The 251,173-nt window shown below is 37.7% G+C and overlaps 2 protein-coding genes, 3 long non-coding RNA genes and 1 other non-coding gene across 30 annotated transcripts; 3 read left to right on the top strand and 3 right to left on the bottom strand.

The window, feature by feature from the left end:
* Positions 1 to 4,029: 4,029 nt before the first annotated feature.
* Positions 4,030 to 11,135, top strand: LOC121954921 (uncharacterized). Its single transcript, XR_015778545.1, has 4 exons — positions 4,030 to 4,190; positions 6,058 to 6,167; positions 10,799 to 10,883; positions 11,014 to 11,135. It is a non-coding gene; the product is annotated as an uncharacterized LOC121954921 (long non-coding RNA).
* Positions 8,784 to 15,350, bottom strand: vip (vasoactive intestinal peptide). The gene is made up of 6 exons (XM_042502667.2): positions 15,221 to 15,350; positions 14,058 to 14,162; positions 13,688 to 13,792; positions 12,108 to 12,233; positions 11,129 to 11,240; positions 8,784 to 10,635 (listed from the first exon to the last, which is right to left on the bottom strand). Coding segments are annotated over exons 1-6 (459 nt in total). The 5' UTR covers positions 15,223 to 15,350; the 3' UTR covers positions 8,784 to 10,626.
* Positions 15,351 to 25,961: 10,611 nt separating this feature from the next.
* On the bottom strand, positions 25,962 to 26,034 carry trnar-ccg (transfer RNA arginine (anticodon CCG)). Its single transcript has one exon. It is a non-coding gene; the product is annotated as a tRNA-Arg (tRNA).
* Positions 26,035 to 28,071: 2,037 nt separating this feature from the next.
* On the top strand, positions 28,072 to 84,754 carry anapc1 (anaphase promoting complex subunit 1). 2 transcript variants are annotated; one of them, XM_042502205.2, is made up of 53 exons: positions 28,072 to 28,245; positions 30,169 to 30,408; positions 30,673 to 30,837; positions 31,159 to 31,201; positions 31,329 to 31,426; positions 33,087 to 33,169; positions 33,381 to 33,454; positions 33,565 to 33,710; positions 33,786 to 33,943; positions 34,260 to 34,391; positions 35,071 to 35,289; positions 36,320 to 36,415; positions 36,594 to 36,684; positions 37,319 to 37,384; positions 37,525 to 37,662; positions 38,051 to 38,194; positions 40,214 to 40,274; positions 43,148 to 43,203; positions 43,632 to 43,763; positions 43,841 to 43,915; positions 44,783 to 44,884; positions 45,628 to 45,797; positions 47,777 to 47,868; positions 48,490 to 48,638; positions 52,062 to 52,140; positions 52,801 to 52,837; positions 53,919 to 53,992; positions 54,420 to 54,598; positions 55,579 to 55,665; positions 55,813 to 55,952; positions 56,553 to 56,671; positions 57,271 to 57,401; positions 57,947 to 58,087; positions 61,318 to 61,470; positions 61,710 to 61,791; positions 62,393 to 62,484; positions 63,461 to 63,595; positions 64,186 to 64,268; positions 65,099 to 65,177; positions 65,310 to 65,384; positions 66,469 to 66,521; positions 66,689 to 66,836; positions 67,007 to 67,200; positions 70,343 to 70,429; positions 71,008 to 71,125; positions 75,050 to 75,127; positions 75,330 to 75,397; positions 76,122 to 76,260; positions 76,891 to 76,977; positions 79,739 to 79,834; positions 80,599 to 80,788; positions 82,207 to 82,338; positions 83,796 to 84,754. In XM_042502205.2, the coding sequence occupies exons 2-53, from the start codon at positions 30,193 to 30,195 to the stop codon at positions 83,936 to 83,938; spliced, it is 5,925 nt and encodes a 1,974-aa protein (XP_042358139.1). In that variant the 5' UTR covers positions 28,072 to 28,245; positions 30,169 to 30,192; the 3' UTR covers positions 83,939 to 84,754. The 2 variants fall into 2 exon arrangements, with proteins under 2 accessions (XP_042358139.1, XP_042358138.1); XM_042502204.2 differs by having other exon boundaries at positions 67,004 to 67,200.
* Positions 84,755 to 93,779: 9,025 nt separating this feature from the next.
* Positions 93,780 to 184,229, top strand: LOC148187662 (uncharacterized). Of its 24 annotated transcripts, XR_015778472.1 has the most exons (8): positions 93,910 to 94,182; positions 107,685 to 107,745; positions 119,246 to 119,295; positions 142,799 to 142,885; positions 143,167 to 143,261; positions 160,707 to 160,813; positions 173,311 to 173,423; positions 174,316 to 174,421. It is a non-coding gene; the product is annotated as an uncharacterized LOC148187662 (long non-coding RNA). The 24 variants fall into 24 exon arrangements; XR_015778483.1 differs by lacking the exons at positions 93,910 to 94,182; positions 142,799 to 142,885 and adding an exon at positions 93,780 to 93,870; XR_015778474.1 differs by lacking the exon at positions 142,799 to 142,885 and having other exon boundaries at positions 93,911 to 94,182.
* Positions 174,758 to 245,657, bottom strand: LOC121954394 (uncharacterized). Its single transcript, XR_006106574.2, has 5 exons — positions 245,574 to 245,657; positions 245,171 to 245,220; positions 243,934 to 244,888; positions 213,256 to 213,312; positions 174,758 to 177,539 (listed from the first exon to the last, which is right to left on the bottom strand). It is a non-coding gene; the product is annotated as an uncharacterized LOC121954394 (long non-coding RNA).
* Between the last annotated feature and the right edge of the window lie 5,516 nt (positions 245,658 to 251,173).

Raw genomic sequence — 251,173 nt, 5'->3', positions numbered from 1 at the left:
GGCTTCTACAATGAGAGACCTTTTAACATCATAAAAAGACTTTTTCATCTGTGAGAATCTGACCTAGAGCTCTGAGGAAGCACCCCTTTTAAACAAACACTCATCTCTTTAAAAAAAATACCTTCCAGGATAAAAATATCTTCCTCCAGTTTTCCCTCAAAAAGAAGTTTGCTTGAATCAGTCATCACTGATGAAACTGCGAAGAGCATCTCTGACATTAGATAGTTACCTTTGACATTTGCTTGATGACCCATTTGTCCCCCTCTCTCTCATAGCTGCTGTGTGTGTGTGTGTGTGTTGTGATGACGCATATAAACATCAGTCACCTTTCATTCATGTGTCAGCTCCTGCAGCAGAAATTATCTCTGTTCAGCCGGACATCCTGTTGAAAAACCTGCTTGTTCTCAGAAAGCTGACAAACTGCAGCAGTTGTTGCAAAATGTATCACTCCGACTGTGGGTTTAGCCCGTCATGAAATGCTGCATCACCAAATGCTAAATTATACAGGTTAAGGTTGGTACTGTCACATGGTTCCAGTTGAGTTTAGTTTCTTTCACTTGCAAATGTTGGTGAAAATCATATCTCTGTCATAAGTTTCCCCTGCTTTTTTGCCTGCTTATCTTCAGGAATTTTTTGTTGTAACTTTGACTAATTTCTTGCTTTTTTGGGGGGGTAATTTCTTGAAAAGTTGCTCATTGCCTCTTTCTTCAGAAATCAGATAAGTTTGCTCAGGTCTTATAGAAATAATGTCATGTCACTGTAGCATTGTTTACCAAGTTCAGTTTCCAGATGTAAAATGTCCAGCATATTGTGGTCAGGCTTCTTTAACAACCAAATAAGAGAGACCTTAAAGAAAAAAATTCCATGTGAAAAATCTCTCTAAATTCACAAATATCAGTATCAACTGCAAAAATCCACCCATGCCGTATTTTCAATGTGTGCCAGATGACTACAAATGTTGACATGTGAAACCACAGATCTTGTGCATGAAGAGGAGACTCGTGCTTTGCTTTGATGAAAAGAAAAAAGAGCAGCAGCTGTACAAATGTAAGAAAATGCCATGATGATGGAACACAATGGACTATTTATTGTTAAGTGTCCGAGCTGCTGATGTCACTGTGGTCAGCGGCGGCTGATTAATCCGTGCTGTGGCCTTTCACTTCCTCAGAGACTCAGGATCATTTATCTGGCAGATTTATTGATCGGCTGTTGCATCGAGACACATCCCAAACACAATCCGACTTGCTGCTAATTATAAATGTCATTAGAGCTGGCTGCCACACGTGTGTGTGTGTGTGTGTGTGTGTGTGTGTGTGTGTTAAAGTAAAAGCTATTTCATCCATGACTTAATCTTGTAAATGACAGTGACATCTAAAAACTATTGATAAATAAATCATAAATAGGCTCCAAAATTGTCTTGTGCAGTTTTGTGCAGTGTTTCTACAGCTTGTTTATCAGTGTGATGGCAGCTGGAACAAAGCTGCTTTTATAGCACATGGTTTAAAAACCTCTTTCCGCAGTGGAGAAGCTGAAAGTTATGTTTCTTTCAAAAACATGGGAAAAAAGCAATGAGCAATTTGGTTTCACAGACAGTGAGCAGTTATTATTTAGAAAATAATATTTTTTTAAAAAGAAAAACATAATTAGAATTACATTACAAAATTGCTATATTTTTTCCCAGCCCATTTCTGCATTTTATTCTTATTCTTATTTTCAGTGATTTTTTTGTATTAAAAAAACATTTTTCATTTCTTTTCTTGCTAATTTTGGGGGCATGTATTCTTTCCTTGCCAATTGCCTTTGTTCCATGTTTTTGAAAGAAGCAAATCTGCCCAGCTTCAAAGGGTTAATTATGTTTTCCTGACACTAGGGCAAATCTTTTTTTTTCCCCCCATCAACCCTCCTTCTCTCTTCTTCTTTGGTACTATTCTTAGTGTTTTATCAGCTCTTGCTTTGAAGTTCACTCTTTCTCTGCCTTTTTCCCCATAAACGGCTAATTTCAGCCCGAGGACAGAGGAGGGTTGTTGCTGTATGACAGGGCAACATCCAGACTATGTCAGCTATGTGTGTGCATGTGTGCATTTTTCAGGTTGATGATCTTGATGTGCAGTGACTTCCCCATTTCAATCGGCTGTATGCCATCAAAGTTGAACTGTAAAAGCCCTGAAACTAAGCTGTCACTGTGGCGCCTGCAGTGAAAACAAAGCAGGAAGTGAATCAAGGCCTCAGACTGAGGCTGAGGAGGAAAATGAAGCCTGGCTCTTGACTTTATGCTTTTAATGTAAAAAAAAAACCTCACACAGATCAAACATGCCAGAAAAACGCTTGTAAGTAGAATGGAGACAAAAAAAAAACACCAAGGAGCACTGCCAAACAGTAGATGCAGGTGATTGAGACCAGGTGTGCCTCGTTGCCAACTCAGGAGAGTGTCGGCCACGCCTCCTGCCACACACTGCAGGTAGAGCAACAGCACAGGGGAAGGAAGGGAAAGAAAACAGCAAACACAAAAAACCCAACAAAAAAACCCAAACCACAACAGTTTGAAGGAATATTACATCTATCTATCTATCTATCTATCTATGTCTGTTTATTTTTAAGCATATCAATTGAAAAAATGACGCAGGTCCCCTGTCTACACTGGGTAAAAATGCAGGAGTGGAATACAAATTTGTAATTAATCAAAATATTACCAACTAATTGCTACTCAATGAAGCTGGGGCCTTTGGCACCTCTGAGGGTCTGGGGACCCTGGGCTACTTGCCCTTTGCTTGGTTGGTAATCTAGTCTGGTCTACTGCACACAATTTGCCTGTTCATTGAGGGATTACTGATAATTTTTGTACACTTCATTTAAAATTTACTTCCAAACAGAACTACTTTAGATCATTTGACTGATTTTAGCAATGTTGCAATGTTCCCAGATTGCAGAAATGTCTTTGGTGACTGTAACATTATAATAATTAATACATACGATGGCCAAAACTACTAAAATAACACTTACATTGTAAAAAGTAAGAATGACATTTGGCTGATTTTTAAAGAAAAATAGGTGGTCAGAATTTTAGTGTATGATGGAAAACAGGAATGAAAATGATTGTCCTCTAAAAGCACTGATTCATAATGCATGGTGTCATTTGTTACCACCAAGACATCCATAAACTTGATGGTTTACTTTGTGCACATGGTGCTTTGTGCAAATATGTTGAATATTAACAGTCTATGAAGGTAAGTGATGCAAGAATATAAGAATAAGTTGTTAAGAGCTGACAAGATTTATAAAGCACTTGATTTATGAGTCATATCTGTAGATGTATGGATGTCTGCAGCAGAGGTGTTTCACTCTTTCAACATAGAAGGAAGAGCTCTCATACACACACACATGCACAGTGCTTGGTGGTGTTAAAAGGCTGCAGCCCTCTGTCTCTGTCTATTTTTACTCTGTTCGGTCCATTAAGATCAGCAGTGATGAGAGTTAATGAGTGAAGCCTCTCCACAAAGCAGGCAGTAATCACAAATGTCCAGGAGAGCGGACACACACACGAAGACCTGTATGGACAGCCACAATACTAACACAAAAACACACATTTTGAGCAGGGTTTTGTTATGACCACAAGCCTGCCTCACTCTTGCAATCACGAGGACATGCAAACACACACACACACACACACACACACACACACACAAACATGCAGAAAATATCAGCTCAAGAACATAGCCACAAACTGTTTGTGTTTAAAAAAATGCAAACATACAAAATTTAATGTATGTAGCAAAAATAACTTTTTTAAAGGAATTTATTTGGCAATGCTTATTTTTACGAGTCTGTAATTTTCAAATAATTTCCCAATAATTTCCAAAAAATTTCCTGGAAAAAAAACATGGTACAAATTATCAGGAAACAAAGCTCCACTTCAACTAAAAAGAATATTTAATCACTTGTTATTGGAAACAGGCTCGGACTGGCTGACCCACCTTGTGGGCTGCAGGGTAAAAAAAAAAAACTGAAAGAAAAATCTGCTGGCAGCAGCACACTTGATGCTTGGACGACCCAACTAATTTAGGGGGTACAGCTCCTAAAATTTAAGTAGTCCGACTATGTAAGGCAGATACAGTGATACCGGCTGTTGTCACCCCACAGCTGCAAGTGGATCGGTCCATCTTGTAATGGCAGCAGTCAAGTGGGAGCAAGCGGTAAGTAAATAAAACCTTGGCAGATAGAGTTGAATAATTGGAATTTGTTTATTTTGTTTTCTAAGGTGCTATGTAAATCCAAAGTATTATTATTATTATTACCCCATAACTGTGTATTCCATATAATTAGTACCAAATTACATTGTTATGTCCAGAAAAATGATGGTCAAACTAAGACCCATAAAATAAAGAATTCCACTTGTATATATTGTCATGCCTCATCATGTTGGTCCTGCTCTTCCTGCTCCTGTCTCTCTCTCCTGTGTGATTACCTGCTCAACCCTTATGTGTTGCACCTGTGTCCAATTGTCTCCCTCCCCCTTTAGTATATAGTCTCCGTGCTCCCTTCCTTTTGCACTCTGCCCTTTGCCTGATGATTTTATACGCCTACCTGAGCTTCTGTGTACCGACCTATTTTTGGATATTAAAGGACTGATGATTTTTCCCACACTGTGTCTGTATCTGCATTTGGATCCAAGCCTGTGGTGTAGTGTTTGTGATATATATATATATATATATATATATAATATGATGGCTAATTTCTCAAATTTATGCAATAAGTTATTGCCTTCTTCTATGATAGCGTGTTGAACATTAATAATCAATTCAATAGTTATATTTTCATCCATCCATCATATATACATGTGCATGCAAGCAAGTATGTGGCTAATCATGCCACCATAGAGTTTACATTTGTGGTTGTTGGTAAAATGTCTCTACAACTATTTTTAATGGATTTTCATAAAAGTAGGTTAAGACATTCCTGCCCCCTTCAGGATGGATTATAATAATCCCCTGAATTTTTCATCTAGCGCCACCAACAGGTCAATTTTTTTCTACTTATATAGTTATATACTATATTATATGCTCAAATGCCTGCAAAACTAATGACATTCCCATGAGCCTCGGCTGTACTTTGTGTTTTTGTGCTAATTAGCAAATGTTAAGATGGTGGATACGGTAACAAACTTTATTCCTGCTAATCATCATTTCTGCAAGCACTGCTGTGGTTAAGTAAAGCCCCACAGAGCTGTTACAATCACAGCTATAGTTTCTCACCACACATGAGATCAAGTCGTCTTATTGCAATCTGTAAAATCGATGTGAACCAACCCTGAATCAGCAAAGTCTGCCGTCCACACAGAGCGATACCCCAGTTTCCATTTAAAAGATCATCTGATGTGGATCCAGCCCTGCAGAACATTGCTTATGACATTTATGAGTCAAATATCCGCTGCCATTTTGACACTTGTAAACAAAGTGAGTCACAACACACAGAGAGCGAGCAATTATGTTTTAACTTTACACCAGAATTTAGTCATTTGGAGGAGGAAACCCTGGTCGCATGAAAATGTCTGGGAATAGTTGGCTACTGGTCAAAAAAGAGTGTTACTCAATTGAGGAGCAGTATACAGGATTAAAATCACATCTAATGATTTTAGAAATATGAAAAAGAGGGAAAAAGAAAACAAAATTCTACTTGGAGTATTGGCTGACCAAGGTGTTTGATGCCAAATATCTAAACCACAATTACTGTTGAGTTTGAATCTTTGCCTGCAGGTGGTGTTAATGTTAAAATGGCCACAGCTGGTGGCAAACCCTCATTTCATCCAACTGGAACGTGGCTGGATGCGCACATGTAAAGACCAGACCTTTTTTTGTACCAGGCTGTAAACATATTTATTTCTGCTGTAAAGTTGGGCATTTTAACATAGAGGTCTGTGAGGACTGACTCGCTTTTGGAGCCAACCCCAAGTGGCCATTTGAGGAACTGCAGTTTTTGTTACTGGCGTTGGCCTCGGCCCTATAGGTGGCTTCTTGGTCTACATCTGCAAATCTAAACTGCTGCTACTTCTCCTTCCTATAGATGGCAGTGGTTGTCATGCATGGAGCAGATCTCTCAATGACCAAACTGCTCCATCTTGAAGAAATTCTGCAACCTGCTGAACAAGAAATGTTTGTGACGCAACCCACAAGGTGCGTCACATCTAAAAATCTTTCTTTACTGCAGGAAAAAGCTCCAAACAGACATAAATGCGAAGGCTCTCTTGAACTTCATATGAATCTGTGTCATTGCGGTTAAGATAAAAAGCAGCCAAACAGACATTTACAGAAATGTCATAGATTATGACCTAAACTTTGCATGTACGCATGTGGGATCCCTTAAGGTTAAATCATTTTGGGATGACGTGATGCTTTCTGGCTTTGTAGCACAACCAGAAAGCTATTAGAGACAGAAGTCAGGAAACATTTTCTAATGCCACTAAACTGTGAAGAGCAGGCTAGAAATGAAGAGTCCATTTGCACTTGAACTTGTTTCGTCACCTTTCTCTAGTAAACATTTCCTCCTACAGTGGGAGCCATTACAGAGCAGAACTGTGGAAACCTACAGACTGAAGTCTGCTAATGGTGTGAAACATAACTTTCAGAAATCACACAACTCACATGTAGTCCATTAGCAGTGTCCACTGTGGCCTACTTCCACTAAAACTGTGAAGGCTGACTGAATAGGAAGTAAAGGTGTAATTTTACATTGACTTTTAAGGCTCAGTATTTACATAACTAAAATGCACATATTTTGATTCATGTTGCTAAACACAGAGGCACTACAGAGAATGATTTTCATTGACTTCTTATGTGTGCAATTAACTCATTACAGTATACTGATGGTTTCAGTCGTTTTGTAACAAATCGTGTACTAGAGCAATGACTGGGTTTACTGCTGACAACTGTTTCAGGTTAAGGCCGGTAATATTCATTACTTTTGTTATTGTCAACACATCCCAAGATAGAAATCTGTCTCTGTCCTTTTCCCTGCCATGTCTGTGGCACTCACTGTTAAGCCCAGTGGTTCCTAACATGCCAGATTATTATTGCAAGACTCAATAATTCCCCCAAACAACTTACTTCTGTTCTTTTTAGTAAATGTTACTAAATAAGAGAAAACATTGCATTTGTTGGGACCTATTTTCAGTTGCGGATAAATACACATCTTGTGCACTATTGAGAACTTTCTAAAGCAAAAAGTATTAGGTGTGATGAGTAAACAACAAAACTCTTATTAATGGCAATAAGGAAGCATGTTATCCAGATTTTTTTATCTTTCTTATCACAGGATTTGTTATACAATTATAGAAAAGCCCAGACTTATCCTTTATTTGGAACAACTCAGATTCAGTAGTAATGTTTTTTTTTTTCAACTCAAATTCAGAGTTGACATAACCATTTTGTTCATTTGACAATTTATAACCATAAATAAAACTATATTGTGTGATTGTGCAAAATGAAAGGCAGCTTTTTGTTTTGCAGTTTTAATGCAAGCACCTTCCTCCCCACTCCCCAGGTGAGCTTCTCTTTAAAGGCAGCAGGTCTGACAGTAGCTGTGTCATCTCTGGACCTGCCTGAGCTGAAATATAGCACCTATTTTCTCACTGGTCCGGTTTCTGAAAGTCTTTCAGAGTGGGTTTTGGACTTCTAAGAAGTTGACTGAAGAAGACATTTAAGAAATGAACCTCCTAAATTAATAACTGATATAAAGCAAGAAAGCATTTTGGGGGGAAAAGGTAAAAAAACTGTGAGCAAACAAGGTCAATATGTCACTGCTGGCTGAGTGTCGCTGTCCATGGTGCTGAAGTTCTTGAGCTGTTCATTCAGATTCATGAAATCCCTTCGCTGTGTTTTTTACTCCAGATTTCTTCTCTCATTCACATTTTCTTCCAAGAGCCTATCACAAGGAAAATGTTTACTCAAATCGTTGTTGTTTCTAAATTGGGAAAAGCATTTAATGTGGCGCAAGGAGAAATGAGGTGAAATGAGAAGACTGACATAAAAGAGATTAAGCATTTTTCAGAAGTACATTTTTGTTTCTGTGAGATCAAACAGGATACTCTGAAAAAGAATTGATGTTTTTTTTTTGTCAGCCATGGCTGTCATAGTTTACTATTTATGAATGTGACCGGATGCTCAGACAAAGCTTCCCAGGATATTTAAAACCTGCTTTACTGGAACAGCTGGCAAGATGACACCACTTAAATTGGTTTATAGCTAAAAAGGACAGAAGAAGGCATTTTAAGAGAAGAGAAACACACTCAGTATGACAATCAGCTGACACCCATTCGGGGGAAGTGAAGGTTTTTTTTTCTCATATATGTCAACACGTCTTTCTATAAGATTACATCCATGCCTTTTTCTTTTAGTAACTCTGATTAGCTGACTTGGGGCAGCAATGTTTATTTAAAATCATTAACAAATACTGAATTAATATAAAATTAAAATAAATATACATTGCAGTTGATGGGTTTGTATAATATTTGAAGACATGGTCTCCTTAAATGGCTACCGAAAACTCAAAAATACATTTTTAGTGGAGAGGTTTAGTATCTCCTGACAGTTTAAATGCTGTTTTTCAGCAGAAAATGAGAGATTTTTTAAGGGAAACATTTAATCCTGTAGGATGTTTGGAAGCTTTTAAGAGGAAAACTGCCAAAAGCACAAAACCATCAGCTGCTTAAATTCTCTTTGTGTTGTCTTTCTGAAATACAAACTCTAAAACCACAGTGTTCAAACAATCAGCCAGACAAAAAGACTCAGCTCTGAAAAATAAACCAATATCTTTTATTTGGTGAGTGGTGTACATTACACTATATGCACTAAAGGCAGGTCTATGCTCAGTTATAATGTCTTTGCTCTACATATTGAATAGTATAAAGTGATTATATGCATCTGTGTCCATTCAGAGTGTGTTCCTCTTCTTCTCCTTCTCATCATCAAATGACAAGGTTTGGATTCTCTGAAATAATTCAGTCAGCACTTAGATCATGATTGCACCATTGGAAATTAATGGGACAACTGTTAATTTTAAATTAACACAACAGATGGTGAAACTTGTCCCAGTTTATTATCACATGTGTAATAGAACAATAAATCTATGGAAAATTATCCTTCTAATGAGACAAAATCAATCACGTTTCATTGTGCATTTACGCATCTATTGTTCTTTTAAGGTAAATGGGGAGATATAATTTATAAAGCGGCGGAACCTGAAAGCCAATGGTGCTAGAGTTCTCTATTGAAAGTTGATGAAAGCTAATGGTGTTCCACTAAAGATAATTGGTACAAGTGCTCCATTGAAAGATAATGGAAATAACTGTTAGAGAAAATTCATCAGAATTCAACCAGAGAGATGTTCCACTTCAAGTTAATTAGACAATGTTTCACTTTAAACGAATAGGATAATAGATACACTGAAAATAAAACAAATGATGTTCCATTGGTGTTCAGCTGGAGAAATTAATTGGATACATTTAATGGAAGTTGTTCCAAATAATAATGGAACAGATGTTCCAATAAACAATAAATAAAGTGAAAAAGGAATAAAGTGAATAGAACAACAGCTATCTTAAAATTTGAAATGTATATAAAGCAAGTATTTCACTGAAAGCTAATGGTGTTAATGTTCCATTCAAGGTTAGTCTTACAAGTGCTTAACTGAAAGTTAATATTGGAAATACTGGTATGCAAAAATGAGTCAGAATTCAATTACACAAATTTTCCACTCAAAGTTAATTTAACAAATTTTGATCACAATAGATCCACTAAAATTCAATGGAAATGTTACTCTATTGAAATTAAATGCGGTTCCATTGACATTCAAAGGGTGAAATGTTTAAATGAAAGTTGATGGGACACATTTCATTCAAATATTATATAGGGTAGAGGTCTCATTAAAATATTATTGGGCAAAAATGGTCTCATTGAAAGTTTGACATTGAAAAACACTGTGACAAATTAATGTTGAATTCCATTTTATACAAGAATTTTCTTATGAAAAGCAAATACAGTCGTGCTTCAATTAAAGTTAATGGTACAGTCTGCTTCACTTACATTTCTGCAAGTCAGTGACTTCACTGAAAGTCAATGGTGCTACTGTTTTAATGAAGATTAGTTGAAAGCTTTCTACTTTGAAAGTCAATGTATCCTTTAACGAGTGAAACAAAAGGCATACTATTAAAATATGCTGTTCCATTGACATTCAGTGGCTCAAATGTGTAACTGAAAGTTAATGGGACAAATTTTACTCGGAGAGAAACGGTTTCATTGAAAGTCAATGGAACAACAGTGAACTTAGAAAGGAAGTAAATGTGATACTTCTGTTTGTTTCCAGTTTCTGTTTCCAAAAGCTGATTGATCAAACTGCACGTGGACACACATGTTGCTCAGTGCAGCCCGAAGAGTCTATATAGTGTCGTATATGTACTGTATATATACAGTGTAAACATGTACTGTGTGGATGAATAGATAGATAACCACATTAGAGAACACATCATCATTGGCTGATTTGACCATCAAATGTCCTTTGGATTAATACTGTGTTGTTTTTGGAATGGGTGGCTTCATGAGGATGACTTGAGGTATTCACTCGAGCACGGGTCCCTCCTCAAAGTGGCTGCAAAAATACAGAAGAGAGAAGATGGTTATTGAACTAAAAACTGACACTCCTGTAGTAAAGCAATGGCATGGTTTTTACTACGATGATTCTGCTTTGGTTTCGGTTTTGTTGTATGGTTTTATATGTACCCCCTCCCCTTTCTGTTTTCTTTCTCCTGCAGGGCATGTGGTGGCAGGAGGTGTGGCTGGCTCCTCCAGCAGCAGACGAGGCACACCCATCTCCACTCAGCTCATCAACCTACATATGTAAGCCTTGTCTTCACGCCACTACTCTGCAAGCTAATTCTACATAAATTTAGTTTGGTAGCACTCTTAGTTCTTTCAAGTGTTCCTTTCGGTGATTTTTAAAAAAGTTTCTTTTTTTCTGTGTGCACAGGTACTCCTGTGTGAGGTTTTGGGGTTTAGGAGTGCAATATGTTAATGAGGGCCACACATACAACAGTACAAACGTGTGTGTGTGTGTATGTGTGTGTGTGTGTGTGTGCGCCTACCAGATGAAAGTTGTTTAGGAGGTGATCTACGTTGATGTCATCGTAGCTCTCCTGGAAGGTGTTGGGGTCATCCCTTGTCTCCTCTGGGTCGCTGGTTCCAGGATCTTCTAGGCTGTGTGTGGAAAGTCAGAACAAATTCATTGTTTTATTCCATAACATTTTATTAATGCAAAAATAAAAAATTCTAAGACACACTTATTTTTGTGCTTTTGGAAATGCCTTGAGGATCTTTAACTTTGAAGACCATTTTGGGGTTAGTTCACTTGAACTTGCTGGGTTCTCAGACTATAAAATGAACTTTAAACAAATAGTGACAGCTTTCCATGCTGAGTTCACTTCACTTAATATTATTATCCATAAATATTGCTTTATCAAAACATTTTAGGGGGAGAAGTAGTATGCAGTTGTTAAATCATACTTTATGTTAGATCTGCAATGTTTAAAATCCATGTACAAGGCTCATTTTATCATTGAAATTGTTCCATATTTGTTGGTTAGTCTAGCTGATTCTCAGTAAGTACCAACTAAACACTAAAACTGATTGGTAAAATCACTGTGAATGTGTTTTTCTTAATGGCCACTTCTGTACAGACTGACTCAAACAAATAATCATCTGTATTACGATTGAATTTAGATTCAAATTAGAAGGTTTATTTCATTTGACCAAATATTGTGACACCAGAGAATGCCGTGGCAGTGAGTGGGAAATCCAAACCGAAACTTCAAATCATCCGTTTAAAAAACTGGTGATGCCTCTTTACATCTTTATTTGGCTATAGAAAGTGGTTTTCAAGTGTATATTTTTCACAGAGTAACATCATAACAAAAACTGAGCTTAAGAGACTCAAACTGAAATAAAAAGGTTTGGTGTGGTCAGAATGATAGCTGAGTTATTTTCAGGAGCTTTCAGAGAGTCATGCTGTTATTTATGTTACAGTCAGAGACTGAAACAGAGAATGTAGTGATGACGGATGTCTACCTTCTCTTTCCTGTTAAGACTGAGTTCAGGTACTTCTTGACGGCCATCTGTTTGCGGAAGCGGCTGTAGTTGTCTGTAAAGATGGCGTCTGAGTGGCGCTTCACTGGCTCCTCCATCAGCTCGTCACTGGACAGAGAAGACAAAGAGAAGAATGAAGGTGTCAGAGCGTCACGAAGGTTCAGAGGGCAGCAGATTTCAATGCAAAGTCAGTCCAATGATTCATGGTGTCTTTCTTCTCCTTGTTTGTGTGTGAATCCCTGCCGGCTGTATAACAAACATGTAATGAAGCAGTATGGCATAAATTAACCTTTAAAACGTTTAGTCATTACAAAATGCATCATCAAGCAGGTTGGGTCTTTTCATTGCAAATGTCAACATAAAAAAGGGAAAAAAACAGGAAGAAAAAACAGAAATCACCTCTTACATAAAATAGCCTAGTGAAATAAAATGTATTTTTACTTTTTTTGCAAATAGTTTCCCCAGATGTAAAAGTTAGAAAATGTGGTTTTGGCATGAGATGTCAAAAGGTATCATGCAACTTTTTCTGTCCTTTTCTCTTATTCAGCTCAATTCTAGAATTAAAGGATCTTATGGATGCCATTCGTGGAATTTGTAAAGTAAACTAAACTTTTTGTATGTGCTATTAAGAAGTTAAATTTATAGAACAATTACAAGTATATTTATAAACTGTGTTTTGATAAGAAATAAGCAGACTACAATGTAATCCTTCAAACAAAATAGTATGCAAAGTAAAGTATTTTCTGTCATAACTAAACAACACATTTACCTTCATAACTAAACCATACATTGACACATTTACTTTGTGATGTTATTTTATTTTATTTATTTATTTGTCTGTTTGTGCGTTCACTTCTGTGTCAGACTGTCAGAGAAGCCCTGATACGGTCAGTTTGATACCGTCTACTCCGAGGTGACATTTCTATGACTATATTTTAGGATGATATGCTGATTTCATTCACTCATATTTTCTCCTTTTTTACTGTCAACATTTTAACTGACCATTACAAGAATTCACATTGGCTTTACATTACTTTACTTTAATGCAGCCCACACCCATGATATTACCATATCCACAGTTTCAGACGATATCTATTCTCATATCATGATATCGATATATAATATCAACGTATTGCCCATCTTTCCCTTATAGTTCCTAATTTAATAATTGTAGATCAGGTTTCATCGTTTTCCCTCCTATTTTTTTTACTGTTTACAAAAATACAATTAATGTTCCTTTTTTTTTTTTTTTTTTACATTTGATGTCTACTTTCCAAAGCGTTAAGATCTGACAGGCCACAACTGTTATTAAATCTACTGGTAGTGACTATGGTCTCCACAGAGAAAAAGCTGTCAGGTGAAAATGCGTTTGAAATGGGCTTTAGGCTCTTTCTATAAATTTTGATGACATTTCATTTAACAATTCCAATGTCTGAGTGTGGAAAAAAACAGCCAATAAATAACTAGAACTAAATAACCAGAACCCCCGTATTCCCTTCTCTCTCTGTTAACAAAAATAAATTGAGTTTGTGTCTGCCAGCTCAGACAAGGAGGTCACCTACCTGACCCGCTTTCCGATCAGAGACTCCAGGTACCTCCTCGCTGATAGTTGTCCGAGGAGTTTGCTGTATCCGCTGGTGAACAGACCGTCTGCGTGTCTCGATGGTCTGCACAGCAAGACATGACAGCCACATTAAAATATGGTTACACTGGATGCAATAAAACAGCAAAACAGCCTATATCAAATAGACGCGCATCAGCTCCAATTGGTTAAAAGCATCTCAATGAAGGTGTTAAGTGGGCAGGGCGTTTAATGTTACTATGACTGAACATGTGAAGCGAGTCCGGAAGCAAGTCCCATCATACATCCACAGGTCTCAGCACACAGCGGTGGATATTTTTTTTTCAGCAGTCTGACTTGGTTTCTCTTACCTCATGGATGTGTATGGTAGACTCAGAGTCCGGGAGTATAACACACTGCACAGGGCTATTAGGAAAAGCAGCTGGGGGCCGGTCCTTTGTAACATCGCTTTACACCTGAGGATGGAAACAGTAATGGGTTATTCTCCATCCAACCTGAACACAATGTGGATACTGGGGCTTTTCTGATTAGTTTAACGACGGAAAAAAAGATCGATAACCGTCTTCTACTCATTACCCCGTAAGTTTCATTCATTATCTTCACTTACGCGCAACAGATAAGTCTTAAATAAATGATTAATTCCTCGATGGCAAGGTAAGAAATAGAAGAATAGTTTAGCTATTAAGATCCGTTTGTACATGTATCTTTAATAAATAAAAGACAAAAACTCATGTGGCCCTAATTCTGAATTCTGTTAGACAAGAGTGCAAAAGAAAACAGCTGACTTTAATGCGTAATTGTGCACGGCTGGCGAGGACAAAAGCTCTTTTTGCACCCCGGGGACGCTCCTCACAGAGCTATAGTTAAAATGTTTTAAGCTTTTACCCACACACACTTCCCATTCCTCAAGAATTTACTGCCAAAATGCTTCCAGTTTCGTCCAAAAAAGTCCTGAGAAAATAACTGTGCAAATGATAAAAAAATAAATAAATGAAAAAAAAACAAAGAGCATTTTATGCCCACAAGAGATTGCTTACCGTTTTAGATATTTGTTTTGAACTGATTCCACTACTCAAAACACTACTTATCAACAGAGAGAGAATACTAATATATTAGCCACAAAGAACTGCTAGAATACTGACTTTTGACAAATCTCTCAGTTAATGGTGAATTTTTGCCGCGGAAGAGAAAAATAACTCCGTTGAATCCAATGCGTAATTACGCACAACGCAGACACCAGCGAGCACTAAGCATCTTATCACACCGCTACAACTCTGCTGACACCAGTATTTAATGTGTCAAGCTGCTTCTTACGGTCACAACGGACATTTTATTCAACGTAAAATTCAATATCTGAGTCTATATGTTACTGAGGAGTCATATCCAAAACCTGAATGGAGAGCGCAAAAAGAACAAAAACACAAGTTCACAATGACCAAATGCAGAGACCATCGAGAGCACACCAGCTGACAGAAATCCTAAAATATTTTCTATGCAAATAAAGAAATCTTACATTTGCTGTGGAGAAAGTTGTCTGCTTTTTGTTCAGTCCGCTGCTGCGTTGTCCAAAGTCCTGATCTGGAGCCGCTGCTGTATCTCCACTCTGGTTGGTTCCTGACTCTCTTTCTGTTCGCCTTCAGCTCTGCTCCCGTTTTATACACCTGGATGTTTCTCATGGGGCGCGAGGGGACATCAGATTCGATCAGGGCCTGAGACGTCAGTGGGTCGCTGCTTCCGTCATTGGTCTTGCTCACGGTCGGAGCCAAACAGGCCCATGGTGAAATTAGTGGGAAGTTTTTTCTTTTTCTTCTAATTAATCGGAGGAATAACTAACTTATATGCCAGAGTTGATGGTGTTGAGTCATCTGATCATTTTCCCTTGGCTCCTCTGCCATCAGAGTGCGGGTCAGCTGCTGCAGGACGACAGTCAGGAGCGGAAAAAGACCAGAAGTTAAACTCAAGAGTCTGAAAGGGCCACTTATGGATTTGATACTGCACCCAGAACTGGTAAAATATGATAAACTGAATAGGTAAAAACCTCGACATGGTTACAATATATGTGGACTTTAAAAAAAAGTTGGTACGTAGTTGCTTATTATGTTGATTTTTTCACTTTCAGAGATACATTTGCTGATAATTGTGCTGTGGATACATCATAAATCTGGAAGGTTCTCTCGCTTTGTTACCAACAGTCATGATTTCTAAATGTCACTTTGTTCATTTTTTAGTACCTGGGATGTCAAATCGTTAATGCACAATGTCTGAGACCTACTGTCTGCTCAAGTGATGTCTTACACTGTCATGCTAACAAAATAATTCACTTGTCAGAGAAATTTCCTTTGTGAAAATCCATAAATTTTGAAAATCCTCAACAGGAAGATAATCTTCTTCAAATCATTTCACTGCCGTCAAAATGCTTCCCACTTCCACAAAGTAATCAAAGTAAATTTAACAGTGAAAATGAGACAATCACCATGGTGCCTTGTTTCAGTTTTCACTCTCAAACCAAATCAGACGACTACTAAAACATCAGTACTCCATTAGAAACATATTTAACTCTAAATATCAATCAAACAGTCAATTCTATATAATAAAAATCACCTCATTAAAAACTAACATCTCTCTGTACACGTCCGACAATTAGTGCTTTTCATTGCTCTCAGATATATAAGACATATATGGTTGAAAGCCATTTTCTTTAAAACATGCACAACTAGACTTTCTGCCTTGTGGTTGCATGCTTCCACAAATCAGTCAAGTTGCAGTTACAGTTTACATTCTGTGACCTTTGACCTTTTACCACCAAATTCTAATCTCTTCATCCTTGAGTCTAAGTGAACATTTGGCCCAAATTTGAAGAAATCCCCTCAATATGTTTTAGGAGAAATCAAAAAACCCCAAAAAACATAATGCCTCTGGCTGCAGCTGATGCCAGCGCAGAGACACAAAAACTCTAAAATAACACAAGTTTTTTTCTCATTTTTTCTCTCCAGCTTCATAAGGTAGCTGGAGGCCAACATGAGTGTGTGGACCCTATTCTGAACAGCCCTGATTCTTGTCATTAAAATACATTTTTGTGAAATTTCTGGACTGAATGAGTTGTATCTCCAAGCGTCATAACTGGCACCATAAAGATTTCCTGTTTTACCTCGTGTATTGTCCTGTCATGGCAAAAATACTTAATTCCACAACAATGTTATCAAAATCCTCCTGCAGCCATTTAGATCCATTTGTTTATACCCGCAGAAGTAAGCGCTGAGCAACACAGACAGTGCTGAATAATCTTGCAGATAACCACTTTAGGTAAATGCAGTCACATTTTTAGAGGCTGTTACTGACACTGTTTTCTATTTCAGGTTGTACTTTTACAAAAGAACAGCACACAGGACTGAAGTGTTTCTGAATCCACCCACAGTGTCCCTGATGAGTCCGATTTACTCTGCTGGAATGGTACGGTGAATTAACCGTGACGTAGACCGGTGCCTCATACATCCCTCCACCCATCCATCCATCTGTCTGTTTATCTATCCGTCCATTTATCTAGAATGAGTATGAAGAGACTGCAGAGTGTCTGTAGGTGACAGAGCAGAGACATAACTTTAGTGTTAAATCAAACAGATAAAGGGATAAACAGTTATCAACTTTACAGACACATTACATTAAAGGAGCCTTAAAAAATGTAAGCAAACATAAAATAGTTGTAATATTTCTATATAAAATATTACTTCCATTGTATTTATCATATTGGGTTTCAACTTATATGACTTTTGCTGTTATATATAAACACTGATGGATAAGATTTTGTTCATAGTATCTTAATTGTAGTAAATATGGATGTATAAAGAAAACTTGATAGAGCATTTGTAGTGCTGCTCATTCCTATGCAAGTTGCTCGGCATAGCATGAAGGCAAAAAAGTTACATTGCCTTGTATGAAAACATGCAGATGATCAGCACTGATTCTGCACACTAGAGACTTCCCCTGGCCAAACTTTCAGATTAGCGCTCCACTAACTTGAGTGGGGGTAAAATTATTTAATTGTTCAGCCCTTCTAGACTTTCCAAATGTTATTGGACTGGCTCAAATGCATATAGTGAAATGCGTCATTTCAGGGTTTGTGTCTCTCTTACAGACATTTCTTTTGCCATATAAGTCAATAGAAAAAGTCTTTGTGGGCTGCAGTGCATCAAGGTGTAATTACACTGTTTGGCCACCGTGAACATTGGCTAAGCGCACTTTCTAGGGGACTAAAACGTGCCTGTTTAAATCACCTTTGCCTGTATTTAACATGAGCACGTGCATGCTCATTGCACTACTCGGCCATGCATAAGTTTGTGCTGAATATATTGCAATGTTTCAGCAAAAATGCATGTGTGTGGTAAGTAATGAGCATACAGCTGGGTAAATAAGATTTGGATTACTGAATGAGCTGTATGAGAGTTTGTTAACAGATGTTTTGAAATAGTTTTGCTATTATGGACTTCAAGGACTTCAGTTTATGAAGAATGTTTGCCTTTTTTTAGATTCTTCCTTCACCGGAGCCATGTGAGAAAAACAAAGTTTTCTTCATGGATTCAGTGTAACACACAATGAGTAGAGAACTGGAATTCAAAGAACCGTTTTGTGGGTTATTATTAAATAATCATTTAGCATCTCTTCTATTTTTTCCCTTCATGTGAATGATCCCAACTGATCAAAAAAGTCAATGAATATCATCGTTATGGTTATATTTATTGTCCATGTGAGGTCCATTTATTATTGACCAGATGTAGCTTTTGCTGGAGACACTTAATGAGTAAAATGCGGAATGTTTTTAATCATATGGATACAAATAAGCAATAATATGGTTTTACACACTGCAGGTCATTAACTTTAAAGGATCAGGTCACTCAGATCACAAAAAAAAATAAAGCAGATTTTCTATTTAAGAATTCAGTTGAGATTAATTGAATTTTGTTCTCTCAGCAATAAAATAATACTTGAAATTTCAAAAGTAATGTGAGATATATAAAGAGATATCTATTTTAAAAAAGGGAGTCAACATTTTCGAGAAAAAAACGTTCCATTTTGTCTTTATGGCTGCAGACCTGATGATGATCATACGTTTAATTCACCACTACGTCATGACAGATGACCTCCCCCCTCTCCTCCCCCTCCCCCTCCTCCTCCTCCTCCTCCTCCTCCTCCTTAACCTTGATGGCACCATCTGAACCTTAATGTGATCAGTCCAGAGAGAAAGTAGATTACGCAGAAGTCCATGGGAGAAGGAGCAGGTCTAATTGACAGCAGTGATTGGACACAGATCCCTGCAGGAAGAGGAAGCTGATGGAGGAAACATCAGCGTTATTATGTTGATGGAATGTGCGGAAGAAAACGTTCCTATAGACGAGTAACAGGCTGCCTCAACTCTGGACGCAGGACGACACAGAGGACAACTAAATGTACTGCCTTCTGTTTTCTTGTAGTTCTATTACTTTACTGAACAATACCAATACTTCTATAACTAGCTCATGGTGGCTGGATTAGGGGTCACTGAGCGACTTGGTCAGCACATTGCATTATGTATTAATGCACTCACCTGTAAGCAGTGGTGGAATTTAACTAAGTACATTTACTCAAGTACTTAAAATCTGAATCTGAGGCACTTTACTTTACTTGACTATTTTTATCTTCCACTACATCTCAGTGGCAGATATTGCACTTTTTACTCAAATACATTTGGCCGACAGCTTTACATTTCAAATGACAGCTTTTCATTCCTGTATGTTTATTTTGAATGTTTGTGAAAAACTGAAGGATGAGGCGTCTCTTTATGTGTTGAGAAAATTCTCCTACTACAACGGAGTTAAAATTAGCACAACCAAACAGCAGCAAAATACAGCATAAATACTGATGCTGCAGTAATATTTATCCATAAACAGGGGACATTTTACTGCACAATGAGTACTTTAAATAAATTTAGCTGACACAATTTTCATATTACTTGTAGTGAAGTATTTTCATCATTTCATGGAGTATTGTCATCATACTTTTACTTTAGTAAAGGATCTCAATACTTTTCCCACCACTGACTGCATGTGCTAACCCATTACAAAATATATTGATTAAAGGAAGAAAAATGAGCAGAGTAAAAAGATGATATCTCTTTATCTCTGATATCTCTGATATCTGTTGTGCTGCATCGATTCTGTTCCTTTTTTAAACTGTCTATCTTGAGTCTGACTAGTTGATAAAGCAAGTGGAGTATTATTTAAAGAACAGCTGATATTGTAAAAAAATAAAAACCAGTTTGCATTTAGTCAAACAATCAATGGACATACAGTGAACTGAAGGGCCCACTGAGATCTGAAGCCCACAATGGCAATCCAGCCTTACTGCTTCTACTACCAGGCCGGCAATGGATACTACTAATTATACCTCAACTAAAACAACTACTACTATTGCAATTACTTTTACTACTATTATCGATTTATCTTAAGGTCATCAAGCACTTTTTAAAGACAAAACTGTTTGTATTTTTTTATTTTCAGTGTAGTGGAATCTACCTTTACGTCCAAATGATGGCGTCTTCATAATGAGACACTTTGCATCACGGCTCTCTCACCAGTCAGTGTGATGAGGGGAATCCCCTGGCTTGCTGAGTGCCTCCTCCGCACCACATTATCCAATTAGCAAACTGACTCTGATGGCAGATTACTGCTGGCAGCCTGACGGGACTCACTGGGGTCTCTCTCCCTCCCTCATGTATGTATGAATGTGTGTCTATGTATGTGACATGTTTAGGAGATACTGAGATAAGATATATGATGATAGAATGACTGTGAAAGACGGACTATAAAAGACAGAAACCAAGGCAGAGATAAAAAGACAGAAGTTTAAATCAGGATCTCAGAGATTGATATTAAATAAATAAAGAAAGATTTTTTAGGTGATTTAAATTGAAGCTATCATTTTTCAGGCTGAGCTTAAAAAAGGCTAGAGCCGCCAAGCATACACTAATGCACACAAAGAGCAGAAAATCAGTAAAATAGGACTCTGGTGTGGTATAAGTGTTTCAGTGATTTGTTTTGTAGAAGGACAGTCAGACTACGAAATATTAAAACAGACCAAGTCAGCAGCTGCTGGCCATCAGACAAAACAAACTTTAACATTCACAATAAAATGATTTTTTTCAACCAGTGTTAGTTAAAGTCATACCATAATTATCTTTGCAGGTGTTTCAAAGTTATGTTGAAAAGTAAAGGTACTGCCATGCTCACCTGCTGCATGTTTACAAAGAGTTAAAAAAGCATATTCTCTCCAGTATGTGGAGATACACATTCTCCAACTTCCATGGTTTAACATTGTTTTGTTTGCCTGGTATAAATTTCCTCAAGGTACTTTTGCACAAGTGTGTGAAAAACTGTAACTATTGTATATTGTGGACCTGAAATATACATATTTGAAGTCATGCACTTTGAGTCTCTTAAACAGAGCTGCTACCAATCCTCTGAACTGCCTTCATAATGCATACAGAGCCATGAAAATGTAAATTACAGTTAAAGGGAAAGTTAAAAAATGGACAAAGGCTTCAAATAAATGTCATTGAGGCACTACTAATAAAGCGTCACGATACTCTTAATCAGTGGTTCCAAACTAGTCTGGCAACAGGATCCAGATTACTTTGTAGTCATCAGTTCAAGGTCCACACATAAGATAAATTATCACATATTCAGTTTTATTTCACAATGTAAACAACATTTGGCCTTAGAGCACAATGAAATAAAAGATATTGCAAGAATAAAGTGCAATTAAATAAAACTTAGTAAATAACACAGTATAATATAGAACAAGTGAATATTATTGCTTGAAGATCAATGACAAAAAAAAACAAAACAGCAAAGGCATGCTCATATAGGCAAATTAATACCCAGAACAGGGCATTTCTACAGGAAAAAAAGAGCGCTGAAAATAGCACTTCAAAGTAAAACCTCTGTATTGGACATTCACTTTACTTTAGAATAAAGTGTGTTTTTTACAAACTTAACATGTTCACGAAGCACTTGGGGCCCATTCAGAGTGGAGCTGCAAACCAATTTTGGTCTGCGACCCACCAGTTGGGAACCACTGCTCTAAATGTATTAAATTTACAGAAAAAAATGGAAATCTTTAACATGGATCAAGATGTGTATTAATATACACAGTGATGGGCAACCACTGGTGAACTTCATGCCAAAAAACAAAGTGAATACAACATGATTAAAAACATCACCATGATAAAAATCTATGACAACCTGAGAAATACAAGACTGACAGAAGATGTGTGAATGCTTTCAACTATATGTGCATATTTAACACATTGTGTAATGGCTAGTGCATGTAGTGGGAACAGTGGGAACAATGAACACATCTGGAAAAGTTAACTGAAATTTTCAGGGTTTATGGGTAAGTGATGGAGATTCATTCATTTCAGAAAGAGAGGTAAGAGACAAATATAGAATATACATAACTGTGTGTTAGCCTATGAGTACTGTCTGAAAGTGACCAACAGTGTTTGCTCAGAGATGACGGTATCAAGACGCCCTTCGACAGAACAAATGACAGGCCTTTACACTCATCCTAAATGTGGTCATAGGTGCCGGTGTCAAACAGGTTTCTGTCTCCCCTGTGGGAAGGCGCTTCTGCTCCTGGCTCAGCGTGGACCCAGTTGGGTTTGGTGATGGATTGCCGTCCACAACCAGAGGAGATTACTCTGATAAATTACAGCTAAACTCCCCTGATGGCCAAATCTGGTTTACTGCAGCAGGAGACAGGCAGCATTCAGAGCTGAAAATGGAGACAATGGGTCAACACAGCCGGATGAAATCTGGGAAATGAGCTGCATTAATGCTGTAATGCAAATGACATGTTTATGACACAAATCATGTGTGTGCATAACTTTCTCCCAGAGGAACCGCATAACAGCATTTTCTGGATATACATGCAATTTTCACCCTTTTGTCTATCAAACATGTTTGGCCACAACTGTGGTTAAGTTTATTGTTGTATTTGTTATCTTAGAAAAAACACAAAAACTATTCAAAAGAATAGAAAAATTTGGGGAAATATGCATATATATTTTTTAAAACTGGGAATATCAGTCTTGTGTAATGTTGAGCATAGAGCTGGAGTTACACAGAAGAAGTACAGATAAACAGCATCTTGTAATATCTACTGAATCTAGCTCCTGATGTTTCCATTTTATGTTTATGTATGGAAGCATTTTGTTAATCTGTAAACTTTAGAGGTGCTGATAAGTGTATATGTGTACATTTTAACTTTAGAGAGAATGGCTGTTTCTCCATGTGCTCCTGACCAAGTCCCGAGCTCTGTACACGAGTCTAGTGTTCATCTTCTAATGTAGTGTTCAGCGAGAAAGCAGATATGTGTATTTTTTCTCTCTCACACACACACATAGACACACACACACCCCACGTACTCATCAGAGCCCGGCTCCCTGGAGGTTCCTTTAATGGAGGCCTTGTTTTTGGTGTACAGGCTGCTGTACAGATCAATTAGACCACCAGAGCTCTTCATTGCATCCTAAATTAACTAAATACATAAATACATTTGGCCTGGATTCAGCCCCACAGCAGACATTACGTACAGCAATGCCATCTAGAGACTTTAATTAGTGCAACAGACACTCATACACACGCACACACGCACACAGTCACATTTCCATCATTAGCTCTCATTAACCAGCAAAACCCTACCCACAATGCACTCGGGTCTGGTTCTCACAGGGACCAATCAGATTATGTTGGTTTCCATGTTCGGGAATATGACGTAATCTATCTATCTATCTATCTATCTATCTATTTGTCCGTCCATCCATCCGTCCGTCCATCTGTCCATGACTGATTTAAAGTTTACTTCTTACTTCATACCGTAAATGTCTTTGATCGTCATGTGTGATGTGTCATCTGTTAGCTCTTAAAATGGAATAAAATGTATTACCGTCACACTGGAGTAAAAATTTCATGCATACACACACACACACACACACTTTTCTTGCTGCAGACATTTCGACTCATCAGACAGGTGCAAGTAATTCAACAATAATGGCTGCATTCCATTTCTGTGACGCCCTGCTATTGTGCATGCTGGGTCACCAGCACACCTGAAAGTAACAGAGTCATCATCATTAATAACATTAGCTGCAGCTGTGCCTTTATGCTCTGACATGTCAGAATGTCTCGAGAGTCTTTTCCTTTGGAATTGCAGAATTTTTGAGGATGCACAAACTATAGATGTTACAAAAATCCTTTTTTTTCTCCCAGGGACCAAAGATAATTTTCATGAATTTAAAAAAAAGTGCCTCTTTTAACTTTGTGAAGCTGATGTTTTGTTTGAAATCTACATTTGTGTCATGGACTTGGAGAAGACATATGGCCATGTCCCCTGGGGAGTCCTGTGATGGGGGTACAGCAGGAATCCGGGGTACCAGAGTCAACGCTACCTGCCATCCAGTCCGTGTGTAACTAATGTGAGAGTTGTATCCGCATACTCAAAAAGTCAAACATGTTTCCAGTGGGTGTTGTGGGTTATCTCTAGTCGCCAATTCTCTTTATGATATTCATGGACTGGATCTCAAGGTGCAGCTGGTGAGAGGAAAGTGTCTGGTTAGGTGACCTTAGAATTTCATCTCTGCTCTTTGCAGATCATGTGGTAGTGTTGGCTTTATCACGCCGTGACCTCCAGCACACACTGGCGCCGAGTGGTTGAGATGAGTCAGCACCACCAGGTCTGAGGCCAGTGTTGTTTACTGGAAAACGGTGAATTTCCCCCTCTGGGTTGGGACAGAGCTACTGCTCCAAGCGAAAGAGTTAAAGTATCTGAGATCAAGAGTGTGTGAAAAATGAAGTGGAAGATGGATAGGTGGTTTGGTGTGGCGTCAGCAGTGATGCGTTGGACCATTGTGGTGAAGAGAGAGATGAGTCAGAAGGAAAAGCTCTTGATTTGCTAATCGATCTATGTCCCAACTCTCACCTATGCTAATGAGCTCTGTGTAGTAGCCAAATGAATGACATTGCGTATTGCTTGTTGTGGCTGTATAGTAATTAGTGGATGCATCGCCTCTCCTCTCACTCATATCTGCATTATACAGTATGTTATAAATCTTCCACACATTGCACTGGAAACACAGAGTGTGCATCTGCGATTTTCATGTTGCACCATTATGTCTGTTTTTCACATGATGACAACTTTTGCGCTCTTTGGACTAGAACTTTACAGTAGTATTGCACACACTATGCGTGCATAACACATCTGAATATTTCCTTTTAGAAATATAGTTTTTGTCCTTGTTACTTTTACAGAGGTGTTAGCTACAGCTGCATTTAATTTTTGACAGTAATCCCGTGTTGTGTAATGAGGTAGAGATAGATAGAGATAGAGTGATAGAGACAACAGTAGCATTCAATAACTATAAATCTGAACCTTGAACATGAGTAGACATGATTTGATAAAATATCAGAAGCAGCTTTCAACACGGTATAACACAACAACTAAATTTGTGGCCTCAAACGGCCATTTAACCATGACCTCTCGGATTAAGCAAATTTATGATCTTCATACAGTGTTATAGGATTTAAATCACATTAGATTGTGCAGGTGTATCTGAAGCATTTATGAACTGCATTTCCATTTAGTGCCTGTGTGATCCATGATGGACCTCAAAAATTGCAAGCAATTAAAGTCACAATGTGAGCATCGTCTCTTTGCAGGTTCTTTTTCACTGGTTACTTGAAGAAATGATGCCATTTATCTGAGAGTATGAATGCTACCACCAGAGTGCGACTCTCTCACTTTGCCTCCCCAGTCGGCTGCAGTGCGTCACCACATTGCTCATGGATGCTTTAGCAGCCCTGCAGTAATGAAATCTGAGTGACTGATATGGCAGGATGACCTCACCTCCAACAGCCAACCTGCCGCAGCTGAATTAAAATAATGGGGCGTCTGTCCTGGTTGTCTGGGTGTTAGTTGAGTAAGAGTACTATAAAGTTTATTTTCTTGTTTTTATGGAAAGGCAGCATGAAAAAGGCCAATTTTATCCAACATAGGAACCAGTCCAACAATTATGGGAAGATGCACTGCATCCAGATTTTCTGATGGTATCAGTACATCTACAATAGCTGCAGATCACATTTTCTAACATACCAATTCACTGCAGTATGACTTCATTTAATTAATGCTGTTTTAGCAATTTATGGCCAAAGAAGATTAGTAATGATCAACCCAGGTGGGACTTGAACCCACAATCCCCAGCTCCGGAGGCTGATGCCTTATCCATTAGGCCACTGGGTCAGTCATCATCATAAAAACACCCAGAGGATTTAACTTTAATCAAAATCTCTGTTAATCAATTTGATATTCTTGACATAAGATGGTTTTTCTAGAAAATTGCCTCAACAAAACATGTTAACGACTGAGTGATCGTGACAAAACAAGCAATCAAAACACAGAAAAACCTTTACCTGACCCAGAAATTGTGTTTTAAATGCACCTTTTTAACATCAATTTGATTTATAATAAAATATATTTTGGTTTGAAATCCAGATGTTTTACTGCTGCACTTTAACCCTAAAACTGTCATCTTCAATCAACAAATTCATTTTGAAATACAGAGGTTCAAGAAAAGGGAGCAAGCGTGAGTCAGAAAGTGCATTATGAATGCAACTGCGAAGGAAAATAATAACATTAATGATTTGTTTTATCAATCTGAGTCAGACCCGTGAAATCACACTTTCCCTTTTTGGGTTTTCTGTCATCTCTTTTTACATTTCCCTTTAAACCTAAGCAGTCTCACCTTCTCTCTATTTATTTCTCTATAACACACACACACACACACACACACACACACACACACACACACACACACACACACACACACACACACACACAACACCCAGGGAGCTCCACTGATATTGTCTGGGCTAGATAACTCAGTCAGATTATACTCTGTTGTTGTGCATCATCCATCACACCCATCAGCACCCGTAATGCACAGACTCCTCATTTTCCACTCAGGTGTAATTTTTCATGAGTACCTTTTGCTGAATTTGATTTCTTAGATGCAGAAGGAGTTACAAATATAGTACAGTGTTTAGTCTGTCCATTTGTCAATAACATGAAACTAGATTCTACACTGGATGTTACTGGACCTGAAATATTTTGAAGGTTGTTGTGCATAGGATAAATATTAAGATTACATTACATTAATTAATGTTTGATTTGTTCATTCTGGGCTACTGTAGAAACATGGTGGTGCAACTGTACGTAGAAATAAACAGCTTATTCTAAGGTATGAGAACACAAGAATTCTTATTTTCAAATGATTATACACTGAAAAAAACATACTTATCATAATATATGTCATTTTTTGCCAATATATACTCCTAATGTCCACACAAAAAATCTAACAAATTAAGAAATATTCAATATAAAAGACATCATTCATTAGCAAAAATAATGTTTTATAGTTAAATAATTGTTGTCTTCAGTCTGAATCTTAGTGTGACTTCAAACAGGCGCTGGCAATTACCCAGCACTTCCCCTTATAAATATCAGCTTATTTATACTTAATTGGGGTGACAGTGATCCTCTCTGCAACATTCATTAATATCCTCCACATTTAACCCTTAAAAACCAGGAGTGACATCACTTCCCATTTTCTGCATTCAGATGCCTTTCACAATGTTTAACCTTTCGAAGCTTGAACAAATTGATGCAATTTCTTTTAAAATATGGGAAATGAGCAACTTGGTAAGAAATGTTTCACAGATTGTAAGAAATTAGTTGATTTAGAAAATTAATTTTTTAAAAAAGCTGGGGAAATGTCCAGGGAAAAAAAGAAAAAAAAGCTAAAAAGTATATCTATATTTAAAAATATTTAACAGAATAATAATTATTTTCTTTTTTCTTGCTAATGTTTTTGGGAAGTTGCTCATTGCCTTCTTACAGTGTTTCTGAAAGTAATCAGGCCATTTAGCTTAAGTTTCAAAGGGTGAACCATGCTATCAAGTCTGCAAGTCATGTAAACCTCACTGCTTGAAACTGTTTTGCATCCAGGCCTCTTGTCAAGAGTGACATCATTTGATATTATATCATAACACAATAAATATAATATATAAAAATCAATATTATGATTTAATTCAGGCGTTTCACGAGCAGTTCATTAAACGAGTGTGGGAAAAGAAGTTCATAAAAAAAAAAAGATGTAAGAAAAAGACGAGGGAGGATGTTTTCTGGATGGAGCTGCCCTAAATGAAGACAGCCAATCAGCTTCGCGCTCCTTCTTCCTGAGCGCTGATTGGCTGGCTCGTGGAGGAAGAGGATGTCGGGACAGCAAAGATGTCCGCGCTCATTTGAAAACCTGCGGTAGCCAAATCCACAGTTTGGCACCTGTTTCGAGTTGTTTTTATGTTGGCACCGGTGACGACGTTGTGCCCAAGCGAGACTCAAACTAAGGAAAGACAGGGACTCCGCGACAAGAGCCAGATTATTCCGTACTATCAGGTTAGCGGCTTAATGTTTCCCTGCAAACTCAAAGCTAGCTGAAGCTAACATTAGCTAGCGTGCTAATAGAGCCAGTGAAAACAACTGTACGCTTATGGTTTTTAGCGTTAGCATGCTAATAGCTAGCATCACAGCTAACTGTCAGTCTCAACATGTTTATTTATATAACTTACACCATCATACTGGCTGTCAGCCTCTGAGTTTTATTTTTATTTTGGGTAATGTTAACTATTATTGTTTTATTTGAAAACGTCAAACTAGCCGCTAGCATAGCGTCTGTCAGAGTGAACAGTATTGACAATTGCTATTGTTTGCCTCATTATATTGGGGTTTTCTAACAATATAACAAAACGTGACGGATAATATCACAGTTAAGAGTTTACCAAAATAATCCAGTGATATGTTAATAGAGTAATGACGCCACAAACTGTTATTCAGACAACACTAATCGCTGCATGTGTAATCTGCTTTTTCGGTGTGATGAAAATGTTCAGTTTTAGCGTTAAATGAAGGTAAAATGACTAGTTTTTTATTTGAACGGGGTGACCACCTTAACAGCATCAAGTACAACTGTAATACAAAGAATCATAATTTGACACCCACTGTCATAACAGTTGCGCAACTTTTAGCTTTTTATTTTCTCCACATTTATCTATTTTTATTATGGCAGCAATTAATAAATAATCCTTTCTGAAGTTGGTCTTTATTACTGGATAACACAAACCAACACAAAACAACAATTACAAGCACACATACAGTAAATGGTTCTCCTTAACCCACCCACTCATCTAGGGCACATCCACCCACTCCACTGCACCCACACAGAATGAGTAAGCATTAGATACTGCAGGGCATATGACCTGAAACTACTATAAATAATAATAATGGTAACAATGATAATAGTAATAATAGCATTCTGTTCAGAAAATATGTTCCACGCCCAGAGCCGCCCAAACGAACATCCACTCAATCACATACAGTCCATGCAAAGACCTGTACCCAAACGCACATACATTTGCGTGTATGCATACATATAAGTACACTTAATTTAACACATAAATGATGTCACATGAGCCATTGTGTGTATGTGATAATAGCAGCAACAAAGACAATAGTGTTTTCTTCAATAGTGTTTCCATTTTACTTTAGCAAAGTACCTTTCTAACTCCATTAGAAACCATGCTGTCACTTATTAGTGAAAGAATTGATACAGCATTGTATTACGATATCTTTGCTTGACAACATGGTATCAATACACACACGCCAAGTATACATTTTTTTAATTCTATAAATTATGAATATTACAAATACAAATTTTTTGATAGCCCACTAGAAAGTAATATAAATTGCTTTTACAGTCCACTAGAGACATTTTGATGCAGTAACAATGATTAAAGTCAGATGAGCTGACTGAAAAAAACAGATGCTGACAAAGTTTTCCTTTCGGGACATAATTTGCAGTTGAAAAAGGTAATAAATCACAATATCACAACATATTTAAATTTGTAACAATATTGTCTTGAGACTTAATTGTTATGATTATATTGTATGATGAGAACTCTGGTAATTTCCACCCCTATCACTCATGTTTTTGACTGAGGGTGGTGGGTTTGTCCACTCCAAATTAAAATTTTGCATCACTGCCAAGACATTGCAGTGATTGGGTGGAAAAAATCCACAAAAACAGGCGTCTAGGCTTCCATGGCTTTAGATTTTTTTTTAATGGCATATTAGTCTTACCCTTGTTTCAATTCCCCTGCTGCTTTCTAAATGTTCTTATTAACATGCACAACAGTGGAAGAGTCTGATAGAATATGTTAAATCCACTAGGTTGTGGTACGGCCAGTAAATGAAAAAAAAAAGTTGAGTTACTTGTTTATTTGTAAACATTTTTCTGTCTTCTTCTTTCTCTTTGCTTTTCAGAAATAATGCTGATATCTGGAACTCATGTCGGAAGTCGTGTATGAAGAGACAGCCACGATGATCGCAGCAGGGGAATTGCAGTCGTTTGTCCCGTTTGGCCGCGAGCACTGCAGGAACCATCCAAACGCCTTCAACCTGCAGCTCAGAGAGCTCCAGCCCGCCTCCGAGCTCTGGTCGTCAGATGGTGCTGCCGGCCTGGTGGGGTCGCTGCAGGAAGTCAGTCTGCAGGAGAGAGAGAGGGTGAGCTTGCATGGCATTACATGACTTTTACACTATGGTACTTACATTACACCTGTACAAGAACTTCTGTATGTAAAACATTGAAGAAGATAAAAGCCATAGCAGTGTACAAGTTGAAAAATAGGAAGAAAAAACACCAAGAGAAAGTAATTACATTTAAATTTTTAAAATATGTTTCTTGCATGGCACTGAATTTTTTTTGTCTTTGCATCAAAAAGTAACATCGTAGTGTTACTATCCTAATGGGTGTGTTTCGATGGGCAGGAGTGCTGGCAGCTTAGGAAGGGCTGCATGGGAGTCAGAGAGGAGGATGTGGAGTTTGAAGAGGAGCTCTACGCAGCAGGAACTGTTGTCGTCTGGAGCCAGGGCAGTCGGACCCAAGCTTCCAACGTATATAAGGCCTTCACTGTCGACAGCCCAGTGCAGCAGGTCAGTTACTGAATGCTATTTTAGACAAGAAGCTATTGAGATACCATTGTTGATTTAGATGGTAATTAAGGTGTAGGTGTCAGTTACAGTTGATGACTTTTATTAGGTAAGACAAAATACTTTAAAACAACTTAAGTTTGTGAATAAGATGAAAATAATCATTTCTTTGTTCCATGGTAGCTTTTTGTAAGCATCCGCTATATATTTAAAGACAAATTTGTAAGCACAGTGGAAATTCACCGATTGTCAACATTCATCTTTTTTTTGTTAGCTTGCAAAACGAATATCTCGAGGAGTTGACACTTTTTATTCTTTCTTCAGGCCTTGTGGTGCAACTTTGCTGTTCCAGCGAACAAGAAAGACGGTACTGAATCATTAAAAACCTTTTGTTTTGAAGGAGAAATTCTTGTTTTAAGTTATCCATTAATTTACATGGCAATTCTGTTGACGTTCATAAAGAAAGATACATTACATTTAATGTTTTTTTACAGAGGAGGAGGTAGAGCAGACAGTGTGTATCATCCAGAGTAGCTGCGTCAACGTTCACACTGTAACTGGGAAGGATTTCATCTCACCGCTACCTTTCCAGGTGAGAGGGAAGGAGAAACTGGAAGTAACTGGTTTCTTTCAGTGTAACTCACTACAGACACGATGGAGGCGTGAGCAAGTTAAAAACCTAGTGATACTCAAAGCCTTCAAACTTTGATATCCAGAAACAAGTTTGGGCAACTATTTAGAGCCACCGCAGAGCAAAGTTGCTTCATGTGGCATCGACAGCTAGTATATTTAATACATATTGAGGATTGAATTCTAAAATCTTTGTTTAACCTTTTTGGAACGGTTTATTTGACAGTCATGCTCTCTCACTGACTTTATATTCCCCTAAAGTAAAATGTCCCTAGCTTTTTTTTCTACATAAATCCTGAATGCTTTCTGTGCTTGAGTGTGCATCTGTGCATGTGTGCTTGCAAGCAAGTGTTTGATTTAGTGATATTCCCCAGGGCTGATCCATTGTCTGGCTAACTAGTAATAATGGAAACCTTGGATCACTGACAATCAAATGAACCCCATCAATATCAGATGCCTGTGAGTGTGTGAGAAACAACCATGCTTGTTTGTCTTCACTCGCTAAACTAGAATGAGTTTGTTTGGCCACATGCAGGTATGTTCTCGACAGTGCAAATGTGTTTGAGTGTATGTGAGTGTGCACTCTGTTATTTTAGGGTTGTGTGTGTGTGTTCTCATTAGTCTGTTGCACAGCAACAAGAGGTAATTTAATTCAGGGATGTGTTTTTACCTGGAAGTTGCAGAAACATTGTTTGTTGGCAACTCAGAGGAAATCCTGTTTCCTCTCTGCTTTGTGTTTTTTTGCTGACGGCCTTTGAAGGTGGTGAGAAAGTTTGTCACCCACTCTCATTAAATAATTGAAATTATTTAAGAGGTAAGGAGACAAGATTTTGGTGTTTTGAGCAGACCAAGAAAATCCTTGTAAGAGCCTCTTTGACAGAAAGCATCCCCACTACCGGGGCGGTCCTTGACACTGAAGCCCTTCAGGGTACTTCTCTCTTGTAAACCATTAAACTCTCTCTGGAAGTGGCAAAGAAGATTGCTTTCTTATTAGGTTCAATCAAAAGTCATATTTTGCAATATTACAAATTGGGTTGCAAGTGACATTCATCACATGATCAAATCTGTAGAATATTTTCTCAATTAATGGACTTCTCATTATATCTTAAATGTCAGAGGATCATGCAAAAATGTCCATCACGGCTTCCCTGCTCCCTGAGTGATTCCTCCAAAGTGCTTATTTTGTCTGGCTAATTCTCCAAAATCTAGTGCAGTAACAATAATGCAGCAATATTAATCTGACATCACTTCATTTGATAAGCTTTAGGTTATGATTGTTAGCCAAAATTGAGCTGGGGCATTTCTATGACCTTCCCCTACATTTGTTGTTCTATAGTGATGATGTGTTGCTTTAAAAGGAAAGTGCATTTCTGTTTTAAAAGATGATGATATCTTGATGTTGTTTCTGCTGTCCCCACATGGCAAAAAAAATCAGCTATTGCAGATTTAAAAAGTTTCCTTTAGGTCAACTAGAAGTTTTTTAGTCAAGTTGTAGAAATTGCATTTGCTTCTGTATTCAATTGAGTAAAAGTGAAACATTAATTGTTGTCATTAATAAACAACAACATGACAATATGTTAAAAAAAAATCTCCCCTGTCTTCCCCCTCTTTTTCTCCTCCAGGTCTCAAATGGCTGGGCGACAAAGTTTGGACTTTTGTTAGAACGAAAAAACACAGCGACCGACGCACAACTCAGCCCTCCCGGGTACACACTAACACCGCACACTTACATACATGTTTTTAGATTCAAACACCCGTGTAAGGAGATGCAGCCGCACACATCAAAGCTCAACACCTGAATAAATGTGTTTGCATTAAGGACAACCTCTGAGTCACACACTCTTGCACACACACAAGCTCACTTAAACCATGTCATTTGGAGGCTAACTGAGGCACTGAGCTCTTTTTCTCTACAGGGAACCTCTGCCCACAGTGTTCAGCATGCTGCATCCTCTAGACGAGATTGCACCAGTAGTCTGTAAACCTGCAGGTACGACAAACACTAAATCACACACATTATCTCTCTCTCTCTCTCCCCTCTGTCCTCTCTCTTTATGAGTCATCAACATATTTTGAGCTGATTCTGTGTGTTTTTTCCAGGTCAGTTTGAAGGCTCCCGTGTGCAGTATGCCTCTGACGCCACCATGAAGATAGTTTTCAGCTGTTGTCAGCCCTCTATAGTTGTCTTCTATGACACTGTACAGGGAATACACTCTGTCTGGGCCCTGCGCAAAGTCACACAGGACGTAAGTGATTACACAGACAGACAGACAAACACACTGGATACCTGTTCCTAACCCTGAGCCTCCAATCTCCATCAGGAGCGCTCTACAGTTCTGCGGTGTACAGCAGATCCATGTGGCACTCCGTTGGGTCTGATGGCATCAGGCTTCCTGACTTCTCACCTCCGTAACATCTCCCGCCTGGACTCCCCTGGTGGCAGTGGGTTAACTGGGCTCGGTCCCGTAACTGGACCGAGGTAAATGTGAATTCAAAGTGTGTTCATCACACCAGTTAAAATGTGGGATGTTTGGCTTTCATGTGTAAATGCATCATGATGTCCACTATTGTTATTTAACGTTTATGCTAGGAATGTCCAACAGAGACAAAACCTGGCAGGATAATCAAATGCATAAAAGACAGTAGATGTGTAGCCAGAAAGAGAAATGACACGTCAACTATATGAATGCATCATTTTTATTTTTTAGAATAGCAAACATTTCTGCTGGTGACCTTTAAAAGCGTCTCTGGTCCCATGCTCCTGTCTGATCCTGTCTCTGATCCTCTTCTTTTAGTTGTGCCGTCAGCACCAGCTCTCCTCTCCACTACAGCGCTCTGCACAGCCATCAGGGCAGGACCATGACGTCTTCACCAGGATTACATTCCCGTGTTCACTCCCCGAGTATATCCAACATGGCTGCTCTCAGGTGAGTTTGACTACAAATTGAAGAGGCTCATAATGTTTTTTAGATAGATTGATACTTTTTTTGTCCCCGTGGGGAAAATTGGTTTGCTGCAACAATCACACTTCCATATATCAACATAACAAAAAGATCACATCAGTAGATAAACCACACACTTACATTGAAAACTGAGTGGAATTTAAAGAGGCAGGACAGAGGAGATGTTTTAAACAAACAGTTCAGACAATGTTTACATTTCTTGCCACAGGTAAAGACTTAGGGAAATAAGCTTTTGGCACGCAGACCAAGCTCCTAATTAAAATTTACCACCTATTTTAGTGTTATTAGTACAACTGATAAATATTTTGAGCCAGTATGGACAAAGGATTATCTAGTTCAATGCTTAAACTTAGACTCTTGACCAGTAAATTCGGGACGCAACAGGATGCAGAGCAATTATTTTTGTATAAATACTTTATCACTTTATTCTGTCTATTGCAGACTGCACACATTGCTTCACACACATTTCTGAATTTGTTAGAAATGTACTTTTATTACTGTCCTTGTGCACGTGTTTTTGCCACAACACAGGATACAGAAAAAAGTACGTGCTCGGTGAAACGTTGCTCCACAACACCACCAGTGGTCCTAAACATCACTGAGTGCTATCTCCCTTTTCTCTTCTTGTGTCCTTCTATCCCAGCCGCGCCCACTCTCCAGGCATGGCGGCTCCGTCCCTTTCAGGTGCGGCTCGTTTCAACACGTCCTTCCACAGCCCGTCCCCCAGGGGGCACCATGGCTTGATACCCTCTCCCAACAGCACAGTGAACGAGACGATGCTGGTGCCGGAGATGGAGCCCATCGTACCCGACCTCTGCATGGAGCAGCTGTGGAGTGAGACGATCACAGCTGGCTGTCACAGGTAATAACCAGAACTGAACTCTACAGAAAACAGATGCAGAGTTTGTGCAGGAACATTATTAATTTGTATCAGTGACAGACAGTTATTGTGAATGAATCATCGATAGCTTCATTTTAATGTGATTTCAACTTTGTCCTCTAAGTGATGGCCTTTATCCTTGTGAGCTCAGCAATGCGGCTGCATAGCTTTCTAGTCTATTTTAGCACCCGAACTTTTAGGCATACATAGGTATATGTAGCCACAAAAGATTTAGGATTTACTGTAAAATACCAGCAAAATGCTTCATAATCAGAAACCCAGATGTGTATTCCCTTGTTTTGTTCTGTCAGAAACATTTTTATGTTTTAGAAAAACAGTTTTCTGAATATTTCTTTGTGCAATAATTTGGTTTCATTTTGTAATGAGGTATTGCTTAATACCTCCTTTATACCTTTATATATTTTTTATCACACCTTTAGGAAGCTCAGAAGCGCCCAGGTAGAGAGAGAAGTGAAGCATTTCATCATGACACTTTCACCAAATAGTTGAAACGTTGCTGTGATTTATGTTGACCTATCAGTGACGGTATCCGAAAGAGAGAGCATATCGGGAAGCATCCTCACTTATCACAAATTTTTTTACCAATTCTAGCTCAAGCAACTGTAGTAACTACTGTTATTTCACATGAGTGTTGCAACTAAGGATTATTTTCTGTACTGATTAATCTGACATTTATTTTCTCAAATGAGTCATTGGTCCATAAAATATCAGAAAACAGTGAAAAATGTCTATTTAATTTTCACAGAGCCTAAAATGATGCCTCTAAAAGTCTCAAATTCAAACATATTAACTTTTATGTCACACAGATTAAAGAAAAGCAGCAAATCCTAACACTGAAGAAGCGGCAACAAATTTTTCTTTTTTTTTTTTTCTTTTTTTACTTACAAAAAATGACAATCAACTGATTATCAAAATAGTTGTGAAATACTTTGCTGTTAGTCAACTAATTGCTGTCCTGCCTCACCTGAGTCTTCTCCTTTTGTGTTTGCAGGGAGATGAGCAGCCAGGCATCTAAAATATTCCTGACCTCTGACCTCTGTGAGAACCGCTACCTCTGTTTCCTGGTGGAGTCTCACCAACAGCTCAGGTCAACAAACACACACAGTGTAGCCAATCACAATAAATATTATTAATATTAAATGAATAATTAATAAACATTTGATTCAGACATCACTGACATGCACATTCTTAATATTATGGAATCTACTTTTCTTCCTCTTCATCATCTCTTTCTGCAGGTAACATCTTTTTCATTGTTTCCACAGATGTGTGAAGTTTATTGAGAGCAACGATTCCTCTCAGCTCATTTTTGCCTCTGTCACGACCATCCCAGCCAAAGATGCAGAGCCTCTGCAGGTAGATAACAGTATTTAGGCTATGAGATTTACGAAGTGTAGGCGACAGTTACATATTTAAATCAACAAAGTATTGATCATAAACTGATAAAAACACAAACAAGCATGAATAATATGGTTTGTTGTGTGTGCATGTCTAAATTACCCATGACACCTAATAACATCTGTAATTTAAGCACCTTAAGAGTAATCACAGATATTAAACTGAATGCAAATATGTATAAAAAAAGCTACTCTAATTCTACTTTAACAAACAGATTGGAGAGCAACATTAAACACATAACAGTCTTGCTCAATTTTGTAATACAGACTGCATTATTTGTTGACTTGCTCACCTTTTCTTCCATTGAGTGATGTAAATTATGTGTGAATTTTACACCAGTAAACAAATAGTTGAATTGCAAAAAAGGAATTGCCAACAATTCTGATGATCAACTTGCATTTTTAAGCATGAACGCTCAAACTTTATTGGTTAAGTTTTTCAAATGTTAATATTTGCTGTTTTTTAAATCCTTCTAGGAGCTGAAAAATTAACTTTGGGAATTAAAAGAAAGAATAATAGTTAATGAAAATATTTTTTAGCTGCATCCTGAGTGACTTGAGATTTTTTCTGACAATAAAACTTTGGTCCTCAGAATATCGATGCCATGCTGGTTCTGGAGGCCTGCGGCAGTCTGGTTCTCTACACAGGAATCACCAGGGTAAGGATTTATCAAACCACCAAGACTTAAGTCAGATTAGTGCATCACAGCAGTACATGGACAATTATTTGACATTTCTGCAATTAAAGTGATTTCCTGTGTGCTAAAGACACGAGAGTCCTGATATGCTGTCCCTTTAGGTCAGTAAGGTGTTTGTCCCCGGCCTCCTGTCGCCCACCTTCAACCTGAGCAACCACCTCTCACGCTTCAGCACGCCGACAGAGAACGTTAGCACACCCGCTAATGCTGGCAATAAGCACCTCCAAAGACTGGATGAGGTACCGGCGTGTGTTGTAAACACATTTTGCTCTGTTCATAGATAGATTAAATCATTTGATTTTGTTATTGCTATTATTTTTTTGTAATAATGCATCTTTTAGATTGTACCTGTGGTACTTTACTCAACTGCCATCCAATCTCGTAGCGTCAAAGAAACAATTTCCACAGAGAAAGACAATCTGTCACAGTCAGCATGGAGGCGTGATTCAGTTTCCTGTTTTATAATTATTCCATTTTGCTGCTTGAAATAATCAGAAAATGATCTCTGAAAAACATTACACCTTACAAATTGTATTACCCACATTTTTTTATTTATTTTTTTAAAATTTATGACCAACTGAAGATACCTTCTGTCACCTCATCTTGCCTCCTTTTCCTCTCTTCCAGGCCGTGATGCCTTCACCAGTGTCCGAGGTGAGGAGTCCAAACATTAAACACCATGAAGGTTCATTTTTGGAAGATTACACTTTCCAACATGCCACGCCCTATATCCATGCCTTGCGAGACCCCGTCTGCAACCGGGTCACTCTGGTAAGTTTGTGTGTGATTTGTTCACCATTTTATTTTCCTCCCTGATACCATTTCTCAGCCAATGAAATCTTCTGTGATTAAACCTTCACTGGAAAATTTTAAAAACAGTGTTTTTTCTAATTCTTGAAAAATACCAATTTTGGAGATAGGAGGTTTGCGCCTGACAGCATCGATATACTGAAGGCGGATGAGACTAAGTAGTAACAAGTGTCACTGTAAATTTTAAAGACAAACTGGCTTTACATTGTAACATACAAAGAGATCTTGTCTGCTGTTTATGTTTGCATTGAAGAGAGCTGCAGGCTGCAGTTATGATCATTCAAAGAAAACAGCTCTGCAAGAGTCTTCCTTATGGGTGTAGTTTCTAGTCAGTGATGTGTGTGTGATTTAGGCCCATTAATATTTTTGAATGGGAGCCACAAAGAAGTCAGTATTTGTGTGTGTGTTCCTGCCTCCTGGGTCAGTCCTGTCAGACTTTGTATAGACGGCCTCTTCAGCCGCGGGACACTACAGAATACACACAACAACACTGTTTCTTTCTCACACACACACACACACACACACACACACACACACACACACACACACACACACACACACACACACACACACACACATCCTCACTAAAACTCTTGCTGTCACGTTGCTGCTCTTTTGACATATTGCCTCTGTTCATTGATTTTCTCTTTCACCTCTTGATGTGCCAATCTGAAGACTAATTGTTTGCTAATGTCGCTTGTTTAAGTGCCTCTCTGTATGTTGTCAGGTCTACAGTTTATTTCTTTATCTTAGTTACTTTTTAATCACCGATGACAAGAAACGGGTCCAACACTGCAAGAGGAAATGTAGCAAGATGTTGTGATGTATTATTCCTCTAAAATAATTGAAATAAGCTATTGTGATTGTGTATACATTAGGAATTATCCTAAAAAAGGAAATCAGAGCTCCACATTCACAGCTAAAAATATTACTTAGTTATTTTTCCAGCTCATTGATAATTGCTGTGATTATTTAAAGGAGCACAAGAGATGTTTGTAATGAATATTGGAAATATTCACACTACAGTAAATACTATAGTTTTTAAACACTTTAAATGATGAAGGCTCCTCAAAATGAATGTAATACAAAATGTAAAACGCACTTTTGTGTTTTTAATTTAACCTATAACCTGCAGTCCTTGTTTTACACAGTGTGATTACATTTAGATTGTTACACCAGTGTTTTTTTTACTATATTAGTGCTGCCTTTTTAGAGAAATGAAATGAAAAGAATACAAAGAATATTCAGCTAGTGGGTTGTAAATTGTGATTGATAATCCGGGTTTTAGATGTGGACACATTGTGTAAAATCCTGTTTCATCTTCATTTCAATATTAAGTATGACAGCTTGATTTTTCCCAATATGACACACACAAAAAAATACATAAAGGAAACACAACTCCTAAAACAAGTGGTTATAGATCACCTTATTGTTGCAGTCAACGTAAACCAGACTGCGTCTAGAGACTCCAGTCAGTAAACACCTGATGTGACATTACTAATTGGGATGCTGCACGAACATTTAATCAGATACAGAGAGAAGCTGCAGCAGTTTTCAGCCATGTGTTGGTGTCTGGTGTCGCTGGAGACGATGAATCATTGCACACACCAATTTATTTTTCTATTAAGGAGTTTTGCTCTTCTGTTGAGATATTTCCTTGCCTTGTGGAAGTCAATTTTTTCATAGCAGACATCTTAACTTGCCACAAGAGGAAAAACAGGTGCAAATAGATTAATGATAAACAAATTCCATTTAGCTGCTCACTTTCAGGCTCTTGGTAGTTGTTCATTCTGCTGTCTCACTTTCATGACTTAATGGGACGCTTAAACAGAACAGAGCCATAGATAATGTTATTAGAAACACCTGTTGTTTTTCTGCAGTGACACGTCAAAATATGTTGGAATAGATTTAGAGTTAAGAATTGAATTTAGTTTAAGAAAGTGGTTCAGCTGAGTTTTTGTACAATTTCTCTCTCTTTAGGAATTAAGCAGTGGCACAATGCTGAGGATCTCCATCCCAGAGATTGCTACCTCAGAGCTCGGTGAGACATACACACACACACACACACACACACACATATCTGTAAGATGGATGCATTAAACAAAAACATACTGTGTGCGCACATACAGTACATTTAATACTAGGTATCATGGCCCTTGATGTTGATAAGTATGCTTTCTGTCATTAAAATGTTGACCACACATGGGCGCACACACAGACGCACAGGCACACACACACACACACAGCTGAGCTGAGTCAGGGCAGTTAGGTCCTGGAAATTAGGTTTGAAAGAGGCCCTACGTTGTTTCACAGTGACGTATAAACTTGATGCATTGAGGATGCCATTACAAGGCAGACACGCACACGCACACACACACACACACACACAGTGTCACACTGATAATAATAAAGCCACTGCATCATCTCATCCATGTGCAGCTCTGAGAGAAAAATTGGATGCACAGGAAAAAAATCTATTTTTGTTCTTTATAATTTGTGCCACATGCATATGATTTTTCGTGAACTCAGATCTTTATTATCTGACTTGGGAGCTTCAGGTATTACATAGCAATGTTTAAATTAGCCCTTAAAGACATATTAATAATTATCTGGGGGATTAGAGTGGAAGGCTTATGTGCGTGGATGAACCAAGAGACATATTCACGTGAGAAATGTATTGTGTGTGAACCACACTTAATTAGCGTAGTAACAGTCTGTTTTCCAAGGGTCAGTAAATTCCCACCTTCTCTTTAAACAGTTGTTCATATTAACTGATGCGATTATAAGGATCAAAAAAAGGAAAAATAAATATAGATTCCATTTACCATTTTTATAGCATGTTTTACATTAAGTTAAAGCTTTCTTTTAACATTTTGTTTCCATGTGTGTATATGTTGTGTAAAACACATCTGCCAGTCATTTCTCTTTTGATCAGACTACAGCTCTGTTAAATTTTGTTTTCTCATACATAACATCATTAATAATAGATTAATAGATCATTGCCTGTGATTTTATATCGTAAAAAAAATCCATTCAGAAGTTCAGCTTCTGGCAAAGGACTTGTGACTGCAGACTTTGAGTAGTAGTTTTATTTTAAATCTGATTGTATGTCTTCCTCATGAAAACTTGCTGATGACCAGGTATTTAGGAATAATCAATACGTATTACAATTTGTGGTGTCATGATATACTGGTATTGTTGATAACCATAATATTTAAAATGAAAATATGGATATCTCGCTAATAATAAACAAATAATAATATAGTGTATATAATTCAGTGCCTCTTAAATAATTTGAATTTCTTTCTGTTTTCACTTTGTCTCCCTCTCCTCCTCCCTGCACTCGTATTTTGAGTGTAATTTAATGTAAAGCACAAGAGACAAAGTTACAGATAAATCTGACTGGTAGCATTATTATGTTTTAAAATTTTCTATAGATGTCACGATACAATTTTAGTGAATTCTTTTGGACACAGTTATTGTGTAGTGAAAACCTGATATCGTGCCAGCCCTCATTACAATGACAATGTAGTGTTTTATTTCGAGCTTATTAAAGCAGAGGTCTGCTGGTTTATCTTTTTTGTTTTGCACTAATGGGTCCCTTGCGCTGTTCAGATCTCTGCCCCCACCATGAACCTTCAAGTTTCTTAATCTCCTCAAGCTATTGTTTAAAGCTCGCCTTTTTTCTTCAAAGCCTCAACATCACTAAGGTGTGTGTGTGTCTGTCTGTCTGTCTCTTTGTCTCCCTTGTGTGCGTCCCCCTCTGTGTCTTTGCCGTGCGTTGCTCCCCATTATTTAGTAATCAATCCTACAGACGAGGCTTTCTCCCTCTAATGAAATGGCATTTATCCACCTCTTCCCTGACCTTTCCCACTCTGGATGTCCAATTAAGATATCCTGGTGATGTTGATTAGGAATCTGATTGGTCAGAGTTGTTAGGAGACACACAGTAACACTAATTACTGTTGTATTGGTGGTTCTTTTTTAATTTCCTTCTTTTGTTTTCTGGTGTTAATGAGAGGAGGCTAGATAAAAAGAATTCTGTTAAATAAGGAGAAAATGTGATTTTTAAAGTTCTGTTCATCCGAGGCTGAAAGTGGAAACACAAAAAAAGTTATGAGAATTGTGCTCTTTTCTCTCAGTGTTAATGTGGATTTTATGCATTTATTGGAAATAATTTTTCTTTCTTAAACTAGTTTTATGAGCTTTCTCTGCTGGCCCAAGGACTCAAACAAGCACTGAATCATGAAGTCTTTAAATATCAACTCTGTGATGAATAATATCACCCTCACTGCCCTCCTCTTCCTAAGTATCAATTTGAGGAGATCTGGGGCATAAAATCTGACCTACCATGGTTTTCTTTCATTTTATGATTATAAATTACAACTCTAAAGTTAATCTCTAAACTCTACAAACCACATTAGAAGGCAAGACGAGACAAGTTTATTCATACAGCACATTTTAGCAGCAGCAAAGTGCATACAAACTGCAAAAGAAACACATTATGAAAGGACATTTAAAATAGTTATGAAAGAGCCAAGAGAATAGAAAATAGAAAGTTGCTAGAATAAAATAAAACGTGTAGAATGAAAGAATAAAAGTTTCAGTGCAGTATAAGAAATCATTTTGTGATTTGATAAAAGGCAGTAGCAAACAGAAGTCTTCAGGCTTCTGTTTTCAAAGAACTGAGTTGCAACTCAGTTTTTGTTCATTTTTTCCAGATAAAATCTGAATGTTGCTTCTTCATTTTTAATTTTGTGTCTGGGGACAGAAAGCAGACCTGTCCCAGATGACCTGGTCTGGATGGTTTAAAACGTAGCATACGATCATGAATGTGGTATTTTGAGATCTGTTCTTTGCCAGACTGGATTGTTATTGGTTTGTTTATCTCTTTTCTCCTTTGATTCATTTCAGTCAGGAAATGCCTTCAGGCGATTCGTTTCATTTTGCCCAAGGATGCTGCCATGAAGGTTTGTAGAACTGATGGTTCACTCTGTTAAAATAATCGAAAAATGAAACAGCATCAGGCCAACTGGGTACTTTTTTTAGATGCCTGTGGACAAATCTATGATGGGATGGCATTTTTCATTAATCAATGAATCTTGAAAACTTTACATATGGAATATTAAACAGTGCACAGACTCTTCACTCAGATTATCAATTCAACCAGTTGTTCTGTCTGACACACAATTTGCCATCATTTAAAACCTATGTCACTATTTTGGTTGCTGAATGCATTATGATTGTTTTATTTAAAATTTAAAATGACATAAATCTAAATCGATATACACCTTTTGTAGTAATAAAATGGTTCTGTGATGATGGAGAAACTTTTATTTCACTTCAACTTGGTTAATTTAATAAATGCTGTAAAAGTGGACCTCGTGTTGTGATGCAGGTTTTGGTAAAGTGGTATAACATCTACAACGCCCCCGGTGGTCCCAGTGCACATGCAGAGTGGAACCTGTTTGTCACCTGTTTCATGACACTGATGGGCTACAACACGGAGCGCCTGGCATGGACACGGAACGTGAGTCATTAGTAGAAGTGTTTTCTACTCTGTTCTTATTGCATGCATTGACCTTGCCCTTTGTCCTTTTTCCACAGCTGCATTTTGAAGTGCCTCTCTCTCCGGTGATTGCAGCTAAGAAGGCTCGTCCCTCTGATGGAGGCTCCGAAGAGGTGCGTGACAGATTGTATGATCGGTTGGGATGTTTGTGGCAACTGGCACCATCTGCGTATAGACTTATAATCTCTGAAGGATATTACATGTTTGCGGGAAAGAGTGGACTTTACAGCATTTAGAGCAGACACAATAAAAATAAAACAATATCAAACAAGAAAAATACTAAGAATTCACGTGAAAATTTAAGTTTGTCGAAAAAGGAGAGATTTTAATACTGATTTGCAGAGCAGAACATTTGAGAAATCTTGATGCTATTAGTACATGCATATTATGCAATACTATTTTTTTAATAATATTTGAAGGTTCTCCAGACCTTTACTAATGATAGAAAATGTACTTTAAATTTGTTTTTAGGACATCTGGATTTTTTGTTTAAATTAGGATTCAAGCTAGTTAAATGTATGTTTCTAGGTTTTATATTAATATTAATGCCAGTGACACATTTCACATAAAATGTGTACAGAGACTGAAAGACGTGGCAGTTCTTTCTTTGACACATGGAAAGCGAGTCAAAAAATTATTTTAGCTCTCAGCTTTCTGAACAGTTTTGGACAAAGGGAAAGCCCAGCACTGTAAACAAACCCTGTAATCGAGGGGACCGTTTTACTGTGTGTCTGAAATAAACGTGTAACATAATGGAGAAAATAATAATAAATAAATGGTGTGTTTGAGGGAACTGCATGAGCCTGATTCAGCTGAAGAATGCTGTTGACTCCTTGACTGCCTAGATGTGGCGATGGTTTTGCAGCCATCATTAATACACAAAATATTCCGTTGATTCATTGCAGTATATATATTTTGATATTCAAAACTGGTTAGAGGACCTTTGCACGGGCTTTTATCTCTGTCTTTTCTCTGTTAAGGACTTAGAGTACTTGTTGGGGTCTCATTACCACCGTCAGATGAATTCCCAACCTGTCTGCTCCAACAATGCTCTCACTACAGAAACTGTGGACCTGTCCTCTGTAAGTAACTCTCTCTTCAACAATGCCAGGATTGCTATGTCTTCTATGAAAACTTTTCAGATAGAACTTTAAATGTGATGAAATGTGATGGGTGGTGCTGGTGAAGGGGTCATAGAGCCGACGGGTGTGTGTGTGAGATCAGTGTTGGGCTGTTGGTGAGCGTCTGCCACCCTAGTCTTTATGGTGTGGAAGGAAGTAAACAAACACCTTAAGGCGAGAAGGAGTGAGATCAAAAGAAACTTATATTAGAAAGATTATTTTGCTGTAGACCATGAGCTCTTAAGCAGAAACGCTTCCTGATGGTTTGTGCTTTTATTCACTGGCACATGGTAAATGTCCTTTATTCTTTTAACACTGGATTGTGTTGTTAATGTGCTAACTGGCTAACTAGGGTCCTGACAGAACATATGTGCTATTTGGCTAGTTAGTTGTACTCTTTGCAGTGTGTTCACGTGCGTTTTTGGCCAACACACAGGTGACATGAAGCGAAGCAACAGTAGTCTCATGTTGCCATAAATTTTTGGATGTCGGTTTGGTGTGCCTTAGCCTCAGAGATGAGCATATCTTAGTTAAAATAACTACTTTTACTATTATTTTCATTTTATTGTGTGTTCTCACAGTCAGTTTGGTACAAATTTACAATAACAGCATCTCCCCTGTTACATCTCATGTACATCGTTCTTTGCTTTTTACCCTCACCTTTTTTACTTTTCTTTTTCCTTCTCCATCTTCCTTTGTCCTAGGCGTCCCCTCACTCCAGTCCATCTCTGAAGTTGGACAGTTCAGCTCCTCTCTTTCCTCACATTCCCTCTCTTTTCTACGTTCTCCATCTGCTCTATCAGGAGCTGCAGCTGGACGAGCTGCAGAGAGCAAGAGCCTCATCACTGGTCTGTCTGCTGCAACAGCTAGCCAGGTAACCACGACCTCTGTGTGTGTGTGTGTGTGTGTGTGTGTGTGTGTGTGTGTGTGTGTGTGTGTGTGTGCGTGTGCGTGTGCGTGTGCGTGCGTGCGTGTGTGTGTGTGTGTGTGTGGGGTGTTGTGGTGTTAATGTCTGTATTAGCTCCTACAAAGGACAGTAAATTGCATGTGGCTTGTGCAGATTGGTCAGGTGAGTAGATTGCTTATATCGTATATATGCAAATGATTTTTAGGAGTAAAATAATCGTAGAACTGAATGAGTGTGAAACTGTTGCTTTAATACATAAAGGTTACAAAACAGAGAAACATGTGCCTTTTATCCCAAAAAAACAAAACCTGGTCTGCTTTTCATCCAACTACATTTAACTCCTGCCACGAGGAGAAACACTTTATTGTTTTCATTGAAAGCGTGCGTGTAATGAAGGCTCTTTGGTGATGTGTACTGAGAAATAAGCTCCAACAGGTTGTCAAGTGACTGGTGACAATGACAATAACAGAATAGGTGGAGTGGGAGAGTGAAGTGCTCTTCAGACTAATTGGCCTTTGTTGGTTCGTATGTGGGCTGCTATGAATTATGGTGCAAATTTTTATACTTTTACTGCTTCATGAGGGTAACTGGTTAAGGCTAAAATGATGATGCCAATTGTTTAAATAGGAGTTTTTTTGCTGGAGTGATTTGATTTTCTTTTAAGGGCAGGTACATTTGTGTTATTTTCCAGGCTTTTCAAATGAAAACACCCACTCAGCTGTTAGCAAAAAGCCGTGACGTAGGTTAGAGTGCTGAAAATAATAATAACTGAAAGGGTTAGTTCAGATTGTTTGAAGTGGATTATTATGAGGAACTTATCCATAGTCAGGGTAATATCTTTACTGCTTTACCTTTTCTTTAGACAGGCCTTTGTGAAGGGGAACTGATGCCATTAAATCGCTCTCTTCAAAGCCACAAAACTCCATTGATAAAAGCAGTAATTTTACCTTGTGGATTGCAAGAGTTGCTGGTCTACTGCGTCCTCGTTTGCGTATGTTATGTGACCCTTGAATCTGTTCTAATGTGGTGTCTACAGCAGTATATTTCTTAGCCTCCATGCCAGTAATGGGAAATATAGTTAATTTAAAAGTTTGTTTTCACACAGTTCACAGCTTGGCTCAGTCAGGGAGAAGCAACTTAGGACGGAAAATTGTATTTGTACTGTATTTTCTTTGTTGTTATGATTTTGCTTTTTCCCGGAATAGGAAATGGCAACAATATGAATTGTTGTTGTGGAAATGTAATTTGTTGATGACCTTTAATTGGTGGTTATACTTTTATATTCAGTTCAATGCTGCTTAAATTATTCCTGTAATCCCTGGTGATTGTGTGCATTAACAGATACACACACACACACACACACACACACACACACACACACACACACACACACGATAGTAAAGAAAGAAGGTTCACAAGGTGATGATGACACACAAAAGTTAAAGGCAGGTGTTAAAAATACGTATTGAGAGGACAGTAAACTGAAGGGATGAAGGACTTACTTTAAAGATTCGTTTTACAGGCAAACACACTTCTTACATACATTCACAAAATATTCCCAGTGTGTAACACACACACGTACACACCCACACAGGCACAGCTGAAAATTGTGTGGGAGGCAGAGCTCGGTACTGCGATTAAAAACTATTGATTATCTGATGTAAAGCAGAATGGTCACGACTCACAGCTGTTAATTACTCAGAGCGTGCGTTTAATTTTTGCTCAAAAACAAGTTAAATGCCACAGAAGCTCTGTGAGAATGAAGAGCTAGTTTTAGATTTTAATCAGTGTCCTGCAGGAATTTACTGTGAAGGACACAGACAAAGCACAGTTAATAAACCTCTGATAAAAGACTCGAAACTTCGCGAGGAGTGATGTGTTCATACATATGGAGTTACTGATTAACAGGAATTTAAAAATATATCATAGGTTTATTTCGTTTGCAGAGACCTCCAGTTGGAAGAGTATGTGGATCTGTACTGGAGAGACTACCCCTCATTAATTAGTGGCTTCACTGAGAGCTGCATCATCGACCAGGGTAAGACCCATTTGATCCTCTAATAATGGTATCAGGTCAGGAAATAGACAAGACATGTTGTAGTGAAATAGAGAGGGCAGGGTGACCTACTGCTGATACTCAACAATAATACTTTAGATGTCTGTGGTTTCCTGTAGCACACATCTTCAGTAGTGAATATACACAAGGTTTGGACAAAATAACAAGAAGAACAAGGTACTTTACTGTAATATCTTAGTAAAAGCCTTTTATTCACTATGGGTGAAGTTGCACTTGTAACCAGTCTTTATTGGTAGTTTTTGGGCGCCTGTCAACAAAAACCACTAAATGCGTTTATGTTATTTTGTCCACATTTACAGGTATTACATTTGTACTGCTGCCTTTGTAATACTGGTGTAAAGGGAAGGGATGAAATGACATGAAATAGAAAATAATCCAGAAGTAAATGCACATATGCTGACTTCACTTAAATTGTCCTTAAAATAAAGAAGAAAAGTCTAGTTTTTTTAACTGACACCTTTTGATTGTCTTTTGAAGATCACAAGGCCTACAAAAAGGTTGTGTTTACTAAAAGGGCTCTAGCTTTTCTGTTCCAACTCTCATTTGCTCCATTTATTAATTCCTTCTCTTCCTCCTCTGCAGCTCTCATTGGTCAGATGCAGCGTCCGTCCTACCTGAGGCCAGAGCCACCCTGTGTGCTCAGCTGGCTCAGCAGCTGTCTGAGAGGGGAGGAGATCCTGCCCTTCCCCTACCTGCCCGGCATCTGTCAGAGGACCAGGCTGCTGGTTCTGGTACGACCAAAGCTTTATTTATCACTTTGAGCAATCGTAATCTTTTAAATGTGTGATGACGTGCATCATGTCACCGAAACCAAATTCATATCATTCACCACCAATACAGATTACATAGTCAATCCTTTCCTGGCTTTTGAGAGAAAAAAAACTTAAAGGCAAAATTTGCAACCATTATCTATACACTATCTATATTTTAGGATTTTGTCCAGCCATTTCATGGAAAATTAGCTCTCTTAGATCGTCATGACTTATACAGCACAAAAGAAAATGTGACTTACTTTACACTTCAGCCAAATCACACAGCTTACACAATCAGGCTGTTTTCATATTTTGTTAAATGTCACAGGGAGTGAGGAATCGCAGCTGCAATAAGAAGGTTGGTTCAGATTTTAACAATAGTGCAATTTGACTTGCAAAAAAGATTTGATTTATTAAAAATGATGCAGTATTAAGACAACCATAGAGATGTATGACTGTGTTTGTATTTTGACGAGGTTCTGTTGGCCTTTTTATACATTTTATCACCCCATTGTTGATTGTGTGTGTGTGTGTGTGTGTGTGTGTGTGTGTGTGTGTGCGTGTGTGTGTGTGTGAGTGAGAGAGAGAGAGAGAGAGAGAGGGGGTAAAGAGTTCAGCTTTGATTGACACACAGTCAGATAATTTATTGTGTAGCATGTCTGTGATTCTTTTTCTGAACATAAAGAGCATTTACTCCTGGAGATGTGCACACACACATGTGTGTGTGATGCTGCCTGATTCAACCTTCACTTACAAAGAAAGGAAATGCACTTAGAAACGTGCCTTGTTTCCAGCTGCCTGCTGCCATTGTTTCTCTATAGGATGACGAAGGTGATGACGACTGTTGTGAAACAGACTGAGGGACAAATTAGAGAAACATATAGATAGATATTTACAATACGTGCATATAGATGGATCAGATCATAATGTAAAAAAAGATCCTAAAAAAACTAATGCATCATATCATCCTAAAGGTGAGCATTAAAAGTTCTTGTGAACAGTTAAATGTAACATTTCCTGTGTCAAATGGAAATTTCTATAGTGACAAATCTGTTCAGTCATGTAGTCGACGTCCTCACGGGACTGCAATTGTTGTCTCGCCTATTAGCTGCTCAGTGTTTTTAATTATCGACCGTCTTGAATAGGATACATTTTTTAGGAATTATGCTTAAATTAGACTGTTTCAAACTTAAAAAACATGTCAGACCAAAAAACTGTGTCAAATTGCTCAGCTCCTTTCACTGCAGTAGAAAATGTTTGTTGTCTAAAAGAATTCAGCAGTTACACGTAAATTTTATTGAGCTTCGACCTCATTTTGGATTCTAGTGTCCTGAAGGTAGAAGCTCTTCTTGAGACTCTCATACCACTTTTCCTCCAAATTAGCACTAGTTTTTGAAGCTGTGGTTTCGTTTATGATTCTCCGAACCTTGGTGCTATTTAGCAAACCAGCCTGTGTTTTCACCAGTTTTGCGCTGAACCATTGTAATCAAGGATGTGTTATCAAGAAAGGGTGTTGCACAAAGCACAATGGAAGTAAACAGTAGTCTCAAAATTGTAACATTGATTATCTGCAAGCTTTTGTTCTTTTATTACATATTTACATATTTGTTTTAACCCAAAAAACATGCACCAACTAACTCTTAATGAGACATTGATGCTCTTTTGTTTCCAATAATTTTTCATTTTTTTCCATTCTTGCATTCTCCATCCTTTCTTTCCAACCTGACACACCGTTCAGGTAAAGAAAAAACTGGCATTTATCAGTTCCAGCTAAAATCCAACTTTTTGGGCTCAGAACCAATTTATTTTTGGTTGAAATGCTCAGGAACAGTTCAAAATTAGGTGCAGGAACTCCAGTGAAGCCTGTTCCATGTTGGTGGAAAAATGATATCAGTGCTGGCCTGGTGTGTCTCGTGCTATCTTCAAACGTCTACAGGGAAAGAAAAGCTGTTTGCAGATTAATTGGGATCCTTAATTATTCTGTGAGCCTTATTCAAGCAGCACCTTGTGTACATTATGATTCCAGTAACATCTAAAATTTGACTAAATATATATAATACCAAAGATAGGATTTAGTTTGTGTAGGCGATGCACATGAGCATCTCTGCGTTTGCTGCTGCTCCTTTTTTTGCCCGTGGGTGGCGCAGGTTTCTCTAGTCTGCAGGTCTGACCTTCTTGCCTCTATCTTGCCTAATATTGGCTGGATTACTTGAACCTATATTTAACTGCTTCATATCAGCCACACTGTGTTCTTGAAGATAAAGTACTAGACAGACTGGCGTGGATACAAACAGACGGTTATTAAATCTTGTGTACTCACTTCTGTGTGTACATGTACAGTATGTGAACATGTGCTGTATGCAGAGGCTTTGGTTGTGAGCTCTAGCTTTTGTTTCGACCTTTGTACGATTTCTCCTAACACAATGCTGCTTCATATTGTGATGAATGTAATGTCTGCCAGGATCTGCAGTAGGAAGAGTAATGCTATTATGATAGAAATGGTTAATGAGCCAGCCCTCTGGTTCACCTCCCCATGACTCTAAATAGCCTCCTGACTTTTTTTTTTTCTGAGTCCCTCAAGCTTCAGTCCAACTCTTTCTGTCAGATATTTAGTTTTTGCTTATTAGTTGAAATGTCAAAATCAGGTTACTTACTTTATTTTGAATGTGATGATTAGTTCAGATGTTTTTCACCTGCTTTTTATGAAGTTACTCGTCATTTCAACAGTTAAAAATGACCATAATGTAAATACAGACCAAGGTGGTTACAATACCAGAATTTCAAACTTGGATTCAGTAGTTGTATAAAAAAAAAGAAGTTATTCTTCTGATACCACGGCAAGAAGAAAAAACAAAAAAGGGTATTTTAAGATTTTTTACAGTCTGCACACACTGCTGGTACAAAAAAAACTGTTGTTCCTTCTTGTTTCATCTGTGCAGCAATGGATTGAAAATCTGATTATAGATGTATTATTTTAGTTTGTTTTTTGTAGTTTAGTGTTTGTTTTTATAGCAGTGGTACTTACACCACTTTTGAGTCAATCATTGATGGATATTGCATTGTTTCAAACTTGTAGTATTGAAAAGTGTCAAAGTATTGATACTTTTGGCAACCTTTATATAAACTGAAAAATACAAATAAACACCCTTTTCATGTACAAGCTGTGTGCTACCCTGGACATTGAAAAAGTGTGTAAACTGCTTTTGATAATAAAAAAATTATAACCTCAGGTCATCTAAGTCCACACTAAGACCTCAAATGTGATTATACATAGTTCTGAAATTATCTTTATTTCTTTAAAAAACATCAATAACCGGGGATTTTACTTTACTTTCAAAAGATCTAAAATATTTTTTTCTTTCATCTTTGTATTTCGCTTTCTTTGTGATTTTCTCTTCTCAGAGTTATGCTCTCTACATTACTGGAGATGAAAATGCTACTTCGACAGATGTATCAAAGTACCTGGCCAAGCTCTCTGCAGGTGTGTGTGTGCTTCATTTTTCTCTTAAAGACCATTTTACTTGTCTCTGTCTTGTCTTTGATTCTGTTTGTGTGTGTTTGTGCATGTGAACATTTATTGACAACCAGCTCTTATTACCTGCCAGTCCCATAGTTTCTTGCTTCAGGGTCCAGTTAACACAGAAAGAAAAGCAGACTGCAGTGACGCATGCATGTGTGTCACCTGATTTTGTCTATTTGTTTTACTTCGAAAACAAAAAAACCACATACAGTGGGGAGCTGACAGCAGTCACTGCAGGTATTTGATCACCCACTTTTCTACTAACAAAGAATTGGTCATTGACTTTGTGGGTGCTGTGAGAGATTAAGAGTGACTTTTTTTCCCACCTCTATGTTGACATTTTTCAGCGACAAAACAAAACCACACTGATGTCATTCCACATGAATGCAGCCCTCCACTCGCCACAAACCAAATGTCAACTTCATTTAATCCGTAATTTAACTGCCTGTCCTTTTTAGTGACAGATTTTAGCAACCAATCAGTGAAGGTTTAAAATAGCTTTGATACAATTGAGAGTTTGCAGTTTCCTTTAAGAGGTTCAGTGAGCATGACTTGACATCTCACAGATAGGAGAACAAATGAATGAACCTGTTGACCTGTTTCTCCTGCTGTCTCTCTCAGGCCAGAAGTCCTGCGCCAGTGAACCGCAATACAGAAGGTAATTCACACAGTAATTCACTGCAATGAGAGGAGGAGCTTGGTGATCTTTTAGAGCAGCTATAATAGGAGGATTTGTCATGCATGATAACAAATCATGGGCGTTGAGTTTATACGTGTCTACATATCGTATAAAATGTGCTATTATAACTTTAAAAGTCATGCAAATGTTAATCTAGACAAATCCTAAAGGTGCCATGTGGAGTTTTCTTAGAAACAAAGTTTTGTTTACTTTCAGTGTTACTCAACAGAATATATTGTGTGTCCCCTTGAGGCCTTAAAACAAAGGCCTACTTATTTTTAAAGGGGACCTAGAGAAAGTTCTCAGGCTTCAGAGCGTTCTAAATATTCCGAATTTGTTGTTGTTTTGAACTTTTTAGACAAGTTGACATCAGCTTGTGACTAATTTCTTTCTATGGGCCTCTTCTACAGTCACGCTTCTGCAAGTGTTTACATTACACACACTGCTACATGTAGCTACATGCTAACAACAGGGAAACATTTAATCTTGGTTGATTTTTCCCCAATTTTTGGATCAAATTCCTGCTGGAACATGTCCAGTTGAAAAGATTTTGGTTTATAAACTTTAATTGGTGATTTTCCACAACAGAAAATGCTGTTATACTCTGTTAAAGTTGATGCACGGCTGCAGTGATGGTGCAGAGATGCACTGGGTTTTCGGGAGGAGAATTAAGTCCACAGTATGAGGAAAATTAATTGTTTTTTGAACATTAAAGCATGCAATCATGTTGTAGTCGAAACCCAAGATACAAGTATAGATCTGGAAATGAGTATACAAGGTCCTCTTTAAAATTTTGAAACCTGTATGTTTACTCCCTTTGGAGCTGGAGGTGTTCTTCTTCATTGCCTTCACTGGTTTTAGTGGTGCTTTACGGAGTTTCTTAGTGCTTTGCCGCCACCTGTAGACCGGTTGAAAAGTGTGAAAATGTAGAAAATGTTCATTTTGATAACTAATGTTTTATCTTATTATATATAATACTAATTTCATTATTGATTGCTTCATTAGACTTAGATAGTCAGTAGACATTGTTGTTACTAATATTTATATGTCTTTATTCTAGACAGAGCAGTGTGAAGGTCAAGTTCTCCAGTGAGAGTTTGGCCGAGCAGCTGGTGGTCTGGCTCACTTCAGAAGGTAAGACTAACAGGACTTTTTAAAGATTTTATCTCTACAGAGGAAGTTGTGCTGAAGCCATATCCTCTTTTCAACACTGCACTGCAATTTACACATTCACACCTGTCCAGTAAAACCACAATCCTTTTTAAAAAGGTGTTAAAAAAAAAAATCCATTTAAAATTGAAGTACACATTTAGATAACATGGGTTCACATGTGCTGATTGGCCACATGTCCAGGCTACCAACAATAAAAAATAGTGGAGTTTAAAGCCTGAATGCACCATTAAACCACATTTGACCAACAGAGGGAAAATATTTTTATTTGGAGGAGCTTTTGAAACAGAAGTAACTCTTCTTCCTTTTATGACACAAGTTCAGAGAGAATTAGGACAACGCTTCTTGTTTAACCAGAGATAATAGATGCCCTCTCCTTTCACTTGTTTAGGTTTCACCCTGAAGGACCTGGAGTCCGTCCCCTTCGGTGTGGCTCTGCCAATCAGAGAGGCCATCTACCGCTGCCGGGAGCAGCCGTGTTCTGATTGGTCGGAGGAGGTTTGTCTGCTGATTGGGCGACAGGATCTGACCAAACAAGCCCACAAGATGACCCTGGCCAAGAGCAAAGCTGTGAGTGTGAAATGCGTTAAACATCTGGAGCTTTTTATCAAGCTTTAGATCACAGTATGTGGACTGTGGACTGAGTCAGATTTCTCAACCCTAGTGAAGAGTTTCAGTCCAAACCAGGTATTTGTGAGCACAGACAATGTACGCAAAGTCCATTATATCCTGCGATATTTTTGAGCCCTCACAGCTAGGCCCAGTCCCTGCAATACCCCAAAAAGTGCCAAATTGCTTGCAGAAGTTTCCAATCTCTTCCTTTTTTTGTGCATAAAATAGTATTTAAAGTTTGGTTTAAAGCATTCCTCACGTAAAGGCTCAGTGAAATTAAAAACACAATTTCCAGTTTTAATCATGTATCCCGTTGGTAATTCTTTATTAACCTATTGTTATATACCAAATATACTGTTTATCAAAAAATCAGTATCTGAGTATTTTTACATCCAAATCCCTGTCCCTGTGTGCTGAACACCTTGCTTCTTTATGCAAGCACACTGCCTTTTGAAAAATAGGATTTATCTACATGCCGCTGCAGATTTGGGACCATCCATGACACATCCACCACCCACAAGAAAATTTACCTCAGAAACTTGTTGCACCTCATTTCGAAAAATGTTGTTCAACCCAGAAACAGTAGCAAACAGTGCACATCTTTTTCAAAATGAATGTGGCCAAAGGGAACTGGATGTGTGTGTAGCAAACGGTCCCTCAGCAGTGTACTCCACTGTAGCTCTATTTCCCATAATGTAGCCCAAAAATGCTTTGCCTTCATGCCAGCAACATTTTTGTAGGATAGGCTGCAATTTTTTAATGGGCACACGTCTTTGGAATAAATTTTAGAACCATTAAAGTTGTTGAGATAAAATACATGTCTTTGAAGACTGTTCAGACTATCATTGTGACTGTATGTGTATATGTGAAAAATGTGTGTGTGTGTGTGTGTGTGTGTGTGTGTGTGTGTGTGTGTGTGTGTGTGTGTGTGTCTCTAGACTGAAGTTTTAGGTTTGTCCTTGGAGCCTCCTGCGACCACCGAGGCAGATGAGGAGGAAGATGGGATGTCTGACATAATACAAGAGGTAACACACACATTATGTCTTCACTCTAGAACTATTTTTTTCACATTTATTTGTTATCTCAAGAAGGCTTGATTTTTTTTATACTGAAGTGTTAGAATTTATAAATGAAGGCGTTCTGTGTGAACATTTGATGTGTTCCCTCTCCAGGTCACAGGACTGATCTGGAGTCAGGATCTGAGGGTCCAGGAGGTGAGGAGGCTCCTGCAGAGCTCCAGGCCGGTCAGGGTCAGTGTGGTCCAGTTACCAGAGGTTTCTGATCACGAGTACATAGAGGAGAAAGAGAACAAGTGAGAATAATATTGATTGATTAACCCTGTCTTTTTAGGCTGGCTTTTATGTAGTGTCTTATTATTACAATTATATGGTTTATACTTATTCTATTTTTTAATATCCATTTTTACTTATTTCTTCTGTTGTTCTTGTTTTTGTTTCTTCAATCAAAGTGTAAAGCACTTTGATTTGCATTTGATTTGTTTGAAAAGTGCTGTATAAATACAATTTGATTGATTAATTGAATGTTTGCATGTCTCCTGATTGCACGTTATTGGAATTTAGATGATCTCAAACAGCAACACAATAGTGCATTATTCTGGGTCCAAGAACACAGTGTGGTTTCTGTCCTTTCTTCTTAGTCCTTAGTCCTTAGTCCTTTCATTTTTGTCACTCTGTTATGCCAGTCTAGATCTGTCTGTCTTTCTCAAAAACGTTCTTTCTGTTACTTTTCTTTTTCACTGTGTGCATCTTTTGTTTGTCGCTGAAACTCTGTCCTCTCCGTGTCTCTGTCTTGCGGTTTTACATAGAAAAATATTGGGATGCCCGCTGAATTCCAGAGTAACCCACTCTCTTGTCAGTTGTATATTTTTTTCTGGCTTTGTATTTTCCCCCAGACTCCTGCAGTTGTGTCAGAGGACGATGGCTCTTCCAGTTGGCAGAGGCCTCTTCACTCTGTTCTCCTATCACCCTGTGCCCACTGAACCTTTACCTGTCCCAAAACTCAACCTGACAGGTAATGTGACCATGTTGACTTATGCATATAGGCCTCTGTCTATGCATTTACATTAATAAGTCATTAACATTAACAAGTCATTAGCAGTATGGGGTATTTTGACATATTCAAAAGTGTGTTGCAGACAGGAAATTTGATAAATACTCTGGGCTCCTGAGGTTAAAAACTGTCTTACCAGTGCAATGCAAAAATGTGGTTTAGGGCAATACGGAAAATCTGCATATGCGTTTTCCACATGGCAACTATGCACATTGGGTCTGGTGCAAATGAGCCGTGTTGTGAAAATGAATTCCTGGTGTGAAATGGCTTTAAATCAGGAAAATTGATAACTTTATAGAAATACAGCAGGATGTATTTTTTACCCATGAACAGCATTGATAGCTCTTCTCCGAGGAGATTAGACTGCAAAAGCATTTACAAACTGGGAAGGGAAAGCTGTTGCTGCTTTGTGTTACAGCAGGACAGTCACCCATGCATTATTTATGTATAAATTATGTACACCTTGTTTCAACAGAAAAATATAAAGAAGAGAAATTTTACTTTTTTAGCTCTGTTTTTATTTCTAGATTTTATTGCGTGTTTCTGTTTTTCTACCCTAGGCCGCGCCTCTCCTAGGAACACTATGGTAGATCTAAACAGCGGGAACATTGATGTTCCTCCCAACATGACCAGCTGGCCCAGCTTCCACAACGGAGTCGCTGCTGGACTCAAAATCGCCCCTGCTTCACGGGTCAGTCTGAAAACAGGTCTCAATCGGGCCTTCATTTTTATGTACCTGCAGCTGATTCCTCACTTTGATTTTTAGAAAGTCATGGCTATTCAAAGCTATGTTTTAGCTATGAAATCGTTCCCTTCATCCTTTGTGGATAGCCTTCCATGTAAAGTAACATAATGGCACATTTATTTTCTGAAGATGTCAACATACATAGCTTTTAAGTTCTGTCTCTCCTTCCATGTGTGTAAGCTAGCTGAAATCATGTTTGAATAGGGTTAAATGTGATTTGTTTGAAAAACAGCAGGCAAGTTTTGAAGTTTTGCATATGAAAATGTTATGGAACCCGGATAAAATGAAAATTAATTGACATGAAACGTATTTAAGACATTTGTGATGCCTTAAAAGCCTTGAAACTTCTTATATGTGGAATTACTCAGACACTCATAGAAAGTCTAGCACCAGTTGTTTAAGTTTACTTTGGTAACTTGTTTGCTCTCTGCAGTAAACAAACCTTCCTTATGCTTGTACAAATAAACGTGACTTTCTTTTTCTTTGTTAAGGTGGACTCAGCCTGGATAGCCTACAACAAGCCAAAGAGCCCTGAGCTGGCTAATGAGTATGCAGGCTTTCTCATGGCCCTGGGCCTCAATGGACACCTCACCAAGCTCGCCACGCTCAACATACATGACTACCTCACCAAGGTACACGCATGCACTCAAAGACACTATTTGTATTTGTTTCTCACCTTGAGTTTCACGTACAAAGCAAATATACAAATTTAATTTAAAGGGACAGTGCAGCCTAAATCAAAAATACATGTTTTTCCTCTTATCTGTAGTGCTGTTTATCAATCTAGATTATTTTGGTGTGAGTTGCTGAGTGTTGAAGATATTGGCCATAGAGATGTTTTCTCATAAATATAATTGAGCTGGTGCTCAAAGCCCTGAAATATACATCTAAAAAACCCAACAGCAATGTCTCTCTCCAGAAATCATGACTACTCAGGATAATTCACAGACCTTGTTGTGAGCAGTTTCATGTAGGAACGATTTTTTTCCCCTCTGAACTATACCTGTAAACCATATTTCGGTGCAGAGGAAATCGTGCATACTGCCAACTCGCCCAGCACCACTGATCTAGATAACAGTGAAGCTTAACTGAGGAGGACGCTAATAACGTTTACATCTTGTGATGTCACAAGCAAGAGCCTTTTGTCCACGAGTAGATCCACGCTTCATTCGGCGCAGTGATATGGTTTTTGGGTGTAGTTTGGAAGAAAGAAAATAGTTCCAACATGAAACTGCTCACAACAAGGTCTGTGGATTATCTTGAGTAACTTGGTCTTGATTTCTGGAAAGAGACATTGTTGTTGGGTTTTTCAAATTTATTTTTTGGAGCTTTGAGCACCACAAGCAGAATGCCATTTAGTTCCATTATACTGGAGAGACGGCAGAAATCTCTACGGCCGATATCTCCAGCAATCGACAACTCAAACCAAAACAGTGCAGACTGATAAATAGTGCTACTGGTAGGAGGAAGAATATGTTTCTTTCATTTTGGGTTGAACTGTACATTTAAAACCCTACCAATGGACATTTGTAGACATATTTTGGGTATGATGAGTACTTTCCACCTTAATGCTGAGTTTACTGTAAACTGAGGTCTAAATTACTGTTTCTTACTGCGGTACAAACACACAGTAAACACATCAAACTCACAAAGAAATGCAAGAAAGTAAAACAAATATGAAGTTAAATACAGTTTTACAAAGGTGCACCCATTTACTCTCATTAACTTATGTACACAACTACACACACGTACACACACACACCTACACACCTACACACACGCATACACATTTCTCTAGATGACTGTAAATGAGAGATGTAAACTCGCCTCACTCAGCCAGGCAGCCAGTCAGACCGAAACTCTGCCCTCTGAGAACTTTGAAACAAGATGAGCCTTTCCCACTTTCAAGTGAGAAAAACAACAGGATGCTGCAAGTTAAATCTTATTTTTGCTTTATTAGTAAAGTCTGTGTAAAGACACGGTTAAAGATGAAGAGGAACCACTGCACCAAATCCACACGGAGAGGACCCACGATGAGTTCCAGATTGATATATTTTCAGTTCCCATGTTGATTATGGATGTGAACTGAAGGTGCAGTTCATGACGATAAAAGAGCTTTCCCTCAACACGTTTTTGATGTGTTTTGAGCGCTCACAATTTCGAGAAAGTCCACATCCTGAAATGACTGAATTAACATATTCAGAATTTGATATTTAGAGTCAGTCAGAAAGCTGAAAGCTCAGAACTATCTGGTTCCCTAAATGCTCCCTGTTCCAGTCTCAGATGTTTTTTGTTGCCCGTTGAGGCTGTTTGTTTAAGGTTATTTTGCCCATTTGATAATATTTTTGTTAGTCAAAATCCCCTTTTGCAGAAGTTGGGAACTTAATGCCATGGTGTATTGAGTGATGCATCAAAACCAGTGATTAACTAACCTCATCTTGCCGTAATAAGAATGCACAGAAAATGATTTCTGGACGAAGATCTTGATAACTCAGGGTAACACACACTGATTTATAGTCTAAATGAAACAACAGGAAACGTGTTGGAGCTGCACAGTAAAATATGGCAGACAGGTGTGTGTCACTGATAGTAACTCTGAATGAAAGCCTTAAACGTGGCTGACGATGGAGCCTGTTTGTAGCTGGTGGTTTTCTGTGAGCGTAATTTCTCTTAAACAGCGAGAATAGAAACTGACACACATTGGATCAGTTCATTAGAACTGTGTATGGTTGTGGTTTCAGAGAGAAGGTGGAGGTCTGTGTGTGCGTGTGTGTCCCTCGTGTTTTAGGCATCCCAGTGTGTTCGCACTGTTGCTGCAGCCTTTTGCAAAGACAAACTGAGACAATGATATTTTCTTTTTTGGTACATTATTGCCTTAAAATCTCTTTGTCATGCTGTTTGTTTTTTTTTTTGTTGTTGTTTAATTCATTAAGTATCTTTAATGCTCAGTTTTCTATTAAAAAAAAAACAAAACAAAAAACATTTTAGTCTTTTCCTGTTCCTATAACTTTCCTAGATATTATTCAAAATTTTATCATTATTTGTTAATATATATAGAAACATATTTTACATTGATTGAGGCATTCCTTTGGTTGCTTAATGTTTGATTGTTTAGTTGATTGACTAATGACTAGTTTGTCATGTCAATTAAATCTCGGTCATTTTGTGAAATGAAGCGATAAATACTATTGTTTACAAAATTAATAGTCATAAATAGTCGTAGCAAACTGGCAACTGAAGAACAATCAGAGGAATAGTTTATTAGCAGTAATTAACAGCATATTTGTCAATAACACTAATGAATTTAGTGGTGCGGCAGCCGTCGGTGACGTGATCTTTGAATTTCAGTATACCACAAAAATGTCCAGTACCTCCCATCACACTCACGATTTTAATTTATAGATTACTTAATTCAGAGTGTTGGAGTTATAACATATAGGCGGAACATTGTATGCTTTTGTAATTATTAAGCAAACACACACAGGTGATCAGCAGGGGTCTAATGAAAACTGTCAGTCACGCTGAGCTGGTGTGGACGCAGGTTGGACTCCTCTGATACTGCAGTCACAGTTAGAGCTGATTGCATTTGAATAAATTTGTTCCACTGCAGCGTGTTTGTTTGCACACAGGGACAGACATCACACTGCGTGGTCTGATGGAATTTGCTGTATACATTTTATTACAATAGACCATTCTTTGAAGAAATCTGTTTATTTGTAGAAAAAAAACCTTCAGATTTCAGCTTTTGAAGTGTTCACTCAGCATCTTGTGTATTAAAATTGTGCAAGAAAAATATGGTTACTCTTATTAACGTTTATGTTCTGAAGTTGTCCTCTGTTTTTTTTCTCTGTTGCTTCTTCAGGGCCATGAGATGACCAGTATTGGGCTCCTTCTGGGCGTGTCATCAGCCAAACTGGGCACCATGGACATGTCAATTACTCGCCTGCTGAGTATACACATCCCTGCCCTTCTCCCGCCCACCTCCACTGAGCTGGACGTACCACACAACGTTCAGGTAAGAGTATGTGTGCATACTGATACGAGAATGCATCAGTGTATCTGTGCAATAAGGAAAAAATAGTAATTGAGAACTGTGAAACTGTGTTTATTGTAAGTAATAATCTATGCGCGAGAGAGTATATGAGTGATTACACGGCTGTAAGTGTGTTTATAAAGATCTGCAAACTGTCACAAATATCTGAAAAAATCTTCAAAAATTAAATGAAAAGCATTCAATTTTCTCCCTGTCCATAGGTTGCTGCTGTAATTGGCATCGGGCTGGTGTACCAGGGAACAGGACACAGACACAATGCTGAGGTCTTGCTGTCTGAGATAGGTGTGTGTGTTTGTGTGTGCGTGTGCGCGTGTGCGCGCGCGTGCAAAAAACAGACGAATGACACAACCGCAGTGAAATTTAAAATCAGTTGACAAAGGCTGACAGGGGATAACGTCTTAATTAAAGGTCCACATATTCATTTTAAAATACATAAATACATAATACATACATAATGCTGTCAAAATACACACACATAAACAGAGAACAATTAGTTGATTAATCAGTTTGTCGATTAACAGGAAATTTATCTGCAGACATCCTAATCTGTTAAACATTTTAGTAACTTTTCAAGCAAAAATGCCAAACTGGTTCCTCATATAAGAGTAAACTTTAAAGATAAGATCAGACAAAAACAAGACAATTGAAAATATCTCATTGGTGGGAAATAAACTGTATAAAAATATTTTTAAAACTTTTAGAGACCAGTTAACTGTATGATTGAGAAACGAATTCTAAAGAAAATAATTATTGATTGCAGCTCTAAATATAAACAAAAGTGAGAAAAAAAGTATTCTCTTCACTCTATATTTTTGAGATAGATTCTTGCATTTTGTTGTTGTAAACAGTTGTTGCTGTTTTTGGGCCTCTGTGTGTCCTTCAGGTCGACCTCCCGGTCCAGAGATGGAGTACTGTACAGACAGAGAGTCCTATTCACTAGCAGCTGGACTGGCTCTGGGCATGGTCTGTCTGGGGGTAAGTCACGCACGTAAAAACAATCTGATGATCTATAAAATAGTAGCAGAGATATTTTAATGTTGTTTTAACCTTTTGGGAGTTCCAGCCAGGCTGAGTTTGATCAGATGATTTTAGGGGAGCTGTCGGTCATGGAAAGTCAGTCGTTTTGTGTTATGATTATATATTTTAGTCAGTGTTATTACCCTCTGGCATTGTATATGTGCTTATCATTGATGCCAAAAGGCAACCCCAGAAAGATGTTACTGCTTTCTCACAAAACTAAACGTTTATCATTGATATTTTTGAATACAGAAACTTTTTTATGCTAGTAAACATCACTGTGGTTGTTCTTTGGTTTGATTCTTTTTTTGGCATTTCATCAGACTTCCACAGAAAGAAGAAGACTGATCCACCAAACTTTCCCCTGAAGTGATCAGTAGTTGTTTCTTTTTAATAGTGCAGAAGTAAGGTTGAATTGTCCTGGGAGGGGAAGATTGAGGGATGTAAAACTAAAGTCAACAGCAAGCTCCTGTGAAAAAACAAAAGTTTTTAAGGTTGTCTGTTGTCATGCACTTCGTCAAACTTTGTGTTCATGCCCAGTGTGAAAGATAAAGAACAGAAGTTCAGTTCAGCCATCACCTCTGTGTTTTTATTTTTCTGTCTTTCTCCTTCCTCTGATATTGTTTTTATAACTTTCGGCTGCTGTGTGACATTATCCTTTACTGTCTATTTATTGTCTTTTCATTAACAACTATTTTACTTTATCTGTCTTTGTCCCATCTCTCATGACTCGCTTCATCTCCAAACACTTTTACCTTCAATTCCTCTTCTCCACCTCTCCTTTATTTCATCACCGTCTTGTTTCCTCTTCCCACTCTTGCCTCATAATTTTCTCTCTTCCCATCCTGTCCCCATTTGTCCTCCCTGTCTCCCTTTTTGCCACCATCCTCTCTCCTTCCCTTGCCAATCTTTCCTCCTGTCTCTCTCCTTGCAGCATGGCAGCAACCTGATTGGGATGATAGACCTGAACGTCCCTGAGCAGTTGTATCAGTACATGGTTGGGGGCCACCGCAGAGCTCAGGCCGGGGCCAACAGAGAGAGACACAAGTCCCCCAGCTACCAGATCAAGGTAGGTGGACAAATCCTTTTCTATCTCTATTAGAAGATGGAACAGTTATTTCAGTATACTGTAAAAACATTTCGATAATGCACTATTAGTGTAAAACTGTTTGATGTATCTTCATGAATTCAAGGAAACTATTTTTAACACCGTCATTATGGCATTTTACTTTGTAATCACTTAGCTATATATAAAAGCCTTGTATAGTGTGATTATACTGCAGTTTTTCAGATGTATTATATTGACGTATACATCTGTTTATTAGTAACAAGAAATTTCAGTATTGAAATGTGAAATTTTTGTTACAAAGTCAGTCCCGAGAGTTTCATTATTTAAACCACCACACTCATTTTCCAGTCATAACTTCATAATGATTGTTTGTTAGTCATATCATATTGTTATCAGTTTTCATTGTTTAGTTATGACAACGATATGCAAGTGGTTCACACGTTTCTTCAAATACAGTTGACTGCAACACTTATAGTTACATTTTACCAGTGAATGAATTAGATATGTTAACAAATAGAAAGAGATTTTAAGTGGTTTTCAAGCTAACCAAATATTTTGTTTTCTCCAAACACCATCAATGGTTGCTTTAGGAGGGTGACACCATAAATGTAGACGTGACGTGTCCAGGGGCCACGCTGGCCCTCGCCATGATCTACCTCAAGACCAACAACAGGTGAGGACGGTCATGGAAAATCAGAAAAAGTCATGGAATTTAACAATCACATTTTCAGGCCTGGAAAAGTCATGGAATATTCCAAAATCATTGAAGGTTTTGGAAAAGTTATAGAATTTGGGCAAGTGGGGCAAAAAAAACCCAAAAACCTTTGTTATGGTCATGGAAAAGTATGGAAATTTTGTCCATGAAAATGTGTGGGAACCCTGTAAGTAGCATTATGTTAAAGTATGTTGTTCAGTTATCCTCTTATGCATTTGGTTATTAATTAATTAATTTCTTTTCACTCACAATAAGCATATATATCTATGCATACAGATTTATATTCTTACTATATCCCCTGCTTTTAGATGTTGACACAATAATGTATGTATTATTAATATGACTGACGTGAATCAAAAGGGTTTTGATGTATCACTCAACCGCTTTCCATTTTAACTTACAATGCAAAACAGTAAGAAAATGTATGTTAAAAAATACATAATTAAAATTATTCAAATTAGTAAAGGAAAGTGTATGACAGGCACTAAATCATCTATCATTAGTGTGTTAAAACTAAGGCTGAATTTGTGTGATGCTTTCTGCTTTTCACCATTTGTTGACCATGTGAACGTCAAGGAGAACATCCTAACCTGCCCGATGAATACTCAGTGAGTCCAGCTGTCACATTATGCCACACAAGAACGAAAATCCTCCATTTAGCTCTCTGTTATTGGTCAAGACGTTCCTGTCTCCTTCGAGGCTTCTCTGATGCCGACTGTCTATTGGTTGTGAGGGTGTTAAAGGAGAGTATTAACACCTCCTTGTCTCTTCCTGGTTCTGTCCACTAGGTCGATCGCTGATTGGCTGAAACCTCCAGACACTTGGTTCTTGCTGGATTTCATCAAGCCAGAGTTTCTGCTGCTGAGGGTTAGTGTGGCAATAGATTTGTGTCTGTGGCGGAGTGTGTGTGTGAGATCATTTTTCCCACCTTTCCATAATCTGGTATATATGTCTCTCTTTTCTTCTCTCTTCCTCTTTCTCACCTCTCTACCCTCTCAGACTCTTGCTCGGTGTATTATCATGTGGGATGAAATTCTCCCTAATACTGAGTGGGTCAAGAGTAACATACCCCAGGTGAGAAAATACACACACACACACACACACACACACACACACACACACACACACACACATGAAGGGAGCATTATTGAGCTGATATATCTGGAGCTGTGATGCTGCAGACCTGGCAACAAGTCACTCTGCCTTAAATTTCCCCGCAGTGAGTAAGGGCAGATTTAACTTTTTCAGTTTCATCCAGTTCATCAAAGCTTTTTCAGAAGGCTGACTTTGCACTCACTCACTGTCTGTTAGCTTTATCCTGGTGCACACAAAGCAAAACTGGATGAGCAGAAAAAGAGGCTGACCAAAATAGAACACCAGCTACTTAATAAGCAGAAAATCCATTGAAGGATGTTTTTTAGGTTATTTGAACAAAGTGCAGTGCAGAAAAACCTTAGAAAATATCTTGGAGGAGTGAACCTCCAACTGCTCCACTTGAAATAAAGATAGATGTGTTTTATTAGTCTGCTGCCAGGAAAAGGCAGTGGTTAAATATAAAAATGGCGAGCAGTATAAACATCTCTGTTGATAAAGTAACATAAATAGATGTGCTGGATGTATTTTGGGGGTCAGTCTCTTTGAAAATTTACATATTATTAAAGGGTAATGGCCACTAGTTATTCATGGGTCAACTAATAGTCTTTTGAATTTTTTTTTCCCAACCTGGTTTGTATGTTAAATGGATAAATGAATACTTTTAATCAGAGTTTTAGCACATTCAGAACACTTTGTCATTGCAATCAGGTCAAAACTCTGCACCGTAGTTACGCTGTTGATCCAAAATAGGTCTGTAATCCATAAAAATATATATAATTGCTGAACAGCTTCTATACAGCTCAATTTCTTGCCTTATCCTTATTTCATTCTAGGAGATTGGATGTATTTGCGGCAAGGACTTGTTGTCCTTTTTGTGCAGAGTGTTGTACTTTCAGTATCTTTCTGGTAAATTACATTTGTTTGCAATATAGCAAATCACTGTTTTTATTCATGACAGAGTTTGGAGAATTTTATGCCCATTTCAATGTTAGAAATGCTCAGATGGCAGAAAGTTGCATAATACTGTGTTTAGAAAATAACAGTTTTCTAAATTTGTTTTCAGATCATGAGGGGGACTTTTGACCCTTCAGAGGACATTAACATGGAGACGATGGCGTGAGTATTCAACCTCAAAACTGACATTTCGTTTTTATCATCTAAATTCTTGGATAAACCTTGAATATTGAACTTCCTCTGAGAAATTTAGCAGAATTTATGATTCTTAATGCTATGACTGATGCTATGCTGTGACTGATCGTGATTGTGTTATTTGTTCGTCTCAGCCAAGCCCAAGACTACATCACCGCCGGGGCCTGTATGGCGTTGGGCTTACGCTTTGCCGGCTCTGCCAACTCCGATGCCTTCGACTGCCTCTACGAGTTTGCAAGGACTTTCATGAAGATCATGTCTTTTGCTGGTACAGCTGCTGTTGTAAGTGTTTGTATAAGTTTATATATCTATATGTGTACTTTGTTTTGTTAAAAGAATGGCTTTACAACACTGTTACAGACATGAAAAGTGCTGTGTTGCCTCACATGCTTAGATAATAATTGCTTATATTTTTCCTTTGCTCGCTCTCTGTCTGTTGGTTACTTTAGCAGACGGGTTATTACAACCTGCAGACCGGTCTGTCGATGATTCTGCTGGCTATGTCCATGGTGATGTCCGGCACCGGGAACCTGAAGGTCCTGCAACTCTGCCGCTTCTTTCACAAGCGAACAGGCGGCGAGATGAACTACGGCTTCCACATGGCTCATCACATGGCACTGGGCCTGCTCTTCCTGGGAGGTGGCAGGTGAGACACCAACACACATGCATTTTACAGATTCTCCGCAGTGTAGAGGAGACTTGTGTACACATCAAAAAACTTGGCAAGCACATATACATGGGCAAGAGTAGGTTAGAGTTTGATTGTGATAAAAAAAACTTGCAAACATTGTTGAAATCGGTAAAAATTAGAATAGGGGAGCAAAAACACTTTGGATTTTAAATCATGATTTTTTTGATGAAGACAGAGGTTGATTATAAGCAGGGTTCCCACGATTATTAAAATCCAGGAAAAGTCTTGGAAAATTCACAGTCTCATTTTTGAGGCATGGAAAAGTCATGGAATTCGTAAAAAGCATTGAACATTTTGAAAAGGTCATGGAATTGTTTTTGTGTGTAATGAACTTGTAACAGTTATCTTTCCATGCATAACCCCTCACCTAATGTAACCTGCTGGAAAATTTATATTCTGTAGCTGTCGACGTCACATAACTCTAACATGAGTCGATGTGTGACAACGTTTTGTAGACAGTCACGTATGTTTCTTCATTGTCTCTCGATTTAAAAAACACCAGGCAAGTTTTGTTAGAATTTCTTTTAATTACGGGTCCCTTAAAAGTCATGGAAAAGTTTTGAAATTTTGCCCATGAAAATATGCAGGAACCCTGTATAAGGCACCTAAATTACTGCACAAAGAGGTCCAAATTACGCACATGTACACACACAAACACTCACCAACTTTAGGCTAATTGTTTCTGGGAAGGACCAGGTACGCCACGTACACACACGGTGTGTCGGTCAGCCATACAAATACACAAAAGCCTGTTTGGAGTGCCGCCTCTAAGCATAAAGAATGACATTTGTGTGTGTACACACACACACACACACACACACACACACACACACACACACACACACACACACACACACACACACACACACACACAAACCAGGTTCCTCCAACCACTGACCTTGGCCTGTGTATTTTCAAGAGAAACAACGGCTCCCACTCTTTCATTACATGTCGTAAATGTTTCCCCACCTACAGCCGTAATCAGATGAACCTTTTGGTTTCATTCTGATCGTGTTTTATTTTGGAGCTGCCAGCTGAAAACCTATGCAGCTGCAGGGAGTCAGTTTGAATGTCATGCATCGTAGCGCGTATTATCGTGAGTGTGTTTCTGTGGGTCGGCAAAGGTTAAAGTTCATGCTGGTGGCCAGACTGATGCCATGTCATTGTTTTATTTTCCTTCATCCGTTCTCTCGCTCTGCTCGTTTGTCATTCAGTCTCTCACCTGTTTGCATTGAAATATTTTCTATTCACATTTGCTTTTTAGGCATTTCATTGTTGTCACTGCATCGCTGTCATTCATTTTTTTTCATTCATTGTGTCATCTTTGTTTTCTGTCATGTGGGTTTCTGTTTGTTTTTTCTTTTATCTCACCCTCCCCTCCTTTTCTCTGGCTTTCTGTTTGCTCAGTTAGTTTCTCTTCCCATTTATTCTGTTTTTTTAGCAGGAAACTGAAGTGAAAGTTTTTCCACACAAAGTAACACATGGCATTTAGACACATAATAGCAACAGAATATACGTATACGAAAGCTTGACGGGGGGTTTTGCCTCTCCTTCCCATGTTTGCACCAGTTTCCTGTGAGCAGTTTGATTTCCTCCAAACCAAACACTAACATGAGGTATTATAAATACTTCTGCCACTGCCCTTGACCAAAAAGTGGAGTTGTTCCCTGGATGCTGCCCACTGCTGCTAAAATAGGTAGGGTGGGTCAAATTTGGAGGACAAACTTCCCCACTCGGACTAATAAAGAATAACTTCACACATCTTTATGGGCTGTAAAAGTAAAACGGCTACACACTTTTTTGCACATACTGGAAGTTCATACATCAGAAGTTAAAAATGTCGAGGACCGCATATAAAGAAAGTTAGGAGGAACCGAGTGTTCGTCAGAAATTTTCCTTTTAACGGCACCGTCGTCCTGTTATTGTAGCAGCATTGAACCTAACCGTCAAACCAGGAAGTTTCTGTTTCCAACGAATCTGTTAGTCAGTTTGAAAGTTATGAAGTTGCAGATTTCTTTTAATGACTCAGGAAAATCTGAGATGTTATTGGTTCAAAATACAAGACTGTTTATTCCTCACAGTTTGAACTGACCACCTGAACTCACTGTCTCAATAACAATGAGACAACTGACCAGTTATTTGCTTTACTGTAAATCAGAATTTAAAACTCATTTCATATCAGACATTTAGTCAGTTGTTCTCCACGGACTTAAACAGATTTGAAACAACTGATGAAAAATTTCACCTGCTGTTGGATACTTAAATAGTGCCAGTTCAAAAGCGGTAGCAGCGTCTGTTTTTTCCTTAATTGTTCACTCCTCTAACCATCAAAATTGTCAGTTTAACATTGCTCATTCATTAGTCTCCGTTCCTCAGTGATGCGATCCTCAGTGATGGTCAATTTGGACCAGATTTGCTCTAAAAAATGTCTGTTTCTCTTCACCTTTAACACAATGTGACTGAGTCTCTATTTTAGGTTGTTTGAATTACGCACTTGTAGGAGAAAAATATCCATTAGGCTCTTAGACGTGTTAACATGCCCAAAGCAGTCACTTAAATGAAGAGCAGCATCCTTTACATTAGTTCACTGTTATTAAGTGCTCTCACAGGTAACCTTCAATGTACATACTGCTTTTAGTGTCTGACCCAACTTTATTATAATGACTCCATTAGTCAAAGTGCACACTTAACTGCCACCTATTATGTTTAAGAGGCTCCGTCATGGCATGTGATGACGTTAACTAGATTATAACACACACCTGGTTTCACTAACAGAGAGAGTTTATAAAGAAATGTGTTTTATTTGGAGCTTTGCGTCTTTCAAAACCTAACAATACTGGCTGCGCTTTGTTTTATGTTGAAAGTGCAGGACAAAGGAATTCCTGCATTTATTGTGATCATGATCACTATAATTTTGTTAATTTTATTCTTCTGTCTCAACTTTACATACCTGCCACTGTGTGCATGTGCGTGTGTTGGTTGTCGACTCTTGCAACAAGTGGGCAATTTAAGTGCACAATTTTCTGTTGTTTGTGGCGATTGGTGAAAATTTAAGAATGCATTTTCAGTATTTGTCATGTTTGATTCTTTCTGGTAGGTACACCCTGAGCACCTCCAATTCAGCCATCGCTGCTCTGCTGTGCGCTCTGTACCCACACTTCCCTGCTCACAGCACTGACAACCGGTGAGAGACACACTCGCACAGTACACATGCTTTATCCGAAAAGGTGAACATAATAATAATAATAATAATAACTTTATTTATATAGCGCCTTTAGAAACAAGTGTTTGCAAAGGGCTTTGACAGACAAAGCTAAGGCAGGAACTCACGGAATAATAAAATAAACATCAACAAACAGAGAAAGGTCAAGAACAGTCAAACAAATGCGTATTCAAAAGGTCAACAAGAATAGCAAAAAAAGGGATAAAACAGGCAGATCCCAAAAGGTGGTTAAAGTGCTAAAGTTTTATAAAATATATGAATAAATGCATTATTTTTTTCTTTATTTAACACAAATATAATATGAAGTCAAAACAATGAATAACATACATTATAAATAAAACCATTCATAAATTAATCAGGATTTCCAATCAGTTTTTTATGTTGGTTTGGTTAAAGACAAGCCTCCATCATACAGGAGAATAACATAACTGTTATCTGTATGTTTGACCCGGTCTATCCGTATTTTATTAAAAGACAAAATCTTTAATTTGTCCACTGTAATCAAAAGCTATGTGTTGATGTTGCTCTCGTTGCTGCAGCTACCACCTGCAGGCCCTGCGTCACCTGGCCGTGCTGGCTGCAGAGCCACGTCTGCTGGTCCCCGTGGACGTGGACTCACTGAAGCCCTGCTACGCCCTCCTAGAGGTCACCTACAAGGTAAGAACATATCCAGGCCAGTCAGACTGAGAAAGGTAGCCCCAAACCTGTGAGTGAAGGAGAAGCTCCCATTGCTCATGAGCTGCCCCTCCCTTGAGCAAGGCACTTGTCCCAACACTGCTTTAGTGTTGAGGCTGATTTTGTTGTTTTACCTTCAAAATGGTGTGAGTTAGAAACAGAAAATTTGCCTTGCTGTTTGGTGCATACAATAAACAAACATTAAACATATTAAAAGTAAATAAAAACAAAGGCAAAGTGCTTTTTAAAGTCAAGAACATTAATATAGAACAAAAAAAGACAATAATAAACAATACCATTAAAAATGCTATCACAAATATGTTCATTGTAACTGTTAGAATAAGAGAGCTGCACAGGTTTGTACAGGATGTGCAGAAAGATTGTTCAGGAAATATTCAAAGGTTCATAGTATAGAAAGGTCTTTTTAAGGGAAGTAAACTAGTAAGATGTGAAAGACTAATATTTGAAAAAAATAAATATAGTGGAAAAAAATGTATCATATCTTCACTGAAGCTGAACATCAAGCATCCAAAATCACAAGCTGGTGCTAAAATTAAGGCCTGTGTTTTCCTTTTACTGTTTAATCCATTTAATGAAGCATTTCCTGAACTCAAAGTACAATTCGTACAGATTGCTGTATGATGGCATGCACTTCCTCTGTCTCTCTGTCTCGCTCTCTGTCTGTCTCTCGCTCTCTCTCTCACACACTTACTGTTATCCTCTTGACAAGCATCAACACACTAGCACAAGCTGTAACGTACACTCTGTGCTGGTTTCAGGTCAGCACAGGAAAACACGCCTGTCCACCAAACTGTACCTGTGGTTTTCTTTTTGTCAGTATTACTGCTTTCAGCTGGACAGCTTCCTCAAAATAAAATTTCACACCGTCCAGGCGACTTTGCTGACACCATTCAAAAAAACAAAAGCTTATATTAGTGGCATCTCATTCACATTTATGCCTTACTGTTGGGCATTGTGACAGCAGCCGTTTAATGTGTTTTAGTATCAATTTCTAACTGGCTGAAAAGTTTGTTAATTGTTTATAGGATTCTCATTTGCTTGATCTCAAATTACAGTTTAAAAAGAGAACACACTGGTGCATGCAAGGTTCCCGAGGATCCTTAAAAAGTCTTGAAAAGCATTAAAGTCATTGATCTAAAAATAAGACTTTGATTGGTATTAAAATGACTTAAATCAGTCTTTCAAAAGTCTTAGAAATGCTAAGACACATGAAGTATCATTTTATAAATTGCCTTTGTCTGTTTTTTTATATGATTTACAAAATTTCTTTTGCATTAATTGTACTAAAAAGTCATGTTTAATGTCATGTTTATATATTTAGGCAAAAATGTCCCAAACCTAACTATCCCTAAGCTGTAGAAACCCTGCACATGACCCAGAAAGAGATGAGAATAATTTCACATTTGAGGAAGCTCTTTATCTAACTGTGTTTTTGCAATAAAGTAAACTTGGGATTGCTAAAAAAAAATGTTAGTTTTCATGTTTGGTGACACACACAAGGAGTCCTGGGTCCTCTTTGCCAGTTCTGGAGAGGAGCCGCTGTGCTGCACTCCACAGCGGTTCAGACTTTCGGGTTTTGTGTGACCGAATATTTCACAAGACTGCGGTGTGCCCATTCATTTTGGCCACAGTTATGTCATTTGGAACATGTGCGCTCTGTCACGACCATTTCCATGTAAAGCAGGAGGCAGACATACACTGGCACCTGGTCCTGATGCCCCACAAATGGAAAGTTAAAAGAAAATAAAGATCCACCATAAGGTTTACCAGAAAATGACATGCTTAGATGAGAATAACTAGTTTTTCCAGTGTGCCACATTTATGCAGCTATTATTTTGCTCCTGTGTATCTGGAGTGCCGCAGATTTTCGAAAGATGTATATTTAACAGCCATTGTTGCAATACTGTAATTGTGTCCTTAGAGATGCAGTAAATAGCTCCTGAATTACAGGAGCAGTAATTTCTAAATAGCCCTCAGTGAGGCTTTGTTGCTGCTCTGTATAGATGTGGCTGTTTCAGAAGTCTCTTTTTTCCGCAGCACTGAGAGGCCCTGCTGCTGTCGCATTGTTCATAGCTTTGTTTTTTCATTTAGTATAATGATTTTGAGCTTTACTGATTTTGCAAGGAGCCCTTTGAAAGAGAAATTATGTGTTTCTAAATTCTTCTTTAAAGCCTTCAGTAAACAGTAGGCTATTATTGTGGCTGTGTGCTAAGGCAGAATGTCGGGCCTTTTATAGAAATTGGGAAACACTGAGAGCAGACGAGGATTGCACACCCAAATTGATGTGAACGAGTTTTACATAGGAAAGATGGCTTGTGACTGTAAGTTAGCACATTTAAATGCCTCATCACTTGGAAAAATCTTGTAGAGGAATTTTTTTTATCACATTTACTCTCTTTATCGGCATGTTTCAGCTACTGTACTTTGACTACTACTTCTGCAAGTATGGCACATCAGGTGTGGGAAACAGCATTAATTAATGCAGCACTCCATAATGCAGCTTATATATGTTGCACTTTACTGCAAGCTTCCACAAACACAGAGGATTTTGGGGGTATTTTTGCATCTTTTATTATAAATAGAAATCAGGGCGAGAGATATGCAAGAAAAGTCCCAGGATAACCGAGGACCACACACAGTGGATTTGAGCTTCAGTATTTCCACATATGAAGGATGATAGAAGGTTAAAGATGAAGGTTGTTGTCCACAGTGGGGACAACCTCTCACAGTTTTCCTCATTTCATTATAATTCACAGCAGAAAGCTTAGCCTGACACTGTGAACATCATCAGTAATTATGTCGCTTTCTGTGTGAGAGAAATGCAAACACAATATGTGTCATATGCTATATTGGAGCACATTAAACAAATTATATTTTTTTTTTTTTATTTAAATGCCCGTAAAAGCCAACAAAGAGTCCATCTCAAAATGAACTTGAATTAATGATGTCTAATAATAAATAATAATAGATTTTTTTTTTTAGTGCGCTTTTCAAGAAACTCAGACACTTTACAAAAGTCAAAAAAGATCATAAAATAGAATACCTTAAAATACATAATAAAATATACAGAACATTAAAATTCACATGACATATGCAGCTCTCAGGAGTCAGTTTTGGGCATTTTGTGTCCCTTAATTTCAGACCAGACTGGGAGCAAGTCCAAAGTGCACAGCTTCAAATCCCCTCTATCTGAACACTGGACCACATTCAGACAGAATTACATCAAAATCATACAATTCAGAGGCAGCAAAAAGTGATTTTTAATAATCACTAACGCCCCAGGTCTGGCTGTAGTCTGTATTTTGGTATATTGCCATTTGACTATAATTTTGACTTGAGCATTTACTTTTCATCAACAGGTGCCTTTTCAGTGTTTTTCCTCCAAAAAAAATTATCATTCATGTCACTTATTACTATAGTGTAGCCTATACGAGTAACATGGATATATATTTTATATAAACATGTGAATATACAGCCATCAGTAACTGCAGTATTTTTGACACTGGCTTACTAATTATACGCATAAAGTGCATTATATGTGTAGGCTATTTTAAAACTTAGGCCATCTCTGACATCACAAGCTCTAAACAGCCATTACTTGTCGGGAAATAGTAAAGTTTGCGGGCCTTTAGGGGGCCGTAGTATTCTGTACTTCTGCTTCTTTGTAACATTATGTGTAATTAAAGTAAGCTGTATCGCTACGAGGAATAATCTGGGTATTGGTACTCATGTAGCAATACAGTATGTAGCAATACCGAGTATTAGTACACTTTGATGCAGCTGCAATGTGTTTAAGGATCTTACAGATAAACTTTAAGCTGTGAGGGTGTGATCCTTCATTGTTGTGTATGTTGTAATGATGCCTTTTTTGTGTGTTTGTTTCAGGAGACCAAGTGGTACGATGAGACGACGGTAGAGTTGATGGCTCCCACCATGCTTCCTGAGCTGCACCTTCTCAAACGGGTAAGAACATTTCACATCTTCTTGACTTTGTATTCCAGCAGAAATAAAAAGTTCATAATAATGCGCTCTTTGTTGAGGTAGGTGCAGAGTATTAATGGATGTACAAAATATTAACAATTACATCCTTATGCCTCTTACATTATTTAAGGTAAGCACTCCATGATAACTTATTTTCTCTTTTGTATTTATTTATTGATTGCAGGTAAAGGTGAAGGGGCCACGATACTGGGAACTATCTGTAGACCTCAGTAAAGAAACACATCATCTAAAGTAAGTATGAGAACAATTACAGTACATGTAACATACGTCTGTTTAAAAACTACATGCACAGTGTGACGGCCGTTTTACACAGGCTGGTCAAGGTGGATATGTTACACTGTTATTTTTCGCCACGCCATACTTTATAAAAGGTACAAACACAGCATGAGGGGACTGAGTTTTCCACCTTTAAGCCGGCAGTGGAGCCAGTAACAGAGCTGAATTGATGATTGTGTAAAAAGTGCAAGTTGGCGGGACAGGACAGGTGTTTTTATGTTTTTATGACGTATTTTGTGTGCAGCCCACTATTGGGAGACTTTAAAAGCAGCTAGCAGGAGTTAGCAGCTAACTCGAGGAAGAACATCAACTGAAAGTGTCTGTAAATTGGGGAGACAATGAGATCCGAAAGCTTCTTACCCTCAAAGCAGAGGACAACGTCAGACGCCATATAACAGGGAATGATTGATACTGCTATCTTAGTGCTCCCCGGAGCATACGTTAAATTTTACATGAGAGGTCCACCCTGCTGTTACACGTCACGCCTCTCACACCACTTTTGCTTCAGGAATGCCAGCATGCTGTCTTAAATCACGCACAGGGATAGCATGATGCCAGCACTGTTGGCTTCTGAGTAACAAAGCAAAAGGACTTTTGTTGCTGCAGTATTGCAAGACTTCTGTAAGCAATAAATCATTCTTTTTGTGATTAAAAGGACAATCTCTCACACGTCTCTCAGGTCCATCCTGTCCAGAGATGGAGTGTTGTATGTTAAACTGCGAGCTGGCCAGCTGCCCTACAAAGACGATCCTCAGGGCTGGAAGAGCCTGCTGGCCTCCACTGTCAACCACAGCAGCCCTGGAGTCAGAGCCTTCAAGGTGAACACATGGAGACATGGATCACACATAACACCAATATCCATCATTAGAAGTCTATTTAGTGTCTGTAGAGTAATCTGGTTGTGATCTGGATGGGAAATCTAGTTTATGAACATCTATGCATTCTCAGTTCTTTATTATTAACACTCACTGCTGGAAATGTTGACAAAATAGACCCAAAATTGCAGTTTTTATGATGTTTGTCTTTGTAAACATTTTCTTTAATATCTGGGTGAAAAGAACCCGTTTTAAGAAATACGTCTGCACCAATAACCAGCTATAAATAGAAGTGAGAGAAATTGAATTGACCTCCTCCCTGGTGGCTGGTTGTACTCAGTCTTGGCAGGTTGTCACCACAGGTTAAGCAGGCAGCTGTGTGTTTGACAGACTGTTACTGGTTTCCTGACGGCCTCAGTGTACGCTGTCAATACACCCGCAGGGCCAGAGGAGCGCAAAACAAAACGCATTATTCATTCCACCGTCCTCACTGTCCCGGTTCTTGTTCCATGTTGTATTCTTTCCGTCCTTCTCTTGACTGCATCTCCTTGTGTCCTTGTATTCTTCCTTGTTTCCCCATGATTCCTTGATGTCTTGGTTAATGTAAATAATTTGACTTTTGTGTTTCTGCAGCCTGAAGCCATCTCTACATTCACCTCAGAACCTGCCTTGGTCTCCTTTGCTGAGTTCTTCTGCAAAACATCTGAGGAAATCAAACACGTGAGTTTATCACAGACATAGATGGAACTCTGAAGACACTTTTGCATCTTAATTGCATATTATTGCAGCCATTTTAGTGTCCTGACAGAGCCTGTAGCTGCTCTGACCAATTTTATCAGTCTAAAACAATGTATGATAGCTCCTCTTCCTCATCATTGCAGCATTTAATTTTTTTAAGAAAGCATAAACAACAGATACACAAAAAAACTCAATTGGAACTGGGTTGTATTGGACGTTTGTAAATTTATCTTTATGTTATTGTCTAAAACATCCAGACAAAACTTGCAAATACAACAATTTAAGGGGAACAGTCAACGTTTTAAACTTAACTGTCAGTCCTTGGCGATTGTACCTCCCACTTTGATTCATGTATACATACAAAGCTGGAAAAATTTGAGATAGTTTGGTCATTTATATATTTAAAGCTGGCATTAACTTTGTTTGTTGATTTGGTTACAACTGGCATTCAGTTGAAGTCGACATTTTCTGTGTAAGAACAAGTTTGACTGGTGAAAACTGTTTTTATGTAGTGATGCATGAAACTCGCATTTTAACTCGGCTTAGAACTAATGAACACCTGGCTTCAACTTTTTCTGTGATTTTGGGGGATTTTTTCTGGGGAGTTTGGTAAAAATTCTCATTAATACTGAGAGTATCAGGACACTGTACGAAGCAGAAACTGTATTTTATGGCCCAATTCACACATTCATTGTATTATAAGGCTGGCTTCAGTCCTACTAAATTTTTCTCCCTTCTAGAAAAACATTAACAAACCAGGAAAGAGTCGAGTTTTGGCTCCTGGAGGTTCTCTGACTTCAATTATGGAAAGTCCCGAAAAGTTCATTGGATGTTTTATCAAAGCCAAGATGGAAACCAAACTCTAATTCACACTTTGCTCACCATTAGTTTTGAGTTAGTGTGTGGTTGGTCTGGTGATTTCAACAGAAACTCTTCGCTCTGTTAAAATTTGGCTCCAGACACTTTCCTCCCAGCCAGCGAGGGAAAACACCCAGACATGTTTGTTGTTTTTGTCAAAAACAAAATGAATGTATTCCCATTCACCCTGCATCCCTTCTAATATTGTGTATCCTGAATCTGCTTTTCTTCAGGATGTCATGTGCAGAAGCATCTGCATATCCAGACACAAATTTGTGAAAAGAAAAAAAATAGAAAAAACTGTAAACGATAAAAATGAAAATAAGTTGTGGCTAAAATCATCAAAAGCAACAGGAATAATATTCAAGCATTCAAAAGTCCGCACAATGTATGGTCCCAATTTTAATAACTGTCGTGACTGTTGTCAGGTTTCAGCTTTTAATAAAGTATACCTTCAACATTCCTGAAAGGCATTAATATATTGGTATGCATGCAAACACACTGAATATATCTATAATAAACAAGATCAGTTTACAGCATAATTAAGACTTAACATCACGCCAAGAAGGATTCTACAAACAACCACGTCATCTTTCAGTAGAGACTTCAGTCAAAGCAAATAACAAGTGATAACCAGACTTTCTGTCTGTGCTTTTTAAAATATATTTTTGTTATAGATTGTATTAAATGAACCGACACCTAAAACATGTGTTTCGATTAGGTAACAAGTTTCCAATGTTTAACAATGCCTGTGGTCCTGATAGAGATCTGGGAAATAATGTGAGGAAGACGTTCAAGCATGACTTTGACTAAAAAAATGCCAAAAAAACAGATTTGTAAACAAGATTAATGGAGAAAAAAAATGTGTAACTGCCTTAAATCCCCTGGAAATGTGGTTTGAAATAACAAATACACACATTCCCCATGTGAAATACCCAAAACTGTTTCAGCTTTTGTGTCCATGTAGGATCTTTGTGCTCATAGAAGAAAGCTACAGATGGAAATAAGGTTTCAGGGCCTTTAAATGAAGCACACTGAGGGCCATATGCAGGGAGGCAGATTTTCTCAGCTTTAAACACAAGGCAGCTTTATAAAGCACGTCATACACATGATAATTTAAAGAGCAGAAATAGATTGTATAGGTTGTCATGTCCAACGCTCAATCTGCTTATTAAACTCTTGACTCCTGTTTTGTGATCAAAGAGGCTGCTTCGGGTTAATTAGTTGGATTGCAGAGAGGTCACTGCTTTTAGCTTGAACAGTGAAATGGAAGAAAATTAGTCATTTTGTAGCAAAATGTTCTGTAATTGAATTTAATGACATAGCAATTTTAAGTCCTTCAATTTCATTCACAAATTCTTCTTCAGTCATTTGAAAATCATTCTTTTTTATATATAAAAACCCTGTTTTCAAAAAGCCCTAACTTAAATGCACTTGCTGGTATATAAGGAGTCTTTCTGCAAATGTGCCAAAAACTAGATGATAAAGGAACTCTCGCACACAAATGCAGAAAAGATTACATCACGATGCTCACATGTAAATTTATCATAATGTCATTTGACTTACACGGTGATACTGCATGTGCTCAAATGCAAAATGTTTCAAAATTTCACCACCATCATTATGAGATTGATAAATATAGAATCTGAAAAAGCAAAATAAGCAGCAAAAAAGAGGATAGTTGTTGAATAAATCTCTAACATAACTAAAAACTGTAGATGCTAAACAAACCTATCATAAGCCTGTCATAAACACATCTACATACCAAGGATTTGACACATATGTCAAAATGTTATAGTTAGTAAATAATAATAATTACTAAAAAATAGTTGGTATAATTATGCATGTGCCAAACTCACTCACTCTGTCTGTGTTGTGTTTGCAGAGGGATGATACTCTAGTGTTGTTCTCGGCCATGCTGTATGAATGTGTGACACAAGAATGTCCAGAGATGCTGCCCACATATATTGCTATTGAGCAGGTAATGCACGTGTGCACACACACACACACACACACACACACACACACACACACACACACACACACACACACAGTTGAAATGGTCCTATTTCTTGCTTGTTATTGTTTCAGCATTAAGGCAGGGTTCACTCTGCTAGCTATCTCATGTTAAGTTAGTTTTATGTCTCCAAATTCGATTTTCATGCTTCAGTAAAATGAGCTGAAATCAATTAAAAACTAAGATGCTTTTTGGGAACAATTGGAAAATCTGTGAACCATGTACGACTTATGAATAACACAATATAATTGTACCCCTGTGTGTGTTAGTTTAAAATAAAGCAGGAAAGTCTGACGGCTACCGTTGTATTTTAGTGTCACCTGTTGCTATGCCAGCTAAACTTTTATCTATAGCTGTCATGAGCCCAAATATACATGGGCAATGTATAGCTGTCTTGTATACATAGATATGTATTAAACTGTACTGCTGAGTACTAAGTTTCTCCACTTAGCACTCTGCATTACAGAACCGATTATACTTGCACACAGCAAGACTCAAATACATATACTGCATGACTAAAGCTATAATTCTGCTGCTGAGGAAATGCATGTAATTGTCTTTTTGAAACTACTTAAAAAAGGGTGTTATGGGTAATTGTAAAGGCTCGCTAATATTTTAAATATCCATCGACAGAGACACTAACAGATTGAAGCCTGAAGTCACTGTCAGAGATAAGAATCCATTCTGCTCATGGTATGTTAACTTGTGTCGTCGCCTGCGTCTCTCAGGTGGTGGGTGCTCTGCGACGGGGTGACTTGCTGCAGACCTTCCCCCTGTGGCAGATGCGTCTGGTGGTGGAGTTGTGGGACAGCAGGGTGCTGCAGGGTCCATCTAACCGTCACGACGCTTTGCTCACCTCCGAGTTTCTGCCCGTCATGAAGAACATGGTGGATGTAGCGCTGGACAGCTGGCTCAAAGGTGAGGAGGGGCGAGTCGGATGATGGATGAATAAACGAGTGCGTGAGTGGGTAAAGGCAGATTAACACACTGAAGACAACATAAATCATTCTGAATACAAGTTTCAGCGATCTCCCCCTTATTTTTATTATTATTATTATTATTATTATTGTTAATAATAATAATACTAATATTCAATATCTATCAAAATCAGGCAAGGGAATACCGATGAAAAGTGACAAGAAAATGACCATAAATGTAGTTTTAAAAAAGGGAAGGGGATTATTAAAGAAATATCAAAAAAAGGTAAAATGTTCAGAAAACTATGTTTAAAATTATTTTAATAAATTTTTCAAATCATGTTACTGAAAAAAAAAGACTTTTTTCCAGCACTTTTTCAGGTCATTTTCCTGCTTCTTTTTGTATTTTTACTTTTCATTTTTTTGCTTATTTTCAGGTCATTTTCTTGTAATTTTTACCAATTTCTTGCACATTTTTCGGCCATGTCTCATTAAGCTCATTGCCTTCTCCGCCTTCTCTATTTTGGAAAAGAATCAGAGGTTTCAGAGGGTTAAAGATGAGCAAAGAGTCAGCAGTGGGAGTGTAAAGCAGAGCAGTCAATAAAACAGGTTTTAAAAAATTGTAAATAATCACATAGACTAGAGGTATCTGGCCCTTCTGTCAAAAATGTACGCCAGGAGTGTGTGAGACTCCCATGAGCACCTCTGGGCAGAGAAAATGGTTACAAACTTGATGAGCAGATAGCTCATGTCGGAGCAAATGACACCCAACAGTTTTACCTCGACTACATGTGACAAAACTTTTTTCAACAGGCTGGATGTGTTTGAGCTTGAATGCGCCAACAGGGTGGAGAACAATAATGTCACACAGACTGTGTACACTGAAGCTAACACACATTCCATTAGTTAGCTGCACACACACACACACACACACACACACACTGCAGTAATACATGCTCACTGAGAGGCGTGGGAAACAGGTGAAGTTGTTGGACGACACTGCGACCGTGTAAACCGTACAAACATGCCTTCGCTTTCATGTTTCGTGAAGCCTCTTGGCTCTGGCAGAGGTTTCAAAGTCAAATCAAACTAACTTGACCTCAATCGTCAGGAATGTTTCTGTTCGCTGCAGCTCACCCATGAATGAAAAATGTGTCTAGATTTATCCTTGTTTTTTTTAGGATTCTTGTTTCCTCTCCTCTTCTCTCAGTGCCATTTGTCTTTCTCTTCATGAAATACTTAAACTGTATTATCAAGGATGTGTTTTAATTCATTTTGGTCTCAAGTTTTCACTCTAAATTTCACATTTTGATTTGTATTTGTTGCCTGTTAAAGTAGATACAGTTACCCCTGACACACCAAGACAAAACAGTTACAGAATACCTGAATGCTTTGTGTGTGTGTTTTTTTACTTCCTAGACAACAGCTCAGTGTTGAGATCCTACATGAGGGGCGAGGCCCTCCCCAAGGACGCCCAGTCTATCGTGTTGGCCTGCTTTTTGGTGTACCGATCCATCCCCTGCCTCAGGAACACACACACACAGCTGGAGGGTGAGACAAACACATCTCACTAACCTGACAGGAATTACTCATCTGTGGAGAGTAACTAAGTACATTTCTTCAAGTGCTGTACTTGTATGTGCAGTTTAAATGCACTTTTATGTTACTTATTAATTCTTCGATGCATTTTAAAGGGAAATACTGTTGTTTTATTGCTGTAGTTACTAGTAGCTTTTAAGATCAAGACTGTATATTACACAACACATGTTATGATTTAAAATCTAATGTGTTATTTTACATTAAACCAGTTGTTCCTAACTTTTTATATTTTAACAAACATAAAGTATTGCTTAGTTAGGGGTCCCTGTCACAGTTTTCATATGAGTTGTTAAGAGTTAAACAAGGAGACATTTGTTCTCTAAACCTCATGGATGGTTTCACATGAATAAATGAGGCTTAGTGAGATTTAAACAAAACAAAACAATATTTAATATAAAAGTAAAGGTTAGAGGTTAAAGGTTTAGTCCCAAAAATAATCTTTATTTTTCTTCTTTCCTGTGGTTTTATTCATATCATGAATCCCCTGATTTAACTCGTGGCTGCTGACTACCTTACTTTATAAGCAGTTGAAACTAGCTCCTCCTTTTGCTGCTACAACAGTAAAAAGCTTTTTCTACATTGTTGCATTTGTATTATTAGCAATCGTATGATGTCATATCCGTTACAGGGACATCTTTCAACAAAATGAGTGCTTTTATGTTTGATACTTTAAGTACTTTTTTATTGAGAATACAACTGTATTTTCACTGAAGGATTTTGAATGCATGATTTTTAATGGTGGAGTATTTTTACATTTGTTGTACTAGTAGTTTTACTTTTTAATAGTTTTGCCATTGCTGGGCTTACTTTTATCAGATTGCTTAATTAAGTCTCATTACAACCAGGGGTCAACTGATACTGATACCGATTATTAGTTCTTAATAAGACCGATAACCGGTGTTTGGAACTGATATGCATTTACAATAACGATGAAAACATTTTCGTCAAAATTTAGAATATGTAATATAAAAAACGTCAACACAAAACTTTGTTTAAATGCCTTTAGAAAATGTTAAATCAAAACTGAAACTTTCAACATCAGACACAGCAACTTTTTTTTGATAAAGTTAACAAAAAAATAAATAAAAATAGCTCCCCAAGGTTTTACAAAGTAAAAGTTCCTCCTATGCTGATATTCTTTACATGTATTGCTGTCTTCCCTGGTGTTCGCTGAGTACAATACGCACATGTTTTCATTTATTAATTTTATCAGCGGTCATTAAAATAAAATGCCAGCACAGATGATTGGCAAAATGCCAAATATCTGCTCGGATAATCGGCCGGGCCGATAATCTGTCGGCCCTTAATTCCAACATCTTGTGTGTGCCGAACAACTGTACCTGCAAAAAAAATGACTCTTGCGACAGTGATGCTGAAGTCGTCCAAAGCTCTGTCCTCTGTCCCTGCAGGCTGCAGCTCACTCGGGGATTTATTGTCGCGTAGCAGCCAGTTGCGCATCCCTCTCAGAGACCTGCTGAGGCTGGTTCCCGTCCTGCTGGGCTCTGCGTCCGGAGCACAGACTCTGCTGGGCTTCCCTCTGCAAGCGTTTTGATCCTGATGCTCAGTACTGGTCAGCTGGCTAGTAACGTCTCAGAGATGCAGTTCAAAGCCTTACGATCCCACTGCGAGCACAGGTAGGACAGAAAACTGATTTCTGCCTGGAACTCCTGCAGGTGTGTGCAGCAAGGGGGACAAAATGTGACCATAACAGCTCTTCTGTCTCACTGCATCACTGCCTCTGAGAAGAACTGTTTGGAAAATACAGACTTTGTTTCCTTCTCAGCCACTAATAAGTAATATTAGAATTTTGTAATATAATATTTCTATGTAGGATTTCTTTTTTACAGCATAAATAAAGTTTAGGCTGCAGTCGTGATGCAGTTCACGTGCCATTTCTGTAGCACAACAAATCCAACATGGGGACTTTTTTGATGGTTAACTTTTGCTCAAAAGTCCGGTCCACGAGAAGACTGAAACAAGACAATAAAGCAGAAAAGTACCTGCACACGTCATGAATACTGTGGTTTATTCAGTGTCTTGATATTTCCACACAGGGCTCAGTCAGCCAGTCGTTTTCTCTCTCTCTTTCTTTATTCTCTCATTAGCTGAAACTTCTTACATCGTTATCGATCATGTCTTGTGTAACACAGATGTTGTTGTGGTGGCAGTGTTACATCCTTATGGCCAAGATAAAGATCGTTTGAAGTGAGCCTAGGATCAAAAAGCGCTGCGGGTTTGTTCGCGGTGCTTCCCATCATAAGTGGAGTTCCCCTAATCCTCCAAAACAACTTAACTCTGCACTTAATGGGAAAAAGTTGGCTTTGCGAATGTCTCTTTCACTTACTGAATTAAATTATCCAAACTATGACTCTTAAATAGCTTTGTGAAAATTTGTCTGAAACTGTGATCTGTGATGGCCTGCGATCAAAATTGCTGCCTCTTATGTTCAGTTTTATTCAGGCTTTTTGCAAAGTGATACAACAAGAGACCGTATGAAGAATTAAGTCAACACAGCAGACGAGCGCTGAAGCGCTAATCTGTGACCGGTTTGCCGAAAATGATGGATGCCGCTTTCGCAACTCGCCACAAGACAAATCTGTCATATTGTTTTTGTTGTTGTTTTGTTTTCCAGAAATACAGTTTGGTCTTTACCGTGTTAAAAGCAGTGAATGTTTTTCAGTTCTTAATATTAACGACCACAAAAATACTTATTTTACTTACTTACTTACTTAATAATCTGACATTATGGCCTTTAGACATCTGAAAGTCTGAATCAAGGTTTGTATTTTCAATACATTGTATACATTTGATCTGTTTTTTGTTTTTGTTTTTTTTTTGGTTTTACATCGCAATTATGTGGGCGCACCGAAAGCTATACACATCATGTCCTGTAATCATCACCTATGTGAGCTGCTTCTCCCAATACTGGACAGTGATTGGTCAATAGACAGACTGGCCCGTCCTTTTGTGTCTCCTCTCTGTCATACTCTCGGAAAATCACTGAAAAGTGTCTGAGATTTTGTGAGTTTTTTAAACTGAGCCTTAATAAATTTGTCCTCTCCTCTCTGCATGTGCCACAACAGCTGATTTTGTTGTGTTTGTGGACAAACTGAAACCCGCACTTGACTGTTAACTGTTAACATCTCCTCTGCTTTAATTGCCAACACCAGTCCATTAAATTAAAACAAAAAACAAAAGTCCAGACCAAACGAGGCAGATGTGACAGGACAGGCACATTTAACATTTAAGAACCACAACACACAACTAGTGATGAGAAATGAGGGTGAGGGTGTTTTCATGAATTCATTTGCAGTCGTGTGATGTTATTAGATTTTCTCATACAGCTAAATACCAGCGGTGTTTAGGCAACAACTTTGAAACCCAAAACTGTGGGACTTTCCTACACGTGCATGAACACCTAAAATGTTGATGCGGGCAGTTGCTAGGATTTTGACTGAGGGGGTCCGACAGAGTTTGAAAACCTACAGCTTTAAGCATTTTAAAGTTGTTAAAAAGCATTGAATTTTGAGGCGCAGCTGAGTGTGGAAACTCTAATGTCATGCAGTTAGTGTGTGGGAGGATGTGCAATGTGTGTTCGGCTCAGAGTCTTAGATCGTTCCCAACCAACAGCTCTGAGGACATTCCAAAGCAAATGGAAAACATCCGAACAAACAAGTGGTTCACACCCTCCTCACAGAGCTGCAACACACAGAGCGGCTCCTCACACTCACATCAAACTCCGCAGATGCTAAGATGTGTGTTTATTTTGGAAAGTGAGATTAGATTATTGTATAAGGGTTAATTAAAGTACCTCACAGCCAAAGTGAACATTTCATCATTTACTGCCTACAAATAGCAACACATTTACATGACTGCCTGACAGAAACTTTAATCTACAGTGATAGTCATTAGATGCACAAAACGTATGTAATAATGACGTCTTTTCTATCTGTTGAAAGTCTGCTCTTCCTCATACCGAGTCTAATTCCCCTGGTCTGGGCGGACGAGGGCGCAGGGTTTGACACATCTGTTAATCTCTGGAGTTTAAACGTGGGCGGACCAACAAATTCATTGTGCTTTCCGCTGAACAAAGTATTTAACAAACCTCTTAAGGGTTTTCTCAGAATTTAAACCTTGAAAAGGCACCAAAATAGCAACCAGACATGACTCAGTTACTTTGTATGGTTTAAAGGGATCTTTTAGACCCATCGCTGTGTGGACTTTGAGTTTTATTTTGCCACAAAAGGACATTTAGTGGTTATATCTGTGATGTCTTTCTAACATACTTCCTGGCCTTTATTAGCACTCCCAGTTGCATGGGTGGATACTTGACCTACACACTATTGCTTCATTTCCCATCACTGTAATGCTGTTTATTCTTTACATACTGTATCAGTTGTATGTGGTAACTGAGATGTGTTCATCCTTTTTCTCATTAGAGCAAATAAGACCTACATTTTAAGAGCTGGTGCTGACGGCAGATGGTAAAAGGAGTGATGGGTTGATAGGGGAAAATCACATCTGTTTCTGTAAAGAAAAAATAACTAACAAAAAATGGTTTCCTCTTCATAACAGCAGTCAGTGCAGTACAGACAATAAAACAGAACATATAGTCCTGTTACTGCTGCAAGACAAAGCAGCCAGCAATCATCCTGGTCTCTCTTTCGTAGTGTAATCATTGTCAAAGTACTGCAATTTGTTTGATACTTAAAGCTGCACTTATCAATATTACTTATCAATACAATGTGCTTATCAATTGTGAAAAAACACTCCCTGTAGAAATAAACCTGCTGATGTTTTGAACATCCATCAGTCGCATAACGTCGCTCAGTGGAAACGCAGTAATCTTGCAATTGTCTTTTATTGACATTTTGAAAATATTGCCTAATTTTGGCGCAAACCTGTAATTAAAACCTGCCTTATGTAAAGATGAAAAGAGACAATATTTTAAAGATATGTTTTTTGGGCTTTTCAATGCCTTTATTTGATGGGACAGATATAGCGTGAAAGGGGGAAAGAGAGAAGGTATAACATGCAGCAAAGGGCCGAAGCCGGACTCAAACCCGCGGCTGCTGCGGCGAGGACACAGCCCCTGTACGCTGTGCACCCGCTCTACTAACTGAGCCACTGGGTGGCCCAATAACAGGCAATGTTGTGGTTTTCCTAAGCTTGATCCTGAGTGCGTGTAGCTTTAATGCTTCAAAATATGATACCGTTAAATATTGACACACATTTTCATGCATAAATTAGGCATATACGTTAGAGAAAATCAAACAGGGAGGCTTTACTTTCACTGTCTGCATTAAACTTGTAAGAATACCTGGAGATTTCATTAAATCTTATCATTAGGGTCCCTGCAAACTTTATTGACCTCTTTTCTCACCATGCCAACATGCCACCAATGTACAGCATGTATCATGTTCGACGGGCTTTCCAGCATCACACAGTGTAATTGGCGAGATAACTAAGCCCTCGGCGTCCTGCTGTGTTTGACTTGCTGATAATGACTGTGTGGTTTCCTGGAAACACGTGTCGCTTTCAGTCAACATGTCTTAAAAAACATTCCAGGGAAATGTCACATGACAAGTAAACTGAGCGTTTGGGGCCAACAGGAACTGGAACTGCCTGCGGGTCTCGATGCGTCTTTAAAGTGGAGATTCCAGGACTTTCAAAACCACCAGACTTTTGATCATCTTAAAGGACTCTTCCTCTTTTACTCATTTTGTATGAGTTCCTTGTAACTGTACTTTTGTGATGCCCCAGGGCCTCAGGGTGTTCTAAATAAAAAGCTAAATACTGGGAATGCAGGAAAAGAGAAATCACATATTTTACTAGCTAAGTAATACCCCGTGCTGACAAGGAGACACTCAGTCTAACACTGTGTCCTTACTGGGAGTAATTTAGTTACTGCACCTCATTGCAAGATGCAGGTTGTTCGTGGTGCACACACACAAAAAGACACGTGGCATCTGCCTGTTTTGACAACTAGGGAAAGAAATTAAAAACAGGAATCAAAGAGGGAACAGGATAATTAAAGAGAATGAAAGTGAAACTAAAACTTATCTGGTCTTTATTTTATTGTGGTTGATTTCTAGATTAATACCAGCAGATAACACTCAGCAATACTCAGATAGAAAACACGTTTGACACAGATTGTGTGACTCGTTGAAGACGTGGCTGCGGCAGTCAGGAACATAGAGGCTGACTTACTCACAAAGTCGGAGGAGACGATGCCTTATCAAATATGTCTTCAAGTCACTGAGATCCTGACTCGAACCACCCCTGAATATACATAAAACCAGTCATCTTATGTATATAATATCCTGAATTCTGGACCACTAATTAAAGTTAGACTGAGTTTTAGACACTCTAGCAGCAGCGCTTAAGAGATTGCAATGATGGGCCATTAATAGTTTTAGTCATTTCTACTACAGCTATTTGGTGTTTTGGTGATTTGCCGCATCTTCAAGTGACATTCATGGTTCTTAATGTTGAAATAAATACTTTTTTATTAATTTAACTTTAAATTAAATGGCAAAGTAATGGCTTTGAAATGACACCATCTGCATTTAGATTGGTTCCCTATAAGCCTCGCTTTCACTTTGCTATTTTGTCTGCCGCTGGTGCAATTATTCGGGAAAACGAATGTTCCGTTCACACCATTGTGCGACCAAAACAGGAAAAGGTTAGCGCTTTTGTCTTTCTTGGTAACTATCCCCAGTTACCAAAGAAAATCCATGTTCTTTGCAGTTACTATCCCCCGGTGTGGAAATGGTGGAACAATGATTTGAATGATCTTCTGACCTCTCCTCTAGCAGCACTAGCAGATCAAAATTTCCACTTGGCGTGTTTACTTTGGTTTTCCCGGCCTACTTTTGCTCATCTCCTCAGATCACTGTTCTTAATATAGATTTGCCAAGTTCAGACTTATGTTTGTGTGAGTGTTATTTTTGGAGGTTGAACTTTGAAATCCAATCTTGAAAGAATAGGTGGATACAGTACACACGATTTACAATAGGACAACACTTTTCTTGCCAACAGCTACACATTAATGTGCCCCTGTTCGTTTTCATTTATGAATATGTATAGTGCCATCGTTATTAAGGGCATGCCCAGATGAGACTGTTCTGACTGGGGACGACGAGGCCGGCCTGCAAGCTAATGCTGGCCCTCCTGTTAGTGGGCCCTTGGATCTCCAAAACTTTATAGCAAACCTTTAAAAGAGGATTCAATCTTCTGTACATTTAATATTTAAGTTATTCATTTCTTTTTCCTTAAAGAAAAAGATCTGAAAATTAAATTTGGTGACGCAATAACAGTTCCAGTATGAAAGTTATAATTCTTTTGTCCTTTTTTCATTGTTGCGCCTGCTTGTATGTTGATAAAATGAATGCTGAGATATTTATACGCCTCAAAATCGAAGCAGGAGCTGATGCATCACCAGTATAATGTTTTGGCTAAATGTAGACTTTGAATTAGTTCTTGGGCTGAGAACAAAGGCTCAGACAATATCGCTACCATTTTCTCACTTTCCTTCTTACTCATACATGATGTCAACAAATTCCCAAATTTATTTACAATTAGTGCGCAAACAACCATCTCCAGTTTATTTACCACCAAATTAATTAAATAAAGAATAATTATATGTTGACAGGTCAAATTATTCTGTAGTTTTAGACACTTTTTTTGGTCATAGTATAGCAGACTTCCTGTCACCGAGTTGTTAAAGGAAGTAACTATGCAGGTTTTTTTTCCCAACAGATAATCACAATACTGAATGGAGAGTAGAGGTGGTGAGGAGAAACCTTTCTGTTGTTGTATTCATAACTTGATCAGGTTGAAATGCTCAACAGAATGTAAGATTGTGTAACAATGTGGGAGCTGTGTTTTGTCCCAGACTACACCGAGGCGTGTGTTGGGAAACAGACAGTCTGAGTGTCTGTAATGACTGTGAGTCTGTGCCGAGTCTGTGGGAAAAAGAGCGCAGCCTCCAGGAAATAATCCTGTTGTGTTTGTTTCCACAATAAGCCAATTTAAGTGTGTCACGGCGAACACGCCCTCCAATTCTGCAGCTTTTCTCAGGTCTTAACTCCACACGTAGAAGCACAAACTATTGATGTGCATATATTTTTTAACCCTTACATAAACAGTCTAACAAAGGACACTTTCATAGAGTCTGATATGACAGCAGATTCCTCATAAAACCACAGCGCGACTGTGGACCACCAAGACCACAGAACTGTGTTTAATATAGAGGAAGAGGATTTAAAGACAGGGCTTTTTTGAAGTTATCCTTTTTTGTATCCTCTGAAATCTTTTCAGTTCGCTGTAGCAGCTGAAACAGGCTCATCATTTACCTTTTTTTAAGTTCCACACATTAAGTCAACCGGTTGAATTCCTGTTTGAGTAACTGATGCTAGTTTAATTTTGAAATGTGACCACAACGTGAAAGAGGAAATGAAAGAGAAAGAGAAATCACCAATTAACATGTCATACCTTGTTTAACCCTTTGAAACCTGGCACAACATTAGTTTTCTTGTGCTGCCCTCAGACGCCTTTAACTTGCATTCAAACCTTTGAAACCAAATGTGTTTGATTCCTCTTAAAACACAGCTTAGAAGGCAGCAAGTGACTCGGCAAGAGATGTCCCACAAACCTGAGAGGAGAGAGACACGGAGAAATTGTTAGAGGATTGTAATGTTGTGGATCAGCAAGCGTCTGTTGTCTGAGTCTTTTTTTAAATAACTGACACAACATTTAGCCTGCACAAAACTGATGTTACACAACAGACAAACATTAGATACCAGCATAGGCAATGGTAGTCAATACGGCAAATATTGGCCATGCTAATATTTGGCCTAGCGGTCTCCACTGTTTTCAGGCTTTAAGCTAAGTTAAGATAATCACCTGCTGGCTCTTGCTTCATATTTAGATAGATATGAGAGTGGAATTGACTTTGTAATGTTAACTCTTGGTAGAAAAAGTATTTTCCAAATGTCAAACTAAGCAATGTCTACTTCTTGTAGTTACATGTTCAACCAGAGTATCAACATGGTGAAGAAAAATCCAGCAAAACACTAAAATATTGGAAAGATTAAAGAAAATAACCCGTAAATTTGCTTAAAAATATGCTTTTTCTGCTGTCTTATGCTGACAATTATGTCATGATCCATCAGATTTATATTGGGACTTCATGTTAATACTGATTTGTTTAATATGGACTTTTATCACACCCTCACTCACGCAGTTTGCCAAATTTCAGTTTAACGTACAGAAATGATCTTTCTGCTCCTCAGAATTATCTTCTCATAAAATGATACTCGGGTCATTTAAGGGACAAAATTATTGAGACATCTTTACTGGGAGGAGTTCATTATCCAAACATGACACAATGTCTTAACTTCCTTTTCCTCTAACGTCTACTTTTCTTCATCAGGCCAACGTTTCGAGCAGCAGCATTTCCACACACATTATGTAAATCTCTACAGGAAATTTCTCACTCAGCATTTATGCAGACACAGACGGGGGTTCATCTTAGTCTAATGCATTTCATACATGAGTGTGTGTGTGTGTGTGTAGAAGTAATCCCACTGAGGCCGGGGCGGGAACAATTACTGACAGAGGTGGTCACTTCCAAAATTGCAGAGAAGTGACAACGACACCATTTCCTGTCTTTTAATAAACCCTATCTACTTTTGAGCAAGGCATCAAGAGCTAAACGAAACAAGCTGCAGGGAAGTCACCCCAGCTTTTGCCACAACTTCTGCTTTTACTTCCTCTGTGTGTGTGTGTGTGTGTGTGTGTGTGTGTGTGTGTGTGTGTGTGTGTTCATGAAAATGCTCTGAATGTCCCTGCCTTTTTTAAAGCATGACACCTTTTCATAGTTCACAATGTCATGTATGATCAGCACATGAAGCACGGGAGAAATGACGAGGAAGGATGACGGACATCGTCTGCATGTAGTCGATGAAGACTGACTCACTTCTGGAGCCAGCCTCAAGTGGCCATTCAAGAAATTGCACTTTTGGGCCCTTGGGCTTCATTTTTCGGCCTCTGATGTTGCCGTGTGATGAGTACATCTTCATCAGGAAAAACTGGATCAACATAACGTTCGCTCATTCGCATCACATCCAGTTTGGAATCGCTGATAGCCCTAAAAACTACAATGATCCATCAATGTTTCCTCTAACGCCATCACCTGGTCAAAGTTTTAAATGCCCAGTACTTCTTTTTATGACCAAACACCTTCAAACGAACACCGTTCCCATCCGCAGATATTAGTATGCTAATATTAGCATTTAACTCAAAGAGCAGTCTCACAGAGCGATTAGCATGACTGTAGACTGTCAGTCTTAATTTAGTCTCATCCAAAATAAATAAATAAATAAATAAATAAATAAATACAAAGAAGTGTCAGTCTTGTTTGGATGAATAAATTAAAGTTTGTAAACAGGCCTAGACATCACACACCAGAGAGAGACGTTAGTCTCAGACTTCCTTTTGTTATTACTGATATTCTCATAGTTGTGTGTTAGTAATGCCAAATAAACGAAATGCATAATTACTTTATTTTTTAAATAATTAGGTTTGAATTACACTGCCAGGACTCAGCTTGAGTTTGGTAAGTTCTCATCCAGAAATATTAACCCATAGAAAACTGACTTTTTCTTTTTTTTAAAAAACACATTTTTACTTCATTTCTTACTCTTACAACTCATGTTTTTTTGGTTTGATTAGATTAGATTTATTTCTAACATGTAAAAAAGAAAATAGAGAAATTATGATGCCAACAAGGAGACAGACAAAAAAGCAATATTTACAGACAATGAAAAACATAAAGGAAAAGAAATGGTCAAACACATGATGACTTGGTTTACATATTGGAAAAGGACTGAGAAGAAGTCCAAATTTATTTAATCCCACCCCTTCTCTGTAAATCTTAATTTTAATCAACCTGCTTCCCTAATTTAAACCTATTCTCTAATTAACCTCACAAATGTGCATACACCTACGTACCAAAATAAAATATCTACATCTTCCATATTATTTACATAAAAAAGAGGAAGATAAAATAGCTAAAGATAAACATTAAGTTACCAAATAAACAAACAGTAACTCTTGTAAACACCTGGTGATTGTCAAACCCCCTCTTCATCCGTGCACAGCGTGAAAATCATGTTTTTACACAACAATTTAAACTGGTTTATGTTTGGACATTGTTTAAGCTCTACATGTAAACTGCTGAATAGTTTGGCCCAAGCTTTTGGCTCATGATGAGTGAACTTTAAACGCTCCTACTTCACTCCATTGTTCACAGAGGTCGGTCATGGGCGTGTTTGTACCTTCAACCATTGTTCAAATGAAAGAGTGCGACTGTGCATTACAGTATGGAAGAAGGATCCAGTTCAGCACAGATGACAGTCGGAGCTCCTTTCATTCTCAGGCTTCCCCCTGGTGCAGCCGGGAGGGGAGGACTGACAGGAGGTGGGTGTGTCCACAAATACGAAAATGCATTACACTGCAAGTCTGCAGTTAGTACTGTATGAATGGTAGAGCTGCACAGGACAACACTCCTGCAGCAGTGGAGAAAGTTAGAGAGGACAGACACTGAAACAGAGAGGCAGAGCGCGCACATGTTTTGCTGTGTGTTCAGGATGACTTTTATTCCGCAGTGCAAAAGTTTGAGAGTGAAAGAAAACTTGCAAAGTCAAACACTGGGTGCAGATTCGCGCCTCGCAAATGTTGGCTGAGTTTAAAAAGAAAAAGAAAAGACGCCTGAATCGCTAGTGATGTGGGGTAAGTCTGTCAGTTCATTTTTTTAATGAATTAAACTCATGAACGTCAGATAAGTTAACTTCACAGCTCTTCAAAACCCAAACGAGGAAGCAGATTGTGACTTTGATAAAACTTTGCATTCACTCAGGGTAGATTTGTGCAACTTCTCAGTGACATTTCAACACTTTTTGCTCAGAAATAGAAACTGACGACTTGTTCTAAGAAGTTAAGAGGTTTGAGGGCCGTGCAGTGCATGTGTAATAGGCGGTTTGTGCAAAGATAAAAGGAAGTATGCGGCGTCAGACAGAGATAGTAACCCGGTCTTCCTCTTCCTTTTGTATTTTTTTTAAAAAAGTCATTGAATGACTTGACCTGGAACAGTTTTCTTTGACTTGGTTGCACCGTGCCTGCATTTTTGTGCGTGATGTGTCCGGGAATGCGTCACATGCGTCAGGAGCAGCCACACGTTTATCCTCGTGACTTGTTTGAAGTTCACTGATCTTTTTATAGTCTGATTCTTATCACTATGTTAAGTTTGTTTGGTGAGCGTCACCTCCTGGTAAGAGTCTTACCAGAATCCAGTGGGCGTCACTTAAATACTTGAACTGCAGAGAGGGGAGTCACTGGAGATGCTGCATTCAGGTGCTGTCGGAAACAAGTATGGCTACTTTTTTTGTGCTCAGGCCTCAGAATTAAGACTTCCATAACAGATTATGCTTTTGTTTAAATAAAAAAAAAAAAACTCAAGCCACAGAAGAGGACCATGTGGCGTGGTTGAAAGTTCAGAGAAAACTTAAGAAACTGACCTTGAATTGAGATCTCAGTGATGACTGTTTTCTCACAGCAATACAATTTCAACTCTGATTTTAGTCATTTGTTGGCTGATATTTCAACATAAACTTCTCTGTTACTCTTTACAGTGACAGTGTCTTAATATTTCCAACTGTATTTGAAGTCATCACCACACTGGAGAGAATAGTTTCCTTCATTTTTCTTCTTTTTTTTCTTTAATAATGAGACTACCAGCTGTAAATGCACAACTTGTATCCTTTTCTTCTAGTTCTGTTTCCACTCATGTAGAACTTAGAAATAGCCTGAGATGACGTCACTCATCTTTCTATTAACTTTTTTTTTGCTCATCTTCATGTCTTCCACCGTTTGGACTCACTGAAAGCAAAGATGTAGTTGAAATCTGCATGGTGATGTATGTACTCTGTATGTGTGTGTGAGAGTTTCATAATGAGTGACATGGGGTTTCCCTGCCCCTGTTTCCTCCATTCATGTGGCTGGAGACAGAGAAGTATAGAGCTGTCAACCCAGATATGAGCTGAATATTGAGTGAGTGTGTTTGAGGGAGAGAGAGGAAGAGCGACTGTACATGTGTGGGAGTGAGCAGGAGTGTGTGTGACAAAGGAGGAAACAAAGTGTGTGTGGGAAAGAGAGACAATAGGGGGTGTGTTTGCATGTTTTATTTATACAACCTTTATTTCAAGAGACTTGTTCTTTGAGATCACGCATTGTATTGTGCTGCTTGTGTGATGTAGAGACGGCAGCTAAGTCATTTCCTCACTGTGCTTCCTACTGCCCTCTGCAGAATAAGCTTCCTCTTGCACCATTTTGCATCCCCGGCAGCTAAAAATGACACTTAGCAGGAAGAAGCAAAACACACGTTCACATGTTAAGTTCCTCTGATTATCCAGATATCTTTGGCACTGACTCAAAATGACAGATGACATGTAAAATACTTTGCTGCATTATGCCCAGCTGTGATTTCATTGTAGATATTCCAGCGACAGCACAAAGCAAGTTAAAGGACATTCGTTAATCTGCGACTTTTATCGACTTCCTTACTTTAGTCTGTACTTCACAAAAGTATCTGAAGATGTGTTTTATAATGATCAAATCCTGTGTTAGAAATAATATTTCCAGTCAGTTACAACATCATCTTCTTTCGCTGAGGTTGTGAAATGCCACTAGGGCGTGTTGTTACTCCCAAAACATTGTGCGGCCTACAATAAGTTTTGAAATCCAAAAATCTGAGCAGCTGGCAACGTAATCACAGAGTATAGTCTATAGTGTATAGTCAGTATACCCACACAGGTTTTGTAACTTATTTGCCAAACTTAAACCCTGTGGAATAGCCAAAATTTGTGAATGTCTGCGTGTATGTTCAGGACCTTTAATCAACAGTCAAGATGTTAGAAATCCTGTTGCTGAGTTTTAATAATGAAACACGTTGATTTTGCGTCATTATTTGTGTCACTTGTTGCTCTTGTACAGAGTTTAATCCTTTTCTGAGCCAAAACATCGATGTTTTCTGGTTCCATTTGCTAAGAACTGCTGCTTTGGTCCATTACAAATAACTGTAACTTAAAAAATAACTTAATATATTTGGATTTTGGACTATTAGTGACACATGACCTTTGTGTAGATGTCATGTATGGCTCTGGGAAATTTTTTTTAATAGACAAAACTATTCCATTTTTTGTAGTCAATTCATGCATCATGGAAATAATTGTTATTTACAGCCCTACTGGCACGACTTATTAAATTGAACCACTAGTGTTTTGGTTAAACTTGCTCTTTTAGCTGCAATCAGAGAGGTCAATATAGAGTCCGTGTTTGTTATATGTAGTATAGCAAAAACACCATTTAAAACATCTTCCATCTTATTTTTCCCCTAAATTAAAATACACATTTCACTTAATGATTTCTGCAGTACAAAGTCATAAGGAAGGGAATTAATTTGTGAAGCCACATCTTAATCATAGTAAAGAATGCCCTCTCCAGCATGCTGTAGGTGGGATATTCAGGTTTCGTGTTGTGTGGGTGAGCATGGAAATAAATTCAAAGCAGGAACTGCCTGATTATAGGTTGCTATGTGTGCTGCGCCTCTGTATAGACAAATTAGAGGAAATGGTACACGAGAGATGTTGCTATGGAGATGCAGGCAAAAACAGATAAAGGTGAGAGCCAAAGGTGCGAGGTTCATTTGAAGTTCGCCTCCATCTGTCAAAGCAAGGCGAGATTCAGGTTCAAGTGTCTTTTAGCTCAATTTGTTGTTAGTGTGTGCTTTAAAGAATTTGATTGAGAGTGAAAGATACAGGAAAGAGATTAGATCAAAATCTTCAACTATCAGTCACAGCAGAGAGTGAAATCATGCTGAAAGCCCAACCAAAGCATTTTAATATACAGTTATCGTTGCATGGCCAGACTCCTCTTCTGTCATGCTCAGTGAGCTCAAAGACTGAGGAATCTAACACAGTTGATCAAAGTAGGAAAGGAGCTAAGAAAAGGGCAGATATAGTGTTTGGACAAGTAGTTCCAGAGACAGCCGCTTTGGTTTATTTCTAATGACAGCCAATCAAATGGCTGCCAAAAGACCTTTTAAAGATGTTTGTATTATGCATGATAATATCGACACGTCATCGGTATCAGCAGATATTGGCTTTAAAATAAAATGTCGAAATCGGCTAATGTGCTAATTTCTGCTGGTATGACAAACCCATATTTTTTTGAATTTCATAGACAAAGTAAACATGTACTAAAACATCAACCCTACGTTGAAGTATTTTTCTTATGTTGCACTATAAATGAATATTACATACACTGAAAAATATTGCATTTCATGTCTCAATCTGCTGGTGGGCCTTCATGATAAGAGTATTCACAAAATTATGTTAATTCCACTACACAAGAGACTTGATGATCGCTGAAATTCGGTGAGAGACAAATAGTATTTATCGATAGATCAGTTATTAACCAAATAAGTTACATATTGGAATATTGGATATCGGCAAAAAGAGAATCCAATATCGTCCATACCTAGTTTTTATGTGTTTTTTTTGGTGACAAAATAAAGTCTAGTAACGAGATTAACCTGCGTTAATTGATCATTTGGCCACTTGGGGGCAGCAGAAACAAGCTATAAACACAGTTACATACAATGACCTTTTTAAGCTGATTCGTCTCCACCAACTCCTGAAGAAAATATCTGGCTCCTGAGTTGCTAAATGCACCACTTTGTTCACCAGCTAGTCGCTAACTTTGTCTGTCTGCTGTTTGGTGTTGGGCGTGTAGTGTACAGTTACTATAAAGAGCCTCTTGAAAATAGCTGAAAATAGCTACCTTTTGTGGCTGGAAATGGTAAGAGTAAGCCAAAACAGTGAAATTGCGGACTGTAAAAAAACAAAACAGTGAGCTGAAAGATGCTAAATCACTGTGTAGAGCTGAGGAGAACTGCAGAGTCAGGTGATCATTCTTAGTAGGTGAGTGACCCCTTTCACATATGTGTAGTAATTTGATCCATTGATAATTTAAGTTAGCCAGCACCACCAGCCTCTAATCGTCTTAGCATACAAGTAAAGAAGACCAAGTTACTCCCAAGTAGAGGTCTTAGTGTGCAGCAGCCGCCCAGTCAATTACAGAAGTCGTTTCAGCAGTTACATCCTTGACCTGCACCACATCAGTGGGCTTGCTTCACTTGCTTGAGCATGCAGTCAGCAGATGTCTTTGGACGCTACTTCTGCTCTTCATGTTGCAGAGAGAGATGCAAACCATACAAACCTCATTCAAATGAAAGTAAACCCTGCGTCTATTTGTGCAGCGAGAAATACAAATGTGTAGGCAGTTTTTACATCACACATACACACACACATACACTTAAATTTGCTCAGGTCATATTACTGTCACAGTTCAAGTCCTAATGGGCTCAAATTCAGCCTCAATCATGCATCTCATGGGTCAGATTAGAAATGAATTAGAGCTGCCACTACGCAGGGATGATACTGACTTGTGGCTTCACTAATAAGGCATAGATGTGATTGATGAGATATTTAGTTGTTTGAAATATAAAACGTGTTGTCTATGGAGGCTCTTATCCTGAAAGGATTTTATTTTTTAGTAAATCAGCACCGAGAAAGCAGCTGCAGCTCCATTTTCATGTTCTCACTTCAGTTGAAGGAGTACTTCGTTCCTCTGTGTGTTCCTCCTGTTTTACCACCGTTGGTCTTATGAAACCTTTTTCTGAGCCACAGTGGATAAAGTCACAGATGCAGAGTGGTTTGTCTTGACACTTTTTAGTACAGTATTTTCCCTCAGCAGCCGCTATGTTTCACTTCCAGCAGTAGTAGTTTCAGTGGAGAGTTTTAGGGTCTCGTTATGGTCCTTAAAGAAATAGTTTGACATTTTGGGAAGTTACTGAACATCAATGTCCTCAGTGCTTCATCTTTTGCTGCTTGGGCAGACGCCCTGACACTAAAATGAGGCACTAAATGAGGCAGCCCAGGGCAGCATTTCCTTTGTGCTTTTATGCAGGAGGGTTTGGCAGTTAGGTTTAGGCAACAAAATGGTTAAGATTGAAAACTGCGTGGTTATAACAAGGAAAAGATTGCAAATGTTGCAGCAAAACAAAACAAACAAAAACCCAGCTTTCATTCACACAAAGGCGGCCAGAAAGGCAGCATTGTGCTGCTTAAAAACATCTGGTTTGTTGTTGGTCTTGAACAACACTGTCATGGGTAAAAGTCCGGTGTTTATTGGACCCATACATCTCCACTTTGACGCTCCTTAAACCATTAAGCATGAATTTATATAAATATTAGAATTTAGAGTGGCGGAAACAGCTATAAGTCTATTTCTATCAAGTGTAAGTTACCATGAGGTTTGCCAGGCAATTAGCAGAGACTCCAGGAAGTCACTGCACTCAGATGCTGTTTATCAGGAAATTATTACACAACATAACTGCCCTCAAACCATATTTGTAACATTTTTGTGTGTGTAAGAACAACAAGCTTCAATATGTTATGAGCTTTTGAGGTGCTTGTAGGTGTATTTTCAAACTTTGTTGCAAGCCAGATGAGCTGTTTACCTGTTTCAAGTCTTTAATGCTAAACTAAGATAATATAATCTCAGTTCTAGCCAAACCACAACCTCTGGGGCCGAAAAATGTAGCCAGCAAAAAGTGCATTTTTTTGAATGGCCACCTCAGGCTGGCTCCAGGAGCCACTCAATCTCCATTGACCCCCCTAGTAAAATGACCCTGTTTACACCTTATACAAAAAAAATGCTTTGGGTCTCTATAGCTAATTTCGCCCATGACAACAATGTGGGGGAGATTTTTTTTCATAACTCACGTGTTTACATTTTATTAAGGCTTACAGTCACGCATCATTTAGGGCAGGTTGCTTTGAGGCTGTCTGTCGATAATGTCCTCGGCTTCTCAGTCAGATCCACTTAAATACACCCGTCGTTCCTCCACAGCGACAGCCTCTCCCCCAAATATGGTAACTTAGGGTTCCAAAACACCAAAACAGCAATAGCAGAAGGTCCAAAGTTGCGGTTTCAAAATGAGAATACACAAACCAATGGGTGAGATCGTGACAGCGACGTCCACTATTTTTAAAGTCTGTGGTTCTAGCTTCATCTACAGCATCACGTGCAACACAAGCAGGCCTACCTGCACGCTGGAGTCAAGCTCACTTTGAATTCATGAGCAAAGTTCTGAATTATCACCAGTCAAACTGTTGCAATTAAAAATAAAGGCAGCATTAAATTGGCAGATTTACTTGTAAATTATAAGCGCTAACAGCTCATCTTTGGACCCTCAAGAGTCTGCAGAGTCATGGGTATGGCCACAGTGATGAGATGTTGATTGACAGGCTCCTTGAGTCTGAATTTGAATCAGCTTTCAAGAGAGAGTACAGTAAGAATGCAGTGTGCATGACCGCAGTGCATGTTCACTAACATGCGTCACTCGTAACACAGGGACACTAACACTTCCTCTTCTGTCACCGTGCAGCCTCGATTTTGACATAATATCGCTGTCAGGCGTAAAAAAAAAAAAAAAACCCAACAACTTCTCATCTCCAACATCTAAACTTTTCAGGAACTAATGACAGCAGCCTTGCTTGTAACCCAACGGGCGTTGTGTTGCATATTTCAGATGAGCCAATAGAGTTTGAGTGCTGTTTGAAAGCCTGAGGGTTTGTGAGAAACAAGTTCCGTCGACTGAGGTTAAAATAAGAAAACCACAAAACTTGTTTCATGCATTTTTGACATGACAAGAGCATTTGTTTGGAGGGGGCATTGCATAAGTTTGTGAAGGAGTGTAGAAGAATGACCTGTGTATGGAAGTGTTTAGGCTCATTTGTGTGAATTTTATGAGGTTGTTTGTGCACACTGTGAGTGAGTGGGTGCAGTGTGTGTGCATACCTGTCGCTCTTGTGGACAGACGTAACCTTTTATCTTTTTATTTTGTAGGTAAAGTGAAAGTACATTGGGTTTAGAGGCAAGCTGATCAACCTAATCTGTCAGCAGCATTCTTATCTTATCACACTGTGTTTTTTACTTTATATGTTCTAAAATCTTATCAGCTGATAACTAGGGTGAAGTTTAATTCACGTGGGTGGCCTTCTTATCACTTTGTGGTACTGTAGCGCCGTCAAGGAGGGTAAAAAGGGGTGTTTTCATTCCTGTCTATTTCTGAAAAAGATGTTACAGGAAGAGAATTTGGCTGCACAGAAAACAAGAAAGCTCATGTGATTTTGTTGGTGATCCATTCCAGATGCTAAATTTGCTTATTGGAGGTTTAGAAGGAATGTGGGCCTGCACTAAGATCACAGATGTTAATTCTAACAGTGCCAGCAGAAGTGGACTGTTTTTGAGATAAACAGTCATAAAACATGCAAGAACATGCATTTTTTGGTTAACAACACTCCACATGTTCTTTATGGACTTTAAAGGAACAGTATTTAGGATTTAGTGGCATCTAGCTGGGATGATTGCAAATTGCAACCAGCTGAAACCTCTTCCATGTACCAAGAATGAACTCCTGGTCAGAATTTCTTCAGTGCTCTATGTTCAAGAGGTTTTTACTGGGAGCTGAATTATCCACAGACCTCTTTCTCTCCAAAACAAACAGAGCAGGTGATTAAAACATATAAAAAATACTGAATAATGGAGGTTTAAGCTACAAATCAGAGTTTCTCTGATGCTGTTGTGCTCGTTGCTAGGCTTCCAGCCCATCACCTTCCAATGTGTGCTTCCCCTTTTTTGCTTATAACTTAAGATCCAGACATTCAGGAGGTTTGCACTGGAAGCCGAGTTATCAACAGATGTCCCCTCCCCGAAACAAACACAGCAGGTAATTTAAACTGGTAAAAGTACTTAATAAAGCAGTTTCATGTTCAGTGTTTTTATGATGCCTCTTGCAGAGGGGCTGCTAACTACAGAGGAGGACACAAAACCACAAATGGCCCTCTCTAGAGCCTGTGTTAAGTTTGTCTATTCTTGACTACAGTAGAAACATGACGGTGCAACATGGCAATCCCGCAACTAGAACCCGCTCCCTATTTATTCATATTTAGTGATAAATGGCTCATTCTAAGGTAACAAAAGCACAGTAGTTCTTATTTTCAGGTGGAAATAAGAATTGAAAGACCTGCAGAGGGACTAGAGGGAAGCTGAATGCATTGTATATTTTGATATTTACATATTAAAGCTGTTTTTTTTTTCATCACAAGAGGGAGGACTTGTGATAGATGTAAACAGTTCTATGGCTGCAGGTTTGCATGCTGCAGAGTTGTTCTTATCCATTGTGGCTTGGATTCTGCAGAGGGAATTGCACAGCAGTTGGACAGTGAAACCATCAGAAACTGGTCTTTTTTTCATTTTCAGTTCAGTCAGAAACTACAGTGACTTGAGCAGCATTCAAGTTCATACCTTAAACAGTCACAGGCAACAGTCAGCATTTGAACTTTGAAACAAATCCTCTTCCTGAGCTGATAGAGAACTGCAGCAATAACAGTTAACCGAAACCTATAATACATTAAGGTTATGTTGGTCGACCGTTCTGGTTGACAGTTAAAGCTACTGGTTTCCAGTAAGATGCTGCGATAGGGTGCACATGGGTGGATGGACGATGTGTGACAGTTCTTGAGTTGACACCACTGAGGGGTTAACTGTCTTGCATTGTTCAGTTTTTCACTAACTTAACGGTTGCCACAAGTGCACAATATACCAGTACAGTGAGGTTTTTAGTCAGAGCTACTGGTTTCCAGTAAAGACCTGCACCCAGTGGCTTTACAGCAGAGGAAGTGGTGGAGGAGCCTGAAACTCTGTTCAGAAAAAAAGTGTTCACGTGTTGATTGCTTATCTTTTCATGCAAAGTGATTTTTGCCTCACGTGCATTTACAAATCTGCTCATATTTAATTGATCTGATGCTATATTAACTTCCTGTGATCACATAGTGAAAGAAAAAAGGTCAAAGGTCAGAGCACACTACAATGAACACACCAAACATACCTGTTTTATGCATCTTGAGGTATGGATCACCTGATCACAATAATTCATTCTTAATAATAGAGCTAACATAATACTTTTGTCACAAGTGACCAAAGAAGAATCTGACCTGAGTGTTCAGAGTTTCTGACTCGGAATCAGTTTTAAGGTTTTAAAACACCTAAAAGTGAAAAAAAAAACACATCATAATGCAGTCTCCCTTTCTGATTGTGTATGGTACAGAGTTTGCCACATTGCACTTTGGGAATAGATGTAGAGGCAGTGTCATCATCTTATGCACTGCGCAGGCTTATATTGCCACTTAGTGGAAAAGCAAAGAAACTACATTTATCCACATCTGCTTAATATCCATCTGCACACAAAGCAAAGCAAAGACACAGCAGGTTAATATGTCAAAATCAAACTACATTTGTATAGAATTTAAGATCATATTTTCCAACATGCTATTTAAAGCCTTAAAACACATGTAAATAAACATATGATGGGCATTTTTTTTTCACTATTTCCTGAAATCCCATAAACTAAATGATTAATGAACTAATCAAAAATATAATCAAGACATTAATTAATGATTAAAACAGTCATTTGTTGCAGCCCTTACACTCCACCACCCAGGGTTTCTCAGTGAGCTGATTCAACCAACTTCCCGGTTCGAAACCTACAAGACGGCTCTGCCTCCACCTGCTGTTTGAGCCCATCAACTGCTGAATTTGAAACCTTTCAACGTTCCTTAAACCTTATCTTTAAAAAGTCTTCTGTTAATGTAATCGATAATTTTTTGAATAAAAATTTAAATAGAATTTGATATATTTTTTTCTAATTGTAGTTACATCTTTGAGGTTTTGGAAGTTTTGTCTTGATAAATGTTTACTAAAATTAACTACAGTTTTTATAAAATTTAAAAAATAATTTTATTATAATTTTTCTAATTTTATTTCGCAGATTTTAGTTACATCTTTAAAGTTTTGTAAGTTTTGTCTTGTTTAAATCTTGATTTGGCTAGAGGTCCTTTAGACCTTGAGACAAGAAAGGAAAGTGTTTATTTATTCATTTATTCATTTCACAGGGATCATACTGATAAACATTGACAGCTGTGATGTTTACAGGGCGTCTATTATTTTAGGGGCTACCAGCGTTTATTTTAATGCACGAGGCGCTGCCAATAACACAGAGCGATAGATACAGCAGGATTTGACCAATCACAGAGCAGTTTGCTCCAGATGACGTATGGCTTACGTAACCGGATACAAAGCGTCAGCTCGTGTTCCGATTGGTGGTCAGACCAAATCAAACCTCTGACCTCTCCAGAGGAATCATGGGAAACCAATATGGCGTTTAGCATCGATGCTAATACACTTTTATCATTAAAATATGGATAAAATATGGACGAAAGACAACCAATGTCGGATCTATCAGTATGTATTTATTGAACAACGTCCCGTAAAAACACCCGAATTCCCAGGCTGGATACTGAGGCCTCTAAAAGAGCTACGATGCACCGGAGACAACTTTCACTGGCGAAAAATGTAAGTCGGTCCGACAAACGGTCTCAAAATTATTACTTTTCTAAATGATAAACATTTCAGAGGGTTAAGAATAGACTATATTTAGTCTATATAGTCTATAATCGATGTTTAGGAGTTTTGAATCGATTCTGAATCGTAGAAGAAGATCCAGATTTACAATTAATCAGTATAGAGATAAGATGTGAAAGGTCAAATTAATAGCTAAATGAGTTAAAAATTTAAGATAAAAATCACTTTTAACAATAGCAAAAGTGCAGACAATAGATGATAAAATCAAGTTTAAAATAAGTTTGCAGACATAAGTGGGTGGCTTAGGCAGACTGTGTAGCTACATATGAGTATGCATATACGTAATATAACACTGCATACAAATCAACAGACAAGTGTAGTTTTGTTTTTGAGTGTGACTTTATGTGCATGTTATGTAGGCATAAAAATAAATCTTTAAGAATCCTCGAGCAAGAGGCTGAATAACTACGTTTCCGGGACTCAGTTGCAGTCAGATTCATTTTAATAATGTTCAATAAACTCCTCCTGCTACCCATTACTCATGTTCCTTGGGAAAAAATATATAAATCAGCTCAGGCAGAATGCCACATTAACAGCATGGAAAATAAACTAAGAAAGTTATTTAAGAAAGTGTATATTTAACACACAGGAGATTTGCTATATGGCATCCCAAAACTACACAAAACATACTCTTTAAAACACCTAAGATAATAGTTTGATTTATTTATCCACAAAAAGTTATTGCTTCATACAGTTTTTTAGGTAAATGTCCACTAGTAGTACCCAGTAACATCTCACTGACTGCCAAAAACTTTAATCCCCTGAAACCTGAGCAAACTGATTTGATTTCTCTTCAACATGAAGAAAAGGCCATAAGCACCATAACTAGAATTTGTCCCAAAATAAGCAAGCAATTAATAAAAAGTAACAAGAAAGTTACTTGAAAATAAGCAAAAAAGTACACATAAAATAAAATAAAATAAAATAAAAAAATTGCTGAAAATAAAACATACATGTTTATATTTATACATCTTTCCATAACATGACTTTAATTCTAAAATTATAATAATTATAAATAAAGTGGACATTTTTTTCCCTAGCTTTTTTGAAAAAATTCCAATAATGCTCCCTTAAAAAACGAATTTTTAAATCATTTTCTTGTCACCTTTTACTGATTTCTTGTGATTTGTGGGACATTTCTTGTCAAGTTGCTTATGGACTGTTTTCCCTATATTTTCAAAAGAAATCACATCCGTTTGCTCAGGTATTAAAGGGTGCTTTAATACAAACGGTAGTGTTGTTTGTGATAGTTTCCAGCAGAGAGCAGTGTTTTCCACATCATCCATCAGCTGCTCCGTCATCAGCGTTAGTGCTGGAATCAGTGTTATTTTGCCCTCCAGCAAACCATCAGCGGATTCTATCAACCTCTGTCATTTCCAGAGGGTGAATGTTTGAAACCCCGCCCCCGAGGAATGGGTGGTATTGATTGGTTGTCGGGTGTCAGCTGGCGGTATTGATTGGCGTGCTTAAAGGCAACAATGGGAGAAAGCAGTGAGAAGCAGTTAGGTCTTGGTTCACACAGTTCAGTGAAGACAGAGACAGCTGGGGCATTGCATTAGGTTAATTCTCTCTCTCTCTCTGTGTGTGTGTGTCTGTGTGTGTGTGTGTGTGTGTGTGTTTGTGTGTGCGTTTGCATCCCATTATTGTATTGATTGAGCTGTAATTGAAGTTTTCCACTGTTGGTGGGACAGAAGGGCAGCTGCACTGTTTCAGGCCGCTACACAGGATGTTAATGCTCATACCTTTGAAAAATATTCCACTGAAAACGTACAGTATCAAACACACTTTTTGTCGCTTGTTCATTCAGATGAAGGAAGGCAGATGCTGTTGTTGTCTACTTTCAGTTCATGTTTGTTACAAATGGATTTCAACACAGTCACAATCACAGTTACAATAGTAACATGCAGGTCTTTAGTGGGTGTAACGGTCACAGTGTTCATGAGCTTAGGTTAGTGTATTAGCATGCTTATTTGCAAAATAAATTAGTCATTATTAGTTTTTTTTTTGGACATAGACGAAAATTAAATAAGTAATCTTATTTTTATTTTTATTTTTATTTTTTTGTCCGTAGGAATCACTAAAATTATTCCAGTTTATCTGAAGGGAATCATAAATGTCTAAACTTATTTTATGACAATTCATCCAACATTTGCTAAGATATTTAAATAAAATCCACAAATGTGAACCTCAAGAGAAAAAATCAAAATGTACCAGATTTCATGGCAAACATACTAATAGTTGTTGAGACACTCCAGTCCGGAGAAAATCAGTGGACTGACAGCACTGCTGTCTGTAAAACCATGCAACTCCTGTGGCTAAAAAGTATAAGAACATAGTCATATTTTGGTGAATATACAATGTTTGGAGCACACTAAGCATACAGATTACCCTGCATGAGTTATTTGAGATGTTTTTGTGGACTTTTTGACACTTTTTTGCTGTGAAATTTTGTCCTCATTGTAGCTGACATGAATTAATCAGATGACAGCTGCTGCTAGAACACTAATTGTTCACAAACACCTTTCAAGCTTGCAGATGCTGAGCACAGATCTGAGAAAAAGAAACATTTTTGGGTAGACTGCTTTTATGACACTGATTTACCCCCAAATCCTTATGTTTCCCCTTAGATCCACATTTGAACTTCGAGCTGGAGTGAAGGACTTTTGTCTCCCCCCTCTGGCATTGAGAGTAAGTACACAAGCACTTTTGATGTGTTTCTCCTGGCGTGTGTTGCTGTATCACCCACAACCCCAAGAGCGCACTCATGAAGTCTATTTTTGACTTAACCCTTTGAAACCTGGAGCGACATCACTGTTTGGTGCAGCTTTCAGAGACCTTTCACAAGTATTTAGACCTTTAAACCTGATTTTTTTTCAAAACCACAGGGAGAAGGTGATGAGCAACTAAAGAAAAAATGAACAAAAAATTAGTAAGAAATTAGTAAAAACTAAAAGAAAATGACCTCAAAATTTGAAAAAAAAAAAAAAAAAAAAGGAAATTGCCTGAAAAGGTGCTCAAAAATTGATAATTTAAATTAATTAATTTAAAAATATGATAATTAGCAATAAATACAGTTGTACCCCAGCTTTTTTTCCCTAAACGGTTTGTTTAAAAAAAAAAAAAAAAATTTTTCTAAATCTACTAATTTATTACAATTTGTGTAACATTTCTTACCAACTTGCTTATTGCCTTTTCACCATGTTTTTGAAAAAAATCGCACCAAGTTGCTCAGGTTTCAAAGGGTTACATCCTTCCTCTGAACGCTGAGCTTCTTTTTTGTATGGAGGAGCCACTCAAAAAACTATACTTGGACGGACGCTTCTCTGGATTTTTCACAATAGCTTTCATTATACTAGCTGCTGTCCCTCCTTTCCTGTCCTCTTTCATCGTGGCTGACTCAAAAGGCATCACTTCTGATGCATTAGCACAGTAAGTCACCACAGACACTTGATACCAGCACTGACAGCCAGCATTAGGCACAGTCAGCACTGTGCAAACTCATGAAGACCCTCCATTTATATGTTAAAGTCCTGCGCTCTAGTTTTCAGTTCTAGCAGTGACCTGAGAGGAAGTGCAAGGATTTGGAGGGATAATTTGGCACTACATAAAACAAAATCCGCTTCTACATCTTTAAATGTTACCAGATTTTGTTCTTAAATGTTCTCTGGCTCAGGATGCCAGTTATTTGCTTCCCAATGTTGTGCAGACACAGCGAATCAGAGCAATTTCAGAATAATATCTACCCCCTTTTCCTGCGCTATTTCACATCACTGTCGATATTTTGAAGTAAATGCATGAAGTGTTCATTACTTCCAGTAAGAAATTATGTTTTTTTTTTTAATACGCAGTTTCAATTTTCATTAGATTTTCCACACAAACAGCAGACAGAAGAGTCTGTATTTGGTTTGACTGGTTTTTGACACACACTGCCTGTCTGAAAGTTTTATTTTGGAGAGCAAAATGGTGTCAGACACCACAGAGTGACCTGGAAACTTTGGCTTTCATTTGTTTCCAATCAGAAAGTGGAAATCAGACGCCTCCGCCAGTCCTGTCTGGCGTCGTGTTCATTAATATTAATGTTGAACAGACAGCTTTCAGCCTTTCTGTCTGTTGTTTGAGTTGAATGCAGATGGAAGTTTGCAGAATGCAGCTCAGGGCTGGAAAAAGCAAACAGAGAAAAAGGAGCTGAATCACAGTGGAATTACAAAATGGTCTTTTTAGCAAATAGGGGTGCAGTGATCCTACTTTAGTCTCTCCTATTGTGATTTATGTACTAAAAGACTTATACTTTGTTGATCTTGAAGGTATATCGAATTGTGTATTTACATTGAGGCTGCACATTTATTATCAATTAATCTACAAAGGAAATAGAATAAAAAACAATGACTGTCCATTTTACATAGTGTAGAAGTCCTTGGTATAGGTTGGAAATCTGAATTGGAGGCACTCTAATTGTTATTAGAAATTCTTTATTAATACGTGGATAGACCAGCAGAAATTTGACTTAATTGGTCTTCATCAGGGTAAATTTTTTTTTTAATCTACTAACCAACACCTTGTGTTTTGACACAGTGCAGAGGTCCCTGTTTTTTCCAATCTGCAGGTTATTTTCTTGATTAATAATTTCATTTATAAAACATCAATAAAACTGATTAAATCATCATCATCATCATCATCATTGTCATCAAATGCTGTCTTTTGTTCGACCAACTGTCCAAAAAAATTAATTAATTCATTTGAAATTTCTCTTCAAACCATTAAATATTTTGCATTTATGCTTGAAAAACAACTTAAATGATTAATTGCTTATCAAAATAGTTGCTGATTCATTTTCAGCTAATCAATTAATTGACCAATTGTTGCAGCTCTAACTGACACTTTTGCAACAGCAGTGACTTAGGAAAGAGCATGACGTGTTTCAGTCACGTCTGCCTGATTCCCAGTTTAATGAGGATGGGGAATGACACTGATAGTTTGTTACTGTTATCAAAGTTCCAATGAGTCACTATTAGACCCTCAGCAGAGACAAATATGTCTCACCTGCAGCAGCAGCCCTGGTGGTCTCACTCAGGCATTAATCATTGTGGAAACACATACACATTTTCTCTCTTTCTGTCACACACACTCACCCCACAGGACCACACACAAAAATCTGGGAGTGCACACAAATACCTCCCACACTGATGGACAAACTCATAAGATGCAGACATTGGCAGCCCCACACCGACACACGATAACCCAGTTTTCTGTGGGGGGGTAAGTCCCTCACTCATCTCCCCCGCTGTGTCTGTCCATGTGTCTCGGTCAGCTAATCAGAAACACAATAGCGTCTCAGTGTGCCACCTGGAAACTAATAGTGTTTAGACTCAAGGAGTGGTGAGTCAGGTCCTTTGCTCCCTCTGAGTCATGACCGAGACCCAGACCGGGCTGTGGGAGACGGAGGGAATGTGGGAAAAAAGGATGAGGGAGGTAGGGTGGGGAATTAAGTTTTCAGGGGCAGTAAAAATAGAATAAACAGTAATGTATGCTTGAGGCAATGAGAAGTCATTGTTGAGACTGTTTTGATAGTCATTCTGAAGGCTGGCAGCTCAATTGTGTTGCTAAGTAAATATCCTGTTAAATATCATTTCATCAGTGTTGCTGGGTGACCAAAGTTCCTCTTTGATGATGCAGTTTTCCAAATGAAAAATGTATTTTTTTATTTATTTATTTTTTTATTTATTCTATTTATTTGCAGATTGCAACTGATGCAACAGCCCGCGAGGCAGCAGTTGTCGGTAAACTCATCTACAAAAACAATGACGTTAGATTTCTACCAGAGGTGACGCATACTGCCCATTCAACTTGATATGACTCACTTGTGTAGGTGCTGTAACTGTAACAGTGATTTACAGTAGCTGATGCTGTAGATGCATCAGTAACAAATGCTGCAACATTTTTTTTATTGTGGCACAGACCAGTGGCCTCAGAATTAAACTCATGAGTGCCATTGCAAGTGCATCATACAAACTCGGTTGTTTCAAACATATTCTGACCTCAAGCAACCCAGTCTCCATAAAAATGTTGGCGTTTCAAAACACAAAAACCTTCAAAACTACAAATCTTTTGGTGCCTAAAATGCAGCTGTAAGCACAATAAGGGGTTGTCCAAAAAAGCACCTTGAAAAACTACGATGAGTTACTACAAACGCCAATGTTTGGTGCCTAAAAAGCCGCTAGAAAAACAGCAACAGATTGCTACAAAAGTCACTGGAACAGCAATGGGTAGCTACAAAACATCCATGTTTGGTGTGGAAAAATCCTGGTGGAAACACAGAAAAGACTCGCTAAATCACGACAGGTTATGTTTATTGTTCTCCAAAAGTTGTCTGCAGCGTGGCAGGCATAGTGCCAAAGTGCCACGCTATCCATCTACTCCATTTGCAGATGACAAAGTCAGCTTGTATACTACATCACTTTAGAAATTTTAATTATGACATGACATTTTTGTGGTTTGCAGAAATGCACAATGCCACCATTTGCTTCTTGCAATTTACTGCCTAAAGAGTGAGCTCAGACAGATGGATAGGCGAGTCTGGCTTTTATGCAGCAGACTCGATGTGTTTCTGCAATAATATTTGTTTATTAACAATAACCATGTTCGCTCCCTGTTGTCTAACTCTAACCATACTTTGCTATGTACAGATACTGTAGAAAGCAAGAATTTAAAAAATATTGCTATTTACTGCAGGGTTATTGGATGTTTCCAAGTTAACAGAAACACAGTAGATAGAGTAAATAGGTGCAGTGTGGGTGCCAATCCATTCCCACTGGTTTTCTGAGTCCTCCTGCCCAACAGTGTTTCCATAAAACATCACCAGACAAATTGTTCCACTTTACGTCACCATAGCAACAGCAGCAACCAGTAATTGTAGATTTATAGTTAGGAGGACAGAGGTGGAGGTGCTGTTTTGACGAGGTGTAAAGATGGAAAGCTTCTGTTTAAATAACGTGTCATTTTCACCTACAATAATCAACACATTGTGGCCTTCAGAAGCCAACTCAAACTGCTGTTTAAGATTAGCTTGATGTGTGAGGTGATATTGTGTTTGTCACTTAAGTTATAATACCATTTCATTATCATTCTGAGCAAGAAGTTAAAGTCAGCAGCTTTATATGTTTTTATTTGATGTAATATGTAAAGTATATATAATCACTTTCATTGGCGTTATGAATTTAGACTCACATTCAGAAAATTGACTAAAATACTGACGACACAAGACGGGCTCATGTTTTCTGTTTTATCCCAGAGGGTATAACATAATGGCCTATAATATAATCATGATTTTATATGATATGCTGTAGTTCTGGACTGAGGTCTGTGCTTTCATTTCTAACAGTTTAACGCTGTATATGCTAACTTTGCCAACTTTCAACCAGCTCTATGTCATTGCAGTGTGCGCAGATAAAAGCTGACAGGCTTCCTTCCACATTGTGAGTGCTCGTAATTCCCTGCTTATTTGCTGGCAGATCTTGATGGCACATTTCGCATCAGCCAGCAGGCTTTTGCTGGCAGATTTGCAGGAGCTCTGAGTGCTTGCAGCACGGGGGAAGCCCAACACTGTTTATCTGCACACACTATGATGACACAGAGCTGCTTGAAAATCAGCAAAGTTTCCTTTTACGTAACTTAGTACATCTTTCACATCAAAACACACTACAAAAACAATATTTAGCTATCTTTTTTACGTGGGACCTTGGCTGTTACTTGCCTAACAACATGATATTAATATGTTTATGTACTATGTGGAGAAATCTTTTGAACATTGTAAATTCTTGTTAAATGAAATTTTTAGGGTGGGAAACGGGGCACCAAAGGAAATGACACAGCTTCCTCCTGTTGACTCTTCCCATTAGCAAGTACCCACGAGTGAGGTCTACAGTTGGACCCCTCTCACCTGCTGAGTCAGCAGGACGCCCTGCAGAGTGAAGAGGTGGCAGAAATTTCTCTTTTACTGTTGGTTACTCAACACAGTCACATAGGAGTGCCCAAATGACTCAATGCTAATGTGGGAGTATACACTGATGCAACTCCAATCTGTAAGTGAGGAAGAAATTATGATATGCCATCTTGGATTTTACATGGGTTGAATTGACTGTTTGCTTGTCCAGTCATAACTTAAGCCGTGTCGGGGTTTTTCCTGGCTTAGAAGTGTCCTTTGGGGGGGGGGGTGACTATTCATGACAGCATCGTCGGGGGGGTGGAGTAGGACCAGACATTTTTCAGAGTTGCCCTTGCATACATGTCGCACATAACAGGAAATTGTTGTGTCAGACGTGCTCTCATCTACTGGAAATACTTTGTTTGGTTCAGACGAGGAGTGCAGGAGACAGGACATGATGAAAAAAGTATGCTTCTGTTGTAATTCAGCATTTTTAAGATAAAATATGGTGTATGATAAGTATGGTGCTGGTGCCAGGTGCCGTAGGTTAAGCATAACACTGTCTACACTAAAATAATACAGTAATGCAGGCAGAGGACCAGGTCTCTGCAGACACAGAGGCCAACAGTCTACTAACCATAAGTAATGACTTTGAAGGAAAAGTAATTATAGGGTATTTAAGGAGGAAAATCCCGCTCAGTCCCTTGAAAGACTCGGTGTTTCTATAAAGAGAGCTGTTGTATTCTTGTCCATTTAAAATGTCATTTTTTTTTAGATCATCAGAGGATACTTAACTGTTGGCAGAAGCCAGACATGCTTTTATGCATTTAGCAGCTGTTTTATATTCAGTGGTGGATCTGAAGTATATTATTGCCTTTAGTTGGAGAAGTAGTTCACCAATGACAAAAAATGTGCAAAAACAAATCTGTTGCATGCTTTGCAGATTATTTTTCTGTAACTTTGGCTTTTTAGAAACCTCCACCGTACTTCTGAATTTTAGGTTTTTTAATTAATTAGTTAACGCAATCCAACTGTGTAGTACATTTATTCATACATGTCTGGACACACACATGCATGTATGTTGTATCTGGCACCTAACAGGTAATAAAACGGACATGTTTACTATAAGCTACAGTTTAAACAATGCCAATTTATTAAAGCACAAGACCTTTTTTTTCTCCCACTGCATCTTAGTTATACTTATTTTGAAGAAGTACTACCGGTATGTCTTCAAAGGACAGTTGTACATTATTTAGGCACGGGCACAAAACCCCATGGCAAAGTCTGTGCGACAGTTTGATTCCCACACGGATACTAAAGATAGACCCTGTGCCACTCGTTCTTATATGACGTGTGATGGTTCCCTGTGACTCATCTGTAGACTCAATCTCCCACAGTCGTCCCACAATGAGTACTTCTGCTGAACAAGCATTTCTCAAAATACCTACTTTCACTTCTTCTCATTATGCCTGGAGTTTAGCTGCAAGTCATTGAAGTAAATACCTAACTCTATAGTGGGTTTTACAATGATCAGCTGAGTGGTCATTTATATACTGTACAGAAAAGGTCATGGTTATATGCTGGATGCTGTAACTAGGTATTTACTGGTTACCAGTGGCTAATGTGTTGAAAGAAGCTGAGTTTTTTTTCTTTTTCAAAGTAATATTCAATAATTTCTATACAAACCATGTATGTACTTTATATATTTTTTAAAAATGTTAGCTGCATGATTCTATGAATACCAATGTCTGTCTATCCATCCCAATTTGTTCTCATTCCCAGGTTGTCAAATAGCCACACTTTGCCACGCCCCCTCACCGGCTCGTAACAACACACAAGGCATCATTTAGTGCCTGTTTGTGACGCACAGCTGAAAGACAGTTTAAGCCATGGTTAACGTTGTCAAGCGGTTGCAATTAGGTTTAGGCAACAAAAATAGTTAGTTAGCTTTAGGGGAAAACATAACATACATAATACATAACATGTCATAAATGAGTCAAGTGAATAAGTACATTATGTACAATAAAACAGCAGTGACTTTTGTTATCACACGGGACACAAACAGCGTTCTCTGGGGTTAAAGTCCATGTTTGTTTGACCCTTCCACCTCCTCGATCTCAGGGCCTATGCAGAGTTTCCTGCTCTTTATAGCATCAAATATTGCTGTGCATGCACATTAAAGTCAGTTGAAAGCCTTGTGCATCTTGTAGAGACACCAAAGGGTTCCTTTAGTCTCAGTATCACATGCCGAGGCTGTGCAACAAAGTTTCTCTATATGATAACATGGGAATGAAAACGGGCCAGTACATCTTGGTGGTCAAGACTGAAATATCTCAAAAACTACTGAATGGATTGTCAGGAAATTCATGGTCCTTCGAGGATGGACTGACTTTGGTGGTCTCATGTTTTTTCATCAAGCTCCACTTAAAATGTGTTACTTTACTTCAATTTATGACCAAATGCCAGGAAATCTCATTATTTTTCCACTGGCCTCAACTTCACTTAGCAAAAATCAGCATGTTAACATGTGGAGGTTAGCATTTAGCTCAAAGCACCATAGTGAGCACAGCTTAAAGAGTGGGTTGGTTGTAGACTCTTAGTTTTGTTTCTGTTTGCCATTTGCATATCAAGAACCTGCCAGTGTAATGAAAACCTGCACGAAGCTAATCATTTGCAGTAGCAGTTCCAGTTTTAGTGTCAGCTCTGACTGAGCTGCAGAACCGCTCCTCTGTTGACATGGGCGCCACACAATAACCTAAATATTATCCCTTTTTTGAAGACATTATTTACAGCATTATATATTTTTAAGGATGGTGTAGCTGAAAGGCGAAGTGGCTATATACAGTGAAAATGCAGGGGAGCTTCCTGTTGGATGGTCTTGAAGCAGAAACTGGTACATAAAGTCTGCAGTGCAGCAGATACACTGCAGAACTGTCATATCCTGTTCATCATCATTATACTGTATGTGTAACACACCAGGCTGAACTATAGAAGCTTCCGGAGCAATGCTCTTTGTCCCATTTCTGCCACTGCCAGTATGACTGCACATTGTATGAATCAGACATCATGTCCAAGTCTGTTCTTGCTTGAGTGTCTGTGTGCATAATGAGGGTTTGCGTATACTGTATGTGTGTGTTGTGAAAAGCGTGGGAACTGCAGAGGAGGATGTGTGTATTTATGAAGTTGGCTCTGAGTTTCCATGATTTCCTCCGGATAGGACACTCAGCTGGTCGGGGACAGGGATGAATTTGTAACACAATAACCCCAGAGGCAGGCTTATTTATACTGTGCATGTAGACAACCGAATAGTTTCCAAATCCAGGATTTACAATTTTTGGGTGTTTTGGATGATTTCAAGTCATTTGCCTCTCTGCAGGGCTAAATCTTTTACTGAAACATTGCAAAATGTATCAGTGAGTGGCTGCAAGGATACATCTGACTGTACAAGAGTTTTGAATATCACATGAGTAGACAAATAACAGCACTGTTCATTTTCAGGATGATGAAGTAATTTTGTTTTCACGTTATCTTTCTCTTTACTGGTGTGCCAATACGTATCAAAGACAAGACAACTCATGAAATGTCACAGACAGTCCTGGACAGGTCGAGGGGGGAATTGTTTGATGTGCGCGGATTAAAAAAAAAATAGACATGACATCAAATGAAACCATCTCTAGTTTAGCCCAAGTGAATTAAAAAAAATGACAGCCCACAGTGGCCTGAAGCTGTGTAGTTAGGCTCAACCTCGTCAGGTTCAGACTAAGAATCACAGGCGATGATTCACAGGTCATCATAAGTCACCAAACTTGAACTCTGTGCCCCAAGATTGTGAAAACCTGTGCTTTCAGTATTAGCCTTAATTCCGGTTTTGATCTCGGCTCTACTGACCAAGCTTCGCTTTTGCCGTCACATATGGCTTCGACACTGCTGCTGCATTATGATAAGGACTTTTTAAAAATGTGTGCTTTGCAGGATTACCAAAGAAGTGATATAGAGCCAAAGTGTTTCTCAAAAATCACTGAACTTTTAGCTCATGTGTCTTACTGCACCCACATATGCGGTAATAAGGCCTTGGTTTGTCAAGGAAGTTTTTGGGAGATATACTTGTTTGCTTTCTTTTGGAGAGTTAAATAAAACAGTTGAAACTAACCTCCTGTTTGTGCGAATCAGGAAGTGGTTGGCATAGTTTGGCAAAAAAAAATTGACAGGGGGGAAACAGCTGGTCTGCTTTCATCTAAAGTTTGTCTAAAAACTCACTAATTAACATTTTGTACTTGCTGGTTAACAGTACATAAAAAAATCGTGGTTTCAGGGGCACATGTGGTAGAACTAGGCTATTTCTCAGCAAATAACAGCTGGATGAAGTTACCATGCACAGTGAAAGTGCCTTTACAGAGGCCAAAACTGAAACTAAAATCTGCACCGTCCAGAGATGGTAGATAATCAGGTATCGGTTGAGACGTAGTTCCAGTGCATAACTCTCCCTAAAAAGACAACTTACTGGTAAGAAAGCCCACAAAAGGTGGGCAGCAGGGCAGTTGAAATGGTCAAACTAACTCTGAACTTTAACCCAGGAGCCAGCTGTATTGTTTTCCAGGTGAAACAAAAAGTCAGTCAAGTTGTTTTGCTAGTATGTGTAGCATAATAGCCTTTGGTGTATTAGGTTCAGGTTAATGTTACTTTAGTTGTCCCTGTGAGTAGATTTGTTTTGCAGTAAAAAGAAGAGGCATGCATCCAGACATAATTCAAATTACAACACACACTTTTGAAAGACAGAACACAATAAACCATGACAAAATGTCACATGACGTTACACTACATTAGTAACAACTGTACTTATTTTAAGCCAAGCCGTCATGCGTACTATTGTTGCCAAAGCTTTGGTAGTCAACGTAAAAATTAAGATTTTTTTTCAGGTTACATTCGATGTTTATTTTGAAAAAGACAGAATGAATTTATGTAGCATAAACAAACGTGCAAACGCTAATGTATTTTGAAAGGACACAATGCATGTTACAAGGGTAAATTGACATATTTCCAAAACTGATGCAGGAGGGTATTAAGTGTGTCATACACTGGTATTTGACATGTTGAGATAAGAATGTGTTGCAAATTAAACAAACAAGACGATATATATTCATAATAACGAGCTTTAGGGCTGTTGATATTATTTTTTTCCACAGAGCCAGGCTAGCTGTTTGCCTCTGTGCCTCTAGAGGTGTAAAGTCAGGGAGTAATGTGCCTCAGTAATGTCTGTTATGCAGCATGAAACACTAGCTTAGATTAGCTCCATAAACTACTGGTCATACATGCCGTGCCAGCAAAACCGCTGAGTGTATTAAACTGAACTAAGGCGTGTTTTACTGCATATGAAGTCAGTGTTTCATTTGTTAATGAAATAACCCTTCCCTTGAAATTTACATAGCCACACATTAACGCACAAATATGTTATCTATCTTCTGATTTCACTCTCCCAAAAACGCAAACCAGCATTTTCCCCCGAAAAGTGAACTATATTCCTTTGAGTAAGGAGCTTCAGTAACTCTCCCCTGCATGGATACAAGTTAAGAAACCATTCCTCTGGGAATTCTGGGAAAAGGGAGAAGCTGTTTATTTCTGAATGTAGCAACAGATAGGGCTGTTTCTCATGACACACAGCAAGGTCAGTGCATGGGTCGGTTTCTCAGGCTGTCTTTTACACACACACACACACACACACACACACACACACACACAGTCATCCCATATGTAAGGGGTAAATGGTGTGAGCACTTTGAAGCTGAGAGAGGAGGAAGACTGCAGTTTAAGTTGGAGATTCTTTGTGTGTGTGTGTGTGTGTGTGTGTGTGTGTGTGTGTTCAGAAAGTTGGCCACTCATTAGTAGAGAGCTCTTGGAGGAAGTGGTGGTTACCGATGACTCAGCCAAGCCATGCATTTCATTCTTTCTCTCTCCAGTCTCTCTCTGCGCTCTCCTCTCTCTGTCATCTGCTTTACTTTCTACATTCTATTCATTCCTCTCTTCTATTCTGGCTCTTTATTATTTTGTTCAGTCTTTTCATTCTCTAAATCTCTGCCCCCTTCTTTTCTCTCTTCTCCTGATTCATCCTTGACCTTTGGAGGTATCTCAGTGTGAGTGTGTGTGTGTTGTTGTGTGAATAGGACACTCAGAAATGTGTGTGGGAAGATAACTGGCTTCCTTCAGAGTGATTAAAACATTCCTTCTCTCTTCTTTTTTCCTCTCTGCTCTCTCTTTCTCTGCCCTCCTCAGTTTGCAGTGAAGACTTTCTGATGAAGAGGAGGATGAAGACTGACAAACTGGTGAGTGAAAGCAAGCTGGACATCAGTTTTTTTTCAGTGTTGGTTGATATTTATCAATCTCAGAAGGAATGCAGTTGTATGATGGCCTTTTCTCTCAGATTTTAATGTGTAGGCTAGTAGCTTTGCCTTTCCTGATCAGAATTTCTGCTTCAAAAACAAGCCAAAATAAAATAATCATTTTTTTTAAGTTGCTTGTTTGTAAGAGCTGAAGAGCAGGAAGGATTTGAGGGCTAGATGGAAAATATTACAGACGTTTTACGAAATTAGGTGTATTTGACTTGTTTGTGTGGCGTTGAATGGCTATTTGAGGTTACTTTGAGCTTATTTTATTTCCCTTAATACTCCAAAAGGCAGTATATGAATCCTCACTTTTATAAATCCATCATGGTGAGGGATTTTCCTTGATCAATAAATAGCGCAGCTTGCAAAAGAGTTTCCTCCGTCTGCAGCGATGGGTTAAAAATAGAAATATAACTCAAAATCAGACTGGATAATCACAGAGATGGCCAATAGCACCATGCAGACAAATGTGTTTGGTTTGTTCGGAAGTTGGTCAGGTTGCGGCAAATATCTGCTATATTTGGCACTTGGCACATAAGCTGCATCTCCAAACTTAGTCATGCAATCATGGTGTGACGCACTGACCGCACCTTTGAAGGGCTGAAGTGAAAGTGGCGATGTTGTGTATCCTGGCGATATTACAGCAGCTGGCTTCAGATGGAGCAAGGCGATCAAAAGGCTTCAGCTCAGGAGCATAATCACCTTCATCAATCTGTGTATAGAAATGAGTCTGTTAGTGACGTTAGTGGGAGTTTCACAATCTGCACTGACGCACAGTATACAAAATATGTGAGTAGTATGTTACAGTATATCAGTGTACATATAAGAAATTATCAAAAACACATGCTACAGTCCAGATTCTCATTTTGAACCAGAAGAAAGGTTACGTTGAGGCTATAACTGATGAGTGTATTCCTGCACAGACTGTTTGTTTGTGTAGTTTAGTTAGAATGTGTTGCACATGCGCACATAGACATATTTACCAGACATGACAGCTGGGCCACTGTTGTTTTCAGCTTCTGAGTCTGTGTGTCACCATTACAAAATGTTTTCTTGGTGACACTTTTTGTAGCAGGAAATACCACAGAGGCAGTTTTGAGTAGTTTGCCAGGTGTGTTTACTGTATGTCTGTCAGTCTGTAGACAGATTTTGTCAACACAATAGCTTTACAACCGTGCAAGATGCATACACGAAACTTTACAGATGTGTTGTTGAGACCACACTGAAGGCCGTGTTTGAAGATTGGTGTGGTCAGAGTAAGGGCGCCGGAAGTACGGGGGTAGGAAGTAGGGAAGGAGACACTGGCCCACATTAGGGATGTCACAATATATTATTACTGACCATAGACTGTATTTAAAGATATCCGACGCATCCCCACTGGTCTCCACTATGCCTAAATGAAGCTAAAATATCTTGAATACAGCTGCTGCCATCTTGTGCTGGTGATGTGATTTTGGTGATTTTGAGCCAGATTCTCTAGCAATCTCTGCAGTGAGGGCTTTCCCGCCAAAACACCCATTTGAACAATCACCAGCAGCCCTATTGAACGTGAGTGCACAGATTGGCACACACAACTGTCGATTATGGCGGAAAAATCTGCTTTTTGTAGACTCGAGTAACTCCTTAAAACTAAACTCATCATACAAACGATCACTTGAACAAACATCAGGGTGATGAGAACTACCTTCAGTAACAAAAAACATCTTTGGGAAAAATGTATTTGGCGTGTACTTTGAGTTTTTAGTTTGGCCTATGTCCCTTTCACTAATACGGAGGGGCGGGCTTTATGAACTATACTGCAGCCGGACACCAGGGGGCGATGGAGATTAAACAACTTCACTTTAGGGGGAACCGTCATGTTGTCCAACTTGATATAAAGTCTATGCTTCTGACGATCCCCATGATTTTAATGATGAAATATTTATATATGAATTGTAAACATGATTTCTCATTCTGTTTCTATCTGTTCTCGCTTTATCTACCTCTCCAATCGCCACCTTGTGGCCTTTTTATTATCCATTTAGTGTAATGGATAGTGTCTGATATTGCACCAGCTGGCCCACGTTCATTTCAAGTTGTAGATAAGTGTAGTAGCAGGAGTGATCGAATCACAAGATAGATAGATAGATAGATAGATAGATAGATAGATACTTCATTTATCCCAACAGGGAAATTATTGTATTTGGCAGCTCATATACAAACCACATAAAAACAGACACAGTCGCATTAACGAAAGACAACTACTCTTTTTTATTTTTGAACATAATCGTGTAACTATTTCAGCTCCACCTTGCATTAAGAGAATATTTTGAACCCTCTGGCAGCCACTTTGGTGTGCAGTAGCTGCAAATGTCTGCTCATACTGAGCACGATTAGGATCTGTGCGGCTGATTGGATAGTGATAATTTCACTGATGCAACTTTGTGTTTGTATGCTGGAACTGTCATGAAAGCATCTTTAGAGAACTGTTTGCCCTCCTCTTAGATGGTTCCCCTTTGTGCACTAGGCTCAGGAGGACATTAAAGAGTGTTTGTGATGCCCAGAAGAATTAAGTCATTGTTTTATAGCCTTTTAATCTCAATCACTGTGTATGGGGAAATGATTGGGTTTCAGTAGGGGTCTTGTGACTTGTAATTCTGACTGTGGTTATAAAAAAAAAGCCTCACAGCCCTGTGTTTGTTTCTGCAGCTTAATCGCTGCACACTATCTATAAATAGCTAGCTTTAGTGCTGCGTATTACATCATAACACTGATCTGTCAATTTAGCAAACTGACTACTTGGCAAGCTAAATATTAATATTATTATATTACTAAACATGAGTTCAGATAAAACACAAAACAAATTATTTCGCCTTAGTTATTTGTGCAAACTCAACTGCTGGATTAATTGTGTTCAACTCAGCCTCTGACTTTTCTCAGAACTCACCAGGAACTCTTTTTCATCTTATTATCTTCCTCCAGTATCTCTCCTCTTTTGTGTTGTCTGTCAGCATATATGAAGCAAACTAGAGTGGAATCTATTGAGGAAGCAGGCTGAGTTAGCCCCTGCTTTACTAACCATTTACAAAAGTTTGCAGTGTCTTAGCAATATTGTTTTAAAATAGATGTCTGATTCAGATTCTTTCGTACTGAGGATACTTATTTTAATGTTATGCACAATATTCACTTCTTAGCCCTCATAAGTGCATCAATATTAGGTGTAGAGAGTCATTCTGTGGACCAGGTTGGACCCTTTTGCAGACCAGGTCTGGCACACAGGCTGCATGTTTGACACCGCTGTGAATCATTTGACCAAAAGTCTCGGAAGGCCCTGAATAGAGGTTGTAACCAAAAATGGACACAAATTTCAGTGCAGATAGTTAATGTACATGCAAGTCTACACGTAGCCCTCTATAGAAGCATTCCAGACACGTCTGATCAGCGCTCCTGTGTGCTGATAGATGTTGAGGCGGAGACCATGTGCAGCTCGTGTCCAGAATCTCAGGGACGTGCAAATAGACACATTTTGTGTCCCTCTTATTATTGTAGCTACGTGGATGTAGAAGTATAATTTAGGCTCCCAGCAGCGGAAAAAGTAACAAATGTAAACACATAAAATGAAAAAATACCTAGATCAAGATACTCAATCGGCAGCGGTGTATATATATATATTCCCTTTCTTAATCAATCCCTTCGCTTTGATAAAAAACTGAAAAAAATGACATGACAAAAAAAGAGAACTTAATGTCTCAGTGGTAATTATGGCCTGAACCTGTTTTTATTTTTAAATTTGAGACGCTTTTCTCATTTGCCTTGTTTGCTGTCAGATACCTCACTCATGAAACTGCGGCCTGAAGATTTGGTCCCTTGAGTTGGTCAGCAGACACACACATGGAATATCTGTTTCACTCTCTTTTTTCACTCTGCTTTTTTTTAAACCCCTTTGATTCTTCGCGCTCTTGACAATGAGCTATACGTGGTATCAGTTTCCAGAGATTGTCAGAAGAAGGTTCATACACACACACACACAAAACACACTCAAACCCACCTATGCCAGCCTTGTTCCGTCAAGGCTCCCCCCGTTTACGGTAAATGTGTGTTTTTGTCATCTGTGGGCCTGGATGAAGTGATGCAGTTAGTTTTGGTATCAAGTCCGTGGCTGTGCATCTTCACCACTGAGAGAGACCGAGAGCAGTGCAGTGTGGGTAGGCGTGGGAGGGCTGAGACAGAGATGACTAAGCGCTCTGTTGCTGGGTAGAGAAGCACCAAACACTCCCACTCCCATAAATAAAAAAAAAACACAGTATCAGATGTAGGTGTCAATCAGGCCCAAACCTTGGATAAACACCAAGTTAAACTGTTACTGTTTACGTGACACATTTCCCAGCAACCGTGTCCCTTCTGCGCGAGTTATCTCTGTGTGTATTATGGATTAATCAATACCAAAACCAGACGAGAAAAAAAGAAGTGATGTCAAAGGAATTCACTAAACATTGTTCAATTGACTTAAATAAATAGTTCGCTGTTAGCATTGTAAGCTAGCAAGCAAGACAATTGCTGTCGTGGATAAAGGTCGACAGATTATCGGCCTGGCCAATTATCGGGGTCGATGTTTGGCATTTTGCGCATTATTTATATGTGTTTTATATGATCCCCGATAAAATTAATTATTTAAAAAGTGCAAAGAAAGTGTCAGTATCGGAGGAACGTTTACTTAAACCTCTGTTAAACCTCAGGGAGCTATTTTTATTTATTCATTTTTTATTTAAATTGTCTCTTGACTTTATAAAAAAAAGTTGCTGGGAACTTGCTGTATATGTGTCGAAAGTTTCAGTTTTTATTAAACAATTGCTTAAGGAATTTAAATTAAGTTTTAAGTTGAAGTTTGTTATATTCCAAATTCTAAATATTGAAAGAAAGATTTTCATTTTTATTGTAAATGCATATTGGTTCCAAATATTGGTTATCGGTCCCATTAACTACTAATAATTATTATTGGTTTTGGCCCTGAAAGACCAAAATTGGTCGACCCCAGTCTTGGATGAAGTGCGCAGTTCTCCCAAAAATCAAAAAATACCTATTTTTCCTTCTACCACAGCAATGCACTGAAGAAAGCGTGCATCTACTGCTAGCTCACCGAGCATCACTGAGCTAACATTGCAGCTCAGCCAGGGGACGCCGTTAATGTTAATATCTTGCTGTCATGAGCACAAGCTTCTCGTCTGTGAGTACATGCACACTTCCTTCTGTGTGGGGATACGGTTGGCGGGTGTGGTTCGGTAGAAAAAAAATAGATCCTACATGAAACTGCTCACAGCAAGGTCTGTGGATTATCTTGAGTTACCAAGTCATGATTTCTGAAAAGAGACATTGCTGTTGAGTTTTTTAGATGTATTTTTTGGTGCTTTGAGCACCACAAGTGCCATCTAGTTCCATTATATTGGACATAAGGCAGACATCTCTACCGCCAATATCTTCAACACTTGGCAACTCACACCAAAACAACATATACTGATAAATAGCACTACAGGTAAGAGGAAAAATATTTAATTTTGATTTTGGGGTAAATTGTCCCTTGAAGAAGAATGAGACCAGCAAATGTTTGGCTTTTTATCTTAAACAAATGACTTAAACATTCAAAATATTTGTTAATTTCGATCAGCTAAACAATTACTCTGCCAGCTCTAACCTAATGAAAAACAGTATCATCAGTCTCTCCTGGCCCAAATCTTTTCATGTCCGTTGGTCACCATGAAACATACATGCAGACATTAATCACGCTGTAATTACTCTTTTCTTTTGGCTACCACATTGCGGATAAATCCCACGAGTTATCACAGAAGTCCTCTGACATGACTGTGAATGTCCCTGTTAAAAAATAAAAATAAAACAAGGAGGAAGCTGGGCTCACTATCAGCAACAAGTAACGAATTGCAGCACACCTGTAACTGTCTGTGGGCTTTTATTAAGCTGTCCATTTAGTCAAACAATTCTTATTTTTCCCCACTGAGCACGATTTAGCTGCTTTTCAAACAGAACTGTTATAAATTAATGGTAAATATTAAAAGTCAGACAGATCAGGAGAATCAAATGAAAGATCTACCTTCTAGATTTGATTTTAAACCCTCATGTGAAGAAAGTGACTCAAATTCAGACTCACTCACCCACTTTACTGGATGTGACCTTTTACAAACTTAAGGACCTCGAGGTGGATCCAACAAGAAGCGTGGAGATTTTTTTTCAGCTGGGGTTGAGAGGAATCTATTTATATGGTTGAAGATTTGGGTTTAGCAGAGAAGAGCTCCTACAGAAGAAGTGAGAACTTGCTATGTGTCATCCGGAGGATTAAAGCAGAAACGAGAGATTAGAAAATGACTTTGCACCGCAGCTCCCTCGAGATGCACAGCAGCTCTGTTCTTTCAGTCCGAGAATAGACTGTATTTTACATTTTTGTGATAATAATCCACCTGGAATATCTTTAAAAAAATGAATGCTTATTCAAATCTCAGTATCTATAAAAAAATCTTCTCTGAATGTAGAGTCTTTTAGGTCAACTTCCCTTGCACTAACTTACACCTCTTTTTATAGATTTAACATCTGGCTAATCAGTGTCACAAAAAGGGAAAGTCCAAATGTCTCCATGTCTCTGCTCCACTGTATGTGCAGCTAAAACTATAGTGTTAAAAGGTGTGATCACCTCTGAAAAGGCCCAAAGCTGCAGTGCAAACAGTGTGAAATCATTACTGCTGCAATCCTCTGGATGACACACACCTTAACTTAAAAAGCAAAACTTTTGCACGTCTTTAAGTCGATGGCGTGTGGAACTCCTGCACACTGCAACTACGTACTGCATATTTTTAAAAAGACGGTCTCTGCACCAAAATACACAAGTCCCGTCAAATTGCTCATAATTGCAAATGCAGACCCAGAGTTATTTGTTCAACTCATCTTCACTAGAAATAAGCCAGTCTGAATGTATTTTTTACCCTGCGAGCGCTTGCCAGTAAACGCTGAACATGAGAACAAGACAAAAACAAGCTGCAATAAAATGAAGAAGAAAACAACAATAGAGAGAAGGAGCAAAAAGGGGCCAGAAATTCTTTTGCATGTGTGCATGGGTGTGTGTAAGCTCAGTACTGCTTTGAATCAAACTGGTTTTGGTTTTTCTGATCATGAAACTGTGAGATTGTCCTTAAAATGCCTTCTCACTGTATAAATTCATGAGTCAGTGATGATAGTTTCTTAACTAGGGGGTTGAAGCCTTACATGTACATAAGCTAGCGGGAAATTTATTTATTTATTTTTCTAAATCTATATCCAATTTAAATATTGGATATATATATGTGTGTATACATATATATATATATATATATATACACACACACACACACACACACACATATATATATATATATATATACACACACACACACACACACACATATATATATATATATATATATATATACATAAAATGATTTGTCAGAATTAGATATGAGCTCCTTTTACGGTCTTAAAAAAGGAAAAAATAAAATTGTAATGTGCCAGAAATAGTCTCGTTTGTCTGTGTGTGCAGTATTGCTTATACGTCTTTGTGTGTCTTTCAGGTTTCAGTAAAGAGCTGTTGATTCATATCCCTAAATGATCAACTTTTCATAATGCTCAGGTTATGAGTGTGAGTGTGTGTGTTCTCATGAGTCAGATGTGAGGTTCGAGATCAATAAATGTCAAAGCTGAATATCCTGTCAAGCTGAAAACAGTAGTAGGTCACTACCCGTGTGTAGGCGTGTGTGGGTGTGTGTGTTCACCTTTACTCATCACGAATTACGGTCCGAGATACAGTAAATGACTAAGAACGCCACAAACATCACTCTGCACTTTACTCAGGGGTTGTAAGAGAAGTCACAAATGACAAGGACGTTTTCAGAAGCTCATATTCTACGGTTAGGCATCTCATTCACTGGCTAAAAAAATGACTAATGTCGTCAGAGATTTAATCGATTCTGCTTTGTAAAATATGGAGGTTAGAGAGTTTGACTGGCATTTTGAATACTAAGAGCATGACTGCATTTAGCTGAAACCTGTGTAGTAACTTTAAACAAAATGCCATCTCTGAGAGTACTGTCAGCCTCTAGTGGCCTCTGTGATGCACTTTTACAGTAAAAGTCATGTTTGTTTCATTCAGGGTTTTGAAGTTGTTACAAGCAAGAGACTTTTATGTCTGCTTTTCATTTAGATCAACTTATTTGATAAGAATAAAAAAACAAGAGCAAGTGCAAGAACAGCTGGATGATTACATAACTTAACCCTTTGAAACCAGAGCAAATTGGCTTGATTTCTTTCAAAAGCATGAGAAGAAATGAAAGAAGAATTACACAAAAATTAGTAAGAAATTAGTAAAAAAAGTCTATGACTATCACCTGAAAATTACTTAGCAAATAAATAAAACAAGTAAAAGAAAATAGAGGAAAAAAATAAAGAGCAAGGAAATACTCTGGAAAAAAAGTGCTGAAAAATAATAATTATCTGACCTAATTTTAAATATGTAACTATGATCATTATAAATGTAGGTTTTTCTCTGTTTTTTTTCCTTTTTCTGTAGACATTTCTTCCTAGCTTTTTAAAAATAATTTTCCAGATCTACTATTTTTTTGTTATTTGTTGGATATTTTGTATAAAGCTCACTGCCTCTTTCCCATGTTTAAAAAAAAAACAAATGGTGCCAATTTGCACAGGCTCCAAAGGGTTAAATAGTGACGAAAATCATCTGAAGACAGAACAAGAAAAGTGATATTGCTCCAGGTTTAAGATACAAAATGGTTTATTCTGCCCCTTTTCTAGGATTCATCTCTAAAGGCATCTGGAGCTAAGTGTGTGACCTCTTATGCTGCTGGAACAACGTACACTGTCCCGTTATTAGTAAGAGCAATCGGTGTTTCAAAAAAAGAAAAAACAGAAAGGAAAGGGAAAGAAAACAAACAGTTAAAAAAAAAAAAAAGATTTGAGAGAGATGTGGATCAAGAGAAGAGGGGCCCATAGAAGATGCTTATACAGTGGGTCCAGAATTAGTAGCTACGCCCCTGTCAATAAGTCAGTCTGCCAAGCCCTATATACACATGTGGTTTTCTTCTTTTTAACGGGGCCTTGCAGAGTGTTAAAATTGTGTTTCTTTTAATTGAAGACAGTACAGTTGTGCTAAATGTCCTAAGTTGGCTGTGTGATCAGCAGTCGTGGTGATGATTGAGTAGTAGAAAGACGATAACGAAATACAACCTGTTATCTTGCAGTAACGTATTAGTGCAGTTTATTACCGTCACTAAATATTAAGTCAAACAGTTTATAAACTGGTGTTGATGTGTCATGAAAGGTATTGTATGTTGTCGGAACAAAACACGTATGGGTAGTGAGTCTGACTTTCATTTGGTTGTTTCTCGTAAATCTTCCAGTAAATCTCGTGTGGTACCAAAACTGCAGAAATACTAACTTTACAGCCTCCAACCTTTCACCATCCTCTGCCTCTCTGTTCTAACCACACAGTTTCAGCTTCATGTCAGTGTTATCTGCTCTGATTGTGACTGTTATCGGCTCTTTCCATTCTTCATCTCGATCTTTAGAGCCAACAGCGATGAGAGGAGAGGGTGTGCAGAGAAAACAGCAGGGCTTATGGGAAAACACATCAAGTCTTTATTGTGGGAGTCATTAGTGGGAGCACCAGGTGGAGAATAGCAATCATCACCGTCAAATCGTTTGCTCATGAAAATTTTACACTGAGAGATCAGCATTGACAAGATTATACTGATGTTTCAAAGTGCAAGGTGTAGCAGGTTTTTCTGAGTTTAGCCCGTTCTGCTAGTCGAGGATGTTTGACCCTCATGCCCGAAGAGGTTTCTTTCTACATTAAACCAGTTAAATTTAACAATGCGTCTTTCCCTCTGCTTTTCTGCTTTTTATCGACATTAAGTCAGCATTTTTACTCACCCAAAAACTCTTTGGTGAAAAGGCTAACAAGTCATAGACAGCTGAAACATACGTGGCTCTATAACTAGGCTGAGGTCACAAACCAGAAAGGTTGAGAAGCACTGGTTTAATCTTTATAAATGGTATTTTTAAGCGCAATATCTTTTTTTTTTCTTAAATCCCGATTAAGTAGCAAGTAAATACAGCTGACAGATAAATGTCGTGCAGTAAAAAGTACCATAATTCCTTACAAAGTAGCAGAAAATGGAAATACTCTAGTATAGTACCTTAAAATTGTATTTAGGTATAGAACTTGAGTAAATGTACTTGCAGCGGTGGTCAGTTGTCACACACAGCAGTGCCTCCATGAGCTGGAGGGGACCCAGAAAAACAGTGTCAGCAGCATGACTTAAAGGGAGATAACACAATAAATAATAATCACTATATTTCTTCGTAGACAGAGGAAAGTTACGTGTTTCACGACGCAAAAATCAGCGGAGTTAACCTGTTACGGACAGATATCTGGAAATAGTGTTGACACCTGTTAAAGCACTGGACAAACAACTTCTTTTTTAAATGACACTCACAGATTTGGTGTGGTGCTGAAAAATTCCCAAATGCCTTCTAAGCTCTTTGGTGATGTTTTGAAACTCAGCTAATGGATTTCCAAACATTAGCGCAGCATTTCTATGGATTTGGGGGGTTCTTCAGATCAGGAAGTGAATACTCAGTCACAGAATCGTGCTTGTTTACCACTTCAGTGTAGCTCCTTTAAAGTCATTAAATACTAATTGATACTTACAAAAGAAAAATCCTAGTGTATAAATGATTAACAGCTAAAAGAATCCAAGGTACCAAAAGTCAAAGCTGTGCTCACTGTGCAGTTCTTTGTGTTTTTACTCTTGCTAAGGATGCATTAAAATGTGTGGTGAGTCTATATACTGTTTAAACTCAAACAGGGAATCGTGTTTAATGAGCGTCTCAGTGACGTCAGGCTCAGGTTCAGGTTCAGGTTCAGCTTCCTTCATTTGTATAGATAAATTTGGTTTGCAGTGCAGGGTGAAAGGCATCCATTTGACACAGTTTTCAGACACCACATACAACATACAAGATAAAACATGAAAAGATAAAACCATTAAGGTGCCCCAGTGATAAATCAAAATGTTTTGTACGTCATAAATGCCAATAAAACCATAAACTGTAAACTTGTACCTTCCAGGAACCATTTGGAGTGTTTTGTGTTTCCACTTCATCACAATAAGTCATCATTTTTGGAGTGTTTACCTGGTGGGAGCAGATCTCATTGTATGGGCGTTTAAGAAACTGAAACCAGGCAAGGTAACTGAATATGATGTCACCATAGTCTGTAAATGTCACAGCGCGCGTGTGTGTGCGTGAAGTGAGAAAACAAAACAAGTGTAGTTCAGTCATTCGTCCACTAGAGGGAGACTCTATCCCACAGATAATAAACAGCCTGTTCACTCCAGCAGTGTTTTTCTCTGCTACAGTTTTATATCTACTCTGCGTCTAAAACACCTTTTTGCTCGACTTAAAACTTTATTTTCGAAGCTTTTCTCCTAACTTTCGATCTAACACCGACATGAACTGCAACCAGCTACACTTTAACAACACTTTTTATGAAACATCAGAGATACAGGATATGTATTGTCTTTTGAGTCCAACAGTGTGCACGAAAATAGACCTTTTCATTCAAATAATTACTATAATATACCAATTATATGATGACTTGATGATGACTTGATGGCTTGCAGCGTAGACGTTTTTTTTTTATTACTGCTTTATTGTGTGTGTATTATCTCTGTTGATCTCTTATTAATAATATTCCTCCACACGGATTCATGCTGCTGTTTTGGTTTCGACATTTTAGTTTGCACTTATTTTTATCGTGGTTATGGTATTTATGAAGTCACATAATATACATTTTTGCCGTACCAAAACATGAGGTTTTTTGTGCAATCGTTCGCAGCAGACCTCCAGTTGTGTCCTACATCGTGCAGTCCGTAGTTTCATGCGTCATTTTATCATTTGTCACTTTTCCCGACAGGATTTCAAGACAAACACAGGTCACATTGGATTTTTACCCAAACGAAAAAAATGCGTATACGTTTTTCCACATTGGTTTACTAATAAGTATTTGCACAACATATTACATACCTGTTTTTCAAAGAAATATATCCCCATTAATTACTGAAAAATGACAAGTCTTTTTGTGTATGATAACTGTCAGATATACAGTGTAGCGTTGATGGAGTGCGGTGGACATACTTTATCAAATTAAGATATTTGCCCCAAACATGTTTGCGCCGCGATAAGGTAATAAGAAATATACTGTATGAACATTGCCTTGCCCTAGATCTCGCTGTAAGTGCGTAATCACTCCGGACATTTCCATAAAAATCAGAAGGAAAAATAAAATACTTCTTCGAATTCAATAGCAGCATAGAGAGTCTTTATTTCATTTCGGCTGCTGCTTAAAATTTGATAAAAGATTGGCCACAGCTGCGGAAAATAAAATCTATTAGGCTATCGGTCAGTGTGATGAGTTATTAGATTGCAAGTAATTTAATTTGCAAATCAGGGTCTGTTTTTTTCATTTCATGTAGCCTGTTTATGACTTTTCTATCGGCTTGGCTACAGATCGCATTTAGAGTCAGTTTATGTTGAGACGCGATGGCCTGCAAATCGTGTCCGCGGACCCGCTTTCACGCACGAAAAGAGCCGGTGCCAAAAAAATAAAGACAGGGAAACAAGAATGAACTGACAAGAAGTCCAAATGTGAAGTCCATTTTTTAACGTTTGCACGTCTTTTTTTTTAATTAGAAATCCCTCCGACGCTTAATGGGAGACGCTGCGGGGATTTTGCGGCGAGTTCTTTGCCTTTTAACGCATTCGTTTTGCGGTTTTGATCAATTTATTAACTGTATCATCACATTAAAACCGCGTTACGTTATTTTTCATTGTATATTCCCACATTAGTCTTTTATTAAACACGGAAAATGAAAAATTGACGACGGTAGAAGTTCGTTTTATTCACCTTTAGTGCAGGAGCTCCCGTAATTTATTGCTGCGTAAGACCAAATGAGCCTACGTCCTAATTAAAATTAACAATCATTATATCAAAATAAAATAAATGAAACCGTTTCAGTCCTTCGGGGAAAAAACAGGTTTGATCTGACTAAATTAACAAAATGTCGCGGCTTCCTTTGCATGACATGGAAATATCTGTCGATGTTGTTGACAGGTACAGTATGTTATCACTCTGTAAACATCAGAACAACAAGAACCCATAATCAAAATGTCACAGCTTAATAAACTTCCTGTGTGATGAGAAGGCACACATTTGACATTTTGGGGTTGTTTTTCCTTCCCTCACTTTCTCACACAAACACACACACACACACACACAGAGAGAGAGAGAGAGAGAGAAGGAAATTCAGTCAAGTCACATTTGCAGGAATTAATAATGAAGGTATTTTAAAAGGATTAGAGTGTTCACCTTGTATATGTGTTGTAAACAGGATGGAACTATTAAATAAGGAATTGAAAAATTAGTTGAACTGTTCATAATTTTTTTAATGGAAAATTAATGATCAATAATCCACATTTTGTTTGATTGTGGAATTAGTCTAAACATTTACCGTGCTGTCTATTCCCTCTAATAATTACATTTTGTAGTACAGGACTGAAATAATTCCTAAGAGAGAATATGAGAGAAGATGTAAATGCCTGAATTTCAGCATCTGAGTCATGACAGAAAAAACATGACAATAAAATCCCAAACAGATTTAAGCATATTTAAACGAGCACTGAGCTGTGAAATCAACTTCAGCCTTTTGAATTTCATTTTCTTTGAACTTTGAATATATAAAGTTTCATATCTTAATTCTTGTGTGAGTGTGTTTGTGTGTTTCTGAGTCACCTGCGGTCGTGAGGAAGATAATATTCACCCCACTGCTGTCTCTCACTTTAAGTCAGCGTAAAAAATGGATATTAGAGATGTTAACCGTTGACTGGTAGCTCACTGCAGGCTGCACAGACATTTAACGTAGGCTGCATGTAGGTGGATTTTGTTTGCTGTTATTTTTTCACGTTGTAGTCGTGAGTCTCACTAATGAGCTAACAGATGCTTTAACTGAAAACCAGACAGAACAAATAAAGTGTGTGGTGGAAACTAAAGGACGGTGTTTTTATTATTTAGCCTTCCCTCATTAATATGATTTAGGCGAACAAAACAGTAGAAACACCTCTCAGTATAATACAACATAATTTAATACAGCACCACAAACTGCAGCCTCCAAAATGATCATACAATGAAATCAACACCTCTCAAAAACAGTTTATACAAATCAGAACATTATTAACTTAATGAAGTATTTATTGCACAGCTGTTATATTAGACTGCAGTAGTTTTGCACGGTGTACTTCTTAAACAGGCAACTGAGTGTAAAGCGACTGCAGCCACAGGACACACAAACATCAGGTCATGTATTTGGGGTGTTGGAGACGCCATTTTCTGAAGCAGCTGGATGTCATTACACTGAAAAAGTCTTTAGTATGTATTCAAGCATAGCAGGTGGTTGCTGATTTTTACTACAAGTCATGTGTAATATAAAGAGGTGGAAGAAAAAAGCAGCAATACTACATGCAATATAGAAATACTTTGTTACAAGTCATGTATTCAAAATCTTTCTGAAAAGTACAAAAGTATCAGCATTTAAGTACACTCAAAGTGTCAAAAGTAAAAGTATGTAACTCATGCAGAATTGCTCATGTGATTTCTGGATTATGATTTTTGATATATGTGTCAGGAATGTTGCAGCTGGTAAAGGTGGGGGATATTTGTATTACTTAATATACTGCTGTTTAGCTTAACCTATAAAAACATCATGATTTAATGTTTTGTATGAAAACAAAATCTGCAAAGTAACCAGCACCTAAAGTTGACAAATGTAGTGGACAAAAGAAGCACATTTTAAGTATCAGAGTATTAGTGTACAGTAGCATAAAATAGACACGTAGCCTAAACGTGCCTCAGAATTGTTCTTTAATACAGTACCTGAATAAATATGTAACACTGTTAAAAAATCCTTCACCCACAACATGTTTAAAGACACTTAAAAATACGTAGAAAGAAAAAAAATTGCTATGTTTTATTTAAAAAAAAAGAGATAGAAAAAACCCTTTTATAATTACATGTACAAATCGAGACTATGAATATGGAAATATTTTTCTCACTTTTAAAAGGTCAACTGCTAGACATGAGATGAGGTTTCAAGTTTGCACATCACTTTTATGATGTTGCATATTGGACCCTGTTTGTCTTCCAAATTAATACATCAAAAGCATTTTATATGTTCAAGTCTTAAACTCGGATTTAAAGTGAGAAAATGTCTTCTGTCAGGAGACACATTTGAAAACTTTTAGCTCTAAACATGCACACACTCTGTATCAACCTGCATAGTGAAAGTAATAAAACAAAGCAAACGTAGCTTTTTAACAGAGGAAAACTTAAAACATAAAAACTGTAAATTTCAGTTATTTGTCTCAAAGCCGTTTGAATAATATCCGTCGCTGGCAGCGACTGGAATAACTTGTTCTGATGTGACTCAGGTCACTGTTTCTTTACCTCCAGGGCCGTGCTTCGTGCTCCCTTCGTACATTTATTTAAAATGATTTTCACTTTTTTTTATTTGCTTCCCAGTTTGAAATTCACCTGCATCTGAGTTCAGATAAACATCAAGTGAAACTGCACAATCAATCCGGTACTTTCGTTTAAACTGTAATCATCTGATCAGAGGGGAGAATTGACACCTGCTTCTACAAAACGTAATGTGGGCATCAAAGGAATGCCTGTTATATTGTTGTGGTTATGAGCTTCTCTGTTAATGATAATACGACAGTGTTTTTTTGTAGAAGTGACTGTTCAGTTTCAGACATGAGGGAGACGATTACGAAACGTGCAGCAATCTGACTTTAGATCTGCTCTGTTTAGGTTGTGTATCGTCTTACAGTGTTTAGACTACGAGCATTGCAACAGTGATATTTTTTTGTCTTTTTTGTAGCTCTTTAAAAGACTTTAAGGCTTCAGCTTCATGAGCTTAATTGTATCCGTATTAAATGAACAGTGTGGGACTCGTAGCCTTTCTGTACGTCTGGGGAAGAAAGCCGTCAGTTGATGCACGCTTCATTGCATGTGAATATAAACGCCCTCAAATTACAGCTGAAAGTCAGCACTTTAATGTTGTTTTCACGGGGTCATTTCAGATGTAACATGCTGCAGCACAGAGCCAAAACAAAACTGTCTAAATATACAGACTGAACTGTACATGCAGTGACGGCAGAATCACCTGCCTGCTGCTGTGGTTTTGTTTCAACATGCTCACTGTTGTTCCTTTTGTAGTTTTCAGTGTTTAGAAATTAAAACTTGTGCTGCTGTTTAATTATTCTGGAAAAAACCCCAAATAATTTCACTCTGCAGCCGCAGATATATATGTCATAGCACAGAATAACAAATCCAATCAACTTTTTAGGAATTAATGATTAATCAATAATCTGTTTAAATGCTGTTGGATAATGGACCTACAGGAGTGTATTTGTTGTGAAATCTGCTCTACTCTATTTTTTTTCCTGCAAAACTTGTTGTTAAAGGGCTCAGTATCTGAGTGAACAGAGCAATATGTACAGACAAAAATTCAAACAAACTCCTTTTGTGCACCTGGATATGAAATCAAGTTCAAAATAGAAAGTACCTTTTCTCCCTGCAGCAGCTGATGCAGAAAATTTTGAGTGCAGAATTACAAAACTACTCACCTGATTTAAACTTAGCAATGATTTTTACTTCCTCATGCATATGTTGAAACTACAGTCCACTATTTCCAGCCAGGTTGGGGCAGCACAGTGGCCTTAATACACCAATCCTGCCAGACACCACATTAAAAATACATGTTGCACAGCCACACATTGTTTAAAATTACAGAACTTAATCTGAGGTTAAGTCCGTGTTTCCCTGAGAAAGCAAATACTGTCTATTAGTGTTGTGAAAAATGTCACTTTATCAATACATATTGATTTTGAATATTTCTCCCTGCATCAGTTGTTGTTTTTTATGGAGAATGATCAAGATTAGAAAAGAAAAGAGTTGTTTGATCCCCACAGAACATCACACCTCGTGTTATGTCAAATGTTTAATCCGACGCTCTGTTGTGTGTATAAACAGTTTTGATAACTTCCAGATTTCAGGGTAGAATAAAACTGACTGAATGTCTAAAAAAATGATATCAGAGACTAGAGAGCTTCAGTGTGGGGAGATAGCCTCCGTGTGAGGTGTCTACAGGGAGTTAGCCTCAGTGAGGTGCTGAGTCGGCACGATATAATCCGTCCCAAAGATGTGAGTTAAGAAATTGTTGTAGAAGTACCATGAAAGACACAGTCGTGTTGAACGTAGGCAGGTTAAGAGGTGCTGTCAACAACATGCTTCCAAAGGATACAGACATGTTGCTGTTGGCCTTTGGTTGAAACTTAGAAGAGGCAGGAAACTCTGAAGTATATAAGATGAGATCACATCTGATCCTGCTGCATCAGCTGCTGTTCGTCTGAATATTTTGTTATGAGAGTTTTTGAGAAAGAACTGACTTGAGCTCCACTTTTCTGGTCGAGGTTGTGACCAAATTGCCACAACTCAATGCACCTGTATCAGCTGTTTTCTCCCTCTCTCTCGTACGGTTAGTATTACTGCAGTTCTCAGCTACCAAACAAGAAAAGGAAAACTGCTATTGGCATTTCATAGCTTTGTTATATTTGTCTTATAATACAAATTTTGAATGGTATGTTCTGTCACATTTCCTCATTGTATCAAAAAAGGTATTGATATTTTTCAAGGTATTAGTTTGAAGTTAGAAATTCCAGTGTCATGACAACACTACTGTGTATTAGAGTAAATTATGAGGAAATGTGTATGAAATATGTAACATTTCTATGCCTTTGAAAGCATAAAAATGTGACATCTTTGGATTTTAGTTTATTCATATTATAGAGGCTGACTGTCCTTCAGTGTGGAGATTAAATTCTCCAAATTGAAACCTCCTTCAGGGGCCATTTATTGGGGGGAATCTAGAATAAAAAGTGAACCCACTTTTGTTATATTCAGTAAAAATGACCACTTGTTCCAAACATCTGATCTCCTGTCTGGATTTTCTCTCACTCTCAGTCAGGCCTTTAATTTTACAGATTCACCAGCACATGCCGAGTAATCATTACATATTGTCTATAGGCAAAGCTAATTTATTTATATGGCACACTTCTACCCAAAGGCAACCCAAAGTGCTTTACGAATGAATCAAGTCACAGTTCATTGTAGCCTAATCACAAAGCATGCCTCAGAGGGCTGAACAAACAGTCATTTCAATTCAATTTCAATTCCATTTTGATCTTTAAAGTCCAAAATCACAAATCATGATTGGCCTCAGAGGGCTTTAAAACATATGACCCCCCTCTGTCCTTGGACCCTCGCAGCAGACTTGGTAAAACTCCCCCCTAAAAAAACTTTTATGGGGGATAAAATGTATCATCTTTTATTTTTATGACTTGGGGGGCTTAGGAAGTGCATAAGAAATGTAACATGACTCTGTGTTACATTATGAGAAGTTTAAATCATCATGAGTATTGAGTGCAGTGATACAACTATCACACAACTGCAACCATAGCTGTGTTCATGATTATATGTGATCAAAGGCATAACAGTGATTTTTTTTCATAAGACTAAACAAACTTTAACAGCTACATATTATGTGCGTTTTTCTCCTGCAGACGTTAAAATAATCCTTGCTTGTGCGCATGCTGACACATTGCAGGTTATGTAAGACCTCCATGCGACATGATGTTGAATCAATAACCGTATAAAACCATGACTCAGTGTCCCAGTATTTACATCTGTCAGAGATGTAGTTGTCCGACAATAACTTGGTAATTTATTATAGCAGAATGGTAGAGGATGTGTTCACCAGTGAACGTCTCACTCAAATTTAAAACCCAATTTAATTAAATAGAAGCACTGATCACATCATAGAAGGAGGTTTCAGTGTTTTTAAACGTGGAAAAGTCAGTGTGTAGACTGGCGATTGTTGTGGAGCTTCATAAGGAAATCAGGCAAGGATCTGGCCGTGAAGCATGCCGGCTATGGAAATGAGAGATTATTATCATTAAGTCATCCCACTCGCAGCACACACACACACACACCCACACCTGCTCACGCCCTCATACTGTCGCACGCAGGTAAACAATCAGACACCCACATACTCACATCGTCTCTGGCACACACACACACATCCAGCCCTCCATCCATCAGCACGCTATTACGATCTTGTAAAATCACATTTGCCAAGAGTGTGTTTTTCTAAAGGCCTCTGGCACGCTGGGATCTGCAAGGGTGACCTTGACAGATAACATAAATCTGCTGCGTGGGCTACATTTTATTTTTTTGCAACCGGCTGTGATTTTAGTCTTTTTTTTTTTTTTAGCACTTTGCGTTCGTGATAACATCACTGTCCCTCTGTAATGTTACAAAGTCTAAAGATATGTGTGTAAGGAAAGATAGCTTTATTTTTGGAACACATTTCATACACTTTTCAAAGTGCTTTACATGATGCATTCAAAACATTAAAAAGGAAATAAGGCATTAAACATTAAAATGCAAATTAAAATATTAGAATGGATTTAAAGAGATCATTTGTATGCAGTAATATTAAATAAATATTATTGCACCAAATTCTACTACGGTCGACTATTACTCATTTTTCAACTACTACTGGTGTAGTATTCCTACTATCATGACTATTATTACTAATAATATATTTGAAGATGACTATAACTACTAATGTAGCTGCTAATACTACACTATTACTGGGGGTGTGAATTAGCAGAGGGCCCATGATGTGATATCATCACCATACTTAAATCACAATACAATTTTCTTGTGATTTTAAACATTTTGCAATATGCTAAGTTCGGCAAGAATGTACATTGTGTTTTATTACCTTTTGCAACTGCAAATTATGTCGCCAAAGGAAAACTTTGTCAACATCTGTTTTATCTAATATGATTACATTTTCAGTCTGTTTATCTCACTTCAATCTTTTGACTGCGGCATAATGTGGACTGAAAAAGCAATGTATTATTCCAGTAAGCTACCAAAAGTTACATTTTTATTTGCAGTCTTAATAATTAATATAATAAAAACTGTTACAACACATGATGATGTTTTGCAAACACGTGAAAGATGCTGCGTTCACGTGGAATCAGGGAGACTTTAGACGGCAAATTGGAAATCAGGCCGGCAGAGAATACTGGTAACGTTAACGGTAGAAGGCTGTGCTGCTCAAAGTTAAAATGTTTTACCTTTTTCAGTCCAGGTGAAAAAACATTTGCGATCTGGACGATTACTGGACATTTCTTGAAAAATTATGTCAAATAATTAACACAGAATTATTTAATTCCATTCTTTGTAAACAACACAACATCAGCATCACAGCATATAATTATGCGTTTTGTTTTACGTTCCTGCCATCATGTTGACACCCTCCCAGCAGCTGCTGGTCAGAGATGCTGCACCAGTTTGACCAGATGGTCAAGTCTTGACCACAATTACTGGTTTAGGTGGTCACTACTAGTGCCAACTAATTCAGCATTTCGAACAAATGTTCGTCATGTGTGGTCAACCAGCATTCTAGCATCATTCAGCTCCTGACCAGCAGAATCCAGCTGCAACAAATCCCTTTTTGTTTTTCAGGACTGAGGTCATGTCCTCTGTCTATTTTCTGTGTCTTTAGTGTTTTTATATCCAATGTATTTGTTTTTGACTACTTTGATGCCACATCATTTATTTTTTTTGGTTTTTTTCTGTGGCACGGACTTTAACAATATTTTTACCTTCATATTGGAAAATAAAACTGTTAAGCTTCATATTAGGGGCCTTTAATATCCTAATCCTTTGCAAAAGTCCTGGACACAATTATGTCATTGGGTAACAATACAGAGAGAATGGAGACAAAGGTCTGCCAGTAATTTGAGGAAGAGTTTAGTTGTTCATATTTAGAGGAATTTCCTCAAAAATTTCCTCAGAGTTGGTTTCAACATATTTTTACTCCGATAACTCTTTAGGCTGTGTTTTTTTTTTTTTTTTGTTTTGGTTTTTTTTGCAGAGAAATGCATGTTTTAAAGAGGATTTCAGCTACACACAGTAATTAGGGCAGCTGAGTAATATTTTTTTGCCAGGTACTACTAAATTGAGTAAAATATTAACTACCTGGCTCATCTCTTCTGTTAGAAATGTCACTTTCCTCTCTGCAGTTTTATGCATTTCCTGATGTTCCACACATTGTCAGCCTGGCATTTAGAGCAGATGAGCATGACCTTTTGAACGTTAAGAGAAAAGCTAATTTGAATCTTGCACACAGCTGTAAATAGCAGGTTCATCAGCCTGTTAATGCAAGAGTCTACAAATATGCAGCTTTGCAAGAGAAAACTACAGGAGTGAAAGAGAAAAAGGGACAGATTGAGTGTATAATGATTTGAACTCTGTGCAGAGGGTGTGTGTGCTTTGTTGACTTTGACGTGTGCTAATGATGACATCTCATCATCTTAGAATACCTGAAACCATTTGTTGTGGTCTATATTCTTTATATATTTAAAGTAAAGTGAATGATGTGCATGAGGTAGATTTATTTCCCTTTTTTCGGTGTAGACATTTGACTGTGTGGGCGCGTAAACAAGCCAGCTGCAGTATATGCTGTTATCTAGGTAGTGTGTGTTGGCCTGTGAGATTCCTGGATATGTTTAATAGTTTACTACTTCTGAATGTTATCGAAACATGCCACTGTCAACAATAACATCAAAAGCACTTCATTAATGCTAAGGAAAGAACTGAGCATTACATTTATTTATTTTTGACAACTTGACAACATTATAGAAATGACTATTGCTACTTCGAAAAACATGAACTCAATTCCACTTTTGATCAATAATCAATAGTCATGTAGATATAATGACAAAGTGGGTAAAGACAAGTATTAAAACAAGTAGAACTGAGAAAAGTACATCACTTTACTGCAATGCAACCTTTAAATTTAGGAAGAAACACCATGTATTCCACATCACGATATAACAATATCCAAATATCTAAGACGATATATAGCCTCATATCTCCACAGTATAATGTTTTTATATCGCCCAGCTCTACTGTTTAGTTCTGCAGAGATCATTCAGTTGAGATCCAGTGAAAGCATGGCTGAAGTTTCAGTTAGGAAAATGTAAGTAAAAGTGATCTCTTTGAGTAAAAACCGCACTGTGCTGACTCTGCCAACTACCGCCGGCCGAACAGCTAATCTCCAGTTTAGTGCTCTGCTAACTTAAATGGGAATAAAGTTATTTAAGCGTGCGGCTCCTCTAGACTTTAGAAATATTGTCTGGCTGAATCAAATTATGAAAGTCAAATGAGTCTTTTCACTGGGATTTGGATGCTCAAAAAAACAAAATCCACTCATTTACAAATCTCTGTCACCATGTAAGTCAACGGAAAAAGTATTTTTGGGTCAAAGGGCATCATCAGATGGTGTAATTACACTGTTTGGCCTCTACAGAAATTGGCTTCAAAGCCCGATGAACTTCCTGCGGGCCTGACAGAGATGCCGAAATGTGGAAGCGTTGACCAGTCAGAGCAGACCAGACTTTTTGGGAAAGGGCCATAAAGAGACGGGCACTTTTCAAAGGGCCGCAAGCAAGCCCACGGTCGCCACAGCAAGGATATAACCTTTGCACATGAGAGAGCAACCGAACGTCCCAGAAAGTATTTTTTAAACGTTAAAGCATGAAAACATTTTTAGCAGAAACACAAGACGTAAGTATGAACCTAATGAGCATAATAGATCCCCTTTAAACCTGTCAGTGTTGCTATAAAATACATTCCCGTTCAGTCAGTTATCAAAATTCTTTCAGATTAATCTTTTGTTGTCCGACAATTTTTTTCGTTGACGAATTGATCTCTACAATCAGCTGCTCATAAATGTTGTTGAGAAGAGATGAGAAACTTCCACATGGCTGCTAGATCACGTCAAATGTTGAGAGTTTGGGTGAGAGGAGTGTGTGGGCTTTACTTGGCTCCACAGATAGCACACACACACACACACACACACACACACACACACACACACACACACACACACACACACACAAGGGCACACACACTCAGACTTAAAGTTAAATGTCAGCATGCAGTAATACCGTTGCCTCCTGTCAAAACACATCTTCCTGAATAGTGCAGCATGAAACCCACAAACCTTTTCTCAGTTTTGTTTTTCAGAAGTTGATAAGAAAAGAAAAACTGTCATTTCACCTTGAAGCTGACTAAATATTGTGTGTTTTGAAACAGAATATATATTCGTTTTCCTGGAACACACACAGTATCCCCGCCACTGATCACCTGTTTGTTTATCAGAAACAGTTTCTGAAGGATTCCCCTATCAGTGGCCTGCTTGTTCCTGTCTACACGGCGCCATGCGAGGAAACAATCCGCCAATCTGAGGTAGAGAGATCATGTGCCGAGCGATCACAGGCGACCTGCTTACCGCCTGCCTCTTATCTGATCTGAAGCTGTGTCATTATTAAAGCAGAACTCTGACTCATGCACCTGAGCTGGACTTTCCCATTTTATCACATTCAGCAAATCTGACCAAATTCTCTGTAGTTGCATGCTCATGTTTTACCTTTCAGGGTGCAGCGCTGCAAAAGGTCTTTTAGCAGTCAAAAAATAATATATATAAAATATATTACACTTCTCAGTTTGGTTTGTTTGTTTGTTGGCAGGATTACAGAAAAGCTTCTGGCCTGATTTTCATGACACTTGTGTAGCATGGGCCAAGGAAGAGCCAGTTAAATCTTGGAGCCGATGAAAGCCACAGGTTGGACACAAATTATTTTTCACTTTGATTAATATTGCAAGATTGTACATTTGGCCTTGGCAGCGGTCTGCGCTGTCTGAGTGCACATCTTGCTGTTTATTTTTTAAAGGAAAAAAATGTTGTTGGACGAGAGCCAGGCAGCTAAATTGGCTGAGCTGATATATTACTGCGTTTGAGTTGACCAATAATAAATTAGAAATTGTACAGAAATGCGATATATATTGTAGATTTAAACAGTGATGCGATGACACTAGAGCTGTAAAATCCTCAAAAATTCTTTAAAATCAGTACATATCTTGTTGATATTTTAAAAGTGAAAACAATAAATAAATCAAGGAACTGAAAATCTATACCCAAGTTAAAAGTACAATTGCGCCCATAAAAAAGACTCAAAAATTAAAAATTACTCAAGTTACAAGTTACTCTCTTTTTTTTAAGGTGCAAATAATGAATAAAATTGCACTTGTCAATAAAACTTAATTGTAATGAAGCAGGTAATCAAAAATAATAACCCTATATAAGACTGAGATGTGATCAATCTCCCACTCTCTCTCCGTGTCTTCCTCTCTATTCCTCTCTTCTTATTATAGTATTAAATATCAGCATTACACATGAAAAATAAACATAGAGCTTGCATTAGCTAGGTGTCTACACTTTCACCCACACTATGTGCAGCTTATTTCAGTGTGCCTGTGGAGGTTAAAGGAAAGGTTTTTGTAAAGCGGAGATGTCAGTGTTTTTCAGGAGGCACAGCGGTGCCTCATCATGTAGGCTTACTGTTGTCTTTTTTAGACGTTGGTTTAAAAAAGTGCAGCCAGATGTGGTCAGGGATGGTTGCTGGAAGCTGCCTCTTGTTCTGGGTTTTGTTTTGTCATCCCTGCATTGCAGTCAGAAGACAGGTGGTGATTCGTTTTTCTTCCAGGCAGCTGCAGTGGAAGCGCTCCTCACGCACTCTCCTCTCTTAAACTTAATCCTTGCACTTGGAGCAGACTAGCGGTGGTTGTAACAAAGGTGTAAATGACAAGTGTAGTGCTATAAAAAGTAGATTACAGGCTCAAAAATATACTCAAGTAAAGAGAAGTACAGTTTTGAAAATGAACAGTAAAAGTACTTGTTCCTTTAAAAAAAGTTATTTTCCTCTCAAGGTGCAGTTTTTGCCAGGTAAAAAAATTCTCACGTGATGCGATTAAAAGCAGATCAGCAAGTCAAGGTGCAACACAAGACGTGTGACTGTGTTTTTAGATATGAAGGTGACATATTAGATGGAAAGTAAATGTGGATGTGTTGTTCAAAGTCTGTGTCAAGGCGACTGCTGTTTATAATAGAACTGGGCTGCTTTATGCAAATAGTTAAGAATGAAATTTGATCGGCTATATGCACGGACTTTGTTTTTCAGAAGACAGAACAGGACATACAGATCTTTATGCAAAAAAAAAAAAAAAAAGTATGTGGCTTAATTCAGTTGGCCCTGCCATCTTAATTTACTGTTGCACTGCTTTAAATTGCAGAGGAAGCTGCCAGCAGGCAAAAACAAAACCTAAAGAGCAGAAGCCGTGACTAAGAAGGTATCTTAAATTTGGGAAAGGTTTGACTTTCGATCATTATTTTCACTGTCATGCGTCACAAGTAAGTTGGAAAAAAATACTCTGTCTGTTGCCTGTTTGGACTGGAGGAGAGTTGTTGTAAACGATGCCTTCTCTACAGTAAAGCAGTGTTTTATCTTTGTAAGCTCAGCTGTTTAAAAATGTGCGCTCAGATAATTGGCCTGTTGTAGATGTCTGGAAACTCGCCACAAAGCCACCGCTGTTTTGGTCTTCGTGTTTACGTTTCAAGTGAAGGATGGATGGAGGAGAGTCTGCGGCCCTCAAGGCTCAATAAAACTGAAGCTCAAACCTGCTCAGTGGTCAACAGTTTGGCCAGAATCGATAATTGTGGTGGAAAAAGGAGCCAAAATATGACTCAGGATGAAAATGATCGTAATTATACTTTAAATTTAAGGACTTTGTTTAAACAGACATCTGTCTAGATTGGTTCATTGATCAGTGCAGTCCAAAAAAATCTTCATCACTGTTTAATGTCATCCACTTTCATATTTGACATATCTCTCTGACCATGTTTGCACAATGCAGCGTTATGCATGTAAAATTCTCTGGTTTGGCACTGCTGCACAGTAATTCCTATTTGTCAACAAGGGAGCCTATTATCTGCAGAAAATTAGATTCCCCTCTGAGTGAAACAACGACTCTGAACTACATTTCACAGTAGGTGAGCAGGACTTACTGCTGCCAAGAAAAATGACTCCTTGTGATTCAGTCCCACGCTCTAACAACACCTCCAATGATTTAAACATGCTTTGACTCACTGAGAGTCCTCTGCCAAATCTCAGAGGCGTGAATAGTAACCATTCAAATGTTTAATGGTTCACATTTTCTCTTGCTTCTCTTTATTCTTAGTCTAAATTTTAAATTGTGATTATTCTCCTGTAGCTGTAAATGTTTGATTTAGTTCACAATATAAGAAAACCATCAAAAAGTCAAACCTTAAGGTCATTGCTGTCACTCTCGTGACAGCTGAGAGGCCCCACTGGGTTATAAAGTGACTTGCAAGTATTTCATAACATTTAGTTAAGCTTGCCATTACCAAATCACTTGGGTGTACCCTGGTTCATCACGTGGGAAAACACAAAGTACTTCTTTTAAAAATAACACACTGATGCAATTGATTAGACTGTGAATGTTTCCATTGTGGGAGCAAAATGGGTGAAAATTTAAAAAAAGCTGCCTTAAAGTTCAGTCCTTTGATCACAACATCACATCTGTCTTTTACCTTTTTCATCACTTTGTTGCTTCTGCCTAGTTTTTGTGCAGGTGTTGCCCAACAGTAGCTTTATTGCTTATGACTCGGTAATCAGCTTTGCCCCATGCAAAACTGCAGTATGTTTTTCAGTCGCCCTGAGGGCAACACAAGTAGAATTTCTGTCTGATGCACAACAAACTTTTCAGTATTTGAAAATATTTGTGATTTGATTATTCAGTCCAGTTTCTGCTGTGGTTACTCATTTTAAAGGGACAGTTCAGATCCTTTGAAGTGGCGTCGTGTGAGGTAGTTCAGTCAATATATTACATATATAGTAAATGTTAGTTTGCACTCTCCCAGTTTGTAGAAGCACACTGCTCTCGTCCACAGCAGCACATTCCTCTGCTTCCCTGCTGGTGCAGCCTGCCTTTTCAAACTGGGTGCGTGCTGACTGACATCTACTGTATGTAAAACACTGACAATGGACGAGTACCTCATACAACCCCACTTCAAATGACCCGAAGTATCCCTCGCTGTTGCTGGGAGCGTTACCTAACAATATCACCACGTCCATCATCACTGCGACAGAAGACGCTGTAACAAGTTCCTTTACTCTGGGAAAGTCTTTAAATATGCAAGCTCTTCTCTAGAAATGCTTCAGACCGCTAAATCAGTTTGTTGTCTTTTGTTCTCATATGGAGTCGCATTGAGGTTTACAACATGGGAAAATGCAATAAATGCAAGATTATTTTGGGGATTGTGACAACACAGCTGCATCTCCGACCTCATTACCGTTGTCCTTTAACCACAGTAAAGAACATTCTTGCTGTGTGTGTGTGTGTAATTACTGTAATTATTTGTAAACGGGGAAAACAGTAATCGAAGTGAGGGTGTGTAACATGGCACCCGATGCACTGAATTTGTACATTGAAAGTGTTTCGTTAGCATTGTGAGAAAAAAAAACAACACTCCTTATCAAGAGGATATGTTGTCTTATTTCAGCTTTTCTGACAACAGGTCTGCCAGTACAGTGAGATGATATCAACCGGCTTCCAATGGTGATTAAGTTTTGAATATTTTTTCATCTTTGAATTACATTTAGCTCGACTCTAGTGCAATGACCTACCTTATTCTGTTCTTGAAAAGTTTCTTTCTGTTGAAAACACATTGAAATATTATTTATAGGCCACACTGCATATTTTTTATGACACAGACAGATATAGGCAGATATTAATACTAGCTGGGCAATCTTAAAAAAGGACTATTCAGTGTCTTATCAAAAGTGAGTCTGTGCCCTTGTGTGTTACTGTATGAGAATGAGTGTTTTTGAGACTTCTCCCACTCGTGGTTGTCTTGTCTCCAAGACCGTAGGAGGCCTGCAGTCTCTCACATCAGGACAGCTAGATGCATGCCACCAACATGCACACAAACTCGTGCTCACACACTGTTCTGTGATGTAGAGGCTGATAAACACATGTGCACACACATGCTGTGAGGAGAGAAAGTGTTAACGTTTAAGTATACACTGAGACAAAAGGTCACTGTACCTCCCACCTGACCAGATAAAATCAGCTTCTTAATGATAAAAGATGCAGTGACATGTTAAAAGTGTTAATAGTGTAGAGGTGTTAAGGGACGAGGCTTTTTCAAGAAATCCCCACAGCTCAGTAAAGCTTGTGTTGTGCAGGGATTTAATGCTCCTGCAGTACTTTTCTTTTTTACTGTTGACTGTGGCTTTTTTGGAGCTCTCATTTCTGTCGATAACTTTGCATAAAGTCTCATTGTGTATAGAGAGGTATGTAAAGATCAATAAAGGAGATGTGGTAGAGTGATCTGTTTTTTGATTAAAACTCATAAACCCACTCTAAAGGTCACAGGTTTGTGACTTATGTGTCATAACAGCCTTGAATTATCTAGTTAAAGCAAGCTTGAAGTTTCTCTACTCACACTGCATGCTGCATTGAAAAAATATCAAAATGTAAACTGGAAGCTGAAGCACTGAAGTTAGATTTTTTTAAAGGTGTACTTTGCAGGATTGTCAGTTGTTGTTTCTACATACACTCACCAGCAAAAGTGAAATTCAAATCCAACCTCAGATTCACTCTCATTTGGCATTTGCCTCGCATTATTTGCATTTTTTTTTTTTTTTTTTTGGCGCTTTGTATTTTGGATGCCTGGTGCTTACAGTCTGGCACCTGGTCACTACTTTTTTATAAAGTACCAGTCTCAGCCCATAAATGCCTCAAACACAGAAAATAAGAAAGTCTCAGCAGAGAGACACTCTGTCACACACTACTACTGTCATAAGTGACAATTCAGAAGGATTTTTTCTTTATGAGAATATACTTTTTTTTAAAGGACAATTCTGCTCACTGTATCTTTCAAGAATATTGTCAGCAATATATAATTCCACAAAGAGACCAAAACAGACTGAAAATATCTTCCAACAAATGCACTTCTGACTTCTCTTTAGTGCTAAAACCTACAGCTGATTTAAACTTTTCAAATAAGAGCTTGCAGTCATGCCAGCAGCTCTATTACTGTGCTCCAAGATAAGTGCTGCAACAAATGCTTAAAAAACTGCCAAATTCTGTCAGTAATGTACAGCTTTTCCAAAAGACAGTAAAACACTATAAATCTTGATGCTTTTGGAGCCAGTATAACACTGTAAATCTCACATTCTGCTGTAAAATACTGTAATACATTTATCGGTCATATAGTGCTAAAGTAATTTACACTAGTGACACTGTAAAATAATGATGGGATGCTGGCAACTACAGCTGCCTGTAGTTTACTGCAATTTTACAGGCAAGCTGCCAAGCTCATACCGACAATGCAAACATGCTGATATGTTTGCCATGTTCACCATCATAGTTCAGTGTGTCAGGGTACATTTATGTAGCATGGCCGTATCGCAGGGAGGTGGTTGAGGGGGATGTGCTGGGCATACGCAGGGCAGAACTGTAACGTCAAAGTCCAGGGTTCGCCACCAGAGTCCTGTCTGTGGTTTTTTACAAAACTGTGGTTTTGGTAAATGTCAATAATAACATCATAAGTCATTGCAGGCATTTTTGCATTAAAGAAGGCCACAATCTTTCTATAACCGTAACCAAGCCAGCCAGTCCCTAAATCTAATCATAAAATGTTTGCATCAGCATCCTTCAGCAGGAGAAAATGCTTAACTCTGTGTAACCTGTAGGACATTTGAGTAAACAGGCCTCGGTATTTCCAGCTCCTTTTCACTTTGCATATAGGAAGAGAGTGGGAGTCAGTGGTGTTCTGTTTTATAAGCTTCACTGCCTTTAGAAACAGCAGGTAGTTCTGTTTTTCTGTGAAAATATTTTAATTAATTCCACCTAATGCAAACCATATATTTAAACACATAAACAAATGGCTTACATGATTGCAAAAGGGCAGAGTGTCTCTTTTTATAGAAATAAAGTTGCTAACAAACTGACAAAGAAAGGTTTGCCTCAAAAAAAGCACTGTTATTGTCTTGATCATTTACGCTGACTGTAGGTTTTTCACCTCCTCTGATTGTTTCTCAGTCCAAGTGTTGACTTTGCCTCACTCAGTTTGTGTGATTTCAGTGAATAAAACTTGAATTTCAGTCCACACAATGAATTTTAAATTTCTGAGCCCCCTTTTCCAGAGGACAAAAGAACTTGTATCTATGTGCTTCAGCTCTGACTGACTTTGATCAGCAGTGATGGAAATAAGACACCTTAAACCACCACTGCCAGCACAATGCAATGATAGATTGCTTCAAAATACCATCTAAGCAGCACTCGAACATTGCCCAAAGCCACCCGCTTTTAGAGAGAGAATGAATAAGTAAGAGACTTAAAAAAGAATCAGTGTAACATTTTCTCTGGCCTTCATGCTGCATCTACCGTTTACTAACTTGTTTTCCAGCCCAAAGGTGACTCACCAGGAAAAAAAAGAACAAAGAAAAAAAACAACAATAACAGAAAGGCATACTCTTCTGCTGTAGAGCCCTGCACACGCCTCTGGTCTACTGGCAATTGGAAAGTAGCCTATTGCTTATTTTTAATGTTTTTTTTTCTGTGTTTAAAAAACAGCATATGCACTAATTTTGTGGAAATTTAACAAAATTATAAAGAGAGCTTTGCTTAAAAAAAAAAGTTTAGACCTTTAATCTTTACACTGACTGTAGGTTCGTCATTTTCTCTGATTCGCTCTCAGTCCAGCTCAAAGTGTTGACCTGGCCTTTTAGTTAGTGTGACTTAAATGACTGAAACTTGAACCTTTCAGACCAAGCAGTTCATTTTTGATTATATGGCAGTTTTACAACCTTTCAAATGAATTTGGTGCGCTCTAATTAAAAAAAACCAAAACTGATAACTAATTTAAATTGTTGCAGATAGGGCGTCTATAGTCTAACAATGTGATGGTGTAGTCCTGGAATTAATTATAATACGGGATTGTGGGTATTTTAATGTCTTTTCCTACGTCATCATTAAGTGACACACATTTTTGACCTCTATAAACAATGAATGTCTCTTTGTAATTATTGGCATAACTGAAAAACAGCTTCTCAGAGTGGTCTTGTACGTAACATGTTCTGAGGCACTGATAATAATCCCTTAAATATTGTCACACTGTGATTCTTCTGAGGGAGCTCATTGTTACTGTGTCTTGCAGGGAATAAAGAGCATTAAGAAATAATTAGATTTTATCACTGAGCCGTGCTTTGGAGTCCCTATGAAGAGAAAACAAGGTTAACCTAATGATTGTTTTCATAATAAATTAATCTTGTGATTATTTCTATTTTTTTAATAAAATATAAACAGTGAGAATGCATTTCACCTCTTCCCTGAGCCCCATTTGACGCAATCATATATCTTGTATTGTCCGACCAAATATTTGTTCCATTTAAACAAAAAAGGGCTCAGACTAATGATTAATTCTGAGTTGATAGACTAATTGTTGCAGCTCTTTAAGAAAATGATGTGGAAGGGAAATAATCTTTTCCTCAGGGAAGCTGAAATTGTTTAACGTGGGGAAATCAGATGTTTTCAATCAGCAAAAAGTTTCCTGTTCTGCTTTATTGGTCAGGAATGTATCACAGCCGAAGCATGATTTAAATTAAGGATGATCGGAAGATTTTGTTATTGACTCCAGACTCCTCCTGGAGTCAATAACCTCCTCTGCAGCAGAGGAAGCTCCAGCCATCTAAACTCAATGTTGTCTCCTCTCAGCAGCAGCTTGGTTTGCATCATTAAGATCATCCATCGTCCAGCGAACACATCATACAGAGAGACCAGAGGAGTCGTTTGTTTCTGCAGTGCTCAGAGTACAGTAATGAGCATCTGTGAATTTTATTTAACAGTTTTATTGGGATAAGCTGATCTGACTTTGATGTCAGTATTTTATTTATTTTTTTCAAATCTAACCACAACATTTAAAAGACATGGGGTCAAACTGACCTTCAGTGTGGAGATGAGGAGGGAACCAGAGTTTTAACATCTCCCGAGCTCTCTTTTTCATTCTCGACACTTTTTCTGTCACTTTTTAAGTTTGAAACAGAGTCTGACTCTCTGACAGCCTTATGTCTCAAAATGTGCGCAGTTATCGCCACATTTAAACTATGTCTCATCACCCCCCTTCTCTGTGACAGCTGGTGGGGTGTGGTAATATTTGGTGACTTTATATTTAGTGTTGTGAATAAGAGCTGTGACCAGTAATCGATTAATGAAATTGTCAATCAACAGAAATATACTCTACTAATATTTTAATTGTCAAATAAATGTTTTGGCACTCTTTTTTTTTTTTTTATAAAAAAGAAAAACACCCAAGTATTTACTGATTTTCTGCCTCTTGAATGAGAGACTGATGCTTTTCTTTGTCATATATGATATTAAATTGAATAGTTTGGATTTTGGGACCATTTGGGACAAAACATAGGCTACCATGTGGAAATGTCAACTTTGGCTCTGGGAAATTGCATGGTGTGTCCATCAATATTTTTCAACTTTTACCGATGAAATGATTAATCAAGAAAATAATCTGCATAGTTTTATTGATAATAAAAAGTAGTGTTTAGTTGTAGCCCTATTGTGATTTCATAGTTCAAGTCTATAACTATTTATGTGTTGTTTGGCTAAAACACAATAAACATTTGGATGAAACAAAATACAAAAAAAAAAATCATAAACAACAACCCCATTAGTTTAAATATTTAAAGCTAATACAATTAACATAAATATATTTACTGTTGCTCCAGTAGTGCAAGATGTTTGTGACATGATTAAAATTATTTTAAGAGTGTCCACAAAGAGTGAGCTCAAATAAGAGGAGTCATGTCCATATTTCTCACAGATATCCTGTGTGCAATGTGTTTGTCATTTAATATGCCAGTATTACAGCAACACACGTCGTTCAAGTGGTGTGTGCCTCCACCTTCCCATTTCCTTTCTCATTCTGTGAGAAAACAACCACAAACGTGTTAAAGTTATTCTCAAATGGTCTTAAATGTACAGTGTGCTGCTGATACAGTATATAGTGGATGGACTGATATATCTGTATTAATATCTTGAAAGGTCTATTATGTTCCTTTGTCTCTGATTTCGGTGCATCAGGTACATGAACATGTATTGCGTTTATTTTGTGTGTATGAATTACATTATCTGCTATATCCACTTAACTATCTCAGGTTCCCTTTACAATTCAGTGGTGGACAACAGAAAAACAGATATGGATACAGATATATTACTTATTGTGTTTTCCACTTAGTCAGCACACATCTGAATGGAGTTTTGTTCTTCTTGTTTTCTCTCATTGTTGCCCGTTGCTGGGGAGCGTTGGCCAATAAAATAACCAGCGGTGTGTTAAAGTGCCTGCTGTGAGATCAGTGGGTCATGAATTGCTCAGCTTCTCAGCCTTTTAAGTCCTAATATAAACACCACCACAGTGTACTGGAAGTTCAGGGTCCCTGAAAATTCCCAGAAGGCACCGTGAAATGCTTTTGAGCATCTTTACTCGCACGATAGTTGTTTATAAAAAGTCTTGTTGACTTCCTCTCTTTGACTTCCCCTCGGAAGATCCCAGCTGAAATCTGAAGTGACACTAACCCACCAAGAGCTGCTTTAATGACATTTTTAATTGTTTAACAATGGTCAATATTTATTCACAATTATAACTTTTCCTATTAAAACATACTTTCTATTATTGCAGCTGTGTTTTAACCCTTTGAAACCTGAGCAAATTGGCTAAATTTTTTCAAAAAACATGCATGCATTAAGTAACGAGAAGAAATTAACCCAAACTTAGCAAGAAACTAGTATAAGTTGCAAGAAAATTACTTGAAAATTAGTTTTAAAAAATTGAAATAATTAAAATAGTGCTTAAAAATTCTAATAATTGTGTAACATAATTTCAAATGTGGAATTACAATTATTAGCTCTAAATGTATTTTTCCCTAGCTTTTTTATTTTCTTTTCTGGACATTTTTCCATATGTTTTAAAAAATAATTTTCTAAATCCACCAATTTTTTGCAGTTTGTGGGACATTTCTTACCAGGTTTTTGAGAAAAATTGCACCAATTTGCTTTGGTTTCAAAGGTTTAAATACTTTATACTTACTTAATAAAAGGCAACTGAAAGCAGCAAAAGAAAAGTGATGTCGATACAGGTTTCGAAGGGTTAATATTTAATCATAGATTTTTGTTTGTACACCAGCCTCCAACTACAGGTGACCACAGAAGGAAATATAGCTTTTGACAAACACTTACATTTGATTATGTCAACATTTTAGCACGTTAGGAACTTATTGCATGATTCCACTGTTTAAATAATGAGACTGAAAGTAGCCAAAATGTTTCCAATATCTGCTGTGAAAATGGCCTTTCCAGTCATTCATACTGTCCTATTTAATAATCTTGTAGTAGTTTACTCTATAGTGTGTAGAACGGAGATTTTTGACACTCACAAAGCATTTTGTAACCTCACTGGCAGGTGTATTGTTGTAATTCTCACAGTTACTGAAAGCAAAGTATAGTCATAGCCTTGTGTAGTTGTTGTGGCTGCTCTTACAAAGTATGCACACAATCAGAACACACTACATCTTCATAACCCTGCGCCCTTAACTTTGACCCTCTTGCTCATATATCCATTACCATGGAGATCAAACAAAACGCCATTCACGGAGCTCCCCGGAGAAAGAGACTGACCCGGAGAGCTCTGCTGTTGTTACCTTGCAATGTTAGCAAGTTTAAGTTATAACTGCATACATTGTGGATTCTAGCATTTATTATACAGATAGTAAAATTACATACAAATTTCTCCATCATCGTTATTTGTTGTTGTCGTTGTTGTTGTTGTTTATCTGTATGATTCACACACTGTCATGTCACATGCTGTCATCCATCATTGCGACTTCAGCTGTCAAGTGGTCACCTGTTTACAGCCCATTTAACGTGATGTATTTTACGCTGTGTAGATGATTGTGGGTCAGAATAGCTAGAAAAGCATGCTGGTTTGCGTACTGCAAAATACAACCGCATGGAGTAGAACGTCCTGGTATTTTTGGCATACTGCGCTTGACATACTATAGGACACACTAAATCTTTTTCTGGCATACTAAACAGTATGGCAGTACGGGTATTGGAGCGCACCGCAGGTCTATTCAGCTGGTGGCTTGCAGGTCAACTCGGGCCAGACGTTCAGTTCTGAAGTAAAAAAAATCATGCAGACATTTTGCCGCATTAAATTCTTTAAACGGTGCTCCTGTCCTGAATGCATAATAATGCTGTCGTTTTTGTTTATGGTTGGATCACTTTTGCAGTGGAACAAAGTTCAAGTTTGAAAATGTGATGGCATGTTTTGTCAAGTACATAATGAGAATAATAGCTCAAGGAAATGTCAGGCTCTCAGCCCTTAGCTTTCTGAAAATGTGGCCCCCCGAACAAAACAGCTGAATGATAAAGACCGAGTCATCCTGGAAAAGTTTTCAGATTTGCAGCACCATGCTTGACAGTCATTTATTCTCATTGTATTGTGAGAGTTGCCAAAGCAACCGCTGACCAACAGTGTCAAAACATATCTAGGACATGATTTGGGGTTATGTACCTTGCTCAAGGGCGTTATGATGGTAGTGTTTGAGGTGCGGGTTAAGATTACTCATGAGGTTGACTTTCTCTGCGTCTTTTGTTTTACTCCGCTGGCTGTCAGGCAGGACGTGTTATTAGTCAGAATGAGTAAAGTTCAAACCACTTAATTTAGCCTTTAATTTACCACATGATTCAAAGCTCACTCAAATCACTATGTGCATATTTACAGCATGAATTGAGTTAAATAAGCATTTAATACAGCTGATTTATATGATGCATCAGAGAGTCTTTCATTCTAAAAAGCAGGAGGAATTATGTAAATACTCATGTAGTTACATTGAGATAAATTTAGATAGTGTGGAGGTGTGTGAGAGCAAGTTATAATTGGTTAACTCCTCTCCACTTCAACACTTTCAGCAGATGGTGCTGTCGTTTTCACATCTCACTTCAAAATGGAGACGTTAAGTGTTTGTAGGCCACAGCTCTCCTACAGACTTTTGTTCTGTCTCTATGCAGCCTCCCACATTTCTCTGTCTGAGCTGTTATTTGCAGCAGATCTACACGCACCACAATGTAACCAACCTGCCTTTCTTTCTCTCTCTCTCTCCTCTTTTTTTCATGTCTCTCTTTCAGTTTTCTCTTGTTGTTTCTGCTTCAAAACACTCAGAAGCACACAAAAGACAAAATTTTTTTCTATTCCTCCACTCGCAGTGAAACTGAATCAAAAGGAGAACTTTGATCGATGATGCATTAAAAGGTGACATGATTCAGACTGAACCCACGTCTTGGAAAATAATGTTTCAGTGTGAAATGTAAACTATGACTAGTGAATATAATGCAGAATTCATGACAAACCTGTTTAAGCAAAGTTAAAAAAAGCCTCCCAGGTTTCTTGTTGGTATGATTTTACCCATTTCAGGATTTAACTACACCCTCCTTTCTTTACTTTCCTTTTTGTATTTTAAGCCTTTTTTGCTAACTAAAATATTGTTATTACAAAAATGTGAGAGAGTAAATTTGACCTCATTTTTTAAAATTGAATCCAAGAAAACAACAGACTGTTTTCATGTTTGTTTTTATGTATTTAAATTTAGAACTAAATAGATTTCCTAGTGCTTTAATTTGCTTTGCTCTTTGATTCTGTCCTTCTGTCTTTTCTGCTTCTTTTCACCCTTCTCTCTTTTCATTTTCTCCCTGTCTTTCAACTTAAAAATACCAGCGGCAGAGAAAGAGGAAAAGCGTTTCAGCTCCTCTACCCACCGTTCTCTCATCCTCTCAGCTTCCTTTTCACTGTTTCAAACACACACACCGCCTGATCGCATCAAAGCCCAGCCTCGACATCTCCTCCTTGCTCTCTGACTAATTTTGATAGTAAAAGACGCCGAGTAAAGCTGATCTGACTCCTCTACATATTTTTAGGTGACACAGTCATGCTGGATTATGTCATGTTTTTTAAGGTAAAATTTGTGAAATAGGTCGGTGGGACGATCGACTCCAGCGACGACTGTTTACATCCCACAGAGACAAACCCAACCTCTGCTGTCTGGGGAAAAATTGTCCACCTCAGTTGTGATTTGACTTTGTGTTCACAGTTTTTGTCGGGCTCTAGGAAATTGTAGTCGGCTGGTTGGTGTTTTTGTCACAGGCCCCTGAACAGTCCTCATGGCGTTCAAGTGTGGACAGCAAAGTTAAACTGCTGGTGTTACTGTAGAAAAGAATGCTAAGTAATTATTTGGCACTTAACTTGTGCACAAAGTGTGCTTTTTTTGCTTCTGGTTTGTGTTTTTTAATAAATAAAAGTACCAGTAATAGTGAAACTCTGAATCAGAATGAAATTACTTTGATCGATGATCCTTTAAAGGTGACATAAAAACTCTTGAGTAGTGGGTGGAGTGGTGTTAAATGTTAGCAAACCGTTATTTTATTTTCTATGTGACAATCTGCACATATGAAAGTGTGTTGCTGATTATTATTACTTAAACAATTATAGTATTTCAAATAACATTTATGGCACCGTGTTTTTCCTCTCTGAAATTTAAAATGTAGTTTATAAATGTGACACAACTGATTTTAAACTTGTTTTTTAAATTAAACCATACAAATTCTGCAATATGATCATTGCCACACTTCAATTTAATCTATAAAATGATCGGTCATATTGAAACTTAAGCAGACACCATGACTCTTAACATGACATTTATTCGTGTCACATTTGTTTTTCAAGATGTGTGTCAGTTTCAAAATGTGCTGCTCAAACTGACATATAACCTGCGACTGTATTTTTGCGTTGATTGGTGTCAGACTTGTTTTCTTCTTATAAATAAATCCATAAGTCAAACTGAAACTATGATGCTTTGGAGTGATAATATTACCAGAGCACCAGGGGAAATTATGTTCGGTTCTCTGACAACCCACTCAGTTTCGACTGGAACGAAAAAAAAAAATCTTTTAACCTTTTCGGCAACAACAAATGCACGTTTAAAAAAAAAAAGAAAAAGAAGAAGAAGAAGAAAAAAGAGTGAAATAGGGTGGCTGAATATTATCAGGGTGCCGTGTTGCTTCACTACACTCACAGTAAAGATCCTCGGTGCAGAGTGATAATTTTGCTGGATCATACAGTCATTTAAATACACGATTTGACTCACTTTTTGTATTTCTCAGGTGTGGCATTTTTATAAAATTTTCTATTTCACATCTCCTGTCATATGGGCCTGTTTGATAGTGTCTTTTTCTTGTTTATGACTGAGATGAGCAGTTTCAAAATGACACTCACAGCGCGTCCTGTACGAACGATGTTGACAGTATTTACTTTTACTGATGACCCAGTTGTGATCAGTGTAGTTGCACTTTAATTCATGATTCTGAATGTTTTGTTTTGTGATGTGTAGAAAGTTTTGGTCTCTTATTAATGAGTTGACTGTAGGTGTTATGACTACATGTGCTTCTACTGATGACTCAAATGCTGTTTAACATTTAAATCATTGGGTTAAAATTCAATTTAGGAAGTTTTGTCAAAAATCTTTCTAATTATTTTTCACTTACTTTTCTCTTTTCCTTTTTTCACCTTATAACCCAGTAAATCACTTAATTGTTTTCTTTGGCATTGTGATTTTTTTTTTTTCCCAATCATTTTTTTTTAGTATTGTGGAAATCTTTTTGTTTTATTTTTTGTGTCAGGTCCTTATAAAAAACTACATTACAGCAGATGCTGTATTTTATGTTTGACTCTGCAGATGAGACATTGTTACTTATTTTACTTCCAATTATTACCCAGATTTTTCCATTAAAGCGGTTTTCTGAAAGTGCTTGTCTGCGCAGTGGTTAGTTTAAGATATTAAATGTCAGACACTGATCTAAAAGGACACAATGAGTAAATATAAACATGTTTATGGTTTCAGTCAGGCAGTGTTTTGTGCTCAGAGTCCGTGGGTGGCATCACTTTGTTGCCATCAGCGACTGTTTGACTAATCATCTCACTAACTTGTTCCGTGTGTGCATGAGTGTGTGTGTGTGTGTGTGTGTGTGTGTGTGTGTGTGTGTGTGTGTGTATAAACACAGATACGTATTGATCTGTGTGTATATTTCAACCTGTGCATGTTTGCATATATAGTGTGCGTGTGTGTGTGTGTGTGTGTGTGTGTGTGTGTGTGTGTGTGTTTATATAATTTGTATATAGTTTTGAGGGTTCTGTGGTTGGTTTTTATTTTTATTTATTTATAGTTGTGTATTTGTACAGGCAGTATTTGTGTACATACTTTTATAAGATTATGTGTACATGCATATATGTGTGTGCCCTTTTTTATGTGCTCAAATTTGTATGTACATATTACATTTTTATAATATTACAATACTACTACGTGCTGGACCATATGTGTTCTTGTCTTTGTTAATGTGTATGTGGTTCTCTCTCTCTGTGTGTGTGTGTGTGTGTGTGTGTGTGTGTGTGTGTGTGTGTGCGTGCTTCTGCAGTTGTGTTTACATCTTTATCAGGCTACATGTGTGTGTGTTCACAGTGTGTGTGTGCACATATGTATGTGCTCTTTAAACATATATGTTTACTACTACTACTAATACTTTTTGTATATGTTATTCTTGGCAGTGTGTGTGGTTCTATGAGTGTCATCTCTTGCTGTATGCTTTTGTATGTCCTTGAGTACATGTATATATATTTGTGAGTGTGCATGTGTGTGTTTGTTTACATGTTTATATCTGACCGTGTATGTACTTCTGTGAGTGTGTGTTCCTCTACAGTTGTGAATGCAGTTTTGATGTGCATTTATGTGTTACATGTATACATATTTAATTATTACACATTTAATATTCTGTGTTATGTGTGTGTGTACAAGTTTCTACTTGTAAATGTGCATCTGGGAATTTGTTCGTGACCATGTACGTGGTTCTCTTACTTCTACTTTTGCAGTTGTGTGCATGTGTGCGTGTGTACATGAAATATAAATCTGTTAGCATTGCCTTAGTAGCATTTATTTACAAGTGATAATAGAAAATTATCATAAAAACAAGAATATCCTGCCAGTGTGTGTGTGTGTTTAACAATGTAATATATGTCTCTAAGTCTTTGTCCATGTAAATGTGTGTAGCTGTGTGTGAACATATATTATATTTATGTGTGTATGTGTTTGTGACTATTAACAGTTATTTCTGACTGTGTGTCTGTGGCTCTGTAAGTGTGTGTACTTGCAGGTGTGAGTATTTCTGTGCATGCATGTGTACAGCTGTGTGTGTGTTCATGTACGCATTTTTGTCAGTGTATGTTTATGCCTGTAATTGTGTTTGTATGGAGTATGTGTGCATGTGTATACACTTTTATTTATATTAACAATAATACATTTGGTAGAGGCGCACTGCACACGTCTGTGCGACACCCGTCCACACCTACAGATTGTGTTTGGTTATGTTTCAGTTTTAAGTGTCGATTGATTAGACAAAAACAATGATGCAGTATGGTGTGAACTAGATTTTTTTGATCTGGTAGAGATGAATTTCTATTTCTAATTGCCTCTACCTCTACCTCTTTTATTTATTGTATTGCCTCTGTTAATTTCTTGCTGTGTATGTGGCTCTATAAGTGTGTTTTTTTGTTATCTGCAGATGCAGATGGGTGACAAAAGAAAATTTTGCAGAAATTAGGAGAGTACTATAAATAATGGGGTTTGAAATTGTGCCCAGTGCCAGCTGATTATTTTGACCCACTGTTAAGTGTTTTTAAAATACATTCTTTTTGGCTCTTTTCAAACTAAAATGTGATTATTTTCAGTAGTGTATTAACACAACAAGCTATTAGCATATTTTTTTAGTTGAATTAAACAATGTGCGTGTGACACTGCAAAGTTAATTATATTATATAAGAGCAAATCAAAGCACTTTGCAACCATACAAAATTAAGAATCTTCCATACAGGGCAAACAGGATCACTTAATGTTTCGATGAATATGAAAATAACATGAATAATATCTTATGGCTCAACCCAATTTAACCTACTAACCAACAATCTTAAAAAAACAAATAAGAGAATAACTTTTACAAGAATATTGTTTATCTCTATTTCATTGATTTGTAGAATCGATGCCGGGCAGCACTGAGGCTCTTCTGGAAGCTTGTGGAAGCCCGACACATCACCTACACACTTAATGTTGATTTTTCCTACAATGTGCCACCCATCCGCATGTGCGTATTTACATGTGTACATCTGTGTGTACAGTAATTGTCCCCATATGTCATGTGCTAACATGTAGCTTGTGCCTGTGTGTGTGTGTATTAATTTGCATGCGCATGGACAAGTGAAAGAGTTTGTTCCCCCTTCTCGCTGCACAGCGTTTGTCCCGGCTGACATTTACACATTCAAATCAGAGACTGTTTATCGTTTGAGGCACATGGCAAGATTTCACGCTTTATGATAATCACTGACATTGCTGTAGCACATAGACGTTGTTTCATACTGCAAGACAGATGTGATGCTCTGCTGACGTCAAGACAAAGCCTCACAACTTTTCAGGAACTAACAAACAGCTTTGTTTTTAGCTTTCACCACAGTGCTGTTGACATTTTTTTATTGTTGTTATTTTATTTACGCATATGCGTTTTATATGTGTCTGGGTGCTGGAGAATACTTGTACCACTTCAATGAATAATGCTGATAGACATAATTTTCAACTGAAAATCTGTCTGTCACAGTCTGCTGAGGTGATTGGTAATATTCTGTTAAAATCAGGTGTTCTCCACAATTTTATCACTTTTGCCCTTTTTCGCAACATGGAAAAAATGCACTTTATATGACGGCGCAGTGCTGAAACTGAGCTGATCTGTGAAAAAAAGCTGATATTTACATTTTTTTTTATATCATTCAAGCCTACGGACAAGGTGGTGTAACTGCTGCTGTTTTTAAACCTGACCTTATTTAAACTGCAGACTCCTCCAAGAACTGGAGCCAAAATTATGGCATTCTCCATAAATTTAGTCTGTTGAAATATCTGTAAGTGGTTTCTAACAGGAAAACTAACATAGTGTCTCACTCAGACAGCCTGAATTTACAGTAAATATGCATTTCACCAAATTTGATATGTAAATACGTACATGTAAATAGTGCTGACAGTGGCATTTTATTTGAGGATGTCTTTTAATGAAAGGTGCTGTTTTTTGTGGCTGATCACTTGTGTAAATACAGCGCATGTGGAGTGTGGCAAACACACTTCATTAAGCAATTTACAATTAACAATGCTTACACCTTGCACTTTTATTGTCTGGATGTTTTTCAGGACATTTTTTATTCAAGTATCACTGGTGCTATCTCATAAACTTGTCTTGCTATAAATAAACACACACTTTATGATACTGAATAGCTACATTTTAGCCCTTCAGCCTTTGTCATAAAAAAGGAAGAGAGAACAAGTCCTCATATATAATTACATTTTTCCTCAGGATAACCAATCAAAGGGATAGAAATTTGCATGGTTGGTGTTTGTTCTTTGAATTCAGTTGTTTTCTTGTTTTTAAGGAAACGTGTTGATACTGTATATTGTATGAGGACTTGTCATTTGAAATGTGTGATTCACTGAAATGTAGCTCCTCAATAAATGTGCTAATAGGCATCTTTTGCACTGATATACTAGTCGGTGTAGGAGGATTCTTCTGATCCGACTCTATGACACTGATAACCACTAACAATCCCCATTTAATGGGGTTTTAAAATTCGAAATGGGTGTTTCTGCCTGTTGTATGAATGCACATGCAAGTAAGTAGGGATGTCCTGACTGGATCAGAAGGATTGGTATCAGGCCAAATCAATGCATTTCTTTTATTAATCAGGATTGGTTGTTTTGAGCACACACCACACTGATCTTTTGTTTAAGTTCGCCATCACACAGGTGACGTAAACAGAGAACGCGATTTACAGCAGATATTCAAGTTATATTTCAATTCCACCATACCAATAAATAGAGACTGTTTTTTTTTTTTTTGTTTAACTTAAGCTGCTACAACACTTTGAATTTTTTGTTGTTCATTTTTAGTGAACTAATTTTACTATAATTTGAATTGTGACCCACTTTTATTTGTCGTGACAGGGAATGTTGAAATTCAGGTATAACACTACTCTGAAGTGAAATTGTAATTATATTATTCATATATAGTGCTCTGTACTTTGACTACAATGCTACACTAAGTAGATTTAAGAGCAATTTCTGAAAACATATTTTTATTTGTTTACTTTGGTATTTTGTTGAAACTACAAATGCTGCACTAAGTGGAATTGTGATAAGCCATATAGAAATATAGTATGTTTATTTTGCTATTTTATAGAAATAAAATTTAAAAAACCCTTAGGAACTGCTGAGATGCAGTTTTTTTTCCTTCCATTGCATTGCAGAGTTATTAAACTTCCAAACATACACTGGACTGATTTTAATAACTTTAAAGTACTTGATGTGTGCATTGCACAGCAAGTATCGGATCGGGACGCGGTATCAGCAGACACTCATTATAAAATGATTCGGACTGGGATCAGGGACCAAAAAACTTTATTAGGATAACCCTACTAAAAAGGGTATTGGGACAGACCCGGAGACCAATTTTCTTGGGAATTGTTTGACAAAAAGACACTATTCAGTGTCATAATGGGGAATGAGGGTCCGATATTTTTTTTTAGCATGACACATAACTTTTCTTTCAGCCTCTGCTGATTCAGCTGTGACTGTCCTACTTTAGCTTTGTTTCTTGCAAGTTTTCAGCTAAGTCCGATTGTGGGGTAAATCTCTGGAGCACGTTTGAGTTAATTATGTGATCAAGTGAGAGATACTGAAAACCGGTGGCACAAAATGTGTCTCAACGTAATCTTACACAATGTGACAGTGCAATCAAAACAGTAAGAGACTGTAATACTTTGTGAGGTCATGTTGTCTCGATGTTACTGTGTGAGAGTCCAAAGTTTAGTAAAGGTAATAATGTGGGGAGCACATCCACGTGTAAACAAAGACATTAGCAGTGTTCAGATAAGAGGCAGCTCTGACTCATTTGTGATTAAGTTTGCAGCAAAGTTGAACCCTGCAAGTTCCCAGGAATATCATTCACATCTTTAGCTTAGTCACAGTGCCTCAACATCGCCTGCTGTTGTTCTAGGAATCACTGTGTTATTGTAGGCATTACCAGTGACCTGTATAGGAACCTCAGCTAAATGTAAATATGCTACAGCAGGGCGATACTGAGAATTGAAACACATTGACTCTGGATTTTCCCTGTGCTCCGCCGCATCAGCAACACACTGATATTAAACCTCTCACTTCCTTTTTGAAGCCGCTTTGTTTACCAGCCAACATGCTATTTTTACTGGAGGCCTCTGTGCTCGCTCACGGCCTCAGTTTACTGTTGAAAACGATGTGTCCTCCTCAGCACGTGTCTCGTTTGGAACAACACACACTCACTTTTCAGTGCAATGCTTGACACAAGGTGAAGAATGCAGCTTTCTGTTAGGTGCCTCTGATCTGTGTAACTGCTCGTTTCACCTGAAGGCAACAAAGCTAAATTTTTAGTCAGATGTTATGAATCCAGCTCACATTAGAAATGATAACTTTGCCTCGCTGGGGACATACACTTTGGAGACTGTGTGTCAAGTTAAAAAATTCAGGAAAAATGATGTACTGGTGAGGGTGGAGGTCCACTGATAACGTGAATCTTATGCCAGCTGAGCTTAGTCATTTCTTTTTCATCTTCTTCCACTGGATCATGATTTCTTTCTTTCTTTTTTTTCAATTTATGTCGCTTGGGGGAAATATCTTTGGTCATTTTGTGTCTCTTTGTAGTCCATTTGTATTTCTTTTAGTGTCTCTTTAAATTTAATTTAATTTAATTTAGTCTTTTTTTGGTCATTTTGCATCTCTTTGTAGTGACTGGTGTCTCTTTAAAGTCACTTTGTGTCTCTTTGAGGTCGTTTTGTGTTTTTCATGGTTGATTTGTGTGACTTTGTTGTCAATTTGTGTTTCTTTGGGGAAACGTATCTTTTGGTCTTTTTATGTCTCTGTAGTGATTAAGTCTCTCTCAAGTCGATTTGTGTCTGGTTTTGTGTGATTTGCGATTTTCATTTTGTGTCTTTTATTTGGTCATTTTGTGTCTGTTCTTAGTCTATTTGTCTCTCTTCATAGTCATTTAGTGTCTCTTTAATGTAATTTTGTCGTTTTTGGACATTTTGCATCTCTTTGCTGTCCATTTCTGCCTCTTGAAGTCAACTTGTGTCCTTCTTAGGTAATTTTGTGTTTTTTTTTATCTCTCTTTGAAGTCAATTTGTGTTTTTTTTTAAGTAATTTTGTGTCTTTTTCAGTTGTATTGTGTCTCTCTAATAATATTCTTTGCATTTTCTTTGCTTTTTCGTGGTCATTTTGAATCTTAGTCAGGTATGTGACTCTTTGAGAGTCATTTTGCAGGTGAGGCCAGGGTAGCCCCTGAACCTTTGAGCTCCTGGGGCTGTGCCCGGTAGCCTTGTTCAGTATTTCATCCATGAAATGAGTCAGTTTGACTAAATGGTGTGGGAAGTATGTGTTGTTTTCAACCTGTGGATGTCTAGTTTGAAATAATGCATCTCGTTAAATTTGACACAACATATAGCTGTTAAAAGGAACTTATTTGACACAAAATGGGATGGAGCCAACAACTGAAACACTTGAATTTTGAAATTTAATATATGTCCATGATATATTCTTCCCCTGTTATGCTTTTATGCTTGTTTTCATTTTCGCTTGTTTTTGTGTAAGAGGTAGGATGGTCATTTGTGAGGCAGTAGTTTGTGTCATTGGACTGCGTTATATCCCAATACATAAAAAGGGGGTGCATAGCAGGACATCAGTGTGTGATACCTGAGTGGTTCGTTGTTCAGTGAGTTTATGGTGTGAACAACAACAGGTAATGCAGCTCTCTGGCTCCACGTGCTGTGAGTCATTTGCAATCAGATTGACAAAGTCAGTGTTAATGTGCCAAAACAGGTTTTACAGGACGGAAATTACCGTCACATTCCAAAATTAACATGTGTGAAAGGTCTGTGAAAAGACTTTGATGAACTTGCACCTTGAAAGTTAAGATCAGTGGAGAGCCTCAGTTTCCTTATGAATGCTGCACAAGAACGAACATTAAAGTGGACTCACTTTTGATGTCAGAATTAAGTTTTTAGGCGTGGATTTGGGAGGCTAAAATTCACTGTTAGATCCAAACTGAATTATGTAACATTAAAATCTACCCAATGAAATCTTTGAATTATATTAACCAGTAATTAGATAATATAGCTGCAAATAATGCTTTTTTTTTCTTTTGTTGCCGTTAGTCTTAAGTCTCAAAAATTATAAACAACACTGAACATTGTTTAAAATATTGAACAATGCCTGAAGAATTTTATCTAAACCCCAAGTTGACCTCTTCAGGTGTCTTGTTTTGTCTGACCAAAAGTTTAGATATTCAGTTTAAAGGTATACTGTGCGGGATTTTCACACACACACGAAATCTAGAGTTAGTCATACAACAGTAATTCCTCCCCATCATCACTTATGACCCACTAGAGGTGTGTGGTTGTGTATTTATCTGCGCACTCTGCCCTCTGCTTTTATTTTCGATCTGTGTGAGGCACGCTCTGGGAACAATTGGCAGGTGATGTCGCCAACTTTATAAAGGTAGTGACCAGGTGCCAGATTTTAAGCAGAGGATTTTAAGAGGAGGCTATGAACATGGCGAACGCAGTGCCAAAAAAAAAAAAAAAAAGTATGGCTTAAGTGAACAAGAGTGAATCAGGGGGTGGCTTTCACTTTCACTTCATTTTCTTGGCCAAATTGTTCACAAACCACTAACCAACAATTCCTGCATGGCATACCTTTAAAATTAAATAAAACCGACTTTTATTGATACGTCAATACTTTTCTTGATTACAGCTACAGATCCCAATTATAGTGAGTTACTTTGACACAATGTGGGGACGGCTTGATGGCAGTTTTGCCAAGTGAGTCGTATATGTTATGTCTTGATAGTTGTTTTTCTATCTTTAGCCACTGGTATGCTGACATTTAAGAATCAATTGGTTTTGTTAAAATTCCAAGGATGTGTGAATCCTGCTTCTTGACCATGAGGCCAAGACAGGAGAGTGCTATTGTAACTCATGTAAAGCTAGCTGTTGATGACGGCTGGCTTCCAGTCGGACCACGATGTCTGTTTTTTTTTTTTCTAACACTTTGTAACACGTGGGTGTGATGCTTAAAAGTTTAAATGTGCCCTTGACAAAGCTGTGCCAAATAACAAAAGTGAAGTCATGGGTAACTAATTACTATGCCTGCTCAATAATTTAAAAAGTAACATGTTTACAAAATACATTTCACAAATAATCACATTATTGACTTTATTATATGTTTTTTCTTATCATCCACCACTTATGCCTAAAAAAATGCCACATAAATGTATTGCTTTTTTTGTTTAAATTCTTCTTTAGTTGCAGACTGACCAACTGTGTATTGTTCTAAATGGACAAAAAACAGTGCATTTAACAATATAAATACTAGGTTAACAACAGTAGTAGTCTAAATATGTGCAAAGGTAGAAACTATTTTGGCCAGAGCACGAACCGTTTGAGGACCCTCTTGGAATGGAAGATTTCATTGAGTAGGCTTTAAGGTCACACAGTTTTTAGTATTTTTCTGCCAAATGAATCAATTTTTGCAGATCTAAACATGCTCAAAAACTCCTGAAATGTGGTACACACGTCCGACCTAGCAGAATAATTTTTATTTTGGTGGTTTCGTAAATGGGCTTGGCAAAATGACTCCACAGCATCCCCTAATGTGTAGCTCCAATGGCCAGTTTCACTTACAATTATGAAATTTGGTACACTTATGTATCATGCCCAAACTCACAAAAAGCCTCTTGGACCCACCCCCCAAACTAAACAGAAAGTTGGCCATTTTTAATTTTGTGCTCATTTTTGGCATTTTCTGGCCTCATACTTTTGCTAACTTGTCCCACAGGATTAATCCAATCAACTTCAATTTTTAAATTTCAAATTTGGTGTCTCCAACCTTACACCTTTGGTGATGAAAAGCTATTAAAGGTCAGCTCTAAACTTTTATGGTTTTCCCGTGGCGCGGCGTGATAAGGGTCCCACCCAGAACATATCTGTATGACAATATTCACTATCTGTAAAAGCGCCACCTAGTGGCCACTGGAAATGGGTTTTTTTTGTACTTTTACAAATTTGTCCTACACAATTAAACCCGTTCAGCTGAAATTCTGTCTGTATGATTTTAAGACCTTCCTGACTGAAAGTTATGAAAGGTGTACGAAAAAATGTACTGTTTGTCTGCAGCTTAGCATTAAATACCAATGTTTCCCCATAGAGGAGAAGTTATTATAACTTAACTGTACATGCTGAAATGTTCTCCAAACCTGCCATGGTGGACAACAGTCCAGCCGTTAGTAGGGCTATATGCTATTTATGTATGTCAGTCGACTTTTCGACAGATTCAACGCTGACACTGATGAAAAGGGAACGTTGAAAATTTGCAGTGTGTCCAGAGGTTTGGCTCAGTGGGAAAAGCAGATGGTTAGTGTGTTTGAGGTTGCTGTATCAAAGCCTATCTTAAACACTTAAGAATCCTACATTTGTTCCCTGATTTTTCGTACACTGAATACTGAATTAACCCTGCCGAGAACTTAGTTGATTATCGGCCTGACACATATCAGTTGAGTTTTAACAGACATAACTGCTGATATTGAGCTAAAGGGAACAAGGATATTCAGGAAAGTGTCTGGAGCTTTGGGTTAGTGAGTAGAGCAAGTGGTTAGAGTTTCAGAGGTTGCTGGTTCAAGTCTTACTTTGGGCAGATGAAATTTGACTGTCATGGCATCAATAAAGTACTAGCTCATATATCTGTCTGCTTTACTGATATAACTTATTGATGACATACTTTGCAACTAACATTTAAAGCAGTTTCAAAACACACAATTGTCTCCACGTCCCCTCAATTTACAGAAACTGAATACAGAATTTTCCCTGCCAAGAACTTAGTTCTTATCGGCCCGATGTCCCAGAGGTTGCTGGTTTCAACTTTATCCTGAACAGGGTACATTTGACTTTTATGACATAAATAAAATATTCATAAAGGATAAATCTTTCTACTCATCAATGACGTACCTTGCAACAAACATTTAAATCAGTTAAAAGTGACACATTTGTCCCCTGAATTTTCATACACTGTATACTGCATTTTCCCTGCCAAGAACTTAGTTGATTATCAGCCTGGCTCATAAATCAGTCAACTTTTTGACAGACGTTACCACTGTTACTGACGTGAAGGGAACGTCAAAAATTTGCAGTGTCCAGAGGTTTGGCTCAGTGGGTAAAGCAGGTGGACAGTGTGTCTGAGGTTGCTAGATCAAGTCCTGTCTTATACACTTAAACACACCTTTGTCTCCTGATTTTTCATACATTGAATACTGAATTATCCCTGCCAAGAACTTAGTCGTTTATCGGCCTGACTCATATATCAGTTGACTTTTCAACATACGTAACTGCTGATATTGAGCTAAAGGGAACATCGAAAGCCTGGAAAATATCTGGAGGTTTAGCTCAGTAGGCAGAGCAAGAGTTTATCATCCCAGGGGTTGCCAGTTCAAGTCTTACCTTGGACAGATGAAATTTGACTTCCATGGCTTCAATGAAGTACTAGCTGATATATGTCTGATATACCGATGTAAGTCACCAATGACATGTTTTGCAACAAACAGTTTCAAAACAGACAATTGTCTCCTCTCCTGAATTTTCAGAAACTGTATACTGCATTTTTTCCTGCCAAGAACTTAGTTGATTATCAGCCTGGCTCATAAATCAGTCGACTTTTTGACAGACGTTACAAGGGAACGTCAAAACATTGCATTGTCCAGTGGTTTGGGACAGTGGCTAAAGCAGATGGATAGGGTGCCTGAGGTTGCTGGATCAAGTCCTGTCCTACACACACATTTGTCTCCTGGTTTTTCATACATTGAATACTGAATTATCCCTGCCAAGAACTTAGCTGATTATTGGCCTGACTCATATATCAGTTGAGTTTTCAACATACGTAACTGCTGATAATGAGCTAAAGGGAACATCGAAAACCCATGAAAGTATCTGGAGGTTTGGCTCAGTGGGTAGAGCAAGAGGTTAGCATCCCAGGGGTTGCTGGTTCAAGTCTTAGCTTGGGCAGATGAAATTTGACTTCTATGGCATCAATGAAGTACTAGTTGATATATCTGTCTGATTTACTGATATAAGTTTTATTTTGCAACAAACATTTAAAACAGTTTCAGAACATTGTCTCCTTGTCTCCTTTCTCTTCCAACACTATATGACCCTTATATTAGTAGAGTGGGCAGATTTAGCAGCTGATATTTTATTTTATTTGATTTATGCCATAAAATAACATTTGTTTGTAGATTCATACATATATAAGTGAGTGAATAATATTATATTAATATTATAATATTAATATTAATTAATATTATAATATACAATATTATTATTATTATATTAATATTTTATTATTAATAATATATAATATATTATTAATTAAAGTACACCGTAAAAATTAAGTCACTCACCAAACATCAGCTAATGTCTCCAAACTGGTCTGTGTCCTGCCTGTCCTCCTCCTGCTGCTGCATCAGCTGTTTGTGACGACGATCAGCTGCAGCGTCTCTTCAGCTGTTCACCGTCATCTCCTCATCTTGGTCTCGCTTTTTGCTGAGCTCTGTTTTGCTAATATGCTGTTTTTTGGGTATGTTTTCCTGTAAACAAACACTCGTGCTGTTCAAATTTCCGGAAAAAACATGGACACTGGATGCGTCATCCAATCGGGACACAGAAGGTGGGACAAAGCCTTCAGAGTCCTCACTGATTGGCTCAGTGGACGGAACAACGTGGGTTTCTCTGGCCAATCAATGCGCAGGAATTGATGATGTAAGAGACGTCACTGCTGATACGTAGCTAAAGCGATTTTATAAGAAATATAGCTTAAATGTTTTAGAAAACAAATGAAAAACACCTCAGATACATAGTATATAGATTTGTTAACATAGAAGTTTTTTTTTTAAAGCAACTTTTGAAACAAAAGTTAGCATTAGCATTTTACATTACAGCATTTACATTCAGATTGTAAATGTGCTCTCTGTTTTATCAGTTTTCAGGTGTAAAGTGAACAATAGTTTGCTTATTTCCTCTCTTCCTGACTAACCCTGCAGCAATATGAAAACACACTGACGGCTCACACCTTTACAGTATGAACTATGATTTAGGCTTGTTGTCTTTGTAGTTAATCTGTCATCATGTGGTTAATTCAGTACAAGAACTAAACTTTGGGATGAAGGTTAATGGAGGATAAAGTTTTGTTTAATGAAGGAGTTCAGGTTTAGGATAATGAAACGTGAAGTCCTTGGTAGAATAGCTATGATGTACACACACAATGTGTGCTGACACAGAGACCCTGAGGCATTGTCATTTCATCAGCTGACTGTCTGTCCACAGCATGGGAATAAACAAAAGAGAGAAAAAAAGAGTCAGAAAGGAAGAAGAAAACTTGAAAAACAAGCCTGGTTTAATACAATGCACCATAGTAAGTTTGTTTTGTACAAAATCTACAGATAAATTAAAAGAGGGGACATGTACATGGATTTTCCAGGCACATGGCAAGTATTGTGATTGATTTTGAGTATTGAAAAGGTATAATGAATAAAAAAACATGATTTGTGGTTGTAAAAAACTTTTGATGATGCAAAATGTATCATAGTACAGAGCCCCCAAAACGGTCAAGGCTTACTCTTTACTCACTTTACTTCAGTTGTGATATTTTAGAATGAATCCTCGAGAGAGTTGCGTCACTGCAGCAGCACAATATTCAAACTGATGGACAAAAAGGGTATAAAAGGATTAACTATAAATAAATATCATTTAAAAAGATAGGAGATGTGACAGGATAAAAGTTGACCACCCACATCGGATCTTCTGTCACCTTCTCTCTCTCTCTATCTCACACACACACAAACACACACACACACACACACACACACACACACACATCCTTAGGCTACAGTCAAAATGCTGCCCACACAAAGGGCTCTTTGCATCTGTCTGCTGTGTGTGGGATGCTTTTCAGACATTGCCTCATGTGTCACATGAATTATAAGTGAGCTTCAGTGTGAGAAACACCAAAAAAAAAAAAAAAAATCACTTTGACACAGTCTATAAAACCCTGGTTCTCCTGACCTTGACCTTTTTTCCCCCCTTGCAGGGGTTCTTTTTTCAGGAGTTTTTCCTTGGGTGATGTGAGGGTCTAAGGGCAGAGGGATGTCGTACACTGTAAAGCCCTCTGAGGCAAACCATGTTTTGTGATAATGGGCTCTATAAATAAAATTGACTTGACTTGAATTATGTAGAAAGGTTTCGGGGTTAATCTTTTTTTTGCGTTGTTTTGAAAATTTCACACATTTTACAAGATAGACTGTAAACTCCACCAGAGGTTGTAGTCATTTTCAGGGCACGTTTTCCTGTCCTTTTAGTAGAATACCTGTTAACAGGTTTCAAAGAGTAGTATTACAGAAGTACTAAACAGTCTGAAAGTAGAGAGAGAAATATATATCTATTTTTGGCAGCTATACTGCACACATTATTTGGAGGAAAAAGTCTGGCCTGATCTTTGCTGTTTTTTTTTAAAATGTAAAGATTACAAATGTCTTGATATTTATTTAGTAAGAATTGTGTGGCTTTGGTGAAAGAATGTTTTACTACAATAAAGAATATTATTGGATCTCCGTATGCTGTAAAAAAAAAAAAAAACAAACCTAAAAAAAAACCCTACTATAGATGTATAAGACATGTATGCTTCACTTAATTATGAAACAAGATGTAGTCATCCAGCATCTCTCAGTGGTTTCAGTACACGTGAAATCGACTCCCGTACTGAGGGCATCTTTGTATCTGAGATACAACATTTGTCAGCAGCGGAGTGCAGTTTACTGTGAGAAGATGTGTATTTTTGGCTGTAGACACAGATTAGCAGTGGTTCTCAGATGTTTAACTGGTGCGTGTGCACATGAAAAATGCATGCAGCTCTTTCCGCACGGAAACGGGTATTTCTCAATGTGCGTGTGTGCGTGTGTGTTTGCCTGCCTCCACACAAACTTTGCACCAATCATGAGTCAGCTGAAATGATTGTGATACCATATTGCACCAAAGAAAGTTATCATATCAAAGAGAACTTTGACAGCATTTTCTTTGATGCCTTAAACTTATAGATGGCTTGATGTACAGCACAGTGGATGCTTCAGTCCTATTACAGAACACTGTCAATGCCAAAGACAGAACAAGCATGCTTTATGTGACTTACAAGTGTTCAATATCTTTGAATCAGACTGAGTTAGACATCAAGTGAATGCAAGAAACTACGTTTAACTAGTTGGCAGCATTGAAAAGCCACCAGTTCTGACAGTTGAGCTCTTCTTTTCCATAAAAACAAAACTTCCATTGGGGTAAAATATTAGGTTTCCAAATATAAATTTGCGTTACCATATTAAAACAAGAGGCAGATTAGAAACACCCCACAGTTTGAAAAATGCATTTTAGTTCTCAATCAAAGGCTGAATGACTTTTAAAATGGGGATTTCTGTTTCCTTTGTAGAGCTGAGGTGCAGGATCTAGAAGCCATCTCACCACAGGACTATCTGGCTGGTTTCCACCACCTTCACCCATCCTGACAACCGGCGGGGAAACCACCTCAGCAAAGCTCATCCGGTAGGAGTTTACAGAGTTGTAAAGCCCTGTTCTAGCAGTCTGATCTCAGCATCGTTGATAATATCAAACACATTTACCTGCTGATATCAAACTTTTCCTCTTGATGACATCAGCTGTGTGAATATAATGTGAGTTGGGGTGACATGTTTACATGTTAATGACAGTAATGGAGACTTAAGAAATAAGGTAATGTCACATAGGCTTGTAAACCACATTTACAGCAGGTCAGCTCTCCTCTTTCAATGTTTGTGTTGCCTGTTCATTTATAGCTCTGTTAGAAATGTCTGACCCACACTGATGTCATTTCAGCGTCGCTCAAGTTCTCTTTTTGTGGTTAATCTCGCAAATATTAAAATTCCGGATCATTTCAATCACTCTGTCAAGAGTGTGGCACTTTAGCATTTCCTAAATCTGGAAAACTTATATTGTAAAATTCAGTTATTAAACAATCCATCGCACAGTGTGTACAGAATCACTCGCTGCTGGCTGTTGTCATGCTTTGCTTGTATGTATATGTAACGGAGTTAAGAGATAATGTGATCCCACTTGCCATATAAAACACACTACAAAACACGGGAACTGGGGTCTCCTATTGTAAGTAAAGGCAGCACCCCTGTGGTTTAGGGTCGTCCACCCCGGGGGGGTAGCAACAGTCGGACCTCGCTGCCTCCGGGGTAGGTGCATGAGTATGAGCTCTGTCTTTGTTTTATATTAATTACTTTCATTTTAATATTAAGGAGTGGTTTAAGTTGTATTTTGAATCATAAAGCTCCCGTACGGTCGAGCCTTTTTTTAAAAAGTTGACGATATTTGTCTTTTATTTCTGTTTACAAATGGCTAAAGTTACACATGTTAGCTAACTTGCACTTTCTTTTCATTTTACTTCTTGCAGCCGTGTATGTGTGTGTATAGGGCGAACTGGACTGACTGTGTGTTAAATCTCCATGCCAGATCAGGCCAGATGAGAAATAAACGGCGAGCGTGCCAACGGTGAAAAAGTCTGCCTTGTCACTAAATACACAACGCAAGAGGAGTACAAGGACCGCTACATATACCTGCAAATAATAATACACCAGAATTCTTACAAAACCCATGTTATCATGAAGGCTGCGATCACATGACCAATGCATTGATTCTGTATCAGGAGGCAGGTTTTGATGGTGGATGGCTCAATCAAAAAAAAAAAAATAATAATAATAATAATAATAACTTAATTTACATAGCAACTTTAAAAACGGTTGTTTACAAAGTGCTTTGACAGACAAGGCAAAGGCAGGAACTCAGGGAATAATAAAAACAGACATCAATAATCAAGCCAAACAGAGAAAGGTGTAGAAGGTCAAAGGTAGGTTTATTGGTCATTTTTTAAACAAAGTTTAAAAAACAAAATTACAATTATTCTTGATCCTGTTATATCTTTGGAGTTGGAGGTTGAGTTGATTAAAATCAGCAGCTACGATGAAGATTCACCCGGTTTCTTTGTGATGTTGCTGCTGATGTTATTGTTCAATTCCTGCAGTGCATTTTTTGAACTTGCATCAGAGTCTTGTGTCCAATTGGCTCCCACAAGGTCAGTCCATCCAGTGTCAGGTGTGAACCCCGTCTGTGTGAAGACGTGCGCAGAGCAGTCCCAGATCTGCCGCTGCTGAGTGAGCCAAAATCAAAGAAGGCTTGGTAGGACAGTTAGAAAGCTCAGAACAAAATACATAACTGAAGGTCAACAAGACTAAAGCAAATGTTTAGACATTTTTAGAAAATATAAAAATAAATGCAATAAAAGACAATAAAATTAATAAAAGAGGAAATCAAACAAGAAGAGTTGACATAACCCAGGGCCGCTAAAATAAAGATAGGATGATAAAAACAAAGGAATAAGTAGGTAAATTAAAATATGACAAGTTGGTAAGAGCAGGCCAAACGAAGGATGGAGTACAAATAAATAGAATAAGAGCAGTTAAATGAATGGAGAATAAGATTTAAATATAAAATAAAATAAAATAATAAATAAGTAGATAAAGGTGACATCAAATAAAAGCAAGTCTGTAAAAGTGAGTTTTAAGAAATGATTTAAAAGATATCACTGATTCTGCGTGCCTCATCACCTCAGGTATGTCCTTCCAAAGTTGGGGGTCCTAATGGCAAAGACATGGTCACCTTTAGATTTAAGCCTCGACTTTGGACCGACCAGGAGTCCCCCTCCTGAGGATCTAAGGCTGCGTGTTGGTTCATGTGTGGTCAGCATTTCAGAAATGTAAAGTGGGGCAAGATCCAGTATGACTTTCTTATCATATTTGGACCCCATTCTGTTGTTCCTGGACCACAGAATGATGGTTGATGGCTGTGGGAAGGCTTTGTTGTCTGTAATTATTATTCATTTATCTCACTGTATTTTTTTTATGTTTAATTTTGTCTTTTTTTTGCCTTAAAGCCATCCCACTATGCTTGTAAACTAAGACTGTGCTGTGGTTCGTATACCATTTTGGAGGACCTGCGTTGGGGCTTTGGAGTGTTGGGTAATGATTTGGGATTTGGGATGTTTTTGTGGAGGGGGTTGATAAATATAAAATATGTGTATATGTGAAAATTTCATATAGTGGTGGTTTGTTTAATGTTTAAGATATATTCTGAAAAAAAAAAGAAAAAAAACATGACTCTCCCTAAAAAGATCAGAAATCCTGCACCATGTGAAACTGAGTAAAGTTATGTTTAGGTTGTTTGTCACCATTGCTGTTTTGATAAGAGAAAAAGCAGAAGAAAAAAAAATGACCACAGTTCAAATTTTTGGTTTGTCTTTTGCTCTGTTTCCATTAACTAAAACACAAAATATATTTGTTGTCATGTTCTGGCAATAAAGTGTAGCTGAATCCACATTAACCGTTTAGTTTCTTTCAACTTTCACTCTGAAGCAAAATTCAGCCTTAAAACTTGAAAGAAATTATACAACTTTTTTTTAGCATAATAATTAACATTAACCATTGATGTGAACATTTTTATTATGATAACTAATGATGCTATTTTCAGCCTTTTTTTTTCCAACATGCTAAATTATGACGTTTTTTCCATCATTTTTCAAAATTGTATACTACAGTGTTACTCTACATGCTATAATATGTCGTATTCAGCCTTTTTTTTTAACATTTTTTTTTTGACATATTATAGTATCCAGTTCAATCGAGATTTATACATTGAGCACATTAAAAACAACAGAGCTACTCATGCCAGAGTTTTGGGGCCACGACAGCAAAGGCTCTGTCTCCTATTTTTCAGTCTTGTTTTAGGGATGACGAGGAGCGATTTGTCTGTCGACCTCAGTGACCACAACGGCGTGAACGACTGTGAAAGTTCAGAGCCAGTGGAGGGACGCTAGTATGGGCGAAATGTGCTCTCGCTCACCTGCACCAGTAAGAAGAATTCATCAGCGTTTTGGACCACCTGCAAGCAAGGGAAGCCTGACTAATGCTCACTCAGAGGACATTCCAATAATCTAGACGGGTGGAGACAAAAGCATGATTTACCCTTTCAAAATCATGAAAAGAAAGGAAAAGCTTCACCTTAGATAAAAATCCTGAAAGCTGGGTTTAACAACTGAATTAATCTGTTGATCCATTTTAAGACCATTGTCAATTTTTACCCCCAGATTAGTTACAACGGGTTTGACGTAGGGAGCAGGGGAACCCAGGTCCAGGGGGGCACTGGGGGCACCACTGGGTCCAAACATGATAACTTCAGTTTTGCTGTCATTGAAGTTTAAGAGGTTCAGAGCCATCCAAGCCTTGGATGTTGAAGTTGAAGTATGTGCAACCGGGCGGTAACAGCTCAGACATCAAACCCACGCCAGCGACCTGGCATTAACCAGAGCCATCCTGACAGGAGCTCGACCCGGCAGCCACAGGCTCACAGGATTCACCTCTCGTCTGCAGGGACAGGGAGGCTGGATCTCCTCATCTGAGCCGACCACAGGTAACAGCCAGGAGTCGATAGGATCCAGAGAGCAGCAGGACGCAAAGATGCGATGAGCCAATACGCTTTCAGCCCAAAAAGTCTTCGGACAAAGTCCAAACAGGGTTTCAGCTTCACCAGCCATCCGCTATGTTTGCTCCAGCGTCTGTGACGATTCTGCGGGACGGTGGAGCCGGCGGTAGAGATGACATTTTTCACCATACTATAACCTTGGTTTTTGGGTTATTTTTTCGACGTGCCATATTTTGTTGTTTTTGGCCATTTTTTGAACACTCTATGCAATGGTGTGTCTCAGCACATTATTTTTCCTGTTTTCAGCTTTTTTTTTTCAAACATTGCATTTTTGACATTTTTCCTAATACTATAGCCTTGCATTTTAGATCATTTTTTTGACATGCCATATCATTGTGATTTTGGCCTTTTTTGCAACATTCTATGCCATGGTGTGTCTCAGCATCTTATTTTATGTGCTTTTCAGCTATTTCTGGGACATTTTTCGCGATACTATAGCCTTGCTTTTTGGGTCGTTTTTTCAGCATACCAGCATACCATATTGTGATGTTTTTGGCCATTTTTGCAACATTTTATACTATGGCGTGTTTGTGCACGCTATATAATGTGCTTTTCAGCTGTTTTCAGCTGGTTTTGGGACGGGTAATTTTTTTACTTTTTCGCCATACTATAGCCTTGCTTGTTGAGCCATTTTTTTTATAACATTCCATGTTACTATGTTTTTGGCAGTTTTTTCAAGATTTTATGCTATGGCATGTTTCTACACGCTATTTAATGTGCTTTTCAGGTGTTTTCAGCCTTTTTTTGGGACGGGTAATTTTCTGACTTTTTTCGCCATACTATAGCCTTGCTTTTTGGGCCATTTATTGAACATGCATCATTATTGTGTTTTTGGCTGTTTTTGCAACATTCTATGCTATGGCATGTTTCTACACGCTATTTAATGTGTTTTTCAGGTGTTTTCAGCAGTTTTTGGGATGGGTCATTTTTTTGACATTTTCGCCATACTATAGCCTTGCTTTTTGGGCCATTTTTTCAACATGCAATATTATCGTGTTTTTGGCCATTTTTGCAACAATTTATACTATGGCGTGTTTCTACACGCTATTTTATGTGCTTTACAGGTGTTTTCAGCCTTTTTTTGGGACGGGTAATTTTCTGACTTTTTTTTCGCCATACTATAGCCTTGCTTTTTGGGCCATTTATTGAACATGCATCATTATTGTGTTTTTGGCTGTTTTTGCAACATTCTATGCTATGGCATGTTTCTACACGCTATTTAATGTGTTTTTCAGGTGTTTTCAGCAGTTTTTGGGATGGGTCATTTTTTTGACATTTTCGCCATACTATAGCCTTGCTTTTTGGGCCATTTTTTCAACATGCAATATTATCGTGTTTTTGGCCATTTTTGCAACAATTTATACTATGGCGTGTTTCTACACGCTATTTTATGTGCTTTTCAGGTGTTTACAGCCTTTTTTTGGGACGGGTAATTTTTTGACTTTTTTTTCGCCATACTATAGCCTTGCTTTTTGGGCCATTTATTAAACATGCAATATTATTGTGTTTTTGGCTGTTTTTTCAAGATGTTATGCTATGGCATGTTTCTGCACACTGTTTTATGTGCTTTTCAGCTGTTTTTGGGACAGGTCATTTTTTGACTTTTTCGCCATACTATAGCCTTGCTTTTTTGGCCATTTATTGAACATGCAATATTATTGTGTTTTTGGCTGTTTCTGCAACACCTGGTGCTATGGCATGTTTCTGCACGCTATTTAATGTGTTTTTCAGCTGTTTTCAGCTGTTTTTGGGACAGGTCACTTTTTGACTTTTTCGCCATACTATAGCCTTGCTTTTTGGGTCATTTTTTTCAACATGCCAAATTGTCGTGGTTATGGCTGTTTCTGCAACACCTGGTGCTATGGCATGTTTCTGCACGCTACTTAATGTGTTTTTCAGCCGTTTTCAGCTGTTTTTGGGACAGGTCATTTTTTGACTTTTTCGCCATACTATAGCCTTGCTTTTTGGGCCATTTATTAAACATGCAATATTATTGTGTTTTTTTGGCTGTTTCTGCAACACCTGGTGCTATGGCATGTTTCTCCCCGCTATTTAATGTGTTTTTCAGGTGTTTTCAGCTTCTTTTGGGACAGGTCATTTTTTGACTTTTTCGCCATACTATAGCCTTGCTTTCTGGGCCATTTCTTCAACATGCCATATTATCATGTTTTTGGCTGTTTTTGGTAACATTTTATATTATGGCATGTTTCTCCCCGTTATTTAATGTGTTTTCAGCTGTTTTCAGCTGTTGCTTGGACAGGTCACTTTTTGACATTTTCGCCATACTATAGCCTTGCTTTTTGGGCCATTTTTTCAACGTGCCATATTATCGTGTTTTTGGCCATTTTTGCAACATTTTATGCTATGGAAAGTTTCTGCATGCTATTTTATGTGCTTTTCAGCTGTTTTCAGCTGTTTTTGGGATGGGTCATTTTTTTGACATTTTCGCCATACTATAGCCTTGCTTGTTGAGCCATATTTTATAACATTCCATATTATTGTGTTTTTGGCAGTTTTTTGAAGATGTTATGCTATGGCATGTTTCTACATGCTATTTTATGTGCTTTTCAGGTGTTTACAGCCTTTTTTTGGGACGGGTAATTTTTTGACATTTTTTTCGCCATACTATAGCCTTGCTTTTTGGGCCATTTATTGAACATGCAATATTATTGTGTTTTTGGCTGTTTTTGCAACATTCTATGCTATGGCATGTTTCTGCACGCTATTTAATGTGTTTTTCAGCTGTTTTCAGCTGTTGCTTGGACAGGTCACTTTTTGACATTTTCGCCATACTATAGCCTTGCTTTTTGGGCCATTTTTTCAACGTGCCATATTATCGTGTTTTTGGCCATTTTTGCAACATTTTATGCTATGGCATGTTTCTGCACGCTATTTTATGTGCTTTTCAGCTGTTTTCAGCTGTTTTTGGGATGGGTCATTTTTTTGACATTTTCGCCATACTATAGCCTTGCTTGTTGAGCCATATTTTATAACATTCCATATTATTGTGTTTTTGGCTGTTTTTGCAACATTCTATGCTATGGCATGTTTCTACACGCTATTTTATGTGCTTTTCAGGTGTTTACAGCCTTTTTTTGGGACGGGTAATTTTTTGACTTTTTTTTTGCCATACTATAGCCTTGCTTTTTGGGCCATTTATTGAACATGCAATATTATTGTGTTTTTGGCTGTTTTTGCAACATTTTATGCTATGGCATCTTTCTGCGTGCTATTTTATGTGCTTTTCAGGTGTTTACAGCCTTTTTTTGGGACGGTTAATTTTTTGACTTTTTTTTCGCCATACTATAGCCTTGCTTTTTGGGCCATTTATTGAACATGCAATATTATTGTGTTTTTGGCTGTTTTTGCAACATTCTATGCTATGGCATGTTTCTGCATGCTATTTAATGTATTTTTCAGCCGTTTTCAGCTGTTTTTGGGATGGGTCATTTTTGGACTTTTTCGCCATACTATAGCCTTGCTTTTTGGGTCATTTTTTTCAACATGCCATATTATCATGTTTTTGGCTGTTTTTGGTAACATTTTATATTATGGCATGTTTCTCCCCGTTATTTAATGTGTTTTTCAGCTGTTTTCAGCTGTTGCTTGGACAGGTCACTTTTTGACATTTTCGCCATACTATAGCCTTGCTTTTTGGGCCATTTTTTCAACGTGCCATATTATCGTGTTTTTGGCCATTTTTGCAACATTTTATGCTATGGCATGTTTCTGCACGCTATTTTATGTGCTTTTCAGCTGTTTTCAGCTGTTTTTGGGATGGGTCATTTTTTTTGACATTTTCGCCATACTATAGCCTTGCTTGTTGAGCCATATTTTATAACATTCCATATTATTGTGTTTTTGGCTGTTTTTGCAACATTCTATGCTATGGCATGTTTCTACACGCTATTTTATGTGTTTTTTTGCTGTTTTCAGCTGTTTTTGGGACGGGTAATTTTTTGACTTTTTCGCCATACTATAGCCTTGCTTTTTGGGCCATTTATTGAACATGCAATATTATCGTGTTTTTGGCTGTTTTTGCAACATTTTATGCAATGGCATGTTTCTACACGCTATTTTATGTGCTTTTCAGGTGTTTACAGCCTTTTTTTGGGACGGGTAATGTTTTGACTTTTTTTTCGCCATACTATAGCCTTGCTTTTTGGGCCATTTATTGAACATGCAATATTATTGTGTTTTTGGCTGTTGTTGCAACATTCTATGCTATGGCATGTTTCTGCACGCTATTTAATATGTTTTTCAGGTGTTTTCAGCTGTTTTTGGGACGGGTCATTTTTTGACTTTTTCGCCATACTATAGCCTTGCTTTCTGGGCCATTTCTTCAACATGCCATATTATCATGTTTTTGGCTGTTTTTGGTAACATTTTATATTATGGCATGTTTCTCCCCGTTATTTAATGTGTTTTTCAGCTGTTTTCAGCTGTTGCTTGGACAGGTCACTTTTTGACATTTTCGCCATACTATAGCCTTGCTTTTTGGGCCATTTTTTCAACGTGCCATATTATCGTGTTTTTGGCCATTTTTGCAACATTTTATGCTATGGCATGTTTCTGCACGCTATTTTATGTGCTTTTCAGCTGTTTTCAGCTGTTTTTGGGATGGGTCATTTTTTTGACATTTTCGCCATACTATAGCCTTGCTTGTTGAGCCATATTTTATAACATTCCATATTATTGTGTTTTTGGCTGTTTTTGCAACATTCTATGCTATGGCATGTTTCTACACGCTATTTTATGTGCTTTTCAGGTGTTTACAGCCTTTTTTTGGGACGGGTAATTTTTTGACTTTTTTTTTGCCATACTATAGCCTTGCTTTTTGGGCCATTTATTGAACATGCAATATTATTGTGTTTTTGGCTGTTTTTGCAACATTCTATGCTATGGCATGTTTCTGCACGCTATTTAATGTGTTTTTCAGCTGTTTTCAGCAGTTTTTGGGACGGGTCACTTTTTGACATTTTCGCCATACTATAGCCTTGCTTTTTTGGTCATTTTTTCAACGTGCCATATTATCATGTTTTTGGCTGTTTTTGCAACATTTTATGCTATGGCGTCTTTCTGCACGCTATTTTATGTGCTTTTCAGGTGTTTACAGCCTTTTTTTGGGACGGTTAATTTTTTGACTTTTTTTTCGCCATACTATAGCCTTGCTTTTTGGGCCATTTATTGAACATGCAATATTATTGTGTTTTTGGCTGTTTTTGCAACATTCTATGCTATGGCATGTTTCTGCATGCTATTTAATGTATTTTTCAGCCATTTTCAGCTGTTTTTGGGATGGGTCATTTTTGGACTTTTTCGCCACACTATAGCCTTGCTTTTTGGGCCATTTATTGAACATGCAATATTATTGTGTTTTTGGCTGTTGTTGCAACATTCTATGCTATGGCATGTTTCTGCACACTATTTAATGTGTTTTTCAGGTGTTTTCTGCTGTTTTTGGGACGGGTCATTTTTTGACTTTTTCGCCATACTATAGCCTTGCTTTCTGGGCCATTTCTTCAACATGCCATATTATCATGTTTTTGGCTGTTTTTGGTAACATTTTATATTATGGCATGTTTCTCCCCGTTATTTAATGTGTTTTTCAGCTGTTTTCAGCTGTTGCTTGGACAGGTCACTTTTTGATATTTTCGCCATACTATAGCCTTGCTTTTTGGGCCATTTATTGAACATGCAATATTATTGTGTTTTTGGCTGTTTTTGCAACATTCTATGGTAAAGCATGACTCAGCACACTTTTTTTTACGTTTGTCAGCTGTTTTCAGGTGTTCTGGGGACGGGTCATTCTTTCAACATTCCATATTATGGTGTTTTTGGCAGTTTTTGCAACAGTCTCTGCTATGGCTTGTTTCTGCAAGTTTTTCTAAGTGGTTTTCAGTTGTTTTTGGGAAAAGGTCATTTTCGACATATTATAGCCTTGCTTTTTGGGTCGTTTTTTCAACATGCCATATTGTGGTGTTTTTAGCTGTTTTTGCAACTTTCTATGCTGTTGTATGTTTCTGTATGCTATTTAATGTGCTTTCAACAGTTTTCAGCTGTTTTGGGGACGCTCATTTTTTACTTGAATTTTTCATTCATGAAAGTGATTTTTAAGTGTGTGAACAACCTTGCACCAGAAATATTCTTTGAACTGGTAAAAAACCAAAACAGTGTAATCAGAACTAGAGGTGCAACAATTGGAAATTGTTTGGTATCAAAATGTAGAACATTTGGTCACTCATATTTTTTCAGTTACAGGTATAAAACTATGGAATGCTTCATCATCTGAACTCAAGAAACTGTTGGGAACTCGAGAATTTCAACTCACATTCGAAGAAGTGGATGAAACTGAAGCAAGTCTGTGAACACTGAGTCTGCAGTTTAAAATTCTAGACCACACACAAGCACAAAGATATAGATCTGCATACAAAAAAATGTGTGCACAAACACACAGACACCCCTCAAATTTAAAATGTTGCAATATTTTATTTTATTTTATTTTAGTCATTACCTATGCAGGATTAAATCTTTGTTGTAGTACTACATTTTATTGTATGCATTGATTTTATTGTATGTTTCTAATACTTTTAGTATTTTCAACTCAGTACTCTGTTATGTGTGTTTAAATTCTGAAAGCCTAACAAGGGACGGGGGTTACAAGTTAGCCTTGGCTAGGAACCTATCTGCATAGCATCTACTTTGTATTTCTTATGAAGCAATGTTTCATGCATTTGTCACTGTCAAATAAATACAAATAAAATAGTAACTAAATGGTGTTTTTGGCTGTTTATGCAACATTCTATGCCATGGCTTGTCCCAGAACACTATTTTATGTGGTTTTCAGCTGTTTTTGGGACATTTTAATTTATGACATTGTCGCCATACTATAGCCTTGCTTTTTGGGACATTTTTTCAACATGCCATATATTGCTGTTTTTGGCTATTTTTGCAATGTTCTATGCTATGGCATGTTTCTGCACGCTATGAAATGTGTTTGTCAGGTGTTTTCAGCTGTTTTTGGGACGGGTCATTTTTTGACTTTTTTGCCATACTATAGCCTTGCTTTTTGGGTCATTTTTTTCAACATGCCATATTATGGTGTTTTTGGCTGTTTTTGCAACATTCTATGCTATGGCATGTTTCTGCATGCTATTTAATGTGTTTTTCAGGTGTTTTCGGCTGTTTTTGGGATGGGTCATTTTTTGACATTTTCGCCATACTATAGCCTTGCTTTTTGGGTCATTTTTTTCAACATGCCATATTATGGTGTTTTGGCTGTTTTTGCACCATTCTATATGATGGCATGTTTCTGCACGCTATTTAATGTGCTTTTCAGGTGTTTTCGGCTGTTTTTGGGACGGGTCACTTTTTGACTTTTTCGCCATACTATAGCCTTGCTTTTTGGGTCATTTTGTCAACATGCCAAATTATGGGTTCTTTAAGGTTTTTTGCAACATTCTATGCTATGGCATGTTTCTGCATGCTATTTAATGTGTTTTTCAGGTGTTTTCGGCTGTTTTTGGGATGGGTCATTTTTTGACATTTTCGCCATACTATAGCCTTGCTTTTTGGGTCATTTTTTTCAACATGCCATATTATGGTGTTTTTGGCTGTTTTTGCACCATTCTATATGATGGCATGTTTCTGCATGCTATTTAATGTGTTTTTCAGGTGTTTTCGGCTGTTTTTGGGACAGGTCACTTTTTGACTTTTTCGCCATACTATAGCCTTGCTTTTTGGGTCATTTTTTTCAACATGCCATATTATGGTGTTTTTGGCTGTTTTTGCAACATTCTATGCTATGGCATGTTTCTGCATGCTATTTAATGTGCTTTTCAGGTGTTTTCGGCTGTTTTTGGGATGGGTCATTTTTTGACATTTTCGCCATACTATAGCCTTGCTTTTTGGGTCATTTTTTCAACATGCCAAATTATGGGTTCTTTAGGGTTTTTTGCAACATTCTATGCTATGGCATGTTTCTGCATGCTATTTAATGTGCTTTTCAGGTGTTTTCGGCTGTTTTTGGGATGGGTCATTTTTTGACATTTTCGCCATACTATAGCCTTGCTTTTTGGGTCATTTTTTCAACATGCCAAATTATGGGTTCTTTAGGGTTTTTTCCAACATTCTATGCTATGGCATGTTTCTGCATGCTATTTAATGTGCTTTTCAGGTGTTTTTGGCTGTTTTTGGGACAGGTCATTTTTTGACTTTTTCGCCATACTATAGCCTTGCTTTTTGGGTCATTTTTTCAACATGCCAAATTATGGGTTCTTTAGGGTTTTTACCAACATTCTATGCTATGGCATGTTTCTGCATGCCATTTAATGTGCTTTTCAGGTGTTTTCGGCTGTTTTTGGGATGGGTCATTTTTTGACATTTTCGCCATACTATAGCCTTGCTTTTTGGGTCATTTTTTCAACATGCCAAATTATGGGTTCTTTAGGGTTTTTTCCAACATTCTATGCTATGGCATGTTTCTGCATGCTATTTAATGTGCTTTTCAGGTGTTTTCGGCTGTTTTTGGGATGGGTCATTTTTTGACATTTTCGCCATACTATAGCCTTGCTTTTTGGGTCATTTTTTCAACATGCCAAATTATGTGTTTTTTAAGGTTTTTTGCAACACCTGGTGCTATGGCATGTTTCTGCATGCTATTTAATGTGTTTTTCAGGTGTTTTCAGCTGTTTTTGGGACAGGTCATTTTTTGACTTTTTCGCCATACTATAGCCTTGCTTTTTGGGTCATTTTTTTCAACATGCCATATTATGGTGTTTTTGGCTGTTTTTGCAACATTCTATGCTATGGCATGTTTCTGCATGCTATTTAATGTGTTTTTCAGGTGTTTTCGGCTGTTTTTGGGATGGGTCATTTTTTGACATTTTCGCCATACTATAGCCTTGCTTTTTGGGTCATTTTTTCAACATGCCAAATTATGGGTTCTTTAGGGTTTTTTCCAACATTCTATACTATGGCATGTTTCTGCACGCTATTTAATGTGCTTTTCAGGTGTTTTCGGCTGTTTTTGGGACAGGTCATTTTTTGACTTTTTCGCCATACTATAGCCTTGCTTTTTGGGTCATTTTTTCAACATGCCAAATTATGGGTTCTTTAGGGTTTTTACCAACATTCTATGCTATGGCATGTTTCTGCATGCTATTTAATGTGCTTTTCAGGTGTTTTCGGCTGTTTTTGGGATGGGTCATTTTTTGACATTTTCGCCATACTATAGCCTTGCTTTTTGGGTCATTTTTTCAACATGCCAAATTATGGGTTCTTTAGGGTTTTTTCCAACATTCTATGCTATGGCATGTTTCTGCATGCTATTTAATGTGCTTTTCAGGTGTTTTCGGCTGTTTTTGGGATGGGTCATTTTTTGACATTTTCGCCATACTATAGCCTTGCTTTTTGGGTCATTTTTTCAACATGCCAAATTATGGTGTTTTTGGCTGTTTTTGCACCATTCTATATGATGGCATGTTTCTGCATGTTATTTAATGTGCTTTTCAGGTGTTTTCGGCTGTTTTTGGGACGGGTCACTTTTTGACTTTTTCACCATACTATAGCCTTGCTTTTTGGGTCATTTTTTTCAACATGCCAAATTGTGGTGTTTTAAGGCTGTTTTTGCAACATTCTATGCTATGGCATGTTTCTGCATGCTATTTAATGTGTTTTTCAGGTGTTTTCAGCTGTTTTTGGGATGGGTCACTTTTTGACTTTTTCGCCATACTATAGCCTTGCTTTTTGGGTCATTTTTTCAACATGCCATATTATGGTGTTTTTGGCTGTTTTTGCACCATTCTATATGATGGCATGTTTCTGCATGCTATTTAATGTGTTTTTCAGGTGTTTTCAGGTGTTTTTAGGACAGGTCATTTTTTGACTTTTTTGCCATACTATAGCCTTGCTTTTTGGGTCATTTTTTCAACATGCCATATTATGGTGTTTTTGGCTGTTTTTGCACCATTCTATATGATGGCATGTTTCTGCATGCTATTTAATGTGTTTTTCAGGTGTTTTCGGCTGTTTTTGGGATGGGTCATTTTTTGACTTTTTCGCCATACTATAGCCTTGCTTTTTGGGCCATTTTTTCAACATGCAATATTATGGGTTCTTTTGGGTTTTTTGCAACATTCTATACTATAGCATGTTTCTGCATGCTATTTAATGTGTTTTTCAGGTGTTTTCAGCTGTTTTTAGGACAGGTCATTTTTTGATTTTTTCGCCATACTATAGCCTTGCTTTCTTGGTCATTTTTCAACATGCCATATTATGGTGTTTTTGGCTGTTTTTGCAACATTCTATGCTATGGCATGTTTCTGCATGCTATTTAATGTGTTTTTCAGGTGTTTTCAGCTGTTTTTGGGACGGGTCATTTTTTGACTTTTTCGCCATACTATAGCCTTGCTTTTTGGGTCATTTTTTCAACATGCCAAATTATGGTGGTTATGGCTGTTTTTGCAACACCTGGTGCTATGGCATGTTTCTGCATGCTATTTAATGTGTTTTTCAGGTGTTTTCAGCTGTTTTGGGATGGTCATTTTTGACTTTTTCTCCATACTATAGCCTTGCTTTTTGGGTTATTTTTTCAACATGCCATATTATGGTGTTTTTGGCTGTTTTTGCACCATTCTATATGATGGCATGTTTCTGCATGCTATTTAATGTGTTTTTCAGGTGTTTTCGGCTGTTTTTGGGATGGGTCATTTTTTGATTTTTTTCGCCATACTATAGCCTTGCTTTCTTGGTCATTTTTTCAACATGCCATATTATGGTGTTTTTGGCTGTTTTTGCAACATTCTATGCTATGGCATGTTTCTGCATGCTATTTAATGTGTTTTTCAGGTGTTTTCAGCTGTTTTGGGATGGGTCATTTTTTGTCTTTTTCGCCCTTCTTTAGCCTTTCTTTTTGGGTTATTTTTTTCAACATGCCATATTATGGTGTTTTTGGCTGTTTTTGCACCATTCTATATGATGGCATGTTTCTGCATGCTATTTAATGTGTTTTTCAGGTGTTTTCAGCTGTTTTTGGGTCGGGTCATTTTTTGACTTTTTCGCCATACTATAGCCTTGCTTTTTGGGTCATTTTTTTTCAACATGCCATATTATGGTGTTTTTGGCTGTTTTTGCACCATTCTATATGATGGCATGTTTCTGCATGCTATTTAATGTGTTTTTCAGGTGTTTTCAGCTGTTTTTGGGACGGGTCATTTTTTGACTTTTTCGCCATACTATAGCCTTGCTTTTTGGGTCATTTTTTTCAACATGCCATATTATGGTGTTTTTGGCTGTTTTTGCACCATTCTATATGATGGCATGTTTCTGCATGCTATTTAATGTGTTTTTCAGGTGTTTTAAGCTGTTTTTAGGACAGGTCATTTTTTGACTTTTTCGCCATACTATAGCCTTGCTTTTTGGGTCATTTTTTTCAACATGCCATATTATGGTGTTTTTGGCTGTTTTTGCAACATTCTATGCTATGGCATGTTTCTGCATGCTATTTAATGTGTTTTTCAGGTGTTTTCAGCTGTTTTGGACAGGTCATTTTTTGACTTTTTTGCCATACTATAGCCTTGCTTTTTGGGTCATTTTTTTTCAACATGCCATATTATGGTGTTTTTGGCTGTTTTTGCAACATTCTATATGATGGCATGTTTCTGCATGCTATTTAATGTGTTTTTCAGGTGTTTTCAGCTGTTTTTAGGACAGGTCATTTTTTGACTTTTTCGCCATACTATAGCCTTGCTTTTTGGGTCATTTTTTTCAACATGCCATATTATGGTGTTTTTGGCTGTTTTTGCAACATTCTATGCTATGGCATGTTTCTGCATGCTATTTAATGTGTTTTTCAGGTGTTTTCAGCTGTTTTTGGGACGGGTCATTTTTTGACTTTTTTGCCATACTATAGCCTTGCTTTTTGGGTCATTTTTTCAACATGCCATATTATGGTGTTTTGGCTGTTTTGCAACATTCTATATGATGGCATGTTTCTGCATGCTATTTAATGTGTTTTTCAGGTGTTTTCAGCTGTTTTTAGGACAGGTCATTTTTTGACTTTTTCGCCATACTATAGCCTTGCTTTTTGGGTCATTTTTTTCAACATGCCATATTATGGTGTTTTTGGCTGTTTTGCAACATTCTATGCTATGGCATGTTTCTGCATGCTATTTAATGTGTTTTTCAGGTGTTTTCAGCTGTTTTTGGGATGGGTCATTTTTGACTTTTTTGCCATACTATAGCCTTGCTTTTTGGGTCATTTTTTTTCAACATGCCATATTATGGTGTTTTTGGCTGTTTTTGCACCATTCTATATGATGGCATGTTTCTGCATGCTATTTAATGTGTTTTTCAGGTGTTTTCGGCTGTTTTTGGGATGGGTCATTTTTTGACTTTTTCGCCATACTATAGCCTTACTTTTGCTGTTTGGGTTATTTTTTCAACATGCCATATTATGGTGGTTTTGGCTGTTTTTGCAACATTCTATGCTATGGCATGTTTATGCACGCTATTTAATGTGTTTTTCAGGTGTTTTCGGCTGTTTTTGGGATGGGTCATTTTTTGACTTTTTCGCCATACTATAGCCTTGCTTTTTGGGCCATTTTTTCAACATGCAATATTATGGTGCTTTTGGCCATTTTTGCAACATTCTATACTATGGCATGTTTATGCATGCTATTTAATGTGTTTTTCAGGTGTTTTCAGCTGTTTTTAGGACAGGTCATTTTTTGATTTTTTCGCCATACTATAGCCTTGCTTTCTTGGTCATTTTTTCAACATGCCATATTATGGTGTTTTTGGCTGTTTTTGCACCATTCTATATGATGGCATGTTTCTGCATGCTATTTAATGTGTTTTTCAGGTGTTTTCGGCTGTTTTTGGGATGGGTCATTTTTTGACTTTTTCGCCATACTATAGCCTTACTTTTACTTTTTGGGTTATTTTTTCAACATGCCATATTATGGTGTTTTTGGCTGTTTTTGCACCATTCTATATGATGGCATGTTTCTGCATGCTATTTAATGTGTTTTTCAGGTGTTTTCAGCTGTTTTTGGGACGGGTCATTTTTTGACTTTTTCGCCATACTATAGCCTTGCTTTTTGGGTCATTTTTTTCAACATGCCATATTATGGTGTTTTTGGCTGTTTTTGCACCATTCTATATGATGGCATGTTTCTGCATGCTATTTAATGTGTTTTTCAGGTGTTTTAAGCTGTTTTTAGGACAGGTCATTTTTTGACTTTTTCGCCATACTATAGCCTTGCTTTTTGGGTCATTTTTTTCAACATGCCATATTATGGTGTTTTTGGCTGTTTTTGCAACATTCTATGCTATGGCATGTTTCTGCATGCTATTTAATGTGTTTTTCAGGTGTTTTCAGCTGTTTTTGGGACGGGTCATTTTTTGACTTTTTTGCCATACTATAGCCTTGCTTTTTGGGTCATTTTTTTTCAACATGCCATATTATGGTGTTTTTGGCTGTTTTTGCACCATTCTATATGATGGCATGTTTCTGCATGCTATTTAATGTGTTTTTCAGGTGTTTTCAGCTGTTTTTAGGACAGGTCATTTTTTGACTTTTTCGCCATACTATAGCCTTGCTTTTTGGGTCATTTTTTTCAACATGCCATATTATGGTGTTTTTGGCTGTTTTTGCAACATTCTATGCTATGGCATGTTTCTGCATGCTATTTAATGTGTTTTTCAGGTGTTTTCAGCTGTTTTTGGGACGGGTCATTTTTTGACTTTTTTGCCATACTATAGCCTTGCTTTTTGGGTCATTTTTTTTCAACATGCCATATTATGGTGTTTTTGGCTGTTTTTGCAACATTCTATATGATGGCATGTTTCTGCATGCTATTTAATGTGTTTTTCAGGTGTTTTCAGCTGTTTTTAGGACAGGTCATTTTTTGACTTTTTCGCCATACTATAGCCTTGCTTTTTGGGTCATTTTTTTCAACATGCCATATTATGGTGTTTTTGGCTGTTTTTGCAACATTCTATGCTATGGCATGTTTCTGCATGCTATTTAATGTGTTTTTCAGGTGTTTTCAGCTGTTTTTGGGACGGGTCATTTTTTGACTTTTTTGCCATACTATAGCCTTGCTTTTTGGGTCATTTTTTTTCAACATGCCATATTATGGTGTTTTTGGCTGTTTTTGCACCATTCTATATGATGGCATGTTTCTGCATGCTATTTAATGTGTTTTTCAGGTGTTTTCGGCTGTTTTTGGGACGGGTCATTTTTTGACTTTTTCGCCATACTATAGCCTTACTTTTGCTGTTTGGGTTATTTTTTCAACATGCCATATTATGGTGGTTTTGGCTGTTTTTGCAACATTCTATGCTATGGCATGTTTATGCACGCTATTTAATGTGTTTTTCAGGTGTTTTCGGCTGTTTTTGGGATGGGTCATTTTTTGACTTTTTCGCCATACTATAGCCTTGCTTTTTGGGCCATTTTTTCAACATGCAATATTATGGTGCTTTTGGCCATTTTTGCAACATTCTATACTATAGCATGTTTCTGCATGCTATTTAATGTGTTTTTCAGGTGTTTTCAGCTGTTTTTAGGACAGGTCATTTTTTGATTTTTTCGCCATACTATAGCCTTGCTTTCTTGGTCATTTTTTCAACATGCCATATTATGGTGTTTTTGGCTGTTTTTGCAACATTCTATGCTATGGCATGTTTCTGCATGCTATTTAATGTGTTTTTCAGGTGTTTTCAGCTGTTTTTGGGACGGGTCATTTTTTGACTTTTTTGCCATACTATAGCCTTGCTTTTTGGGTCATTTTTTTTCAACATGCCATATTATGGTGTTTTTGGCTGTTTTTGCACCATTCTATATGATGGCATGTTTCTGCATGCTATTTAATGTGTTTTTCAGGTGTTTTCAGCTGTTTTTGGGACGGGTCATTTTTTGACTTTTTCGCCATACTATAGCCTTGCTTTTTGGGTCATTTTTTTCAACATGCCATATTATGGTGTTTTTGGCTGTTTTTGCACCATTCTATATGATGGCATGTTTCTGCATGCTATTTAATGTGTTTTTCAGGTGTTTTCGGCTGTTTTTAGGACAGGTCATTTTTTGACTTTTTCGCCATACTATAGCCTTGCTTTTTGGGTCTTTTTTTTCAATATGCCATATTATGGTGTTTTTGGCTGTTTTTGCAACATTCTATGCTATGGCATGTTTCTGCATGCTATTTAATGTGTTTTTCAGGTGTTTTCAGCTGTTTTTGGGACGGGTCATTTTTTGACTTTTTTGCCATACTATAGCCTTGCTTTTTGGGTCATTTTTTTTCAACATGCCATATTATGGTGTTTTTGGCTGTTTTTGCACCATTCTATATGATGGCATGTTTCTGCATGCTATTTAATGTGTTTTTCAGGTGTTTTCGGCTGTTTTTGGGATGGGTCATTTTTTGACTTTTTCGCCATACTATAGCATTACTTTTACTTTTTGGGTTATTTTTTCAACATGCCATATTATGGTGGTTTTGGCTGTTTTTGCAACATTCTATGCTATGGCATGTTTATGCACGCTATTTAATGTGTTTTTCAGGTGTTTTCGGCTGTTTTTGGGACGGGTCACTTTTTGACATTTTCGCCATACTATAGCCTTGCTTTTTGGGTCATTTTTTCAACATGCCAAATTATGGGTTCTTTAGGGTTTTTTGCAACATTCTATGCTATGGCATGTTTCTGCATGCTATTTAATGCGTTTTTCAGGTGTTTTCGGCTGTTTTTGGGACGGGTCACTTTTTGACATTTTCGCCATACTATAGCCTTGCTTTTTGGGTCATTTTTTTCAACATGCCAAATTGTGGTGGTTATGGCTGTTTTTGCAACATTCTATACTATGGCATGTTTATGCATGCTATTTAATGTGTTTTTCAGGTGTTTTCAGCTGTTTTTAGGACAGGTCATTTTTTGACTTTTTCGCCATACTATAGCCTTGCTTTTTTGGTCATTTTTTCAACATGCCCTATTGTGGTGTTTTTGGCTGTTTTTGCAACATTCTATGCTATGGCATGTTTATGCACGCTATTTAATGTGGTTTTCAGGTGTTTTCAGTTGCTTTTGGGACGGGTCATTTTTTGATTTTTTCGCCATACTATAGCCTTTCTTTTACTTTTTGGGTTATTTTTTCAACATGCCATATTATGGTGTTTTTGGCTGTTTTTGCAACATTCTATACTATGGCATGTTTCTGCACGCTATTTAATGTGTTTTTCAGGTTTTTTCAGTTGCTTTTGGGACAGGTCATTTTTTGACTTTTTCGCCATACTATAGCCTTGCTTTGTGGGTCATTTTTTTCAACATGCCAAATTATGGTGGTTATGGCTGTTTTTGCAACACCTGGGGCCTCATGTACAAAGACTTGCGTCGATTTCCTACTGAAACATGGCGTACGCTCAAATCCAGAAAACGTCGTACGCACAAAAAAATCCTGATGCATGAATCTGGGCGCACGCATGAATCCAAGCACATTCCCTTTGTACATCCCAATCAGCGTGGAATTGAGCGCACATGTTGGAGTACCCGACCACTCCCTGTCCACGCCCCCATTTAAATACGCAAATCATATTTAAATAAGCCCTGCACCTGAGATTCCCCTCTCTGCACGATCAGAAAATAAGAAACAAAAGATGAGTAAGACGGGATTTTAAGCTTCCATTCATTAAGTTTATACACTTACACGGATCACACACTATTGTTGCAAATTAGTGCAGAAGTGCACCGGGGAGAAGGTGAGGCAGATAAGTCTTTACGCACGGGGTTATTAACATGAGTACGTTGCGCACAGTGACAAATAGGGGCTTGTTAGAAAGATCTGAAACTGTAGTTTAACCAGCAAAACACAGCAAGTCACTAACTCTAACCGCTGTAATGATGCGGTGAAGACGGGATATGATTTGGGGGCGCACATGCTCAATGCGCATCACAGGGACTAATATTAGGACAATTACACGACAAATTTATTTACCAAGAAGCCACCCATCGCGCACAGTGCCAGCTTGTAGTCTGTTCCCAACCATGCTGTTACTCAGAATGCGTGAATCGTGCGTTGAACCAGGCCACCTCGCCACAATGTTGGTTAACTGCATTTGCGCATCACATATGATCTGTACATTGATGGAATGAAAGTGTTTCCTGTTCACGTATACAAATTCATCATGTGACAGCGCTTTTATAGCAATGTGTGTGCAGTCGATAGCTCCGATTACATTAGGAAAACCGGCTCTCGCTGCAAATTGCGCTTTAATGTTGACCTGTTCAGCTGCATGGTATGGGAATTTGATATATCTGGCTGACATGCGGATAATTCCGTCCCATACGGCTGGCATGGCTCGGCTGAGGGTCGACTGGCACAGTCCCGATCGGTCGGCCAGCTCCCTCTGGAATGCCCCGGTTGCCAGGAACCCCAGTGTGGTCAGCACCTGTATGGGCACAGGCAGCGCATGGCTCCTGGCTGTGTTGCGCTCCAAGGCCGGCCGCAGCTCTGCGCACGCGTTTATATCCACTCATGTAATTGGAGACACGTATGTTTGTGTGTGTGTGTGTTAATTGTTCACTGGTGTTAATTGTTCATGTGTCTCTGATGTGCACATCATTAAGTCATCATTCAGAGGACGGATTGGTTACACGTGTTTATTTTATGTTTCCCAGGATCACCTCTGAGTGTCGCCAAAGTATCAACGGCTGTAGAAACGTGCGTACGCCAGCTATGAAGTTGGCGTGAGGCACCGCACATTTCCACGGTCATTTCACTCTTGATACATCTGAACTTTGCCGTGAGAAAGAGCGTACGCCACGTTTTTGTGCGTACGCACCCTTTGTACATGAGGCCCCTGGTGCTATGGCATGTTTCTGCATGCTATTTAATGTGTTTGTCAGGTGTTTTCAGCTGTGTTTGGGACGGGTCATTTTTTTACTTTTTCGCCATACTATAGCCTTGCTTTTTGGGTCATTTTTTCAACATGCCAAATTATGTGTTTTTTTAGGGTTTTTTGCAACATTCTATACTATGGCATGTTTCTGCATGCTATTTAATGTGTTTTTCAGCTGTTTTCAGCTGTTTTTGGGACGGGTCATTTTTTGACTTTTTCGCCATACTATAGCCTTGCTTTTTGGGTCATTTTTTCAACATGCCATATTATGGTGTTTTTGGCTGTTTTTGCAACATTCTATACTATGGCATGTTTATGCATGCTATTTAATGTGTTTTTCAGGTGTTTTCAGCTGTTTTTAGGACAGGTCATTTTTGACTTTTTCGCCATACTATAGCCTTGCTTTTTGGGTCATTTTTTCAATATGCCATATTATGGTGTTTTTGGCTGTTTTTGCAACATTCTATGCTATGGCATGTTTCTGCACGCTATTTAATGTGTTTTTCAGGTGTTTTCAGTTGCTTTTGGGACAGGTCATTTTTTGACTTTTTCGCCATACTATAGCCTTGCTTTTTGGGTCATTTTTTCAACATGCCAAATTATGTGTTTTTTTAGGGTTTTTTGCAACATTCTATTCTATGGCATGTTTCTGCATGCTATTTAATGTGTTTTTCAGGTGTTTTCGGCTGTTTTTGGGATGGGTCATTTTTTGACTTTTTCGCCATACTATAGCCTTGCTTTTTGGGTCATTTTTTTCAACATGCCAAATTGTGGTGGTTATGGCTGTTTTTGCAACACCTGGTGCTATGGCATGTTTCTGCATGCTATTTAATGTGTTTTTCAGGTGTTTTCGGCTGTTTTTGGGACGGGTCATTTTTTGACTTTTTCGCCATACTATAGCCTTGCTTTTTGGGTCATTTTTTCAACATGCCAAATTATGGGTTGTTTAGGGTTTTTTGCAACATTCTATGCTATGGCATGTTTCTGCATGCTATTTAATGTGTTTTTCAGGTGTTTTCGGCTTTTTGGGACGGGTCACTTTTTGACTTTTTCGCCATACTATAGCCTTGCTTTTTGGGTCATTTTTTCAACATGCCAAATTATGTGTTTTTTAGGGGGTTTTGCAACACCTGGTGCTATGGCATGTTTCTGCATGCTATTTAATGTGTTTTTCAGGTGTTTTCGGCTGTTTTTGGGACGGGTCACTTTCTGACTTTTTCGCCATACTATAGCGTTGCTTTTTGGGTCATTTTTTCAACATGCCAAATTATGCGTTTTTTTTAGGGTTTTTTGCAACATTCTATACTATGGCATGTTTATGCATGCTATTTAATGTGTTTTTCAGGTGTTTTCGGCTGTTTTTGGGACGGGTCATTTTTTGACTTTTTCGCCATACTATAGCCTTGCTTTTTGGGTCATTTTTTCAACATGCCATATTATGGTGTTTTTGGCTGTTTTTGCAACATTCTATACTATGGCATGTTTATGCATGCTATTTAATGTGTTTTTCAGGTGTTTTCACCTGTTTTTAGGACAGGTCATTTTTGACTTTTTCGCCATGCTATAGCCTTGCTTTTTGGGTCAATTTTTCAACATGCCATATTATGGTGTTTTGGCTGTTTTTGCAACATTCTATGCTATGGCATGTTTATGAACGCCATTTAATGTGTTTTTCAGGTGTTTTCAGTTGCTTTCTGGACAGGTCATTTTTTGACTTTTTCGCCATACTATAGCCTTGCTTTTTGGGTCATTTTTTTCAACATGCCAAATTGTGGTGGTTATGGCTGTTTTTGCAACACCTGGTGCTATGGCATGTTTCTGCACGCTATTTAATGTGTTTTTCAGGTGTTTTCAGCTGTTTTTGGGACGGGTCATTTTTTGACTTTTTCGCCATACTATAGCCTTGCTTTTTGGGTCATTTGTTCAACATGCCATATTATGGTGTTTTTGGCTGTTTTTGCAACATTTTATACTATGGCATGTTTATGCATGCTATTTAATGTGTTTTTCAGGTGTTTTCAGCTGTTGTTAGGACAGGTCATTTTTTACTTTTTCGCCATACTATAGCCTTGCTTTTTGGGTCAATTTTTCAACATGCCATATTATGGTGTTTTGGCTGTTTTTGCAACATTCTATGCTTTGGCATGTTTATGAACGCCATTTAATGTGTTTTTCAGCTGTTTTCAGTTGCTTTTGGGACAGGTCACTTTCTGACTTTTTCGCCATACTATAGCCTTGCTTTTTGGGTCATTTTTTCAACATGCCAAATTATGCGTTTTTTTAGGGTTTTTTGGAACATTCTATACTATGGCATGTTTCTGCATGCTATTTAATGTGTTTTTCAGGTGTTTTCACCTGTTTTAGAGACAGGTCATTTTTGACTTTTTCGCCATACTATAGCCTTGCTTTTTGGGTCATTTTTTCAACATGCCAAATTATGGGTTCTTTAGGGTTTTTTGCAACATTCTATGCTATGGCATGTTTATGCATGGTATTTTATGTGTTTTTCAGGTGTTTTCGGCTGTTTTTGGGACGGGTCACTTTTTGACTTTTTCACCATACTATAGCCTTGCTTTTTGGGTCATTTTTTTCAACATGCCAAATTGTGGTGGTTATGGCTGTTTTTGCAACACCTGGTGCTATGGCATGTTTCTGCACGCTATTTAATGTGTTTTTCAGGTGTTTTCAGCTGTTTTTGGGACAGGTCATTTTTTGACTTTTTCGCCATACTATAGCCTTGCTTTTTGGGTCATTTGTTCAACATGCCATATTATGGTGTTTTTGGCTGTTTTTGCAACATTCTATGCTTTGGCATGTTCATGAACGCCATTTAATGTGTTTTTCAGGTGTTTTCGGCTTTTTGGGACGGGTCACTTTTTGACTTTTTCGCCATACTATAGCCTTGCTTTTTGGGTCATTTTTTCAACATGCCAAATTATGGGTTGTTTAGGGTTTTTTGCAACATTCTATGCTATGGCATGTTTCTGCATGCTATTTAATGTGTTTTTCAGGTGTTTTCGGCTTTTTGGGACGGGTCACTTTTTGACTTTTTCGCCATACTATAGCCTTGCTTTTTGGGTCATTTTTTCAACATGCCAAATTATGTGTTTTTTAGGGGGTTTTGCAACACCTGGTGCTATGGCATGTTTCTGCATGCTATTTAATGTGTTTTTCAGGTGTTTTCGGCTGTTTTTGGGACGGGTCACTTTCTGACTTTTTCGCCATACTATAGCGTTGCTTTTTGGGTCATTTTTTCAACATGCCAAATTATGCGTTTTTTTAGGGTTTTTTGCAACATTCTATACTATGGCATGTTTATGCATGCTATTTAATGTGTTTTTCAGGTGTTTTCGGCTGTTTTTGGGACGGGTCATTTTTTGACTTTTTCGCCATACTATAGCCTTGCTTTTTGGGTCATTTTTTTCAACATGCCAAATTATGGTGGTTATGGCTGTTTTTGAAACACCTGGTGCTATGGCATGTTTCTGCATGCTATTTAATGTGTTTTTCAGGTGTTTTCAGCTGTTTTTGGGACGGGCCATTTTTTGACTTTTTCGCCATACTATAGCCTTGCTTTTTGGGTCATTTTTTTCAACATGCCAAATTGTGGTGGTTATGGCTGTTTTTGCAACACCTGGTGCTATGGCATGTTTCTGCATGCTATTTAATGTGTTTGTCAGGTGTTTTCAGCTGTGTTTGGGACGGGTCATTTTTTTACTTTTTCGCCATACTATAGCCTTGCTTTTTGGGTCATTTTTTCAACATGCCAAATTATGTGTTTTTTTAGGGTTTTTTGCAACATTCTATACTATGGCACGTTTCTGCATGCTATTTAATGTGTTTTTCAGGTGTTTTCAGCTGTTTTTGGGACGGGTCATTTTTTGACTTTTTCGCCATACTATAGCCTTGCTTTTTGGGTCATTTTTTCAACATGCCAAATTATGTGTTTTTTTAGGGTTTTTTGCAACATTCTATACTATGGCATGTTTATGCATGCTATTTAATGTGTTTTTCAGGTGTTTTCAGCTGTTTTTAGGACAGGTCATTTTTGACTTTTTCGCCATACTATAGCCTTGCTTTTTGGGTCATTTTTTCAATATGCCCTATTATGGTGTTTTTGGCTGTTTTTGCAACATTCTATGCTATGGCATGTTTCTGCACGCTATTTAATGTGTTTTTCAGGTGTTTTCAGTTGCTTTTGGGACAGGTCATTTTTTGACTTTTTCGCCATACTATAGCCTTGCTTTTTGGGTCATTTTTTCAACATGCCAAATTATGTGTTTTTTTAGGGTTTTTTGCAACATTCTATGCTATGGCATGTTTCTGCATGCTATTTAATGTGTTTTTCAGGTGTTTTCGGCTGTTTTTGGGATGGGTCATTTTTTGACTTTTTCGCCATACTATAGCCTTGCTTTTTGGGTCATTTTTTTCAACATGCCAAATTGTGGTGGTTATGGCTGTTTTTGCAACACCTGGTGCTATGGCATGTTTCTGCATGCTATTTAATGTGTTTTTCAGGTGTTTTCGGCTGTTTTTGGGACGGGTCACTTTCTGACTTTTTCGCCATACTATAGCGTTGCTTTTTGGGTCATTTTTTCAACATGCCAAATTATGCGTTTTTTTAGGGTTTTTTGCAACATTCTATACTATGGCATGTTTATGCATGCTATTTAATGTGTTTTTCAGGTGTTTTCACCTGTTTTTAGGACAGGTCATTTTTGACTTTTTCGCCATGCTATAGCCTTGCTTTTTGGGTCAATTTTTCAACATGCCATATTATGGTGTTTTGGCTGTTTTTGCAACATTCTATGCTATGGCATGTTTATGAACGCCATTTAATGTGTTTTTCAGGTGTTTTCAGTTGCTTTCTGGACAGGTCATTTTTTGACTTTTTCGCCATACTATAGCCTTGCTTTTTGGGTCATTTTTTTCAACATGCCAAATTGTGGTGGTTATGGCTGTTTTTGCAACACCTGGTGCTATGGCATGTTTCTGCACGCTATTTAATGTGTTTTTCAGGTGTTTTCAGCTGTTTTTGGGACGGGTCATTTTTTGACTTTTTCGCCATACTATAGCCTTGCTTTTTGGGTCATTTGTTCAACATGCCATATTATGGTGTTTTTGGCTGTTTTTGCAACATTTTATACTATGGCATGTTTATGCATGCTATTTAATGTGTTTTTCAGGTGTTTTCAGCTGTTGTTAGGACAGGTCATTTTTTACTTTTTCGCCATACTATAGCCTTGCTTTTTGGGTCAATTTTTCAACATGCCATATTATGGTGTTTTGGCTGTTTTTGCAACATTCTATGCTTTGGCATGTTTATGAACGCCATTTAATGTGTTTTTCAGCTGTTTTCAGTTGCTTTTGGGACAGGTCACTTTCTGACTTTTTCGCCATACTATAGCCTTGCTTTTTGGGTCATTTTTTCAACATGCCAAATTATGCGTTTTTTTAGGGTTTTTTGGAACATTCTATACTATGGCATGTTTCTGCATGCTATTTAATGTGTTTTTCAGGTGTTTTCACCTGTTTTTGGGACGGGTCATTTTTTGACTTTTTCGCCATACTATAGCCTTGCTTTTTGGGTCATTTTTTCAACATGCCAAATTATGGGTTCTTTAGGGTTTTTTGCAACATTCTATGCTATGGCATGTTTATGCATGGTATTTTATGTGTTTTTCAGGTGTTTTCGGCTGTTTTTGGGACGGGTCACTTTTTGACTTTTTCACCATACTATAGCCTTGCTTTTTGGGTCATTTTTTTCAACATGCCAAATTGTGGTGGTTATGGCTGTTTTTGCAACACCTGGTGCTATGGCATGTTTCTGCACGCTATTTAATGTGTTTTTCAGGTGTTTTCAGCTGTTTTTGGGACGGGTCATTTTTTGACTTTTTCGCCATACTATAGCCTTGCTTTTTGGGTCATTTGTTCAACATGCCATATTATGGTGTTTTTGGCTGTTTTTGCAACATTCTATGCTTTGGCATGTTCATGAACGCCATTTAATGTGTTTTTCAGGTGTTTTCAGTTGCTTTTGGGACAGGTCATTTTTTGACTTTTTCGCCATACTATAGACTTGCTTTTTGGGTTATTTTTTCAACATGCCATATTATGGTGTTTTTGGCTGTTTTTGCAACATTCTATGCGATGGCATGTTTCTGCATACTATTTAATGTGTTTTTCAGGTGTTTTCAGCTGTTTTTGGGACGGGTCACTTTCTGACTTTTTCGCCATACTATAGCCTTGCTTTTTGGGTCATTTTTTCAACATGCCAAATTATGCGTTTTTTTTAGGGTTTTTTGCAACATTCTATACTATGGCATGTTTCTGCATGCTATTTAATGTGTTTTTCAGGTGTTTTCACCTGTTTTTGGGACGGGTCATTTTTTGACTTTTTCGCCATACTATAGCCTTGCTTTTTGGGTCATTTTTTCAACACGCCATATTATGGTGTTTTTGGCTGTTTTTGCAACATTCTATACTATGGCATGTTTATGCATGCTATTTAATGTGTTTTTCAGGTGTTTTCAGCTGTTTTTAGGACAGGTCATTTTTGACTTTTTCGCCATACTACAGCCTTGCTTTTTGGGTCATTTTTTTCAACCTGCCAAATTGTGGTGGTTATGGCTGTTTTTGCAACACCTGGTGCTATGGCATGTTTCTGAATGCTATTTAATGTGTTTTTCAGGTGTTTTCAGCTGTTTTTGGGACGGGTCATTTTTTGACTTTTTCGCCATACTATAGCCTTGCTTTTTGGGTCAATTTTTCAACATGCCATATTATGTGTTTTTTGGTTTTATTTGTAACATTCTATGCTATGGCATGTTTCTGCATGCTATTTAATGTGTTTTTCAGGTGTTTTCGGCTGTTTTTGGGACAGGTCATTTTTGACTTTTTTGCCATACTATAGCCTTGCTTTTTGGGTCATTTTTTTCAACATCCCAAATTGTGGTGGTTATGGCTGTTTTTGCAACACCTGGTGCTATGGCATGTTTCTGCATGCTATTTAATGTGTTTTTCAGGTGTTTTCGGCTGTTTTTGGGACGGGTCACTTTCTGACTTTTTCGCCATACTATAGCCTTTCTTTTACTTTTTGGGTTATTTTTTCAACATGCCATATTATGTGTTTTTTGGTTTTATTTGCAACATTCTATGCTATGGCATGTTTCTGCATGCTATTTAATGTGCTTTTCAGCAGTTTTCAGCTGTTTTTGGGACGGGTCATTTTTTGACTTTTTCGCCATACTATAGCCTTGCTTTTTGGGACATTTTTTCAACATGCCATATTATGGTGTTTTTGGCTGTTTTTGCAACACTCTATGCTATGGCATATTTCTGCACGCTATTTGATGTGTTTTTCAGCTGTTTTCAACTGTTTTTGGGACGGGTCATTTTTTGACTTTTTTGCCATACTATAGCCTTGCTTTTTGGGCCTTTTTTTTAATAACATTCCATATTATTGTGTTTTTGGCAGTTTTTTTCCCCAGATTTTATGCTATGGCTTGTTTCTACACGCTATTTAATGTGCTTTTCAGCTGTTTTCAGCTGTTTTTGGGACGGGTCATTTTTTGACTTTTTCACCATACTATAGCCTTGCTTTTTGGGACATTTTTTGAAAATGCAATATTATTTTGTTTTTGGCTGTTTTTGCAACATTTTATGCCATGGTGTGTTTCTGCACGCTATTTAATGTGTTTTTCAGCTGTTTTTGTGACAGGTCATTTTTTGACTTTTTTGCCATACTATAGCCTTGCTTTTTGGGTCATTTTTTCAACATGCCCTATTATGGTGTTTTTGGCTGTTTTTGCAACATTCTATGCTATGGCATGTTTATGCACGCTATTTAATGTGTTTTTCAGGTGTTTTCAGTTGCTTTTGGGACGGGTCATTTTTTGACTTTTTTGCCATAGTATAGCCTTGCTTTTTTGGGACATTTTTTCAACATGCCATATAATGGTGTTTTTGGCTGTTTTGCAATGTTTTATGCTGTGGCATGTTTCTACATGCTATTTAATATGCTTTTTAGTGGTTTTCAGCTGTTTTTGGGACAGGTCATTTTTTGACTTTTTCGCCATACTATAGCCTTGCTTTTTGGGAAATTTTTTCAACATACCATATTTTTGTGTTTTTGGCTGTTTTTCCAATGTACTATGCTATGGCATGTTTCTGCATACTATTTAATGTGTTTTTCAGGTGTTTTCGGCTGTTTTTGGGACGGGTCACTTTCTGATTTTTTCGCCATACTATAGCCTTGCTTTTTGGGTCATTTTTTCAACATGCCAAATTATGCGTTTTTTTAGGGTTTTTTGCAACATTCTATACTATGGCATGTTTCTGCATGCTATTTAATGTGTTTTTCAGGTGTTTTCACCTGTTTTTGGGACGGGTCATTTTTTGACTTTTTCGCCATACTATAGCCTTGCTTTTTTGGAATTTTTTTCAACATGCCATATTTTTGTGTTTTTGGCTGTTTATGCAATGCTCTATGCTATGGCTTGTTTCCACACGCTATTTAATTTGCTTTTCAGTTGTTTTCAGCTGTTTTTGGGACGGGTCATTTTTTGACTTTTTCGCCATACTATAGCCTTGCTTTTTGGGACATTTTTTATAACATTCCATATTATTGTGTTTTTGGCTGTTTTTGCAACACTCTATGCTATGGCATGTTTCTGCACGCTATTTAATGTGCTTTTTAGCGGTTTTCAGCTGTTTTTGGGACGGGTCATTTTTTGACTTTTTCGCCATACTATAGCCTTGCTTTTTGGGCCATTTTTTCAACATGCCATATAATGCTGTTTTGGGCTATTTTTGCATTGTTCTATCCTATGGCACGTTTCTGCACGCTATTCAATGTGTTTTTCAGCTGTTTTCAACCTTTTTTGGGATGGGTCATTTTTTGACTTTTTCGCCATACTATAGCCTTGCTTTTTGGGCCATTTTTTCAACATGCCATATAATGCTGTTTTGGGCTATTTTTGCATTGTTCTATCCTATGGCATGTTTCTGCACGCTATTCAATGTGCTTTTCAGCTGTTTTCAGCTGTTTTTGGGACGGGTCATTTTTTGACTTTTTCGCCATACTATAGCCTTGCTTTTTGAGACATTTTTTATAACATTCCATATTATGGTGTTTTTGGCTTTTTTTTTGTAACATTGTATGCTGTGGCATGTTTCTGCAAGCTATTTAATGTGCTTTTCAGCTGTTTGCAGCTTTTTTTGGGACGGGTCATTTTTTGACTTTTTCGCCATATTATAGCCTTGCTTTTTGGGACATTTTTCAACATGCCATATAATGCTGTTTTGGGCTATTTTTGCATTGTTCTATCCTATGGCATGTTTCTGCACGCTATTCAATGTGCTTTTCAGCTGTTTTCAGCTGTTTTTGGGACGGGTCATTTTTTGACTTTTTCGCCATACTATAGCCTTGCTTTTTGAGACATTTTTTATAACATTCCATATTATGGTGTTTTTGGCTTTTTTTTTGTAACATTCTATACTATGGCATGTTTCTGCATGCTATTTAATGTGTTTTTCAGGTGTTTTCACCTGTTTTTGGGACGGGTCATTTTTTGACTTTTTCGCCATACTATAGCCTTGCTTTTTGGGTCATTTTTTCAACATGCCAAATTATGGGTTCTTTAGGGTTTTTTGCAACGTTCTATGCTATGGCATGTTTATGCATGGTATTTTATGTGTTTTTCAGGTGTTTTCGGCTGTTTTTGGGACGGGTCACTTTTTGACTTTTTCACCATACTATAGCCTTGCTTTTTGGGTCATTTTTTTCAACATGCCAAATTGTGGTGGTTATGGCTGTTTTTGCAACACCTGGTGCTATGGCATGTTTCTGCACGCTATTTAATGTGTTTTTCAGGTGTTTTCAGCTGTTTTGGGATCGGTCATTTTTGTCTTTTTCGCCATACTATAGCCTTGCTTTTTGGGTCATTTGTTCAACATGCCATATTATGGTGTTTTTGGCTGTTTTTGCAACATTCTATGCTTTGGCATGTTCATGAACGCCATTTAATGTGTTTTTCAGGTGTTTTCAGTTGCTTTTGGGACAGGTCATTTTTTGACTTTTTCGCCATACTATAGACTTGCTTTTTGGGTTATTTTTTCAACATGCCATATTATGGTGTTTTTGGCTGTTTTTGTAACATTCTATGCGATGGCATGTTTCTGCATACTATTTAATGTGTTTTTCAGGTGTTTTCAGCTGTTTTTGGGACGGGTCACTTTCTGACTTTTTCGCCATACTATAGCCTTGCTTTTTGGGTCATTTTTTCAACATGCCAAATTATGCGTTTTTTTTAGGGTTTTTTGCAACATTCTATACTATGGCATGTTTCTGCATGCTATTTAATGTGTTTTTCAGGTGTTTTCACCTGTTTTTGGGACGGGTCATTTTTTGACTTTTTCGCCATACTATAGCCTTGCTTTTTGGGTCATTTTTTCAACACGCCATATTATGGTGTTTTTGGCTGTTTTTGCAACATTCTATACTATGGCATGTTTATGCATGCTATTTAATGTGTTTTTCAGGTGTTTTCAGCTGTTTTTAGGACAGGTCATTTTTGAATTTTTCGCCATACTTCTGCCTTTCTTTTTGGGTCATTTTTCAACCTGCCAAATTGTGGTGGTTATGGCTGTTTTTGCAACACCTGGTGCTATGGCATGTTTCTGAATGCTATTTAATGTGTTTTTCAGGTGTTTTCAGCTGTTTTTGGGACGGGTCATTTTTTGACTTTTTCGCCATACTATAGCCTTGCTTTTTGGGTCAATTTTTCAACATGCCATATTATGTGTTTTTTGGTTTTATTTGTAACATTCTATGCTATGGCATGTTTCTGCATGCTATTTAATGTGTTTTTCAGGTGTTTTCGGCTGTTTTTGGGACAGGTCATTTTTTGACTTTTTCGCCATACTATAGCCTTGCTTTTTGGGTCATTTTTTTCAACATCCCAAATTGTGGTGGTTATGGCTGTTTTTGCAACACCTGGTGCTATGGCATGTTTCTGCATGCTATTTAATGTGTTTTTCAGGTGTTTTCGGCTGTTTTTGGGACGGGTCACTTTCTGACTTTTTCGCCATACTATAGCCTTTCTTTTACTTTTTGGGTTATTTTTTCAACATGCCATATTATGTGTTTTTTGGTTTTATTTGCAACATTCTATGCTATGGCATGTTTCTGCATGCTATTTAATGTGCTTTTCAGCAGTTTTCAGCTGTTTTTGGGACGGGTCATTTTTTGACTTTTTCGCCATACTATAGCCTTGCTTTTTGGGACATTTTTTCAACATGCCATATTATGGTGTTTTTGGCTGTTTTTGCAACACTCTATGCTATGGCATATTTCTACACGCTATTTAATGTGCTTTTCAGCTGTTTTCAGCTGTTTTTGGGACGGGTCATTTTTTGACTTTTTCACTATACTATAGCCTTGCTTTTTGGGACATTTTTTGAAAATGCAATATTATTTTGTTTTTGGCTGTTTTTGCAACATTTTATGCCATGGTGTGTTTCTGCACGCTATTTAATGTGTTTTTCAGCTGTTTTTGTGACAGGTCATTTTTTGACTTTTTTGCCATACTATAGCCTTGCTTTTTGGGTCATTTTTTCAACATGCCCTATTATGGTGTTTTTGGCTGTTTTTGCAACATTCTATGCTATGGCATGTTTATGCACGCTATTTAATGTGTTTTTCAGGTGTTTTCAGTTGCTTTTGGGACGGGTCATTTTTTGACTTTTTTGCCATAGTATAGCCTTGCTTTTTTGGGACATTTTTTCAACATGCCATATAATGGTGTTTTTGGCTGTTTTGCAATGTTTTATGCTGTGGCATGTTTCTACATGCTATTTAATATGCTTTTTAGTGGTTTTCAGCTGTTTTTGGGACAGGTCATTTTTTGACTTTTTCGCCATACTATAGCCTTGCTTTTTGGGAAATTTTTTCAACATACCATATTTTTGTGTTTTTGGCTGTTTTTCCAATGTACTATGCTATGGCATGTTTCTGCATACTATTTAATGTGTTTTTCAGGTGTTTTCGGCTGTTTTTGGGACGGGTCACTTTCTGATTTTTTCGCCATACTATAGCCTTGCTTTTTGGGTCATTTTTTCAACATGCCAAATTATGCGTTTTTTTAGGGTTTTTTGCAACATTCTATACTATGGCATGTTTCTGCATGCTATTTAATGTGTTTTTCAGGTGTTTTCACCTGTTTTTGGGACGGGTCATTTTTTGACTTTTTCGCCATACTATAGCCTTGCTTTTTTGGAATTTTTTTCAACATGCCATATTTTTGTGTTTTTGGCTGTTTATGCAATGCTCTATGCTATGGCTTGTTTCCACACGCTATTTAATTTGCTTTTCAGTTGTTTTCAGCTGTTTTTGGGACGGGTCATTTTTTGACTTTTTCGCCATACTATAGCCTTGCTTTTTGGGACATTTTTTATAACATTCCATATTATTGTGTTTTTGGCTGTTTTTGCAACACTCTATGCTATGGCATGTTTCTGCACGCTATTTAATGTGCTTTTTAGCGGTTTTCAGCTGTTTTTGGGACGGGTCATTTTTTGACTTTTTCGCCATACTATAGCCTTGCTTTTTGGGCCATTTTTTCAACATGCCATATAATGCTGTTTTGGGCTATTTTTGCATTGTTCTATCCTATGGCACGTTTCTGCACGCTATTCAATGTGTTTTTCAGCTGTTTTCAACCTTTTTTGGGATGGGTCATTTTTTGACTTTTTCGCCATACTATAGCCTTGCTTTTTGAGACATTTTTTATAACATTCCATATTATGGTGTTTTTGGCTTTTTTTTTGTAACATTCTATACTATGGCATGTTTCTGCATGCTATTTAATGTGTTTTTCAGGTGTTTTCACCTGTTTTTGGGACGGGTCATTTTTTGACTTTTTCGCCATACTATAGCCTTGCTTTTTGGGTCATTTTTTCAACATGCCAAATTATGGGTTCTTTAGGGTTTTTTGCAACATTCTATGCTATGGCATGTTTATGCATCGTATTTTATGTGTTTTTCAGGTGTTTTCGGCTGTTTTTGGGACGGGTCACTTTTTGACTTTTTCACCATACTATAGCCTTGCTTTTTGGGTCATTTTTTTCAACATGCCAAATTGTGGTGGTTATGGCTGTTTTTGCAACACCTGGTGCTATGGCATGTTTCTGCACGCTATTTAATGTGTTTTTCAGGTGTTTTCAGCTGTTTTTGGGACAGGTCATTTTTGACTTTTCGCCATACTATAGCCTTGCTTTTTGGGTCATTTGTTCAACATGCCATATTATGGTGTTTTTGGCTGTTTTTGCAACATTCTATGCTTTGGCATGTTCATGAACGCCATTTAATGTGTTTTTCAGGTGTTTTCAGTTGCTTTTGGGACAGGTCATTTTTTGACTTTTTCGCCATACTATAGACTTGCTTTTTGGGTTATTTTTTCAACATGCCATATTATGGTGTTTTTGGCTGTTTTTGCAACATTCTATGCGATGGCATGTTTCTGCATACTATTTAATGTGTTTTTCAGGTGTTTTCAGCTGTTTTTGGGACGGGTCACTTTCTGACTTTTTCGCCATACTATAGCCTTGCTTTTTGGGTCATTTTTTCAACATGCCAAATTATGCGTTTTTTTTAGGGTTTTTTGCAACATTCTATACTATGGCATGTTTCTGCATGCTATTTAATGTGTTTTTCAGGTGTTTTCACCTGTTTTTGGAACAGGTCATTTTTGACTTTTTCGCCATACTATAGCCTTGCTTTTTGGGTCATTTTTCAACACGCCATATTATGGTGTTTTGGCTGTTTTGCAACATTCTATACTATGGCATGTTTATGCATGCTATTTAATGTGTTTTTCAGGTGTTTTCAGCTGTTTTTAGGACAGGTCATTTTTGACTTTTTCGCCATACTACAGCCTTGCTTTTTGGGTCATTTTTTTCAACCTGCCAAATTGTGGTGGTTATGGCTGTTTTTGCAACACCTGGTGCTATGGCATGTTTCTGAATGCTATTTAATGTGTTTTTCAGGTGTTTTCAGCTGTTTTTGGGACGGGTCATTTTTTGACTTTTTCGCCATACTATAGCCTTGCTTTTTGGGTCAATTTTTCAACATGCCATATTATGTGTTTTTTGGTTTTATTTGTAACATTCTATGCTATGGCATGTTTCTGCATGCTATTTAATGTGTTTTTCAGGTGTTTTCGGCTGTTTTTGGGACAGGTCATTTTTTGACTTTTTTGCCATACTATAGCCTTGCTTTTTGGGTCATTTTTTTCAACATCCCAAATTGTGGTGGTTATGGCTGTTTTTGCAACACCTGGTGCTATGGCATGTTTCTGCATGCTATTTAATGTGTTTTTCAGGTGTTTTCAGCTGTTTTTGGGACGGGTCACTTTCTGACTTTTCGCCATACTATAGCCTTTCTTTTTACTTTTTGGGTTATTTTTCAACATGCCATATTATGTGTTTTTGGTTTTATTTGCAACATTCTATGCTATGGCATGTTTCTGCATGCTATTTAATGTGCTTTTCAGCAGTTTTCAGCTGTTTTTGGGACGGGTCATTTTTTGACTTTTTCGCCATACTATAGCCTTGCTTTTTGGGACATTTTTTCAACATGCCATATTATGGTGTTTTTGGCTGTTTTTGCAACACTCTATGCTATGGCATATTTCTGCACGCTATTTGATGTGTTTTTCAGCTGTTTTCAACTGTTTTTGGGACGGGTCATTTTTGACTTTTTTGCCATACTATAGCCTTGCTTTTTGGGCCTTTTTTTTAATAACATTCCATATTATTGTGTTTTTGGCAGTTTTTTTCCCCAGATTTTATGCTATGGCTTGTTTCTACACGCTATTTAATGTGCTTTTCAGCTGTTTTCAGCTGTTTTTGGGACGGGTCATTTTTTGACTTTTTCACCATACTATAGCCTTGCTTTTTGGGACATTTTTTGAAAATGCAATATTATTTTGTTTTTGGCTGTTTTTGCAACATTTTATGCCATGGTGTGTTTCTGCACGCTATTTAATGTGTTTTTCAGCTGTTTTTGTGACAGGTCATTTTTTGACTTTTTTGCCATACTATAGCCTTGCTTTTTGGGTCATTTTTTCAACATGCCCTCTTATGGTGTTTTGGCTGTTTTGCAACATTCTATGCTATGGCATGTTTATGCACGCTATTTAATGTGTTTTTCAGGTGTTTTCAGTTGCTTTTGGGACGGGTCATTTTTTGACTTTTTTGCCATAGTATAGCCTTGCTTTTTTGGGACATTTTTTCAACATGCCATATAATGGTGTTTTTGGCTGTTTTGCAATGTTTTATGCTGTGGCATGTTTCTACATGCTATTTAATATGCTTTTTAGTGGTTTTCAGCTGTTTTTGGGACAGGTCATTTTTTGACTTTTTCGCCATACTATAGCCTTGCTTTTTGGGAAATTTTTTCAACATACCATATTTTTGTGTTTTTGGCTGTTTTTCCAATGTACTATGCTATGGCATGTTTCTGCATACTATTTAATGTGTTTTTCAGGTGTTTTCGGCTGTTTTGGGACGGTCACTTTCTGATTTTTTCGCCATACTATAGCCTTGCTTTTTGGGTCATTTTTTCAACATGCCAAATTATGCGTTTTTTTAGGGTTTTTTGCAACATTCTATACTATGGCATGTTTCTGCATGCTATTTAATGTGTTTTTCAGGTGTTTTCACCTGTTTTTGGGACGGGTCATTTTTTGACTTTTTCGCCATACTATAGCCTTGCTTTTTGGAATTTTTTCAACATGCCATATTTTTGTGTTTTTGGCTGTTTATGCAATGCTCTATGCTATGGCTTGTTTCCACACGCTATTTAATTTGCTTTTCAGTTGTTTTCAGCTGTTTTTGGGACGGGTCATTTTTTGACTTTTTCGCCATACTATAGCCTTGCTTTTTGGGACATTTTTTATAACATTCCATATTATTGTGTTTTTGGCTGTTTTTGCAACACTCTATGCTATGGCATGTTTCTGCACGCTATTTAATGTGCTTTTTAGCGGTTTTCAGCTGTTTTTGGGACGGGTCATTTTTTGACTTTTTCGCCATACTATAGCCTTGCTTTTTGGGCCATTTTTTCAACATGCCATATAATGCTGTTTTGGGCTATTTTTGCATTGTTCTATCCTATGGCACGTTTCTGCACGCTATTCAATGTGTTTTTCAGCTGTTTTCAACCTTTTTTGGGATGGGTCATTTTTTGACTTTTTCGCCATACTATAGCCTTGCTTTTTGGGCCATTTTTTCAACATGCCATATAATGCTGTTTTGGGCTATTTTTGCATTGTTCTATCCTATGGCATGTTTCTGCACGCTATTCAATGTGCTTTTCAGCTGTTTTCAGCTGTTTTTGGGACGGGTCATTTTTTGACTTTTTCGCCATACTATAGCCTTGCTTTTTGAGACATTTTTTATAACATTCCATATTATGGTGTTTTTGGCTTTTTTTTTGTAACATTGTATGCTGTGGCATGTTTCTGCAAGCTATTTAATGTGCTTTTCAGCTGTTTGCAGCTTTTTTTGGGACGGGTCATTTTTTGACTTTTTCGCCATATTATAGCCTTGCTTTTTGGGACATTTTTCAACATGCCATATTATCGTGTTTTTGGCCATTTTTGAAACATTCTATGCTAAGCCGTGTCTTTGCAAGCTTTTCTTTCTGTTTTTCAGCTATTTTCAGCTGTTTTTGGGACAGGTAGGTTTTTGACTTTTTCGCCATACTATAGCCTTGCTTTTGGGGCCATTTTTTCAACATGCCATTTCATGGTGTTTTTGGCTGTTTTTGCAACATACCATGCTATGGCATGTTTCTATACGCTATTTAATGTGCTTTTCAGCTGTTTTCGACTGTTTTTGGGACGGGCCATTTTTTGACATTTTCGCCATACTATAGCCTTGCTTTTTGGGCCATTTTTCAACATGCCATATTATTGTGTTATGGGCCATTTTTGAAGCATTTTATGCTATGGCGTGTCCTTGCAAGCTTTTCTATGTGTTTTTTTTGCTGATTTCAACTGTTTTCGGGGTGGGTAATTGTTTTAGTTTTTCGCCATACTATAGCCTTGCTCTCCTTTTTTCAACATGCCATATTATGGTGTTTTTGGCCGTTTTGTCAATATTCGATGCTATGGCATGTTCCTGCACACTATTTAATGTGTTTTTTAGCTGTTTTCAGATGTTTTTGGGATTGGTCATTCACTTTTCTTGTCATACTATAGCCTTGCTTTTTGGTTCATTTTGTCAACATGGCATATTGCGGTGTTTTTGGCTGTAGTGTGTTATGTTACCAGGCCACAGTGACAGAGACAGGCAGTTCAATGGGATCAGGAAGATGAAACATGATGTCAATTTGGAGTGGCACAGAAACTGAGAGCAGATTCTCAGAACAGTAGGACAATGAGCTCACAATCACTGTCATCAGCAATGCAGAGACACAGACAGATACATAATGAAAAATGGTCTGATTACATAATGCAGAACTTATAAATATAAGTTACACATACATAATATCTTGTAATCATTATAACATGTCATATAAGTCATTATAACAAGCTTATTATGATATTTTTAATGAAGCTAATCTAATCAGGTTACTGTAGAAAGATGTTAAATATTGTAGCAAACTAATCTTTCCTTTAGCAGGGGTTGGTGTTTTTGTTATAATGTTTTTAAGAATTATCTAAAAACAAGCCCTTGCCAGGAGGATAGGCAGTAGTGATTCGGGAGATACCATTTTAGGTAACTACCACATTGGAATACTCACATAGAATTACTACAAAATAAAAGCAGTCTGAGATAATTGTTATGTAAATTAGCAAAAACATGAAAATGATTGTCATTCACAAACAGTTACTGACCTTATCTTTAATGAAGATTTATGGCTTTGCTGATCACTTTGTTTTTATAAACTTAGTCTGAAAAAAGAAGAGGAAAGACAGAACAGGAGCAGCTCGGATTATAAATAAAAGGCTTATAAACATTAGCTAATCCATACTAGAACACCATCTGAGAACTCTGATAATTTATATAAACTCTCCTGAGAGTTACCAGAAATGAAGCACAGGAACAATATGCAGAACCAATAATAAACTCCAGATTTTGATGCATCTGCTTGTTGTGACTGTAACTCATCAGTGTTGCCAGAAGCCATTATAGAGAATTACCTCAAGCTGGCCATTGCTTCATATCCTGTCATTAACTCTGCCCTTTTTAATGCTTGATTTAATGTATTAAAGGATATTAAATCCCTGTTTATTATAGCTTTGGACAGTCTGAGGATGCTTGATAAATTGTAGCCTAGGTTGTTCCTTGTGTTTTAGCTTCTTTAGCTTTATTTTTTGGGAACTGAAATGTGTTTCTTCTCTGCAGGTCTGCAAAAAGCGCATTTTTATTTGTGAGCAATAAAAGCTGATAGTTTATTGTGTTGGACTGTGTGCCGTTCCAGCCTGCTGTATTTTATTTGCTCAATGTAGGCCAATCGCGCACTTAATGATGCTCTATACTACCTGAGCAACACTTAATTCAATTTGTCACCTTATGTTTAGATACGTTCTTCCCAGTATTCCCAGTATTTTTGGGTTCTTTCTGCATCCTAACATTGTTTTTCTCTCTTTGTGTTCCAGCTGAAATGTTGCTGAGTCAGTTTGGGGTCATGACATCATCATCATGAGATGGGGCGGCGGGTAAGCGGCGACCACAGGCAGCGACAGAAGATGTGGTGCTGTGTGTCGTGGTTTGCAACTGCTGGTTCTTGGCAAAAAAAATATGGTGCTGCGGAGTTGCCTCAGGGAATAATTTGGCCAAATGTTGAAAGGAAGTACAAATTCAAGAGGTTTGAAGGGGCAGTAAGTACAATTTTTTTATTGTCGCATTTCACCAGATGACCATAAAACACCTGCAGGAGGTTGATGGTGTTGTTAACTGTCCAGGTGCTGAGGTTTTTTGGCTTTCCAAACTCTTTCCTGCTTGTGGGCCGTTTTGGAGCAAAATCTCCACACCCAGTAAAGTCGTGCAGATGCTATTGAAACCACAGCTGGTGGTCAACACAGTGAGTAAAAGATTACTCACACTCTGGGGTAACATAACTCTTTTTATATGTCGTGAAGAGAAAAGCTGAGAAAACCAGTTAAACATGTTTCATTATTAACATTTTTAGTCATTTACAGGCATGCAAGACTTTTTATGAAAAAGACACAAAAACGAGTTGGGATAAAAATCACATTTTCATGTAAATAAGACTGTATTATAGTTTTATTTCTTATTTGTATCTGCGGCATTTAATTGTATAAATACTGAAACTATATTTTTTACAATTTTAAATTGTATTACAACAGTAACATTCATTAGTTCCCTTTAAGTTATCAGTTTTAAGTGTCATAAATTTCAAACTTTGTGTGCCTATAGCTTTTCTCCTTTCTCTCTGTCTGTTTAAAGGCCATTATTACTCAAAATATTAAAAATTAGGCAGGTAAAAGTTTCAACTCCAACATTAAACTTACACTCATGACAACATTTTCTGAAACACCAACTACATGTGGGGGGCACAATGTTGCTGCTTGTGTGTTCTGGCATTACAAACTGGCACCACTGGACTGATTTCAGGAGTAAAAAAGGACCAGCTGTGATACATTTGTGTGACTAAATGTGGGAAAAGGGCTGAAGAGATGTGACTACAGTACTTCAACACAAACAAACAAAATTAAAATGCAAAGATCTACATTTGTTTTTAAATATTTAAGATAATAATCTTAAATAATCTTAAATCTTGAGTACTAATATTAAATGATAGATGTTTTTAATATTGATAGGATTTACACTAAAAATATGTTAAAACATATTGTAGCATTAATTCAATGTTTTTCAAAACGTATAAAATTTCATTGATTTTATTTGAACAACTGATTGGATTCAACAGTTGATTAATAAACTGTTCCTTAAAATTGTGTCTCAGCGTGGCTGCTGAGTAACGCTGCAGTGTTTTAAAACTGGTATACGAGTTGAGTGAGTTTCATGCCCCCGGGTTGAAAAACCACACATTGTTAAATTTTAAAATGTGGTTATCAGTGAGAGCATGCATCATCACTGAACGATTTCCTTTTCGAGAACACATTTTGTGTAGTCCTGAGATTAACTGAATTTTCTGTCTAAGAAAAACTGGTTTTTGGGCCTCAAAATGAATGAATACACCAGAAAATGTGTTTGTTCAGAGGACTGACATTTGTTTTCCAGTGCTCTGTCAGCTGGCACAGTTAACGCTTTCAAGAGACAGAAAACAGTCATAAAATACCACATTTTGGCCCCAGTGGTCACTGACACTGTGTCCACACTAATGCAGATTTATAAACAACTTTTATACAAATATCTGTTTTGTTTTCTTAAATGAAAAATAACTGCAGCTGCAGCTGTAATGTAGTTCAGTAAAATGCAATGCTTTTTTCTGAAATGTGGTGGAGTAGAGTTATTAAGTACCACAAAACTGTACTTAAAGGTCCAGTGTGTTAGATTTAGGGGGATTTAGTGGCATTTTGCACTGAGGATTTTGGGTGTTTTCTTATGTTTTATTTTTTTATAATTGAGTTTTTTTATACTGTTCTTTTTTGGGATCCCTTTTTTTTTTTAATAATAGATTTTTCCACATTGGATACTTTTCATACTTTAAGTACTTTTTTCCTGAATATACTTACTTTTACTTTTAAATGCAGGGCTTTTATTTGTAACAGAGTACTTTTACAGGGTGGTATTAGTACTTTTACTAAGTAAAGGATCTGAATACATCTTCCACCACTGATGATGGGTACAATGGAGAGGACAGGGACAAATAGCAAAGCTTCTTTGTGTGTATAGTTATGATTTATAGGTGGGGGAGTTCAAGTGACCCCTGTAGGAGCCCACAGTTTGACCAGTGGCCTCCAGATTATTTGAGTTTGAGATCTCCGATTTAGGAGCGTGTCTCTGTCTTTATTCTGAAGATATTGTATTTTTGTAATCACAAAATCTCATCAGCAGCAGCCTGAAAAACAGTGATAAGAGATCAAGAGTGAGATAAAATTGCTGACAAAAAAAAAAGGAAGAGAGGAAGATGGTGTGTGTTGGTGCCAGAGAAAGCATGTGAACTAGGAGGAGCGGGAGAAAGACCAAACAGGAAAGAGTGTGTGTGAAAGAGAGCAAGCCGGGGTGAGTCAGGGAGAGAGACAGGAGGAGGAGGGGACAATATATTTGTCTGCCTATAAAGCTCAGCATGTTTTGGGATTTCAGGTCTGTGAAGTTTTGCAGAAGTGAATCCTGAGAGTAAGAAACAATACACCAATAAAACATCACAAACTGTGGAAGAGGCCTGCTGTTGGTGGTGTGTTTGAAGGAGAATGAACTGCAGTTCATGTTTCTGTAAAGTACATTTAGGATATGCTCACATACACGTTTGGTTCAACCGGACTGGCGAGAATATTTCGAAACTAAGGACTCAAACTGAACTCTTAACCACAGGAAGAGTTGTTTCAACGATAGTGGACAGCAAGTAAACAAAACTGTATTCTGCGTCATATTTACTATTCTCAATTAGATTATAAAATGATGCACTTTAAAGATAAATAAAATTGGATCTGCTAAAATGATAAGATGGACACAAGGTAAATGTACTAACTCTACATTTTGAAAACAACCACAGAGAGACACAAAACAACCCAAAGAAATCTATCTCAATGAGACACAAAATGGCTATGAGACACAAATCCACACAAGATGCATTATGACAACAAGGACTTACGACAACATACATATTTTGTAATGTATATCTTTTAAATTGAGAGTTGATGTGTTTGTTTTGGATTTTAAGAATTAGTTGGTAGTAGTATTTCAGAACACGACTTTTATGAGCATATCTTAAAGTACAGTATAGGTTAGATAAGGTCATAAATGTGAACAAATATACACAAGGGTTACTGCGAGTGTTTATAATCTGCAGAGGTGAGATGATGTCTGTAGGGCACTAAACTTAAGTTTAATAAGCTTTTTTGAATCAACTGTTCTTTAGATCTTAAACGATAACTTTTAGCAATAACTACAGTTTTTATGCCTTTGTGCTGGTGATAGCCATGGCATTATGTTCTCATGTTGTCCATCCATCCGTCAAACGTATATCCGGCCCATTCCTGTGAACATGATATCTCAAGAATGCCACGATGGGATTTTTTTTTTTCAAATTCAGCACAAACGTCTACCTGTACTCAAGGGTGAACTAATTAGATTTTAGTGGTTGAAGGTTAAAGTTCAAGCTCACTGTGACCTTGTTTGTCTCATTCTTGTGAACGCAGTATCTCAAAGACACTTTGAGGGAAGTTCTTCAAATTTGACACAAAAGTTGAAGTAGAGTCGAGCATAAACTGATTAGATCTTGGTGGTCAAAGGTCACAGTGAACTTACATTTGTCTCATTCTTGTGAAAGCGATATCTCAAGAACATCTTGAGGTAATTTATTCAAATTCGGCACAAACATTGCTTGGACACAAAGATGAGCTGATTAGAATTTGGTCTTCAAAGGTCAAGGTCACTATGACCTTGCATCTGTCTGATTTTTGTTAATACAAATTGTGAAGATGACCTTGACGGAGTGCCCTCCAATCTGGCACAAACAACTCAAGATTGTACTGATTTGAATCTGGTGGCCAGATGTCAAAGGTCAAGATCACGGTGCCCTCATACAACCTATTTTTGAAGGTGTTTCTTGAAGGTTCTTCAAGAAACACCTTGAAGTTGCTGATAGTGTAGATCCTCTGTGTTTGAAGCAGTAACTGAACTGTAAGTGCAACTTGACTGGTGTGTGGAGGCACACATCCAAATTTCTGATTTTGTAAATATTTTATATTTTGTATCAAAATCTGTCTTTTTGAATGCTGGAAATACTATGTTATGTCTGTTATAAACTCAGTGGGAAATATGTGACTCTACGCTTCTCTTTTTCTAACAGCAAAACGGCCAGAAACCCGTCAAACACGTCAAGCAAGAGAAGATGGTCACGTTTTTAACCTCCCTTTATTTTACCAGAGAAATATCCACATTTATTTGATTTCTTCTTGAAAAGGACTACACTGTATTTGTATGCTGAAAAAACATGGATGCATAAACAAATCTATGGTGATTGTATTGAGTTTGACAATGCAAAGGAAAAAAGCATTTAGCATTCAAAGAATAAAAATCTTGGGTGGCCCTGGTAAACTGTGGCGTTTTTAACGGCTGAATATCAGATATAATCAGACCCACAACACCATTAAGTGAGTCAACAGTCTTGGCAGCTTGATGCTGCTCTACAGCTTTGCAGGACAGACTGGAACAATATGTCTCTTTGTGGCTTTGGTTTGATCTGGTGACCTACGTAGAGATTAGATGTGACATGCAAGGGTAATAGCTAAAGAAGAGGCTGAATTTTGGACATTTTTATGAGGTCAACTGAGGACACACACGCAAAACACATCAAGAGCTATTAATGTCCGCATCTAGTGTCATTTTGTCAAATTTTAAATTTCTTCATTACCTTGGATTATGATTAATACCTGAAAAACTGAGATATAGCAAATGTCAGGATGCTAATGCACTAAACTAGGATGGTGAACAGCATTTAGTTCTGCACAAAATGTCGTACATACTAATTATCATAGTTAGCCTACTGTTCTAGCGGTTAGTGTACATACAAATCAACATACTTAATATGTGTAACCCTACTTATGTACTAATATAGGCTACATACTTAACTTGCATGACTTCAGAATGGCACTGCTCAGGTTCATGATTTGCCTTTTTGTTTGTTTGTTTGTTTGTTTGTTTCCAAGATCGTTCTGGAGCTATTTCACAATCATCCATAACTCATTTTAATTCTTTTCAGAGTTATGAGCCTCTCCATTTCCTTGGTGCATTGCCTTGTGCGAAATAAGTGTCAATCCACAGCACACTGAAAAGTTGACCACATTTAATATGCACACCTTCTGCTTTGAGTATAGGCTACTTCACTTATTCTGTTTTTTAGTGTAAAGCTACTATAAAGCCTACCAAAAACAGGGTTATAGAATCAGTAAGTAGGATGGATTTTGGCTGTTAAACTCCTGTCTGAAAATTAATTGGTAAATGTTTGACTTGTTTTTGACTTGAGTCTAGGTGCGGGGCAGGCAGTAAGACTTGCAGGGAGGCAGGTAGATGACCCAGGTGAGGCTATTGTAACATAATGCCCTGATAACGATGAGTCACTGGAGTGGATTTTTTTTTTCACTGTAGACGTCAGAAGATAAGAGGAGAGTAAACAGATTTTCATCAAGATGTACTTCACGTGATCTCTGGCACCTGGACGTCTCAGTGCATGTGTAAATGTTTTCTTCTTTTTGTTTTTGTTTTTTGATACGTTTATTCACACATACTGCCTTTTTTCTCTCACCTTTGTACACTCAATGAAATTTTAAAAACATAATTGTCGCTTGCACTTGTTAGGGATCTTTAAAATGAGCAGTTGAACTTTTTTGTCAACAGTACGTCTTTAGTGGCGACCTCATGCTGCACAAGTGGGTGTAACCAAATGTTGCAGCCAAAAGACGTCACAAAAGACGTCAAATAAACTTGCAAACTACACTATCAACCCCCAACAACTTGTTTCAGCAGGGATTACAATGATGATGCTGTACCAATCCTGAATCTGCAGCATGCACGTGTAACAAATGTCATTAACAGGTGGCTCAGTCAATTGCACATTGCTGGGTAAATACTTGTTGATTCACTTTTTAACCTCGGTGACTTCCAAGTAGGAGAATTACTGCCTGGGAATAAACAGTGCCACTACCCGTAATACTTGTTTTGACTCAAAATGATTTTATTGAAGAATTTTGAAGAACATTTAATTATGTTCACAGCACATAAACAGTCTTCTTTTTTCTCTGCTGCTGTTGTTTGTCAAGGTTTTTTTTTTTTTTGTTTTGTTTTGTTTAAGCGAAGGCCTGCTTGTGGCTCAAGAAGAACATTTAACATTTTATAATAACTGCACGACAAATAAAATGACTGATTGCAGTCAGTTTATGTCACATTATGACCATAGGTGCTGCAGACTCACCAGCAACATGTAGTCAGTTTCATTTTACACCCATGTTACATTCTGTTTGAATAGCCTATGACTTGCTTTATTTCAACAGGTTATTCTGTGAATTATGTTCATGTGTGGTCCCTCAAAATATCGTTCCATAAGCCCTGTTTTTAACTTTGAGCACCTGTCCCTCTAAAGGTCTCTGCATGGCCCTGGCTAACTGCGATCACCTGTCTATTTCAGCCCACCATTAAAAACTTTTGTTTTTACATGCACTGATTACTTAAATTAACAGATTAGTAAAATAACTAGAAATACCACCATGTGGTTGTATGCCTCCTTACAAAATCTAATCAGCTCATCCTTGAGTCTACTTGAACATTTGTGCCAACTTAAAATTCATAGGTTTTCCTGAGAAATTGCATTCACAAGAATGAGACAGACAAAGCCATGAGGACCTTTGACCTGTGAGTGACCTGTGATGAATTTAACTATTTCATTGTCTTGTCCAAGTGAGTGTTTGTGTCAAATTTGAAGAAATTTATTTGAGGCATTCTTGAGATATCCCATTCACAAGAATGTGCCGAACAGATACATACGGATGAACAGACAACTTGAAAACAAAAAAAAAAAAATAGTGCCTCCATGAAAAGTGACACACAGGTAATGCAAATGTATTCATTAAACTTGTAAAAAAAAATTAAAAAGATACCTCAGCCCCTTTTAATTATAAAAACTCTTGATATAAGTATCAATATCAGTGACCCTGGCCTTGGTCCTATGTAGCGATGGTGAGACGATGCCTCAAACTCTTTCAACCTGCTGTGATTTTAGGGGAAACATTTTATGCTACTGAGTCATGCATTTGCCAACCAAGAAATTTTGAACAGACAGGTCTAATATGATTTAAAATTAACATTTAATTGAACCTTTTATGAAGTGTAAACAGTTCACCTACTCTCTATAAATTGTATTTCTCAACATGACAGCCAACAGTAAATACTCAGCTTTGTTTTTATCTGCAGGCGAGCTGACTAATTGTGATGTAACTGTGCCGAGCTGCTGTACAAAGTCTCATCTTGTTTGTTAGATTAGAACAACTGAAACAGACTGTAGTGTTCATCACAAAGACAGTGTTACATAAACATAGAAAACGAATAGCCTGTCGGATCATTTTTAACATTGTGATGACAGCCAATTGGAGTTTAAACATGCACATGGGATCACTAAAGGTTAGAAACTTTGCAGAGTAAATGGAGAGTCTGGATGGTTTACCTTGTGTCCGTGACACTCATGAGCAATTATTTCATTTTTCTTTTGTTCAAAAATGTGTTTGTCTTCTCTTAAGGAGGAGATTAGTTTGCATTTATGCTTCACTGGACTATACAAACTGTATGCAGGCTGCTGCTTGTATATGTGTGTGTGAGTGTGTGTGTGGCAGCGCCTCAGGCTTCTGTGCAGCGCTGACTGAGAATACGCCCAGACATGTCTAAGAGTGACTTTGACACACACACTTCTAAGTACACACACACACACACACATATGCACAATCACACTCAAATCGACTGCTGCTGAGACACACACACAGAACATGGCAGACACACAAACACACACACACACACACACACACACACACACACACACACACACACACACACACACACAGCTTCCTTAAACACGCACACACACAGTCATGCACTGTGGTTAAAGCCAGCTGCTCAGCTGGTTTACAGCCCAGATAAGACAGACAGTTCTGGGTTCAGCCTCACTCTGACACCATGGACTCACTGTTCTGGTGAAATAACAACAATGACCTCAAAGACATCTAGCAATACCTGCAAGCCGTCCCCTTTAAAGATGATATTAAAATGATGGTGACAGAAATCTAACATATACCAAATATCCACATGGTGTAATACAACAAATGTCATCATCATCATAAATCCACCTGCTGATCAGAGGAGCTCTGTGCAGTCTATACGTAAGGTCATTCGGTAATTATGGTAACATGGAAAAAGGTCAGCATGCAAGTGTCTCTGCTAAACAATGAAAAAGTGTGAAAACAGCTTTGTGTTGGACTTATGTTTTATGTGTAATGGCCACACTGTTCCTCATAGAAGTAGACAGTTTGTTTTTGTCCTGTCTGTGGCTTAGTACACACTTATACGTACATGGGTATATTTAAGAACGTAGCTATCTTTAATGCATTTTGCCCTTTTTTCCCACAAGCAGCTGGGTACAGCGTTGGAGGCGGGGCCCTGTTAATTCCTATCAAAGTTGCTTAGTGGTGCATGAGGCCAAAAACAGAAAAGCTTGATTTCCACAAAATACATTAACCTCAGTCTTCCGCATCGTGGGTCTATACAGGAATCATAATATAGACTAACAGTGGACGAATGGCTAGTCTCCGGTTTGGTGTCAAGCTAAGCCAGTTAGTTCTTCCAGACTTTCGAAATGTTGTCAGGCAACATATTAAATCCTGATAGTAAAATGAGTCATTTTGCAAGGGTTGTGACGCTCCAAAAAATGTGTTTACTGATTTACTGATTTATATTTCCCAACATAAGTTGTAATTCCATGTTTGGCCACTATGTCAAATTAGCTTTAAAGCCCGGGGCTGTTCCTTGGGGTCTGGTTTTAGGTCACTGAAAACTGACCTTATGGAAATCTCCTTCCTGAGTGAAATTTTTTAGAACTGTTTTCTAACATTCGAGTGTGCGCTGTTCCTTGTCTACTTGAGGTGAGGTGTTACGAATGCGGTAACAGTTCATGCAGTGGTGAAAGTGACCAAAATGCTGCCTCTAATCGTGCCAACAAGACTTTATACATGATTATACAAAAATGTGAAGATACTCTTCCACTTTATCAAGGAATGGAAGTGTCAGACTGCAAAGCGGTGAGGGTCATATCGCTGCCTGATGGTTTAGCATGTTCTTGACAGTGTTGCAATCATTTTTGAGTTTCCAATCTCACAATTTTTATTTTATTTTTTACAACAGGGCTTGTGTGGACTGGATTTTGTTTTCTGAACAAAGGAGAGAAAAACCCTGTTTAAAATTATCTGTGTACGTGTGGGATTATGCCTGCACCACTCATCCTGTGTTGGCATAAGCTGCAATTCATAGCTCTTCAGTATTACACACAGTCCTTAATGTGGTCAAAGTTCAGAACTGCTACATGTAACTCCACAGAAATCATGTAAAGGGGAAGTGCCAGAAAAAGAAAACAAGAAATAAGGTTAAGTGGAACACGTTTGTATTTCCATTTACTTTCTCTCACTAGCTAAAGCTCTTATCTGACTGAGCATTAAAAAAAGGAGAGGCTAATCAGCTCCTTGCTCAAAGACACAAGTCTTTTTTTTAAATACATGTGAATTTAGTGTGTGAATTTGTATTGTTTAATTCACAAATGAAGTTACTAAATCTAAGGAAACACAGCTGCCTCCATGGAGAAAAACTGCATTTGATGTGCGGTCAGATTCTCACATTTAGGCTAAAATGATTTTTTTTTTTTAAAGCATTTAAATTATTCATGTACATTCAGTGTCTTCACACTGTAATCCATTTACACACTGTAAACAGTATAAATCGGATTAAAGGAGGTTTTTATATGCAGATGTTAGTTAAACATTTAATTTTACGTGGAAACACATGGAGTCTTAAAAAAAGCACCGTAGGCCAATAAGTATTTGGACAGTGAATAAATGGACAAACCTAAACTCAAAACCATACAAAGATGCCACAGAGCACCAGCTGAAGCTGATTCGTCAGAAACATGTTGCTTGAGAAGCAAAAATGCATCTTATTTCTCTAAAAACATGCTTCCTCAATTCCATGATTCCTCTCTCCTTGCATGTTAACTTGGTGAGACTAAAGTGTGAAAAAAAGACAACAGTGAGGGAAACGTCGATGCCATCAACAGTTGACCCAACAGTCGCCCAGAATCTTTGACAGTTTCCTCAAAGAGCGGAGCCTCCCTCTGCCAAATCTAACTGTACAACTGTTTTCTATAAATGCTCACTTCCCTGACCCGTGTGTCTCTAAATGAACTGTAGATCACATGAAATGCATTTGCAGTGCATTACTGTGTCTGTAGAACTAGCAGCAGACACATCTGGCAACAAAAATGGTGATTCACATCAGTTTCATCCAATCAGACATTCATAGGGTTATGATGTGTTTGTGTTTCATCAGTCTAAGGAGTTTTTTTGTCCCGATGTTGGTCAAAAGCAGTACAACTGGTCATGAGTCAGCTGAGGGAGGGGGTCACGATGGTTGGAATATGTGAAATATTAAATCAAAGTGAAACAACGATGTGATGGGTTGAAATAAAAGTTCTGAAACCTTAAAGTATGGTATGAAAAGTGAAACTTTAGACTGTAGATCTCCACTGTTATCCAAAATATATTAAATTCACATACAAAAACTCAGTGTGCTGACTTTGGGATGTGTTTTATTCAGCTTTTCTAGTTTGATTTGAGATCTGGTACGACGACAACATTGCCACAATGAAAACCAGTGGAACCGGAAAATAAGTATCTACATTTTCCAACTTTTCCAACGGGCTATACACTGAATAATATTTTGTGGTGTGTTGATCAAAAATCATTTAAAAAATCAAAATTGAAGAAATATTACATTTCTAATAAAATATCTTTGCTGTTGCAAATTAGTAGCATGTAGGCTGCACATAATTTAGACACAAAGTTGGACTTCCACCACTTGTACTATGCTACTTAAATTGAGATGTGAATGTAATTTGCCAGATATACGCTGTTAAAATACTTCACCCCCAAAATGATAATTTGTACAAGCATATCAATCATTCATCCTATGTTACATTAAATTATTGATGATTTCAGTAATTGGTGTCACATTTAATAATAGCAAAACTATATTAAAAAAATCGGTTCAGAAAATCAAACAAACTTCTCAAGTTTTTGTTAAAACCTTTCTATTTAAAACACTTTCACCTATAAATAGTGGACATGGGTGAGTACATGCTTTGAACTCTGCTTGTGCACTCCATTGAGAAGTCCTGGTCCATTTTACGTGTTTAAAATATGTTGTGCAAGGGTTTATAAACACATGTTTTTATATAGCCTAGTTTTGCTGTTGTTAAATGTGGACCCCTTTACTCCAATTTATCAAGAATTTTGTCTGCCTTTCGGTTCTTTCAGCGTGCAAAAAACAAATTCTCAGGGTAAGTGATTTATTTGCAAATGATGATTTTGTGGCCTCTGCATGCCTTTAAATTCTGTCTGCACGCCTGTGTGTCTTGCCACACTAACACATAATGTTGCTGCATTCTCAGATCTCAGCTATTAACATAAAATATGTGTAGGCCTACCAATAGAAATAATAGTTAATACAAAGGCAATAAATCTCAGATCTAACAAATCAGAATTGACCTTTAGAGAGTCAATTACTGTATATTTTATAAATCCCTTTAGGCTCCCTGGCCTGTTGTCATAGTTCATAGTCTAATAGATAAATCCTAGTGAATTAATCAGAGCTTATTTCTTCCCTTTCTTTTTAATGTTGACACTAGTGGTTGAGCAAAACGTGCAGGACACAAAGAGGAGTTACGGTGTAGGAGAAACCACCGACACTCAATGTGGCCTCTGTGCATGAAAGGAAAACTGCTTCATATCACATAAATAATAATAATAAATCCAAAATTCCCAACAGTGTTTGAATTATTTACCTATTTTTAACTTATTTAAAAACATTTCTAGAGTGAAGCTGCATCTCCAAATAATAGATGGCTACCTGCAAAAGTGGCGGTACAGTCAGTGCAGTTTATTCAGTGGGAAATAATTTGTATATATTTGCTTGTCATGGAAATTTCATTTTACAGATGTGACCACTTGTCATATATTTGATGTGATGCTGAATTGTTGAACATGAGAGAAACTTTTTTGTTAACACTAACTGAATGGAAAGTGAGTCAAATCTTGCCCCGACATGTGAGAAACCACATAAACACACTAATGTGACACAATGTGCTATTTTGAAAGTAGCTCAGCAGATAAGATTTGCATCGGTGGTGTGGAGCATGTATAGTGTGGCATCTGCATAAGTTAAATGTCAGATCTATTTTTGATACTGCCTTGTTGTTTTACACAAAGTCACGTCTTATGTTTACTTTTTGTGATGTAAAAGTCAATTGAGGAAAGGTTTCATTACAATTCATAAACAAATATAATGGCACTCGATCAACATTAACAATATTTAAATTGGGTAAAATGTAAAAAGTATAGAAAGGCAGTGTTTCTTCCCTTGCACTGTCACAAATTAATTAAGAAAACTCGCAAAAAGGGGCTTAGCTTAGGTTTGAGACAGCTGATGTCAAGCTGCATGTGAAGGGTTAAGAGTTTGGTTAAAAATGGAGAAGCTCACACGTCAACACACACACACACACACACACACACACACACACACACACACGCACACACACACACACAGTCTCAGGAACATGCTGTTTTTCTTGCAGACAAAACGGACATAAGGAGGCCATGTTGAAACGTGAAACTGCACAGTCATACTCACATTGACGTAGCTGAGTATGATATCATCAGGAAGTGTTGCAATTCTTGTCTTGTATCCCTGATTCTGCTCTCTGTGCATTTAATTTGTTTATTCAATGTTATGTTAATGTTAAAGTTATGTAATAAATCACGTCCTGATGTTTTGTGAATTCATCAGTATACATTTGCTAAAACACGAGGAACATTACTGCGTTGGGGGGTTATGTGAAATGTATTAAATTAGAAACTTTATCATCTGTGTCAAATGAAAAGGCCACTTACAGCCCTGTTTCTTATTTTTAGTGATTGAATTTAAAGTTTATGCTCAACATTAGACCAGTTCAGCACAAAATAAATTATACTGCCACACACTAAGAGGAGCATTGGAAATGTAAAGTTTTGTAATAAAAATAGGAAAATAATTAGGTCTCAATTTCAACAACAAAAATCCTGCAACAGTTTATCAATACTCATGTGTCCTCATTATTAAGGATTTAGAATAGTCTGATCTTGAACTCTGCTCATATAATAAAACTATTTAGGCTCCCTGTGGGGGTACTTAAATGGAAATATGAGCAGACAAGTGCTGAACAATACAAGAATGAGCTATAAAAAAAGCAGAAACATTAAAGTAATAGAAACAATACCACAGGACAGAGAAATGAGAGTGTTTTGACAATTTTGAGTTAACTTCGAGTATAATATGAGAGAGGGGAAAAGATTCAATACTGTCTATGGATTTACAGTCGCATTTGTAGTTAGGCATGAATTGCTTAGATTTAGTGATAGTTTTATAACAATAGGTGATCACGTTTTATCATAAAATGTTTCACTCACGTTTTAGCATAAAATGTTTCATGGTACAACAAGATAAACAGTGTATAAAAGAAAAGTTTCCTGTTATAACATTATAGGTTTCTATATTGTAACAACATGAAAATATCTCACTCTTACATAAAAAAAAAAAAACATGTTATGGCTTCAATCACATGCATGCATGCAATCCCCTTTTTGCTATTTGGCAAATAGTTAATTAACTATTTGGCATAAATAGTTAATTAACTGTCCTTTAGCTCATGATCAATTTTTCATCAAAAACCTGGGCAAGTCCATGAGTCCATTTTGACCACTTGATCTCCATGCCAAATTTAAGCCTCCTAGGGCAAAAACTGTGGCCACCAAAGGGTATGGAAATGTTTTTGAACTGACTGACTGACCAACCAACCAACCGAAAGAGCAAACTATGGAGCTGCTGGTCACAGCTGATAAACTTTTCTTGTTTTAACATTTTTAACATTTATTCCTAAATGCGGTATGCTATTTGGTGGTAAGGCTATGATCTGGGACCTTTCCGCCCTTCCATGTGCATACGTGGAAAGCATGAGGCAGAGAAAACAGCAGCAAGGACCCCCTTGGGTACAGAACAGAGCAGGCATCAATGACAACACAAATTATATTGATTTATCAAAAAAGAGCACAAAAGAAGGAGCTGAGTTGCAGTTTAAATGGGGTGCCCTGCATGAGATTTTCCAATTGTATGCATAGAAGGGAATCAGGTGATCCTTTAGCTGACCCCCCTTTATGAATCAGCTGATCCATCAGCTGATTGGGCTGCTTGAAATCAGTTGATGTGGTTGGGATGTGAGCTGAGCTCCACTCTGTGGTCTACATGAACTAATACCATGCTCATTTAATGGTTGCTTGTTTACTTCCACTCATAACATGGATTAGTTTAAAGATGAAATGTGTAAACATGATTTTTAAAAGTGTTTCTTATTAGAAAACGTTAGATTCACAAAAATATAAAACCTCTATGAGTGAGTGCTTAAACAGAATACATAAACTGACTTTTAAAGTGACACTCATCGCCATAAAAGCAAAACTGACCTTCGGCTACTACAATCTTTTACATCTTGTGCTCTTATCTTGTCATACATTTGAACATGATCTGCACACACCCAATTATCTGGTTGACCTTCAAAGTTGTGCCAAAAAATAACTTCATTATGTGTATATCTTTTTCCCCATTACTGATTTGTGCATACAATGACTAGCCTTCCCCTCTCCCTCCTTCTAAACACATCCACTAAATCTCTGTTGTGTTTATATATCTGTACAAGAATAGCCCAGCCAATCACAGGAGACAACAGTTACAGGTACGCTGAATCATCACCCAATCAAATGAGTCACTATGGTTAAAATTAGAGGCAGAAATCTGATTGGTGGGAAGAGATTTGAATCACTAGGCAACAGTTCCCCACTGGTGGAAATGCTAACCAATGACAAGTGTTTAGGAGGGGGGCAAAAAAAAATGAATGACTGACTTCTACTTAAAAAGAAAAGTGGAGAACATTTTTGACTTAAGCTTATATTAGCTCATATTCAGCAGTGGATTAAAAGTTTACAAATCAAGTGACAAATATTCCAAACAAATAAGCGTTTACAATTCCTGATAATCTAGAGCTATTATAATACTTCATACCTTTCAATGTCAACTGACTTTTGGGGAATTTGCATTCCTGTTAATCCAGGTGGAAGAGTCCTTGTCTGGCTCTTTGGTTAGAATTACACTCTTAAAGTGTAAAACAAACATTCATATTTTAAGTTTCTTGTATCTGGGTAAAGGCCAAATGAAATTTAAACCACTTTGATTCACACTGAGCTACATCTATGAGTCTCTGTTGGCTATATCACACCGCTCATTGCAATCAATATTGGTTTTCCTGTGCTAAATGGAAACCAGTCAAATCAGGGTCATTCCAGGGACAGGACCTGAAGTGCTTTGGTAACTGTAAGAAGAAGAGTAACTTCTGAACTTTAACAGTTTAGTTACAACATTAGCAAACATATTGCTAACTCTCCATAACCTTACACAAACACAAAAATGATTGTATAAATAAAATTGGAAATCATATTTGTGAACTACAAGCAAAACAAAGGTTTTATCATCTTCAGTGTCTCTATACAGCTCCTTAAAGCATCCTACAGACTGAAATTTTAACAATATTATAAGCTAAGTGCAAGTTACACTGTGTGACATGGATAAACGTGGGTACCATATCAATTTTGATGTATACAGACTGTACAATGACTGCATGAATTGCAGGCTACAACGTACATCTATCAACTTCAATCAGCAAGAACAAAACTTCATCAGAGTGCTGAATTAGCATAGGGGTACTGATTTAGGAAATGCTCCAGATGGTCATATTCAGCGGGTTAGAATATACAACCGGTGAAGTTGTTTGGGTTGGAGGACTTGTAGCAGATCTAAGACAGAAAGAACCAATGGAACCATTCTTGTGTGAGTGAGAACCATGTGATGCAGTTGAAATTGTCTAAAAAATACAGTAAAAGGACCTTGGGTTGAGATTATAGTATCACATATAAAGACCTCATGGTCAAAAAAATAAAGTATATATAATAAATAAAGTATATATAAAGTATATCATAAAGTATACTTCATGGAGAAAATGGCCAAGGAGGTCTTTTAGTTCCCATAAACCAATATTCATGACATTTTTTTAAAAATTCTGTATGTAGAGAATTTGGTAACAGAACATGACCGTCCCATACATCACAACGCTTCACATTCATGCAGCAAAAAAAAGTTTGTTGCTCAGAAATGGCATGCCCAAACTCAACCTTCAACGGCTCTCAGCTTCACCTCAGTTTTCCACTTTCCTGTCCCACATTTTACCCACATAGACCAGAATTTACAATGAGCCCGCAACCTGCCAATCACAACCCCACCTCTGCAACCTCCAGGCTACCACAGTCCCAGAAACATCCATTTGGCGCTGAGCAGGCCTTAATGTTGACTCTCAAGTTTCAGACTTCCTTTTGACACTGAATGCACCTGGTGAACAAAAAGCTAACTCTTTCTTAATGCCACCCACTTTCTCCCACACCAGATGGGATTATTTTGACGTCTTTGTTTCAGCAGACGTTTTCAGTTGCAAAAGTTTCCATTAAACAATTTGTGGTTCTGAATAAACACTAAGCTTTCGTCCAAAGAGGCAGCTAATGAGAGCCATATCCAGGCTTTCTCTTCTCTGTTTGATTTCGGTTTTGGTGGTAAAAATGAAAGTACGGTGGAAATCTCAATAAATCTAAGAAAAGGAAGAATAAAATTTTGAATTTGTGCGGTAAATTAGATTTTTGTTAGCCTTGAAAATGAGCCATCATACATTTTTGAAGTTCTTGGTTGACAGGACTTTATGAGTAATCTCAGTTTTTTATTGTTTGTTTTTGAGCCCAAGTTACACAATGAGTTGACTCAACTGACTCAAATAAAAACTTTGCAGACAAGATCTTGCAATCTACAAACCCTTTTTTTATACTTTTGATTAAGGTACTGAAAAACTGAAAAGGATGCAAAAGATGTTTATGAAGAGTACAAATTAAACCCAACTTACTGCCAAGGAGGATGGAATAAAGACACCATAGAAAAGGTTGGTGCATGATTGTTTGACCTCAGTCTTTATGATATGTTAATGAAGTTTTTTAATAGGCAGGATAAGTCATCTGTGTTGTGACAGCACAACAAGGCTGGTGTATTTATTCTCTGTCTGAGGTCTTTGCCCAAAACGGCATAAGTGATAACATCAGTGAGGTTGCTCCAGTTTCAGTGGAAAATCCCACAAGCCAACACTGGCAATACATGGGAAGTGTTTTTAAACTGAGCATTTCATAGAAATAGACAGTTCCTCAAAAATTCCTCTGTTCACAGACAACTTATAAATAAATTACTGACAAACTAAACTACTAAACTACTGACAGGACATAAAACAAAACTTTAAAAAACCAAACCAGTGTCCCAGTTGTATCATGCAACATAACGAGCACTTTTTATTCACAAAGATTTAAACTGTGGAAATTTGGAGGTTTGGAATTTAAAAAGCCTGGTTCAGATTCCCTAATCTGCCCTGCCAAGTTCTCCAAGCAAAAGAACAAAAGGCAATATTGGGGCTCAAAAATGACAACCCAATGTCCACAATAAATGTTGGCACTGAAGGTTTCTGAAAACCACAGATATGTTATATTTATAGGATATATAGCATATTTGTTAAAACTTTCAACATTACTGTGGTTAAGGTGCGGTTAGGTTTAGACAGAACAAAAAAAAAAAAGAAAAAAATTGGTTGTGGTTACGAAGAGACCATGTTTTGGCTTAAATAACCACATCAGGTGGCACACACACCACTGGACACATACCATTAACTTTATTAAGAAATACCTACATTTGGTGGCACAAACACTGTGTGAAACAGTGATGACATGCAATGATATGCTAAAATCCACCCACTATTGTGCTCCAACGCTGCTGGATACACAGCAATGGCTTGCTAAAAGACATCCATATTCAGTAGCACAAAAGCCACTGGAAACGCAATGATGAGTCACTAAAAAAATCTTTGTCATCTTTGTCTTGAACAGTGGTCTGCAGTTTAGTAATCAGCTCCAAAAATCCAAGATGGCGACAGCCAAAATGGCTTCAAAATGGTGAGTCAACAAACTATTGGGCAACTTAAGGTGGCCATGTCCATTATTTTTATACAGTCTATGCAGATGACAACATAGAAAGTTTCTAAAGGAATAGTTGAACATTTTGGAAAATATGCTTTTTCACTTTGTGATGCAGATGGCTGTGTGCTGGACTATTTCTTAGCCTACAACTGCTCATAGTCAAGGAATGCAGAGCGTTTACATGGACACGAATAACCTGTTTGTGATGGGTTTTCTGGAGTATCCCGTTTATATGTTCAAACACATGAACACCAAATTCTGTTTATGAGAAACCTGAATATGCTAGATGGAGTTCTCTCAAAGAAACTGGGAAACATATGCAGAATGTGAATAACCCGATTTCTCCACGCTCCAACCACAGTTATAGCCAAGCAAATTTTGTAAAACTGCATCATTTTAACACTTCTTTTTTTGCACAGATTAAACACAGGAGAATGTGTTGGCAATGAACTTAAGATGTGTCAGTAGATGGATTTTGCTGCTTTGAACAGAACCAGGATTCCACATTATTTCCAGTCTTTGGGCTAAACTAAAAGTCTGCTGGCTGTTTCCTTATATTTAAATCATAGAATTTTCTCAACTCACTCACCTTTAGAAAGTGTATAAGTGTAATTTTCATATTGTCAAAGTTTAAGTTTTTCTATTTGTTCTATTTGTCCCTTCAACATTTCTGTAGAGAGAAGAGAAGAAAAATGGGTGGTGACAACAGCATTTGCATTATTCACTCTACATGAGCAGGCAAAGGAAAGAACACCTACAGAAAATGAAACTACACTATGAGAAATTCCAAGGAAGTTACCAACAATACCACACACACACACGCACGTGCACACACACACACACACACACACACACACACACACACACACACACACAGAAGCATTGTCAGCATGAGTGGAAATTTCTGGGATGTGCAGTGCAGGCAGGAGGAGACGGGGTAAAGAAGACGCTTAAACTTAAGATACACACAGTACTGTGTGCATCTTAACACCGTAGCGTGTTTATGCTTGTTTCAGAGCAGGCAGCTTATTCTTGTTATCTGAATGAGAATCAGTACCTTATAGCTGTCAGGTACTTTAAGATGGGACAGGAATTTACCTTGGTGCACAAAGTAGAACATAATGAACCACCATTACTGACTCGACTTCCCAACTATGCAGGTTACTTAGAGAGTGGTACCACAAAATAAATGAACGAAATAAATATATTCTATGTAAGCTGCTGATAATGTTCACAGATTCATATTTGCTAACTGCCAAGTAAATTTTCAAGCACTTATCTCGGTAACTTTTCATCGTTCTTTCTCTTCAGTTATGCACAGAAAATTTAACCTTACATCTGCCAAAATGTTAAGATAAGAGGGCAAACTTTACTGTGATCATGCAAAATATTTTTAACCAAAGATTCAGTCTTATCACCAGACATGCGGCCTGACTCTGCTGAGTGTTTATTCATTGTGTGTGCCAAATTCTGGTGTTGGGTGTGTTGTTTCTCCGCCTTCTAAAATTAGTACAATCAAGGAAAAGTGCACTCAGACTGGTCTTTGATATAAAGAATAAAAGGGCAGCTTGACCAGGCCGATAATTAATGTCAGATTACCAGTTTGAGCAACTAACATGCAGAGTGCAGGCTGCTGCTTTGACTCCCCAGCTGGTATTTCAGTTTTCTGACTCAAAGCTGATTCATGCCGTTGTGAGTTCAGTGGTATTTTATACTGGACACTATAATTATTTATGAGACTATTATTTATGTATTACTTTTACTATTTAGATTTAAAGGCTAATAATCAAAGACACAGCATACGTTCTGAAAGTTCTTCTAAACTGCTCTGCTGGACAGAAAGTCCACAGTGCTGCCTACAGAAAACGAAACTAAACATTTCCACAAAGGAAGGACAAAGTCTGAGGAATGTGCCACAGGACCACACACACACACACGCACACGTACACACACACACACACACACACACACACACACCCACACACTGTGAGTGTGATATATCACTAAAAGATAAATAAAGGAGAGGAAAAAAAAAATGTACAAAATGCAAGAATCAAACAGAAAATATAAGACCTGCAGACAAACAAATTTCACCAATTCTATTTTCTTACTTTCCCCTTCGCAGTAAAATAAGTTGGATTAGAAAAAAAAAACATGTTAAACTACATGGCCAACAACAGTCAAAAGAGAAGTATGCACAGGGGAGGAGTTTGATAGGAGGGAGAGCAGACGGAGCACCAGACTACAGCAACACAATACAATGCAAGACAACCACAGCACAACTCATTAAATGGCTTTTAGTTTAGATTCAAGGCACATACTTTTATGTGAGTCAGCCTAAGCTGCAGGTCTTTGGATGAAGCCAGAGAACCTGAAAAAAAATCCACTGACACAGGGGAAAACATGCAAACGCCACACAGAGGAGTCCCAGCCAGCGACATTGCTACTCACTGCACCACTGTGCCGCTTTCTAAACAAACTCCAAAATCACTTCAAATGTGTCTTTTTAGTTACCAAAGTATGCTGAATAAAACACTTGTTGGAGCAGGTGCAGATGCAAAAATGGCTTTAAATGTTCAGATTCAGACTTTATTCAGGGCACATATACTTTTCATGTACCACTCAATCGTGAATCTTGTGGGATTAACCCATAACTGGCAGAAAATGGCTTGCTGGGGATCTGAAACTGCAAGATCTTTTGGGGGGTTTTCTAGCTTTGTTTTCTTTATTTGAACACACACAATACAAAGATATCACACCCTCAAGTCATTTGAGTAAATATTCAAGCACACATGATCTAACACAGTTTCTAGAACCTATGTGAAGTTAAATCACCTGTTGCTCTCTTCTCCATTTATTTAACACCAGCATCATTTAGCTTTAAGAAAACCCTGCATTATTTCTTATGCTTTGCAAAAACAAGGGGGAAAAAGCCATGAAATTGGAGAAATATTCCTTGAAACAGGCAAAGGTGTTCCCCAACAGAACAGGACAATTCCACTTGCTAAGATTGTTTAAATCAAAGTGAAAATATTAAATATATTCAGTGAACCCACAGATACCTTAAAACTAGTGCAACCAGACCAAAAACAAGTGCATTTACCTAGGTAAAAAAAGAAGATTTAAAGAATTATTTTCTCAATGTGTGCTTAAATTTATCAAATGCTAGTGCCATTATCATGAAATAAAGCTATGTGCTCAGGAATTATATCTTAAAAACCAGACTAGTGACACTAAAACCACCACAAATGGACAAAAAAGCCTGAAACAAGTGAAATGCTCAAACATTTAACAGCCCTATATCTTGTTTGGCAAAAAGCATATATTGCCTTGATTTAAGAAATTTCATCTTACTTAGATTTCACTTTTTGCAGAGTAAAGACTCATCAGCATGCTGTTGTTTTTCTATAAAGGAAAGTCTCATTTAAAATGATCTCTCCAAAGATCACCAGCAGTTGTTATTTTTCAAAGAAATAACTCATTTTTCATATGCAAATTTGAATTTGGTGGTTTTTTTGTCTGTAGATGTGCAGCACCGGTGTGCAAACAGTTCAGTTTTGAGCAGACTTCTGCATTAATAGTGCTGGCCATAAATTCAGTTTCTGCTTTGTCATTTTAGTTGCATTTTCTTTCGCACGTATTGTTTATCTTGATGCTCTGAGTCAGAAACTCAGGAGGAGGAACTTTATCAGGAACCACCACTGACACCTTGCACTCCCACAGGAGATCACACATTAACTTCAGCCTCTGAGACAAGGACCTCTCTGATTGGTGCACAGAAAGACAAAAGGCGGGGCTTACAATATGGTGTGATTACCAGTAAATGGGGACGGATCCATAAGGAAAGTACCAGAAAATTTCAGGCCAGGAGTCAGAATAGGGTCAAGAGTATTCAACTCTGTGTGTGTGTGTGTGTGTGTGTGTGTGTGTGTGTGTGTGTGTGTGTGTGTGTGTGTGTGTGTGTGCAGTCCTACCCTGCAGAGATTACAATAAACCCAAAGGATAAAATTTGCTGTGTTAACAAAAGAAACTAAATTGAGTGACTTTAACAGAACATCAGAGGTTTTTAATTTAGCAAAATCATCTGGTATATTTTTCTGTGTTTTGCTCCATTTTCAAAGAAAAGGTGTGTCAGAGGCTTCCTCATCTAATGAGAACAATCACCTGATCTACTGCTGTTGAGGAGCTTGTTGCATGACATACGGTGACCTGTGTGTTTAATGAATCAGAAGAGCACACACTCTGTCATACATGCAGGCACAAGCTCATTCAAGGAAGTTGGACAGACAAAACCCCAAAAAACAGATTTGTTTTCATCATGTTGAGAATTCATGGATTTACTGAAAAGGACAGTGAGAATAAAAAGTTAAAGACAAAGAAAAAGAGACTGAGACAGACAGACACAAATAAGAGACTTTGCTCACATCAGCCCAACCATACATTGTTTGTCTCAGTGACACATATTTTCCATGACCCTCCAGGAGGCCTTTAGATGTGGCGGACCTGACTGTGAGACCGCTCTGCGTCCACATCAAAATAACATGACACAGTTGTGTCTTCTATAACAGCAAAACAGTCAATTGCCATGTACTGTAGGTAATGCATCATACCTCACACAGCCCCACTTCACAATCCAAACTATGCCAACTAGTTGCAGTAGCTGCACTATCCAACTCATAAACTGTAGAAACTCCCCAACATTTTAAACTGTCCTCCAGTAATCCTTATAAATGATCTTGCAAACGTTCATCTGCCTGTGTTGCATCAAACGTGAACCCTTCTTCATTAGTCAGTGGGAGCAAAGGGCGGCTTTAAAAATGAATGAATTTACTAAACTTTAGGAGGTGCTGCACACTCCCTTAAACACAACTGTGTCCAAATGACTTTGCAGTGGGAGTCTGTTCATATGAGCAAATGATGTATTATCCATTTATCTTTGCAACTGGAGCCAAAAAGTTACCCCGGACAGAGACAGGTGGCAAGGCATGACTCTATATGTGTGGCAAGGTACTTCTCAATCAACTTCTGCATCAGAGTTACACGGTATCAAACAAGAGATGACTGGATCTACAGGTCATCTCCCAAAAATGGATGACACCAACATACTATATTCTGCCACTGTTTTCTCAGAATTTACTTAGATTTTCAAACATTTACAGCAGGCTGGTTACCATAGTTTGTGGTTATGTATGTCTCATGGGCCAAATTCTGGTGTATGCGCTTACGACAATTTACAACGTGATGACCACTTCCTCATTCAGATGTCTTGGTTTCCATTTCTGGGAAATAAAGGTATCTCAGAGGACACGGTGAGCTTCAGCAACATGTTTTTTTTCTCTTTTTTATTATTTTTTTTTTTACTGTGGTGGAACTTTTTCCTGTTTAGTTCCCCTTTCTCTTTAAAAGCTTGTTGATTGACATACGGTTCCAGTATATTTGCAAAGCCTTTTCTTATCTGACGCTGCTGTTGGCAGGATGTCATTGATGGTCAATGCCTTACAAATCCCCAGTGCAAAAAGTGAAACTTTTCTAATCTTGCTAGAGTTAATGTCTGCTCCCCTCAAATGTCTCTATTCATTAATTCACATGGATGTTTGAGCTCCACTGACTTTGAGGCAGTTTTCACATTTATCTGTTAAAGGTGGAACATTGCTCTGAGCTCACCTGAAAACTTATTATGATCTATGAATCGTTTAATCAATTAAATATCAAAAAATGAATAAAATGTAAATCAAAAGTTCCTGCAAACCCCAAACAACATCTTCAAGTTGCTTCTGTTTTCCAACCAATAGTCCAAAACCCAAAGACCTCTTCATATACGATCATAAATGGCAAAGAAAAAGCAGCACAGTCTTACATTTAAAAACCTGAAACTAGCAAATCTTTGATATTTTTGCTTAGAAAAATGATTAAAACGGCTGAATCGATAAATAGAAAATCAAAATAGTTTGTGTTGATTGTCTTTTGATCAGCTAATTGTTGCAGCTCTACAGAAAACTGAGTTCAAGAGTTCAAGGCATGACTTTAGCCGTGGTCTAATATACACAGACACTGCAAACTCACTTTTTAGGGAAGTAATTGTTTAACTTTTGAACTTATAGATTCTGGATTTTTCAGTGACGTAGAAGGTGTAGTTTTGATTTTTTCCTTATTCTTACTAAGTGAAATGAACTAAAATTTTGCGAAAAACAGATCAGAGTCATTTTTTTTAAAAGCTGAGTATTTTGATACGTATTCACACGTCTTAAAAGGATCTTTAAGATTTGGTCAGTTTTAGGAACATAGCAGACTATGAGGAAAATTGTGGCTTGGGTTAAAATTACTTCTTTGTCCTTTGTTGTTACAATAATAACTATTTGGTTAAGGTTTGAAAACAATTAATGCATTGGCACAGTGGTGCATTAATACAAAACAGCAGCAGTGCAGTGGTCTCCCGTGTCAAATCTAACCACAGCAACCTCCTTTCTCTGCGGATCTGGTGGCTCTGCGACTACATCACGCTACTTCCTCCTTTGCTCTCAACAGATTCGAGTGACCATTAATAAGTCAGTAGAACATGCTGGAAATGAGCGGTCCACTTGCCAGTATAAAACACTGGCATTGTACGTTTCTGCAAACCATTAATATGTTACATTTGTATGTTTTATACATATCATATCAATGATGCGATAAATCTGATGTGACATGATAAATGAGTTGATTTTGTTATAACTACATGCAGGGATAATGGATGGCCTGACAGCTAAGCGAGACATCTGAAAAAAATAAAATGAAATAAAATAAAATAAAATAAAATAAAATAAAATAAAATAAAATAAAATAAACTTAATTAAAAAGTTATATATATATATATGTAATATCTTTATTGTCATTTTATCAAGCTGCAGTCCACTTTTTTTCCACCAAGATTGTGCTACTTAAAACAGGTATCTTAAGCCAAAACATGGATTGTGCTCAAAATCCCTCAATATTCACTATATAGTCCACCATATAGTGACTTTACCATTATGAAGTGCTGTCTGAAAGTGCTGAGGGGATTATTCGACCTTATATAGTGGACTCAGAGTATCCCACAATGCATCAAAAAAAGGAGCATAAAACCAGTGGTCACTAACTAAGCAATATATTTCATCATAAATTGTGTGTATGTATTTAGTTTTTATTTGTTTATTTTGGTCTTGTGTGTTTCCCATAGTTGTGAGTTCCATATTGTATTATACTGAAACTCCATTAATTCATTCATTCACTTATTTATTTTAAGTGTGTGTGCATGTGTTTGTGAAAGACTTGCATGTTTTAAAAACATGCTGTATAAATGAAGCTTAACTTACACACTGACTGTCAGAGTATCTGTTTTGTTATAAATATTGACTCTTTTAATAGCTTCTATTAGTGCCGAGTATAGCACGTTTGATCCGAGTCAGTATATTTCCTGTTTCATGTCCTCGTGAAGACATTCCCATACTGACTCATGGGTCCGGATAAGCACACCATGCCTACAAAGCTTTTCTCAAAGGAGATGTAAAAAAAAAAGTACGACAGTGATTCAGTATTTCACTTCCATGAAGACGAGATAGATTTAAAAAATTCAAAGCAGCAGAGCTATTCCAAGAATTCTTATTTTAAGCTCCACATACGGGTCATGCGCCCAAAGGACACTCAATCCTACATTTCCCATAATGCAACACAGAAGGGTATTTCATCAGAACCTCCCTGCATGGTTATTATCTACGTCCTTTTAACTCCTTACCTACAGCTCATGTGCCAGGCTGATAAACAAAAAAAGTCTTCAAGTCAAAGCAAAGACTTTAAATGGCACAAAGACTGATGTTTCAAATGGATTCATAAGTGCATCTTTCTGCAGTAATTGTCAGCCTTCCTATACTTCATTCCATGAACAAAATTACTAAGTTTTATGGAATTTTAACGAATACAATATAGTGCAACACAATGCAACGAGAAGCCACCGGATACAATACAAAAAAAAAAAAACCCACACAAAAACAAGACAACAGCTCAACGTCACGCAACACTATGCAACACAGAGCCTCAAAGCAACACTGTATATCCAAAATAAAGTAAATAAAAGTATTATCAAGGATGTTGCACAAGCCTTTCAACCTTTCACTTTAGTCAGGTGCGTCTCACATCATTTTCCCCGGAGTTCAGCGAGAAAAATCCATTTTGGGAGCGAGAGGCTGTTTAGTTGCCCGAGGAGATGGAGCAGCTTTTGATACCTTTGTTTTTGAAGATGTGAAACCTTTTGAGTCTGAAACCTGCGGTAGATTCTGCAATACCTGATTTTTAACTTAAGTGAGGTTTAAAAGGTCTTTCACAGAGATTAGATGTGTTTGTGTTTGCGCCTATTTTACAGTTTTACAGTGAGTCAAACGGCTGATGAAATATCACAGAGTGGCATGATGAGGCACATGGCAGGAGAGGAGGAAGTCTTGTGATGGAAGTCTTGAACGTGTGTTACAGATAAACCACAGCTTGTACAACATGTAGTCTGAGGTTGTTATTCCATCCTGCTGTTTTTACTTTTTTACTTATCTAATAAAGCTGTCTTGTTACAGGACTTTTAACATTGGAGACAATGTTAAAACGTTATTTTATGGGGTAAAATTAAAGTTACTTCATTCTAAAAATCGGTTTCAGATTCAGATAGTAAATGCATCGCAGCTGGACTTGATCTTGTTTGGCTCCTTTCACTAAAGAATGACTGAATTATGTCCAAACAGAGCAACATTTCAACTGGAAAAGCTCCATTCAGCAGGGGGTGTGTTCAACGTACAACTTTTGACACAGTTTGCACTGTCTCTGTGATTAACATGTGCCATGATTTACAGCAGCATTTTATATCACTGTGTACTGATGTCATGGAGGTTAAATCAACATAAACCATTACACTGTGTTGCATAAACTATCAATAAAACTTTTTCACCATTAAATATATACATAATCCTTAATGTCAACTTAAAATCACTTTAAGGTGACAACAACACTCCTCTGAAACAGTGTACTGTTATCAGAGAGGTCATAAATCTAAGCCCACCAAATACAACCTTTTTTATATTTAATTTATTGGCTTAACGGCCAAATTATGATTATTTTCTGTACATTTTACTTAAAGGCATGCTGTGCAGAATTTCTTGCTTACTGTTTCTAAAAACAACATTTAAAACTGATACTGAGAGAGCAGAATTGGTTATGCAAACTAGAGAGTGACTGAAGAGACGGAGCGGCGAGAACAAGGCATTAAAACAGGATTTTTCTGATTGTTTTGCAGCAGTTACACTCTAAAGCACACACCCATAACCCACAGGGCCATGCAGGAAGGTACTGCATTTATGGATGTTGTATGCTTTCAGACAAAAGAACATCTTTCGTCCTGTCTGCATCGCGTACATGTGGCTGAACCTTGCCCTAAACAGACACGCAGACAGCAAAGTTACCCTTAGAAACCCAACCTCACATTGCTATTGGCTGGGGGTCACACCGTTACCTAAAGGTTGACCCCCTGAAACATCACAACAAACCAAAATAAGAAGGAAATGCAGGCACAGGGCTCTACATATACATAGCCACACACTGCTGGTGTGTCATTAATAATGATTCATTTTAATGAGTCTATGTATTGTTTTTTTTAAAACAATTTTAGGAAAAATTTTCATAGTGTAACTTTGAAAGTGAAATAATAAATGTTTCATATCCTGCTTCACTCTGAATACTATTCTGGTAATAAAACATTATACTCATAATTGATTCATTTTTGTTAGCCTAAAGTACATTTAAAATCTATTTAGGCTGAAATATTGACGCAGGAATCTGTCTGTAAACACCCACCATACGTAGGTTTTAATTATAGACTCTAAAAGCCCCCAGATTGCTAAAACCATCAAAATACACACTTCACAGCCTGGATATCTTCTTCCGATTTTAAAAAAGTTGCTGCCACTTTTGGCAAAACACAGCCTGCACTGAAAAAGTGTCCTGCTTGAATACTAAGAGCTGCTGCAGTCAGACAGTCACAGATCTGATGTTTTGCAGTTTTCACATTCTTTCCATACAACTAATTCAACTTATATTTATTTCTTTGTAAAAATCACAAATCATCCTTAACCAGAACATATTTTACAAAAAAAACTCCAGAAACTGCTCTAATAAGAGTCATTTAACTGTTCTCAAACCAAAGAAGAACAACAGCTTCTTTTGTCTGGGGGAATATCATGAGACAGAATAACACTGAATCTCACTCTGACTCACTGAATGACGTGTTTGCTCTGCTAACTGCCAGCGATTATATGTTGTGTGAGACAAACCTGTCATTAACCCAGAGGGCACAGAGGCAACAGTGCAGGCTGAGCACCAAACTTCCCCGAGCAAAGTCAAAACTGTTAATTTGGATCTGCAATATTTTCTTCACAGTTGAGTTACATCAAAATTTAAAAATAAGTCTGTTCCAGTGCAAGTGTTTCTTAATGTTTGGCGAGAAGCATTCATAAGCAACAGTTCTGTATTTTCTGATGCAAAACTGACTGGCATGTGGAGGCACTTTTACCCTTTTGCCCTCACAGACTCGCATGACATTTGTCACACTTACATGTCACATTTACTGAGAAAAAACGACCCACAGGATATGTAGTAAGAGAGGGAAGATAAGAGGATGCCCTTGTGACTTTGTGAACCGACACAGGGCAAGAAAGAGCTGATAAAACTTCCCAAACACTAAATATAACAATAATATTAAAGTCAAGTCTGAAAACAAGGTTACAAGAAATTATACCACTGAAGCATGCTGGAATTAAAGGGAACAAAACAAATTAACCCCTTGAAACCTAGACTGATATCAGTTTTCTTGTGATGCATACAGACAAAAAAATGGCTGGCTAAAAATCTCCCACAAACAGCAGAAAAATCTTTAAATGGTGACAAGAAAATTACCTAAAAGTTTAGATGGTGGGATTATTAGAAAAAGAAAAAAGATTAAATAGGAAAATTCCAGAAAACTTTATTTATTATTATAATAATTTGATTATTTTATTAAAATTATGTTACAGAAAAAAATATATAATATAATATATAAAATAAATACTTTCTTTTTATTTATTTAAGCCCTATTTAGGTCATTTTCTTGTTTGGTTTTTACTTTTTATTTATTTATGCTTTTTATCAGAGTTTTTTTTTTTTCTAATTTTGGGTCCATGTCTTGTTAAGTTTCTTGTTGCTTTCTCCCAATGTTTTAAAAAGAAAGCAAACTTACTTGATTAGGTTTTAAAGGGTTAACAACTACTCCAAGTCCATAAAGACCTGAGCAGATACTGTAGATCTTCTGTGGCTAAAACCCTGTTTGCACAGACAAATATGAACTGAGAAGTTTACAGCTGCTGTGTGATTTTGATGCTGTGTCTGTTAAGTTCCTACCTTGCAAATTCCCCTCGTGCCGCTGAAGACAAATGATCCTGGGAAACTGTTTGAGCATTCATGCATCATGGTCTTCATCCTGTAATAAAGAAATGAAGGCAGGAGAGAAATCATTAAAGAAAGAGTTTAAACACAGTGCCAGCACATATTTCAAAGAGTCAAAGTTGGTCACATTATATAAGTTTAAACGCACTGCTGGATTAAGTATCCATATTTTACTTATGTAAAAGTACTGTTACCACACTGTGAAAATACTCTGTTACAAGTAAAAGTCCTGCATTGAAAATGTTACTGAAGTAAAAGTAAGTATTATCAGGAAAATGTACTTTAATTACTTACTTACTTAAAATAATTACAGAAGAAACAGAAAAACACCCCAAAACTAAAATTACAAAAAAGGAAATAAGCATTAAAAAAATCTAAACTAAAAAAAACTCAAAATAAAAAAAAGAAAAAATAGAAAATATTGTATATATAATATATAATATATATAATATATAATATATATATATAATAATATTTTTTTCCCTATAAAGAAACATAAATACAACCTCAAAAGTGTTAACAAAAATAAAAATTACATCCTCCAAAACTCAAAATGATATTTAAAAAAAAAATCAAAAAGCCTTAAATGTTTATCAAAATAGTTGGCAATTTAATTTCTGTGAAATGACCGATTAATTATTCAGATAACTGTTGCAACTCTTTGGTAATTTAATTTATAACAAAAGATCACATTTTATCAACTCATCTTATGTTTTTACGATGCCGAGGATCAGCACGCCTGGAGCCCACACAACACACCCGACCACGATCCCTTTCCCCGTGGGTGGTGGGCCCACAGGGAGGCGGCTCCAAGTAGTATTTTCGGGCTGAGTCCAACCTGGGGGGGCGTGCTCCGGAAAGTCCTGATCAGTCATAGTGTCCTTGAACCGCTCTTAGTTGTGCAGGGTAGCTGGGCAACAAGGGGACAACAATGGATGGGTGGGTGGATTTTTTATGCAAAAATCATAATTTGGAAAATACCTGAAGCTGTCAGATAAATGTAGTGACATAAAAAGCACAATAATCCCTCTGAATAAAAGTATTAAGTAGCATCAAAATAAAATACTCAAGTAAAATACAAGTACCCTCAAAGACCAGTAAACAGGAAACTTAGTTACATCCCACCACTGTTTATAGGCCACAAAAAGAAAGAAAACAAATGTCTTCAGTTTAAAAAAACATGCATGCTCACTTGGTGCTGAGGTGATTTCATGGTCCTGAGGATTTCACAAGGTTCTCATCCTATAAAAGAGCAAATTAATACACATGATAATCATGCTATATGCTTTAAAATCCACTCATTATTATGACTGGAGTTCCTGTGCAAACATCCACCCTTCACTGGTTTCACAATAAAGCAAACATGCCATGACAGTCATCTGTGAGACCAATACATGCAAAATATACAAAACACACAGAAGGAGGGCAGTAGTTAAGCAACAAGCAGCAATCAAGAGTATCAAGAATAAAGGAACAGATGAAAAGGACAGAAAAAAGAAAGGAGGAAAGAAAGCCTGTAGATTTGGTGGCCTTTAAAGAGGTAAATCAATTAGAGGAAGATGTATATCATGACAGTCATCTCTGGGTGAACTTACTGAAACTCTGCTGGCTGCAGTCTTTGGGCCTGTGTGTAGCATTTCCTATTAGAGTAGCAGGGGTTTGTGGGATGTTGGAGCTGTAAACAGGAAGTGAAGTTGAGCATGCGAGCCAGTACAGGAAGTGAATCAGTCAAACACAATTTATCATTTCCAATAAGTCGGTTCAGTTTGTTGCCTTTTACAGTAAGCTGCATGTGTGCAGATATAATGGACGGCACTTTAAGGACAATATGCAAATTGTTATTTACATTTTGTCTCATAGTGCAGATGGTGCACAGTTTTAAAACACTCACTATTATTCTCTAAATTTACAAACTATCTTGGTCACTTTTTCATGAAACGGACATCAGATGAATCCATAGACATTCATCTTTTTTCGTATTTTAAATACTTTCATAAAATATTCCTCGGCACTGTAGTTGTAGCAAACATAACTCAAACAGTGCAATTTTGAGGGAATATTTTAAGCCACACATTAACACACATTTGGTGCAGCAGTGAGTATTAACAGCAGCAGGTGGTGATGGTGTGTGTGACTGACAAAAAATCAACTATGATTGGTGTGTTTTTAATAGTGTTCAGACACACAGTCATTGCTTCATTGATAGATCAATTCATTGTTGTTCATAGGTTTTTGGGGAATTACAAAACAATAGAGTTGTGAAGTGGGAGGAGTGGATCGTCCCATTCATTTTTCACACAGACAGCGACACATGACTCATAGTTGGAGAGCACTTCTACGTGTTATATTCAGGCATGAAACTGTCAATTAAATCATCAGTACAAAGGAATGACAACTTTGTCACAAATTTTTTGGCTCATTGATCAAATTTCAATGGTACAAGCAGGGGCGGATTATCAGACAACCAGCGCCGGGGCACAGATATGCAAAAGCCCCCCCAAACACCGTCACAAATGAGAACAACAACAAACTAACATTTTATTTATAGTTGTTTAGTCTTGTTTTGTTTTGTTGTTTTGCATTGCTTTGTGGTTGTGTGGTTTTATATCTCTCTGTTTATGTTTTTCTTTTTTTGGGGGGATAGGTGTCCTTTTTGGGGGTTTTTTTTGTTACTTTTCTTTCTCTGCAAGTATTTTAGTGTCTTTTGGCTCACTTTGAATCTCTTTCTGGTTAGTAGTGTTGATTTGCATGAAATTTTACACATTGAACAGGAAACATCCAATAACCAATAAGAAAATGAACTATTACTGTTAAAAAAAATTAAAAGGACAGTTCACCCCAAACCAGAAATACACATTTTTCCTCTTACCAGCAGTGCTATTTATCGGCTTAGATTGTTTTGGTTTTGTTATTGAGTTGCCCAGTGTTGGAGATTTGGCTTTAGAGATGTCTGCCTTTTCCTAATACTGTATAATGTTACTGTTGTGTTCAAGGTGCCAAAAAAATACATTTATAATTCCTCTGTCCAGGGTATCCACAGACCTTGCTGTGAGCAGTTTCTACTAGAAAACACCTGCCAGCCATACTATTAACGTTTGCAGCCTTTTATCATGTATCATATCATCGTGAGATGGTTGGCAGAAGTAGTTTGTCAGAAAGAAAATTGGTCAGAGGAAAAAAATGTATTTTTGACTTTGGAGTGAACTGTCCCTTTAAAGAACAAACGCTGATTAATTTGGCTGTAGAATATGCTTGGACGTTTACTCCTCATTAGTGAGAAGTAGGCTGATTTTGGGTGTATTTATTTGAATGCTCATGTGCTTTCTTGCCCAGACTTCTATAAAAAGATTGATACCACCCTAATATTTATACAGTAAATATGAAACTACAGCCAGAAGCCAGTGAGCAAAGCTTAGCATAGAAAACAAACGAGATATAGTAGTGTGATTGGTGAGCTTTAGAGGTTGGAAGCTGGATATTTTATTGGGACAGGGCCAGACTAGCTGCTCCCCTCTCTGTTTCCTGTTTCCTTTGTGCTTGGCGAAGGAAACTAGCTGCAGTTTCCTATTTACTGTACAAACATTGAAACGGCATCAATCATCTCGTCTAACTCTTGGCAAGAAAGCAAATAAGCGTACAGTACTTATTAATGTGCCAATCTATTCTTTTAGCTAGAAAGTCAGTAGATTCATTACTTAACCCTTTGAAACCTGGGGGGACATCACCTTCCTTTTGCTGCTTTTAGATACATTTCACAAGTATTTTAACCTTTGAACCCTGAGCACACTGGTGAAAAGCCATTCAAAACATGGGAGGAAAAAGGAGCAAATTGGAAACAAATGTTGCACAGTTTTCAGAAAATTAGCATATTTAGAGAATTATTTTTTAAAAGATAGGGAAAATGTTGAAGGAAAAGAGAAAAAAAAGCTAGGGAAAAACAATATTTTTAATTATCATTATTGCATATTTAAAATGATTTAAAAAAAAATATTTAACTTTTTAAATCCCCCTTTCCAGCTCATTTCCTTTTATAAAAAAAAACCATTCTTTTGGATTTTTTTTTTTTTTTTACTAATTTTAAGGTTATTTTTTCAATAAATTCTTGCTAATTTTTTTTCTCTTTCTCAACCATGTTTGCGAAAGAAATCAAGTCAATTTGCCCAGTTTAAAATGGTTAATTTGTCTCACATTGTTTGGATGAATTATTTGATGGTTGACTAATTGGTGGCTGGTTGATTTAGTTTGTGCTAATTAATTTTGACTGGAGGGAGATTTTACTATTAGCCTGTTTCACTATGATTATTTTGACCAGGTTGGGTTGGGTGTGTTTGATTTGGCTGTTTTTAACTTGGATCCTGTTTGGGCTCTCTGGCAGAGGGTGTTTTGGTGTTTTGTGGTTTGGTTTTGTCCTTGCCACATTTGCTCGGGACTGCTGTGATTAGTCTAACGGAGTACTATGGTCTCCTGTGCATATCAAGTTAGTCTGAACTAGTTTGAGTTAAATTGGTTGTGTCTGATTGTCATTTGCTGTGGGCTGTTTAAGCTGGTTTTATTTCCTTTACTTTGGTTCACTTGTGGTTTGTCCCCTCTTTAGCTTGGATTTGTTAGGTTGACTCTGGAGCGGCTGGCTCGATTCGCCTCAATGACTCCGGCGGTGTACGTCGGTCTAAACCGCTGCAGAGCTGCATTCACTGAGGCTGATGTAACACTGAGCCAAAGAGCTGCAACACTGCACCCGACACTGCAGTGCAGCTCACATATAGAGATGCTTTGATACGAGACAAAAACAGCCTAATATACTGCATGTGCATGGACACACACACACACACACAGATTCTTTCGGAAAGCCACAGCCCTCTGAAGCTGTCTTTCCTGCAGCTCTCATCAAAGGGACATCACATATCATAGGAAGTACTCTACATTTTAATGAGGATGTGTGAATAAAATTTTAAGAAGAAAGGATCAAGGTCACATGATGTAAGGAAACATGGCATATAGAAAAATGTTGCAGAAGAAATGCAAATAACCAGCTGCCCTGCAAACAACTCAAACTAGATTTTAGCATCGGGCCGCATTTTGCCTTTGACTCTGGGTAAAATACAGTGTGGGATGTTTTCACCGACACTGAGGGCTTACTGATGAGGCCTACAGCAGAGAAATGACAATTTACTTAAAGGTCCAGTTTGAAGGATTTGGGGGGGGTTAGCAGAAATAGAATAGAATATAAAAAGTATGTTTTTTTTAGTGTATAATCATGTGAAAATAAGGACTGTGGTGTTTTGGATATTTTAGAATGAGCCGTTTTAATCTAAATTGGGAGCAAGTCCTTATTTATTGAGATAGCCATGTTGCACCGGCGCCCAGAATGGACAAGCAAAACATTTTTGCAGTGGCCCCCATAGTAAAAAGCCCAACTGCAATGGGCAACGCTGAAGTTACACTGATTTATAACTTATACCTACTTTATTTAGCAGTTTAAATCACTGGGTCTCGTTTTGTTTGTTTGTTTTTTTTGTGAGATAGAGACCTCTGCAGATAACTCAGCCTGCAGGGAAAACCTCCTGAGCCTCTGTATGTGAAGTTATTGGGGAAAAAATGTGACCACACATTGGTATGTGGTGGATGAGTTGTCTGCAGCAACATGCCAAACATCAAATTCAATCAAAAATTGCTTTATTTGGGTTTTTACAGTTCTTTTATCACCTCGGGGGTGTACTACAAAGCGAGATTAGTGCCTTAGCGATAAGCGTCTGTTGAGTTAAAGCCAGGGTTTCCCGTACTACAAAGGTGGCTCTCTTTTAACCCGACTGTATCGCCATGGTAACTTATGTGTCAAACATTACCTGGTCGGGAGCAGGTCATGTTCTGAGTTTCAGCTTGAAATCATTGGAAAAGCATCTTTCACAGCTTCTTTGAGGAGTGTCACTCTGTAAGTGTCAGCATAAGAACCAAAAACATTAATAATACACTTCATACAACTGGTTGAGCTGTAATGTGACATAAATGCCTCCTAACAAAATCACTCATTTACAGTATAGCTAAAGTCTCCCCACAGGAGCCTGCAGTTTATCAGTGATGCAGAAAATCAGAGACAGATTATTCATACTTGTGGCTCTCGCTGAACTACTGAATGTGTCTGTGGTGTTTTCTGCTCAGTCAGTGGCTCTAAAATAAGTTTCTATAAAATCACAGATAACATTATACATTAACAGGTCACTATATATTTTTAATCAGGATAATGTTAATTTCACAGTAAATGCAATATAATTCCTTCAAATCATACATATCATGACCACTTCTTCTTTTTTACTTCCACTTGTTTGTTTGGTTTTTGGTTTGTTTGTTGTTGGTTTTTTTTTTTAGAGGTGGAGGCCTCTGCAGATAATTCAGCTCCTGGTAAAAAAAAAAGAGTTTCAGCCAGTTGCAATCTGTAATTCACTGCTAGACGCCAATAAATCCCCCACATCATACACACCTCACCTTTAAAACTTTACATTTTCTGGATATACAGATAAACAGTGTGACTAGGCGCTGTACTGTTGTTGTGTTTTCTCATAATTAAGGTACAAAGTTGGATTTTGTGTCTGTGGATTCCTCACTTTCTCTGGGTGGGTAGGTGGTGGTTGCCTCTTGCTTGTGCCTCTCCTGTCATTTCTGATGCCACCAGTTGCTCTGAGTGTGTCCCTGAATGTGTCTCCTGATCCTCCACCAGCTCACACACCTGCTGTCATCACCTCACTCTCCCTCAGTATGTGCACCCGTCCAGCATGTAACTGGCCCTGTCACATCCGCATTTAAAAGCTAAATCCTTTAGGGAAATTAATTTCTATGTAGTATTATGGTTTACTTTTAACTTTTTATATGCAAATTGAAAGTTTTAAAATCTGATTGGATCACTAAAAGTGGGCGTGGCCTTGCAAATACAGAGTGACAGAGAGCTGTGGCGAGTTATGGAGTTGTGGATGTTTCTTGGCCTTCACCCTCAGTTACAGTTTAAGATTAGGAGAAAGACATTAGTAAACTGCCTCATAATTAGGTGTTCAAAGTCACACCTCCGACTGTGATACTGCTCTGCTAAATGTTACCAGCTACAGGGGGTGAGATTAATTACTCCCAGATCACATTTAAATGAATAAAAGTATGTTTACATCCAGAAGGTAAAGAAAATAATAATATAATGTTGCAGATGAAGAGA

Source organism: Plectropomus leopardus, chromosome 13, assembly GCF_026936395.1.
Source record: "Plectropomus leopardus strain MGB_pleo_1.0 chromosome 13, ASM2693639v1, whole genome shotgun sequence".
NCBI classification, from domain to species: Eukaryota; Metazoa; Chordata; class Actinopteri; order Perciformes; family Serranidae; genus Plectropomus; species Plectropomus leopardus.
This window is presented reverse-complemented; position numbering and strand designations above follow the sequence as displayed.

Coding starts and splice junctions, on each gene's coding strand:
- vip (XM_042502667.2), bottom strand. Junction 12,234..13,687: donor CTGATCGGAAAGCGGGTCAG/GTAGGTGACCTC, acceptor TTCTCTGTCCAG/TGACGAGCTGATGGAGGAGC. Junction 11,241..12,107: donor GTCTTAACAGGAAAGAGAAG/GTAGACATCCGT, acceptor TTCCACACACAG/CCTAGAAGATCCTGGAACCA.
- anapc1 (XM_042502204.2), top strand. CDS start 30,193: ATGTCGGAAGTCGTGTATGAAGAGACAGCCACGATGATCGCAGCAGGG. Junction 37,385..37,524: donor TCTACACAGGAATCACCAGG/GTAAGGATTTAT, acceptor CTGTCCCTTTAG/GTCAGTAAGGTGTTTGTCCC. Junction 65,385..66,468: donor TCAAGAGTAACATACCCCAG/GTGAGAAAATAC, acceptor ATTTGTTTTCAG/ATCATGAGGGGGACTTTTGA.